This window comes from Rhinoderma darwinii, chromosome 10, assembly GCF_050947455.1.
Source record: "Rhinoderma darwinii isolate aRhiDar2 chromosome 10, aRhiDar2.hap1, whole genome shotgun sequence".
Lineage (NCBI taxonomy): Eukaryota > Metazoa > Chordata > Amphibia > Anura > Rhinodermatidae > Rhinoderma > Rhinoderma darwinii.
The window spans coordinates 86,485,227-86,773,584 of record NC_134696.1 but is presented as its reverse complement, the minus strand read 5'-3'; the positions used below and the strand labels follow the sequence as shown (position 1 = coordinate 86,773,584).

The 288,358-nt window shown below is 44.5% G+C and overlaps 4 protein-coding genes across 15 annotated transcripts; 3 read left to right on the top strand and 1 right to left on the bottom strand.

The window, feature by feature from the left end:
* Positions 1–76,837: 76,837 nt before the first annotated feature.
* Positions 76,838–83,613, top strand: LOC142661535 (pro-adrenomedullin-like). Its single transcript, XM_075838947.1, has 4 exons — positions 76,838–76,951; positions 78,999–79,086; positions 80,382–80,531; positions 81,792–83,613. The coding sequence occupies exons 2-4, from the start codon at positions 79,001–79,003 to the stop codon at positions 82,027–82,029; spliced, it is 474 nt and encodes a 157-aa protein (XP_075695062.1). The 5' UTR covers positions 76,838–76,951; positions 78,999–79,000; the 3' UTR covers positions 82,030–83,613.
* A 72,000-nt stretch (positions 83,614–155,613) lies between these two features.
* LOC142662164 (carnitine O-palmitoyltransferase 1, liver isoform-like) lies at positions 155,614–202,463 on the top strand. 4 transcript variants are annotated; one of them, XM_075840182.1, is made up of 19 exons: positions 155,614–155,698; positions 165,387–165,550; positions 166,384–166,523; positions 171,090–171,261; positions 174,041–174,142; positions 175,406–175,543; positions 175,713–175,790; positions 178,857–178,964; positions 181,785–181,869; positions 183,832–184,027; positions 185,257–185,445; positions 185,797–185,902; positions 186,961–187,077; positions 187,758–187,922; positions 189,794–189,928; positions 192,083–192,235; positions 192,591–192,704; positions 195,099–195,191; positions 196,800–202,463. In XM_075840182.1, the coding sequence occupies exons 2-19, from the start codon at positions 165,410–165,412 to the stop codon at positions 196,875–196,877; spliced, it is 2,310 nt and encodes a 769-aa protein (XP_075696297.1). In that variant the 5' UTR covers positions 155,614–155,698; positions 165,387–165,409; the 3' UTR covers positions 196,878–202,463. The 4 variants fall into 4 exon arrangements, with proteins under 4 accessions (XP_075696297.1, XP_075696294.1, XP_075696296.1 ...); XM_075840179.1 differs by lacking the exon at positions 181,785–181,869 and adding an exon at positions 180,961–181,048; XM_075840181.1 differs by lacking the exons at positions 155,614–155,698; positions 181,785–181,869 and adding exons at positions 155,728–155,748; positions 180,961–181,048.
* Positions 202,464–215,630: 13,167 nt separating this feature from the next.
* TSKS (testis specific serine kinase substrate) lies at positions 215,631–241,978 on the bottom strand. Of its 7 annotated transcripts, none has more exons than XM_075840176.1 (7): positions 241,890–241,970; positions 235,352–235,489; positions 234,605–234,788; positions 232,377–232,475; positions 217,991–218,074; positions 217,333–217,631; positions 215,631–215,861 (listed from the first exon to the last, which is right to left on the bottom strand). In XM_075840176.1, the coding sequence occupies exons 2-7, from the start codon at positions 235,480–235,482 to the stop codon at positions 215,702–215,704; spliced, it is 957 nt and encodes a 318-aa protein (XP_075696291.1). In that variant the 5' UTR covers positions 235,483–235,489; positions 241,890–241,970; the 3' UTR covers positions 215,631–215,701. The 7 variants fall into 7 exon arrangements, with proteins under 7 accessions (XP_075696291.1, XP_075696286.1, XP_075696288.1 ...); XM_075840171.1 differs by having other exon boundaries at positions 241,894–241,968; XM_075840173.1 differs by lacking the exon at positions 241,890–241,970 and adding an exon at positions 241,694–241,797.
* Positions 241,932–284,047, top strand: LOC142662162 (AP-2 complex subunit alpha-1). 3 transcript variants are annotated; one of them, XM_075840168.1, is made up of 24 exons: positions 241,932–242,288; positions 250,821–250,889; positions 255,807–255,949; positions 258,585–258,778; positions 258,914–259,043; positions 260,819–260,920; positions 263,440–263,548; positions 265,714–265,864; positions 268,154–268,322; positions 270,352–270,489; positions 271,156–271,338; positions 271,443–271,540; positions 272,085–272,316; positions 272,606–272,770; positions 273,288–273,445; positions 273,867–273,929; positions 275,320–275,385; positions 276,969–277,051; positions 277,174–277,264; positions 278,233–278,355; positions 278,443–278,559; positions 279,422–279,491; positions 279,944–280,078; positions 281,111–284,047. In XM_075840168.1, the coding sequence occupies exons 1-24, from the start codon at positions 242,222–242,224 to the stop codon at positions 281,186–281,188; spliced, it is 2,934 nt and encodes a 977-aa protein (XP_075696283.1). In that variant the 5' UTR covers positions 241,932–242,221; the 3' UTR covers positions 281,189–284,047. The 3 variants fall into 3 exon arrangements, with proteins under 3 accessions (XP_075696283.1, XP_075696285.1, XP_075696284.1); XM_075840169.1 differs by lacking the exon at positions 273,867–273,929 and having other exon boundaries at positions 241,935–242,288; XM_075840170.1 differs by lacking the exons at positions 273,867–273,929; positions 275,320–275,385 and having other exon boundaries at positions 241,934–242,288.
* The last annotated feature ends 4,311 nt before the right edge of the window (positions 284,048–288,358 follow it).

Here is a 288,358-nt window from a genome sequence, read left to right as displayed (position 1 = left end):
AACCATAAGTCACGAGAAACATGACATTGTGTTTATTGTATCTAAAAATGGACTCATAGCGGCTTTCTTCTGGCAACCGAACAGTTAAAGGGACATATATTTGGAGATGGACCCAAGAGGACAGACCCATTGTATGGTGTTTTATATAGAAACCCATTAAAATATGGGCAAAAAATTTAATATTATTTTTCACCTCTTAGAGCCCATTTTCCCCATTAGTTACCTTTCAAATATAAGGATAAATGAGACTAAAGTGGGCTAAAAGCTATTTTCCTTGATGCCCATTGGCTAGCTTACTTATTTGTCATGTTATATATGAGGACAAGTGGCTGCCTTACACATAGTACACCGCTTATCTCAGGTGAAGCAAACCTGTCCACTCCCTGTTGCCAATAGTTGGGCTGTTCCCAGGAATTAGCGACTGCCAGACACTTAGGGTATGTTCACACGAGGTCATTACGTCCATAATTGACGGACGTATTTCGGCCGCAAGTACCGGACCGAACACAGTGCAGGGAGCCGGGCTCCTAGCATCATATTTATGTTCGACGCTAGGAGTCCCTGCCTCGCTGCAGGACAACTGTCCCGTACTGAAAACATGATTACAGTACGGGACAGTTGTCCGGCAGCGAGTCAGGGACTCCTAGCATCGTACATAACTATGATGCTAGGAGCCCGGCTCCCTGCACTGTGTTCGGTCCGGTACTTGCGGCCGAAATACGTCCGTCAATTACGGACGTAATGACCTCGTGTGAACATACCCTCAATGTGCCACTTATCTCTGGGGAAGCCAAGGATCAGACAGGTTAAAATTCATCCTGCCCGATTCCTGTTTCCAATAGTCAGTCCTATTTAGATTGGTAGCAGATTCCATCAAAATAATTTTAAACTAAAAAAAAATCTTATGTCTATGGCCAACTTAAAGGGTTTTTCCTACCAAAGTAAGTTATGACACATTGCTAGAATATTTCATAACTAACTGATTGTGTGGGGTTTGCATTATGGGACCCCCCCCCCCCACCCTACTAGTTAATGGGGCTACGATACAGTTCCTGCACAGTGCTGGGTCGAGGGTGGAACTGTGAATTTATTTATTTATTTTTTAAATGGCTTTGGGTCCTTTGTCTTATGGATTGGTGGGAATCTCAGAGGTTAGACCCCCATATTATAGAAAGTTATGGAATATTTATATGTCATAACCTAGTATTGTGGGAACATTAGTGGTCAGAGAAAAGAATTCTGGGAAATGATCATAATACTTTCACTAACCCTACTTTAAACCTGAGGCTTCTGCAAATCTTTGAATTAAGGGCTTTGGAATAAAAAAAGGAAGATGATTTTTAAAATACCAGCCAGAGAGATCCCATTTGGCAGCCGCAAAGAATTTAGTCTCCCCGTATGCCAATATAAAAGGATTCACCCACTCACGTGCTGATTCGAAGCTCGGATAGTCTTCAGCATCCTTGCCTGGGGACTAAGAGTGAAGAATTCAGTCTGGAATGTAAATGACAACATACTATATGTGTACGATGTCTGGGTCTAGGATTCCCCTTACAATGTAATTTGGGCGAATAACATGTTTTCGTTTTTCCCAGAATTCAATGCCCCCTGTCTGGTACCCCTACCAACATAAACAATTTTATCACTCGCACAAATAGTCCTCATAGTGTCTGTCTTAGCCATAAACAGCATCACAGGATATTATGAAACGCGGGATATTTTGTCACCTGCATCCAGCCCCCCCCCTCCCGCTTCGCCAAACCCCCCACATATCTACAACTGTTCAGCTTTCGTCTCAGTTATTTCCTTTGGTTCCTTTCTAACGGTATTGTTACGCTGTATACATATATGGAGAAAAGTGTTTTTTCCTGTTAAGTCATGTGCAGCTGCTGGAAGGGGGAAGATCCAAGGACTTCCAGAAATGTCATGACTTGAGTATACAGTCGTATTTCCCTTCTCTCCTATTCCCCAGGGTCAGATAAAGGAGGTGTGCCTGGTCTATAATGGGTTACAGGGCCTTGCGTTATCTGCATTGTAGAGATTCCACAGAATACAGGATGACTGGTTATCATGTATGGAATATAATATTATTAATCCTCTTTATGAGAAATGATGCTTAATCCGTGACCGGTCTTTGTCATCTGAAGGATATTGATGACCAAACTACAGCAGCGGCGTACATAGAAGAGAGGGGACAAAACAGATAAAAACAAGGACATTTATGCAAAAACACCGAAAAAGGCCATACTTACAAATGGACACAGCCAGGTCAGAAACGCTGATGAAGGCGAGTGAGCAGGTGCTTTAAATAATAATAGCCACTCCCACTAGTCTTGAGGGGAGTGGTATGTGGTGCATGGGATGTGTAGTAAGAAATAATAAATGAATAGTGTATGTGCAAGTGTAATAATGTAAGTGAAATATAGGGGGCAGTAATGAGTAAAGTGCCTAAAAAATAAATGAATAATGGGATGCAAGTGTGTGAAACATGGAGGGATAGTGTGTAAGTCATGAGGCGCAACGTGACTAGCCAGGTAGAAGCCTATTTGTGACGCCTTGATAATTCATAGAGCGGGCTACCCTGCTTGCTAGGCCAAACAACAACACACCATGCTCTCCCAGCATCAAAGACCTGGCTGTGTCCAAAAGAAGCGAATATAAGTAATAATGAAAATACCTGGGGTATTAGTGATCATTTTGGCCAAAAGGACGCAAGCTCGCAATCCACGACAAGGATCCCCAGACTTGCGAGTCCCTAACTGGAGCGAAAAGCTCCTGATGTACAGACAAAACAGATAAAAACAAGGACATTTATGCAAAAACACCGAAAAAGGCCATACTTACAAATGGACACAGCCAGGTCAGAAACGATGTTCGGTGTTTTTGCATAAATGTCCTTGTTTTTATCTGTTTTGTCTGTACATCAGGAGCTTTTCGCTCCATAGAAGAGAGGGGGTCCATAGAAAATATTAAAATTGACCCCCCCAATAAAGTGCCAGTTTTGCCACTCAGGACAGAAGGGTCTGGTGTTTTTTCCCCATCCACTCTCATGGGCCTATTGCCCATTCCCTTTTTGTAGCTAACAATATAGAGGGGAGTCTTGTACGGTTCTCCCAACTTAGTAGCAAAGAGAATGGAACCAACAGGACTGGACCCCAAGGAAATCTACAGGGTGGTGTGCTTAAAGAGGTCCTCCAGATTAAAAAATTTTTACATTGTTGCGCTGCACCTAGGGCCCACACAATGCCTTAAACAAAACGGTTCTAGACATCCAGAAATGGCTTCACTCCTTTTCTCTGATCAACTTTTGGCTCTGTCACTGACGCAAACCCACTGATTTTAAATGGACCAGATACCATTCATTGGTGGGACTTCCAACTTTCACCTCACTCAAATGTTTTTTTCTGTCATATCTATATGCCCCGTCAGTCAACATAAAAACTGGACAAACCCAGGGCCGCCATCAGGGCAGTACAGCTGATACTGCAGTCAGGGGCCCGGCCACAATGCAGAAGGAAAGGGGCCCGCCCACTTCTTATTAAACTTTAAACATTTCAGGGCCCCAGCGTTAGTCACTTGGAGATAGAAACGGACCCTTCAGCTAAAGTCTGTTTCTTCCTCCAAAGTAACTAACGCTGAGACTCTGACAGGACTTACAGGAGCGGAAGATGTTACATGAGCAGCAAGAAAGCAGAAGCCCCGTGTGGAGAGAGCCCGTCCACCAGACAGGTCCTTCTCTACCCAGCCGACTGGACTCTGCAGGACTGGTGAGTGCCCCATACTCCTTCACATGTCCCCTGACCCCACTTTCCATTTACCTTGCGATTTTCGTAATAGCAGCAAAAATGGCGCAGTTTTGCCTCGATTACAAAAATTGCATTAAAATAATGGTACAAAATGTGAAAAGACAGTGTCTTTAGGCTATATTCCCACAGTGCAGTCAAATCACATTTTTGCAGCAATTTTGCAAAAATCGTAGCAAAAAATGGGATTTGACTGCACTGTGTGAATAAGACCCTAAGGCCACATCAGACGTTGTGGATTTGTCTCCTATTTTCGGTGCGGATTTCACACTGAAAATACACTACAAATTATAGTACAACTGTAAAGGATTTGCCAGACACAGCTTCTGTGTCGACGCCCGTGGGCAATCAGTCTGCACCTGCTCCTATGTCTGTGAGACTGACTATCTTCCACCACTCAGGATGGCAGGCTTAGGAGTGGGAGAGCCTATCACAGCCTGGCCAGACGGAGCCAGCTCCCGCCCACTGTCTATTTATACCTGCCTTTCCTGTTCCTCCTTTGCCTGTGATTCTTCTCTGCTTGTTTCCTGGCCTTGCTGCTGCTGCTTGTACTGCTCATCCTCTGCTCGTTATTGACCTTGGCTTTCTGACCACTCTCCTGCTCAGCGTTTTGTACCTCGTTCACTCCTGGTTTGACTCGTTCACTACTCTTGTTGCTCACGGTGTCTCCGTGGGCAGCTGCCCCGTTTCCCTAGCTTCTGTGTACCCTTTGTCTGTCTTGCACTTACTGAGCGTAGGGACCGTCGCCCAGTTGTACCCCGTCGCTTAGGATGGGTCATTGCAAGTAGGCAGGGACTGAGTGGCGGGTAGATTAGGGCTCACCTGTCTGTCTCCCTACCCTGTCATTACATAATCACAGGCCCATATACCTAGTCTACCCTCGTCCCTGACACATCTATGGACCCCCTAGAGACCCTGGCTCAGCAGATGCAGGGCCTCTCCCTACAGGTCCAGGCCCTGGCTCAGAGGGACAACCTGCGTGATGCTTCCCTGGTAGTGACCCCACCTCACCTCTCGAACCCCATCTCAAGTTGCCTGACCGGTTCTCAGGGGACCGGAAGACTTTATTCTCCTTTCGGGAGAGTTGTAGGCTCTATTTTCACTTAAAGCCCCACTCCTCAGGTTCTGAGAGCCAGCGGGTGGGTATAATTATGTCCCGGCTCCAGGACGGGCCCCAAGAATGGGCCTTCTCCTTGGCTCCTGACGCCCCTGAACTTTCCTCCGTTGATCTTTTCTTTTCTGCTCTCGGGCTCATTTATGACGAGACTGACAAGACTGCCTTTGCCGAGAGTTAGCTGATGACCTTACGTCAGGGTAAGAGACCTGTAGAGGAGTATTGTTCTGACTTTAGGAAGTGGTGTGTAGCTTCTCGGTGGAATGACCCTGCCTTGAGGTGCCAGTTTAGATTGGGTCTGTCGAACGCCCTGAAAGACCTGCTAGTTAGCTATCCCTCTGCTGACTCCCTAGATCAGGTTATGGCTTTAGCGGTATGACTTGACCGACGTCTCAGGGAACAACAACTTGAACGTTTTTGTGCCTTCTCCTCTGACTCCCCCATAATGCCTCCCGAGGTTCCGTTGCTTCGTTCATCCACGGAAGACTCGGATGTACCTATGCAACTCGGGGCCTCCGTGTCCCCCCAACAGCGTAGTGAGTTCCGCAGGAAGAATGGTCTCTGCTTCTACTGTGGGGATGACAAGCATCAAGTGAACAACTGTCCTAGGCGTAAGAATAAGCAGCCGGAGGAACTTCCGCGCCTAAGTGATCATCGGGGAGGTCACTTGGGCGCACAGGTATTTCCCGTAAAGATGAAACCTAATAAAATCTTGCTTCCCTTTCAGGTCTCTTTTGGTGGTAGGTCTGCTACCGGCAGTGCCTTCGTGGATTCAGGGTCTTCTGCTAATATTATGTCTGTGGAATTTGCTATGTCTCTAGCTATGCCATTGATTGATTTGCCTAAACCTGTCCCGGTAGTGGGTATCGACTCCACTCCTCTTGCTAATGGTTATTTTACACAGCATACCCCTGTTTTTGAACTCCTTGTTGGCTCCATGCATTTGGAGCAGTGCTCTGTACTGGTGATGCAGGGATTATCGTCCGATTTGGTTTTAGGCCTTCCCTGGTTGCAGATGCGTAATCCCATGTTTAACTGGAATACTGGGGATCTTACCAAATGGGGTAATGAATGCATGACGTCATGTTTTTCTGTTAATTCTATTTCTCTCCCTGAGGAGGTGAACACTCTACCTGAGTTTGTTCAGGACTTCGCTGATGTTTTCTCTAAAGAGGCCTCTGAAGTGTTACCTGCTCATAGAGAATACGATTGCGCAATCGATTTGGTACCAGGAGCTAAGCTCCCTAAGGGTAGGATATTCAATCTCTCTTGTCCCGAATGTGAAGCCATGAGAGAGTATATCCAGGAATGCCTGGCCAAGGGTTACATTCGCCCCTCTACTTCTCCGGTAGGTGCTGGCTTCTTCTTCGTAGGGAAGAAGGATGGTGGTCTTAGGCCGTGCATCTACTACCGGAACTTGAATAAGGTCACTGTAAGGAACCAGTACCACCTTCCTTTGATTCCTGATCTCTTCAATCAGGTTCAGGGGGCCCAATGGTTCTCTAAGTTTGATCTATGGAGGGCTTATAACCTTATCCGCATCAAAGAGGGGGATGAGTGGAAGACTGCGTTTAACACGCCCGAAGGTCATTTCGAATACCTCGTCATGCCCTTTGAGTTGTGTAATGCTCCCGCGGTCTTCCAGAATTTCATAAATGAGATTTTAAGAGACTACCTGGGGGTATTTCTTGTAGTGTACCTTGATGACATACTTGTGTTTTCCAAGGACTGGTCCTCTCACATTGAGCATGTCAGGAAGGTGCTCCGGGAAAACAAACTGTTTGCTAAGACCGAAAAATGTGTGTTTGGGGTACAAGAGATACCATTTTTGGGTCAAATCCTCACTCCTCATGAATTCCGCATGGACCCCGCCAAGGTTCAGGCTGTGGCGGAATGGGTCCAACCTGCCTCCCTGAAGGCGTTACAGTGCTTCCTGGGATTCGCTAATTACTACAGGAGATTTATTGCTAACTTCTCGGTCATCGCTAAGCCTCTTACGGATCTCACTCGCAAAGGTGCTGATCTCCTCCACTGGCCTCCTGAGGCTGTCCAGGCTTTTGAGGTCCTTAAGAAGTGCTTTATCTCGGCCCCAGTGCTGCTTCAGCCCAACCAAATGGAGCCATTCATCGTGGAGGTTGACGCCTCCGAGGTGGGAGTGGGTGCTGTCTTGTCCCAGGGTACCAGGTCCCTCACCCATCTCCGTCCCTGTGCCTACTTCTCCAGGAAGTTTTCACCCACTGAGAGTAACTATGATATTGGCAACCGCGAACTCTTAACCATTAAATGGGCTTTTGAAGAGTGGCGCCACTTCCTGGAGGGGGCTAGGCACCAGATAACGGTCCTTACCGACCACAAGAATCTGGTTTTCTTAGAATCTGCCCGGAGGCTAAACCAGAGACAAGCTCGATGGGCGTTATTTTTTACCAGATTCAACTTTTTGGTCACCTATAGGGCTGGGTCTAAAAATATTAAGGCTGACGCACTGTCGCGTAGCTTCATGGCCAGCCCTCCTTCGGAGGAAGATCCTGCTTGTATTTTGCCTCCAGGTATAATCATTTCCTCTATTGATTCTGATTTAGTCTCCGAAATTGAGGCTGATCAAGGTCCAGCTCCCGGGAACCTTCCTGAGAACAAGCTGTTTGTTCCCCTGCAACTCCGGCTAAGGGTACTTAGGGAAAATCATGACTCTGCACTATCTGGCCATCCAGGCATCCTGGGTACCAAGCACCTCATTGCCAGAAACTACTGGTGGCCTGGGTTGCTTAAAGACGTTAAGGCCTACGTCGCCGCTTGTGAGGTTTGTGCTAGGTCCAAGACTCCCAGGTTCCGACCAGCAGGCTTACTATGTTCTTTGTCCATTCCCCAGAGACCTTGGACCCATATCTCCATGGATTTTATCACCGATTTGCCTCCATCTCAAGGCAAGTCGGTGGTGTGGGTTGTAGTAGACCGCTTCAGTAAGATGTGCCACTTTGTGCCCCTCAAGAAACTACCCAATGCTAAGACGTTAGCTACCTTGTTTGTCAAACACATCCTGCGTCTCCATGGGGTTCCTGTCAATATTGTTTCTGACAGAGGGGTACAATTTGTTTAATTTGTTTCTGTAAAAAGTTGGAGATTGATCTGTCCTTCTCCTCGGCTTTCCATCCTGAAACTAATGGCCAAACGGAGAGGACTAATCAGTCTCTAGAACAATATTTAAGGTGTTTTATCTCTGACTGTCAACATGATTGGGTCTCATTCATTCCCCTCGCCGAATTTTCCCTTAATAACCGGGTCAGTAACTCGTCAGGGGTCTCCCCCTTTTTCTTTAATTTTGGGTTTAATCCACGGTTCTCCTCCATTTCACCTGGTAGTTCCAACAATCCCGAGGTAGATGTCGTTCATCAGGAACTGTGCACAGTCTGGGCCCAGGTTCAGAAGAACCTAGAGGCATCCCAGAGCATACAAAAGACTCAGGCAGATAGAAGACGTTCTGCTAATCCCTTGTTTGTGGTCGGGGATCTGGTGTGGCTATCTTCTGGAAATTTGCGCCTTAAAGTCCCGTCCAAGAAGTTTGCTCCCCGGTTTATAGGGCCGTACAAGGTCATTGAAGTCCTTAACCCTGTCTCCTTCCGACTGGAGTTGCCCCCGTCTTTTAGAGTGCATGACGTCTTTCATTCCTCCCTCCTTAAACGCTGCTCCCCGTCCTTGGCTCCCTCGAGGAAACCTCCGGTCCCTGTTCTCACCCCTGAGGGGGTAGAATTCGAGGTGGCCAAGATTGTGGACAGCAGGATGGTCCAAGGCTCCCTCCAGTACCTGGTCCATTGGAGGGGATACGGGCCTGAGGAGAGGACTTGGGTACCCGCCTGGGATGTTCACGCTGGGGTATTGCTCAGGAGGTTCCACCTTCGTTTCCCCAATAAACCAGGTCCACCTAGAAAGGGTCCGGTGGCCCCTCATAAAAGGGGGGGTAGTGTAAAGGATTTGCCAGACACAGCTTCTGTGTCGACGCCCGTGGGCAATCAGTCTGCACCTGCTCCTATGTCTGTGAGACTGACTCCATCTTCCACCACTCAGGATGGCAGGCTTAGGAGTGGGAGAGCCTATTACAGCCTGGCCAGACGGAGCCAGCTCCCGCCCACTGTCTATTTATACCTGCCTTTCCTGTTCCTCCTTTGCCTGTGATTCTTCTATGCTTGTTTCCTGGCTTGCTGCTGCTGCTTGTACTACTCATCTTCTGCTTGTTATTGACCTTGGCTTTCTGACCACTCTCCGGCTCAGCGTTTGGTACCTCGTTCTCTCCTGGTTTGACTCGGCTCGTTCACTACTCTTGTTGCTCACGGTGTCTCCGTGGGCAGCTGCCCCGTTTCCCTAGCTTCTGTGTACCCTTGTCTGTTCGTCTGTCTTGCACTTACTGAGCGTAGGGACAGTTGTACCCCGTCGCTTAGGACGGGTCGTTGCAAGTAGGCAGGGACTGAGTGGCTGGTAGATTAGGGCTCACCTGTCTGTCTCCCTACCCTGTCATTACAACAACTCATGCGAATTGGGTTTTCAAAACCCCATTCACATGCAGCAGAAATAAATCTGCATGGACTTTAGTGCATTCTGCTGATTGTTAAATCAACAGCATGCCTATTATGTTGCAAAATTGCCACGCATTTCACCCTTTACAATGCAAAGGGTTAATTTGCTTCAAATCCTTAGCAAAATCTGTAAGGTTCAGTTCACACGTAGCAGAAACACTACGGATTTTCTGCAACGGATTTCATTGTGGAAAATCTGCAGCGTAAGTAGCTAAAAACACATTTAAAAATTTACCTGCAGTGCGACTTTTAATCAACAGCATGTCAATTTATGTTGCAGAATCGCTGCTTTCTGTCCAGGGTTTTCTCCATTAAATTCAATGGGAGGTAAAACCTGCAACAAACAACAGATGTTGCTTTTTTGCGGTGGAAAAGCTGCGATTCTGTCCAAAAAAATTGCAACTCAGATAAAAAAAAGCTTATACTTACCCAGAACTCTGTGTTTTTGCGTCCAGCCCGGCCTCCATGAATGACGTTTTATCCCATGTGACCGCTGCAGCCGATATCAGTCACAGTCACATGGGATGAAACGTTATCCCAGGAGGCTGGGCTGCAGGACGTCAGTGAGACGCATGGCATGGTAAGTATAGTAATTTTTTTTTTTAACCTGCCATAGGCTACATTCAGACGAGCGTAGCTAATCTCGGACGGAAAAACTGCAGTTTTTCACGTCCGAGGTACACCCGTGTGGGACGCGTTGTCACGGATCCCCCATAGACTAGAGTCTATGGAGGGACACGTGACACGCAGGAAAATAGGACATGTCCTATTTTTTTCACGGACCCTCCACACACTCCGTTGAAACAACGGTCGTGTGAACGGCCCCATTGAAGTACATGAATCCGTGTGTCACACGGACGAGATACATGCTCGTCTGAATGAGTCCTAAGTGCTCCTTACATCCTCGCAAGTGCTTCACCTTCTCTTAAGACGCGCTCTATATCGTGTTATAGCCCTACGTTTATCTTGTACGTCGGAAAAGCTCCCAACGTAGACGATAAATGTGTTCATAGGGATCCATTATGTCCTTTTGGTCTCCGTCGGGTTGGTATACCTCGGGTATAAATTTTTTTTTATTTTTTGAAGGATGGAAGTAGACTCTGCTATTCCATGAGATCCCGCAAAACAAAACGTATACCGCTCCTGACAACACTATTTGGATAGTAATGTCAGGAGCTTCCCAATGCCGGAGTCCCCAGGCAGAGCATCACAAGCGCCCAGGGAAAGTTCCTGACGTCTCTGTTAAGTTATGGACAGTGACTTCAGAAGTTCCCCCATGGCCATTCCCATGGGCGACGTAACCCATTGTATGCCATACAGTGGGAAAAGTTTTGGCTGAATTCAATAAAATCCATGGTATCAGCCGGTCACTGACTGCTCCATGGTTTCGTTCACTGTAACTCGACGTCAGTAACAAAATCAGTTACTGCGTATAATGTACCAAGGTGAGCGCCACACTTTCCGTTGCCCACCCACGGTAATGGAGGGGGGGCCCAATCTCTTTGGCTGTATGGGACCCAGAAATTCGTGATGGCAGCCCTGGACAAACCCATCTACAAACTGGAGAAGTATCAGAGAAATTGCTTTAGGGTCCTCTTACACGGCATGACATGGGCCGTGTAAACGAACGCCGATCAACGAGACATCTCATTGATCGGCACTCGTTTTTTCCTTTCACAAGAAGCTATGTATGGTGACGAGTACTCGTTACTACGATCGCTCGTGCCCATACATTTCTGTCATTTCGGCAGCATGTCTCCCTGTTTACACAGGGAATGTGCTGCCAACAATAAGATTTTCAGCTGCATAAACGATACAATCAGCCAATGATGGAACGTTTGCTCATTCATCGGCTGATCTTTGCCCTGTTTACACAGGTCAATAATCGGGAACGAGCGTTATGTGAACACTCATTTGACCGATAATTGGCACATGTAAAAGAGCCTTTAGTTGACAAAGTGGTAATATTAAACTATAATATCATTTTCGACCTTTATTAATTGTACGTTTTTGACAATTATTTGTCAATTGGTGAATGGTTCAGACTGTTAGGCTGGGTTCACATGACCTATTTTCAGACGTAAACGAGGCGTATTATGCCTCGATTTACATCTGTAAATAGGGCTACAATACGTCGGCAAACATCTGCCCATTCATTTGAATGGGTTTGCCGTCGTACTGTACTGCCTCGGCAAAGAAGTGCAGGACACTTCGTTGCAACGTAATTTGAGCCGTTCTTCATTGAAGTCAATGAAGAGCAGCTCAAGATTTACGAGCGTCAAAGACGCCTCGCATGATGCGAGGAGGAGCTTTTACGTCTGAAACGAGGCAGCTGTTTTCTCCTGAAAACAGTCTGCCTTTTCAGACGTAAAAGGCACTTCTCGTGTGCACATACCCTTACTCTGTTCATCTCTATCAAAACAGAGGTTCTTCAAAATCCCATATAATTCCATCAAAATAATTAATTGCCATTATCGATCAATGTTGATGGTTTAATCCATATGTCTGAGAATATACTCTATTCATTTACTTCAATGGGCATCATGTAATGCCTCATTTCCCGTGTGGTGGTGCTGCAGGGAAATCGCACACATGCTGCCAGGTTCCCCTGCAGATTACAGTTGATCGCTGGTGGTCTCAGCAGCAGGACACCCAGAGATCAACATATTTTCCAGGGATCTTTTTTACAAAAAAGGATGGTGGTCCAATGTAGATAACCCCTTTTAGTTTTCAATAAAAAAACTGATTAGGTGAAAATTGGCGTCACCCACATGGATGCTTTCATTGTTTATATGGACCTCTAGGGCATTTGTTTTTTTGCCTGCAAAAAGGAGGTTTTCTTTTTGAAGGCTTTCCCTTTTTCCAGGAATTTCTTCGGTAAAAATAACAAAAAATCAGTAACCTTGTAAATTTATGACTGATTTAGCTACATACCAGACATGTCAGGTCACTTGGAAGATAAGAAATTCCTGTAGATATCTCCTCAGATCAGTCTTATCTTTCTCATCTAAGATGTTCTACAATGTTTAAAATTATATACAATTTTGACGAAACAAGAAATGTCAACGGCCCCCAAGGAAGTGTCTACTATGAATAGCGAGCCTGCTACCCTAAACGTTTCCGTCAACATCCTACAGACCTTGAGAGAGGAGAAAAAAGTCACCAGGAATAGAACGATAGAACATTCTGCTGTTCTCTGTTTTTATGCTCGTAGGAGCTATAATAAGCTTCAGAGCATAGAACAATACAGAACAATTAAAGCTTACATAGATATGCGGTCATTTGGGAACAATTCTGGGGGACTGTCATATTTCCACAAAGCCATTGGTAGCAGGAAGAGTCATTTCTGGGATCATTCTTTCAAGCCAAATTGTGAAGGAAGAGTGAAGTCCAATCGACATTTTGGCACAAATCATATTTGTAATGTTATAACTAAAGGAATGCAAATATTGAACCATGACATCTAAGCAAGTCTGCCTGTTACTGCAAAAACAGTGGCTAAATATCATCCCGTAGGCAGCAATGTTTGAAATTAGCAAGTAATTCGGATGATATGCAAACACCTGAACAAATGCCATTATTGTAAAAAGTGTAGACTGAGTAACAAAAAGGTAAGTCCAAGACAATTGGTTATAGTTGTACATACAGAACATGGCTCAGTTACAGTTAGCCATTTAGTAAATCATACCACTATACAAGTAGCAAACATTATCACCATACATATTACCATCATACTGTAAGGCTGGATTCGGACGAACATGTTCCCTCTGTAATGGACGGAACGTAGTTCGGCCGCAAGTCCCGGACCGAACACACTGCAGGGAGCCGGGCTCCTAGCATCATAGTTATGTACGACGCTAGGAGTCCCTGCCTCGCTGCCGGACAACTGTCCCGTACTGTAATCATGTTTTCAGTACGGGACAGTAGTTCCACGGAGAGGCAGGGACTCCTAGCGTCGTACATAACTATGATGCTAGGAGCCCAGCTCCCTGCACTGTGTTCGGTCCGGGACTTGCGGCCGAAATACATTCCGTCCGTTAAGGACGGAACATGCTCGTGTGAATCCAGCCTTTCTGAATAAAACTCAGTATAACAAGACCGATTTCACCAATTCTAAGGGCCAAATAATAAATCCACACCCTGACCACATATTACCTCCACATAGTAACTGAATAATACCCCCATACTGATACTGAATAGTGTCACCACACCATGACAACATATTACCACCACATAGTGACTGAATAATACCGCTATACTGTTACTGAATAATACCTCCACATCATGACCTCATATTACCACTACAAAGTGACTGAATAATACCACCATACTGTTACTGAATAATACCTCCACATCATGACCTCATATTACCTCCACATAGTGAATAAATAATACCAACATACTGATACTGAATAATGTCACCACACCATGACCACATACTACCACCACATAGTGACTGTATAATACCACCATACGCTTACTGAATAATACTGCCACACCATGGCCACATATTACTACTACATAGTGACTGAATAATACCCCCATACTGTTACTGAATAATACCTCCACATCATCACCACATATAACCATAACATAGTGACTGAATAATACCACTATACTGTTACTGAATAATACCGCCACACCATAACCACATATTACCATAACATAGGGACTGAATAATACTACCATACTGTTACTGAATAAAACCTCCACACCCTGACCACATAGTGACTGAATAATACCCCCATACTGTTACTGAATAATACATCCACATCATGACCACATATTACCATCACATAGTAACTGAATAATACCACCATACAGTTACTGAATAATACCTCCACATCAAGACCACATATTACCACTACATAGCGACTGACTGAATAATACTACCATACTGTTACTGAATAATTCCACCACACCATAACCACATATTACCACTACATAGTGACTGAATAATACTACCATACTGTTACTGAATAAAACCTCCACATCATTACCACATATAACCACCACATTGTGACTGAATAATACCACCATACGCTTAATGAATAATACCGCCACACCATGACCACATATTTCCACTACATAGTGACTGAATAATACTATCATACTGTTACTGAATAATACCTCTGTAGCGTCCATGGCCGCGGGCCGTCGGGTTTACTCACCTCCCGACGCCCGCAGCCATGGATCTCCTTAGTGTTTCCCGTTCCAGTTGTTACCCGTGCCTTGTTACCTGTTCCTGTATCCCGTGCTGTCCTTGTTCCTGTACCAACTAGTGTCGGAGTCGTGTCACGACCTGTGTCACCTGCCACGTCCGGAGGAACTCGCCACGTCTGTGTCATCTGCCACGACCGGAGGAATCCGCCACGTCCTGTGTCATCTGCCACGTCCAGAGGATCTCGCCACGTCTGGCACAACCTGCGGCACCTGTGTCATCCGCCACATCTGGCGTTACCTGCTGCGCCCTTCTCCACCTGTGTCAGAGCTGCGGCCACTGTCTGAACTACCCAGGTACCCTTGTGCGGGACATTGTATTGCTGGGGTTTCCTGTTGTTTGGCCAGCTGCCTCCCCCCTAGTGGGTCCACTGACCCGCCCCATGACAACCTCCACATTATGACCACATATAACCACCACATAGTGACTGCATAATACCCCCATAATGTTACTGAATATTACCTCCACACCATGGCCACATATTAACTCCACATAGTGACTGAATAATACCACCATACTGTTACTGAATAATACCTCCACATCATGACTACATATTACCACCACATAGTGACTGGATAATACCGCCATACTATTACTAATTCCCCCTTTTATGCCGCACACAGTAAGAATGCCCCTTTTTATCACCCACTCAGTAATAATGCCCCATTTGATGCCCCTACAGTAACAATGCCTCCTTTAATGCCTCCACACAGTAATAATGCCCACTTTTATGACCCCACTCAGTCCTTTTATGCCCCACTACAGTAGTGTCCCCAATTAATAGTGCCCCCTTTTGCGCCCCTGAAAAGAAAAAAAGTATACTTACCTAACCCTGTTCTTACAACGAGTTAGGTCTTCTTCCTCCCTATACGTTCAGCGGTCCAGCCCTGTGCATACAGGTCTAAACCATTTTGTGGCCCACGAGAGTAAATGATGGGGCAGGGAGCCAATAGCTCTCTGTTTCACTATCTTTTTCAATTCAAAAGGAGATGACCGTGGTCTCACAGCTCCTAAAAAGCGCAAACCCCATCCATATTGGCAAGTAAAAAAGAAAATTTGTAACCTGGAGCAGTGAAGTGCATCGACACCTGTTAACGCTGGCCCTGGTGAGTCCTCTCACCAATATGACCTTTATCGAACTCTTTCCTGTTGAATTAAGTTAATTTGTTTATTTTTCACATAGTCATCATTTATCTAAACCCTGTAATTTAATTATAGGGGTTGGCCGCTTTGGGCAGCCCTGTTCACGTAGCAAGTTCCCTGACTAGCTGATCCCTGTAAGTTCATGTGAGATCGGCTGTTATTTTCTGATAAACTGCTCGGCACAGTCTCACTTTCCCTGCAGTAAACACCAGTAGTTATAATCGGGAGAGGGAGGTGTCACTTTATTATTACCATAGGGTAACCAAGGAAGGCAACCCTTTTAAGAGTTAAGAATAAAGAAAATGAAGAAACTAAAACAATCAAACCTAGATGCCAACTTATAAGTATATCAAATTCTCATGACTCCAGAAGTCCTAGGTGTTTTCCTGTATAGGCTACATCTAATGTGAATTTGCCTTGTGTACCAGTATTTCCTTGCCTTTTTACTTTAATGATTACTTTTTACTGTATATGTAATTTTTACTGTTGCTTGTAAGGTATGTGTGGAATTAAAGGGGTTTTCCAATACTTTTTTTTATTTTTTAAATCAATGCAATGTTCCTCTATTAAGATATTAGTGCACTCTGTCTAGCTTTTTCTTGATAATAAATGGTTTTAGTAACATTACTCCCTATTGTTTACCTGGAGAGGTTTGTTTTGCTCAGTAAGTTCATTCCTCTTCTCTTCCTGTGTTTCTCCTCCCTGCATGCACTGCTCTAGTCCCAGCATGCAATGTGCATGCAGCAGTGCACTTGCTCCGCCTACTACACCCAGCTCTACTAACTTCTGCAATCCCAGTCTTCATTTTGGTGCTCTCATTCTATTACTGCTAGCACAAGCTGAAATCACTTGACCTGCCTAGGTAGAGTCGTGTGTTAACCTTAAACCATACTATCCCCCATCCCCATTTAGTAACGACACATGACACCGAGGTTGGATGTGAAATGGCCACAGCAGCCGTTTATTAATTTCACAGTTTTATAAAAACAATTTAAATCCGAAACATTCGGATAACTAGTTAGGAATCCACCAGAGAATTCCTCCTAATAATTCACATGACCCAACATGGGTCAGAATCATAAATAACAATTAAACGTTAACATTAACCCGAGCAGAGGAAGTCCTTGAAGCCCCTTCAGATGTTCCTTTCAAGAACACACCGAATTAGCCATCTGCAAACCACTAATTACCTCCAGCCGTAAACCAGCTCGGAAGCACCGTTCACCTCTGCAGATGGCTCCAACCACTAGAAGTCCACTTCAAGGGGATAACACCCGATGAAGCCCTCAAGTGATATACCGACCACTAGAAGTCCACTTCAAAGGGATAACACCCGATGAAGCCTTCAAGTGACATACCTTCTACCAGAAGACCACTTCAAAGGGATAACACCCGATGAAGTCTTCAACCATGTACCTTTTTTGGGGGACGCATACCCCCGATGCGACCCCCCCACCATTTTGTACTGACTGGCCTCAAGGACTCCCCCCGCCAGCTGCCATGACAACAGAACCTACTCCGGAAAAAAGAAAAACATGTTAAATAAGCACACAAAATAAAACACAACGCTCATAGCCAGACGTACATAAGACCTAAGGAGTAACAAAACAAGGGTGGGAGGGTGGGAGCTTTGCTTACTGTGTGTTACTCCTCCCGCTGCTTCCGGCTCAATGCCGAGAAACAGCGGGAAGCGCAGTAACGGCCCCCCCGCCCCCCTTAACTCCTCCCCGTCCCTCCTTCAGCTCCTTCAACTTTCCCTGACCTCGTAACATTAACCCTTTCCCTACCAGGACGGTCATGTCGGCTTCCCTTAAGCCTGCAGCTGCGTCCAGCCTCTTCTTGACCTGCCTAGGTAGAGTCGTGTGTTAACCTTAAACCATACTATCCCCCATCCCCATTTAGTAACGACACATGACACCGAGGTTGGATGTGAAATGGCCACAGCAGCCGTTTATTAATTTCACAGTTTTATAAAAACAATTTAAATCCGAAACATTCGGATAACTAGTTAGGAATCCACCAGAGAATTCCTCCTAATAATTCACATGACCCAACATGGGTCAGAATCATAAATAACAATTAAACGTTAACATTAACCCGAGCAGAGGAAGTCCTTGAAGCCCCTTCAGATGTTCCTTTCAAGAACACACCGAATTAGCCATCTGCAAACCACTAATTACCTCCAGCCGTAAACCAGCTCGGAAGCACCGTTCACCTCTGCAGATGGCTCCAACCACTAGAAGTCCACTTCAAGGGGATAACACCCGATGAAGCCCTCAAGTGATATACCGACCACTAGAAGTCCACTTCAAAGGGATAACACCCGATGAAGCCTTCAAGTGACATACCTTCTACCAGAAGACCACTTCAAAGGGATAACACCCGATGAAGTCTTCAACCATGTACCTTTTTTGGGGGACGCATACCCCCGATGCGACCCCCCCACCATTTTGTACTGACTGGCCTCAAGGACTCCCCCCGCCACCGCGAAACAGGCCTTGACCACCTTAAGCCTGTGAGTTCCTCCACACCACCACCGCCCTTTCTATGCCTTCTGCTATAGCCAAGCTCCAAATATCAATGCCAACCTCGGTCAGATGAACCCCGTCACTCCTCCAGAAATTCCCCAATCCTGACTCCAAATCCCTATGCCTCACGCAAATGCCCCCGTTCTTCGCCACAAAACGGGACACCGCCCGGTTAACTTTTATCCGAGCCTTATTGACTCTCTCCACCGATCTAGCTAACCGCCAATGCTTCCTTGGGACTATGTCCGACCACACTACCACCAACTTGGGATAAGATACCCACAAACACAACAAATCATGTTTGATATCCCGCACCAACTCACGAAAAGGGCGGACTCCTAAGTCATTCCCACCCACGTGCAACACTAAAACCTCCGGAACCCTATCGAGCCGCACATATGTCTGGAATTCCGCCAACACCCTGTTCCACGACATACCTCTAAACCCCAGCCAATGCACAACCGCATCCTGTCGCGGAATGCGCAACTGGCGACCATCCGGGCGGACGTCCGCCCTCAAAGCCCCCCAGTGCACGTACGAATGACCCATCAACCACACCAGACAAGGAGGCGAATCTGAAACGGAAAACACAGTTAGGCACCACCATATAACATTTGCAAGCATAACAACAAAATTACAACATATGGGGGCGGACATAAGACTTAAACCTTTTAGACTCCCAACGACCAATACGCCTCACCCCCTCATCATCCAACCCCCAGCGCCCTGCTTCCGTTGCTGCGCCAATCCGGAAGGAATGAGATGAATATGAGCCTGCTGCAACCCCAACCGCCGTCAAACATTTTTTAAAAACAGCTCCAAACTGAAACCTGGACAAGAACGACCCGTCCACATGACGTAACAAAGGCAAATCTGGAGACCCCCTGTTTTTTGTAAAACCCCGCATGCACTCTACTGGGCACATGACCGACCCCGGGAGAGCGAACAAAACTATCAGTTTTCCCTTCCCTAATTGGTCAGTTTTTGATCTACGCAACCATACCTCCAACCGATCTGCAAAAAGGCACACCTCCCCAGATCTCAGCCCCCCTGCCTGTTTAGTACTTGGCGACACCAACTCACCTACTCTAAATGCTCCGAAGAACGCCAACGAGAAAGCCAACCGAAACAAATCCATTTCATCTGAAGAACGACATACCGATGCCAATGAACCGCCCAACAAGCCCAGCAAAGCAAACGACACCGGCCTTCTACTATCCGCCTCCACCCTACCTCTGCGCAACCCCTTCAAAGCCTGCGATACCAGAAATTCCTTCGATACATCCCGCAAGCCCCGCAACTTAAGCCCAAACGCCACCGCGGATATAAACCGGTTCACCTTCGCTACTGAAAACCCCCCCTCCCAGGCATCCCCTAACCAATACAAAAGTGCCACCAACCTGTCTCTATCCGTATTGACATCACCCAACTCTCTTACCCACTCCTCCCACTGCCTCCAACAAGCAGCATAAGCCCTCCACGTCGTGCGCGCCAAAGACCTTTGTAACAGCTGCTCTACGGGACCGATACCAGATCCCATAGATGATCCGGACACGCCAAACCGAGACGTTCCGCTCCCGGGGCCAATTCCCGAAACCGGTCCCACTGCGAGCGAGAAAGAGCATCAGCAACACAATTCCGTACACCCGGGACATGCACCGCCACCACCCACGCGTTCAGCGACAAACACACCAACACTAAATGTCGCAACAATTGAACTACCGGAGGAGAGGACGCCGTGATGTTATTAATGGCAAGCACCACCCCCATGTTGTCGCAGTAAAAACGGACCTTCTTATCCCTGAGCCTATCCCCCCAAATGGTAGCCGCCACCACGATGGGAAACAGCTCGAGCAGGGCCAGATTCCGCGTCAATCCACTGGACACCCAGCTAGCCGGCCATTGACCTGCGCACCACGGACCCCCCCCGTAAGCTCCAAAGCCACCCGCCCCAGCCGCATCCGTGAAAATATTCAGATCACTCGTATCCTGCGCTGGGGCCATCCATAGCGAGCGACCATTGTACTGGCCCAAGAAGTCATCCCAAACCTGAAGATCAGCTCGGTGCTCCTCCTTGAGCCTCACAAAATGATGCGGCGCCCGCACTCCCGCCGTTGCCGCCGCCAACCTTCTACCAAACACCCTCCCCATCGGCATAATCCGGCAGGCGAAATTCAACTTCCCCAGCAGCGACTGAAGCTCCCTCAGCGACATTTTCTTCCTTCTACAAGCCCGTCGCACCTCCAGCCTCAAAGCACCCAACTTATCCGCCGGGAGCCGACACTCCATTGCCACCGAGTCAATTTCGATTCCCAAGAAAGAAATCGTCGCTACCGGGCCCTCCGTTTTTTCCGGCGCCAAAGGGATCCCAAAATCCCTCGCCACCTTCTGCAGGGCATGAAGCAAGTTACCGCAAACCGGCGAACCCCCCGGGCCAACGCACAAAAAATCATCTAAGTAATGGATCAACGAATCGACCCCGGATACTCCCCTCGTTACCCACTCCACGAAGCTACTAAACGCCTCGAAGTATGCACAAGAAAGAGAACACCCCATCGGAAGGCACCGATCCACGTAAAAGGCCCCATTCCAAAAACAACCCAACAGCCGTTGGCTTTCTGGGTGGACCGGCAACAACCTGAACGCCGCCTCGATGTCGGTTTTTGCTAGCAGCGCCCCCGGACCCGCAGCCCGCACTAACCCCACCGCCTTATCGAATGAGGTATAAACTACGGAACACAACTCGTGATCAATCCCGTCATTTACCGACGAACCTTTGGGATACGATAAATGTTGAATCAAACGAAACTTTCCGGGCTCGCGTTTAGGGACAATACCCAAAGGGGACACAACTAAATCTTTTACCGGCGACTCCACAAATGGCCCCGACATGCGCCCCAACGAAACTTCTTTTAACAACTTTTCCGACACGACTTCCGCATGCAAGTAAGCCGATTTTAAATTTCTCCGCGTAACCGGAACCTCATAAGGAGGCGGAGGAATAACAAAACCAACACTAAACCCTTCATAAAGCAACTTAGCTGCCGCCCTATCCGGATACTCATTTAGATAAGGGGCCATCCTTTCCACCCTCACCGGCGACACCCCCTTGACCAGCCCCGTGCTGGTTCCCGGACCTCTTTTTCCGCAGACATTTTTCCGCCCCGTGTGATGCACCATTACACTCGGAGCACACGTGCTTGAACTTGCACGTGGCCCCAAACTTGCACTGGCCTTCATTGAATTGCCAGCAAAACCCCGCCTTTCCCCCGCCGCTTGGTCCACTCTGACTAGTCTGGCCTCCCTGGCCACCGCTCCCGGGAAAGGGCTGCCTAACCGGAGCCGTAACCCGTAACCAGAGAGCAATATCCTTCTGGTCCCACCGAATCGCCGGCCGAACCGCCTTCCGCTGACGGAATTGCTCATCATATCGCAGCCACGCCTGACCCCCATACGCCCTATGAGCCTCCCCAATAGCATCAAAATAACAAAATAACGCCGAACAATTTTCCGGCGCCTTTTCCCCTATCACACTAGCCAATATGGCGAACGCCTGCGACCAATTAACGAACGTCTGCGGGATAAGCCTATACCGCCGCCGTTCCTCCTCGTCCTTTTTACTCTCATCCCGCTTGCTCTTATCCAAATTGAATTTAGCCAGCGGCAAGAGAGAAAAAATTTCAACGTATTCATCTTTCCAGATCCGATCACGCACCTCCTGCTTTAAATGCGCCCCCAACAGACCCTCAAAACAAACATACACCTCCCCCCGAGCACGATCGTCCATGCGCACTCGATCGCCGTCCTTCTGTGCCTCAGTCTGCACCGACACCGCGACCGCCTCTCTAACCGCCACCACAGGACGCGCCTGCAACGATCCCACGTCCCTGGGGCCTTCCCAAACTACCGCAGGGGACACTTCCGTTACAACCGGCGCCGCGGCCCTATCAAGGCGCCCCACCAGCTCCCGTAAGCAACCCACTAAATCTGCCAAACCCGCTCCGTCGCGTCCGCCCGCGCCACTACCGGCCCCCGATGCTATGCTAGCAGCCCCCCCGCCGACACCCGACATAAAAATCGCTGGATAAGACAATAATGGAGTTATACACTCACCGGGCTGCACAGGCGCTGTGTTCCCGTCAGCCGGACCATCCTGACCTCGACGATAGACGTCCAGTTCACCTTCCTCCAGTTCTTCTCTCGCCGACGACTGTCCCTCCCAACGACATCTTCGGAAAGGGGATGAGGACGCGCTGACCGATGGGCCGGCAACCTGCCGCCCGACCGCCGGGACCCAGACTTCCGACCGGACCTGTTGCCTCGACGTCGCTGCAGATCTAGTCGTCCGTCTAGACGATCCTGACGAAGCCTGCCCCCTGGCCGGAACATCACCATGCGGGGCGGCCGTACCTTGCTCTCGACATCTTCCATCTGATGGGGGAGGGGTGACAGGGAGCCCGGCCTGCGACTCCCTGCTTACCGCCGGACCCCGTCGCGGCCTGGGATTCCTGCCAGGACGCAGGGCCTGGGAAGGGGCGGTCCTCCCAACTGCCTGGCCTGCAGCGTCCGGGATCGGGCTCCCTCTGCGACGCCGTGTCCGCGGGACTACCTCCGGACTAAGGCGCTCTGGAGGTCGGGACCGCCGAGAGGGACGGGTCGACACAGCCTGCATCGCCGTCACCCCTGCCACCGCTCTCTGCCTGCCCAGCGCAGGAGCGGTTGTTGCCGACTCCCCCCCCGCCGCCATAGCCATGCTCGTAGGGGGGCCGGGGGAGGGGAGCCTGTCCCTTACAACAGACCCCGAACGCCGTGCCCGACGTGGCGAAACGGCGTCCGGGATCCGCGTTAATGCAGCCACGGTCTCCTCCAGCCATCCGGGACCGTGGTGCACAGCAGCGGCGCGCAGCCGCTCTAAAATCAAGGCCTCTGCCATTACTAAAAAACCGGGCAACGGGGAGCTTTGCTTACTGTGTGTTACTCCTCCCGCTGCTTCCGGCTCAATGCCGAGAAACAGCGGGAAGCGCAGTAACGGCCCCCCCGCCCCCCTTAACTCCTCCCCGTCCCTCCTTCAGCTCCTTCAACTTTCCCTGACCTCGTAACATTAACCCTTTCCCTACCAGGACGGTCATGTCGGCTTCCCTTAAGCCTGCAGCTGCGTCCAGCCTCTTCTGGATATCTGCGTTTTTAAACAACACTGACCCTATATGATGATACGTAAAGTTTGGTCTTTATAATTATAAGTTTTCTAAATGTATATTAACTGTTTATACAGTCTTAGTTTTAAATACTGTATTTTATATATATATATATATATATATATATATATATATATATATATATATATATATATATATATATATATATAAAATAAAAAAAATTGAATTCTAACATGTGAATTGGGATAAAAGGAGCAATACCTGTGGATCGCCGCTGCATCCTGTGTCGGAGATTCACAGTGAGCAAGAAAAAACTAAAGGGAAGCAGCGCTCCTAACTAGCCATCGATGAAAAATAATTCCCCTTCATGTAACTCTGCTACCTGTCAACTGAAAAGTCATCCACCACAGGGAAAAATGTTAGTCCATCATGTCTGATTCCCAGGTGTTTCTTTGCGGTACTCCTCTGTGTGGAAACATTTTTCACTCTGGCAGCTGATTTTTCCATTGACAGGTAGCAGAGTTACACAACAGGAAAACAAATTCCCCATCATGTAACTCTGCTACCTGTGAACTGAAAAGTCATCGGCTGTTTGAAGGGGGTGCACCGCTCGTATAAGCGCTGCTTCCCCTTACTTCATCACACTGTGAATCGCTAACTAGTTCGTATAGAAGCGAAGTATTGCCTAATTATTTTTTTTGGGCTTCCAGTTCAGTTCTGAAGTGGCTTTGAGGGGCCTATATATTAGACACCCCTATGAAACACGACATTTTAGAAACTAGACCCCTCAAAGTATTCACAACAGCATTTAGAAAGTTTATGCACAAAATGTTTTACCAGAGAAACGCAACTCAATACTTATTGTCCAGATTCTGCAGTAGAAATATCCCACATGTGGCCCTCGGGCGGTAATGGACTGAAGCACCGGCCTCCGAAGCAAAGGCGCACCTAGTGGATTTTGAGGCCGCCTTTTTATTAGGCACCATGTCCGGTTTGAATAGGTCTTGTGGTACCAAAATAGTGGAAACCCCCAAAAGGTGATCCCATTTTGGAAACTAGACCACTTGAGGAATACATTGTAGTTTTCTTGGGGTGCATGCAGCTTTTTGATCAGTTTTTATTCTATTTTTAAGTGGCGCGGTGACTAAAAAACAGCAATTCTATTGTTTTTTAATTCTATTTTTGTTACAGCGTTCACCGTGCGCTATAAATGACATATTCACTTTATTCTGCGGGGCGATACGATTAGGGCTCATTTACACGAGCGTATTATACGTTTTTGCAACGCGCGTCGCAGGGACCTATGTTACTCTATGGGGCCGTGCAGACAGGTACGTGATTTTCACGCAGCGTATGTCCGCTGCGTGAAACGCACGACGTCCTATATTTGTGCGCTGTTCGCGCATCACGCACCCATTGAAGTCAATGGGTGTGTGAAAACCACGCATGTCGCACGGAAGCAATTCCGTGGGACGCGCGTGATTCACGCAACAGCACTGTAAAGGATGAATGAAAACAGAAAAGCACCACGTTCTTTTCTGTTTACAAACATCCAAACGGAGTGTCATAATGATGGCGGCTGCGCGAAAAGCACGCAGCCGCGCATCATAAAGGGCTGACACACGGAGCTGTTAAGTGCTTTTTGCGCACGCAAAACGCCGCGCTTTTTGCTTGCACAAAACGCACACGCTCGTGTAAACTCGGCCTTACGGTGACACCAGATGTTTATAGTTTTTTTATGTCTTATGGCGTTTGCACAATAAAATACGTTTTGTAAAAAATCATTCACTTTTTGTTACCTTATTCTAAGAGCCAGAACTTTATAATTTTTCCATCAATAAAGCCGTGCGAGGACTTATTTTTTGCGTAACGAACTGTAGTTTCGATCAGGACCATTTTTCGGTAAATGCAACTTTTTGATCTATTTTTAATACATTTTTTGGGAGGTGAAGTGACCAAACAATTGTGATTTTGGTACGGTATATTATTATTTTCTTTTACGGCGTTCACCGCGCGGGATAAATAACGAAATAATTTTGTAGTTCAGGCCGTTACGGACGCGGCGATACCAATTATGTATCGTTTATTTATATATTTTTATTAATAAAAAAGGACTGATAAGGGAAAAAAAGGGGGATTTTTTTAACTTTTAATTTCTTATTTTTACACATCTTTTTTAACTTTTTTTTTTACTTTATTACTTTGTCCCACTAGGGGACTTGAGGGCAGGAGGCCCTGATCGCTATTCTAATACACTGCACTACATCCGTAGTGCAGTGTATTAGAACTGTCAGCTATTCACTGACAGCAAGCATAGTGGGTCCTGACTTTGTCAGGACCCACTAGGCTTCCGTCTATGGCATAGCCGGACGCCTTTGTTTGGTGTCCGGTTGCCATAGTAACCATCGCCGGCCGCTATCGTGTAGCAGGCCGGCGATGGTAACTTAACCCCTAAAAACCCGCGATCTCTATAGAACGCGGCTTTTAAGGGGTTAGACAGCGGGGACACAGCGATCGGTCCCCGCTGTAGGAGCTGCGGCAGCTGCTGTACGAGACAGCAGCTGTCACAGCTCCTGCACCTGTCGGGAAGACGGCCGAAACGGCCGTTATTCCTGCAACTTCGTATACACACCGCTACACACCTTCAACCTTGCGCATGCGCAGTGTAATATACACGGCCGCTGAAGACGCAGCCACATAATTTCACAGAGCATGCGCGGTGGAGTGTGTTCACCACGCATGCTCTAATTCAATAAAGAAGCACGTGGTACGGTTACGTCATTTTTGACGTAACCGTACAGTGTGAAAGCCGGAAACCGGAAGCAAGGCAGAAGACCAAATGGACGGGTCTGCACAGGAAGTGCAGATTTTGCATTGCTAAGGGGACGGCGACGGAGGAGGATATACGACGCTACAGCCATCTGATGAAACGTAAGTACATTGGAAAGTTATATCTTTTTCATTGTTTTATTTAAATAAATGTAATTTATTAGTTCCGGAATACCCCTTTAATGGACACATTGTTGTTAAATATGTTGCTGTGCCTTTAACATGCTTTTCATTGCAGGGGTGTTGAAGTTACTAAGGGCTCTGTGGAAGGTATTTAGAAGAGCCAATATTAACACTTTTTTTGGGACAACATTTTGCTAGGGCTAGTGGACCACATTATGTTCTTGCAATACCTTCTTTAACCAGTTCAGGACCGGGCTATTTTGAGCCTTCAGGGCCAGACACCGTTTAGCCATTTTTAGCATGCGTTAGTTAAAGAGGCTCTGTCACCAGATTTTCAAACCCCTATCTCGTATTGCAGCAGATCGGCGCTGCAATGTAGATTACAGTAACGTTTTGTTTTTTTCAAAAACGAGCATTTTTGGCCAAGTTATGACCATTTTTATATTTATGCAAATGAGCCTTTCTTAAGTACAACTGGGCGTGTTTAAAGTTAAGTACAAGTGGGCGTGTATTGTGTGTGTACATCTGGGCGTTTTTACTTGTTTTACTAGCTGGGCGTTGTGAATAGAAGTGTATGATGATGACGAATCAGCATAATCCACTTCTCTTCGTTACCACCCACCTTCTGGCAGTGCACAGACACACAGCGTGTTCTCGAGAGATCACGCTGTGACGTCACTTCCTGCCCCAGGTCCTGCATCGTGTTGGACGAGCGAGGACACATCGGCACCAGGCGACAGAGGCTACAGTTGATTCTGCAGCAGCATCAGCGTTTGCAGGTAAGTCGATGTAGCCTCTGTCGCCTGGTGCCGATAGGTCCTCGCTCGTCCGACACGATGCAGGACCTGGGGCAGGAAGTGAGTGACGTCACAGCGTGATATCTCGAGGACACGCTGTGTGTCTGTGCACTGCCAGAAGCTGGGCGTTGTGAAGAGAAGTGGATGATGCTGATTCGTCAGCATCATACACTTCTATTCACAACGCCCAGCTAGTAAAACAAGTAAAAACGCCCAGATGTACATACACAATACACGCCCACTTGGACTTAACCCCTTAGTGACCAGCCCATTTTAGGCCTTAATGACCAAGCTATTTTATTCGTTTTTCTATAGTCGCATTCAAAGAGCTATAACGTTTTTATTTTTTCGTCTACATAGCTGTATGAGGACTTGTTTTTTGCAAGATTAGTTGTGCTTTTTAATAGCACCATTTTTGGGTACATATAATTTTTATATTAACTTTTATTAACCTTTTTGGGGGGGATTATAACAAAAACCTGAAATTCCGCCATTGTTCTATGCGTTTTTAAATTGACGCCGTTCACTATGCGACGTAAATAACATGTTACCTGTATTCTATGGGTTGGTACGATTACGGCGATACCACATATGTAGAGGTTTTTTTATGTTTTACGACTTTTGCACAATATAAACACTTTTGAACTAAAATTATTTGTTTTGCATCATCGCTTTGCAAGAGCCGTAATTTTTTTATTTTTCCATCAATGTAGTGATTTTTTGGGCTTGTTTTCTGCGGGACAAGATGTAGTTTTGAATGGTACTGTTTTGGGGTGCATGGGACTTATTGATTCATTTTTATTATGACTTTTTTAGGGGGCAATGGAAAAAAATTGCAATTTCGCCATGGTTTTTTGCGTTTTTTTTTTACGATGTTCACCTTGCGGTTTAAATGACATATTAACTTTATTAATGGAGTCATTACGGTCGCGGCGATACCACATATGTGTACTTTTTTTTTTTTTTTTTTTTTTTACACTTTTACTAAATAAAACCACTTTTTATGGAAAAAAATGATTTTATTTATTTTTTTACTGTACTTTTTATTAATAATCTTTATTTCACTTTGATTACTTATTTTATTAGTCCCACTAGGGGACTTTACTGTGCGATGTTCCGATCGCTGCTATAATGCTTTGGTATACTTCGTATACCAGAGCATTATTGCCTGTCAGTGTAAATCTGACAGGCAATCTGTTAGGACGTGCCTCCGGCGCGTCCTAACAGGCATATGTCCAGGGCAGACCTGGGGGCTTTTATCAAGCCCCCGGCTGCCATGACACCCCATCAAAGACCCGCGATTGCATTCGCGGGCCGCCGATGGGTGACAGAGGGAGCGCACTCCCTCTGTAAACAAAGTTAAATGCCACGGTCGCTATTGACGGCGGCATTTAACGGGTTAAACGGCCGCGATCGAAGTAAACTTCGATCGCGGGCGTTGGAGCTGGAGCTCAGCTGTCATCAGACAGCAGAGCCCCGGCTCCTGCCTGCACGGGGGACCCGTGCAGGACTTAGACTAGGCTGACGTGAAAAGGCGTCAGCCTAGCCTAAAGCCCATTAGTGACTCACGTGAAAAGGCGTATTGGTGGTCACTAAGGGGTTAACTTTAAACACGCCCAGTTGTACTTAAGAAAGGCTCATTTGCATAAATATAAAAATGGTCATAACTTGGCCAAAAATGCTCGTTTTTGAACACATCCTTTTTGGTATTTCAGAATTTTTATGCTTAAAGTTTGAAAATAATAGTAAAAAAATAAGCTTTTTTACATTTTAGCTATTTTTTTCTGGTAATAATATAGTTTTACCCTAAAATAGACCTTTTATTTGTGATAGTCATTGTCTACCGTAAAAAAAATTTTTAACATTCTTTTCTTTATATTTTCATCAGAAAGTTTATACATCAAAACAGAAAATATACGCAACCATCATACATGTATAGCAGGAAAAAACAAAAAAGAAGATAAAGATAAAATAAAAGTATTATGCATCTAACACTGCCGAACACAATGCACCACATTCTTCTCTTCCAGCAGAAGAGAAGACAATATTATAAACAAAATACATGGATATCAGGACACAGATCAATACAAAATTAGCAATACTGACAATGCATTCAGGACAGTGGGCACCACGACACTCGGCATCCGAACCACCATACATCAGAGCGAACTGGTATCCACACTCCGCATCAGAGAGAGGATAAAATATGTAACATAGCGAGAGACCCCACAGACTATCTGACAGATCAGACCAAGCAGACCCCCCCTTCCAGTCCAGCTACCCCCCCCCCCCCCCCCGCAAAACAGCAAAACAGGGCATGCCCCCTCCTATACACCCCGTATATAAAGCAAATAATCCTCTGACTCACAGAACTCCCTCCATCCCTGCCAGACCAAGCCCGCCGATCTTGAGATCGTATGATGGGCCTGTGTTACTTCCTCCATTCTCTGCAGATGCAGTGTCTCCTGAAACCATTCAGTAATGGTTGGCACGCTACTGGTCTTCCATAAACATGGACTAACAGTGCGTGCTGCGATCAACAGGAAACTAATCAGGGTTGTCGTGTATCTTTTTACCGCTCCGGGGAGCATGGAGTGTAGCAACACCTCCGGGGTATTGGGGAGCACCTGACCTGTGATTTTATGTATCAGGTCCACTACGGTAGACCAGAATGTGTTGATTAACGGGCATCCCCACCAGATGTGTAACATCTTACCCCCCACACCACTACACCGCCAACATTCATCAGGTACCCCCGGATAGAAGGAGTGAAGCAATGCTGGAACCCTATACCACCTAGACAAGATCTTGTAGTTAGTTTCCTGGGCCTTACAAGCGATAGAGAATCTATGGCACAGGGCAAATGCTTTTGACCAGTCAACCGGCGACGGGGGCGAAGTAAGCTCCCTCTCCCACCCCTTCACAAAGGATGGAGGAACATGATTACTTAAGTCCTGTAAAAAATTATAAATGAGGGAGATAGTTCTAACTGGGGGAGATGAAGCAACACATAACTGCTCCAGCAGTGTCAGGTCCCTATGCAAAGACAGCCTCGTCTTATTGGCAGCGTAGGAATGTTGCATCTTCAAAAAATCCCACCGAACAACCAGTGATCTCTACAGTTCCGGGACAAGCGCCTCAAAAGACTTCAGGCCACCACTCGTCAGTAAATGGTGAAAAGTCAAAGGCGAAGGTCTGGATGTATAAGCCAAGAAGTTGGGATTTATCCCAGGGGGAAAATCCACATTATGTGAAATCGCCACCGACGGACCATCAGCAGGTATCACTATCGCCAAAGCTCGGAAACGTTTATATGTAAGTACCACTTGTCCCGCAACCAAAGGGAGCAAAGCGTTGCCCCGCCCCCTAAAGTACCGCAACAAAAGCCACAGAAGTACAGTAAGAGGAACCGGCGCCAAAAAGTCCTCCAATCTCACCCACAGCTTAGAATCCGCAAGGTGGAACCAGTCCAGTACTCGAGCGCTCGCCGCCGCAAAGTAATAGGCCAGACAGTCAGGCAATCCCAATCCCCCACTACTCTTTCTCTTGAAATGAGTAGCTTTCGCAATCCTAGGTGGTCTACCTCGCCAAACAAATCTGGTCAGTGCTGTATTTAACTGAAGAAAAAAAAAACCCTGGGCAGTACACACAGAACCGTCTGAAAGAGATACATCAAACGAGGCAGGACATTCATCTTTACCGCACTTATTCTTCACAGCCAAGAGAAATCCTTGGCTTCCCACTTGGCCAAGTCAGCTCTAAGAGTCTGGAGAATAGGCAGGAAATTAAGAGAGTAGGAATCCGCAAGAGCAACAGGTATCCTCACCCCTAAATATTTCAGCGAGCCCGTCTTCCATGAGAAAGAATAATTACTACGCACCTGATGAGCTTCAGACGCCGGCAATGAAATGTTCATGGCCTCGCTCTTAGAAATGTTCATCTTATAATTACTAAAATAGCTATACGTCCGAATAGATTTAATCAGAGGCGGTAATGTGAGGTGTGGTTGTGTAATATAGAATAATAAGTCATCGGCAAACAAAGATACCTTAAAATGCATCTCACCAACCTGAACACCCCTTATGTCATTATTGTTCCTCACCGCTGACAAAAGGTGTTCCATCACCACCACGAATAACAGGGGTGAAAGTGGACAACCCTGTCTATTACCATTCCCAATCCTAAATGGTGCAGAAAGAGATCTATTAACTCTACTTCTCGCCTGTGGATTATTATAAAGGGACAATATACGCGTCAACATTAACTGACCCACTTCCATCTGACGTAAAGCCGCTTTCAGAAACCCCCAATCCACCCGGTCAAAGGCCTTCTCCGCATCCAGTGACAAAAGCATACATGGAATGCTACTCTTCATCACGTGATGAATCAGGGAGAAGGTCTTAAGAGTATTATCTCGGGCTTCGCGCCTTGGGACAAACCCCACTTGATCCGGATGAATCAGCGACCCCAGGAACACGGCCAGTCTATTCACTATCAGCTTCGCAAACATCTTAGCGTCCGTGTTGATGAGAGAGATTGGCCTATAGCTCGCACAATATTGCAGATCCCTACCATCCTTTGGGATGACCGTGATATCTGCCTGCAAAAATGAATCAGGAAACCTCGCCTGGTCCGATATGGAATTGAACGACTCCTGCAACGACAGAACCAAATCTTCTGCCAATGTCTTATAAAAGCCTGCCGTATACCCATCTGGCCTGTTCCCGACTGGTAAAGCTTTAATAACCTGCATTAACTTCTCTCTAGTAAAAGGCAAATCCAGACCCAGAGCCTCATCTTGAGACAACCGAGGCAACGCTGTGTCCCTAAGATACTCCGATAGAGAGGGCAGCAGCTCGAGAGGAGCATTACCCAAAGTAGGAGAAGGCAGGTTATATAGCGATGAATAGTACGCATAAAAGGACGATGCTATATCCTCCATCTTGAACAGCAACTCCCCCGCCTCAGTTCGTATAGAGGGTATAAAGGAAGTCGCCCCCCCCGCTCACGCAGAGCTCTCGCCAACGCCCTCCCCGCCTTGTTACCCCACTCATAATAATAGCGGGAGCAAACCTGACGGAGCCGAGGACTATTCCTGTAGAAACAGAAGTTTAATATCATGGCGTGTCTTAGTCAGTTCCCGAAGTGTACGTTCTTGCAAAGTCTGCTTATATTGGGATTCTAGAGACTGCAACTGGATTAGAAGTGCCTCCAGCTGCGCCCCCCTCTCCTTCTTAAGGCGAGAACCATGTTTGATGAGGACCACCCTAAGCACCCATTTGAGGGCCTCCAACTTCACCACCGGAGCAGTTGCATCCCGAGCATGATCCTCACGAAAATTCTCCACTGTTTATTTCAGCTCTATCAAACACAAAGAATCCTTCAGTAAAGACTCATTTAGGTGCCAAGTAAATTCTCTGCGACGCTGCGGTGAAAAGCGCAGTGCACAAGACACCGGAGCGTGGTCAGAGAGAAGCACACTGCCTATAGAAGTATCCACCACAAAGGATAATAGACTATGGTGAACCATAATATAATCTATCCTGCTATAAGAGTTATGGGCAAAGGAATAGAAGGTGAAATCTCTATCATCCGGATGAGTCAAACGCCACGCGTCACAAAGTCTCATATCTCTGAGCCTTTTCCTCAATTTATTCAGCTTGTTATACGCCAGGGAAGTCCGCCCAGAGGACGTATCAATCAAAGAAGGACGTATCAATCAAAGGGTTAATGGCCAAATTAAAATCCCCACATAGGATAGGCGCACCCGACGAAAAAGAGCACAACTCATCTAACATCTTCAGGAAAAAAGGGACTTGGTTAGTGTTAGGGGCATAAATATTGGCTACCGTGACTGTGTGATCTCCTACCTCACATTTCTGAAAAATAAACCGTGCCTCAGAGTCCAGATATGTATCCACCACCCTACCCTGAAAGGATTTATGCAGAAATATAGACACCCCTCTAATCTTACCATTCGGGTTACTGCAATGATAACCTACAGGATAATATTTGTTTTTAATTATCGGAACATGATCCTTCTGAAAATGGGTTTCTTGTACACAAGTACCTGGGTCCTCCGCTTGTGTGGAGCATACAAGATCTGAGACCTCTTCTCCGGAACATTAAATCCCTTCACGTTCAGGGATGAGATGGTAAAATCAGCCATTACCCATGAACACAAGGAGATCCACGATTCCACCCATCACCAGATACATTAGATTCACAGCTAACGCCGCCGTGCCAACCATCCTTACAATGACATAGATTATATCCCAAACACTCCATGCGTACATTGTATTTCTAGAAACCAGCATACATAGCATAAAAGGAAAAAAGAAAATACAGAAAAAGCAAACAAATGCCAAGTAAAACATCCTGACAATATAAACCTACTATATCGTGCTACTAAGCACCTGTATCACTGGATAATACCGATCTAATCTCAGCGATAGTCCTATGTGGGGGACACGGAAGACTGCCTTCAAACAAAACTCTACCTAAAACAGGAAGTACTTACGGGATTGGGATTGCCTGACTGTCTGGCCTACACTCCTCAGCCTATATTATCACCTTCTTCTGAATAAGTAATATACAAATTACATTTAGGGACAGACCTACAGTATGCTGACTCCAAAATTATGGGGTACACAAGTGCCTATCAAAAGCCCATCCTCACTGTCCACCCTAGAACCCCCCCCCCCCCAACATTGCACATAACAGTATCCATACACAATCCCCATGTGTAACGACAAAGTATTATAGTACAAACTCACGGGACTGAAAACCTAGAGGAGCCCCGTCCAGACGAGTACCTGCAACATAACGGGGTTAAAAGGAAAGCAAACAACTTCAACGCTCCCGATACCCTGACGGGGAGGCTCTCTGTCTCCACCGCGGTCTCTGCGGCAACGGCGATCCGGATCTCTCCCTCCTTCCATCTCTGGGCCTCCCAAGGTGTGTAGCACTCGGCCCCGGCAAACTGTCAACCTGGAAAGTCTCCCAGTCCGGCAAAGAAATGGCAGGCAAATCCAGAGCCCTCAAGAATCCTGGGAGGTCAGCATGTGTAGACAGTGAGACAGTATTGTCCTCCGCTCGCACATGTAGGGCGAATGGAAATCCCCATCTGTACGGTATCCCCCGTTGTTGTAAAACGGATAGCAGAGGGCGCATCAACGCACGCTGCCGCAGTGTACGTCTCGCTAAATCTGGAAACAAAAGTAGTTTGGCACCATCAAAGTCTCGCCTTCTGCATAATCTTCTCCTTTAAGCCATAATAATTAATACGACAGATGACATTGCGTGGTCTATCAGAATCAGCGCTCTTCGGCCGTAAAGCCCTGTGTGCTCTATCGATCTCAATATACGTTTCCACTGGGCGATTAAGCAAGGTGTTAAAGATACCTGTAAACGTCGGAATTAAATCAGCCGTTCTCGTCGCTTCCGGCAAATCTCTCAGGCATATGTTGTTCCGTCTGTTCCTGTTTTCCAGGTCATCCAGCTGCCCTTGCAGTTGGCGCTGCTGTAAGGCAGACACACTCTGTGCATCTTTAAGCTGTTGGATAGATGCAGACACAGAGTCCTTCCATGATTCCAGGTCTCCCGCCTTGGCCCTCAGGGCAGATACTTCCGTTTGCACCACGTGGAGATCGCGACGCCAAGCTACTTTCAAATCAGCCGCCAATACCTCCATATCCCTTTTGGAAGGGAGAAGCGCCAGCAATGCCTGTAGCTCGGGATGACCACGGAGCGTCTGAACCGCTCGTTCCGGCGGCGGCAAGTCTCCCATCAGGCTCCCTCTGCCCGGAGATAATGGGGAGGGCATTCCACCCATAGCCCCTCTACATCTCTGCGGACGACACGTCTCTGGAGGCATCCCCCCATCTTCTGATGAGGACTCTTCTCCCTCCACCTCACCTGACTCTCCATAAATCTGATCAGGCATCTGCCTAAATAGCATCCCCGGCACTGTGACCGGATCGACTGCTCCCAGGCACACATCAGGCTCTGTTCCAGGGGTATGGGGGGATGGAGCTGGGACCTTCTTATAGCCCAGGGTGCTCAGAAGCAATCAGCTCAACTACAAACATGCGTGCGCTCTGGCTTCTCAAGTCTGGACTGAGCTTGTGAGCGCACTCTCGTGGTCACTGTGGAGCAGGACGGCCGTATGTGAGAGAAGGGCGTCGACTGGATGGAAGGAGTTCGTGGTCAGTGACCACGGACGTTACACCTATTTATGCCCTTCGGCCTGTGTAACACCCCCGCGGTGTTTCAAGAATTTGTCAATGACATTTTTCGTGATCTCCTTTATTTTTGTGTTGTGGTGAATCTCGATGACATTTTGATTTTTTTCCACAGATCTAGTAACTCATCAGAGTCATGTCCGCCAGGTTTTGCTTAGTTTAAGGGTATGTGCACACACACTAATTACGTCCGTAATTGACGGACGTATTTTGGCCGCAAGTAGTGGACCGAGCACAGTGCAGGGAGCCGGGCTCCTAGCATCATACTTATGTACGACGCTAGGAGTCCCTGCCTCTCCGTGGAACTACTGTCCCGTACTGAAAACATGATTACAGTACGGGACAGTTGTCCTGCAGCGAGGCAGGGACTCCTAGCATCGTACATAAGTATGATGGTAGGAGCCCGGCTCCCTGCACTGTGTTCGGTCCGGTACTTGCGGCCGAAATACGTCCGTCAATTACGGACGTAAATAGTGTGTGTGCACATACCCTAAGAGAGAATCATCTTTATGCCAAGCTGGAGAAGTGTGTGTTTGAGAAAAAGTCTCTTCCCTTCCTGGGCTACATCATCTCCTTTCAGGGCCTCAAGATGGTTCCTGAGAAGGTAAAGGCTGTCCTGGAGTGGCCACGCCCCCAAGGCTTAAGGGCCCTACAACGCTTCCTAGGATTCGCCAACTTCTACCGGCTGTTCATTCCTAACTTCTCATCTTTGACAGCTCCCATTTCCACCCTCACTAAAAAGGGTATGAATGCCAAAGTATGGACTCCGGAGGCAGAAGCCGCATCTGAATCCTTAAAAAAAGCCTTTACTTCAGCCTCTATGCTTCACCACCGTGATGTATCCCTACAGTTTTCGTTAGAGGTGGACGCCTCCTCTGTTGGTGCTGGTGCACTGTTGTACCAGAAAGGTTCGAAGGGCAAGACTGTAGTATGTGCCTACTATTCCAAGCTGCTTTCCTCCGCAGAGCGCAACTACTCGATTGGGGATCGGGACTTACTGGCCATCAAGCTGGCTTTGCAGGAGTGGAGACACCTACTGGAGGGAAAGTCCATCCTATCCTGGTCTTCACGGATCACAAGAACTTGACCTACGGCCCAGCGGTTGAATCCTCGTCAAGCCAGGTGGTCATTGTTCTTTGCTCAGTTCCGGTTCGAACTCCACTACCGACCTGCCGACAAGAATGTGAGGGCCGATACCTTGTCTAGGTCATTGGAGACAGAGGACACTGTGGAGTCCCCACAGAATATTATTGACCCTTCCTGCATCTTCTCTGTGAACCCCCTGCAAGCTAGAGACATTCCTCCGGGAAAGACTTTTGTGCGTCTGGCTGACAGAGGAAGAATCCTTCGCTGGGGTCACAGTTCCAACCTGGCAGGTCACACGGGCGCTCGTAAGACCCAAAATCTAATCGCCCGCCAGTTCAGGTGGCCCACGCTGCCCAGAGATGTCATGGACTTTGTCTCCTCATGTACGGTATGCGCAGCAAATAAAGTTGCTCACTCCAGACCTGCTGGCTTGCTCCAACCACTGCCTGTGCCTGTTGCTCCCTGGGATCATGTCGCAATGGACTTTGTCACGGATCTCCCTCCTTCTGCGGGTTGCATTGTGATCTGGAAGGTGGTGGATCGATTTTCTAAGATGGCTCCGGTCTGCCTTCTGCTGCATGATTGGCCGACCTCTTCATTCAACACATCTTCCGTCTGAACGGCTTGCCCCTGCATATGGTCTCGGACAGAGAGGTCTAGTTCACCTCAAAGTTTTGGAGAGCACTCTGCTGTCTCCTCAGTGTAAAGTTGGACTTCTCTTCGGCCTATCATCCCCAATACAATGGGCAAGTCGAGAGGGCTAACCAGATCATGGAGAACTATCTGCATCACTTTGTTCCCAGGTGGCATGATGTCTGGATTCAGCTGCTCCCGTGGGCAGAGTTCTCCTATAATAACCACACTAGTGAGTCCACCACTTCCAGTCCGTTCTTCATCGTCTACGGCCAACATCCTCGTCTACCTCTTCCTTTTTCTACTATGCCCCTGGTGCCTGCAGCTGACGCTACCTTCAGGGACTTTCTGCAAATATGGCAACAGACCCGATCTTCTATCCTGCTGGCGGTGGACCGCATGAAGAGAAAGGCAGATACAAGAAGACGGGCTCCTCCTCAGTTTCTTCCAGGTACAAAGGTCTGGTTGTCTTCAAGGAATATGCGGCTGAGGGTGCCGTCCTGCAAATTTGCCCCTAACTGCCTCGGACCCTTCGAAATCCTGCTACAGATCAACCCGGTGTCTTACACGCTACGGCTGCTTCCTACCCTCAAGATCCCTAACTCCTTCCATGTCTCCTTGCTGAAACCTGTGGTCCTGAACCGCTACTCCAGGACTCCTAGTTCCGCAGTGGTCCCTGGCGGCTCATCCAAGACTTTCGAAGTAAGGGAGATTCTGGCCACCAAGAAGGTGGGAGGAAGGACGTTTTATTTAGTGGATTGAAGGGGGTTCGGTCCAGAAGAGAGGTCTTGGGAGCCAGAGGAGAACATCGATGCCACTGTCCTCATGAGGAAGTGTCTCTCCTGCTCTGGTCCCAAGAAGAGGGGGCGTAAGAGGGGGGATACTGTAACGTCTATGGCCACGGCACGTCGTTCTGACTTACCCCTCGACGGCCGTGGCCATGTACATCTGAGTTCCTTGCAGCATCGTCCTCCTGTGAGGCGCCGGCACTCACTTCCAGGTTTTGAGATCGTCTCCCGGAGGGCGCACGCGCCCGCACGTGCACGGACTTAAAGGGCCAGTGCGCGCATATTGCAGGAAATCTGCAATCTAGCCCAGAAGGCTACTGGGCTATAAAAATGGCCCTGCCCTCTTGTTCTTTTCCTGAGCGTTGTTCGTTTCCCAAAGTTTGTCTTGCTAATGGTCCCCTAGTGTCTTCCAGTTTTCAAGTGTTCCCTGTTCTTGTATCCTGTTTCCTGTGCTGTCCAGATCCAGCACCTTGCTGAGCTGTTGTCGTGTTGTGCTGCATACCATGCCTGTTCTGCTACACCACGCCTGACGTCTACCTGCCGCCTGGTCCCAGCCGAGCCTACCTTCCTGCTGTCCAAGTTGCCACAGGTACCCTCTCTGGACTATAGACTCTGTACTTACCTGTTTGGTCAGCTGCCGTTCCGCTACGTGGTGTGGTCCAGTGGGTCCACACCCTACATCGTGACAATACATAGTGTAAAGCAGAGGCGTAGCTAGGTTCTCCTGCACCCGGGGCAAAAGATTCAGATTGGAAGCCCCCCTACAACTTCTTTCCCGACATCTCCTTCCCCCTTGCCATGTTTTTTTCTCTACCAATCAATGAGATGTAATTTTTTTTTCACCATTTTTTTCATATAACTCAAGCATAAAACCATTTGTACCATTTGTACATTTTACAAGAAATATAGTTCTATAAGGTTGTTTAACATAACCATAAATAAAAATAAACTAAAGAGGCCACAAACGGCCGCCTTGTAGATAGCGCCACACACAGCCCCCTTGTAGATAGCACCACACACAGCCCCCCTGTAGATAGCGCCACACAGCCCCCCTTGTATATAACGCCACACACAGCCCCCTGTAGATAGCGCCACACACAGCCCCCTGTAGATAGCGCCACACACAGCCCCCTGTAGATAGCGCCACACACAGCCCCCTGTAGATAGCATCACACACAGCCCCTGTAGATAGCGCCACACACAGCCCCCCTCTGTAGATAGCTACACACACAGCCCCCTTGTAGATGGCTCCACACACAGCCCCCCTGGTAGATAGCTCCACACAAAGCCCCACCTTGTACTTAGTGCCACCCCCCCTTGTAGTTAGTGCCACACACATCCCTTGTATTTAGTGCCACCCCCTTTGTACTTAGTGCCACACCACCCCCTTGTACTTAGTGTTGTCAAACACACCCGTAGCTTAGCTAATTTCCTACAATACAACGAAACGATTAGTTTTTCCTACATCAGATTACTGTACAGTGCCTGGTATAATGACTAGACTTCCAGAATGTAAATTATCATATAAACCTCTGAGCAGACATTGTGTCAGCAAGGGAGATGTCATCTCAAGAGCCTGCAGAATTGTGAATTCAGCTCTGGACCATAATACAGGATCAGTACAAGATATATGCGAGCACCGCACCGCATCTGAGTGGTTTTGGAGAGAGGGAGGGAGCTCCCTCTCTCTCCCACCGACACCCGGCGATAAGATCGCCGAGTGTCAGTGTCTTCCATGGCAGCCGGGGGTCTAATAAAGGCCTGTAAACTGTAAGCTGTAACATGTTGTCTGTGGGTGGACATACACTTTAAAGGGGTACTTCAGCAAAAAGCATCTCTCACCTTTCCACTAGGACCCCCACTAATCGCTAGAACTCTGCTCCCCCGTTCCCCCCAGCCGAATTTAGATGAATAATGATCACTCTTGTAATGCATGGATACACCAGGTCCGCCAGAGTAAGTTCTGCCCTTACAGAGTGGCTCTCTATTCTGGCACATACAGGGGGGTCTTGAGTGTAGACCCCCATTTTGACATATATATAACCTAACAGAACTTATGCAGAGGGGTCATTGTCTTGTGACAACCCCCTTTAAAGTATTGGAAAAAAAAAATGTAACAAGTGAACTAGTGCAGCTTACCCCCTTTGAAGTGAATGTGGCTGAACTGCAATACCAAATACATCCCATGGACATGAGTGGCGCTATTTCTGGACAAAAATCGGTTCGATTTTTCTAATCCTGGACATTGACTTTGAGGATTACATAGGTCACTACGGGTGTCTGTAAAAAATATCTCAAAAATGAAACATATACTTGTGTCTCATTAAAGAAAATTAACATTTTGCAGTTATTGGGAATTTACTGGAGACAACTGGATTTTCAAAAGGAAGTATTTTTCCATCAGCATGGTGCAAATCAACTGCACTGTGTTTTTTTTCAGGATTTGATAATGAGAGTTAAAATCAGACATTATATTTGTGCCGTGGATAATACCAGCCATAAAAACTCATTTCCTCGTTTTTCCCATTAATAGGCTTTTCTGTTCAGAGAGCGCATGGTAATTACATGATAAAAAGGCTGTAAAGTCCAATTTCCTAATCTTGTATCACAAACATTTTCCTGATGGGATTGTGTCTTTCCTTCCGCTCTCTCTTACCAGGTTGCCTCTCAGAACAAAGGTCTTCCCTATTTTCAGCCCATGCACTCAATAACGTTTGCTTGTTCAGAATGTCTTTGCCGGAGGATTTTTTTCTTCTCTTTTCATTAGCAAAGGTCTTGGTTTGAAGAATGTAATTGTTTGCTGCTGCCTCTGGAATATTATGATTTTTAGAGTAAAATTAGCAGATTAGTGTCAAGGCCATTGAAAAGTTCACATCAGCTATCGCAAATCCATATGACAGTGGAACAAGAAACAAAAAAGGTTAAGAGATTAGACAGAAACGTGAAACATGCCTGAAATTAACCAGAATACACATCTTTTCTTAGATGGATCGACAACTATATTTTCTTTGGCCTACCACCTTTCCTAGAGAATATACCTTAGTGAAACGCCAATTAATGACATTTCTTAAAGGGGTTGTCCACTTTGGGCAATCTCTTTTTGTTTAAAGAGGCTCTGTCACCAGATTTTGCAACCCCTATCTGCTATTGCAGCAGATAGGCGCTGCAATGTAGATTACAGTAACGTTTTTGTTTTTAAAAAACGAGCATTTTTGGCCAAGTTATGACCATTTTTGTAGTTATGCAAATGAGGCTTGCAAAAGTCCAAGTGGGTGTGTTTAAAAGTAAAAGTCCAAGTGGGCGTGTATTATGTGCGTACATCGGGGCGTTTTTAATACTTTCACTAGCTGGGCGCTCTGAAGAGAAGTAACATCCTCTTCTCTTCAGAACGCCCAACTTCTGACAGTGCAGATCTGTGACGTCACTCACAGGCCCTGCATCGTGACGGCCACATCGGCACCAGAGGCTACAGTTAATTCTGCAGCAGCATCAGCATTTGCAGAATGCTCGTTTTTTAAAAATAAAAACGTTACTGTAATCTACATTGCAGCGCCTATCTGCTGCAATAGCAGATAGGGGTTGCAAAATCTGGTGACAGAGCCTCTTTAATGGGTACTCTAAATACTGATTACAGGGATCCCCTTTGATGTTATCAGTGAAGGCACCCAGCAGTGAGTGTTCAGTTAACATTGCAGAGCCACCGCAGGGGACATTAAGCATTACAGAGTCTCTGTTGAAATCTATGGGCTGTATGTATAAACAACCAAGCCCAGTGGCGTAGCTATAGGGGTCGCAGCGGTCGCAGTTGCGACCGGGCTCCTAAGCCTGTGGGGCCCACTGGCCCCCATTGCCATACAGCATGTTTTCTAACTAAATCTTCTGTGCCGTGAAGCCGGCACTTCCTGGTTACGGTCACATGGTACACGTGTTGTCATGTGACACGGCTTCCAGACAGAGCAGAAGAGTCGGTGCGGAGGACTCCAGGTAAGCTGCAGTTTAATGTAATGTATTGTGTTGTAACGTTATGTATTGCAATGTAATGTATGTGATGCCTTGTAATGTATTGTGTTGTATGCGGTGGAGAGGGGGCGTTAAATCACAGCCCCCCCCTCCTCCACCGCAAACTGCACAATACAGTATAGTAAACATGAGTGTATGAGAGCGGGGCTGCGGCTGTGTAATACAGTCACTGCCCTGCTCCTGAGTCCTGACATGTGCGCGCCGTCAGGATGATGTGATGCGGCCGGCGCTGCACTAATGAGCGTCGGCACTGAAGGCAGAACATGGTGGGCGCGCTACAAAACACCCCCATGTTCTGTCCTCAATGCCTGAACCGCCGCTCATTAGTGCAGCGCCGGCCGCATCTCCTCATGCTGAACGCGCGCGCACTTACTGTCAGGAGCGGGGCAATGGCTGTATTACACAGCTGCAGCCCCGCTCTATAACGGCGGAGATCAGAGAAACCGCTCATCTCCGCTGCTATTCTCCTGAATGCTGGGATCAAAGCTGACTGCAGCATTCAGGGGAAAATGAGAAGGGGGGATGCCCCTGGATCGCGTCACAGGGAATTCCTGTGACGCGATTAAGGGACATACCATATATGGGCAGACAGCCCAGGGTCTATTGAAGGACCCCAGGGCTGTCCTACCATATTTCCTGTTGTTAGGGCATACTGAGGTATGTCCTAACAATTGCCTGTGTACTATCAGCACACAGGCTAATGTACTGGCATATAGATATAGGCCAGTACATTGAAGTTTAAAAATAAAGTAAAAACAAAGTAATGTTCAATAAAAAAAATACACATACACCTTTTTTATAATAAACATTAAAATAAGTCTCAATACATAAAACATACACATAATCGGTATTGGCGCGCCAGTAATAACCTGCAAAACTATTTTTTTGCATCATTTATGATGTGTACTCTGTAAAAAAATAAAATAAAAATTGCTTTCTATCACTTAGGCCCCATTCACACGACCGTGCCCGCAATCACGGCCCGCTTGCGGGCACGGCCGGCCGCCGACTGCCACCCGCATTTTCGGGCCGTGCTCCCATACAAAGTATGGGAGAACGGCCCGCAAAATGCAAAAGGACGGACATGTTCCATAATTTTCGGAACATTTCTATGGCACGGACACCCATCCGTAGCGCTACGGAAATGTGTCCGCGCTCAATGAAAGTGAATGGAGGTTATTTACGGTCGTGTGCATGGGGCCTAATTGTGAGGCACAAGGTGCGATGATGAATTTAACCTCAATGTGCCTCACATTAATAGTAATTAACCCCATCATGTACCTTACACATTAACCCATTATGACTGAGAAACATGATGAGGTTAATTACTATTAATGTGAGGCACATTCAAAATTCATCATCACACCTCGTGCCTCACATCAGAAAATGGAAGAACTTTTTTTTATTTTTATTACTGTTGGCAAAGTAAACGAAGTATCGGTTTTGAAGTCCAAATTTTGGTATCGTGACATCCCTACACTGTGGGTCGTGTCCCCCTGGGGGTTCGTGAGTCTCTCACCGAGGTCCCGGTTCCAATCAATGCTGGATCAAGGCGCTGACATCTCCTTGATCCAGCATTCCCTGTTCCGTGAGCGGCTCGACGCAGGCAGGCGGGATGTAGCGACATCATCGCGCCTGCCTGCGCTGAGTCACTCATAGTACACACCGGAGGAGGCGAAGGATCCTCCACTCGACGTGGGAACGGGGATAGGTAAGTAATTATGCACATATGGGGGCATTATACTGTATGGGTGGGCTGATATTGCGGGGGGGTGGCATTATACTGTATGGGGGGCTGATATGGGGAGTATTATACGGTATGGGGCTATTATGGGGGGGCAGTAAACGTTATGGGGCATTATACTGTGTGGGGGCAGCTATGGGAGCATTAACTGTGTGGGGGCATTATACTATGGGGGCTGTTGGGCAAGGTGTCTGGGCATAGGAGCGCGCAGGGGTCTGATGATGATGGTGGTGCTGGGGAGAGGTAGGGGGGCCCAAGCTGAATTCTTGCACCCGGGCCCATGAGCCTTTAGCTACGCCCCTGACCAAGCCACTCTCCTCTTCGACCAATACATGAGGCTCTTGAACGTGGGACCCTTTTCTATTACCTCAGGATTCACTAATAGTGTTTTTCTCAATAGTCTGTTCACATATTGAAGCGGGGGACCAACATTGATTAATTGGCAGTTTTTAAGTTATATGCAACCATTGGACTGGTCACCAGAGTAACAGAGGATCCCCCAGTGGGCCCATGCTCTGGCACAGTAATGGACCCCTAATACAATAGGGCCCTAATGGCCCATCAGAAGACAACCCCAGTTGGAGCAGACCTTGGAGCCAATCCCTTTCCACTGGGATCTATTTCTTATGGGATGGTTCACAAATAACCTATTAGTCTTATTAGTTGATGATATGTCCTGTGTGTACAATGATATCAACAAAGATTACAATGCAATTAAAAGTCGAGGTGCACATGTTCTGTATAGATGGAGGGTGGACCCTCAAAATAATGTTCTCTGGTGGGCCCAAGGAACCCAAGTCCCACACAGCTTATATCACTATTTTATTTATTATGGATTCATCATAGTCTCTTTTTACGGCCTTTCTTAAACATGATGGAGTCTGCAGACATGGACAAGTGTTTTTTTAGCGATTGTTGTCAAACTATGGACATCCAAATAAATGAGAGGAAAGTTCAAGAAGATGTTCAAGATGTTTGCCATAATTACACCATAGCCCGGGTTATAGCTACAGGAGGGAGAGAATAGTGTGGCATGTGCCACAGATGACATGGGGCGCCAACAAGCCACTCTGCCTTAGTTAGGATATTTGGATACAGGGCAAGGGCATAAATCTTACCCCAGATGAAGGAAATCCTAGCTACTGCTCTGCCTTAGCAGATGTCTACGGCCATGTTGGATTGTCGTACTGAGTATAACCACCTGCTATATTAACTCTGACCTATTATAACCATAATTATATCTGCTGTAGGCCATGTCTGAAGGACCTGGGCATCCTCTGTTCATTTATAGGATTCTTATGATGTGTTATAATGTTAGATAGGTACCCCTGAGGTTAGATTGGCAGTAGATCATAAAATAGGCCAAAAATTGCAACCCTCCTAATGGCCAAATCCAGTCAAGATCCTGTTCTTATTCCAAATTGGGAAAGTGAATTTTTATTGTGAAGGTAGAAATATCCCATTACGGTCACTAAAAACAAAAATTTAAATTGTCAAGTTTCCCAGTCAAAATATTCAGAGATGTTTGGACTTATTTCTAAGTAAAGCTTTGAAAAGATGGTAAATACTTTTCACCAAGCGCATCTGTACTGTCACAGGGATCCCGCAGCGAGCCATCGTGCCACCTGTACAGCTCAATTCTGGTCTCAAGCTGTGAGGGCTGCAATTTGCATCTATTTTCATGACTTGGAAGCCATATTACCGGTTATTTAAGAGGATATTTAACTTTAGGATGTAAGAAGGCAATAGTTACAGTAACAGAAAAATAATACAAATATATATATGTAGGTCACACGCTCTGTATATGTAATACACATAACCTGATTTATTATTGTCTGGACGCGGTGCTGATATTTCCATTGCTTGTTAATGCATATCCTAGAAATGCAAACATAGGATCTTGTCACCTCTAGGCTGGAGCAGACACTGGGGCTTTTTTTTAATAGCTCTGGGAGCGTCGGGGTTAAGTAAAAGTGCCATGCCATTTTTTACAAGATTAGTCTGATTTACATTACAGCTAGATGATGAATTCTGCAGCATGTTGGTCTATGGCAGGAGCCAAAAACTTTATAATAATTGTGTAGATAAATATGCCCCAGCGTGTATGACTCCACCAAAAGTTAAAGTATATACTGTACAGTATACACCATAAACACCATATTAAAGAGTAACTAAACTTTTTAAAAACTTCTGACATGTCATAGTGACATGTCAGAAGTTTTGATCGGTGGGGGTCCGAGCATTGAGACCCCCACCGATTTCTAAAATGAAGCAGCAGAAGAGATCGGGCAAGTGCTGAGCCGCTTGGTTCCTGATCGGCTTTTCTCTGAAAGTTTAGTTACCCGTTAAAATTTAGATATAAAATTAATCTACATAAAAAGTTGAGTAGGGCGTCATTCACGCAGCAAAGCCATGTGCCCCAAACCTATATGGTGGCACATGGAATCCTTATGGTTCAATATTGCGGAGATGAAGGAACTCCATGTGGACCTCCTCCTCTACCTATGATGTCACCTTTGATTTATCCTTTTACCAAAACTTTATTGATTTTTGGCTTGTACTAAATCCAGAAGTAGAAAACAAGATCCCAAAAATTGTCTGTGTTCTGTTCTTTGCAATTTTTTCAAGGTAGTGTATAAGGCTAGGATCACACACAAAGGTCTGATGCAGTTTTTGGATCAGTTTTTTGAGCCAAAGGCAGAAGTGGATCCAAAAGGAAAGAAAGGTATAAAGAAATGTCTGATGCATCTCCTTTCTTTTGTGTCTACGCCTGTGTTTGTCGGAAACAGATACAAAAACTGCATCAAAACTGTGTGTGTGATTCTGGCCTAAAGTTTTTTGTTTTTTTGTTTTGTGTTATGTGAAAAAAAGCATAACCTATGTATCATTCAAATCTCTGCAATTTTTTAACATGCTTTGTGTGTCAATTTATCACCATTTTCAAGAAATTTGCTTGCTGTCAGTGAAATGGAACATTCTTGTTTACATCTAAAGGCTAAAAATAAATACAGATCTAATACTTCTCACAGCTGAGAGTTTGCTACCATTGTATCCAGTCTAGACAATGCCTTGTCAGCTAAATAAATTTAGCAACACATTTCTCTGTCCTGTCCCGATAGTTACGTTTATAGAGGATTGCCTAAATTGGATGCAACCGTAGCAATTTCTCAGCTGTGAGAAATATTACGTCTGTATGCATACCTCCCGACTTTCAAGTAACGCAAAGAGGGACAAGAGGGCACGTTTTTTTCCTTTTTGGCCACGCCTTTAATCCCACTCAATCCCCGACCATACACACGCGGTTCAGCCCACACAGTATCATGCCCCCATAGTGCCTCCCACACAGTATAATGCCCTCTAGCTGCCTCATACAGTATAATGCCTTCTAGCTGCCTCATACAGTGAAATTCCCCATAGCTGCCCCATACAGTATAATGCCCTTTCAGCTGCCCCATACAGTATAATGCCCTTTAGCTGCCCCATACAGTATAATGCCCTCTAGCTGCCCCATACAGTATAATGCCTTCTAGCTTCCCCATACAGTATAATGCCCTTTAGCTGCCCCATACAGTATAATGTTCTCTAGCTGCCTCATACAGTAAAATGCCCCCATAGCTGCCCCATACAGTATAATGCACCATAGCTGACCCCATACAGTATAATGCCACCCCAGAGCTGCACCATAAAGTATAAAGCTCACAAAGATGCCCCCATGCAGTATATTGCCCATACAGATGCCCCCCATACAATATAATGCCCACACAGCTGCCCATACAGTATAATGTCCCTAAAGATTCCCCCATACTGTATAATGCCCCCATAGCTGACCCATACCGTATAATGCCCCTTTAGTTGCCATCATACAGAATAATTCTCCCTTAGCTGCCTCCATATAGTATAATGCCCCCTCAGCTGCCACCATACACAATAATAGCCACCCAGCTGCCCATACAGTATAATGCCCCTATAGCTTTCCCCTTACAGTTTAATGCCCCATAGCTGCCCCATAGAGTATAACGACCCTTTAGCTGCCACTATACAGTATAATGCCCCCTTAGCTACCCCCATACGCTATAATGCACCATAGCTGCCCCCATAAGGTATAAACCCACCTTAGCTGCTCCATACAGTATAATGCCCCCTTAGCTGCCCCCAGTCTCAGTGCCCACATATAAAGTGCCAGTGCACACGTAGAGTACGACAGTGCCCATGTAGATAGTGCCACACCCATTAAAGATAGTGTTACCCCCCTTGTAGATAGCACTACCCCCGTGTAGCCATTGGGACTCCCTCTAGGGGCAGAATTCCCAGCCAGAGCATCGGCTGCGCTGTGGCCGGAGATTCCGCTCCAGGGGGAAGCCCTGACATCACTGTCCATATGACTTTACATTACTTTAGAATAGTTCTGACCTTTTCAGATGCAGCGATGCCAATTATGTTTTTGTTTTTTACATTACCTTAGGCAAAAAGGGAGATTTTTGAAAAAAAATTATCAATTTTTTTTTTGTATTTTACCAAATACTTTGTTTAACTTATTTATGCATTTATTTTTAGTAGTCCGCCTCTCCCCTGGGCACCGAACTCAGACTCATCTGATTGCTGGTATAACACACTGCAATACCTATGTATTGCAATGTATTATAATTATTACCGGCTCCTATTAAGCCGTACCTCTGGCAGCCCATGAGCCACTTCATGCTCCCCTTCCTAGTCATGACGTATAGTTACGTGTAATGTCCGCAAGAGTTAATAAGCACAAAATTGTGGACCTAAAAACGACATAATAATAGAAGGTAGACATTCACTGTACCCATAGTCTGTCATATCTCCATTAGTGTGCAGTTGAATGCAGTCTTTTGTCCCATGTTTTCAACAATTTCAGGAAGAATAGCGTGTTTCTCCATGGGAAAGCCAGAAAATCAAGACATTTTGTAAGAAAAAAAAAAGCATAAAGTCATCAACCTTTGTACATAGCGTGACAAAAAAACCTAGAGAAATCTTGTTTGGGCTGCACTTAACAGATGAATTCACTTGCAGACAATTTTAATGATCACTTCCTTTCATTTTTCCCATGCAATAAATCTTTAGAGTTTATTTTACTTTATATAATGAAATTGGTTTTTGCATCTCTGTATTAGTCTTTTTAATGTTCTTCTTTCTCCCAAGAGATGTTAAATTATGAGGTCCATGGGAATAGGATTTCCAAGTGGGAAAAGGCTTTCTTTTTCAGACTGGCACAGTAAAAGCAATAGAAAAATAATACTGACAACCCATCATACGTCCATGTGTCATTTTGGTTCTTTTTATTTTATTGTTTTTTTTTGCGGGGGGGGGGGTTGTGTCAAGACTCCAATTGGTTTTTCATACCTTGCCAAAGCAAAATAAGGTCATGTTATTCAATACCTGGTTTTGTACTCTGACCTGGTTAATTTGTTGCAACTAGTACACAGAAATATGAATCCATCGTAACCCCTCCCCTCCACTGGGTGCCACACATACCACCCCCTTGTAGATTGTGCCCCCTGTAGATTGTGCGATACAGCTCCCCTGTAGATTCTGCCATACAGCCACCCACCTCCCCATTGTAGACAGTGCCCCCACTTACCCCTTGTAGATACTGCCTCCACCTTCCTCTTGTAGATAGTGCCATACAGCCCCCACCTCCTCCTTGTATACAGTGCCCACCACCCCCCTTGTAGATAGTGCCATACAGCCCCCACCTCCTCCTTGTAGACAGTGGCATACAGCCCCCCACCTACCCCTTGTACACAGTGCCCCCACCTCCCCCTTGTAGATAGTGCCATACAGCCAGCCACTTTCCCATGTAGACAGTGCCCCCCACCACCCCCTTGTAGACAGTGCCATACAGTCCCCACCTCCCCCTTGTAGACAGTGCCCCAGAAACAAACAAAACTAAAAAATTGTAGTCACCTAGGCCCCATTACCGTGGCGAACAGAGCTGCTCCACAATGCCGACGGGATCCTTGCGTAGGCCGGCGTGATCCAGTGACGTCTTCTGTAGCCTAGTAAATGGCAGAGCAGGGAGATACCTCCCTGCTTTGCAATAGTGTTTAACAGTATCTGCGTCCTAAGGATGCAGATACTATTGAATGTGGCATAGCTAACACTGTAGAAGTCATAGCGGCTGCTAGTGGTGCCACTGGGCATGGGAGGCCGTGCAGGCAGGTGGCACAGGCCCTCTAATATCAGGGGCCCAATAGCAGCCGCTATGGCTGCTACAGCAGTAGTTACGCCACTGGAAACGCTCATCTCCCCTGATATGTCTGCCTTAGTAAATTTTAGTATTTCCAAAGAAAATATTTGGGAGAATGTTTTCTTAGAACTCTGCATTGCGCTGCTCCTCTGTTATTCCTCTTGGAAATGTTTAAATAAATTGACAACTGGGTGTTACCATCCCCCTTGTAAATAGGGTGTGAGTGTCAGCAGGGCTGACTTTAAAGGTGTGTGACCTGTGCGGTCGCACAGGGTGCATCAGTCACTCCTGCTGAAGGAGTTATTGCACTGAATAACTTTGTAATTTGAGCCACTGTATGGAAGTGTAATTTGGCCAATGTATGGCACTAGTTTTTAGGCAACAGGCTGTATGGTGCTTAGAGTTAGGAACCGTATGGTATGGTTATATATATATATATATATATATATATATATATATATATATACTGTATGATAGTACACCATATGGGGGGGCCAACAACAGAAAGTATCTCACGGGGCATCATCCAACATATGACCAAGCCCAGAGAGTGGCAGTGTGTGTAGGGTGTGTGTAGGGACATGTCCCACTGCCAAGGGAGGAGGTAAAACCCAGCTGTTAAATTATTAAAACATTTCCAGGAGGAATAACAGAGGAACGACACAATGCAAAGTTCTAAGAAAAGATGCTCCAGAATTGTTCTCCCATAAGAAATATTAACTAAAAGAGACATGTCAGGAAAGCTGTGGTCCTCTTTAAATGTAGACACATTTCAATGTAATTTTATCGTTTAAAGGCTATGTAAACCATTGAACCCTTTTTTTTTTTTTTTTTTTTAAACAATGTCCCTGACACGCAGGATCCACCTGTTATCGTTCAAGTTCATCACCGAAGCCGTCAGTGCAGCTGACCTGACGGATTAGGGTTTGAGCACAAGACAGCTATACATAGAAGCTCTATCTGAAAAAGTAAAAAAAAAATAAAAATAATAAATACCAATTACAAAGTTGCTTCAAACATCGTAATACAGTGTAAAAAAAAAAAAAAAGGTTCATAGGTTTACATAGCCATTAAGTATATAATATTTATGTAATGTTGAGAAGCTTTACAAGTGTAATTGAGAAACTTACAGTGTCTGGTATAGATTCAAATCAAGAGTAAGCAATGTAAAGACACTGAGCCAGTAGGGGCTTCAGTGAAATAAGAGATCAGTGGTAGGAAGAATCACGTAGAATTACAAATGCAGCTCTTGATGAGAATATACTAGAATATATGCTATAAATCAGGACAAAGTAAAGCAAAGTGTTTGCTAAATTATTGACGTAATAATAGAATGTCTAGACCAATACCTAGAAGAATATTACTCCATCCCATAGGAACAGTTTCTAGCTAGAGAAAAAAGGAAGGTGTATAAGAATCCCTATGTTCCCATACTTAGGAGACCAGAGACATCCGAAAAAGCCCATGGCAAATACCAAAACACTCCTTTGATGGTACAAAGGAGCTTGGCACTTGTTTGGCCTTTTTTTCCCATCTCTCATGGTAAAGAAGGGGACCATGAAAATCAGACCAGATCTTCTCTCCCTTGTTTGTTAATGTTGCCGTGCATCTGACAGTAATTCCCGACTATGGAGAAACCCAAAAAAACTTCTCTTCCGACGACCCACTACAGTTTCCACATCCCTGTTGTAATAGTGTAAGCTCTTGCTTTCTTCTGGAGAACTCACAAGAGGTACCAAGGGACACGAGCAAGGTCCCACACAACCCTGTTTGAAAATCGGAACCATGAAAAGTTCATACAGCCCTTAGGAAAGGAGAACGGGGCCAACTTTAGTTAGGGTCCCCCACCCTGGGCTTCACAGCAACCATGGGAGCTACAAGCAACAAAACATATGTAACAATTGACTTTTTTTTTTGACAATTTTTTTGCAGTCTTCAACGGTTTCCCACCGCCGACCCAAATGTTAGCACTATATTTTACAGCCAAAAAAGAAGACGTAAATGTCTAAAACCAGTATATAAAACTTGACGTGTGTTATTGCATGATTTTGACTTGATTGGCCAAATCTTTTTCAGCAACATATAGGGGGTGCAGAGGTAGCAGTCAAACTCAAAGACCCCTCCACCAGCTCAATATTATAAATGGCACATGGTAGGTGGGGACTCTCCTACCAATTTTGCATTAGGGACCTGAAACTTCAAGCTACACCACTGGTATAACAAGTTCATAGGCTGGGGGCAGTGGGGTCCTAAATTCGACAAAATCTGTCATTATTTTTTTTTACTTGTGTGACGGGAAAACTGTTTGCCCTTTTTCTAGATTACTGTATTATCAGTAAAATGCAGATCAAAAGTAGATAAAACGGAGATTAAATAAAAACGGAGCTGCCTTATGCGACAAGGAATGTCGGTAAATGACAGGAATGTTGGAATATGACTGGAATTTCTCCAAATGCCATAAATCATGTAATATGCCATAGATATATCCTATTACATATAGAGAGAAATGTAGAGCGTAGTAACGGCACCAGGACTTCAAGATGGATGAAAGCAAAAGTGGATTTATTTCACCTCAACACAGCAACGTTTCGGTTCAACAGGAACCTTTCTCAATCTTGAAGTCCTGGTGCCGTTACTACGCTCTACATTTCTCTCTATCTGGATATTGGGGAATTGATTCACCCCCAGGTAACGAGCACATGGCCTGATTTGTTGCATTTGGAGTGCTGTGTTCATCCACCCTGGACTGTGTCCTATTACATATAGATATGTTTTTGTAACTGGAAAGTGGGGACATTGTCCCTGGCAAGAAGTTTGAGTGATGTTTTCCTTTTCCTTTAAAAGTGTCACATAGAGTACGTCTAGTCTGCTACTCAGAATGAGTTCCTTCTTCTATGGGGGTTGTGTAAAGCTCCGATCTTAGTTTATATTATTCTACAAGATCCCGTAATATTACATATGCAAGAATATGTCAAGGTTTTAATGACCTCTGATTCTCGTTCTAGAACAAACAAATCCGCCCAAATACTTATATTACAGCATATTTCCAGTTATTTGCTTATTTGTCCTTATAGAGAGGTGCACAATTACAATACTATGTTTTATTTTTCTTCCTAAGGGGTTTTCCAGGAAAAAACATTGATGGCCTATCCAGGGGCATAGCTGGGGGGACGGGACAGGCAGGGCATGTGCCCTGGGCGCAACTAGGAGAGAAGGTACGGGGGTCGCCAGGCCGGGCATAGATACAATTGAATACTCCTCCTGGAGTGGAATCCCTGGTCAGAGCGTTGCCGATACTCTGGCTCCGGAATCCACTCCTAGAGGGAGCCCCTGACGTCACTATTTACTAGGTGGGAGTGTGGCAATATCTACAAGGGGAGGAGTGTGGCACTATCTACACGGGGGAGTGTGTGGCAATATTTACCATGGGTGCTGTGTGGCAATATCTACAGGGGGGCTGTGTGGCACTACCTACAGTGGATGGGTTTGGCACTATCTACAAGGGGGTGTGTGTGCACTATTACTTAGGGGGAGTGTGGCAGTATCTACAAGGGGGGTGTGGCACTATCTACAAGGGGGTGTGGCAGTATCTACAAGGGTGGCTGTGTGGCACTATCTACAAGGGGGGTGTGGCACTATCTATAGGGGGCTGTGTGGCACTATTTACAGGGGACTGTGTGGCGCTATCTACGGAGGAGGTTGTGTGGCACTATGTTTTCTGCTGGACCCTTAGGGGCCCATTACTGTGTTAGACCCTGGGTCCATCGGAGGATCCTCTAGTATTCTCTACCACTCCTGTTTTTGGGAAAAAAAACATCAAAAATCAAAAACTTCCCCAAAAATGCATTTTGTGAACCTTGCCTTACACAACCAGTAATTCTTTGTATTGAGCTTTGAGTACATTGGAAAGCTTCCAAAAGCTTTTACATATCCAAGGACTGGCTTAAGCTGGCCATTCACAAAAAATGAAAGTTGGCTGGAAAGGCCAGCTGAAACCATCTTGTCTTACCATCGTTTTAAAATTATACGCTAAAAAAGTGATCTGTGATTTTGGATTTTATGGCAGTTGTCGGTTGAAACTAGGCGTGTATGGCATGATTGGCCGTTCACTCGCCACTTTGTGCAAGCGGATTCTGTTGAATTACACCTTTTTTTTTTAACTATGTCCCCTATCTGTCAGTTTAGTCTGGCACTTAATGGTCAGATCGTTTGCATGAATTTGACGTTCTACTGATCGGCTACGTACATTATAGCAGAATCTCAAGTGTATGGCCAGCTGGAGAACATACTCTAAGCCCCATCCCATGTGAATAAATGACAAAAGTATTTCTTCATCTCTTGATTCTCCTCCAGACTAAATACTAACTCCTTGGTCATGTTTCCCACGTCTTCATTTGTTGTGTATCTTGCTGAATAAAGAATTACTGACAATGTCTGGATGAATCAGAGGCTGGAGGTGATCTCTACATGTGCAGCTGTCACGTTCCTCACTCGCCACACGTTGAGATGCAGGATGTCCATTATTCAGTCTCACCTTTGTTCTACATCAGTTTTGTATTTTTTCGTTTCTCATATTGGTTAATTTTGTAATTGACCAAAATCTATTTCCTTTTTTCTTATAACAATGAGAAAAAACATTTATCGAGTGCCCTCAGATTACCCCTAGGAAATATATGTGTTGTTTTTTTTTTGCCATAAATAATGTACATAGTAAAAGACAATTGAAACTATTTAGGGTATGTTCACACGGCGGGGGTCCGTAACGGCTGAAATTACGGGGATGTTTCAGCCTGAAAACATCCCCGTAATTTCAGCCGTACCGGCATGTGCAGGCGCTTGAACGCCGCGTCAATTACGGCCGTAATTAGCGCTGCTATTCATTGGAGTCAATGAATAGCGGCTCCAATTACGGCCAAAGAAGTGACAGGTCACTTCTTCTACGCGGGCGTCTATTTACGTGCCGTCATTTGACAGCGGCGCGTAAATATACGCCTCGTGTGAACAGACAAACGTCTGCCCATTGCTTTCAATGGGCAGATGTTTGTCAGCGCTATTAAGGCGCTATTTTCGGGCGTAATTCGGGGCAAAAACGCCCGATTTACGTCCGTAAATAGGCCGTGTGAACATACCCTTATAATCAAGGGTTATTTTTGATAGGAAAGAGAGGAGTATATATATATATATATATATACACCGTATTTTTCGGACTATAACATGCAGTTTTTAGCAAGAATAAATCTTGCTAAAAAGTCCCTGCGTCTTATAGTCGGCAGTCAAGGGCTGCGCCGGGCCCCCTGACCGCTTCTTACTTAACCTCTTCCCGACCCATGACGTGCTGGCACATCATGGAGCAGGGGGGATGATGTTTCGAGCGGGCTCACGCACTGAGCCAGCTCCATACACTGCAGGTGTCAGTTGTGTTTTACAGCTGACACGCTGCTCTAACGGCCAGAAAAGTGATCACGCTTTTCCTGGCCGTTTAACTAGTTAAATGCCGCGGTCAATAGCATTTATAGGGATTTTTCCATGAAGATCATTTATCTGTCATAAATGTCAGATAGATGCAGGTCCCACCTCTGGGACCCGTACCTATCTTTAGAACGGGGCCCCCTAAGCCCCGTTCTAGCTTTGTGTGCTCTAGCGGCCACTTAATCATTACATGTCGAGTTACAGAAACAGCGTAACTCGCTGAGCTATGCTGTTTCGGTAACTCCCATAGAACTAAATAGTAGTTACGGAAGCAGCGTAGCTCAGCGAGTTACGCTATTTCCGTAACTCGACATGTATTGATTACGTGGCCGTCTCTCGCATGCTATACTGCTTCTGTAACTGCCATTCACTACTATAGGCTTTTTCACACTGGCGTTACTATCAGTTAGGGCCTGTTCACATCAGCGTTCGCTTTCCGTTCCGGGGTTCCGTCAGAGGTTTCCGTCGGGTGAACCCCACAACGGAAAGTCAAACTGAAACCACAGCTTCCGTTTCCGTCACCATTGATATCAATGGTGATGGAAACATTGCTAATGGTTTCAGTTCGTCACCATTCCGGCAGGTTTCTGTTGTTCTGATGGAATCAATAGCGCAGTCGACTCCGCTATTGATTCCGTCGTTAAAACGGAAACCTGCCGGAATGGTGACAAACGGAAACCATTAGCAATGTTTCCGTCACCATTGATATCAATGGTGACGGAAACGAAAACTGTGGTTTCAGTTTGACTTTCCGTTGCGGGGTTCACCCGACGGAAACCTCTGACGGAACCCCGGAACGGAAAGCGAACGGTGATGTGAACAGGCCCTTACCCCTCTTCCATCAGAGGAAGAGAGGATCGATATATTAAACGGAAAGCAACGGTTCCGTTAGAATTACCATTGATTTCAATGGTAATTCTTTTGTATCAGTTGCTTTCCGTTTGTCTCCGTTTGCTAGGTAATTTTTTTTAAACAGAAACAAAAGTTCTGCAGACCTCACTTTTGCTTCTTTCAAAAAAACGGAATCCTAGCGAACTCAGACAAATGGAAAGCACCTGATACAAAAGAATTACCATTGAAATCAATGGTAATTCTAACGGAACCGTTGCTTTCCATTTAATGTACCAATGCTCTCTTCCTCTGACGGAAGAGAGGTAAACTGATAGTAACGGTAGTATAATCTTAGCCTCACGGAAACAGCGTAGCTCAGCAAGTTACGCTGTTTCCGTAACTCATCCATGTATTGCAGTGTATTGTACCATTAATCTAATGATCGCTGGTTCAAGTCCCCTAGGGGAACTAATAAAATGTGTAAAAAAAAAGTTAGATACGTTTTCATGAGTGTAAAAAAAAAAAGTAAAGTTCAAAAAAAAAAACTTTTCCAAATGTTTCCCCAAACACAATGTAAAAAATAAAAAAAATTGGTATCGCTGCCTCTATAAAAGTCCGAATTATTAAAATATAGCATTATTTAACTCGCACGGTGAACGGCGTAAAATAATAAAATTGAGAACCCTAGAATCGTTGTTTTTTGGTCACCTTAGTTCTAACAAAAATTAAATAAAAAGTGATCAAAAAATCATATGTACCAAAAAATGGTGCCAATAAAAACTACAGCACGTCCTGCAAAAAGAAGTCCTCATACCGCTCAATTGATGAAAAAATATAAAAGTTATGGCTCTCAGAATGTGGTGAAACTGAACAATTTTTTTTTTTAACAAATAGTTTTTTCTTTGTAAAATATTAATTAATTTTTTCCTATTTTCTGTTATCTAAAACCTGGGTGCATCTTATAGTCCGAAAAATACGGTGTGTTTATATCTAAACTCTAGAATTGCATAATACAGTATTTGAGAATAGATTTTCTGGTGAAACAGGAATGCTCCCTTCATGGACAGCAAGCAAATATCCTAAAATTGGCAAGCATTGAAACACAAAGTATATTAGAAATTTTAAAACCTTTTATTTATACAATGAATAAGCTTAATTTGCATAAAATTAGAAATACCCTAGAATTTACCATTAGTATTAAACAGATATTTATAAGAGCTCTGCACCAATAATACTGATATAAGATATACCTATTTATGTCAACCACTCTCTGTTAATAAAAATGACTTAGAGGTTATAAAACCATTTCCTACTCTGATTTCATGGAGAGCTGCATCAAGGCTGAAGTGGCCACAGCTGTCTAGATGGGAACAAAGCAAGAGGGCAGGATGTATTGTCTCCAAGCTCGAACTTGCATGCGGGGGACCAAGAGGGGAATCATGCTAGGGACAAGATTTTGAAGGGAGCCATGCTGAGGGACAAGGAATGAGAGTGGAGACATGCTGGGGACTAGGAATGAGAAGGGAGCCATGCTGGGGTTCTAGAAATGAGAGGAGAGCCATGCTGGAGACTAGGAATTAGAGGGCTGTTTATATGTGTGCTGTACATATTTGCTGACTACATTACACACTTTAACCTGCATTCTGTTGTCCATTTTCTTTGAGAGGACCACCCTTATAATTTTTTCAGTTACATTTTGGGTCGTCAGCTCAAAGGGGTTTCACTGTAATTGGCATCCTGGAACATTCCTGCATTAGAAGTAGTTTGACATGAGCACTCTTCTTTCGCTAGGAGTTAGCTCTCTCTGATCTTGAAGGACCTAGAAGAGTCAGATATTTCATTGGATTCATGATTATTTTTAACAATTAACAATATCTTTTATGGATTTTTCCTACATGCAGAGAGTGACAATATCAAATGATATGGTTATAGAGGTGTTTTCTAAGTTAGAAGGCCTGTCTGAGACCTTTTATTGTGTGGTCTTGACTGATGGATAATCATACAATGACTTATGTCCTGGAATTGAATTATAGGGCAACCAGGCAATTCAATGGGCATCCATCTTTCAGGGCAAGTGGACCCGGCTCTATCAGTTATGAACAGTGTTGGATTGGAGCTCATTGGGCCCACTAAATGGGTGAGGGCCCATTCCATCTATACAGAACATGTGTAAGCCAATTTTGAATTGCATCATAAAATTTGTCGTTACTGTACACACAGGACATATCATCAATGAGGTCTAATAGGTTATTTGTGAATCGACTCATAAGAAATATACCCTGGTGGCAAGTAATACACCCAAAAGTCAAAACCAAATTGGGCTGTCTTCTGCTGGAACTTTGGGGTCATTATTGTGGGAGAGCCTGGGCCGATCGTAGGACCCTCAGGTACTTTAATGGGCCAGTCCGACCCTGGTTACACATGCTTTTACATGTTGTATGAATTTTACTACATATAACAATACCATTTGGGTATTCAAGCCAATAGTGTCACTATTTGTAATCAAAAATGAATTATTATCCTGAGTGAGACCCATGGCTTGAGAATTGCCCATGACCCGGTAATATTATTTTACCCTTGTGTATAATTGAGCTTTAGGCTACTTGGCTTCAGGTATTCTGAGAATAGACGGCACAGGAGACAATTAACTATTAATCTGCATGGTCAATAATAGAGCAATGGAAATGTCCTCCCTTCCCTTCTCCCTGGAGGCCAAATGCGGATACAGCTCCCAGACCTAGCTTCCAGGTTTTATTGTCTGTTTTGGCTTTGAATAGCTGTTTATTCTGGAATGTACCCATCATGTTAATCCTCAATCATACATTTAATTGTAACCTGAATGAATGTTTTACTGGTAGAAGAACAAACTGAAACTTTCACAATTTCACAATTCTGTGAAAAGTCCCAAGTACTTTACAAAATAACAAAAACGAAAGCATTACATTATGGCTTTGATCAATTGGATTTCAATTTAATTGGGGTTTTACCATTTGCCCTCCTTATGATTTCATAATTTTTTTGTTTCCCTTTACATCTCAGGACATACATGATATCAGCGTAACTAAATCATCACATTCTAAATTCAGAGTAAAACCTGGAGGAGCCACAGAGGAGAAAAGAAGAGGAGAACTACACACAGCTGAGTGACTCTGTGACAAAACGACTGCCCCATAACTGCTAAAAATGTTTGCTGTTAGCTACTTTGTGGACTACAAGAGTTAGGGTATGTGCACACACACTAATTACGTCCGTAATTTACGGACGTATTTCGGCCGCAAGTAGTGGACCGAGCACAGTGCAGGGAGCCGGGCTCCTAGCATCATACTTATGTACGATGCTAGGAGTCCCTGCCTCTCCGTGGAACTACTGTCCTGTACTGAAAACATGATTACAGTACGTGACAGTTGTCCTGCAGAGAGGCAGGGACTCCTAGCGTCGTACATAACTATGATGCTAGGAGCCCGGCTCCCTGCACTGAGTTCGGTCCGGAACTTGCGGCCGAAATACGTCCGTAAATTACGGACGTAATTAGTGTGTGTGCACATACCCTTAGAAAAAAATCAGAAGCATAACTGACTGATAGAGGAAGAAAACCCAGATACACAGGGTCAGAAAGTAAGGAGGCAGAAGAAAACAGAGAAGTGTATGTGTGGACTAGAAGGGAGGTGGGTGACCGGGTGACCAAGAACCTGTCTTCTAGCATCCAAAATGGCGGACCAGGTTACCACTTCCTGCCCCAGCATACTAACTACCATACCATGTAACTAAAGCAGTCCTGGAGCACATACTGCTGGTCTTATGAGTGAAATGTACATTTGAGGAGACAGTTTTTTCTAACATAACTTTCCACATCATATTTGTGGAGCCTGAATTCTTGTTATGTGCTTACAGGCTACTTCTGGCCATGTGTGCAATGAATTTATTCAGACACATTAATCAGTATTATGTTTAGTGGTAAAAAAACATTTCTATGTGAACGGTTTCCCCGCTGCTCCATCTTGAAGTATTTATATAGACTCTGAATAGATTTTATTTTCCGTCTTTTTTTTATGTGGTGGGGATGAGTGAATGAAATAGCATTCTCACAATCACTTGGTATGATAAAGACTCCAATTTAAATACCCTGCGAGAAATATGCAGACAGCAGACCCGTCTGGCTCTCATTTAAACCCTTTCACTGCCGGAGGCTTGGAATGAGAACGACTGCAAAGCATTCCAAGATCTTATAGAAGCCATTTAATTAATGAGTGGGGTTTCTGAATCTTCAAGTAAATAGTTAAAATCAATGATACATAAAATGATGTAGACAAGCCAGGAGCAATGATTCGAAATGTCCAATATTGAGTAAAATGCTGATTTGTGGAGTTCTAGCTGCTAAAAATGATGCATTAGGAAAGTTGTCTGACAGCGGTATAGAGGGGATTACTGAGACACATGATTACAGATCTTCATATCGCTACAGTCCAGACAGAAGAGAAGAATTTGTAAGGGTATGTTCACACGACCTATTTACGGACGTAATTCGGGCGTAATTCAGCCTCAATAGCGCTGACAAACATCTGCCCATTGAAAGCAATGGGCAGACGTTTGTCTGTTCACACAAGGCGTAATTTACGCGCCGCTGTCAAATGACGGCGCGTAAATAGACTGTTTTCATTCATTTATTTTACTACTGTAGAGCGCATCACGCGCGGCACCCGGAAGTGCTTCCATGTGCCGTGTGCGATTTGCACGCACCCATTGACTTCAATGGGTGCGTGCTGCGCGAAACACGGCCAAATATAGGACATGTCGTGAGTTTTACGCAGCGGACATACGGTGCGTGAAATTCACTGATGGTCTGAACAGCCCCATTCATTAACATAGGTCCGTGCGACGCGCGTAGCACGGATGTATAACACGTTCATGTGAATAAGGCCTAAGGCGCCTAGTCTCAGTAAAATTGCACCATTGTCCTGACTCACGTGGGGGGAGATTGTTGCGCAACATCAAAAACTACATGTTTTTAATCCAGCCTAAAACAGATTTTATGGTATTTTTGAGTTTAAAATTATATTCCAGATTCAAGTATTAAAGGTCATTCATTGTATATTGAAAAGCTATTACATTTTCCAATGTACTTTCTGTATTAATCCCTTACTGTTTTCAAGATCTCTGCTTGCTGTCATTCAATAGGAACCTTCATTGTTTATTTTTAGTTGATAAAAATCGGTCTTGTCATGTGATGGACACACAGGTGCTGGAATCGTTACAGAAACAGTTCTGATAACTGCACTGTAACGAGCCATGCATCTGTGCGTCCGTCACATGATCAGACTGATTTTTATCCACTGGAAGTAAACAAAGAACTGGATGACAGCAAGCAGAGCTTTTGAAAACTGCAAGGAATCGCTACAGAAAGTATATTGGAAAATTGTATAACTTTTAATTATACAAAGAATAAGCTTTATTTGCTAAAACCAGAATACCCCTTTAATATAAATAAATTACTAATATATTAATTGTAAAAAAACTATTGCTACTTTTAAGACATATGAGGTAATTAAATGTTGTTAGAATTTATCTAAATACACATATTTTAATTTCTTTTTTTTACTTGGGGTAGCTAATTGTTAATATAAAATAATAATACTTAGGCCTGATACGAGTAAATATTTTATTACACATATTGAACAAAGATTCATGAAGTGTGTTAAGGTACCTAGCTTAAAGGGGTTCTCTGCTTTGGACAATCCCTACTTTTTAGAATGGTCCCCTGACAATAAGCAGATCACAAGTGTCCCCCTGCTGGAAGCCCCAGTGATCAGCTGTCATCTATAGGAAAACCTAGCAATAAGAGTTCAATTTCCCTGCAGCGCCACCACAGGAGAAATTAAGCATTACAGGGTGCTCTTTCAAATCAGTGGGATGATTGTGTAATGCAGGACAGTACAGGTCCTCCAGAGCAAGAGACGCTTGTTATAACCGCTCTCCACTCTGGCCAAGAGATAAGGATCCTGAACAGGGGACCTTCTCTATTGACTCATATTTCCCTAATAGGTCATATGAAAATGGGTTTTCTGAACTGGACAATCCCTTTAGGAACCCCTACTGAGTAATGCTAGAACCTGCATGGATTTCCACCACCAACAAACAAATAGGAAAATGGGGAGTCTGTTGAAAGATATCACAAAAATGGTGTCTCTTATGGTCGTCCTACACGGCCCGTCCTGGTTCGTGATCGGCGCTTGTTTGCTCCTTTTGACACTGAGCTATGGATGGGGATGAGCGCTCATTACTCTGATCGCTAGTCCCCATACATTATTATCAGGTCGGCAGCACATCTCCCTGTTTACACATGGAGATATGCTGCCGACAACGATAATATTTAACTTTTTTAAAACTATACGACCAGCAGATGAATGAGCACATATCTATGAATGACTTAGAAAAACATCTCAAAATCCTGTGGATCTAGATCTTTGTAAGAAGGATCCCCACACCCACCCCACCCTCAAAAGTTTGTTTATGTCAACTTTTTGGATTTCCACTTTAAGCCATAGAAACCATCCCAAGGGAGGTAACACGTCATTATAGGTGGGAAACCGAGCCATGCCTGACAGACCACATTGTTTTATTAGCATAAGTCATTACTTCTTTCAATCAGGAATTGTAAGTTGATACATCAATGGTGAGTGATTCTACATGGGAGAATATTGTACGTGACTATCTGCACCTAAACTTGTTCTTCAATGTAAGAGTGGTAATAATAGTGAGAGCATAATGTGCGCAGTCCTGAAAAACACCAAATTGCAGTTTGGGACGTACAGATGAATAAGTGATAAATGTTAATTATGTAAAGAAAACCCTTTAATAGAAATGGGGTCTCACATTCAGGGAACTCATCTATTAAACAGAGATATGAGTGACTACAGAGAGCCTCTCTCACTGTGAAGGACCATGTATTACATATAAAGCCTATTGATTTCAATGGAAACTGTGTAATGCTCCATTTCTCCTGAGGTGGCACTGCAGGGGAACTGAACACTTCCCAGATATTACAGCTGATCGCTAGGGATCCAACAGCGAGACAACCTGAGATTATGGGACGTTTCTAAAAAAAAAGTGATGGTCCAAATGCAAGTATTGGTTAGAGTAACGTTGCCAAACTAACTTGTAGGATGTCAATCTTCAAAAATGCAATCTGAACTCGAATTGTCAAATTTTAACTAGCTTCAATGATGTGTACATTATCTAGCATGATTGACTTATTAATGACACAAATAACACAATAAAACCAATGTACTGATAAGCTGATATCTTCTGCTGCATATATAACGCGAATGTTTTTACTAGTGTTTCCATAACGGGTGACCTGAGCTAAATCTATTCACTACAATGGTAGGTCTGTAACCTTTCCTTCACTGTCTGTTTTGGATTAATGTGATATCCTCCTGTCTGTGCCTTAAGGAGATTCCCAATTTATTTCATTCAGAGGCTAAGAATTACTGGCATTGTGACCTGTCTTATGCCCTGGCATTCAGTACATTGCAAGCATTGGCTCTGAGTTCGGATGCTGTGCAATCATGATTAGGGACTACCCCGCTTGCCGACTGGCGTCCTACATGCCCCAGGTAGTTTAGACTGTCCCAGGTCAATGTGGACCCTGGCATGAAGATTAAATTTTTAATGTAAGAGATGGATTTACTGTAACTATATAAGATTCCAGGTCAAAATGCATTCAGTTCATAGATAGTTGTATAGAACCTTTGAAAAACACAAACTCTATAGACGTCCTACGATTATACTTTTGGCCACTGACGTAACAATTTTTGATAAAAATGCTGCAGATTATTTTGTACATACTTAAGCAATTATTGAAAATCCACAACCGGCATCTTTAAAATAGCGAAGGTCGAGATCTCCCAATTCTGTATAATCAATATTAAGTTGGGGAAAACAAAAATGATGTGGATCATTAATGATGATGATGATGATCAATCATTTACCACGTTCCATAGTCCACAGACTCAATTAAGTTACCAAGGTCAGCATGGTTGGGATAATTTCAGATCATTAAAGGGGTTTTCCCATCTTGGATTATTGTGACATATCAACAGGACAATTTATCGGGAGTCGCTAGTGGGGGCCACGTTGAGGCAGAAAATGAATGGATTAGTGGCCGTGTATGTGAGCAGCTCTCTCCACTCAAGGGCTTGTCCACACATAAAGGAATTGCTGCAGAAAATTTCTGCTGCATTTCCGTAAAACTAGCAGCGGAAAATGACACCATTTCCTGCGTTTTTTACTGCAGAAAATGGTGCATATTTTGCTGCGTTTTTCTCAACGCTGGGAGTTGGTGACATCTATGAAAAACGCCGCAATTCAGTCCACTTTTCGCAGCAGGAATTGATATGCTGCAGTACGAAAAATATGCACCACAGGTCAATTTATGCTCGGAAGTTTTACGCAGCGTGTGGATGGGATTTGTTAAATCTCACCCACTTTGCTGCTACTGTATTCTGCTGCGTACTTTCCGACCGCAATTCCGGACGGAAAATACACAGCAATTCTGTTAGATGTGGACAAGCCCCAAGTCTATAGGAGTTGTGGAAACAGCAGAGCAAACGCTAGGACCCCCACTTAAATGTATTTTTATATTTATTTATCTATCTATCTAAATCATATATATCTTTATATTTATCGCATATCTACTTTTTTATCTATCTCATATCTGTCTATCTATCGATCTATCTATGAGAATGGGGGTACGAGCAGCGTAGGATCCCACCTTATAGAGGTCGCCTTGTCGTGGCAGGTGGGCTCACACAATTTGATCAAAATAAGAACCTCACTATTGTAGGTAGATTCAGCAGCAATGCATATTTATTTATTAATTTATAGTGTTTAGGTAGCATTAGGGTTAGCAGACTGCTGTCTCCATTTTTGGATATTTAATCTATCTATCTTATATCTAACTATCTAACTCATATAGATTTACCTATCTATCTATCTATCTATCTATCTATCTATCTATCTATCTATCTATCTATCTATCTATCTATCTATCTATCTATCTATCTATCTATCTATCTATCATCTATCTATCTATCATATATCTAACTATCTAACTCATATAGATTTACCTATCTATCTATCTATCTATCTATCTATCTATCTATCTATCTATCTATCTATCTATCTATCTATCTATCTATCTATCTATCTATCTATCTATCTATCTATCTATCTATCTATCTGTCTGTCTATCTCATATAGATTTATCTATCTCTCTATATATCTATCTGTCTATCTATCTACCTATCAATACGCTGGTGAGGAACTTTGGCCCACAATTTTTAGAGCTGCTTTCTTTAGAGGGGTCCCTGATAGCTCAGTAAATATTCTTGTTGCCCAATTCCACCATACATAATGGGATCTTGGTTGTTCCAAGAGTTCAACTTTTAACTCATCTGTCCATAAACATTATTCTAAATAGCATAGGGATCAACCAAAGGGCAGACACAGACAGCAGAGAGCCCCCTGTGCAAGAACGGTATTTGGGCCCCTTGCTCTCCAGTAGATCATCATAGAGCAAACCTCTTATGACTCTATTGCAATCCACCAGTAATTGTGAGCTATGAAATTCATTAGATCAGTCCTTTACATACAATCTAATAGACTGTAGGAAGGTAACAGAGGCCCCCCACTACCTACCCGTCCCCGTAACAGCTGCACAGGTTGCCTATATGGGATGTCTGGATCACCCATAGTGAATGTTAAGTACTTTTTTTGCATTATATTGGCAAGGGCCGAATAACGTGCCAAGAAAAAATTCCACGCACCACACCAGCCGCCAGCTGTGAAGGCATGGTGGGGTTTGTAGTCTTGCAACATCTGGAGAGCCACAAGTTGGAGACCACTGCACTGCCGCCATATGTGTACAGTATCCACTTTATTGGGCACATTAATACAGATATCCAACCAAAGCCATGGCAGATAAGAAAGAGAGAGAGAAGGAGAGAATTAATGCTGAGAAGTGTTGATCGGTGATTTGGATGAATAATGAAGACACTACACTTGGAGAGACATATGGTCCCATACACCAAAATGTGGAGGGACTGCGTCCTTTATATGGAGATCTCAAGTTATTTCACTCTAATGCTAGATTCACACGAGTGTAGCAAACCTCGGACGTAAAAACCTGCAGTTTTTCACGTCCGAGGTGCATCCGTGCTGCATTATCACGCGTTATCACGCATCCCCCATAAATAGAGTCTGTGGAGGGATGCGTGAAGAGCAAAAAAATAGGACATGTCCTATTTTTTCACAGACCCTTCACACGCTCCTCTTAAACAACGGCCATGTGAACGGCCCCATTAAATTACATAGGTCCGTGTGACGGCCGTTCTTTCAACGACCGTCACACGGACGTATTCAGCGCTCGTGTGAATAAGGCCTTAGAAATGATTCACTCAGCAATTATGACTTATATCTTATGAAGCCTAAAAAGTTAAACAAAATGGGAAATGGAGATCATTAAAGACCATAAAACGTCTAAACATCAAACGCCTACACAAAACACTCTAGACAATGGTATAATGATATAACATGCTCCTCGTGTATAGCTTATCTACATTTTCATCCTCATATACTGTGTCTTCTTTGTGTGAGCACCGGGCAATTCATTTTCATAATATGTTCTTTATTTCGCTGGGTAATCATACTCCATTATATAATATTATGTTCTATATTACTTTTTTCCAATTAAAGGCAGTTTTATAGATTTATCATTTCGTTTTAATTGTACTGAGCATTAGAGGCGTTGTCTCCAGAAGATAGCCCCTGCCCATATGTCCTATTAGTGCACATGAACGTCATGGAAGAGGGTCCCCTGCTTAGCTATGAGTCATAGTAGAGACCTCTGAGAAAGACTTGCCCCCGCTCTGTCAGACTTGGCCGGCCATATATTACATGACTGCGCATTCATATGCATGGGACCATGTAATGCTACATTTGCCCTGTAGTGGTCGCTGCAGTGAAAATATGTGGTCGACCACAACACATCTGTGATATCAGTTGATCACCGGGGTGGCTTCATTTAAAAAATGGGGTGTCTTGTACAGACAAATCCTTTAAAACTTTGCAGTTTGCCTTTTTCAACAATTTTGCACCTGACAAGACCCCCACGCACTCTCCCACACAGTTCGGTCTGTGGATGAGTAGCATGCATTAATGTCTATCCTGGAGGAGCTGCCCACAAGCATTGTATAAAGAGATCAATATACACTGCACTGTATTTATCAATAAGAGTAAGTTAAACGCACACTGCCCATATAGCCAGTAATGGATCAAGGTTGGTGGAGGCCCCATGGCAAATATTTAGTGGGGGTCCCTCCCCAGTAACCATATCATATAATTTGTGGCTAGCTTGAGCTGGCTATACACAAGCAAGTGTTTGAGAGAAGGGAGAGGTGGTGGCCCCTACATGGTGGAGGCCACGAAAAAAATTAACATTTTGCTCTCCCTTTTATCGAGCCCTACATACAGCACTAGTCTAAACAAAAATCTCTGTTCATCTACAGATTGTATTTTATAGATTGCAATGTCACTTAACATAAAATTCTTATGGGAAATGCACCAAAATTAGAGCGCACGGCATACGTCAAATTTATTATGTGTTTTAGACACCATGTTAAATTCATTGGGGTCCCCTTATTCATTTTTCTGCAGCCCCCACTAAGCTGTATTGGTCATACAATTTGCTTAAAAAATGAGGAGCAGCCATAGAGGTAAAGCTCCATTTAGTAATGGTTCGCAAGCTCCTGCTTCCACTGTGGATGTTCTAGAGACTTGGACCTTCGAACCTTCCCATGACTCTATGTAAATTACATCAATCTTGTGCGTTTTTCAATCCTGTGCATTACCATTTTACAAGACTGATGCATTATGGTCTGCCTGTTCAGAAGAGATTTTTTTTTCCACTTTTGGTTGATCTTGAACTGGCAGCTAGATGAATCGAACCTCTTATGTTTCCACATACATATCCTAAATGGGCTCAGGTAGAGATGGAAAATTGCCCTAAAAATGAGGCGGCCACCTGCTTTATAATGACTACACAAATATTGTCTTTCTGGTGTGAAGAGGCAGGTGCTTCCATCTACAGAATATTTTCAGCTGTAGCACATTATGGTTGTATCTAATAACTAATGACTTATTTGTAGCCGTACATCAAGTACATAGTTTGTTAGTACATTCTGAAGTAGCAACCATATTAATGAAGATCACCAGCAAGTATAAATGATTTCTAGCAGTTCAGGGGCTCTCCAAAATTTTTCCTGGTGGCCATAAATGTTGAGTTATATCCCTGCATGCACCAGTAAAACAGCCCTTTATTAACTGTAGAGTACATAAAAGAGAGAGGGGCTCCTAGAGCAGATCAAAATGGGCCCCTGTTATGGCGCTGGGTTTCGCCACTTAGGACAGAAGGGCCTGGTGTTTTTCCCTTCACACCCTTTCCATGACCCTTGCGCCAATTCACTAACCCTTTGTTTGCTAATAAAGTAGTTCCTCTGGAGAGGAAAGTTGTGCACAGGTTCTTATCACCCAACAGCAAGTGGGATGGGACCAAGCAGGGCTGGACCCCATTTCCGAGAGCCCATATCAATCACATGGACTGCCTCTTTGGTACGTTGCCCTTGTGTGAATTAGCCTTAACAAGACATGCCACCCTGCTACACAGGTCAGTATCGATATTTACATACCACCCCCAATTACCTTGGCCATACCCCCAAAACGTCCCCTGATCATACACCCCCTAATTCTCTCCACATGCTCAGTTCTAGTGACACTGAATTTTGCTAGATTGTGGTACTCCCAGAAAGCAGACCCCCACGCTGGCCCTCAGGAGATGCCAGCGCTCACTTCTGCTTCACTCTGCTGTGTGCCTGAATTAGATACCCAAATTGGCCCATGATCACTCTGGACTATAAGAAGGGCCCTGCCCCTACCTGCATTGCCTGAGCGTTGTTGTCGTTTACCTATGTTCATCTCTGCAAATGGTCCCTTTGGTGTTTTCCAGTACCCAGTGTTCCCGTTCCTGCTACCTGTATCCTGTATCCCGTGATATCTTGGTTCAAGTGCCATTTCGAGTTGGAGTCGTGTTGTGCTGTGTACTACGCCTTCCTGGTTACACCACGCCTGGTGCCTGCGTGCTGCCAAGGTCCCATCCGAGTCTGTCTTCGCGACTGTCAGAAGTTATCACAGGTACACCTATCCGAACTATTGGCTTTGACTTGTACCCTGTTGGCCAGCTGCTATACCGTCAAGGTGGTATGGCCCAGTGGGTCCACGTACCCAACGTGACAGTACGCTCAGGCCATGGACCCTGCCTGTCAATCCAAGACCATGACGACGTCATGTTCACACCTAGTTTTTGATCAAATATTTTCTCCGAAACTCTAGCCCCGTTTGTCAATATATTTCTAAACTAAGCGTATTGTCTATACATCTATAACTTAGCTATTTTAATTAAGATTGTTTATAAGCTTCCACTAAGATTTTTATGTAGTGTTACATCACTGCTCGTGATATCGGCAAAACGGTTTATTTTTTAACTGGGAAGGAAGAAAGGATGGGAAACGTTTACTGGTCTCCATAACATCATAACCAATAATTATGGTGCCAGCTGCTCAGAGTTAAGTATTAAAATTGTAGGTCAATCCTGATAAAACAAGACATCAAGGTTCATCATCGAGTCTTATCTTGTAAAATAACTTTTCTTGTCCTAATATACAAAGATGGACCGTTCTCCTATCTATCTATCTATCTATCTATCTATTTATCTATCTATCTATCTCTCTATCTATCTATCTCTCTATCTATCTGTTATATATCTGTCACATTATATATCAATCACGTATCTGTCTATCTATCTCATATCTATCTAAAGGGCCTTTTACACCTGCCGATATTCGGCCGGTGCGGCGAGCACCGATAAACGAGAGATCATTGATCGGCGCTCCTTTGCTCCTGTCACACAGAGCTATGGATGGTGACGAGCGTCCAACAAGAATATAAAACCTATAAAATCCAAATTGCCAGTTAAACGACCATGATCGGACTATGATCTGCTACACCTTTACATTATATCTACTCCAATGAATACATACGTGTGTGCATTCATGTTTGCATAGATACACATTAGAGGCCACATGGTTTTTATACATTTTCCTATCGCTTATGGTGTTATGACGATCACTATTTGTAGAAGAGCTAATTATCCTAAAGCAAACAGATAAAAAGATCCCTCAACGATCTTACAGTTCACTGGTTTAATGACTTGGGTTTGCAATTTACTTTATGTAACGCTGCATCTGTCACTGTTGTGGTTGTTCTGTATCAGTCTTGTATTGGTTAAGGCTTCGTTCACATCTGCGTCGGGACTCCGTTCATGGGTTCCGTCTGAGCTTTCCGTCAGGGGAACCCACGAACGGAAACCAAACTGAAAGAAACGGAAACCATAGGTTTCCAATTGCATCACCATTGATTTCAATGGTGACGGATCCGGTGCAAATGGTTTCCGTTTCTCATCGTTGTGTAAGGGTTCCGTCGCTGTGACGGAATCAGTACCATAGTCGACTGCACGATTCATTCCGTCAAAACGACGGAAGCCTTACACAACAGTGACAAATGGAAACCATTTGCACCAGAAAGCAATAGTGATGCAAATGGAAACTTATGGATTCCTTTTTTATCCGTTTGGATTCCGTTTCCGTTCACGGGTTCCGCTGACGGAAATCTGTGACGGAACCCATGAACGAGTCCCGAAGCAGATGTGAACGAGCCTTACTATGTCCAGAACCTTTATATAGGCATAAATGGATTCATTAAATTCATATTCAACTGAGACTTTAAAAGTCTATCTCCACTTATACAGAATTGTTCCCTATCAATACCCAGGTAGCACATAACTTAGAATATTTCACAAAAAGCGCAAAGTTTGTAGAAAATGTGCGAAATCTGCATTTTCGGCTATCTAAAGTGAATCTTTTACCTTTATCATCATGTTATTTTAGGTCCCAAATTCCATGCTGATAAATTTCTTAATGTATCTTTACAGTGGTCAGAACTTTGTTTTCCTTATACAGAGCTCCAAATCTCCTGCAAATATAAAAATGTAAAATATATCATGCTGACTACCTGCAATCACCACTAATCACATACTATACTTGCGTTCAATGTATGCAGAAGGCTCCTATGCTCCCTCTAGTGGTGGCAGCATGCAGCCAACAGTTTATCATTTAAATTTAGGGGCTTTGGAGATCTGTATCAGAAAGAAATAAGAAATTAATCAGCAAATAATTCTGGACTTTTTTAAATAAAAAGCAAAAATAAAAATAAAATGGTATCCCAGGGCGGAAATTCACTTTAATGATGAGATAGAGAAAGTGTAATAAAATAAATGAACATCGATTCTTCACAAATATGGACTGATTAGAATATCTCTATTGATACAGTACAACTACAGTTGCTACAGTAGCATTCTTACATAAAAATATTTATGGAAATTTCCAGCAATTTACATTGCTCTATCCTCGGGATCATCAGTGTATGATAGAATTCCAATCCCCAGGACCCCCTCCGATCAATAGAATGAAGGGAACGCAGCGCTTATCTGGAATCTCTGTTGCACTAGATAAAGTGTTGCTTAGAAGGCACAGAAAATTATTGGTGGGCTCCTAAATGCACTGGATTTTTTAACGAATCTCACAGTGACAAAACTCCAAATAATTTGAAGTGTATTTAAGAGGTTGGGAATGGAGGCGCTGTTACACATGAGTCTATGGGGAAAAAAGATTCCATTAGCAGTGGTGAAAAGTGGTACTGCAAGTTAAAAAAAATCTAAATTCTTGCAAAATCTGAAGGGGCACCACATAGTAATGAAAATTTTTGTATTATATTACAATTTTATATTTTATTAGTTGATAAAACAAATGTGTTACCTATATTGGAAACTATCAATACAAGATAAGTAATGATAAATCTGTCTATTGCATAACATGAAACAATGACAAGAATCTGATCATAAACTGTGAGCGATGACATCATCACTTTCCATGTTCTGTATAAGATGACATACCATAACCCCTGCTGTAGATTATAGCGGTATAATAAGTTCCACTTCTGTTTTATGAATATCCTTGCGGACTAATAGTCAGAATCAAAAATTAACCCATTATTTTGGGGCAGCACTATACAAGAATAGGTGTTTATTTATTCTAAGTGATATAAAGTGTTAAGTGGAAAAAAATTGCTATTAATACTGCATAATCCACTAAGCAAATGGATTTTGGTGCATTTAATACATATTTATTGCCGAGATAACAGTGGCAGCCGCTAAGCTCAACATAATTGAGAATGTGAATGGCATACTGTATATAATCTGTGTTTCCATTATGATGAGAGTCTTTTTTGATGAAAGAACTAGACTGTACATGAAAGTCTCCTGTGATGCTGAGCATTAGCTTACACTGACGCCATCAGCTTGAAGCCACATATGCATGAGATACTGTTCCCATTCTCATTTGTTTGTGTGAAGCTCCAGATTTCCGCTTTGGGTCCCCCAATGATAAACTGATCACAGCTTAGATCCCCTGTGATCAGCTGCAATCTGTAGTAGAACCCAGCAGCAAGTGTTCAATTCTCCAGCAGCGCCACCGCAGGAGAAATGGGGCATTACACAGACAGAATATGCTCTATGTAGTTTATAGATTAGGCGAGAATGCACGAATAGGGTGTAATAGGGCATATCAATCCACTATAGAGGCAATCAAATGATCGCTTTTAGAAGTCCCCAAGTGGCATAAAAAAGAATCAAATAAAATGTAATAGTTTATTAGAAGAAAAAGGAGCACATTAAAAGAAATTACAACCATTTACCCATAAAAATTGGTTTTATTTTGTAAAAGTTTAATAATAAAAAAAAAGGAAATAACGTTATTTTTGTATAAGATTTTAAAAGTATTTTAGTAAAATGCTAAATTTGTTTTTAATGGTGTTTTTTGTTGTGTTGTGTTTTGTTTTTTTGCAAATAGTGTGTTTTACTACCTGTGTTCTTCCTGTTGCACTTTCCACATTGCAGATTCCTCTTTGCAACACTTGATTTATTCTGAAATATTGCCACAAAAAAAGACATAAAAAACAAAAACAAAACAATGAAGATCTATGGGAAAAGAACGACATTAAGATGCTGGAAAAAAAACACCAAAGCCAGCCTTGCTGAATTTTAAAAAGGCACCACTGACCAAAAGCCACCATGTTTGTAGTGTGTTTTAGCTTTTCCCATTGACTTACAGTAAACATCAGGCTGCAGTGCTTTTATGAACAACCTGCAGTGTTTTTATGCTGCAAAAATTGCAGTAAAATATGCGAGGAAAAAAAAAACGTTTTTATTTTTCTAAAAAAGCTGCGTGTAAAGCCACCCTAGTTCACACTGAGTTTTTTGCAGGCAGAAAAATCTGCAGATTTTGACCTGCCTGCACTTTCTTTGCCGCGTTTTTTTCCCTTGGACATTGAGTGCCGCGGGCAAAAAACGCAGCGAAGAACGCTATCTCTGCTTCCCATTGATTTCAATGGGAGGTCAGAGACGTAACCGCGGGAAGAAAGAGCATGTCGACTTTATTTACCGCAAGCGTTTTTCCTGCTCGCGGGAAAAAAAATACTTCTGCCTCCCATTGAAATCAATGGGAGGACATTTCGGCCATTTTTTGGCGCGGTTTCCGACACGGTTTCCACAAATAGCAGTTGTTGCGTTTCTTTGCGGTGGGTTCGCAGCGATTCCACCGTAAAAAACGCAACTCAGGAAAAATAAAAATATCATACTTACCCAGAAGTCTGTGTTCCTCCCTCCAGCACGGCCTCCTGGGACGTTTCATCCCAATCACAGGCTGTAGCGGCAGTCACATAGAATGTCATCCCAGGAGGCCGGCCTGGGTGTCATCAGAGGGCCGGCCTCCTGGGATGACGCTTCATCCCATGTGGCCGCCGCTGCAGCCAATTACAGGCTGCAGCAGTCTCCTGGGATGAAACGTCATCCCAGGAGGCTGTCTAAATGCTGCCTTTTTCCGCAGCGAACATTCCGGGCGAAAAACTGCACCACAGTTTGGTGAAGTTTTTCACCCAGAATTCCCTGCGGGGCACAGGGCAAATACGCTGTATGCTATTACGCAGCGTATCACCCCAGTGTGAACACAGCCTTAGGGCTTATTTAGACGAACGGACCTATGTTAGTCTATGGGGCCGTGCAGACTGTCCGTGATTTTTGCGCAGCGTGTGTCCGCTGCGTAAAACTCACGACATGTCCTATATTTGTGCGTTGTTCGCGCATCACGCACCCATTGAAGTCAATGGGTGCGTGAAAATCACGTGCACCACACGGAAGCACTTCCGTGGGACGCACGTGATTCGTGCAACAGCAGTAAGAAGTATGATTGAAAACAGAAAAGCACCACGTGCTTTTCTGTTTACAAACATACAAACAGAGTGCCATAATGATGGCGGCTGCGCGAAAATCACGCAGCCGCGCATCATATGGTGATGCCACACGGAGCTGTTAAGTGCCTTTTGCGCGCGCAACACACCGTGGTTTTTGTGCGCGCGAAACGCACACGCTCGTGTAAATCCGGCCTTAGAGTGTACCTATACTTTCAAAAAACTTTTGCAATGTCATAGTGACATGTCAGAATTTTGACTGGTGGGGGTCCGAGCATGGAGACCGCCACGGATGCAGATGTACTCAGGTGAGTGCTGTGCCACTTCGTTTCTGCTCGGCTCTGCTTGGTTCTCCTCGGAAAAGTCGAGTGATCAGTGTTCGGACTCATAGACTTTTTATTGAGCCCGTACACTGCTCCGAGGAAAGCAGAGCAGAAACAAAGCGGCACAGCGCTCACCCGAGTACTTCTGCCACTACATTTTAGCGATTGGTGGGTGGCTTGGACCCCCACCGATCACAACTTCTGACATGTCACTATGTCCGAACACTAAGATTCCCATAGATTGATTTAACATACTGTTGTTTTAAGGACTGCTCCAAAATCAAATAACACAGTAAAATATTCTTGAACAGAACTTGTGAATAATACATGATCAGGCGTTGAACTCTGCAGAAATTTACAATTTTACTCTCAGAATGAGGAGTTTCTTAGAACGCTGTGTTGTGCCGTTACTCTGTTATTCCTCCTAGAAATTCATGAATAAATTGACAACTAGGTGTAAACAGTTTAGAGAGTGTCGTTGCATAGTCTGATACTGTCTGATCAGTGCTGAATAGTGAGACTGTAAGGACACACCCTATTCACAAGGGGAATGGTAACACCCAGTTATATATTTATTTATGCATTTCTAGGAGGAATAACAGAGGAACGGCACGTCACAGAGTACTAAGAAAAGATGTTCCTGAATTGTTATGTTATGGGGAATACAAGTGTTTACTAGAATAGACAGTTAATATTTTTAAAAGTAGATAAGTTCTTTTAGAGATGTGAAGTATATCAGCCTTAAATAAATGGCTGTTTTTATATTTGGCTCGGCTCTTGGTACTACGTGCCCCCTATATCTCCATGGGATGCTTTAATCCAATTACTCAACAGTTCCTTTCTATATTGTTTCCATGATTTGTACACTGCTCTCTATGTGGAATATACAACCCCTAACTCTATGCAGTAAATATAGCTCTGTCAATATGGTAGCCAACTCAATTGTCTGCCCCATTAAGATATATTATATAAAAGAGCCTTAAATTGAATTTCTGAGAATTAAAAAAAGCGTCTGATTTTTCTTTTTTCTTTTGCAAAAACAGCGCCACTCTTGTTTATGGATTGAGTCTGGTATTGCAGCTAAGCCTAATTTATTTAACTAGTGCTCAGCTGCAATACCAGACACAGACAAGGGTGGTGCTGTTTCTGGGAGAGAGAAAAAAAACCCCACACCCTTTAATTTAGATTGTTAGCTTTACTTACTGGACAGAGTTAATTTTCCTTCAAATATCGTAGAACAAAAAACATGTTAAAAAAAAAAGGAACACAAAAAAAACTACAGACAATGGGATTCTGAATTAATGATTTTATTTTCTTTAACTGATATTTTTGAATACCTGTGTATTACATTCTTGTCATTTTAGATTTTTTCTACCTTCCCTGATTATTAAAGAAATGAAAAATAAATCATTATTAATTTTTTTTATTATTATTATTATTATTATTATTATTATTATTATTATTAGATGTTTCATAGAACTTTTTTGTGTTCAAATATAAAGATTAAGATATCATTTTGTATAATTTGTCAGAAATTTTAAAACAAATGCCCGGTCTGAGACGACTATAGACGGATTTGCCAGGAATTCTGTACATTTAATTGAGACTTACTCAACAGTGTTGTTTTTTGCCTCCCTGAGTGACGTCATCATCATCATCATCATCATCATCCTCCTGCACATGACCTCCCCTGCTCACCAGGTCAGACAGCATATAAAGGAGTCACAGGCACAGCTGCAGTCAGGGGACCAAAGCCTTATTGAACAGCACTTATTTCTTGGACTGAACACTCTGCCAGGGAAGAAGCCACAGGGAACTCCTGAGGACAGACACACCGCTTCTAAATAAAGGTGAGAGGCGCTCATCCAAAATCCACTGAACGCTTTATTTAAATTTATTTCTGAATTCTACATTTTGACATAGTCCTAATAGTGCATTAAATTATCCTATAAAATATTTAATGTCTTTGAAATTGTAAATTCTTTTTTCTTAAGTTACCTTTTTTTTTTTATTGTATCTTTTTACATATACCTTATATATTTTCCTGGCAATACGGATGTAGCAGTGCTGAATTTGTTATTTAACTTTTTGAAGATACTTCATTTGCTCATCGACATTGCAGAAAGTTTCAATGCAGTCCCATGTAAAAACACAAATGATAGTGATATAAATATGAGGTTTGTCAAATACCAACACAACTCTTCTACATCCGTACTTCATGATTGAAGTCAAGATTTTTTTTTACCCGATACTAAACCACGGGTTATTGGTAAAACTTTGCACACAGATTCATATTGTCCATTCACATTATTAAGTTACACACGTGTCCATGCAATAAAACAGTGAGCAAGTCAGCGCTAATCTCCCTATGGCGGGCAGAGACTTGCAAATTCTGCTGGTATGACATGGGCTTTCTGATGCAATATAATATACGGATTGCAGTGTGCCTGCTCTTGTCCCTAGGCAATATAATCCTTACAGCACAGTGGGGTTCTTTACTGCTCTTTTAAAATCCTAGGCTTAAAATGTAGCAGAGCTAATCTAGACGTAGCAATAACCATTGACGATCCAGATGCCAACGACAATTTTTAACAATAAGTCATTTGTCGCAACTTATAGTAATATTACAATATCTAACTGTGTAATGTAACTCATTGATTCGTAAACTATGCAACCCAAGATATTCAGCTCTGCTACATCTGTACCTGTCCATTTAATTGTATTTATGCTAATGTAATATTATTTAGATGTATCTTTATTGAGCATCCCATGTTGTATAGTAAAATGCCTCTCAAAAGTAAAGCATGGGTTCAAGCCTGGCACGCAGCAAGCCAAATCTAGCGATGTACTATCCTTTAGTACAAGGCTTATGTGGCAGATTTTTATTTTAGGCTTGCTGTGCTTATAAATAGCCTTGGTATATGTATATTAACTCTATTAAGTACTAGGCGAGTGGTTATGCTCCCTATTGGTTATACTCAGTAACAGATACATGGGTAGTAAATATACGCTGCCAGGATATTATCAATGAATCGCTATTCAATATTGGGGTTGACTATTGTCAAACTCCGCCCTTAAAGGCGCAATCCACCCAAAAGTCATCTGACGTACTATGAAATCTGTAAGTGGTACCAAAGGGAACCAGGTGCCCTATAGAAGACTGAAGACCCTTTGTTATGAAGGTCATTGGTTGTCCACGCTCAGGGGTACCTACCATGAAATCTTCTGACATGTATCCATGACATAGCAGGAGAAAATCAGACTTCTTCATTTCATTCATCATCAGTTATTAATACAGCGCCATACATAGAATACTGTCACATACGTCTTTCCAAGGAAATCACAGTCTAATTCTCCCATACAAACACCCTAGGGCCTATTGAACAGGAAAATTATTCAATTAAAGGGGTTTTCCGGGATTAGAGAAAGGGATCTGCTTATTTTTTTTTTTTCAAAAACAGTGCCCCTCTTGTCCGTAGGTTGTGTCTGGTATTGCAGCGATACCAAATAGGAGACACTTGTTCTTGTTGGATACTGGGATCGTGGCTTTCTCTTTTCAGTGAAGTATGTAGGGGTATGGTTGCCGTTAGGCAGGGAGGGGTTTTATTACATTAGTCACTACATTTGGCTGCGTTCTCCAGTCTTGTCACTACCTGATGCTTCAATTAAGGAGTAGATTGAAGCTGAACTCTTCGGTATGACCCAGTTCATTGTGTTACTGGCTGTACAATGGTTCACGGCCACGGCTGCTTCCTCTATTGGATTATGTCCCATAGATTTACTATTTTTGTTCTACTTTGCCCAGGAGCCAAAATGTTACAAAAACAATGACTTCTTGTTTAAGAATTGTGAGTCCAAAAATATTGTACTGATATGGTGTTGTTCTCTTTCCCACAGTCATGGCTCTCCGTGGATGTCTTATTTTGTTGTTCCTTGGGATGACCATTAATGTCTGCGGCGCTCACTGGATGGGAAACCGGGACAGGTGGGTTTATTGCATTCTTACTGAACCATGATGTGGGCTTTCTATAATCCTTCTTCATTTACAGTGAATGTCTATAGATTTGGGACAAGAGATCATCAAATGGTGGCCAGGCTCTTACGGGGACAAGTCTAAAAGTGGTCATAAGACCATTGTCAAATTATTTCCCATGATGGCAGTCTTTAGCTGAGGGTCTGCCCGGCTCCAAAGACATTAGAGCGTTAATGATTCCTGTTGAAAGTTTTAGGATCCACCAACAAAAATCTTTAATGGCTATTTTTGTAAATTTAGTTTTTGTCCAATTTCCCACCTCCCTAAGGCCGGATTCACACGAGTATATCACGGACCGTATGCCGGCAGTATTTCCCGGACCAAACACACTGCAGGGAGCCGGGCTCCTAGCATCCTTGTTATCTATGACCCTAGGTGTTACTGCCTCGCTGCGGAAAACTGTCCCGTACTATAATCATGTTTTCAGTACGGGACAGTAGTTCCGCGGGGAGGCAGGGACTCCTAGTATCATAGATAACAAGGATGCTAGGAGCCCGGCTCCCTGCACTGTGTTCGGTCCGGGAAATGCGACCAACATGCGGACCATATATCACGTACCGAACACGCTCATGTGTGGGAGGCCTAAGGTCCTTCATGTGTGGGAGGCCTAAGGTCCTTCAATGCAGGGATTTTGGGGTTTTTCTTGCCTTCTTTGTCTCCTCAATGGACCAGTGTCATTGACCCCCCCCCCCCCCATAAACTCATATATGGTTCAGAACTCTGTGCTGGTCCTGAGAGTGTCATGAACAGTAGGGAGCAAGTAGGAATTTTTAGGGTTGAGAGATTGACCACATCAAGGGGAAACACTGAATTATACAGACCATGCTCTATGAGACCCCATGCACATGACCGTAGAATTCATCTGTAATTACATTACGGTCCGCAATTACGGACCCATTCACTTCTATTGACCACGGACACCTTCCCGTATATTTACGGGAAGGTGTCTGGGCCGTAGAAAGCCTTTGCAAAAGATAGGACATGTCCTATATTTTGCTTTTTACGGACCATACTCCCATACTTTGTATGGGAGCATGGGCCAAAAATGCGGGTGGCTGTCAGCGGCCGGCCATGCCCGTAATCACGGATCGTGATTACTGGCATGGCCGTGTGCATGGGCCTATGATATTCTCAACACCCTAGATGCCAAGTGGGCACTTAATGATGTTGTTACATGACTAAATAAGAATAGAAGAACGTGTGACTGTGGGTATTATCGTGACTGATAAAGTTTCGTTTCCTTGCAGACGTATGCCACCACCTGTGGAATCATTCCTGGAGAAGCTAAAAGATCTTTCAAACCAAAGACTAAACCGAGATGTAAGAGACAGTGACAATCATATAACTAATGGGGAGGTCACAAAAGAAGATACACAAACTGGTCAGAACGCCTTAAGGTAAAAGAATCATCTTAATGTTGATCTATGTAGAATACACATTTCTTGTCGGGAAATAGATTAGTCCTTAGAGCTACGGAGTGGTAGGAAGAGGTTCTTAAGATATAGTTACTAATAATTCAAATTGTTTTATAAAATGGCACTTACTACATTTACTATCCACTTCTAAGGTACATTTTGGGAGAATGGAAAAAAAAAATTGCCATTTGAGGGTCACATTTTTAGGTATATAAAGTCCTTAAACCTCTTTTCTATCGTGTCCTTCCCAGTATGGGTGGAGTGCGGAGTGCGGGGGTGGAACCTTTGGATAGGTCATCAATATCAGATCGGTAGGGGTCCGACTCCCAGCATCCCATCCGATCTGCTGATTGAAGGGGCCGTACTGCAGCATCAATATCAAAGTCCCAAAAAAAAACTTTAAACTGGTCATACACATGGATGCTCAACATTTTTCTTCCGATTCCACAATAAACATGCTCATTCAGCTCCGTCCAATGGTCCTGTTATTTCTATAGGAGCACCCCTGTCGGCACGTCTCCAGGAGAAAAAGGGATCAAATCCATCTACTAAACGATTTACGCGTGGCATAAAAAATTTACACATTTGCTCACAAATTTGCAACTTTTCCCCCCTCTCGCTACTTTTAAAAAGTGGTGAAAAAAGAGAGAGAAGTTAGGTGGGAGGTGCTGGGCCACAGTCGGCCCAACACATTTACTTTATTTTATGCCAGAAATTGCCGTAATTATGGCACAAATCTGTGTGGCATAGATTATAATTTCTGGCACACGGACAGCCGAAGATGGGCCAAACTAATTAAGAGGCACGCCGACGTAGTTTAGTTCAAGCATATGAAACGTAAGTCTTAATAAATCCCCCCCATTGAGTTAAAAAATATCTAAATATTAGCCGTTTCTCCTACGTGGGTAGCAAAAAATGAATTGCAACCACTAATGGCAGACATTACAGTACCCATATGAAGAAATGTGTTATAGAGGTTGTATGAGATTGGAAAAAAGGCGCTGTTGGTTTTCCCCCCAGAAACAGCACCCCTTTTCTCTGTGGTTGTGTCTGGTATTGCAGCTCAGTCCTATTCAAGTGAATGGGGCTGAGCTGCAATACCAAACATAGCCTATGGACAAGAGTTGCGCTGTTTCTGGTAAAAAACAAAACAGACCATTTTTCATACCAACCTTTTACTATTGCTCTGTATACCTTGTACGCTCACAATAAAGTCCATAAACCTACATTTGTCTTCTCCAGTTCCTTATTGCACCTGAGAGAGAAACGTTATGCCGCTTCCACCAGTTCTCGCGGCTGCCATTTGGGGACCTGCCAGATTCAGAATTTAGCCAGCCTACTTTACCGACTTGGGAACAACAGCTCCAAAGATGGGTCAAACAGAGACACTAAAGACCCATTAGGATATGGCAGAAGACGTCGATCCTTGCTCCGGGAGAAGGAACGGACTGGCTTATCTGAAACGTTACTTGCTACATAGATAATTCTGCACCTTTAACGCTCACTCCACAAGTCTAAGAAGAATCTATACTGGTAATTTACATCACATAGAGCTGAATTTGTGGTCTTTAGGTTGTCCTGTGGAGTAAATCCAAAAAGCCGAGCTCGGAGACGTATGCTCCTGGGTGGTCAGGCTGCAGGCGATCAGTCACAGATCATGAAGATTACACAAGCGTGTAGTGATACACTTGTTTTTTTAATTGAAGGAACCAAGATTTGTGCACTGATCCAAGTGTTAGTAAATTTTCCCTCCTCCTTCCTATAAGGAAAAATGAAACGACTATACCGGGAGTATGATTTCCAACAATAATAATGTAATGTGCTTTACTGCTACTGTGTAACTCCGTGTGCCAAGAATAATATTATAAAGTTGTATTTAGAGTGACGTCCATGTCATGCTTTGCGATTCTTGTGGATGACACACTGACGGAGCGCTCTCGGCGTGCCTACAGGATGCAGGTGGGGAATTGTTTTGCACTTGTGTACTTCTTAGGTTTGCTATGGGGGTGGGGGGAGATGTTTACGCAGAGGCCAGTTCCAAACATAAGATTTCCTCTTTTTCTACCTCTCCGAAGAAGGTCACACGTGACGACTATTTTTTCCTTTGCACTGGATATTAGAAGAAAAACGGGTATTGGCACGAACCATAACCGGGCCTTGCAGACATTAGATGTTTATAGTCCCAGCTGAACATAACAAACATGTTCCTCCGTACAGTTACAGTAAATGTGCACGCAATTTCGCCATAATAGTAAATTTTTAGGAAGTCACATTGACCTTTAAAGGGTCTTTTTTTTTTTTTTTTCTCAGCAGCACTGGTATTGCAGTTCAGCCACATTCACTTGAGCAGAGAAGGGCTGCAATACCATACACAACCTATGAGTGGAGCTTTTTCTTGAAAAATAAAATACAAAAATAAACAATTTTTTTTCTAATATTGTATTATACCTTTTAGGGGCAATGTCATCTCTAAATTTATTGTGCCCTGTTGGCACAGTAAAAAGGGGTTCACTTCTCTACTACGTAGCAATATCAAGTGATCGTAAAACCAAACAGGGGGTCCCACAGTGTAAGAATGGTTTGACCAAACTACATAACCCCCTTCAACACGTTGCAAAAAAATCTGTGCCCCACTGGACCTCACCCTGTGGCTCTCCAGCTGTTGCATAACTACAACTCCCAGCATGGCTGTCAGGGCATGGAGAAACTTGTCGTTTTGCAACAGCTGGAAAGCCACAGGTTGAAGACTACGGCTGTACCCCAAAGAAACCAAAGACCCCATAAACGCCCAGATCTGAATCCAGAGACAGTTCCTTCATCTTACGTATACACGAGGATAGAGTGATGTAGTCAGCAGAGCAATGTGTCGTAGATTTCACTGTATTTTATGACATTGTCTGATCAGGAATATATACTGTAAACATATCGGAGATGTAAATATATCTATACACACTCTACAGATATTTATAGTTTTTACGTTTTATTTGTAAGTATTTTAAGTTAATATTTCTAAGTTATAAATGGTTGGGAATTGATAATTTTATATACCTTATTTTATTATGTGTTGACACTTTGCTCAAATGGAATAACGTATGTCTGATGTTCACCGATTAAAAGGACATTTATCCAATCCAAAGAGTCCTGTGATGTATACACATATGATATATGGAACGTGTAATATATGGATCTTTGGTGTGAACCCATTGTATATACAGTGGTGGTAGCCATTTCCGGGAGTATTATACCTCACCTTACACCTTCCGTGGTTCAGCCGAGCAGTCCAGTGTCCAAGATTGAGAAGAAACATGGACCAGACCTTCAATACTGGGAGATGTCAATTGTAGACACGCAGCCTCTGCCTGGGGTTACTTGGCCCCACCAGAGGAGTTGATTCTGAGGGCCCACCCTCTATCTATATAGAACATGTACACGGACCCTTTTTATTTCATCATAGTCCTAGTTGTCGTCATTGTACACATAGGAAGTATCATCAATAAGGTCTATTAGGTAATTTGTGAATCATCCCTTATGAAATAGACCCTAGTGGCAAGTGATTGGCTCCAAAGAACTCCAAATTAGGTTTTCTGATGGAATTTTAAGGCCCATTATAGTGTTAGAGCCCGGGCCACCGGAGGATCCTCATGTTCTCTGGTGGGCCAGTCTTACCCTTTAGGCACGTATGGGGCAGAGACTAGTGCTACAAGGCGGCTCAGCGTCGCCCACGATTTAAGCTGCCACTTCAATGTTCTGAAACGTGCTAGCGACCATCATAAAAACTTTGACCGATTGCGGTTTTACAGTGATTTTACTACTACACAGTACCATGTAGTCCTGGCCTAAAGGAGGACATCTATTAAAGGTATGCTTCTTAGAGGAAATGCTTAAATGAGGAAGAGAATGTAGAAAACGTATTTCCTTATATTTACTTGCCCTTTTACTACCCTTCTTCGTTGGCTCTAATGCTTGCCTGGGCATTCCTGGTACATGCCAGTACTAATAGAGGTTTTATTAAAAACTACCAATTTTTAGCTCTTAACTTCCTGAGAGGCCAGGTAAATGGTCAATTCCCCCAAGTCCTGGCAGCTGAGATGGCCCAACTTACATCAATGCAGATTTCTGTGCCAGGGGGTAAACCCCTATATTAAACTGGTTATATACTTGTCCAATGCCCCTTGGTCCACCCAGTGTTCTGATATTTTTTTACCACTGGGATCCTGGTCTTTAAAGAGCTACTCCGACTTGAAACATTTATTGCATACCCACAGTACAAGGTCTAAATGTCCGATTGGTGGGTGGGGGTCCCCTGACCCTCATTTGCAAGTAAGGACAACGACAGCCGCATCAAGCAATGGACTAGATGGAGAGCTGGTCATGGATGTATGAAACAGCCAAACATGTCTTGTGGATATCCCATAATAGGAAATAGGTGGGACAACCCCTTTAATGGAGTATTCAGTGCAAGACACTCAGTTGGTCAATAAGCGTCTACCATTAAAGAGGCTCTGTCACCAGATTTTGCAACCCCTATCTGCTATTGCAGCAGATCGGCGCTGCAATGTAGATTACAGAACGTTTTTATTTTTAAAAAACGAGCATTTTTGGCCAAGTTATGACCATTTTTGTAATTATGCAAATGAGGCTTGCAAAAGTCCAAGTGGGTGTGTTTAAAAGTAAAAGTCCAAGTGGGCGTGTATTAGGTGCGTACATCGGGGCGTTTTTAATACTTTTACTAGCTGGGCGCTGTGAAGAGAAGTAACATCCTCTTCTCTTCAGAACGCCCAGCTTGTGACAGTGCAGATCTGTGACGTCACTCACAGGTCCTGCATCGTGACGGCCACATCGGCAGCAGAGGCTACAGTTGATTCTGCAGCAGCATCAGCGTTTGCAGGTAAGATCGACTTACCTGCAAACGCTGATGCTGCTGCAGAATCAACTGTAGCCTCTGGTGCCGATGTGGCCGTCACGATGCAGGACCTGTGAGTGACGTCACAGATCTGCACTGTCACAAGCTGGGCGTTCTGAAGAGAAGAGGATGTTACTTCTCATCAGAGCGCCCAGCTAGTGAAAGTATTAAAAACGCCCCGATGTACGCACATAATACACACCCACTTGGACTTTTACTTTTAAACACACCCACTTGGACTTTTGCAAGCCTCATTTGCATAATTACAAAAATGGTCATAACTTGGCCAAAAATGCTCGTTTTTTAAAAATAAAAACGTTACTGTTATCTACATTGCAGCGCCTATCTGCTGCAATAGCAGATAGGGGTTGCAAAATCTGGTGACAGAGCCTCTTTTTAAGTAACCTAACTGTGCGGTAATGTCATTAACTCTCACAGACCCATGAGTCTGCGTTGCCCTAAAACCCCCTCCTCCTGCTGCTATCTCATGAATATTAATTTGGAAGAAAAGATAAATATAACCGGGGAAAATTAAAGGGATTGTCCAGTGAGAACAATTTTCATTCCAAATGCAGCTCCCACTCATGGCTAATTGATGGGGGTGGGGGGTCCTGAGCTATCAAACCATATAAACAGGTAAAATACAGAAAAAATCTAGATTATTTTAATATTTCACAAAATCTGTACATGGTCAAAAGAGTTTAAATTTATCGGATCAACCTATTACATTGAAAGTCAGTCTATTATTATGGCGTAAACTATTTAAAATCTAGAAAGACCCGGATTGTCCATGGGGGCAAGATGCAGAAGATAAGACCACAGAGTAATGGATCAGCTATTCTACACACAGACTGCAGCACTTCATATTCAGGACTCCTTGAAGGGACACGGACTCTTTTAGTCCTCAGAAATAATTTGAAAGAAAAAAAGGGCGAATCAAGTACTGACTAACGGCTTAAAATACAGGTTTATACGTTTCAAGCCTCAAGGGCTCTTAGTCATAGCATAGTTTATCATTAAAACCAGCTTTATATATACACACACGTGATAAGCACACCAATTATATTCCCATTTATCCTCAAATAATCATGGGACCCAAGACTCAGTGTTTTCACTTGTTTTTCTGCAACCCCGCCCCCTTCATACACAAGTATAAGATCCCCAATCAACATGGGGCTCTGTTGTATCTAATACCCTGTGGCTTTAAGGACCACTGAACAGTGGCGGGATGAGGGATTGGCATATTAGATGGACCGCCTTCAGAGGGAAGTGGCTGATTGAAGAGAACGAGAGGGGGCAAAATCATTGATGGTACATTTGACAGCTATCATGTTAAACTTCATAGGCTAGGGGTGGTAGGCCGCACTCTGAAACCCCTGCTTTGGGCACCAAGAGCGTTTGTATCGCCCCTGTCACTAATATATACAATTTAGTAGACATCATGGTTGCAACTGGTGTCTGATATGGCCTGTTCACCTCTGCGTTCAGTGTTTCCATTGCTCTGCTCCATCAGTGTAGCGGGAACCCACAAAAATAAGGCAGCGCCGGCTCCATTGCATAACAGACACCTGTTTCCCCCACGGAACCCATTGACTTTAATGGATTCTGTCGGGTTTCCGTCTTGGTGTCCATTGTTTTTGGCATTTTAGACCGCATCTGGGACAAAGGCCCCTAACGGAGCTTCCAACGCAGATATGAACAGGCTCTAATATATGTTGGCAGGGACTTCTATATTCTACTGCCAGATGGCACTAACACATATTAACGCAGTCCCAACTGTTGGAACATGAAATGCAACATGTGTAGAGAAACACATTGAAGGGCATGTTTACATTTGCAACTAAAAAAAATTAGGCAGCTATGCTTAAATAAATAAAAATCTCCGGTTTTACGTACACAGCTCCTGTGCAGCTCTATGTGTCTCCATGGTTACAGACTACAAACAAACCCAGTGTGTATCATCTCAAGCAGAACAATTTCCCAAAATCTACCAATCATTATTGACCAAAATATAATATTTCTACTGGAAACTCAGTTTAACATTAAATGTAGACTCAAATATAATTAGAGGCAATTTCAAATGTTTATTAATCAAAAATAGGCCGGCCATCAAGACCAAAAATCACATAAAATATAATTAAAACAGAGGTTGGTACTAGTCAGTCGTGGAATTAGCATATAGACGATAATTAAACTTTTCACCCGTTTGTTGTGTGATATCACGCTGCAGAAATTGAAACGTGGCTACATCAGTATAACGCATTGGGAAACTGCAAAACATTTCTTTGTAGGGTGGAATTGAAAAAAAAAATGGTGATTCCTCCAGTGTTTTGTTGTTACACCATTTACTGTGTGGTAAGAACAGCATGTTAACTTTGTTCTGTGGGTCCAGAACGGAATTGCTGCAGAAAATTTCTGCAGCAATTCTGTTGAAAGTAGCAGACTTTCAGCTGCGGCAAAAAATACCACAGCGTGTACATGAGATTTCCTGGAATCTCATTAACTATGCTGGTACTGAATTACACTGCGGGTTTGCGGCAAGAAAATCCGCACGGCAAAACCGCACGCAATACGCATCGTGTGCATTGACCCTTAGGGCTTATTCAGACGAACGTATAATACGTCCGTGCAATGCGCGTGATTTTCACACGCCTCGCACGGACCTATGTTAGTCTATGGGGCCGTGCAGACAGTCAGTGATTTTTGCGCAGCGTGTGTCCGCTGCGTAAAACTCACGACATGTCCTATATTTGTGCGTTTTTCGCACATCACGCACACATTGAAGTCAATGGGTGCGTGAAAATCACGCGCACCCCATGGAAGCACTTCCGTGGGACGCGCGTGATTCGCGCAACAGCAGTGAAAAGGATGAATGAAAACAGAAAAGCACCACGTGCTTTTCTGTTTACAAACATAGTGTCATAATGATGGCGGCTGCGCGAAAAGCACGCAGCCGCGCACCATATGATCATGACACACGGAGCTGTTAAGTGCCTTTTGCGCACGCAAAACGCAGCGTTTTTTGCGTGCGCAAAACGCACGCGCTCGTGTGAATCTGGCCTTAGGGTAAGTTCAGACATATGAATGTTGCAGATTTTCCACACCAGATTTCGTTGTGGAAAATCTGCAGCATAATACAGTAGCAGCAGAGTGGATAAGATTTGAACAAATCTCATCCACGCGCTGCGTAAATGATAAGAGGAAAAAACGCTCAGAAATTGACTTAGGCCCCATGCACACGAACGTATTTTTTCCCTCCCGTAAATACTGGCGTAAATACGGGTCCTTGGTCACACGTATTCGACCCGTATTGAACCAGTATTTACAGACCCGTGCCCGTAAATACGGGTCCGGTGTCACCCGTATTCCACCCGTATTTACAGGCACATTTTCGCTGCAAGATTGCACTGCACTAATCGGCAGCCCCTTCTCTCTATCAGTGCAGGATAGAGAGAAGGGACAGCCCTTTCCGCGGAAAAAGTAAAAGAAATTCATACTTACCCGGCCGTTCTCTTGGTGACGCGTCCCTCTCTTGACATCCAGTCCGACCTCCCTGGATGACGCGGCAGTCCATGTGACCGCTGCAGCCAGTGATTGGCCTGTGATTGGCTGCAGCGGTCACATGGGCTGTAACGTCATCCCAACAGCCTGGACTGGAGGAAGAAGCAGGGAGTTCTGGGTAAGTATGAACGTCTTTTTTTTTTACAGTTTTATCTAGATTGTGATCGGTAGCCACTGTCCAGGGTGCTGAAAGAGTTACTGCCGATCGTTTAACTCTTTCAGCACCCTGGACAGTGACTATACACTGACGTCGCCTAGCAACGCTCCCGTAATTACGGGTGCACACACGTAGTCACCCGTAATTACGGGAGCCATATAGACTTCTATGGGCCTGCCCGTAATTATGGCCCGTGATTACGGGCGTTTTTACATTCAATACTGATGAGCGAACCAGGACAACCGAACCCGGTTTCGGTCCGAACATCGGGAAAAGTTCGGTTCGCAGCGAATTCGAACTTCACCGGGTTCGGCCGAACACGTTTTGACCGAACCCGGTCAAAAATATTATACAAATCGGCAGCCACTTGTCTCTATCAATCACTGATAGAGAAAAGAGGCTGCTGATTAAAAATAAAATAAAGCAAGAGCCCGGGGCCCGATGGGTTTAATAACAAATTTTATAAGGCATTTAAAGAACAATTGGCTCCTTTTCTGACGAAAGTTTTTAATTCGGTGTCCTCCTCGTGTCCCTTTGCGCCTCAATCCCTCGAGGCTCATATAAATCTCCTACCAAAACCAGGCAAGGATCCAACGGTGTGCGCAAACTTCAGGCCCATATCGCTAATCAATGTAGATGTGAAGCTTTTCGCAAAGTTGCTTGCCTCTCGTTTATCGCCGTTACTGCCTGGCTTGATCGTGGATGGTCAGGTGGGGTTTGTATGTGGTCGGGAAGCGCGGGATTAACACTAACAAAACCCTCCTTTTGACGTCATACTGCCAAACCCGTCAGATACCGATGTGCTTACTCTCGATAGATGCCGAAAAGGCTTTTGATAGAGTGCACTGGGTGTCCTGACGGAGGTTGGCCTTGGCACCACCACGGTGGATAGGATAATGGCCTTGTACCACAGGCCTACTGCTCGAGTTCATGTCAACGGACTATTATCTGATCCTCTGTCTATTGCTAATGGCACGAGACAGGGATGCCCACTTTCGCCTCTTCTGTATGTTCTGGTCATGGAACACCTGGCCGTGGCACTGCGGAACAACCCTAATATTAATGGTATACACGTTGGCTCACAGCATCATAAATTGGCGTTATACGCAGATGACCTCCTGGTATACATCACAACTCCCATGATTTCTTTGCCATCTTTGACGGAGGAGTTTGAATGCTTTGGTCATTTAAGTAACTTTAAAGTCAATTACTCTAAATCGGAGGCCTTGAATATCTCTTTGGATCACCCTCTAGCTGCCCATCTCGCTCAGGTTTTTCCGTTCAAGTGGCAACCTACATCTTTAATATACCTAGGGGTACATGTCCCCACGCAACAGTCAGATTTGTATGCTCTGAATTATACGCCCATTCTACAGCGTACCATGAAGGACCTGGCGGAATACGGCGGGAACCGCATGTCGTGGTTTGGGCGTATCAATGCGGTTAAAATGGATATCTTGCCCAAATTTCTATATATCTTCCAAACCGTCCCTATTGCCGTACCATCCAGTTTTTTCCAGGTTTTACATAGGGCCATAACCAAGTTTGTGTGGGGCTCCTCTAAGCCTCGTATCCGGTTTGCTGTCCTTAGCCGGCCAAAAGTAGACGGGGGCGCCGGTCTCCCAGACTTTAAACGATACCATCAAGCTGCGATAATTATGAGAGTAGTGGATTGGTTCCGTTCGGAAACAGGTAAGCAATGGGTGCGCATTGAAAAGGCTATGTCTCCTCTTGCATTGTCCTCTCTGCCGTGGCTGTCAGTCCTTCAGAGACAAACTCTCCCTCTACCTTTCCTCACACATCAGTTTCTCATGGTATGGGAATGGATACTGGGTACTACGGGCCTTGTTCATCGCCCGGGTCCCTTGACTCCTCTATTTGATAATCCTTCTTTCCCTCCAGCGGAGGGTGTTGATACATTCCTCTGTTGGGAGAGAGGAAATGGTGGATGTTTGTCCGAGACCCTTACTCCAGACGGTGCCATGTGGCCAATGACTGATGTATCTGCTGCCTGCCCGGGGAGGCGGTCAACCTGGTGGTCCTATTTGCAGTTGCGGTCCTATCTCTCTTCCATGGGGGACTGTCTGGTATTACTACAGGATAAGACTCCTCTGGAACTCTACTTGTCCTTGCCCACAGCCCCTTCTCATGTGTTGTCCCACCTACATGGGATCCTTCTGCCAAAATTTTCTTTTTCTCAATTATCCTTCACTGCCGCATGGGACGAGGAAATGGGGGTTAGACACTCTGAAGAGGAGTGGGGCACCGCTTTCTTTTTAGCCCATAAGTTACCGATGTCTTGTTTTGCCCAGGAAAAGAATTACAAAATACTTACCAGGTGGTACCGTTGGCCGACCTTGTTACATAGGCTATACCCTGATGTGTCTGCTGATTGTTGGAGGTGTGGGGGGGGGCTCCTGGAACTATGTTGCATATTTGGTGGGACTGTCCCATGCTACGACCCTTTTGGGGAAAGATTTTTGATCTAGGCAACAAGCTTTTCCATACTGAGGTTCCGACCTCGGCTTCCATAGGCTTGCTTTCTATGGTTCCTGGATCACTCCCACACCTCAAAAAGGGGATCTTTCGACATTTCTTGACCGCAGCGAGAACGGTGATACCTCGTCACTGGAAGTCGCATACTGTACCGTCCCTGGCGGAATGGGTAACGGAGGTGAACGGGATTATGAGGATGGAGGAGTTGCTGTCCGCTGATAGGGACAAATCAGGGCTCTTCGTCCAAACTTGGATGGTGTGGTCTGGATTCCGGGATGGTGCTGATCTGCCTCTCTGGCTGGATGGAATGTTCTGAACGAATCATATTACCTACCGGAGGCGCTTTGTCTGTATGTGTTTTCCCTTTGTTGTCTGGTGTTATGTGTTGTGTGTCCATATATTCAAAAGTGCTCTTATATGTGTCACTTCTCACTTTACTGGGGGGGCGGTCTCCCTGACTATTGCACTGATTTGATGCGAACATGGTACAGTTATTGCCGTTATATCTCTCTTATCACTCAATTCTGATAGGTGGGAGGCTACCTCCTACTGTTGTTCTTATACATGTATATATATATATGCATACTGTTGTTATACTATGATACTTCACTTAAATGTATTGCACTGCGTGCAAATTGCTATTTTTTTTTGCACAAACCGTGAAATGTTTATGTATTGTTATATTTTCAAAATAAAAATCTTTGATAAAGAAAAAAATAAATAAAATAAAAAGCATTTCATACGTATCCGGTCGTTGTCTTGGTGACGAGTCCCTCTTCTTCCTCCGGTCCGACCTTCTTTCCTGACGCGGCAGCCTGTGATTGGCTGCAGCCTGTGATTGGCTGCAGCGGTCACAAGGGCTGTAACGTCATCCAGGAATGTCGGGCCGGATGTCGAGAGGGACGCGTCACCAAGGCAACGGCCGGGAGACCGGACTGGAGGAAGCAGAAAGTTCTCGGAAAGTATGAACGTCTTTTTTTTTTACAGGTTACTCTATATTCTGATCGGAATTCACTGTCCAGGGTGCTGAAACAGTTACTGCCGATCAGTTAACTCTTTCAGCACCCTGGACAGAGACTATTTACTGACGTCGCCTAGCAACGCTCCCGTAATGACGGGTGCACACATGTAGCCACCCGCCATTACGGGGCCTCATGCACATGAACGTAAAAACACCCGTTATTAAATAGCAGGCCCATAGACTTCTGTTAGCCACGGGTACCTTTCCGTTTTCTCATGGGAAGGTGCCCGTGCCGTTAAAAAGATAGAACATGTTCTATTTTTTTTATTTTACGGGCCGTGCTCCTATACTTTATAATGGGAGCACGGCTCGGAAAAACGACCGGCTGCCCGTGGCCGGCTGTGCTCATCTCCTGAAATACTCTGTGCTGCCTTAAACTCTGTGGACAGGTCAGGATCCTGTTTCTTTTAAATGCTGCTGGGGAACCCGCTCGATCCACTATATAAGGCTGCGCTACAGTGCTTGGGAATAAGTGACTGGGGCAGAAGAGGATGGAGGCGCAGCCTTATATAGTGGATCGAGCGGGTTCCCCAGCAGCATTTAAAAGAAACAGGATCCTGACCTGTCCACAGAGTTTAAGGCAGCACAGAGTATTTCAGGAGATGAGTGTGCGGATCTTGTGCGGGGTGGTGACTTGCTGCTGTGAACTCTACTCTTACCACTACGTAGCTCTCAGTCTGTTACCTCTCCTCCACTCCTGTCCTCAATAATACCTTCACATGATTGGCAAGTCACCACCCCGCACAAGATCCGCACGCTCATCTCCTGAAATACTCTGTGCTGCTGTGAACGCTGCTCTTACCATTACGTGGTGACTTGCCAATCATGTGAAGGTGTTATTGAGGACAGGAGTGGAGGAGAGGTAACAGACTGAGAGCTACGTAATGGTAAGAGCAGAGTTCACAGCAGCACAGAATATTTCAGGAGAGGAGCGTGCAGATGTTGAGGAGTGTATGACGCTGAAAGGCCGCGGCAGCCTGTGATTGGCTGCAGAGGCCGCGGCTGCCTGTGATTGGCTGCAGAGGCGGTCACGTGACGTGTGTGACCGCCACTACAGCCTGTGATTGGCTGCAGCGGCGACATGGATGAAACGTCATCGCTGGAGGCCGGACAGTAGGAATGTAAGTATGAACGTATATTTTTTTTATTACATTAAAATTGTAATTTCCGTGCGCCGAGCATGGTACTGTCAAGGTTGCTGAAAGAGTTAGTGCAGCCCATTAACTCTTTCAGCACCCTGGACAGTACGATGCTTGGCGCACGGAAATTACAGGTTCGGTCAGAAAACTAGTTCGGTCCGAATCAAACTTTTTCGTGAAATTCGACAAACTAGCCGAACCGAACTTTTCATAAGTTCGCTCATCTCTATTCAATACCATAGTTATATAGATTTTTTCATGTTTTACTACAGGAGAGGCAGTAATACATTGCAATACAAAAGTATTGCAGTGTATTATAATAGCGATTGGATGATCGCATAGTAAAGTCCCCTAGTGGGACTAGTAAAAAAGTTCAAAAAAAGTTTAATAAAGTTAATAAAAAAAATGAAAAACCCAATTTTTCCCCTTACAAAATGCTTTACTATTAAAAAAAAAACACAATAAAGTAAAAAAGTTACACATATTTGGTATCGCCGCGTCCGTAACGACCCTGACTATAAAGCTGTTACATTATTTAACCCGCACGCTGTATGACGTAAAAAATGAAATAAAAAAACAATGGAAAAATTGCTGTTTTCTGTGAATCCTGACTTTAAAAAAATGGGATAAAAAGTGATCAAAAACTCGCATCTACTCCAAAATGGTGCCAATAAAAACTACAAGTCGTCCCGCAAAAAAAGCCCTCATACAACTGCATCGACGGAACATTAAAAAAGTTATGGCTCTTCAAATATGGAGACACAAAAACAAATAATTTTGAAAAAAAGTGTTTTTACTGTGTAAGTAGTAAAACATACAAAATCGACACAAGTTTCGTATCTTTGCAATCGTAACAACCCGCTGAATAAAGTTATTGTGTTATTTATACCACACGGTAAACGGCGTAAATTTAGAACGCAAAAAAGAGTGGCAAAATTTCAGGTTTTCTTCTACCCCCCCCCAAAAAGTTCATAAAAGTTCATCAATAAATCACATGTACCTCAAAATGGGGCTATTAAAAAATACAACTTGTCCCGCAAAAAACAAGACCTTACACAGCTATGTCGACGCAAAGATAAAAAAGTTAAAGCTCTTCGAACGTGACGATGGAAAAACTTAAAAAATGGCTTGGTCATTAAGGCCCAGAATGCAAGCAGGGGGAAGGGGTTAAACAAGTCGAAAACAAAATACAGACGTGAAAAAGTCAGACATACAATAATAAGAAACACAGAATACAGGCAGGGCTCCATGGGAATTCTAGTATAGAGACAGTCCGACATATCAATCAAGAGTAGTGGGAGTCCACAGAGTAGAAAGTAGATATAGGAACCTTCCAATGATACCAATGCAGAACAAATGCTGAGCATACAAGGAAATGCTGGTGCAGGGAGCCGCTGGTGGAGGGAACGAACCTCACCTGTTTTGCGGGAGAAAAAGACAATACAAGAGACAGTGGGGTAGGAGAAGGAAGGGCATGGCGAACCTGGACTCTGATTTGCAATGACAATACAGAGAAAATGCAGACGGTCATCTGGTAGCTGCCGATCTAAGGCCCTGCCGGAATTTTGAGGCAGATTTTGACCTGCCTGCACGCCGTTTGCGGCGTTTTTCACTGTGTTTATCGCAGTGTTTATCACAGCGTTTTTTGCCCACGTCCATTGAGCGCCCCGGTTAAAAAACGCAGCGAAAAACGCTTTTTCTGCCTCCCATCGATGACAATGGGATGTCAGAGACGTAAACGCTTCTTTTTAAAGGAAAAAAACACTCGCGGGGAAAAAAATGGGATGCGTTTTTGGACTTTTTTGGCGTGTTTTCTGATGAAGTTTCCGCACCAAAAAACTCTGTCTGTGAACTCCCCCTAACAGAAGAGAAGAATACAATTGTCAGGGGTCGAGTACATCAAGGGAGAACGGGTCTGGGGGAAAATCACTCCCCACAAAAATGTTTCGGTCGGTATGTACAACATCAGCTTACCAAGGTGTGATATGTGGAAGACGAAAGGAAAGTGTTCCACTGGAGCCAATAATTTTGTAGCGGGTGGTTGCCTCTGGGGTTTGGGCAATAGGATCCTCCATCCTCTGCACCATCGCAACATCCTGGAACCATTCATCCAGGGTGGGAGACTCCGTTGACTTCCACTTGCGTGGTATAATTGATTTCACTGCTTGTAACATGGGGAACGTAAACAACAATATTGCCTCAGGAGAGTCAGGGACTAAGATTCCAGTGGTTTCATGGATGACTTTGATCCCTGCCTTCCAAAAAGACCTCAGTAAGGGGCAACCCCACCAAATATGTGACATAGAGCTGCCAGGTGCGCCACACCGCCAGCAACAATCAGGAACCGAAGGGTACCATTTATGGAATACGGTTGGGATACGGTACCATCTAGATACAATCTTAAAGCCAGTTTCTTGAGCTCGAGTGGCTATAGAAGCCTTATGGGTAAAATAGAAGCATTTATTCCACTGTGCGTCAGTGAATTTAAACAATTAATTCACATTCCCTGGCTTTGGGGGAAGCTGTTATGACCGTTGGGCAGGAAGCAGATTGGAGAGTGTGGAGATAGAATGCGCGGGGGATGTGGGGGAGATGCAGTCGCTCAAAGTCAGTCAATAAGCGTTGCAGGTTTCTTCGTAGTAGTGTAAATTATGTTTACTTTTTTAATTTGTTTACATAACTTTAGGGGGAAAAAATTTTGTACATTATTATAAAAAAAAAAAATTTAAGTTTTTTATTTTTTTAGTCTCTTGAACAAGCGATCATTCGATACCTATGTATTGCAGTGTATTCTGCTATGACACCTGTTGTTTGTAATTTTAATTTGAAAAGTGGAGTGAAAAATGGGGGTGGTATACAGCTTGGCTAGAATTAAGACACATTTGTGAAATGCAACTTTTTTGGATAAGTTGCAAAAAATAGTCGGAAATGAGAATAAAAGTTGCATCTTTACTCCAGACCCGGACATAAAAAAAAGTGACGTTATTTTTGTCAGCATGAAAGTTAGAATAAGTTCATACGCAGAGTTTTCAGGCGTATTTCTCGGGGTAAACGCCTCGAAATGCGCCTGAAAAAATGGTAGCTGAAAGCCTACAAACATCTGCCCATTGAAATCAATGGGAAAAACGGCGTTATGTTCAGACGTTTTAAAAACCGGCGCGTAAAAAAAACGCTGTGTAAAAAGAAAGAGCATGTGACTTCTTGAGCCGTTTTTCATAGTGTCAATAGAAAAACCGCTCCAAAAACGTCTAGAAAAAATGGCTAAAAAAAAAGATTTCAGCTTAATAAACGGCGGAAAATAAGAGGCTGTTTTCTCTGGAAACAGCTCGGTAATTTTCAGACGTTTTTACTTGTGCGTGTGAACATACCCTTAATGGCAGTGATGTATGTTGTGGCAGATTTATTCAAGGAGACACAGGTAGTCATAAATTTGTTGCAATTTTTTTTTAAAAACCCTAAAACTAGTTTTACCATGGATAATGGCTACAAATCCTCCACTTTTTATAAATCTGGGCCATTCTGTGCTGGGCTTTCCAAATTACTGAGCAATAAACAAGGTCGGCAATATCAACAGGGGACATAGACACGACTATTTATATATGTGAAGAAATGGGCCTGAATTTGCAAGTGCCATTAAAAATACAGGGCTCACATATTTTAGTTTCCTGCGTCAAGTATTAGTTTGTTACCTGCAATTGTCTGAACCTTTCTCGTGGCATTACATGAACTGCGATCTAAAATTTAGAGGGTCCAGAATCTCCAATTCTTAATAGCAGAAATCTGGAGAGCAATATCGTGACTAATGAATTCTTATGTATTTTGAATCTGCTGCTGATTTATTACTTGATTTAGTTTATTACATGTTTGTGTAGTTTCACAAAATTGTCTGCGACTTATGAGCGCCATCTAGTGGTAAAACATGACAATCTTAGTCTCCGGTTTGAAACACAAACATTTTGATGCCACCTCCTGGACAGAATTATAATGGCTGGCATGTGTTTTTTGTTTTTTTGTTTTCTTGCTTTCTGGGGTTTCAGTTTATTGTTTGATATGCCTAAAATATAAAAAATAATACATTTGTAAAATACATAACAAGTTCAATTTTTTTCCATAATATGGTACTCTGCTTATCCCCTCTCATGCAGAATTGTGAATGCAGCTCTGGAGTATAGTGCAGGCTGTTAATTTTGATATACAAAATATATCATTGTCTCATTCCAGGAGCCATAACTTTTTTTTTTTTTTATCTACGTGGCTCTATGAGGGTTGTATTTTCCAATGGTGCCATTTTAGGGTACATATAATTTATTTATAAATTTTTTTGAGAAGTGAAGAAAAGAGCGACAATTCCACCGTCGCTTTTTGCATTTTTTTTGTTTACGCCATGTGTTAACTTACTCTACAGGTCATTACAACTGCGATGTAATATAATTTTTTTTTATAGTTTACTATTTTTACTGGATAAAATCATGTTTAATGTAACAAATGGGTTATTTTATTTCTACATTCAGACGAATTTTTTTTTTATTACACTTTATTTTACTTTTTTTCATTAGTTCCACTAGGTGACTTAAAGGGGTTTTCCAAAACTTCTCAATTTATCTATTAATGCCCCCTGAATATCGTTATCTACATTTTTTTTTTATTTACCATTATTCTCTTTTGTTTACATTGAGAGGTTTGTTTACCTTTGTGTGTTCGTTGTCTTGCTCTTCCGGTCATACGGTTCCCGGCATGCACCGCTTGTGTCCCAGCATGCAATGCAGCAGGGACTCATCATGCCTACTACACCCAACTATACACAATCTCCGTAACGAAAAACCTGCAACATATCCAGGGGCGTAACTAGGAAAGACTGGGCCCCATAGCAAACTTTTGACTGGGGCCCCCCCTCCGCTGGGTATCACACAACCCCCCCCCCCCCCCCTTGTAGATAGTGCCTCCCTATAGATTCCACCACACAGCACCCCCTATAGATAGCACCATATACAGCCCCCTGTAGATAACGCCGTACAGCCCCCCTGTAGATAACGTCTTACAGCCCCAAATCCTCCCTGTATATAACGCCATACAGCCCCCCTGTAGATAACGCCATACAGCCCCCCCTGTAGATAACACCATACAGCCCCCCTGTAGATAACGCCATACAGCGTCTGCGCAGTTCAATAAAAATGAAAGGAGCGCTGGTCACGCATGCGCACAAGCGCGACCGGTGCACAATTCCTTTGTATGGAGCTGCAGATAGCCCCCAGAAATCCGAGGTTTGTCATGGAGAACTTCGGGGGACTTCCGGTCCCCCGTTCTCCTTATCGCTGGGCGTCCCAGCGATCACACATGTATCCCCTATCCTGTGGATAGGGGATGCATGTCTTTTGTAGGAACCACAACTTCAGAGGCGTCGCGCTGTAGCAGCCATTGCAGCTGCTAGCAGAGCCTCCGGCCATGGGGGGGGCCGTGCCGGCGGGTGGCACGAGCCCCCTCATGCTGCAGGCCCGTAGCAGCCGCTACAGCTGCTATAGCGGTAGTTACGCCACTGAACATATCAGTGCTGTACCAAACAACACTCTCTTACCTAATGGTAAAAAAAACAACATAATTTGACCCCAGAGCTGGAGTCCCGGGCAGAGCGTTAGTATAGGCTCTGCTCCAGGACTCTGTGGAATCCCCTGACATCACTGTCCATATATGGAAAGTGTTGTCAGGGTCTTCCCCAGAGCCGGAGTCCCGGGCAGAGCGCTCGTATAGGGTCTGCTCCAGGACTCTGCTAAGGGGGAGAAAATGACGCGCAGGCGCCGTGATAGCGTAGGAGTGGGCATGCGCGGTACACACTGCTAGTGTAGAAACCACGCATGCTCAGAGACTAGCAGTGTTTACCACGCATGCTCAGAAACTAGCAGTGTTTCTCTCCCCTAGCAGCAGACCGGAAACTATCAGAAGAAAGGGAGTATCCGGACCACCACTTCCCTCAGTGTACCGTCACGGCAGAAATGACGTACCCGTACTTTGAGCCAGCCGGAAAACAGAACTCAGATCATGGACGGCCTAGCGCCAGAAGTAAAGATTTTGCTACTGGAGACGCATCACGTGACCAGCGCTGGAATCGGGTGTTAGAAGATCAAATCAAAACGTAAGTATATTACAAATTACATTATTTTTATATGTGCAGTGAAATAGAAATTAGTTAATGGGTTCTGGAAAACCCCTTTAAAGCTGTGATCACTTGATCGCTCATATAATGCTTTGGCATACTTAGTATTCCAAAGCATTATTGCCTGTTAGTTCTACTCTGACAGGCCACCTATTATGTCATGCCTCTGGCCTAATAGGTGTTTAGCTATGGCAGAAATGGGGGCCTTTGCTAGACCCTGGGCTTGTAACCAATTGGCTGACAGAGGGCACCCCCTCCCTCTGTCAAACAGGTGCTGCAGTATATATGGGGTTAAACGTCCAGGATTGGAATTATCTCCGATCTCGGATGTTAGAACGAGATGTCTTTGTAGTACAGCCGACACCCGCAAGTAATGACGCAGGCACCCCTCCTGTGCCGCTCCATCACTGCGCTGTTATAGTATGGTGGTTCATGGGAACGACCCTCAATCTGCAACTATTATGTCGCATGGCGGGAAGGCGTTAAGATACTACTGTCACAGGGCGGGTGCGGACCCACCGGGCCGTACCGTGTAGCGGGATGGCAGCTGGCCAAATATAGGCAATATAGACAGTAGCAAGGCAGGCTTGGCTGGGACGAGGCAGCAGATAGACGTCAGGCGTGGAGTAGTAGAACAGGCGTGGAGATGAAGCAAAACACAACAACAGCTCAGCACGGCAGTAGACCAGGATGGTACTGGATAGCACGGGAAACAGGATACAGGTACGGGGAACACTGGGAAGCTGGAAGACACTTAGGAGACCATTTGCAAGACAGACTTTGGGAAACAACAACAACGCTCAGGCAAGGATAAGAGAGGCGGTGACCTTCTTATAGTCCAGGAATTCGTGAGTTGATGATGGTGATTTTCATGTGCGCACGCTGGCCCTTTAAGAGCGGGCACGAGCGTGCACGCGCACCCTCTTGGAGACAGGCTCGATACCTGGAAGTGAGTGCCGGTGCCTCACAGGGGGACGTCACAGCAGAGCAGCAGGACGTCCATGGAGGCGGTCGTCGAGAGGTAAGTTAGAACGACAGACCGCGGCCATGGACGTTACAGTATCCCCCCTCTTACGCCCCCTCTTCTTGGGGCCAGAACGGGAGAGAAACTTCCTTATGAGTACAGGAGCATTGATGTTCTCCTCTGGCTCCCAAGACCTCTCTTCTGGACCGAATCCCCTCCAATCCACCAAATAAAATGTCCTTTCTCCCACCTTCTTGGTGGCTAGAATCACCCTAACCTCAAAAGTCCCTGATGAACCGCCAGGAGCCACTGTGGAACTAGGAGTCCTAGAGTAGCGGTTCAGGACCATGGGCTTCAGCAAGGAGACATTGAAGGAGTTAGGGATCTTGAGGGTAGGAAGCAGCCGCAGTTTGTAAGACACCGGGTTAATTTGTAGCAGGATCTCGAAGGGTCCGAGGAACCTGGGAGCAAATTTGCAAGGCGGCACCCTCAGCCGGATATTCCTTGAGGACAACCAGACCCTCGTACCTGGAAGAAACTGAGGAGGATCCCGTATTCTAGTATCTGCTTTTTTCTTCATGCGATCCACCGCCAGCAGAATAGAAAATTGGGTCTGTTGCCATATTTGCAGAAAGTCCCTGAAGGTCGAGTCAGCTGCAGGCACCTGGGACATAGTAGAGACAGGAAGAGGTATTCGAGGATGTTGGCCATAGACTTTGAAGAACGGGCTGGAGGTGGTGGACTCACTAGTATGGTTATTATAGGAGAATTCTGCCCACGGGAGCAGCTGCACCCAGTCATCATGTCGTCTGGAAACAAAGTCCCTCAGATAGTTCTCCATAATTTGGTTAATCCTCTCGACTTGCCCATTGGACTGGGGATGATAGGCCGAAGAGAAGTCCAACTTTACACCGAGGAGACCGCAGAGTGCTCTCCAAAACCTCGAAGTGAACTGGACCCCTCGATCCGAAACAATATGCATAGGCAAGCCGTGCAGACGGAAGATGTGTTGCACGAAGAAGTCAGCCAGTCGAGCAGAAGAAGGCAGGCCAGTCAAGGGAACAAAATGAGCCATTTTAGAAAATCGATCCACCGCCACCCAGATCACACTGCAACTCGCAGAGAGAGGGAGATCCGTGACAAAGTCCATTGCAACATGCTGCCAGGGGGCATTGGGCACAGGCAGTGGTTGGAGCAGACCAGCTGGTCTGGAGTGGGCAACTTTATTTGCTGCGCATACCGTACATGAGGAGACGAAGTCCATGACGTTTTTGGGCAGCGTGGGCCACCAGAACTGATGGGCGATTAGGTCTTGGGTCTTAGGTATACCCGCGTGACCTGCCAGCTTGGAACTGTGACCCCAGCGAAGGATTCTTCCTCTGTCTGCCAGACGTACAAAAGTTCTTCCTGGAAGAATGTCTCTAACCTGCAGAGGGTTCACAGAGAAGATGCAGGAAGGATCAATAATATTCTGTGGGGACTCCACAGTGTCCTCTGTTTCGAATGACCTAGACAAGGCATCGGCCCTCACATTCTTGTCGGCAGATCAGTAGTGGAACCGGAACTGAGCAAAGAACAGTGACCATCTGGCTTAACGAGGATTCAACCGTAGAGCCGTCTGTAAATAGGTCCGATTCTTGTGATCCGTGAAGACCAGGATAGGGTGGACTGCGCCTTCCAGTAGGTGTCTCCACTCCTCCAGGGCCAGCTTGATGGGCAGTAACTCCTGATCCCCAATCGAGTAGTTGCGCTCTGCGGAAGAAAACAGTTTGGAATAGTAGCCATATACCACAGTCTTGCCTTTAGAACCTCTCTGGAACAAAAGTGCGCCAGCACCAACAGAGGAAGTGTCCACCTCTAAAGAAAACTGTAGGGACACATCAGGGTGGTGAAGAATAGAGGCTGATGTGAAGGCTTTTTTCAAGGTCTCAAATGCGGTCTCTGCCTCCGGAGTCCACACTTTGGCATTCATACCCTTTCTTGTGAGGGAAGAGATGGGGGCTGTCAATGACGAGAAGTTGGGGATGAACAGCTGGTAGAAGTTGGCGAATCCCAGGAAGCGTTGTATGGCCCTTAAGGCTTGGGGGAGTGGCCACTCCAGGACAGCCTTTACCTTCTCAGGGTCCATCTTGAGGCCCTGATCGGAGATGATGTAGCCCAGGAAGGGAAGAGATCTTTTTTTCAAACATGCACTTCTCCAGCTTGGCATAAAGATGATTCTCCCTTAGACGAAGCAACACCTGGCGGACATGACTCTGATGAGTTACCGGATCTGGGGAAAAAAATCAAAATGTCATCGAGATATACCACAACACAGATATAGAGGAGATCACGAAAAATGTAATTGACAAATTCTTGAAAGACCGCGGGGGAGTTACACAGGCCGAAGGCCATCACTAGGTATTCATAGTGCCCATCATGAGTATTAAATGCGGTCTTCCACTCGTCACCCTGACGAATCCGAATCAGGTTGTAGGCCCCCCGCAAGTCTAGTTTAGAAAAAAAAATTGCCCCCCGTATTACATAGTTAGTACGGCTGAAAAAAGACACATGTCCATCAAGTTCAACCAAGGGACGGGAAAAGGGAAGGAAAAATTTCTATACATAGGAGCTAATACTTTTTTGTTCTAGGAAATGATCTAACCCTTTTTTAAAGCTCCTGTGGTGACTATTCCATAGATTCACAGTTCTCACGGTAAAGAAGGCTTGACGCCTCTGCAGGTTGAACCTTTTTTTCTCCAGACGGAGGGAGTGCCCCCTTGTTTTTTGAGGGGGTTTTACAAGGAACAGGATTTCACCATATTTTTTGTATGTGCCATTTATATATTTATATAAGTTAATCATATCCCCCCTTAGTCGTCTTTTTTCAAGGCTAAATAGGTTTAATTCTTTTAATCTTTCCTCATAACTTAAATTCTCCATGCCCCTAATTAGCTTCGTTGCTCTTCTTTGTATTTTTTTCTAACTCCAGGGCATCCTTTCTATGAACTGGAGCCCAGAACTGAACTGCATATTCTAGATGAGGCCTCACTAATGCTTTGTAAAGTGGCAATATTACATCCCTGTCCCGTGAGTCCATGCCTCTTTTAATACACGACAATATCCTGCTGGCCTTTGAAGCAGCTGATTGACATTGTATGCTGTTATTTAGTAGTATAATATAGATAAAATAAATGAAAATGCGGCACTCACCCGTTTGCAAATCTTTTTAACTTTATTGTGTCACCTTGGCGAGGGTAAAAGCATTACAGGGAGGACAGCTAGTTGTAGGTTACAGCCTGTTTCGCGCTGGAGATTGCGCTTCTTCTGACTGCATGCTGTTATTTAGTTTATGATTTACAAGTACACCCATATCCTTCTCAACAAGTGAATCCGCCAGTGTAGCTCCCCCTAGGACATATGATGCATGCAGGTTGTTGGTACCCAGATGCATAACTTTACATTTATCTACATTAAACTTCATCTGCCAAGTGGACGCCCAAATACTTAGTTTGTTTTAATCTGCCTGCAATTCATGAACATCTTCCATAGACTGAACTATATTAAATAGCTTGGTGTCATCTGCAAAAATAGAAATAGTGCTATTAATCCCATCCTCTATATCATTAATAAATAAGTTTAATAATAGTGGTCCCAGCACTGAACCCTGGGGTACACCACTTATTACCGGGGACCATTCAGAGTAGGAATCATTGACCACAACTCTCTGGATACGGTCCTTGAGCCAATTCTCAATCCAATTACAAACTATATTTTCTAAACCTATAGTCCTTAATTTACCCATTAGGCGTCTATAGGGGACAGTGTCAAATGCCTTTGCAAAGTCCAAAAACACTATATCCACAGCGGCCCCTCTGTCTAGGCTTCTGCTTACCTCTTCATAAAAACAGATTAGGTTAGTTTGATAACTTCTGTCCTTAGTAAAACCGTGCTGGCTGTCACTTATAATACTATTTTTTGTCACATAATCCTGTATATAGTCCCTCAATAGCCCCTCAAACATTTTCCCCACGATGGATGCTAAGCTTACTGGTCTATAATTACCCGGCGAAGACCTAGAGCCCTTTTTGAAAATAGGCACCACATTTGCACTGCGCCAGTCCCTTGGCACTATACCAGTCACTAGAGATTCTCTGAATATTATGAAAAGGGGGACAGAAATAACTGAACTAAGCTCCTTAAGAACTCTAGGGTGTAACCCATCTGGTCCCGGGGCCTTGTGCACGTTTATTTTATTTAATTTAGCTTGGACCATATCTACATTCATCCAATTCAGTATATCAACTGATATATTAACAGCACTTGCACCGGCTACATCAGCTGCTCTTTCTTCTTTTGTATATACAGAGCTGAAGAACCCATTTAGTAACTTTGCCTTCTCTTGATCCCCTGTGACCAACTCCCCATTACCATTATCTAGGGGTCCTACATGTTCAGACCTTGGCTTTTTAGCATTTATATACTTGAAGAATTTTTTGGGGTTTGTTTTACTATCCTTGGCCACCTGCCTTTACTTTTGTATTTTTGCTAATTTTATTACCTTTTTACAGATTTTATTAAGCTCTTTATATTTTACAAAGGCTGCAGATGTACCCTCAGATTTGTATTTTTAAATGCCCTTTTTTTGTCATGTATTGCCCCTTTCACAGAAGGTGTAAGCTATGTGGGGTTTAATTTGAGTAGTTTATACTTGTTACCTATAGGAATAAATTTTGCTCTATAATAACTCAAAGTAGATTTGAAAATCTCCCATTTATCATTTGTCCCATTATATGACATTAGATCTTCCCAGTCTATATCCTGAATTGCAGCCCTCATCCTGGGGAATTTGGCTTTCTTAAAATTAAATGTTTTTGCCCTCCCAGCCTGCGTTTGTTTTTTACAGTATAGGTAAAATGTAACTATATTATGATCACTGTTACCGAGGTTTTCACGAACATTGACATTCCCAACAAGATCTGCATTATTAGAAATGACCAGATCCAACAGAGCTTCACCTCTAGTGGGGTCTTCCACAAACTGGACCATAAAATTTTCCTGCAACAGGTTGAGGAAATGTCTCCCCTTTGCAGTTGAAGCTGAACCATGACACCAATTAATATCCCGGAAATTAAAATCTCCCATTATCACTTCAGTACCCGCCTGTGCAGCCCGCTCCATCTGTTTATATAGCTGACCTTCCATCTCCTCAGTTATATTGGGGGGTCTATAGATTACACCAAAAGTAATTTTTTCAGTGTTTACCTCCCTTTCTAGTTCCACCCACAAGGTTTCAACCTCCTCACAGTATTCACCCACTATTGTCTCTTTCACACTCGCCTTCATATCATTTCTCACATACAGACATACACCACCGCCTTCATATCACTTCTCACATACAGACATACACCACCGCCTTTCCTATTTGTCCTGTCTTTCCGAAACAGTGTAAAACCCTGTAGATTTACAGCCCAGTCATGTGAAGAGTCCAGCCATGTTTCAGCAACACCAACTATATCTATATTTTCTTCCAGTATCAAGGCCTCCAGCTCCCCCATTTTGCTTGCTAGACTTCTGGGATTTGTGAACATACACTTTAACTTGCCTGTCAGTTTTTTTTTTTTTTTTTTGTTTTTTTTTATGCGATTGAACAGTTCCGAAATCAAAGGCAAAGGGTACCTGTTCTTCACCGTGATCCGATTGAGACCTCGGTAGTCAATGCAGGGGCGGAGGGATCCATCCTTCTTCTTGACAAAGAAAAATCCGGCTCCGGCCGGGGATGAGGATTTATGAATGAAGCCCCTCTCCAGATTCTCCTTAATGTAGGTCGACATAGACTGAGTCTCTGGCAGGGAGAGAGGGTATACTCTACCGCGAGGAGGAAATTAATCAGGAACCAAGTAGATCGGTCAATCATATGCTGGATGAGGCGGCAAGGTCTCTGCTTCCTTCTTGTCGAAGACATCAGTGAGCTGGGAGTAACAAGGAGGCAACCCTGCCAATGACTGATGCGGAGAAAGCTGCGGTGGATGGACTTGACCCAGACAGCGGTTGAGACACTTGGGATGCCATTGGAGAACCTCTCCAGAGTTCTAATCCAGGACTGGGGCATGCAAACGGAGCCAAGGGAAACCCAGCAGCACGGGGTTGACAGCCTTGGGCAGAACAAACAGGGAGATGAGCTCAGTGTGAAGAGCTCCCACTTGAAGTCTCAATGGCTTGGTCACGGACAAAACTGGGTCAGGCAAAGGCAGTCCATCTACCGAGGCAACAATCAACGGCCTTTCCAGACGGACAGTGGGCAACTGGAGAAGATCCACAAGGTCTTGACAGATGAAATTAGCTGCAGAGCCCGAGTCCAGGTAGGCAGAAACCGGGGCTTCTCGCCAGCGACGATGGTTACGGCAATAACCAGTTTGGAAGAGAGTTCACGATTAAATGCAGTAGTGCCCAGGGTTGTCTCTCCAACCAAACCTAGGCGTTGGGGTTTTATGGCTTTTGTGGACACAGACGCACGAAATGGCCAGTGAGGCCGCAATATAGACTGAGTCCAGAGGTGCGCCTGTGTTGTTTCTCTTGTACAGACAATTTTAGGCGATCCACCTGCATCGGAACCTCGGGTGTAGCAGTAGATGAAGGCAAGAGGGGTTGCTGGAAGTTGGGCGCCAATCTAGGAAGCCGTGTCTCCTGTTGCACCTCATGAGATCTCTCCCTAAGCCTTATATCTACACGAGTAGCCAGCAGAATCAGGTCATCCAAGGCAGGTGGTATGTCTCGGGCAGCAAATTCGTCCTTGATCTTGGGCGATAGGCCATGCCAGAAGGATGCTACCAAGGCCTCATTGTTCCAGGACAGCTCTCCTGCCAGGGTCCAGAACTGTATGGGGTACTCACCCACGGAGGTGTCCTGTTGCGAAGGTTGAAGATAGCAGTCGCTTCCGACGAGACTCGTCCTGGCTCCTCAAAAACAGTATGGAACAACCGCATGAACCCCTGGAAGTCTTGAGTCTCGGGTCCCTGATGTTCCCAGATTGGGTTCGCCCATGCCAAGGCCTTGCCAGCAAGTAGAGACATGATGAAGGCGATCTTGGTTCCGTCCGACAGAAATGCTCGGGCGTGCAGGGTAAAATGGATATAGCATTGGTTCAGAAATCCCCTGCACATACTTGCGTCTCCATGGAACCGAGAAGGTAATGGCAGTCGGTCGGAGGAGCTTGTATAGAGGCAGGAAAGGAAGCAGCCACAAGAAGTTGATCCTGTCTTGCTCGAAGATCCTGCAGGTCCGCCTGCATGGCTTGGGAGGGTGACATGCCCTTGAATTGACCAGCGGAGTCCATGGCCTGAGTGTACCGTCACGAGGCAGGTGCGGACCCACCGGGCCGTACCGCGTAGCGGGATGGCAGCTGGCCAAACAGGTATGGTAAAGAGTCTATAGTCCAGAAAGGGTACCTGAGGCAATGTAGGCAGTAGCAAGGCAGGCTCGGCTGGGACCAGGCAGCAATTAGACGTCAGGCATGGAGTAGTAGAACAGGCGTGGAGATGCAGCAAAACACGACAACAGCTCAGCACGGCAGTAGACCAGGATGGTACTGGATAGCACGGGAAACAGGATACAGGTACGGGGAACACTGGGAAGCTGGAAGACACTTAGGAGACCATTTGCAAGACAGACTTTGGGAAACAACAACAATGCTCAGGCGAGGATAAGAAGGGCGGTGACCTTCTTATAGTCCAGGAATTCATGAGTTGATGATGATGATTTTCATGTGCACGCGCTGGCCCTTTAAGAGCGGGCACGAGCGCGTGCGCGCACCCTCCGGGAGACAGGCTTGGTACCCGGAAGTGAGTGCCGGCGCCTCACAGGGGGACGACGCAGCAGGGCAGCAGGACGTCCATGGCCGCGGTCGTTGAGGTTGTAAGTTAGAACGACAGACCGCAGCCATAGACATTACAACTACATTTCTTTACTTTTGTTTCCCAAAAATTACATCAGGAATAGGTTGGCACTGCAGCAAATACTGCATATGGGTTGTCTCCCAGCTTTCCCTGTATTCAGAATAGTAACACTTTGTAGTCATCTAATTTAATCCCTTAAAGGGGTTGTCCAGGTTGGGGGCTGTTTTTTATACTATCTACAGGACAGGTATCAGTATATGATCGGTGTGGGTCCGACACCCGAACCCCGCACTGATCAGCTGTTCCGGTAGGCTCCAGGCGCCGAAAGCTAGAAAGCTATGCAAGGTCGGTGCCTTAAGGAGAAGGCTCCAGTCACTGTACAGTATATCATCCGTGCTGGATTCATTCAGCTCTGCTAATATTCACTTGAATAGGAGCAGGGCTGCAGTACTGCAGCCAGAACAGCTGATCGGTGCGAGGTCCTGGTGTCGAACCCCGACCTATCATATACTGATGACACATCCTGTGGATAGGTTATCAGTATAAAAAACAGCCTCTAACCTGGTACATGATGGGGGTTATATACGGGGATGATGGCTGGTATAAACAGGGATGATGGGGGTTATACACCGTGATTATGTCTGGACCAGCCACCATCAATGTATATAACTCCCATCTTCCCTGTATACAACCCCATCATCTCTATACATACCAGCCATCATCTCTGTATATAACCCCCATCATCCCTGTTTATACCAGCCATCATCACCATATATAACCACCATCATCCCTGTATGTACCAGCCATCAGCCCTGTTTATAACCCCCATCATCCCTGTAAATACCAGCCTGGCTGGTATATACAGGGATGATGGGGTTTATATACAGGAATGATGGTGGTTATATATGGGGATGATGGGGGTTATATGCAGGGATGATGGGTAGTCCAGCCATCATCCCTGCATTAACCCCTATCATCCCTGTATATATCAGTCATTATCCCTGTATACAAACCCCATCATTCCTGTATCCATCCATTATTGGGGAGGGGTACTTTCTTACCCTTCTACTCACATGCAGGCTTCTTCTTCTCCTCTCTGGTGGGCAGCGTCAAAGGCATTCTCTAGCAGACGTGCCTAGCGTGCGGCACGTTTGCTAGATTATTGTGGCGTCGGAGCGGGGGTCATGGCGTGGGCAGCAGGAGCGACGGTCATGGTGGGAGCGGCAGCGGTAGCGGTGGGCCCCACCATTTCAGTGGGGCCGGGGCAACCACCACCCACCCCTGCTAGCTACGCCACTAGGCAGCAGTCATCCAGTAATAATCTTGTAGGGCAGCAGGGAAATTCAGATTCCTGCTATTATCCTGCTAATCAGTAGAACCAAGGTCAAATTATAGGGAGAACAAATGGGGTGACGGAGCTGGGGTCTCTACCACCTGGGAGACTATAACCCTGTTTAAAAATCATTCAAACAACAGAACGTTATCAATAAAAATAGTCTATTACCTTACAATATAAGAGTATGTTCACACAGAATTTTTTGCAGGCAGAAAAATGTGCCTCAAAATTCCTTCTTTGCCGCGTTTTTTGTGGCGTTTTTCACCGCGTTTTTCGGGCGCGGCCACTGAGCGCCACAGGCAAAAAGCGCTGTGAAAATAAATCCCATAAATCAATGGGTATGTCAAAGACGAAACCATGGGAAGGAAGAACATGTTGTTTTTTCTTCCCGCGAGCCTTTTTTTTTTTAACCAATGGGATGCAATTTCGTCCGGTTTTTTTTCCGCAGTTTCGGCGTCAAAAACAGCGCCAAAAAATTCCTTGCGAACTAGCCCTAATTTTGCTGAAATATAAAGCCTTGAGTTTTTTAGAGTGGTTTCACACACAGCGTTTTTCGAGGCATTTTCTCCTGCATTTTTTTTGGTCTGCCTAAGTCATGGCAGGCTAAAGCCTTGTGCTCTCAAGAGCTGTACTACAGAGCTATAGGCATTCTGTGTGCCCTATGGCGCTATATTTTAGCATTGCTTCTAGGGGAGAATAATATGGCATCCGATGGGTTATGACACGTTCCATGTATTCCATGTATAAAATCAAATGCATACAGAAATCAGAGGCATACAACTTAACAGTGGTGCCTGCTAGAGTTCAACAGGAGCAGTAATATGGCTCGGAGGTAATAAAGAGCCATAATACTCACACGAGCCCTTATACAAAGGTGATAAATGATGTATAAAAATGTAACTCTACGGTGAATCTCTACAAGGATGAGAGTTGCCATTCTGTTTTTAAAAGTAAGTCACGGTGGCATGGCCTGACTATGTTGCTGAACTTGACTACGATGACTACGATCTCAGATAACCGCAGATAACAGCAAGAACTACTTTGGGCCGAAACAGGAGCGAAATACAACAGTTCGTCATGGAGTCTGCTTCCACTAATCCCCAGACCCTGCTGACAAAGATGGTGGATCAAAACAGAGCAGCGGCTACAAGTGAACAAACGAGGAAGGATTTTCCTGAGTTTTCTCCTTTCGTTCTCTGCGTTGAGACCCAGCCAAGATCCTCACAAGCAAAGCCCGGAGATTATATCTCTTAAATCCCAAATGGCAGCCATGTCGACCAAAATAGACATGGAAGGTTACATCTCCCACCTTGAGGCGATATGCAAGTCTGAGATCAGATTATTGAAAGACATCCTCTCTCACTTTACTCCACAGTCCAAACATTAGGACTCAAAATATACAGCCGCAATAGGATTCTCATCAGTAATTACATGATTGGCGCACACAGCAACTCTGCATGCTCTTTGACATAGATGACAAATTGGAGAACCAATATCCAAGTCAGGGGGATTTGAGAGACTTCTGGTAAGCAAGACCTTCTTCCGACTCTGCAGGGTATCTTAATTTTTTTGCTCGACATGCCGGCCGATGCCCCTCTGCAAATTGATAGGGCACATCACACCGTGGGCCACCAAAGCACAGATCCCGCCAGGCCATGCAATGTTGTGCGCCGAGTGTACTTTCTCAAGTTAAGAAAGAAGAGCCCGCAACAAGGACATAGTGGAATTTGATGGAGCCTCGGTTCAATTATTGGCATACATGTCACAAACCACGATAGCTCAAAGAAGAGCTCTGCGGACCCTGCTTACTATGCTGAGAGAAGGAACTGCCTTATTCTTGAATGTACCCCTTATTGCAGGTTTGCCGTGATTCAGCTATCTATTATGTGCGATCCCCACAGTGGAGGAAGGAAGGCTCTGCTGCTACGCTTTCCAGACATCAGCGATCAAAACATGCTCCCCATGTTTTGGACATGGACACCAGCCAACTACAGCCCTGAGAAAAAAAATTTCTTCAGTCCCACTTCATGGCTGATGACAAAGAGGCCAAGTCTACTTTGTCCAGTTTGCTAGGAATAATCTTCACAGACCTGACAACCTCCGATTTCTGTTTCGCTGAGACGAGACTCGTACGAGGACTCCTATGGTCTTTACGCAGACCCTACACATAGGTTTGATCATGCTCTTCTACTGACTCATACATAGACCTGGTAGTTTTTATATGTTTCTTTTCGCCTACCTGGTTCTTTAGACTGCATAAGTGATCTCCACAAGATCAAAATCTTTACCTCGGTCTCGAGAGGACAGATAGGGATACCACTAGCCCCCCTGGAGTCCTCCCTAAAGATTAAAATTTTAACTTACAGTTATCACGACCGTCACACAGAGATGGACAGATGGCCGCTAATGGACAATACTTATTTCAATGTTCTTTTCTGACTTTCTATATATTTAGTTCAACCTGGGTTCTATTTGCTTCCCCCTTAAGAAGTGACTCTGTTGACTACTCTTGGGTTGCAAAATCTTTATAACTGCCCAATATTTCCTTCATGATAGGCTCCCTATGGCCATGTGTCACTCTGTAGATCCTATCAATTTCAACGGTGAACTCTAAGGTCTGCCTTACACCTTTCTTATGGGACCTCAACTTGACTTTAAGTTGTGATCCTAGACAAGATCTGGTCACCACTCTATAAAGAATAATTTATTATGGGATACCCATGGTTCTCTACTCCTCACTTTATCAATACTTTGTGGTAAAAACCCTCCTTTGAGACCATTAGCATCGCTTGATACATATGAGCTCTATCCTAATATACCATAGCCTTCACAGCTGAGACTCCCCGATGGGAAGAATCAGGAGCCACCTTAAGCTGGCTCTTTACCTTTCCTTATCTCAATACAGAACTCAGCCGGATTTCATAATAACTTTATGACCTATTTAGAAAGAAATTAGTCTTCCTCTTACGTAGCCTCGAAAGTCAAACCCGTCAACCCTTGGCACTCATGATTTATGATAGTCACACTGGGGCAAAAAACAACAACATCTATTTCCCTGAATTATTCCTGTTATAAAGGTTACTTATTCTTCGTCTCGTACTATCTCTTGGTACACACTACACTTGGCGGTCCCAGTCTTATTGTACAACTCCATTCGATTTCCGTTCATGTCCTAAGTTATCCTTTGCTTACCCTTCAATACGAGCTCAAGGTTGTCCTCCCTGTTATTTTGTATTTTTCCTCTCTTCCTACTCACTAATTTCTTTCCCTTACATGTTCCCTACATTTGAGGAGGGAATTCAGACCGTAAGCTAGGGATGCTCAAACCCAATATTCCAGTCGACCCTGACAATAGAGCGTTTTCATATGAACACAATCTTTCCTGTTCTCTTTTCCCCTGTACTTGGTAGTCGGAGGTGGGAGCACTAGTTTTGGTGACTCCTCTCTAGTTTTCTCATACCTTTCTTGACTTTGATTCTTCCCTCACTTTCTTGACTTCTCTGCTTCCCTTTTTTTCCCTCTTTCTTTTTTCTCACACGCCCTTCCTACCCTTTTATGCATATTGTTTTCTTCCCACATATTTCTTTCCCTATCCCACATAATGGCGTACTTGCAATTCTACTCTCTTAATGTCCAGAGCTTTAATACACCATAGAAGAGGTCCCAGGTGCCACAAACAGTGCTGATCATGCGGTTACTCACAACTCTGTACTCCAGCACCCTTCTCTTGCATCTGCTTAGCGGTCGCACTATGTCACTAGGCGAGTAGTGCGCACCGCTGGTGTCACTGATAGGTTTCCATTTGACCCTGCAGGCATCACACAGTATTGTGAAGGCAGAAAAAATCTGCCTCAAAATTCCTTCAGGACTTGCCTGCACTTTTTTGCCATGTTTTTTTTACCCACAACCATTGAACAAAAAACCCTGCAAAAAAACGCTTTTTCTGCCTGCCATTAATTTCAATAGGAGGTCAGAGGCGGAACCGCGGCAAAAAGTAAAAGCAATCGGCTCGAAATCAATGGGAGGCAGTTTCGGACATTTTCTGGCGCAGATTCCGACATGGTTTCCACTTAAAAAAAACTCAGTGTGAACTGGGCCTTAGTGAGTGTTTTGCTTCTTTAACTTCCCTGGGCATGTCACAACACTGCTGCTAGGACTTGTACTTATTAAGTCCTTCTGTGATGAATGGATCAGGTGTCTTGCATCAGTATCTTCCATTAGCTGCGTCTATTATGAGGTCATCAAGGGTTGCTATATCTATCTATCTCACATCCATCCGTTCATCCATCTATCATCTATCCAGCCATGTAGTGCCGGAGTGTCAAGTCTGTTCAGTCTCGGCCTCTACCTTTATTTACACTCCTATATTGATTGCCTGTGTATGACCTAGCTCAGTTCTGGCCTCTGCCTATTGCCTAGCCCCTTCGATTTAAAACCCACACTTAAAACCATCCCCAAACACTTTAAACTCTGTCAAGGGGGAGACCCCAAGAGTTTCAAGGTTAGGGGGATTGACCGGGTACACTGTGGTGTCAGAGGTGGAGATGCGAAGACTTTGTTGGCCCAAAAAGAATGCAGATGGATCGCAGTTCTGGGTACCATAACTACTTTAGGTTTAAATGAAAACTTGAGTTTTGCAGCTTTTCTGTGATATCTCTACCGATTTTTATTCTTTTAACGTTTTAATATGATAATAATGTGCTTTTTGTTGTTTTTTTGATAGTGCCCAGATTTGAACATCTATTAAAGCCTGATACCTCTGTCCAACGTATATGCCACCAATATGGATTCCGGGACTAGTCGCGGATAAACAACGCGAACGCCCTACCAACACCCTTCCTTTTACCCCAATACTCTATCTATATCCCCCTCCCTTTCTTTTGGATGTATGTATATTATATTATTGGGTGCATTTTATTATTTTGGGTCATTTGATGTCTTAACATTTTTTATTTTTGTTTTGTTTTTTATGTGCTTTAATACGCACTCTAACACGTGTTTTGTCTCCTGCGTACTTCGTATTGCCTTAATCACTTTGTTTTTATATAAATGTCATCTGATTTTTTAAGTCACATTGCCTTATTTATTAATCTGACGATTATATTCTTGTTGTAAAATTTATTTTTCACCTTTTTACACATTTAATGTATATGTATATTTATTTTATATTATGATCTATTTATTTACACCGTACACAATTTATAATATTTTTAACCTTTTTACATTTTATTCACATTAACACCCTGTTCACAATGTGCAATATATACATATATATTTTTTTGTGAGTATTTTTTCATTCCCAAATATAACCACTAGATGGCACCAGACAATGATACATATAGTAAGCAATTTTTAACTTTACATAGGTATATAACAATTAAATATGGAGAGTTGGGGTTGGGTTCTTTTAATGATAAAAATGTTTAAATATATACTTATATTTTTGGATCAGCATGTGGGATACACATGAATAGTTAGGTGGGGAGCGGATTCCCGCCGCCAGTCGTCTTTTGTGGCTATCTGCGCCTGCGCTGTTTCCCTAGTGACGCGTCCCGGGATTCGCGCATGTGCGGTGGGTCATTGACGTTGGGCGGCGGTATTTTCGTGTCATCGCGCTTGTCATAGTCAGGCGCCGCTTAGATCGGCGCCTGATTGGCATAAGACAGATCAGATGACTCCATGGATTCTTATTTAAAACTGGGCACTGACATAACACCGGCACCCCTTGAGAAAGCTACAGGCGAAACGCGCGTCGGGGTGCTCTTCTACATCTTGGGTCACATTAAATCTCCCATACATGGGTAAGTGCATCTGTTAGACCTATTTTGGCTCTATGCCGTTTTTTTTAAGGCACTAGTCACTTTAATTAATCACAGGTTTTGACTCTTGAGTTTTGTACACTCTGTTTTCTGTACCACTTGTACTTTAAAGAGGCTCTGTCACCAGATTTTGCAACCCCTATCTCCTATTGCAGCAGATCGGCGCTGCAATGTAGATTACAGTAACGTTTTTTATTTTAAAAAACGAGCATTTTTGGCCAAGTTATGACCATTTTTTATGTTTATGTAAATGAGGCTTTCTAAAGTCCAACTGGGCGTGTTTAAAGTAAAAGTACAACTGGGCGTGTATTATGTGCGTACATCGGGGCGTGTTTACTACTTTTACTAGCTGGGCGTTCTGATGAGAAGTATCATCCACTTCTCTTCAGAACGCCCAGCTGCTGGCAGTGCAGACACAGAGCGTGTTCTCGAGAGATCACGCTGTGACGTCACTCACTTCCTGCCCCAGGTCCTGCATCGTGTCGGACGAGCGAGGACACATCGGCACCAGAGGCTACAGTTGATTCTGCAGCAGCATCGGCGTTTGCAGGTAACTCGATGTAGCTACTTACCTGCAAACAGAGTCTTTATCTCTAATTCTTTATATGGGTGGTTGAGATTTGTCTTCCACCTTAATACGTATATGTCCTGTGAGACTTCTCGTCTAATCACTTTATTTACACTCCTATATTGATTGCCTGTGTATGACCTAGCTCAGTTCTGGCCTCTGCCTATTGCCTAGCCCCTTCGATTGTCTGCCTGGTACCAATGCTCTACACCCTGATCCTGACTTCAACCGACTCCTAAAGTCAATGCCTGGTACTCCTGATCCTGATGTCTGGCTTTGACATCTTTCTCCTTCTGTCCACGTTCCAATCCGGAGTCTACATTTCACTCTTGTCTTTCACGCCTGTGTTCTGTCGTTCAGTAGGGTAGCTATAGGGGTTGCAGCAGTCACAATCACAGCCGTGGGGGCCCGCAGCCGCTCGCACTAAATCTATCCACAGTTACTATAGTAACTGAATTGCAGATAAAAAACAAGGATCTATACGGCGCTGCTGGTTGTTGTGGACAGATAAGATTCCTGAGATCGGGTATATAGTTTTGTAAAAAACTGTTTAATTGCAACGCGTTTCAGCACCGAACCGGCGCTTTCATCAGGCATAGGTTTACAGAAGAAAAGAGACAAGTTTATATAGCGCCAGTTCAGACTGGAAAATTGCACAAAAAACCGCGAAAACACAGCAGCAGGTCAAAGTTCAAAAATGTACAATCTAATAAAACATATCATAATATAAATACATGGGGGACAGGTAAAAGGTATAGATAATAAAAGGCTGTGTGCTCTATAAAAGAATGTTTTTGGAGCGAAGCAAGTTAAAACGTAAAATGTGTAAACTATTATCATCGTTTTATTAATTTTATTGACAGGAAAAATGTGAGGGTGACATCGGGAAAATGGGGTGGGTAAACGTTGTTTAACTAAGGGTTTGTGTGTGTTGTTTTCAAGAAGTAATACTGTATGTTATGTTTTGTTTACATGTCGCCACGGGAACCAGAAGGGTAACGGAAGCCGAAGCGCTCCAAAAAGAAGTGGAACGCAAGCTGGAACGCAATACGCGAGAGAAGGATGAGATGCTCAGACAGGACCGGCGGAGGCTGCCGGGCCGAGACGGAATATGAGCATCGGACGATGGGTGAGTGAAAGATTCCGATGCTCATATTCCTTTCACTCACCCATCGTCCGATGCTCATATTCCGTCTCGGCCCGGCAGCCTCCGCCGGTCCTGTCTGAGCATCTCATCCTTCTCTCGCGTATTGCGTTCCAGCTTGCGTTCCACTTCTTTTTGGAGCGCTTCGGCTTCCGTTACCCTTCTGGTTCCCGTGGCGACATGTAAACAAAACATAACATACAGTATTACTTCTTGAAAACAACACACACAAACCCTTAGTTAAACAACGTTTACCCACCCCATTTTCCCGATGTCACCCTCACATTTTTCCTGTCAATAAAATTAATAAAACGATGATAATAGTTTACACATTTTACGTTTTAACTTGCTTCGCTCCAAAAACATTCTTTTATAGAGCACACAGCCTTTTATTATCTATACCTTTTACCTGTCCCCCATGTATTTATATTATGATATGTTTTATTAGATTGTACATTTTTGAACTTTGACCTGCTGCTGTGTTTTCGCGGTTTTTTGTGCAATTTTCCAGTCTGAACTGGCGCTATATAAACTTGTCTCTTTTCTTCTGTAAACCTATGCCTGATGAAAGCGCCGGTTCGGTGCTGAAACGCGTTGCAATTAAACAGTTTTTTACAAAACTATATACCCGATCTCAGGAATCTTATCTGTCCACAACAACCAGCAGCGCCGTATAGATCCTTGTTTTTTATCTGCAATTCTCTTACCCAAGCGGTCTCCTCTGGCGACCGGCCCGGATCTGGCAGCAGCTACCCCGTGGACCCCAGTGCTCAACTCTTCTAACCCACACGGTGAGCATTATATTTCTTCACCTTCTTCCATCATCTTCTTTGATCCATACCAAGTGGCGCCGTGGCTTTTTTTCTCTCCTCGTTCTACTATAGTAACTGGGGACGATGTAATAAACTACACGGGCCCCTGTTACTATAGTGACAGTATACTTACGCTCCTCAGCGCAGTGCTGATCCAGTCGTCTTTCAGCATCATGACGTCTCAACGTTATGTGCGCCGTGAAAATGTTGTGACGCTGAGTGGTGTCAGGACCTGCGTTGCGCCTGGAGCTGAAGAGGAGGGTAAGTATAACATTACAGTTTGCTGGGGCCCTGTATCCAAGCCTACCATGTGGTGGGCTTGGATACAGGGCGCAGCAGACAGTATCACACATGGGCCCTATATCTAAGCCTACCATGCGGTAGGCTTAGAAACAGGGCCCAGCAGACAGTATCACACATGGACCACGTATATAAGTCTACCATGTGGTAAGCTTAGATACAGGGACCAGCAGACAGGATCACAGACGGGCCATGTATCTAAGCCTACCATGTGGATGTCTTAGATACAGGGCCCAGTAGACGGTATCACAGACAGTGTTTTGTTTTTTTATATGTTACTAATGGTGTTTTTTTGTGTTTGTGTTTTTTTTACAGGTTCGGTTGTAGGACTATGTCGTATTCGAGGGCTACTTCGATGATTGCGTGTTTTTTTTAGTTATCAATAAAATGGTTAACGAGGATTGCGTTTTTTTTATTTCAATAAAATATTATTTCTATATGTCTGTTTTTTAACTTTATTTCTACTGCTTTAGTAATGGCCGCTGGCTGATTGACAGCCTCCATTACTAAGGAGGGGCTTAGTGTTAGTCGGTGCAGAGGCTAACACTAACCCCCATTATTACCCCAGATCCCACATCATTTTTTAAAAAATAAATAATTGGAGAAAACGATGTTGGGTCCCCCCTATTTTTCATAACCAGCCAGATTCAACATAGCAGCAGCAGGCTAACATTACCAGGGTGGGAAGGGTCACGATTTCTGGCCTTTAATACCAGCCTGAGGCAGCCTCAGTACCCGACCATCACTACATATGGTCAGGTCCTGGATCGTATCCAGCTCTTCCCGGTACTCCTGGGGGCGTTGGGTTCCAGGGTAATAATGGGGGTTAGTGTTAGCCTCTTCACCTGCTAACACTAAGCCCCACCTTAGTAATGGACGCTGTCAATCAGCCAGCGGCCCTTACTAAGGCGGTAGTAATAAAGTTTAAAAAAAATACAGAGACAGAAAAAATATTTTATTTTATAGAAAGGCTCCAGTGTTCGAGTCGAAACGTCGCACCAGAGCGAATAAAGAAACCCACTTTTTTCACCATTACTTGGAGTGCTGCCTTCTTTTGTATATTTTTAGATATTGAATAGGGAACTTTGGTCAGACACCTGAGGCGTGCACCCTCCCATCTTTTAAAACACTGGTGCTGCTGGACGGTGGACTTGTATATATATACACACGTACGTATATACGCACACATATATAGTTTTAGGGGAGGCATATTTATTGGGGCTATTGCCCCTAACGTTTTAAGACCTTAGCAATGAGTTTGGCTGCTAGTGCTGCATCGTTGGGTCACTTAGGAGACCCATGGATGCAGCTGAAAGCTGCGGGCCGTCGGCCATGAAGAGAAGCCGGGGCCCATGAGCCTTTAGTTGCGCCCCTGCTGTCGGTGCTGCAGTGTCCGACTACCAAATAGTGAATCTTTTGGGGACTGCGACCTGGGGATTACCTTGCAGCAAAGACCATAGCTCCTTGCGGGGGTTAAGTTTTATTCCAGCGATCCCTTACACTCCGCACCCCAGTTTAGCCAGCGCCAAACCGGCAGCAGCCACAAGGATTCACACCTCAAGCCTCATGATTCATGACACCGGGTTTTATACCATATGCATAAACAACGTGTTCACATCCTTCTGTTACAGGAGACTAATTTCAGATCCAACAACAATCCTGTCATGAGGCATGGATACTACACACAGTGGTTTCACAATACTAATGCATACTCGAAATCTACAGGGGTTTGTGTTGCTATATACAAATCACTCCTGGCTTCTGTTGTTGCAACCGGGCGTGATCCCGATGGTCGTTTTATATTTTTTAAACTCTGCAGACTGACTTTTCCCTAATGCAAATTTTTATCTCCCAGTCAGCAACAAACAGGTGTTTTTAAAAGGTACTTACATGCTTTATGTGACATTGCAGAGGGCTTGATAGTTGCAACAGGTGAGTAATGGCGGGGCAGGGAGACAAACAGGTGAGACCTAATCTACCCGCCACTCAGTCCCTGCCTACTTGCAACGACCCGTCCTAAGCGACGGGGTACAACTGGGCGACGGTCCCTACGCTCAGTAAGTGCAAGACAGACAAACAGACAAGGGTACACAGAAGCTAGGGAAACGGGGCAGCTGCCCATGGAGACACCGTGAGCAACAAGAGTAGTGAACGAGCCGAGTCAAACCAGGAGAGAACGAGGTACAAAACGCTGAGCAGGAGAGTGGTCAGAAAGCCAAGGTCAATAACAAGCAGAGGATGAGTAGTACAAGCAGCAGCAGCAAGGCCAGGAAACAAGCAGAGAAGAATCACAGGCAAAGGAGGAACAGGAAAGGCAGGTATAAATAGACAGTGGGCGGGAGCTAGCTCCATCTGGCTAGGCTGTGATAGGCTCTCCCACTCCTAAGCCTGCCATCCTGAGTGGTGGAAGATGGAGTCAGTCTCACAGACATAGGAGCAGGTGCAGAATGATTGCCCATGGGCGTCGACACAGAAGCTGTGTCTGGCAAATCCTTTACAGTACCCCCCCTTTTATAAGGGGCCACCGGACCCTTTCTAGGTGGACCTGGTTTATTGGGGAAACGAAGATTTAACCTCCTGAGCAATACCCCAGCGTGAACATCCTGGGCGGGTACCCAAGTCCTCTCCTCAGGCCCGTATCCTCTCCAATGGACCAGGTACTGGAGGGAGCCTTGGACCATCCTGCTGTCCACAATCTTGGCCACCTTGAATTCTACCCCCTCAGGGGTGAGAACAGGGACCGGAGGTTTCCTCGAGGGAGCCAAGGACGGGGAGCAGCGTTTGAGGAGAGAGGCATGAAAGACGTGGTGCACTCGAAAAGACGGGGGCAACTCCAGTCGGAAGGACTTCAATGACCTTGTACGGCCGCTAAACCGGGGAGCAAACTTCTTGGACGGGACTTTAAGGCGCAAATTTTTAGCAGATAGCCACACCAGATACCCGACCACAAACAAGGGGTTAGCAGAACGTCTTCTATCTGCCTGAGTCTTTTGTATGCTCTGGGACGCCTCTAGGTTCTTCTGAACCTGGGCCCAGACTGTTCACAGTTCCTGAAGAACGACATCTACCTCGGGATTGTTGGAACTACCAGGTGAAACGGAGGAGAACCGTGGATTAAACCCAAAATTACAGAAAAAGGGGCAGACCCCTGACGAGTTACTGACCCGGTTATTAAGGGCAAATTCGGCGAGGGGAATGAATGAGACCCAATCATGTTGACAGTCAGAGATAAAACACCTTAAATATTGTTCTAGAGACTGATTAGTCCTCTCCGTTTGGCCATTAGTTTCAGGATGGAAAGCCGAGGAGAAGGACAGATCAATCTCCAACTTTTTATAGAAGGCTCTCCAAAACAATAAAAAAAATTGTACCCCTCTGTCAGAAACAATATTGACAGGAACCCCATGGAGACGCAGGATGTGTTTGACAAACAAGGTAGCTAACGTCTTAGCATTGGGTAGTTTTTTGAGGGGCACAAAGTGGCACATCTTACTGAAGCGGTCTACTACAACCCACACCACCGACTTGCCTTGAGATGGAGGCAAATCGGTGATAAAATCCATGGAGATATGGGTCCAAGGTCTCTGGGGAATGGGCAAAGAACATAGTAAGCCCGCTGGTCAGGACCTGGGAGTCTTGGACCTAGCACAAACCTCACAAGCAGCGACGTAGGCCTTAACGTCTTTAAGCAACCCAGGCCACCAGTAGTTTCTGGCAATGAGGTGCTCGGTACCCAGGATGCCTGGATGGCCAGATAGTGCAGAGTCATGATTTTCCCTAAGTACCCTTAGCCGGAGTTGCAGGGGAACAAACAGCTTGTTCTCAGGAAGGTTCCCGGGAGCTGGACCTTGATCAGCCTCAATTTCGGAGACTAAATGAGAACCAATAGAGGAAATGATTATACCTGGAGGCAAAATACAAGCAGGATCTTCCTCCGAAGGGGGGCTGGCCATGAAGCTACGTGACAGTGCATCAGCCTTAATATTTTTAGACCCAGCCCTATAGGTGACCAAAAAGTTGAATCTGGTAAAAAATAATGCCCATCGAGCTTGTCTCGGGTTTAGCCTCTGGGCAGATTCTAGGAAAACAGGATTCTTGTGGTCGGTAAGGACCGTTACCTGGTGCCTAGCCCCCTCCAGGAAGTGGCGCCACTCTTCAAATGCCCATTTAATGGCTAAGAGTTCGCGGTTGCCAATATCATAGTTACTCTCAGTGGGCGAAAACTTCCTGGAGAAGTAGGCACAGGGACGGAGATGGGTGAGGGACCTGGTACCCTGGGACAAGACAGCACACACTCCCACCTCGGAGGCGTCAACCTCCACGATGAATGGCTCCATTTGGTTGGGCTGAACCAGCACTGGGGCCGAGATAAAGCACTTCTTAAGGACCTCAAAAGCCTGGACAGCCTCAGGAGGCAAGAGGAGGAGATCAGCACCTTTGCGAGTGAGATCCGTAAGAGGCTTAGCGATAACCGAGAAGTTAGCAATAAATCTCCTGTAATAATTAGCGAATCCCAGGAAGCACTGTAACGATCGGGGAGGCAGGTTGGACCCATTCCGCCACAGCCTGGACCTTGGCGGGATCCATGCGGAATTCATGAGGAGTGAGGATTCGACCCAAAAATTGTATCTCTTGCACCACAAACACACATTTTTCGGTCTTAGCAAACAGTTTGTTTTCCCGAAGGGCCTGGAGCACCTTCCTGACATGCTCAATGTGGGAGGACCAGTCCTTGGAAAACACAAGTATGTCATCTCAAGGTACACTACAAGAAATCCCCCCAGGTAGTCTCTTAAAATCTCATTTATGAAATTCTGGAGGACCGCAGGAGCATTACACAACCCAAAGGGCATGACGAGGTATTCGAAATGACCTTCGGGCATGTTAAACGCAGTCTTCCACTCATCCCCCTCTTTGATGCGGATAAGGTTATAAGCCCCCCGTAGATCAAACTTAGAGAACCATTGGGCCCCCTGAACCTGATTGAAGAGATCAGGAATCAAAGGAAGGGGGTACTGGTTCCTTACAGTGACCTTATTCAAGTTCCGGTAGTCGATGCACGGCCTAAGACCACCATCCTTCTTCCCTACGAAGAAGAAGCCAGCACCTACCGGAGAAGTAGAGGGGCGAATGTAACCCTTGGCCAGGCATTCCTGGATATAATCTCTCATGGCTTCACGTTTGGGACAAGAGAGATTAAATATCCTACCCTTAGGGAGCTTAGCTCCTGGTACCAAGTCGATTGCGCAATAGTATTCTCTATGAGGAGGTAACACTTCGGAGGCCTCTTTAGAGAAAACATCAGCGAAGTCCTGAACAAACTCAGGTAGAGTGTTCACCTCCTCAGGGAGAGAAATAGAATTAACAGAAAAACATGACGTCATGCATTCATTACCCCATTTGGTAAGATCCCCAGTATTCCAGTTAAACGTGGGATTATGCAACTGCAACCAAGGAAGGCCTAAAACCAAATCGGACGATAATCCCTGCATCACCAGTACAGAGCACTGCTCCAAATGCATGGTGCCAACAAGGAGTTCAAAAACAGGGGTATGCTGTGTAAAATAACCATTAGCAAGAGGAGTGGAGTCGATACCCACTACCGGGACAGGTTTAGGCAAATCAATCAGTGGCATAGCTAGAGACATAGCAAATTCCACAGACATAATATTAGCAGAAGACCCTGAATCCACGTAGGCACTACCGGTAGCAGACCTACCACCAAAAGAGACCTGAAAGGGAAGCAAGATTTTATTAGGTTTCATCTTTATACCTGTGCGCCCAAGTGGCCTCCCCAATGATCACTTAGGCACGGAAGTTTTCCGGCTGCTTATTCTTACGCCTAGGACAGTTGTTCACTTGATGCTTGTCATCCCCACAGTAGAAGCAGAGACCATTCTTCCTGCGGAACTCTCTACGTTGTTGGGGGGACATGGAGGCCCCGAGTTGCATAGGTACATCCGAGTCTTCCGTGGAAGAACGAAGCAACGGAACCTCGGGAGGCATCATGGGGGAGTCAGAGGAGAAGGCACAAAAACATTCAAGTCGTCGTTCCCTGAGACGTCGGTCAAGTCGTACCACTAAAGCCATAACCTGATCTAGGGAGTCAGCAGAGGGATAGCTAACTAGCAGGTCTTTCAGGGCATTCGACAGACCCAATCTAAACTGGCACCTCAAGGCAGGATCATTCCACCGAGAAGCTACACACCACTTCCTAAAGTCAGAACAATACTCCTCTATAGGTCTCTTACCCTGACGTAAGGTCACCAGCTGACTCTCGGCAAAGGCAGTCTTGTCAGTCTCGTAATAAATGAGCCCGAGAGCAGAAAAGAAAAGATCAACGGAGGAAAGTTCAGGGGCGTCAGGAGCCAAGGAGAAGGTCCATTCTTGGGGCCCGTCCTGGAGCCAGGACATAATTATACCCACCCGCTGGCTCTCAGAACCTGAGGAGTGGGGTTTTAAGTGAAAATAGAGCCTACAACTCTCCCGAAGGGAGAAAAAAGTCTTCCGGTCCCCTGAGAACCGGTCAGGCAACTTGAGGTGGGGTTCAAGAGGTGAGGTGGGGGGCACTACCACGGTAGCATCATGCAGGTTGTCCCTCTGAGCCAGGGCCTGGACCTGTAGGGAGAGGCCCTGCATCTGCTGAGCCAGGGTCTCAAGGGGGTCCATAGATGTGTCAGGGACCAGGGTAGACTAGGTATATGGGCCTGTGATTAAGTAATGACGGGATAGGGAGACAGACAGGTGAGCCCTAATCTACCCGCCACTCAGTCCCTGCCTACTTGCAACGACCCGTCCTAAGCGACGGGGTACAACTGGGCGACGGTCCCTACGCTCAGTAAGTGCAAGACAGACAAACAGACAAGGGTACACAGAAGCTAGGGAAACGGGGCAGCTGTCCACGGAGACACCGTGAGCAACAAGAGTAGTGAACGAGACGAGTTAAACCAGGAGTGAACGAGGTACAAAACGCTGAGCAGGAGAGTGGTCAGAAAGCCAAGGTCAATAACAAGCAGAGGATGAGTAGTACAAGCAGCAGCAGCAAGGCCAGGAAACAAGCAGAGAAGAATCACAGGCAAAGGAGGAACAGGAAAGGCAGGTATAAATAGACAGTGGGCGGGACCTAGGTCCGTCTGGCCAGGCTGTGATAGGCTCTCCCACTCCTAAGCCTGCCATCCTGAGTGATGGAAGATGGAGTCAGTCTCGCAGACATAGGAGCAGGTGCAGACTGATTGCCCACGGGCGTCGACACAGAAGCTGTGTCTGGCAAATCCTTTACAAGGTGACTTCAACTTAACTCTTGAGCAGACTGGTGCCTAAGGCTGGGTTCACACGACCATGTTACGTCCGTAATGGGCGGAACGTATTTCGGCCGGAAGTCCCGGACCGAACACAGTGCAGGGAGCCGGGCTCCTAGTATCATAGTTTTTTTTTTTTATTCTTTTATTTTCGTTTTCAAAAGAGCAGTACAGCATAGCGCAGCACAAGGCTGCACCAACATCGGCTCGCAGGCCAACAAGTAACAATATAAAGGCACCCTATTCATAGAAAAGTATAGCTCCAACTGATAACAACGTGAAGACTAGAGGAGCTCTGGTATGCATCCTGGACCCGCAGCCATGCATATATACCCATAAGACGGAGCAGAAAAGCGTTGCAGAGCAACAAAAGAGAAAAGAGGGCAGAAAAAGAGAAAAAGGGGAAGGAACCGACCTGGCCACTAGGACCCACTGAGTTGACTCAAGACGCCATGACGTTCTTGTATTCCTCTGAGGATTGAAAGCGAATCCATTCACGCCACGTTTTGAGGAAGGAGGCATGGGATCCTCTCATTGATGCCGTGAGATCCTCCATTCTCATAATCTCCTGAATTTTACCAAACCACATGCCCACCGTCGGGGGGCAGGATTGTCTCCACAACGCAGGGACACACGCTCTGGCCGCATTCACCAGATGGCGCACCACTGACCGTCGATAGACCGATAGTGGCATCTCACACAGGTGGAGCAGGAAGAGACCCGGCGTTCTTGGTAGGAGGAAATCCGTGAATTTCGAGGAAATGCGCCACACCTCAGACCAAAATTCTGTCAGCTTGGGGCAATCCCAAAAAATACATCACATGCAATCTGGAAGGCACCCTATACCATCGAGACAAAATCTTATACCCTGCTTCTTGAAATCTGCTAGCCAAAGATGATTTGCGTGTCATGTGGAACAGGTACTCCTTATGCTCAGGAGTAAATGTGAGGCCTCAGTCCCGCTCCCAACTAAGCAAGTATGGAGGCGTGGGCAGGGTGGAGTGAGAGATCAGGAGAGCATAAAGTCTAGACAATGCGTGTCGGAGTGTGCCCGTGCCCGCACATAATAACTCAAAAGGGGAGTGATCTCGCGAGTACGCCGCTGACTCAGCTAGAGATACGAGGAAGTGTCTCAATTGGGTGACCTGCCATACAGAAAAAGGGAGCGGATCCGACAAGGACAACAGCTGAGTACCACTCATCCACACCTCATCCTGTAAAAAATGGGCCGCACGTCCTTTACCTGCCTTCAACCAACGCTGAAAGGGGCCTCCCTCCTGCCCCGGTGGAAAAGCCGGATTACCTAAAATCGGAAACATCGGAGATGGAGAGGGGGAGAACTCCTTACGAATGAAAATCTGCGCCGCTACCGCCAGAGTGGGTCCTATCGTCGGATGCGTCCGTGCTGTCAGAGGGACATGAGTGCCTAACCACGGCAAGGCCTGTAGAGGAACTTCCATAAAGACCTGTTCCATGGACACCCATTCTTTAATCTCCGCATGTCTGAACCAGTCCAAAATTCGTACCAAGTGGGAGGCCTGATGATAGGACACAAAATCCGGAAGGCCAACACCGCCCTCACACTTCGCTTGAAAAAGCATGGATCTGGGAATACGTGCAGGTTTCCCCGCCCAAATGAACTTATGAAGCATAGACAGCAGATACTGAAAGAAGGGGCGTGGGATGTGTATCGGCAAAGCCTGTAAGACGTACAGGATCCGCGGTAAAATGTTCATTTTAAATATAGCACATCTACCAAACCATGTAAAGGTACCCGACGTCCACGAATCCAAATCACTCTTTACCCTTTGAAGGAGAGGTGGGAAGTTCACCTCATAGAGGCGAGACAGCACACTCGGGAGCCTGACCCCCAGATACTTGAGCGAATCCCTAGCCCATTTGAAGGAGAACGACTCCGACGACACATTTGTGGGCTTCCCAGATACAGAAAGGGTCTACTCCCGGCGCAACGTTCGCAACGTTCGTTTCAAAATACTCCCCTAGGTCCCGGCGGATGTCCGAAACCACTGCCGAATGCTGTAAGAGTGATTCATTCAATCGCCATTGCCATGGACGTGGGTGGGCCGTTTGACGCGCGAGACTAAGTGTAATAAGGGCATGGTCCAAGAAAGTGATGTCGTCTATAGAGGCGGACGTGAGGGTGGAGAGGTGAGGATGGCATAGAAAGAAGTAATCCAATCTAGAGTATGAGTTATGAGGGGCCGAGAAATACGTGTAGTCTTTGGTCGAGGGATGCATAAGCCTCCACGTATCAAACAGTTGATGCTCATGGAGTAGCCAATGTATGCGACGGTGTGCCGACCGAGGCAGAGAGGAGTGCCCACGGGAGGAATCTAAAGTGGGGTCTAAAGTGACGTTCAAATCTCCCCCCAGTATAAGAGTGCCTTCCAGAAAGTCATCTAGATCTACAAGGACCTTCTCCAAGAAGGCTACCTGACCTACGTTGGGGAGTTAGTATGAGGCCAGTGTGTACAAATTGTTATCCAGCTTACCCTTCACAAAGAGGTATCGTCCCGCCCCATCCATGCGTGTCTCCACATGTTCCCAGGGAGGAGATCGAGAGATCAAGATGGAGACCCCCTTAGTCTTGGAGTCAGGGGACGCACTATGGAACCCTTCCGGGAAGTGAGAATCCGTAAGTTTTGGTATTCAGTTGGCCCGAAAGTGAGTCTCCTGCAGGAATGCCACGTGCGCCCTCTTTGTCCACAGGAGACGGAGAATGGAGGACCTCTTTTCCGGGATGTTCAGACCCTGTGCATTTAAGGAGACAACGGTAAGGTCAGTCATAGTGGACAGGCGGACGGACAAATGAGGAGAAGGACAAAAAAAAACCAGGAAAGAAAACGATAGAGGAAGAAAACAGCGCCTGAGCAAAAGACCAGAGTGCAGGAGCAAAAGTGCAACACTAGCCGTCTAAAATCGGAGTATAATTTCCTACCACTACTCAACGTGGGCTATGTCGTTCTCAGAGGAAATCACTCCGACCACGACACAGCCACACGGAACCCTAATGGGGAACGAAGAAAGACAGCAATGTGAGAGACAGCGTCAGTGCAATAAACAGCTAAAAGGTACAATTCGAAAATGGCACAACCCCGGACCCACCGGATTAACTAGCATGAAACCCTACCCTCCCCCCGTGAAGCTAAGCAGTTAAGCCTGACCATACTAGAGAATACTCCCCAGACCATAATGTGTGTCAAATGACCCCCGAGGCCACATCAGCAACGACTGCAGTCAAGAATGATGGAGAGCACTGTGGAGAAAAGAGGGGTTAAATGCAAGTAACGTCCCACACAGAAACGTAGAAAATCAATCTCTCCGCGGGGATCGTCTCCTCTGAGGCCGTGGTTCGATCAATCCTGCCCCGCCATCTGTACGTGGTGATCGCCGCCCCGGAAGCCGTGAATCAGACCGCTCATCTCCAGGTCGAGGTGTTCGATGGGGCACAAAATCAGGATAGGGGCCACTTCTAGTCGAAAACGGTGCCGGGGGTTCAGTCCAGTCCGGTAACCTCACCGGTGAGATATCCAGAAAACGGAAGGCCTCCTCCAAGTCTGGGGACCTGACCGCAAACGATTGCCCCTGTCGGTGAAGGATAATGTGGAAGGGGTGGCCAGCAGGACAGTGATCTCAGAGCCCTGAAAGGTAACGGCTCCCTTCTCCCACGCTCTCCGAGCAATCTCCTCCTTCTGCTTATAAAAGTGTACCCGATAAATGACGTCTCTGGGACGATTACCATCTCTGACCCGGGGACCTGCCAGCCTATGTACTCTGTCTATCTCAATGGCCATGTCACGTGGGCGATCCAGGAGGTTATTCAAAATGTGTGATACAGCGTCATAGAGGCCATCAGGGGGTACCGATTCCGGTAAACCTCTCAACTTCAGATTATTACGTCGCCCCCTATTTTCGACATCATCCAGATGGAGCGAGAAGTCCCGTAATTGTGACGCTTGGGTGGCCAGGGACTGAGAGAGAACCGAGATGTCCACCGTAGATATGGAGTTCTGGTGCTCCAAGGTTTCAACCCTCGCGGTCAGGGCCCACACCTCCTGTGTAACCGTGCTAATGGCCCTGTCATGTTTCTCCTCCAACCGGGAGAGGTGTTGATCTAAATCTGATTTGGTGGGCAACACCTTCACCATTTCCCACAGTTCCGCCAGGGTCCGCTCCATGGATAGCAGGGGGCCCACCGACACACTGGGCAATGGGTCCCCAGGACTCCCTGAGGGGGCAAGTGATCCCCGGAAAATGGCCGGCGTGGTCTGGCTCAGCAGGCCGTCGTGTAGGGAAATCTGCTGTGAAGTGGCAGGGAAAAATGGCGTCTCTGCCACAAGGATCGCCCCCTGTCCTGCCTCTGGCTGTGTCTGTAGCGGGGGAAAATCCTCATTTCTGGCCGGCCTGACCGACCCTCGGCCTTCTGCAACCCACTGACCTTCCTCTGGTGACGACGCCATGTCCACCCCTGGAGCCCGGGAACTGCCGCTGGCAGGAGAAGTCTGACCAGGTGAGGAGGGCGGCGGCAAGCAGTCACGCTGCAGCAGGGTCTGAGTGCGGCCTGTAGGAGGAGTGGAGGAGGAACGCGGTGGGATCCCGTCCTTCGTGGAGCGAAGATATCTGCCGATATCAGAGGAGCCAGCTGTGACCGGGAGGGTTTTGCGGTGTCTCCCCCTTGTCATCCTGCGGTGGGGACTGGTATGTATGCCCTGTCGGGCGGTTTTCTGTTCGGCTGGTCCGGAGCTGCAGCAGAACACGTCCTTACTCCGCCATGTCTAAGCCACGCCCCCTCCTAGCATCATAGTTATGTACGACGCTAGGAGTCCCTGCCTCTCCATGGAACTACTGTCCCGTACTGAAAACATGATTACAGTACGGGACAGTTGTCCTGCAGCGAGGCAGGGACTTCTAGCATCGCACATAACTATGATGCTAGGAGCCCGGCTCCCTGCACTGTGTTCGGTCCGGGACTTGCGGCCGAAATACGTTCCGTCCATTACGGACGTAACATGGTCGTGTGAACCCAGCCTAATAGATAGGGACTCTCACCTATCGCGAGGGAATATACTCACACCTCGTGATGTTTTCCTGCTTTTTTATTTAGTGTTGGCTGCTTGGCTCCATTAGTGACTGCAGTGTACCTGCAAGGTAGTGTGAACTGCAAAAGAAGTCTATGGCTATGTTCACACAAGTACACAGCATATTTGCCCTGTGCGTCACAGGGAATTCCGTCCGAGAAACCGCACCAAATTGTGGTGCGGTTTTGCGACCAGAATGACCGCTGCGGAGAACTACACCTAAAAAAAAAAAAAAAGATTCATACTTACGTAGCCATGGCGACGTGTCCCTCCGCCGTCCTGCAGGCCGGCCTCTTGGGATGACGTTTCATCCCATCCTAAATTTATGGGGGTACAAACTGGTGGCCTAACTTCTTTATGGGGCATAAACAGGGCCTAACTTCTATATGGGGGCACAAAGTGATGTTTTCTGCCACTGTGACTTCCCCCGCAAAGGGGCCTACTAAGTCTGTGTCGCAGAAGGGCCCACATAAACCAAGAGCCGGTCCAGACGCTAAACATAGGAAAAAAGCGTAATGTTAATGGGGCCTAAGCAGCCTATTCCCGGCTGCTGCATTAAGATTGATGCACCAATGTCGGGTAAAAGAAATGAATGCAGGAGTTGCACACAACGGCAATTATCTGACAGTCACTATGTCCTCTCTAAGGGCCAGTAGGAGCGGTCTATGATCACCTCTGCTGTCAGGAAGCTTCTAGCTATCAGCCTATTCCTGGCTGTTAGCGCTGTTATTACATAGTGATGTTATGCTGGCCAGCAGGAGCGGTCTGTGGGCCACTCATAGGTACATGCCTACTATAAGCACAGCTTGCTTAACGCTGATGTAAAACTTCATTTATTGTTCATTTTTACTGTGCTAATTCATTTCTTAGCCTTCCAACTAGTGCCTATTTGTAAAATAAATCTTTTTATCCTAGACGTTTATCTGCTTTGTTTACACATTTAGGAAAATGTCTTTCCCTAAGGCCCTGTTCACACAGCGTTTTAATTTTGAGACAGATTTTGTCCTGCCTGCACTCTCTTTGACGCCTTTTTTGCAGCGTTTTTTGGCAATTGAGCGCTGTGGGCAAAAAACACTACAAAACCGCTTTCTCTGCCTCCCTTTGATGTCAATGGAAACGCGTGAAGAAAGGGCATGACGCTCCTTTTTCCCGCGAGCCTTTTTTTCCGCTCGAAGGAAATAACTCCTCTGCCACCCGGAGGCGTTTTCAGACGTTTTTTAGCGCGGTTTTCAACACGGTTTTCGCGTCAAAAACAGCACCAAAAAACTGCGTGAACTAGCCCTTAAAAATGCAGAAAATCCTATTCATAAATATTTGTAGAGACAAGAACTTCTCTCCTCTAAAAAAGATCTAACAACGTCCTTACCTCATGCGACCTTGTCATGGAGCCAGGGTGTGCAGCCTAATCCCTCCTTATAAAAGAACATGCAAAACAAAGCTTGAAGCCAAGATATTGCATAAAAACTGACTAATAAAAAGAAGAACTAGTTAAGTAAAAAAAAAGTCACATAAAATGCTGTCATAACTAAGACAGGACATAAAGTTAAAAAAACAACAGACAACTAAATCTGCATTGCCTTTGAGCAGCACTCCCGACTGCACTATTACGTATATTTAGTAAGGCTTCATTCACATCTGCGTCGGGACTCAGTTCATGGGCTCCATCTGAGCTTTCCGTCAGGGGAACCCAAGAACGGAATCCAAACCTATAGGCTTCCGTTTGCTTCACCATTGATTTCAATGGTGATGAATCCGGTGCAAATGGTTTCCATTTGTCACCGTTGTGCAAGAGTTCAGTTGTTTTGTCGGAATCAATACCGTAGTTGACTGCGCTATTCATTTCGTCAAAACGATGGAACCCTTAAACAACGGTGACAAACGGAAACAATTTGCACCGGATCCGTCACCAGTGAAATCAATGGTGATGCAAACCTATGGTTTCCGTTTGTTTCCGTTTGGATTCCGTTCATGGGTTCACCTGACGGAAAGGTCTGACGGAACCCATGAATGTAGTCCCGACGCAGATGGGAACAAAGCCTTGTATGTATATTTTTCAGATTTTCTTCTTGAACTTAGGATGTTATTATATATTCATTTTTGTTTTCATATAAATATTATTCCTTATGCACTAGACACTTCATATTTACAGCCCTGTAGGGCAAGCTCACTTATATATGGATATATATATATATGTATATATATATATATATATATATATATATATATATATATATATATATACATACATATACATGTTAGTGGTTTATCAGGCTAAATTGTGTGAATATTTATATATTTGTATAGGGATGTCATATTTTTACTATTAATCTTTTATATATTATATGGATATTACTAATCAGGGCCGGCTCCAGGTTTATGTTGGCCCTTGGGCGACACAGACTTAAAGAGGCTCTGTCACCACATTATAAGTGCCCTATCTCCTACATAAGGAGATCTGCGCTATAATGTAGGTGACAGCAGTGCTTTTTATTTAGAAAAATGATCTATTTTCACCACATTAGGAGCGATTTTAGCTTTATGCTAATTAGTTTCTTAATGCCCAAGTGGGCGTGTTTTTACTTTAGACCAAGTGGGCGTTGTACAGAGGAGTGTATGACGCTGACCAATCAGTGACCAATCAGCGTCATGCACTTCTCTCCATTAATTTAGTCAGCGCATAGTGACACTGCCACATTATTATTAGAATGGAGGAGTTGATGTCTGCCAATCGGGGTAAGATTGAAAGCTTTGTTCGAAATTGGACAGTGTGGTCATTGTTTCGGGATGGCGCTCACTTGTCTCTCTGGTTGGATGGCCTTTTTTGAATTTTGAATACTCAGACCGCATAATTTCTGCTATTTTCTGCCGTTTCTTCTGCTTGTGTTTCCCTTTTGTTGTCTCGTCTTTATGTCTTCTGTTTTGTTTTTTTATGTACCTTTGTTTGTTGTACTTTAACAATTTAATATACCCATGTGGGGACTGGCTCCCTACATGTTACACTACTTTTGTATGGTTATACACCGTGTTCCAAATTATTATGCACATTGGATTTAAGTGTCATAAACATTTAATTATTAGTTTTTCAATTAAACTCATGGATGGTATTGTGTCTTAGGGCTCTTTGGATCATTGTAATCAATCTCAGACACCTGTGATAATTAGTTTGCCACGTGTGCCCAATCAAAGGAAAACTACTTAAGAAGGACGTTCCACATTATTAAGCAGGCCACGGGTTTCAAGCAATATGGGAAAGAAAAAGGATCTCTCTGCTGCCGAAAAGCGTGAAATAGTGCAATACCTTGGACAAAGTATGAAAACATTGGATATTTCAAGAAAACTTAAGCGTGATCATCGTACTGTGAAAAGATTTGTGGCTGATTCAGAGCACAGACAGGTTCGTTCAGATAAAGGCATAATGAGGAAGGTTTCTGCCAGACAAATTAATAGGATTAGGAGAGCAGCTGCTAAAATGCCATTGCAAAGCAGCAAACAGGTATTTAAAGCCGCTGGTGCCTCTGGAGTCCCGCGAACCTCAAGGTGTAGGATCCTCCAGAGGTTTGCAAGTGTGCATAAAGCTATTATTCGGCCACCCCTAAACAATGCTCACAAGCAGAAACGGTTGCAGTGGGTTCAGAAATACATGAAGACTAATTTTCAAACCGTATTGTTTACTGATGAGTGTCGTGCAATCCTGGATGGTCCAGATGGATGGAGTAGTGGATGGTTGGTGAATGGCCACCATGTCCCAACAAGGCTGTGACGTCAGCAAGGAGGTGGCGGAGTCATGTTTTGGGCTGGAATCATGGGGAGAGAGCTGGTAGGCCCCTTTAGGGTCCCTGACGGTGTGAAAATGGCCTCTGCAAAGTACATAGAGTTTATGACTAACCACTTTCTTCCGTGGTACAAAAATAAGAACCGTGCCTTCCGTAGCAAAATTATCTTCATGCATGACAATGCACCATCTCATGCTGCAAAGAATACCTCTGTGTCATTGGCTGCTATGGGCATAAAAGGAGAGAAACTCATGGTGTGGCCCCCATGTTCCCCTGACCTCAACCCTATTGAGAACCTTTGGAGCATCCTCAAGCAGAATATCTATGAGGGTGGGAGGCAGTTCACATCAAAACAGAAGCTCTGGGAGGCTATTCTGACATCCTGCAAAGATATTCAAGCAGAAACTGCCCAAATACTCACATTCTCTTCCTTTTTCCCAAATAATTTAATAAGCAATTATTGGTGGTATACACCTTTGTGGTTCCCTCCAACTCACTTTGTATATAATAAATAAGTGAGGGTATCAGCAAAATCCCTGTTTTTGACTATTCTGACATCCTGCAAAGATATTCAAGCAGAAACTGTCCAAATACTCACAAATTCAATGGATGCAAGAATTGTGAAAGTGATATCAGAGAAGGGGTCCTATGTTAACATGTAACTTGGCCTGTTAAGTTTTTTTTGATTGAAAGAGCTTTTGATTTCTGTAAATATGACCTCCTGATGCTGCAAATTCAACAAATGACCATTTTAGTTCTCTTTACAACCTTTAAAATGTTTTGATCTCTGTTGTGCATAATAATGTGAAACAGCGCATTTTGAGTTTTTTTACTTCTAAAAAAAAATCTGTTATCATTAGGAGATTTGTAAAATAAAATTCACATTATACTCCAACGGTTGATGGCTGGAAGATTATACTGACTGTCATTTGCATCGACTATTTAGGAAAATCAGCGAAAAATCAAATTTGCATATTAATTTGGAATGCGGTGTAGTGCTGATCTCTACCATTGGCTATTCCTTTTTTATTTCTATTTGTTTGTCTTTGCTGGTTTCCATGATGTATGGGAGGATACCTCCGAAATTATTTCTTTATGTCCTTACAAGAACGTATTGAAAAATTATTATTTTTTATTTTTTATTTCATTACGTTGAATGTAATATTTTGACTTATTCTGAGATGTTTGTATGCTCTATTTTTATTTACTAATAAAATTGTTGATAAAGAAAAGAAAAAAAAGACTTAGATGGTACATTGGGTGCTAGTTGTCCCTGCCTCCACGCGGGTATACGGTCCCGTACTGTAATCATGTTTTCAATACAGGACGGTTTTCAATAAGGGACGGGATGTAGTGAGTCACAGCGTCATGGATGACTATGATGCTTGGAATATGGCTCCCTGAACTGTGTTCAGTCCAGGAAATGCGGCTGACATACGGTCCGTATCTCATGGGCCGATCATGGCCGTGTGAAGAAGGCCTCAGAGTGTTATCCTCATTTTTGGCAGATAGCACGCTGACCAATTAATTTCTATGGGGTCATGCACACATCAGTGTTTCTTGCAGATCCGTTCTGCAAATTATAGAACATATTCTGTCCCTGACCGTTTTTTTGGAGACCTGTGCTGCCATTCAAGTTTATAGTGGTGCAAAAATAACGTCTTCATTTTGCATATACGTTGCTAGGGAACACCTGGAAAATCAGATCAACTGACCTTTCTATGGGTGTGGACCATGAAATACGTCTGATCCACGGATACAACATAGCCGTAATATACATCATGGTTGCGGAAGCAACTCGGAGGCATTACGAACCCTAAAAACTGACACTATGATCCGTAGTTTGCAGCCAATCACTGGCAATGGTTTTGTGCATGAGGCCTAATTATGGGTTTATACTGCAGTTGATCCATCTTGGATCTGGACTCTATTACACCTACCCATTTTGGCCGATGCAACGAGTACCGATTAACGAGACAGCTTGTTGATCGATCAGCAATAAAGTTTCCGTTGAGGCAGGCCTGGTCTTTTCTGATCATGCCTGCTGGATCGGAATGACGGCAGGCGGTGCATTGAGGTCATCACGCTGCTTGCGCCACAGGAAAGTGCCGAATAATGAGGAAGGGAACTAATAGTTGAAGACAGTACATTGAATTAGGGTCGTCACGATACCAGAATTTGGACTTTGATACAGATACCTTGTGTAGTATTGCGATTCTCAATACCAAAACAATGCTTGCCAACAAGAATAATTAAAAAAAAAAGTTCTTCCATTTTCTGATGTGCCACACATTAATAGGAATTAACCCCATAGTGTTTCTCACAGTCATAATGGACAACACGTGCCTCACATTAATAAGTGAAAGAAAGCTTGTGCAGGTTATTATGGTCACGACTATACCGAATGAGTGTATTTTTTATGTATTGAGACTTATTTTAATGTTTATTGTAAAAAATTTGTGTTGTTTTTTTTTACATTTTTTATTTAACATTAATTTATTTTTACTTTTTTATTTTTAAACTTTTATGTACTGGCATATACATATTTGCCAGTACATTAGCCTGTGTACTGATAGTACACAGGCAGTTGTAAAGACATACCTCAGTATGCCCTAACAACAGGAAATATGGTCAGGCAGCCCTGGGGTCCTTCAATGGACCCTGGATTGTCTGCCCATATATGGTATGTCCCTCAATCGCATCACAGGGAGCACTTGTGATGCGATCCAAGGGGCATCTCCCTTTGCATTTTCCCCTTGAATGCTGCGGTCAGCTTTGATCGTAGCATTCAGGGGAATAACAGCAGAGATCAGAGGATTTTCTGATATCCGCCATTAGAGCGGGGCTGTGTAATACAGCCATTGCCCCGCTCCTGACCAACAAGTGTGTGTACGCGCGGTCAGCATAAAATGATGTGGCTGGCGCTGCACTATTGAGCGGCGGCGCCGGCACTGAAGACAGAACATGGGGGTGTTTTGCAGTGCGCCCGCCATGTTCTGTCTTCAGTGCAACGCCGCAGCATCATCTCATGCTGACCGCGCGTGAACTTGTCAGGACTTAGGAGTGGGGTAATGACTGTATTACACAGCCGCAGCCCCGCTCACTACATTCACGTATTTTGATACTAAGCTGTGAAAAACTAATAGGTGCAAGGTTAAAAAAAAATAATGATAGGTATCGGAACACCCCTTTAAGCGTGATGGGCGATTCATTTGATCATTATACAGTGAATAAGCTTTATTTTAAATAAATAGTTGAATCGTCCTCGTCAACTTCTTAAAAATTCTCTTCAGCTACTTTGCAATTATATCTGTTTCTTCGGAAAGCTGAGATGACAACCAATATGGCGGCCATCACCGGGTTATTGCACGTTAGCTTTCCTAGCAGCAAAAATGGCAAATAAGTTATACTGTGATAGATTTCCAGTTCCAATATCTCTACATTAATGGACAGGTCTATGGTTGATGTAATGGTGATCATACAAGTTAAAAAACAAACTTTCCAGAAATGGGGATATCTAAGCAATGGGTGAAAAAAATATTTTACAAAGTTAAAACGTGGGACTCAATAGTAACAAATTATATATAGTGTATATATTACTGATAATAAGTTTATAGTAGAGGGAAATTACTTCTTGAAGCAGATATTAGAGTTGAAGAACAACAACAATATATAAAGTAAATCTCCGTTTAAGTGGACACAACCTTTAAGTGGTTCACACAGGCATTTTGAACAGCTCCAATCCAATTATGCTGGAGAGCTGAGCATTTTACTTCTGGTAAGTTCTAGAGAATGTCCACATACAACTGTTCAAGCCCCCCCCCCCTCCAACATCCCCCTTCCCCCGCCTTGAAAGGTATATAAATGTTAGCCGTGTGCTTAACAGTTTTCTGTCTGACCTGCTAAATGCCAGTGGGGGAGGTAGCTGGAAATAAACCTGAACAGATTTGACCTGTAGGTTTTCCTGGCTTGGTGTAATTGACATTAGGAACAACAAATTCTTCAAGTAAAATCCCAAATTTTATATTAAAAGAAAAAGTTGGTATAGAATAGATATGGAGAGGTTGGGGTTAGGCATCATGCACACGACCGTAGCCATGTGCACATGGCTGCGGCCATTATTTGCTATGAGCCTGGACCGCACTCCTGGGCCATGAACGGACTGTGGAAACCATGGTCGTGTGCATGACCACATAGGAATGAATGGGTCCGCAATTCTCCCGTGGATTTTCGGGGGAATTGCAGCCGCAAAATCACGTTCGTGTGCATGGGGCCTAAGGGTTGGAAACAATAAAAGATAAGGATTTAGAAAGGTAAAAAGAAAGAAAAATAAATGTTAAGAATTACGATGTGGTCTTTACTATTTTTGGACATATTACGAGAAGAATTCATTCTCTGTAAAAGACAATTTTGACTTGGAAAAGTTGAATGGAGAAACGAATGAGGACGACCAGGTTACCAGCAAAGACATGGGCTGAGACAGTCACTTTCAACAACAACAAAAAAAACATAAACTATTCATATGGTCACCAAAAAAATCTGTAACAGGGTACCCGTTTATAATACTGGTGTTTCTCATGTGGTTGAGGTGCCTTTAGGCACAAGTGCTACCTCTGCACTCCCTTTAACTATGCCCCTTTCTGCACCCCATATAGCTATGCCCCTGTCTACAACCATAACTATGCCCCTGAGTTCATGAACATAGAAACAGGCTGCAAAATAAATGTGGAATCAGACCCAGTGCATAACCGTTGGCCAAACTGGCCAGAGCCTGGCACATAATCCATCTTAAATAAAATGGAAGGCAGAAGAAGAGTGATAGCGGTAATGTCTCCAAATCTGGACCACTTTATTGTCCCAGAACCAATCTTTCTTCATTAATGTGGACACAAGAAATGCACCTACTCCATTTCTGTACTGTGATGAATTGAGATATACTCTACCTCAGAGGTTCGCAACCTTCGGCACTCCAGCTGTTGTAAAACTACAATTCCAAGCATGCCCTGACTGCATTTGGCTTGAATAATAAAGATTTTGGCTCTCTGTGCACGCTGGGAGTTGTAGGTTCACAACAACTGGAGTGCTGAAGGTTGCTGACCCCTGGGCCTGCTCTACGTCCTAGCTAAGCAACCTGTAGATCGAGATCTACTGGTAGATCTCTGACAGGTTCTGAGTAGATCACTGATGTCTTAGTTCAAAAATACGGACGCTTCATATACCAAATGAAGAAAAGGAGCACTGAACTACCAGAATATAAAAAGTTTATTGTAATGACATAAAGATTAAAATAAATTAACAAACAAAGAGGCAAATAAAGCAAAATTTCAAAAAAAGACAGCGGTTCTATGTGGAAGGACCGTTGCTAGAGTTGGCGCATGTGTAGGATCACAAATGCAGCGAATCCTGCCCCCTAACGGCGCTCATGCGCCTATGCAACGACATCAGATGGACGTCACAGACATGCGCAGAAACACATAAAGAGGCCGCAGTGGGGAAAGGCACCACAGGTGATCACATGCGCATGCGCACTAAAACAACTAATGCCATAGCTCAAAGAGGGGACCGCTTTCATATAATCACTATTAAAGCCCTCAATTATAACAATAATGCCTTTCCCCACTCCGGCCTCTTTATATGTTTCTGTGCATGTCTGTGACGTCAATCTGACGTCTGTGCACAGGCGCATGAGCGCCGTTAGTGGGCGGGATTTGCCACATCTGTGATCCTGCGCATGCGGCAAACTCTAACAACTGTTGGCCAAAGTGAAGTCACATGGGACAGAGGTTTGCACATAAAAACACGGGTCTCTGAGTTAGAACAGCACCCCCTGAGGAAGCGATACGTGAAACACGGGTTGGGGCACGGCGTGGTGCTAAGAGCTTGGATTATGGGTAATGTACCTTCTGAAGTTCATATGCCATTACCATTGTTTGTATTTACGGCATTATGCCACATTTTAGTGGGCGATAAATAGATTGACCTTTTGAGTGAGGGATCTTTACCTTCTATATTACAGTGCACTACGCAAATTAGGTAATGATGTTCATGATTCCCACTCATATCCTTCCACATACACCTGCTGTCTTTTTTGAAATTGCGCTTTATTTGCCTCTTTATGTTTGTTCATTTATTTTAATCTTTATGTCATTACAATAAACTTTTTATATTTTATGTATATTTTTGTAGTTCAGTGCTCATTTTCTTCGTTTGGTATAGATTATTTTGGACTTTCTGCCATCATTGGACAAAAAAAGGGGGGGGGCATCATGATATTGGCGTCCATTGTGCCAAGCCCTACTACTCATGTCATGTTAGCTAAATTTTGTTGATAATAAGGTCGCTTCAGTCCATAGCCCACAAGTGTTAGACTAAAGCAGTGCTAATTGTTATTACCATAGCCTAAAGGGGTGCCTCTGTTTTTGTTTTCGTTGCCATACTGAATGACACCTCTCTGAATAATGGTCCCTTTACAATGGACAAATTTTCAAACCATTGACAAACGATCGGTGGTTTGATGCAGCAAGGATCTGAAGACAAGATTTTATATGATCCTCGCTTCTGGCCGGGAGGAGTCTTCCAGAGCTATTCGGCACTTTATACTTTTATCGTCTGAAGTTCTTTTTTTTTTTAAATATCCTTTTTATTATCAGTTTTCACATTTTCTTACAAACATTTCACGTAAAAGTTACATCATGAGTGCGCAGCACTCTACTGTCATGGAATTAACTTTGAATTAAATTCAACATAACACATAAACATATAAACATATGAACATGGCATAATTGTCTATCTTCAGCTGGACCGAAAGCATGACTTCCCCCAACCCCGACACGACCTAGGTCATCAATACATTTCTACTCATCCTTTTTCCCCCAGCTGATTCAGAGTTGCAACCCCCCTAAAGTGCCTGCCAAGAGCTGTGTACAATACCACTTTGTGTACTGGAAAGGCCTAACAATTTCCGCTATTTCGGCTGCTGTACATTGCGATTCTATGAATGTTTGCCACTTATCAAATAGCTTCTTGGTTCCTGTTTCCTTCCGCCTTTCCACCTCCACCCTCTCAAGAACCAATAACTGTTTCAGCCGTGACACAATCATTTCTAATCCCGGCATGTCTGCCTCTAGCCATTTACTCATGAGGCATCTCAAGGCTACCAGTAGAATCGTGTGCACCAGCGCTGGAGGTGATCTCACTCCTCGAGCACCCTCTTCCTCCGGCGGCCGCGCCTGATGGAATAGTAGCGCTTGAGGCGTTATTGGGAGATTCGTTTTCCAATGGTCCTCAATATATTTCTGTACCATCCCCCAAAATCGTTTCGTATGTACACACCCCCACACTCCATGCCACAAATTCGTCAGTGGTGTATTGCACTTGGGACAACTTGTAATGCGGTCAGGGAAAGATTGTGAAGGCAGAATATTAAAGCCATATATAGCTGAATGCATCAACTTAAAATAGGTTTCCCTCCAGCTCTCATTTATCACACTCTTCCGTACCGTCTCCCAACCCCCCAGTATGATCTCTCCTATACCTGGATCCTGAGTCCACCGTTCCCAGCTTTTAAAACTAATCCTTGATTGTGGCCGAACAAAACCATCTCTCAATGCTCTATACAGCCCTGAAATGGTCGCCCGCCCAGTTGTTGGACCTATGACCTCATCCAGAGTGTGTGAGGTAGCTTCCTTACTCAAATCCCTAAGCCTGGAGGTGCAAAATGCTCGTACCTGAAGTACTTGCAAAAAAATTGACCCTACCTGCTATGGGTCTGAGTTTAGTGGTGATTTCCTCCCCAGTTAACCACCTCCTTTCCTCTGTGTGCATAAGATCCCCTGCGTTGCCAATGCCTACCCTCCCCCATGAGGCAATTCCGTCCCCCTTGTCTATTCCCGGTAAAAACTCTGGATGTCCGCTTAACGGCATATATTTCGAGACCAGGTGAGGTAGCCCAAACTGTTTACGTACCACTTTCCAAGCTAGAACTGTATCTCTCAGTACAATGGAGGTTTTGAGACGGCACGGAAGAGAAGCAACTCTACAATGTAACAAAGCTTTTAGGTTCCAGGGTGAGGCATACTCCCCTTCCAGGTCTAAGTTGGAATAATTGCTTGTCTCATGAAGCCAATCCACCACATGACGAAAAAGACAGACCACGTTATAACCCCTGACATTCGGAAAGTTCACACCCCCTTCTTGTTTACCCATCATGAGCTTGGTAAGTGCTATGCGCGTCCTTTTTCCTGCCCATATGAATTTAGTGAATGAAGCCGTCAGTTTCGAGACATCCACATGCTTCAATAATAGAGGAAGTGTTTGAAAGGGGTATAGCAATCTGGGGAAACTAACCATCTTAATCAGATGGCATCTTCCCAGGAGGGACAACGGCAATTGGCCCCATCTAGTGAGTTCCGCTTGTATTTTTTTAATTAACGGGGGATAATTTAGGCCATACAGAGTGTCTGGTACCCTCCCTATTTTGATACCCAGATAAGTAATGCAGTGCTCAACCGGTGATATCCCGCAGCCCAAGGATTGCCAAAAGGTCTTAGGCAATGGCCTGCCCAACTCCAGCAGTTCGCTCTTAGCTATGTTGACTTTATATCCCGAGCATTGCCCAAATTCCTGTAAAAATTGAAAAACCTTCCCTAAATGCTCTTGAGGATTTGACATAAAAAGTATGACATCATCAGCGAACAGGGCTAATTTCACTGCACAAGACCCTACTTGAATGCCTCTGAACATATCCGATTCCTCCAGGTATCTAGCCATAGGTTCCAATGCCAGGTTGAATAACAGGGGTGATAGGGGGCAACCCTGTCGTGTTCCTTTATGTAATTGGAAGGGATCTGATAGGAACCCTGAGGAGTGAACACGTGCTTGCGGGCTATTGTAGACTCCCTTCAGGAAGACCCGGAAGTCTCCCCGAATGTTCATTTTGTCTAGCACCATCCCCAGCCATTCCCATTGTATGTTATCAAAGGCTTTCTCTGCGTCTAGCGCTAAAAGTGCCGGCCTGGTACCTGGCTGGGGATCATGCCTGACTGTTTCTAGCACCGTCAACACCTTGCGTAGATTTGTCACTGCTGCCCTGCCCTTTACAAAGCCTACTTGGGATTTTCCCACCAGTATGGGTAGATACATAGCCAGCCGATTGGCCAAATTTTTTGTGAGCAATTTCTGATCTTGGTCTATCAGCGAAATGGGACGGTACGCCCCCGGGTAAAGAGGATTCTTCCCCTTCTTGGGTAGCACCTTTATATGCGCTACTTCGGCCTCTGCTGGTAAGGCCCCCGTGCCTAGTAAAATATTATAGTATGCCACCAAGGTAGGGCTGATTTCCTCTCTCAGAGATTTAAAAAACTCCCCTGTGAATCCATCCGGACCCGGGGCCTTTCCGTTAGATAAGGTCTTAATGGCGCTCCAGACTTCCTCTAATGTAATCTCTGCGCTCAAGTGACCATTTTGCTCCTGGGTGAGCCCTGGCAGCTTCACCTTCTCCAAAAATTCCCTCCCTTTTTGGAGATCTATGGGTGTTTCTGAGTAAAGGGCTTGGTAGTACTTACTTAATATGGTGTTGATTTTTTTTGGGTCTGAGGTAGGAGTTCCATTTGATTCGTTAAGTGTTGATATGTGCGACGGTGCATACCTCCCTTTTGCTAATCACGCTAATAATTTGCCCGCTTTATTGCCGAAACGCATTAAACCGGCATCAAATTGGGACCGGTAAATACTCTCTCTTTTGTCTAACCATTGATCAAACTGTCGCTTGGCTTCCCTCCATTCCTCCCCCAATGGCAGTGATGGAGAGTGTAAAAATGCTGTGTATGCACACCGTAATCTGTCGCTCGCTGCCTTGTATCCTTCAATCGTCTTACGTTTAAGATTAGACATATACTGCATGATTTTCCCTCGTATTACCGCTTTGGCTGTACGCCAATACAATGACGGTTCCGAGCGATGCGATACATTATCCCCATCAAATTCCATCCACCACCCCTTAAGCTTCTGTATAAAGCCCTCTTCCTTTGCCAGAAAGGCGGGAAACCTCCAGATAAAATCCGTTCCCCTAGCTACTGTGTCGGCCAAAGTAATGGTAACCGGAGCATGGTCCGAAATGACTAGATCTTCAATTGTCGCTTCACGTAAATACCGTGATAATGCGTCACTAACTAGCAAGTAATCAATACGCGACCATGACTGATGAACATGGGAGAAATGTGTATATTCCCGCGCATCTGGGTGTAGACTCCTCCACGCATCTATTAGGGCCGTGTGTCTTAAAAAGTCGGGCAAGATCCTATCTCTATTTCTCTGCGAACTAGTCCCTGCGCTCCTATCCTCCTTTGAAGATCTTACAGTGTTAAGGTCTCCCCCTAGAATCAAAAACCTAGTGCGATCCTGCTGGAGTTGGGTTTCCAAATGACCAAAAAAACCAGTGTTAACCGTATTTGGGCCATACACATTATGAATACTGACGGTTTCCCCTGCATGCTCCATCACTAGATGGATCCAACGGCCCTCGTCATACCGCTCCTGGGACACCAGTGTAAACGCAAAATTTTTATGTACCAAAATTATGACTCCCGCCTTACCCTCCCTTGCCGACGAGCCAAAAACCTGACCCACCCAAAATTTTTGCAAATACTTAAACTCCGGCTCGGTAAGGTGAGTTTCCTGCAATAGGGCCACATCTGGGTGCAATCTTTTCATGTGTCGTAAAAGTTTGGTCCGTTTCTGTGGGGATCTCAGCCCTTTAACGTTCCAAGAGACTATTTTCATGTTATTGGGCCATGTATAAGATGAGCTAAAGTGCCTAAAAGTCGTGTTAAGTTCGGGGAGTCAGATCCGTCTTTTTCCAAGAGCCATGTATAAACATTAACAACATAACCAAAACCCGGCTTATAAGCCAGAACCAACAAGGCCAACCGGCCCTTATCTAACGAAACCCTCAAATCACCTGCGGCAAGGGTTAGCAGCCCCTTCATACCCACTGCTGTATGTGACTTCACTTTTTTCTGTTATGTCAGAACACGCCCCTCCCTCCCCCTCCCCCCCAGCCTGCACATATGACTCCTTCCCTGAGGAAGTAACACCTGCTCTTGCCCCCTCAATACCTCTTTGTCGCCTGTGCACACTCTTATACATTCCCATATCATCAATTTTAACAGCCTAGCGTCCGTTTGGATTATATCTTCATGACTTTTATGCAAACAGACTTAAAATCACATATCCACATGAATCTTGCTTCGCCTCAAGGTTTCCCTACCTCCTTTTCCCATATCTTCTATCACAATTTCCCCCAGTCTGCCATCTGTGACTGATACAACTAATCCCTTGCGTGGGGGAGGCATTGTATCATTCCCGGTCAATCCCACCCACAAGGAAAAATCTCAGACCCTGATCTAACTCCCTCACTGATCTCCTGTAGTGAAAATGCAGGTAAATACCAGAGTGTATACATTTCAACCTTATAACATTGTAACATTATAACAATAGGTCAGCTGTGGACCGGTACCGAGTGCCGTATACTACCGCCAAATATCTCCCTCAAAACTTTCAAATTATCTGTAAACTTATCTGTATCTGTATCTGGTCGGAATCTGCAATTGGTCTACAGCGTCCACAAAATCATCATCACATCAGCTTAAATAAAATGTGTTGAAAAGATCTTCGTCCGTCAATCAGGAGACGTGGATCGGGTGCGGTCCCGCGTACGCCTCTGCGGTTTCGGAGAGTCCCCTCCATTTCCGGCTCGACCCCCCCGGGATCTTCCAGGTGTGGGCATTAAAGCTTCTGCCCAGGTTCGCTCCATATTTAGTCGGTTCCGTTTGGCTTCTCTCGACTTGCGATTCGGACTATGTACTGGACTGTGACGCTCCTCTTGCTGTGGTCTGCGCCTACAAAGCTCCGTAAGTGCGTCCTCCGCTTCCTGTGGCGTGGTGAAAACCTTGTTCCGCCCGTTCTCTTGAAACACCCGCAGGATGGCTGGGTACTGCAGGTTAAAACGTATTTTCGCTTGGAACAGCGTGGTGCAGATCTTGCTGAAAGCCCGCCTTCGTTTTGCAACCTCCGCCGAGAAATCCTCAAAAAGTAGCACTTTCATGCCCAGTATTTCCAAGGGACGCGATCTGCTGCGGAATGCTTTCATAAGTGCCACCTTATCATTGTAATCCAACAGCTTAAAGATTACTTGTCTGGGACGAAGCGAACTGCGGTCGTCTGTTGCCGGGAGGTTTCTGGGGTCCGGCCCCACTCTGTGTGCCCTCTCCACCCGGCAGGGACGGGGAAGACCTAAAGCTTCCGGCAATGTCCTCTCACACACTCGTTGCAAATCAGAAGATATCACCGCTTCTTTCAGCCCCACCAGTCGCAGGTTGCTCCTCCTGGAGCGGTTTTCCAGATCCTCCACCTTGTCCCCCAACTGCGTAGTAACAGACAGCACCCCTCTGAGTTTGGACTGCAGACGCTCATTTTCATCCTCCAGCAATGTCATACGCTGCTCTAACTCATCAGCTCTGATAGTGACTTGTGCCAGCTCCGCTTGCACGCGGTTTAGGGAATCTTGCACCGTTTTTTCCAGCGCTTTTTGCAGGTCTGGCGCTATCTGTTTGGCTACTTCACGGGCCAGGGCTACATAATCAATGGCTGCAGGAAGAGCGGACATTATGTGCTCTGTCGGGCTTGAAAGCTGGGACTGATGGTGCTGCAGCTCATCTTCCTGTGTGTATAGCAGGGTCGCAGTGGCGGGAAGCGCCGCCATCTTACCTCCCTTTGCCACGGCCGCGGCTGAGTCTTCCATGGCTGGCTTCTGCGCGCTTCTGAGGAGGTACCTGTCCATACAGGCACCACCTGTGATGATTCCGTGTGCAGGGCTGGTGGCTTCACCGCTGATTGTCGCCGCCGAAGCGACTATTGCAGGCAAATAGGCTGGACGGGAGCGGGAGCTCAGTCACTCGCGTCCTGCATCCTCAGCGCCGGAACCGGAAGTCGTCTGAAGTTCTTACTGCGCTATTTCCTCTGTGAGGCGATTATAATCCTTAACCCCCTCCCGCCTACAGTAGATATTTCCCTTTCCAAGGTTGCCTGCCCCTGCTCTACCTGCATACCTATTAACATCTATAGTAATATCTAAGAATAGCTGCATGGTAGCATTATAAAGTATTATTTTAAACAAATGACCTGGAGAAATGGTAAAACTTTTAGGCCGGGTTCCCACATAGCGTAAAAGCTGCAGATTGTCCACAACGAAATTCTGTGCGGAAATTACATTAGTAGCAAAGTGAATGAGATTTTGAAAATCTCATACCCACGCTGCAGAAAAAAACCTGCAGCAAAAACGTTCATAAATTGACCTGCGGTGCAAAATTTAAATCCTCAGCATGTCAATTTATGCTGCGTTTTCGTTGCTTTTCTTGAATTCAAAGGGGATGCAAAACTCGCAATAGAAAGCCAAGTGTTGCGATTCCGCTGCAAAAATCGCAACTCAGAAAAAATAATAATTCATACTTACCCAGGACTCCCTGCTTCTTCCTCCAGTCCGGCCTCCTGGGATGATGTTCCATCCCATTTGACTGCCGCAGCCAATCACAGGCTGCAGCGGTCACCTGGGCTGTAGCGTCATCCAGGGAGGCCGGACTGGACGGCAAAGTAGGGACGCACCACCATGACAACAACCTAGGTATGTATGGGCGTTTTTTTTAAAATTGTATTTCTATGCTGCTTACCGCAGCGACAAGTCAGACCGAAATATGCTGCGTGTTCCAGGTCGGATACGCTGCGTAGTTTTTACGCAGCGTATCCGACCCGTGGGAACCCGGCCTTAGGGTTGTAGAAGTTACGTATCCCTGCTGCCTGAAGATACCCAAATATCCCTTTGAAATATAAGAGGGCAGAAGTATTATAGCATGCAATGGCTAGTGCGGACAGATTTTTCCTTAAAACCCAGAAGCTTTATGATCAGAAGAGTCAATGTCTTCTCAAACATATATTTCACATTAAACTGGATTTCCCATTTAAGGAACTTTCTTACTATAATAAGATAAGACTCATAAAAGTCACAAGGCCAAAGGTTATACTGTCCCCGTGACTGTATGTGACGAATTTCCAGTTACACATTATAGAAGAGTAACCAAACACCAAGTTTCCATCAGCTGCTTGTACTGGGACATACATCTAAAGGCTCCGGGCCACTCCTTCCTTACATACCCTCCGTCGCTGCTCCAAGCATGTCTGCTTTCCCCTTGTCACACTTGTAGGGTTAAGATCTGAGGCGTTGACTTGATAAATGCAAACACGTCAAACCTGTTTGGTGGAGCTTACATAGACCTATCAGAGAGTCAACGAGTTAAGCTGTGGATCTCCTATCTACTCTCTTCACTTTCTTTCATTACCTTGGAAGAACTGTCAAAGTACTAAGGTAAGAAGGGAAAGGGTGAAAAGACCGAAATAAAAAAAGGTCCTGGATATAGGTGCTGAATTATGAGATAAGCGTCATAGATAGTAGGTAATAGTGAAAGGCTTTCGAAGCTTCTTATTATCTATAGACAACGTGCTACTGTTTGCGATATCTTGTCTAAGACTTTTGCAAATAATCTTTATGTCGGGTATATTAGCAGTTATCGTAGGACCTTTAGGAAATGCAACACGGAAGTATCTGGTTCTATTGTGCTTGCCTGTAAGATGAGCAACTTGTAAGAACTGATGGTTTCCATAGCTATAGAAGAGTCCATGTGCTCAGTGACTGAATTGTAAAGCCAAAGGATGATCCGTCACATAGACAAAAACTCTGCTATGCCATGCCTACCATCCTGCTGCCTTACAGGGGTGTCCCCATTTTCCACAGGATATGCCATAAATGTCTGATAGATGTGAATCCCAGCTCTGGGACCTGCACCTATATTAAGAACGAGGGTCATCTGGTGCGGCTGCAAGCCGAAGTCAAGAGGGGGCCGCACATGTAGAGAGGCCGCAGACTTTCTCTATTCTGTCCAGTGGGAGTTATGGAAACAACTTGCTCGGCTGTTTCCATAACTCCCATACAACAGAGATGACAGAGACACGTGCACGGCCCCCTCTCCACCAAGTCCCTGTCTGGAAACGGCCGCACCAAGAGATACAAGGATCGGGTGACCACCGTTGTTAATATAGGTGTGGGTCCCAGAGCTGGAACCCGCATCTATCAGACATTTATGACATATCCTGTGGATATGCCATAACTGGTTAAGATAGGAATACCCCTTTAAGGTAGGGGCATAACTAGTGGGGCATACGGAGCACGTCCCCTGCGCGCTCAGTTCCAGGGGTGGCACCAACAAGCAACTGTGCCCTGGTTAGGGGAGTTACACACAGGGCTAGGGGCAGGAAGTTAACTGAATCTTTGCCCCACGGCAAGGAAAGGACAGCTAAGTATCTGCTTGAGCTCCACTATCTGTAAAAAAAAAATATATATATATATATACTATTCACACTTATGTATGTAAATGTTTCTGGAGGTTCTCAGAACTGGAGATATGTGAGATAGAGGTCATGGGGCAAGGCTGAGCATATAATCGAATATTAAAGTAGGTGGGAGCCTTTACATGATATCTCAGTCTGTGAAGGCAGTGTACTTTCCGTAGTCACAGGTCAAGACGCCTTTATTGCTGTTATTACATCCAGGTGTAGGTGCCACCAGGTACTAGGTGTGTATAGTGCATATAGGTGATACTCGTCACCTGACAAGCCAATCGTAAATAACAATCATAGCCAATATGTCAAGAATATGGAGGTTATTATATATGTTGCTAAGCAACAAGACCATGTACTGACACAGCGTGTGGGAAAGCAGTGATCAGTATTCATGTGCCTTTTTTATTTTTAGGAAAATAGCATGCGAAATCCTGAGCCTTGAGTTGATGATTTTTGTCTTTTTATACTGGTATGCACCCAGTGTCATAAAAAAGAGAGATATTTAATTGCCACCTTGCAAATGTATACATGATGCCATATCACACCCTGCAGCTAAACTGATTCCAGGTTTCACAGTCGTAGATAAGGGAAACCATAAATAAGCTGTAGAGAAAAGCAGCACAATGTATTACAACCATTGCTCGAATGCATCTAAAACAGAAAATGAAGGAACATTGCAAATAGATTTGATAAAAATGTTCCTATAGTTTTGTGACGACAGCTCCTATGCAGAGCTGTGTGTCCGTATCATGGTTACAGACTACAAACAAATCTGTGTGTAGTCAGATCCTGCAGTCATGTGTTACTCCCTGCCATGTGAATGCTGCATAGTAGAAGAGGGGTAGATGGTAAGGGGTAACACACGACTGCAGGATCAGACTACACGCAGGGTTTGTTAGTAGTGTAACCATTAGGGCCGGCCTTAGGGGTGTGCGACCTGTGGGAGTGCACAGGGCCCCCTGCAGTCTCCCCGCATGTAGGGGGGCACCACTGGGAAGGTCGCTTGAGATCTATGCTCCTCATTACACACACTGAGGAAACAAGAGCACCAAGAGCAGAGAATTAAGCTCCACCCACAGTGCGTCCTGCAAGAAGCCTGTGAAACTGTCAGCAAGGACAAGTGCCTATGTATGCGCCTATGTATGCAGGGGTGTAGCTAAAGGCTCATGGGCCGGGGTGCAAGAATTCAGCTTGGGCCCCCTAACCCTCCCCAATACCACCACCACCAGACCCCCTGCGCGCGCCTATGCCCAGCCGCCTTGCCCAACAGCCCCCATAGTATAATGCTCCGATAGCTGCCCCCACACAGTATAATGCCCCCATAACTGCCCCATACAGTATAATGCCCCATATCAGCTCCCCATACAGTATAATGTCCCCCCATATCAGCCACCCATACAGTATAATTCCCCCATATAAGTCCCCATACAGGATAATACCCCAGCCATATCAGCCCCCCATACAGTGTAATACCCCCTGCCATATCAGCTCCCATACAGTATAATACCCCTGCCATATTAGCCCCCCATACAGTATAATACCCCCGCCATATCAGCCCCCCATACAGTATAATACCCCCCACCATATCAGCCCTTCATACAGTATAATTCCCCCATATATGGATAGAAAAATAGCATAATTACTTACCTATCCTTGTTCCCACGCCGGGTGGAGGATCCTTCTCCTCCTCCAGTCTGTGCTATGAGTGACTCTGCGCAGACAGGAGTGATGACGTCACTACATCGCGCCTTCCTGTGTTGAGCCACTCAGGGCGTAGTGAATACTGGAGCAAGAAGCCGTGAGCTCCTTGCTCCAGCATTGAATGGAACCGGGACTGGTGAGTAACTTGCGACCCCCGGAGGTCATCACACGACTTCCCAGGGGGACGCGAGCCACAGATTGTAAAGTATTGTGCAGTTTGCGGTGGTTAGAGGAGGGGGGGCTGTAATTTAACGACCCCCCTCTCCTCTCTCCACCGCAAACACAGACAGCACAATACAACACAATACATTACATTACAATACAGACTCTGCAGCTCACCTGGAGTCCTCCGCATCAGCTCTTCCACGCTGGGTGGAACGCCCCTCATGTGACGTCACGGTCACATGGTACACTAAGTGTACCATGTGACCGTAACCAGGAAGTGCCGGCTTCACGGCACAGAAAATGTATTTAATCAGCACGCTGTATGGCAATGGGGGCCCCATGGGCCCCCCAGGCTTAGGGGCCTGGTCATAACTGCGACCCCTATAGCTATGTCACTGTATGTGTGTATATGTCTCTGTACATATGTCTCTGTGTGTGTATATGTTCCAGTATGTGTGCCTATGTGTCTGTATATTTTTGTGTGTGTGCCTGTGTGGGTATAGTTAACAGAGTGTGATATCTGTGGTGTTACATAGGACTGCAGGTAACATCTACTACATTATCTGTACTTAGAGGGTTATCACTGTGTGTTATCTGTGGTGTTACATAGGACTGCAGGTAACATCTACTACATTATCTTTACTGTGTATATGTGTGCCTGTGTGGGTATATATGGGTTGGTGTGTGTGTATATATGTGCCTGTGTGCGTGCCTATGTATGGACCTTTATGTATTTGTATATGTTCCAGTATGTGTGTATATATGTGCCTGTGTGTCTATATATTTAGGGGTGTGTGTGTGTGTGTGTGTGTGTGTGTGTGTGTCTTTATGTATGTATAGTATATATGTACCAGTATGCCCGTGTCTATATATGTGGTTCCTTTTTGGTGGGCAGCAAGACAGTCCCGCACAGGGCGCCATTCAACCTAAGGCCGGCCCTGGTAACCATGGAGACATAGGTCTGCATAGAAGCTATATACACCAATTGATAGCATATTTTTAATCAATAGTATTTGCAAGGCTGTTTATTGTTTTTACATTCACAATGCACTGAGGCAATTAAACAAAAATGTCAGCTTATATGGAGATGCAACTAAATGCACCCAATAGAAATATTGCAGCATGCCTTTAAAAGGACCATCCAGCCCCAAAAAAAAATGGGTCTATACATTACAAATGTATAGTCAACATATCTGTAGTCACATTTTTACTTTTGACTGGAGGGTCGCTTTAAACCAGTGGTCTCCAACCTGCGGCTTCACAGCTCTTGCAAAATTCAAATCCCTGCATGCTGGGCTGTCAGGGCATGCTGGGCGGTCAGGGCATGCCGGGCTGTCAGGGCATGCTGGACTGTCAGGGCATGCTGGGCTGTCAGGGCATGCTGGGCGGTCAGGGCATGCTGGGCGGTCAGGGCATGCTGGGCTGTCAGGGCATGCTGTGAGTGGTAGCTTTGCAACAGTTAGGGTATGTGCACACGTAGTGACCAAAAACGTCTGAAAATACAGAGCTGTTTTCAAGGGAAAACAGCCCCTGATTTTCAGAAGTTTTTTGAGCAACTCGCTTTTTTCGCGGCGTTTTTCGCGGCGTTTTCGCTGCGTTTTTTACGTCCGTTTTTGGAGCTGTTTTCATTGGAGTCTATGAGAAAACAGCTCCAAAAACGTCCAAAGAAGTGTCCTGCATATAATGTATATAAGTGTCCTGCACTTCTTTTGACGAGGCTGTATTTTTACGCGTCGTCGTTTGACAGCTGTCAAACGACGACACGTAAATGACAGGTCGTCTGCACAGTACGTCGGCAAACCCATTCAAATGAATGGGCAGATGTTTGCCGACGTATTGTAGCCCTATTTTCAGACGTAAAACGAGGCATAATACACCTCGTTTACGTCTGAAAATAGGTCGTGTGAACCCAGCCTTAGAAAGCCACACGGGCTCGGCTGTTTTTGTGACTCCCGGCTGGCTGGTGGCCGGGAGGCGGCGGGGGCCGGGCGACGTGGAGCTGGGTCTGGAGATGGGTGCAGGTCCTAGCGGTGGGGCTCGCATCTGTCTGACATATGTGGCGTGTCCTGTGGATGTGCCATGGATGTCAATTTAAAAAAAAAAAAAAGGAGCCACAAGTTGGGAACTACCACCTTTAACCCCTTCCCAACATCTGCCATATATTTAAAGCGGAGAGCGGGAGAGAAAGTATGGAGAAGTCTCACGGCTTGACTCCGCTCCATAAGTTTACATATACAAAAAATATAAAATATACAAAAAAGAAAGCTATGTCCATTTTTTTTTTTTAAATCATAACTGGTATCGCCGCATCTGTAAAAGTCTGAACTATTACAAAAATAACATTATTTAACCCGCATGGTAAACGCAGTAAAAAAAACATTTTTTTGCTCAGTTCATCTCCCACAAAAAAATGGAATAAAAAGTGATCAAAAAGTTGCATGTGCCCCAAAATGTTTTTCCTATTCTACCCCAGTTTCCGAGTAAGGCCAGATTCACACGAAGGAGTGCAAACTCGGACGAGAAAAAGCCCTTGTGCAGGTCCTGTTCTCTGCTGCATAATTATCACAACGTGTGAATAGTTTTTCGTATATTTGAGGTAAAAAACCTTTAGGGTATGTTCACACGTCTTAACAAATTACGTCTGAAATTACGGAGCTGTTTTCAGGCGAAAACAGCTCCTGAATTTCAGATGTTTTTGCAAGTACTCGCGGTGTCCATTACGGACGTAATTGGAGCTGTTTTTCAATGGAGTCTATGAAAAACGGCTCCAAAAACGTCCAATGAAGTGTCCTGCACTTCTTTGACGCGGGCGTCTTTTTACGCGCCGTCTTTTGACAGCGACGCGTAAAATTACACTTCGTCTGAACAGAACATCGTAAGACCCATTGCAAGCAATGGGCAGATGTTTGTAGGCGTATTAGGGGTGTTTTTTCAGGCATAATTCGAGGCGTAAAATGTCCGAATTACGTCTGAAAATAGGCCGTGTGAACGTACCCTTAGTTTTCGCTTTCAGACGAAAAGAACATAATATTTATATGATCAATTCACCTTCCACAAATTCCCATCCCCCTAATTATCATCAGCCACTGGGCAAACTCTTGGCATTTCAACTAATTGTAACCTAAATATAGGTAAAGCAGCTACCCCTCAACCCCACTGCCTGTATTACCATTAGCTCTCTTCAGACTACCCCTCCCCCCATCTTCTTGATAGTTTTTGCCGCCATTACTATATTTGTATTGTTACTACTCTGCTTTTAGTGCTATAATTTAGAACAGCAGACAGCGGTGACGTCACTCTCAGCAGGCCGCATGCGCACTACCTCCCTCTCCCTGTGCTCGTCGCTTCCTTCCCGCTTGGACTGCGCATGCGCTCTCGCGTCAGTAGTAATCAAGACCTCCCGGCTCATGCGCTGTCCCGTATGGTGAGTTCTGTGATGCACGGTACCGTTTATTCCCGGCGTCGGAAAGCAAAGTAACTGTAGCGTTTATGACTGTAGCCCCTGCCCGGCAGGAAGTAGAGCGGACGGGGGAGCTTGTGACATATTGCTTTTAATGAATGACATGCTGATGTGACGTCATAGCCTTATAACTGAGACCTCATAGACGAGGGTGACCAGTAACACCCCCAAACGGTCATGGTTTTGCATCAGATGTATCGTTCGCCAATAATTTAGCCTATAATTGCCGCTTGGTTGGAAAACCAATGAGGGCGTGTGTATCGAAAGCGTCACCTGCCCGGATTGCAGCAATTTTTTTTATAACTGTCACTTTCGTGGCCGTATCCTTTGAATTGTCACATGATGCAAAATATGGCGCCAGATAATGAATAGGGATACGTGGCGACAGGTCGCAGGTAATGAAAGTCAATGTCGTCGCTTTTTGACCCGCACGTGGCCCCGACACCACAGTCACAAGACGTCCAGCGGGTTCGGATTTCTTGCAACTGGAGTTGCGGTCACAGAAACTTGCGGGCAGAGTCGCCTTGTAGACCTCGCCTGACACGTTGGTAAATATGGGAATGCGTTGACGTTTTCCGAGGTACCCCATTCTATGGAGTGCGACACATTGATACCTAGGCCCTTGTATGTCTGCGGCAGCAAAACAATAATTTCCCTCCATGGGATGTAAATGTCTTTGGACACCCCTTCCGCCAATGTCGCACCGTTTTACGCCCCCCCCCCCCCCACATCGGCCGATGTAGAGATTCAGTTTACTGAGACGTTTCCCGGAAAATAGTTGGGATTATTTAGCAAAATATCTGTCCGTATTTGTGTCATTTCCTACCAAAAACATCACTGATGACAGAAATATTGAGACGCAAAATGGACCCGCATATGCTAATAATGCCCCCCGTCCTCACTGCTATGTGGGTGGGCATAAGACCCCTCTACTGCTGAGGGACCACATTTCAACATCTCGTATAGTATCAAATTAAAGGGTTTGTCCAATTTGGACAGGACGCCTAGCAATTAGCTGATATCGCTGCGCGCGCTCTCACATTTGTCTTGATGCAGGTTGTTGTTTTGTTTTTTTATTTCTTAAATATATTTTTATTTTTCAATTCTATGACCATCCAATCAACAAATCATATAGCTACGCAAAATCACAAAAAGAAGATAGAGCAAAAAAATCGGAAAAAAAAAAATACACATCCCTACCCTCCTCCCAACCCACCCACTTCAGCAGCCAGGGAAGAAAAAAAGAACTACTACATCAAAAACTGGTTAGACTCGATTTTTCACCTTTTCTCAAAAAGGACCGGGTCCCGAAGCTTATCAATCCCTGCAATCATACTCTTAAAAAAACACCCGACAAGAGACCCCAGGGGGTTTGTGACCCCTCCATTTTTAATATATAATTTATTTTCTAAACGAATACCCAATATTCTTTCCCTCAGCCTGGCCAGCCGAACCCAGATCCGACCTTAGGATGCATAGCACAGGCTCTGAACGGACGAATGATCGACCATGTAATGCATGGTCACGCCGAGTCCTCCAAAGCCGTTAAGCCTCCCTCTATGGGGGTCTATAACATTTGTCTTGTTCTGATAGGACAAATCCTTTGAGTAAGATTCGGCCCATAAGGGATCTACTCTGAGATTAATTTAAAAAATTGTTTAACTTAAAAATACTGGCATTTTTTTCCAGCATTTAACTGGTATGATCATTATTGTTGCGCTGGCTAAGCAGTGCCTAAATGTGACTAGGCTGTTGCTTAGCAACGGTCATTGCATCCAGTTGGCAACTATGTTGCCTCTCCATCTATTTGTAGAGTTCAGAGTAGTCACCCGCTCACAGAAATTAATTTTTCATAGAAATTCAGTTTGAAACCTTCTCTCTGTACCAGAGTCCCTCTTTAATGTGTATTCCAGGCACTTTGTTGAAGTTGCACTTACAAGAAAACAGTCCTGAGATTTTTCTCTGAAATGTAGTCACTTGGTGTCTCCTCTCTGGAGGAATGTGGTTTATGGGTGTGTATAGAGGGATGAGCGTGACCTCTGCTCTATATACATGCACCATCACGTGGCGGAGTTTACATACTGGAGCTACACGCTGAAAGATGGAGTCATCACTTCTGCTTTCCAAAGTGTCTGATCTTCCGTCACGTCAGACTCTCTGCCATCCAGTGCCAGCTTTCTTGTGGTGTCCGTAATCAGATTAGTTGTCTTTCTGTGGAACCAGTTTTTCTCCTCTGCTGGATTATTTGTTGAGTTCTAGCTTATTTTTCATAGTTTACCTTTAGTGTCAGTGTCAACGTTATAACGTTCCGCTCTTTCCTGAGCGCAGACAACCTGGCGACTGCAGTTGTTTTGACGTGCCGTTGACAAATGTCCTAGTTTTAAAATTTTCGGACCGTGCTACTATACTTTATAATGGGAGCACGGCCTGCAAATACGGGTGACAGTCTGCGGCCGGCCGTGCCTGTCATCACGTACCGTGTACATGGCTACGACCGTGTGCAGGGGGCCTTACTTTGTGACAAACAGGATTTTTTTTAATTTTTTTTTAAATGCATTTTAACATACATTTGTGCCTAAAACTTACATACAGGCTGAGGTTTACACACAAACAATGTGGTTCATATATACTACATACGTCTACATCAATCTCGCAAAAACGCTAAAACACAACCCATGCAATTTTTTTTGGCCATCATCCACTCCACAAATGTGTTAAAAATATATACTGCACGTGGCAGACTGCTACTATTCTACCAAAGTCTAAATTGTTTGAGAGCACACAGTATTCCGTGTATAAAATTTCAAATACGGGGCCCGTAGAAGTTGCTACTGTCACCGGGCCTACACAGGATGTCGTGAACCCACTGGATTTGGCCTAGGTCTAAACTGGGGTGCGGGGTCTGAGGGATAACTAGGTTTTCACCCTATATTATTCTTACTGAGATGCGGACTTGGCTGCTAGAATCCCCACGTGGCTACCCCGGAGTAGTCTCTGTTGGCAATGCAAGGTCAGAAGTGTAGCTTAGGGCAGGTGGCAGACATTCACTCACGATTATCAGAGGAGGTGGCAGACGATCGTTACGGGAAACCGGCACCCATTCATGCACCCATTGACTTTAATAGGCGCGTAGGTACGTGAAAACGCACCAATATAGGACATGCAGTGAGTTTCACGCAGAGGACTCTCGCTGTGTGAAAACGCGTGTGTGAACGGCCCCATTGAAATCAATGGGTCCGTGTGCTATGCGTGATTTCAATGCGCAGCACACGGATGTTATTTGCGCTCGTATGAATGGGCCCTAGGATGTGAGAAGTTGATAGATACCACACATATGTTCACAGCTACAAGTGTTAAAGAAACGCCCAAACCACAGATATACACCAACCAATGTTTGCATGGAAATTACATTTTGATTATGTAGGTATAGAATTTTCTATCCCCCTATACAAACTAATCACCCTTGCACACAACTGAGTTCGGGCTGTGAAAAACGGTCCGAGTGTTGGCCGGCCCGATCGCGGTACCGGTGAACGGGACTCCTGGCATCATAGACATTTTATAATGCTTGGAGTCTCTGCTTCCCCATGGAACTGGCAGGGCGGCAGAGACTCCTAGCACCATAAAATGTCTATGATACCAGGAGTCCCGTTCACCTGTACCGTGGTCGGGCCTTTTTCACGGCCCGAACTCGGTCGTGTGCAAGGCTGTGTCGACACGTCGCAGTCAAAGCATGTTTTTTTGCTGTGATTTTCCAATTTTTTTTATTAAGACTTCAAAAACACAAATTGACAGCGACATGTTAAAACAGCCTAATCAAGAATCACAATGCCCTACACTTAATATAACACACATTTTTTTTAGTGGAATTAGCTAGAAACTATCGCTTATGGCGACCGTAATTGGATGAAAATGTATTTTCTGACTGAAGGAGATGTTTTCCATCCTTCAGATGTGTATTGGATGTTCCTCTTTAGTGATAATCATTATCGCTATGACCGTAACGTGTAGCAGGTGTTCTAGAGAAGCGGATTTTACGCTAAAGAACAGGTACAGACCGGATAGGGACAGTGAAAAATGTACAAATTGTATTGACGTTTGTGTGTGGTGCACATGCTTGGTGTGACTTATTTAATGCAGTGATCGGGACGATGATAAACATCCAGGTCGTGGAGTTAATAAACGGCCTAATTAGGCACAGAGGGGTGATTAGATAAGCTACCGCTCATCATACCTCTTCTGAAATAAAATCAGAGAGCAAAAAAGTTCATGTTACCCCTCCACCTGGAGTCATCTACAGCCATACAGGGACAGGAGGAGGATATCCGCTTCACCTTCTCTGCCTGCTCACCCCCCCGCTTTAGAATTTGACAGCTTTACTTACCTTTGAATCCCAAATTGTGGGAGTATTTAAGCCCCAGGCCGTTCCACACATGATCGCACCTGAACGCACCTTTTTTCACTGAAGCTTCTTTTCTGTCCCTTGCATATACGAAGTGCAGTCTATTCTTTTAAGTGATCATGTAGGATTTTGGGCAGCTCATTTTAAGTGCTATGTTTCTTCAGAAACCAGAAGCTGCATCCAGACACAACTCTAAGGGCCAGTTCACACGTTCAGGATTTGATGTGGATTTGCGTTGAGAAATACGCAGTACGCAGAGCAAATCCGCATCATTTTAACTGTACAATGCAAGTAGATACGTTTTTACAATCGCAAACCACATGCGGCGTATTTTTGCATTGCGGATTTATAGATGCGGCTAGAAATTTTAAATCTGCCGCATGTCCGTTCCCCGAAGGATTCAATTAGTATAAATTGAGAATTTTCATCATAGAAATCAATTAGATGTTAAAATCTGCAAGGAAATCCGCACCATAAGAAATCCGTACTTGCGAGTTTCTACATGCGGATTAATATGCAGATTTTATCTGCATGACATCCTGAACGTGTGAACTGAGCCTAAGGTCACGTTCAGGATTTGATGCGAATTAAATCCACATATCAATCCGCATTTAGAAAACCGCAAGTGCAGATTTCTTATGGTGTGGATTTCCTTGCGGATTTTAACATCTAATTGATTTCTATGATGAAAATCCACAACTGGTACACATTGAATCGGACTTAAAATTTCTATCCGCATCTACAAATCCGCAATGTAAAAAAACGCTGCATGTGGTTTGGGATTGTAAGAACCTTCTACTTGCGTTGTACAGTGTGGAAGTCAGTTATGGGGCATTATACTCTACAGAGGCAGGTATGGGGGCATTATACTGTGGGAAGGGCAGTAATGGGGGCATTATACTGTGGGGGGGCTATGGGGTCATTAAACTGGAAAGCAGTATACAGCAGGCTCGGGGGATAAATATTCATTCAATGGCGTAGCATGCAAATAGGGGGCGTGGTATGCAAAGGGGGTGTACCTAAATAATCGTTCACTAATCGTAATCGAGGTTACATGTTTAATTAATCGTGATTTTGATTTAGGTCCTAATCGCCCAGCCCTAGCGAGTACCAACATTTGCAAGAGCCAACTACTGGTTTGTCATGTTGGATTTTCTTGGCGGTGGTTGGCCTTATACAAGTGCAAAAATAACTTCAAGAAATGTATTGGCCACATTATGGTTGGGTGCCCATATACATTAGATGAACATCACCATTTAATGTGTATGGAGGAAAGAAGGATTTTGGCAGGTTGGAGTTTAACAAGCCTGATCTTTTGTTCTCACAGGAGACAAGTCGCTGCCGGAGGAGTCTGGCAGGAGTCTGATCCCCTCTCCCTATAGAGAAAACACGAACGCTCAGCCGAACCAAGCGTGCATGTGTATGGGGGTTGGGAGGAATAGCTGTCGCCCAAACGAGCATTCAGCCGACAGCTATCTCTGGTGTTTGGCAATCTTAATATGTATGGTCAGCTTAGGCTATGTTCACACGGGGTCTTTTGCCGAGTTTTTTGACGCGGAAACCGCGTCGCAAAACTCGGCAGAAACGGCCCGAGAACGCCTCCCATTGATTTCAATGGGAGGCGTCGGCGTCTTTTTCCCGCGAGCAGTAAAACTGCCTCGCGGGACAAAGAAGCGACATGCCCTATCTTCGGGCGCTTCCGCGTCCGACCTCCCATTGACTTCAATGGGAGGCAGGAGAAAGCGTGTTTTATGCCCGCGGCGCTCAATGGCCGCAGGCGAAAAACGGCGCGATGATTGCTATTCACACGGAGTATTTTGGGGGAGGAATATCTGCCTCAAAATTCCGTTTGGAGCTTTGAGGCAGATATTCCTCCCCCAAAATACTCCGTGTGAACATAGCCTTAAAGGAGTTGTCCAGTTTTTAAAACTGTTTTTGATATACCCTGTTATGAAATTGTGAGTTAAAAGGGGGGGGGTCTTCTGTTCAGGATCCTCATGTCTTGGCCATAATGGAGAGCATTTAAAAAGGCCGTCTCTCGCTTTGGATGACCTGTCCTGCACTACACAGACATCCCATTGATTTAAATAGGCACTGTGTAATGTTTAATTTTTCCTGTGGTGGCGCTGCAGGGAAATTGAACGCTTACTGCCAGGTTACCCCACAAATGACAGCTGATCGCTGTGGGACCCATCAGGTGATCAGCTTATTGTCAAGGGACCCCTCGAATATGTAGGGAATGGCCAAAGCGAAGAACCCCATTAAAGCCAGCCGTGGACATATAGATTATTGATGATGATGATGAACAATTTGATGGTCGTTTACAATAATCAGAGACTACGGCATAGAGTTGTATCCAGTCTAGACAATCATCTATGACCTATATCAGCAGCACAAATTTTTGTTCTGTACGGGTATCAATGTAGGTTACTGAGAATGTGCCATGTATTTCATTTTAGTTTAAATAATTAGATTAAGTATATAGATCAGGGGTCAGCAACCTGTGGGAAGGTGCCACAGCCGGAACGTGGGGCATGGCTTGCTGGCAAATTTCCCTCTTCCTGGGTATCTCGCTATTGTGTGCTTGGTGGCGCTGAACACATGGAGAGAGAGAGCAGTGCTTCATTGTGCTTGTGGCGGCGCTGGTCTCCAGGTGAGAGAGCAGTGCTTCATTGTGTTTGTCGCTGCTAAACCCTTGACAAGCACACAATGCAGCACTGCTTTCTCCTGGTGATCAGCGCCGCAAGGACGGACTTCAGTAACTGCTCTGTAAAAGGAAAAAGTTAGCAAAAGTTGGCAGCTCTCTTTCCTATGTGTCCCGACCCCCCTCCCCGAGCTGGTATTCATTAGCCGTAATCTTTCCTATGTGCACCCCCGCAAGTTGTTGTTCAGTAGCCATGGTTTCTTCTATGTGCACCCCCTAAATCTGGTGTTTAGTGGTTGCTCTCTCTCATGTGTGTAGCGTCCCAAAGCTGGTGTTCAGTAGCCGCGGGCTATTCTATGTGCACCCCCAAATCTGGTGTTCAGTAGCCGTGGTCCTTCCTATATGCCCCCCAAGCTGATATTCAGTAGCCGCTCTCAACTCCTGTTTGCAGTGCCTCAAAGCCGGTGTTCAGTAGCTGCGGTCTCCCCTGTGTGCTATTCCCCTCCAAGCTGGTTTTCAATAGCCGCGGTCTCTCCTATGTTCGGACCCCCCCCCCCCCCCATCCTCTCCCCCTGTGTTCAATATCCTTGTATGCACTACAGATGGATCATTCTTTGCAAAGAAAGTCAGGAACAAGGGTCGGACTGAAATGTTAAATAATTAACTGTTTGTCTTACATGGTAACACTTTGTTTTATATGGCTTTCATGTTTGCATGGCACACTGAGTACTTCATCGTTGATTTTTTTTTATTTTTTATTATTATTGGCACGCTGCACAAAATAGGTTGCCTGCTCCAGATAAAGATGATTAATATATAAAGTTCTTTTCTTTTTATGTTGTAGCTATTAATTTTTTATTTGTAAAACCGTAGGCCATATTGAACATATCCACTTCCTTCCTGTGTAGTCAGTGCAGCAGCGTGGGGGCGATTTATGGCAGCTGAAATGAATGGGAGGGAATTGACAGGAATGTCATTGATTTATAGAGTACAGCCCCTCCCCCAGGGGCGCTGCATACAGTCTTATCCATGTATATAGTATATTGTGTTGCTATTCTACCTTTTCTAGTCCTCCAGTAATACAATAGAGCAGCTGTCATTAACTCCCCCACCCTCTAATGATAATGATGATTCTCCTCATCCTGCACCTGTATATACAGCAAAGCTGACAAGTGAGCTGCAGAGAACAGGAAATATCAGCTCATTGTGACTGCTCTAGTGGCCAGTGTGAAAACTGGAATATTTCAAGATTTTTTTGTGTTCACATATAAAATAAAAATCCCATTAGCATTTTTTTACTGTTAGGTTGTAATATGGTAGTTAGTGTACATTAGCCCTAAAAGTATGAATCTGGAGTCCGGGTTGTCTAGCCTGGATACATTGCAACAAACTGTCAGCTGTGAGAAATATAAGGTCTGTATGGGTTTTTAGCATCTGAATTTCAACAAGAATATTCTCATCCACTGAAAGCAAACAGAGAACTTAAACATGGTGAGAAAGTGAAACAAAAAGTATAGTAGAAAGTTGCCAAACTTGTCATTGTACAGTGACTAAAGAGGTTTTCCAGTGAGCGCTGCGGCCTCTTCATTGCTTATCAGGCACAGATTCATACATCTGGTAGTGGCTGTGCTCGGTTTTGCAGCTCAGTCCCATTAACTTGAATGGGACTGAGCTGCAAATAGCTGCAGTACCAGGCACAGCCACTACCGGATGTACGGCGCTGTGCCTGGTAAGCAGTGAAGAGGCCGCAGCGCTCACCGGTGCAACAAAGCCCCTTCAATCAGCGGATCGTTGGGGTGCCAGGAGACGGGTCCCCACTGATCTGATAATGATGAAATATCCTTAGGATAGGTAATCAATGTCAAAGTCGCCGAAAACCCCCTATAAACTTTCTTTACATAAAACAAAAAAGAACTGGGTCCGATACAGGATCTTGGGATACAACACAGCTAACTTTAATCCATTTTGAACGTATTTTACTCTTTATGGTATACTATGGTGGACAGTTATAATCGGCTAGTAAGGTTAAAGGGGTTATAAAGGGACTGAAAAGTATTAGTGTACTGAGCAGTATGTGATTACACTCTAATATACATTACGGTCCCCCGTCGTGCTGATTATGAGATTTTATTCGATTTTTATAGCGCTGGCGGGGGACCGGATGTCTAGTTGCACAGTCTTCCTTGATGACGACACGACTCTTCGTCATGTGACCGGCCACGCTGTACTTCATGTACTCGCTGTACTACGGCTACTGGCTGGTCACCTGACGAAGAATTGTGTCGTCATCCAGGAAGACTAACTAAACTTCCGGCTCCCCGCCAACGCTATAAAAATCTATTTTAAATTTCATAACCAGTGGGACAGGGGACCGGAATGTATATTAGCGAGTGTAATCACATACTGCTGTCAGTACACTGCTAATATTTTTCGGTCTCCTTTAACCCCTTCCATCATTAGAAAGGACTTTCTGCCACTTTATAAAGGGAATCTGTCAGCAGTATTGAGGCCTCGGAACTGCTGACAGATTCCCTTTAACTTCTTCACCGAGAATGAAAACTGTTTTAACCTTGTTTAAATTGTAATGTTTTCTATTCTCTTTGTAGTTTGGAACTGAAGTGTCACCAAAATGGCTGAAGCCCACCAGGCTGTGGCATTCCAGTTTACAGTTACTCCAGAAGGTATTGACCTTCGCCTAAGCCATGAGGCACTTAAACAGGTCTACCTCTCAGGACTGCGGTCATGGAAGAAGAAACTAGCGCGACTCAGGGTAAGTAATGCACCGCAGTTCCTCTCCGTAAGTGGCGTGTTCAAAGCTAGGACTCCCAATGTCATCAGTGCAGGGAATGTGCGTCACAGCATCGGCAGAAGTGTACATGGGGCTCAGTCACGTCATTCATGCATTATTTTGACCACGAATACATGGCTGTAGTCAATTTTTTGAGAAATTTACCAACTCTGATTTGTTGATGCAGAAGTGTACATGGAAAAAAGTACAGAAAAGTTTTTCCCTCTGCTATTCCTCCTGTCCCTTTTTCATATCACGACATTTCCCTATCTCGGAGACACACACACATTAGGGCCAATTTTAGAGGAAGGGAATTATGTTTTTGCAGTGAGGAAACTGGAAAAGATGAGTACAACACAGGAAGAACATACAAACTCCATGCAGAAGTTTTCCATGGTCGGATTTGAGCCCAGTATATAAAATACAAAGTATCACAGCACTGGATATATACCATATGGGTGCTGGCCTCAATAGGACTCGATCCAGGGTCCCCTTAGATAGACAAGAAGACCGCAAGGTCGCTCACCCAGTGCGACGTTTCAGTCCAGCAGGACCTTTCTCAAGCATGGATTTGAACCCAGGACCCCAGTGTTCAAGGTGACAGTGAGACTCATTGAGCCCCAATAAGTGTACAAATATATTCTCAAGTAAGGCTCTAGAACAGGGGTCAGCAATCTTTTGCACACCAGCTGTTGTGATACTACAACTCCCAGCATGCCTTTGCAGCCTGCGCCTGGTTGCGAACCCTTGCTCTGGAAGATAGAGAGATACTATTGAAATGGTTTGCTCTTAATTCTTCTACATTCTCTCTATAGAATAGTTTCATCACTGGTGTTTATCCTGCCAGTCCTTCCAGTTGGCTCTTTGTGGTAATTGCGATCATGGGGACCATGTATGCCCGTGTGGACCCATCCATGGGCATGATTGGCAAAATCAAAGAACATCTGCCTGTAAGGTATGTATTCATTGCTGAGTTGGTCCACAAGAGCATGAACATTGCTTAGGGAAGAGGAGGAGGGGGGCATATCATTATAAATTTAGGAACCCATAATAAAACCGTATATTGTGAAACTTCAGTTTTTGCTAGAGTTTGGCTTTAAAGTCTATGAAAACCTTTGAAGCAGTTTTTTTTTAAATGTATATTTGTGTTTTGTCATCCTAAATATTTTTCTAATATACATTTATTAAAAATGAACGCCGCTGTAAGCCGAATCCGTCAGTGAGCTGGACTGACAGCTCGGCTGACAGTGGCTCCTGCGTGCCACTGAAACACAATATAACCCTAATACCGATCAAACCTGATTTGATCAACTTATTAAATCCGTATTAGGGTATGTTCACACGCTTAACCAAAAATGGCTGAAAATATGGAGCTGTTTTCAAGGGAAAACAGACCCTGATTTTCAGATGTTTTTTTAAGCCACTCGCGTTTTTCGCTGCGTTTTTTACGGCTGTTTTTGGAGCTGTCTATGAAAAACTGCTCCAAAAACGTTCCAAGAAGTGACCTGCAGTTCTTTTTCGTGGCCATTTTTCTACGCGCCCATTTTTCAAAACGGCCACGTAAAAAAATGGCCCGTCTTCTTCCGATTTTCGGGCGTTTACAGCCCGAAAAACGGCCAAAAATAGGTCGTGTGAACATACCCTTAGGCTGGGTTCACACGACCTATTTTCAGGCGTAATGGAGGCGTTTTACGCCTCGAATTACGCCTGAAAAGACGGCTCCAATACGTCGGCAAACATCTGCCCATTGCTTTCAATGGGTTTGCCGATGTACTGTGCCGACGAGCAGTCATTTTACGCGTCGCTGTCAAAAGACGATGCGTAAAATTACAGCCTCGTCAAAAGAAGTGCAGGACACTTCTTGGGACGTTTTTGGAGCCGTTTTCTTATAGACTCTATTGAAAACAGCTCCAAAAACGGCCAAAAAAACGCAGCGAAAAACGCGAGTTGCTCAAAAAACGTCTGAAAATCAGGTGCTGTTTTCCCTTGAAAACAGCTCCGTATTTTCAGACGTTTTTGGCTCAGCGTGTGAACATACCCTTAGGGTTATATTGTCTTTCAGAGGCATACAGGAGCCGCTGTCAACAGAGCTGGACTGATGGATTTGACTTACAGAGGCATTATGCAGCTTCTATGTATAATGGATACATAGAAGCTGCAGCACTAAAACGAAATAAAACTTGTAATAAATGTATATTAGAAAAATGTTTTGGGTGACAAAACTCAGACATTATATAAAAAAGAAATTACTAAAACAACTTTAAAACTTGACATTACGTGTGGTTATTACTTCAAATGTGTAGACACCTCCACACACTTTTCTCATTTAGGGTGTCAATAAAGCAATGTGCCGTACATACAGTATATTCATTGCCTCCATCTTCTGGTGAGTCAGGGCAAAGCAAAAAATAAGACTGAACTCATAATGTTACTTTGAAGAGTCTGTTAACCAATTTCACTTTGAATGGCTAATTCACTGATGATCCGTATAATTGTTGGTGTATTGTGATAATCTATAAATAGTTTTTGACAGTTTAGTGTTTTTTCTGTTAGCACTTTTTGTGATACATTGTAACACAGTACTATATTTTTCTGGGTCTACCCATAGCAATTTTCACCACAAACTAAACAAGATTGTAGATTGGTTGGTTGTATTTGACTATCATCTGACCTACAATGAACAAATCATTATCCGGCTATGAACTAGGAGACAAAAATACAATAAAGTCCCAGAGGGTGCAAACTGCAGAAGACCAGACTGTTCTTCATCTAAGCAGACTTTAGCAGGTCCCTTGTTACATTGGGTTTACGTGGGACTGGCAGAGTAGGGGAAGTAGAGAAAGTCTGTTTGAAGAGTATCTTGGTTGACCATTTGGGTGTCGATATTAGAGGGAGATGCAGATCCTGCATGAAACCATATAATTCTAAGGAATATATCAGGGCGACCTCCATGTTTTTGAGATTTACAAGGAGGCACATATAAGAAACACTGCGCTCCCTGAGGACATCTGAGAGTGGGTTTAGCCTGGCCCGCATCTGCTATAAATCTCTGGTAAAAGAGAAAGGCATCAGGTGAATTTTATCCAGAGTGCCATGTGTACTGATCCAGTGCTTACTTGGATATACCTGCTCATTGCAAGCGATTTAAAGGGGTTGTAACAAGATTTAGGCCTCATGCACACGACCGTAGTGTTTTTCTGGTCCGCAAATTCCAGGACCGTGTTCCGTGAAATGTCATCCGCAGTTCATCCGTATGTAATCCGCAGTTCATCCGTATGTAATCCGCAAAATGCGGATGAAAAAAAAAAAGCCTAGGTAAAACAGGATGACGACAGAACTCATTCCCGGTCGTCGCCTAGCAACACTTCCGCAAATCCGCAAAACTGCGGATGACACACGGAGGTGTATCCGCAATTTCCACGGGCCCATTGACTTCTATGGGCATGTCCGCATCGAATTTGCGGCCCGTAATAAGACATGTCCTGAGTTTCTGCGGCACGGATTTGCGGACATGCGGAGACCCGTGAAAACACGGATAGTGTGTATGGGCCCATAGAAATGAATGGGTCCGCAATTCTCCCGTGGATTTGCGGGGGAATTGCGGACGCAAAAACACGGTCGTGTGCATGAGGCCTAAATGTTATCCCCCTAACCACAGGAAAGGTGATAACATGCTGATCGGTGGAGGTCTGACCGCTGGGACCCCCACCGATCACAAGCACGGGGGTCCCATTCCTCAGAATGAGTCTATCAGACTATCGGAGGTAGCGGAGTGCAGAGATCGGCTATCTCCGGCAGTGCCATAGACAGTGAATGGAGCGGCGGTGCGCCTGCTCGACCTGCCGTTCCATTCATTCGGAGGAATTGGACCCCGTTCTCGTGATGGGTGGGGGTCCCAGCAGTCGGACCCCCACCGATTAGCATGTTATAACATATCCTGTGGTAAGGGGATAACAGTTAATCTTGGGACAACCCCTTTAAACAAAAAAATCCGTATTAGAACAGATACAAGAACATTGCATGTAGATTTTTTGGAGTGCATCTGCTTTGACATCACAGGTATAATGACTGGGGATCATGGATGATGAACACCTAGTTTCTTAGTGCCAGCAGTCAGGGGCAGCTTTGCTTATTCTATTAGAGCGTTCCTAGTAACTGTATTCTACTTGATGTTGTTTATAAACAAGAGAACAAAAAGAGTCCAAAGTATCCAAGTATTTAGAAAAGTACAAAAATCTTTATTAACCCCTTCCCCCTGCTGGCATTCTGGGCCCTAATGTCCAAGCCATTTTTTACATTTTTCCATTGTCACATTTGAAGAGCTGTAACTTTTTTATTTTTGCGTCGGCATTGCTGTATAAGGTCTTGTTTTTTGCGGGACGACTTGCAGTTTTTATTGGAACCATTTGAGAGTAGATGCGACTTTTTGATCACTTTTTATCAAATTTTTTTAAAGTCCGGATTAACAGAAAACAGCAATTTTTCCATTGTTTTTTATTTTTTACGGCGTTCACAGTGCGGGTTAAATAATGTAACAGCTTTATAGTCGGGGTCGTTACGGACGCGGCGATACCAAATATGTGTAACTTTTTTGCTTTATTGTATTTTTTTTTAATAGTAAAGCATTTTGTAAGGGGAAAAGCTGGGTTTTTCATTTTCATTTTAATTTTCACTTTTTTTTAAAATTAACTTTATTAAACTTTTTTTACTTTTTTACTAGTCCCACTAGGGGACTTCACTATCCTCCGATCGCTATTTTAATACACTGCAATACTTTTGTATTGCAGTGTATTACTGCCTGTCCGTTTAAAACGGACAGGCATCTGCTAGGTCATGCCTGCGGCATGAACTAGCAGGCATTCGGTCCAGGCAGACCTGGGGGCCTTTATTAGACCCCCGGCTGCCATAGAAGACACAGACACTCGGCGATTTTATCGCCGGGTGTCGGTGGGAGAGAGAGGGAGCTCCCTCCCTCTCTCCAAAACCACTCAGATGCGGTGCACGCTATTGCGCACCGCATCTGAAGGGTTAAACGGGTGAGATCGATACTAATATCGATCTCACCCGGCAGAGCAGGGACGCCCCCAGCCCTCAGCTGCCTCTGGCAGCTGAGAGCAGGGAGATTTGACGGCTCCCTGCTCTGTTTACTTTATTCTACAGCAGCGCCGTAGAATGGTGGCGCTGTAGAATAAAGCCCATTAATGACCGCCGTGAAAAGGCTTATCGGCGGTCATTAAGGGGTTAAACAACACATGAGAATCTAAAATACAATGTTTTTACTGGATCATAAATGAATGTACATTTAGATAAAAATTGGATACAGGTAATGCATGAAAAATAAAAGTTCAAATACAAGTAATATATGATATAGTGAAATCACTTTTTAGGAACAAACTCATGTAAGTAAACATAAGTAGAAGAAAACAGCAGAAGGAAAGTGAAAGTAAGATGTAGGTAATCACACTTGATGTTGTTTGTGCATTTCTCCTATATGTTTACCTGTCCTTTCTTATCTCTGCAGTAGCTACCTATCTCACCAGGGACAGAGTATTATCAGCGCCTTGCTCTTCTCTACAGCCCTGTGGTTTGCACTCATCATGACCATGCGGTATATACTAAAACAACTCCTATCGTACCACGGCTGGATGTACGAGCAGCATGGCAAGATGTCCGCCACCACCAAGTTGTGGCTGGTAAGTAGCATTGCTTTTAATAAAGAGATGTATTCTGTTGGAAACTACTGTTACGGTGTAAACTATGACTGCACTTAAAGGGAATGTGTCGCTAGAATTTTTTTTTATTTTTTTTTAGTTAAACAGTTATTATATACATGATTAGACATTGTTCTAATTTTTTTAATTTTTTCACAAGTCGGGAAATATTCTAAATTAGATTCTAATTTATAACATTTCCCTGTGCTGGTCACTAGAGGGAGCAATTCCCAAAATTGCAGCATTGGCATGTGGTAAAGCAAACTCATTGCTTTATGCTGCAAATTTGGTGTAAACACACACACTCTAGTGAGCTCACAGAATCCACCCCTCCCTTATCCTGGCTAGTGCCAGGAGAAAGGAAGGGGTTGAATGTTCAAACCTCCTACACTGTGTGCCGCCATTTTTTGAGCGAATGCACAGTGTAGTAGGCTTACATACAGTGGTAATCACACAGTAAAACACAAACATAACTTACCTGCTCCTGCCGCCTCTGGTCCGTCCGCTCCCTCCGCTCCTAGTGCTTGCTTCAGAACACATGTCCGGAAGCCGCGACCGGAAGTAGTCATCTTACTGTCTGGCCGCGGCTTCAGGTCCACAAGAAAATGGCGCCGGATGTCACTCGGCCGAAGACCTTCCATTTGGACTGTGTGAGAGCGGCGCATGCGCCGTTCCCACACAGACGGCGTGCACCATAGTGAATGCGAACGGCTCCCATTTTCATTCTCTATGGGGATGTGTGTGCCGTATTCCATGTCTGTATGTGTCGTTAATCGACGCATACAGAGATGAAAAAAAAATTGCCAGCCCCCATAGACAAAAAAAAGTTTGAAAAAAAAAAGTAAAACACAAACAAATAAAATTTATTTTAATAAAGCACTAAAAGCAAATTAATATAAAAAAAATATTTTCTGCGACACCCTCTCTTTAACCACCGTGTAATGCTGACACACTATGTAAACTTGATCTTTGAACTCTTGAATGAATGACACTGGGTGTGGTGTGTGAAGAATTGTTGCTTAAATCATAATAAATCAACTGCTTAATGTCAGTGAATGGAGAGGTCTGTCAGAAAGAACAAAAGGAGGGGGTTGTAAAAAAAAAACTAGTTCTGTTAGCACCAATCAAATAGGGGTAAATTTAATTTCGATAAACATGAATCTGTCAAAAAAGTTACCTATACGTGATCCTTCCAGAGCTGGAGAGCATTAGTGGACCCTTACGGCAGTGGGACCGTGTTCATACTTGTTGCTGAAACTGGCAGTGCGATTCCTCCTCCCTTTATTATCATCCATGCCCAACCTCCTTCATGTTCCCCTGCATGTGACAAGGGTGGGAAGACCCCCTCGGGTACATTACTTATCAGATTATGTAGCTTGCGTTAAATGGACACTAACTTTTCAAACAACTGAGGCTCATCTTATAGTATGCCTGATATAGATCAACTTTCTAATTTACTTACTGTTAAAATGTAGTTGTTTTATCCATGCAAATTCTGTGTGAAGTTACTGTCACTAGATGTCTCCCTTCCTGTAATTTGCTGTCCACCCCTTGTTTTTAAGAAAAATGTGTCCATAGTTACAGATGTTAGGAGTCAACCTGCAGGAAGAGAGGGTGTGTCTCTTCACTGCCTGCCTATAAGAGTCTATGGAGAGGAGAGGGGCAGCTGGAGGAGGGAGCAGAAAGAGTGAGTCAGACACACAAACGTAGCCCATACAAGTCTATGGAGAGGGTAGAAGGAAGCAGAGAGAGAGAGATTCAGACATGCTGCCCATAGAAGTTTATGGAGGGTGGGTGAGGAGCAGATGGAGGGAGCAGAGAGAAAGGAGACACCGACACGCTGCCAATATAAGTCTATGGAGAGTAAAGGGGAGCAGAGTGAGAAAGACACACACAGATCTGCTGTAGCTCCTAGTAAGTGTTTTATCTCACCCCAGTGCTAGATTCTTAGCTACACTGCTCATTACTGCTGTATAATCTCCTCCATGCTCATGCAGCATATATATATATATATATATATATATATATGTGTGTGTGTGTGATAGATGCTGTCCTTAGATAACCTGCTTGGTGATGGTTTACTTATAGCAACAGTTTTTTTTTTTTACTATGTTGCGCAGATTAGAAACAACCTTAAAATAAAAAATGAAACCAGCAACAAACAAGATAATGAATCTATGTCAAACTTTTAATTTGCTGACTATATAGGCAATGTTAATAAAAGATGGAGTGTCACTGTAAACATATCGATGCAGCAAATGGATTGACATTTTAGTATTTAAAGTGCAGAGGTCCCTAAACCTTTTGTACCTTGTGAGCCACATTCTTCTTTGAGTGGTGGTTGGGACTCAAATTCAATAAAAAAAATGGAGGAGAGACATATTAAGCATGGAAAAATAAGAAATTATGAGATTTCAAACATAATTATATTTTAGTGTGAAAATTTAACACACTAATATTATACAATCCGAATTGGCAATGTTCAAGGATTAGGCTATATCTGCAATATTGTCCGTGTGGATGCCGTATTGTGACCAGTGGCCATTACTGAGGGCTCCTATATCATGCCATAAAGCTGGGGGTTGTGAGCCACTGTTTGGGGACCAACGATCCATAGCTTCTCTGTGGCAATCAATCCAGTAGTGCCCGTATCTGCTTCTATATCAGAATGGTAGCATGAGTCTGCATTACAATGTCAGTACCCCATTATACTACTTATACTCTTCTTTTTTTTTTTTTTTTTTTTTTCTTTTATTGTTAGACTTTAGTGAAAATTTTCTCTGGCCGTAAACCCATGTTGTACAGTTACCAGGCGTCACTTCCTCGCCTTCCTGTTCCAAAAATTAAAGACACAATGCTAAAGGTAAGTGTAGACTGACTAGATCTGTATGTTCTGACTCGCAACTGACATTTTAGGTTTATCAAACGTGAACTGTTTGGGCATCATTTATGTGAGTAGGTAAAGGATTTCTTTTTTCATGCATACACATCATGGCTCAAAGTATGTGGACACACATTGCTAAAGAAAAGCATAAAGCCATGCACTCATTATAGACGAACGTAAACAATAGAGTTGGGACTGAAGAGATCAATGACGCCATTAATCATTTCTGCACTTCTAGAGCTGTTCCAGGTCAGCTGTAAGTTGAAAAGCTTAGACCTGAAGCTGTAGGCCACACATGACTAATGGTATTGAAAGAATGATGTTCAAGTGATCCAGAAAAAATATCCGACTGCTGTGGGGATCAGGAAGGAATCCGTTCCCCCACCCCGTAAGGCAAAATTGGCTACAGTTGACCTCTGGATCAAACAAATTTGTCTGAGAAAAGTGAAACTTGATGGAATTGATGTCTATTTTTTATGTAACGGGGATGTGTCATCAGTAAATGACCTATTGTTTAAATAAAGTTTTTATGTTTAAATATATTTTTCAGTGATTTATTTTTTTTTAGTTAATTTATTTTATTTTTTTTTAAATTGTCTATGTCGTCATCTATATTTAAAAATAATCCTAAAATCTTGCAGTTTTTACTCTGGCCACTGAGCCTCATAATAGACTAATCCTTCCTGTTCTGTAGAGATCACTTCTCTGCAGTCATCTCATTATCAACACAGGCAGGATTACACTGATGGGTAACACCGATATATTGATAACACAGGATCCACCATTCATAATAGACTGACACTTCCTGTTCTGTAGAGATCACTTCTTAGCAGTCATCTCATTATCATCACAGGCAGGAGTACAGGTAACTCCTCTATATAGATAACACAGGATCCAGCATTGACAATAGCTGATGGACACAGCTCCCCTCTTCCTACTCCCTGCACAATGACCTCTGCACGGGTAACAGAGCATGCCTACAAAACTCTCCCATAGAAGTCAATAGGTCCCCTCCTGTTCACAGGTTTCTATGGTCCATGTGACTGCTGTAAAGCATATCTCTAAATGCTATTCGCAGCAGATCAGGTAAGATCGCTGCCCCCTAAACATGTACAGAACATAGAATAAAATCTACAATCAAAAAATAAAAACAGATTTGAAAAATAGATCAGTTTCACTGTCTGGTTTTAATTCGGAAAAACAAATATAGGTTATACATTTCCTTTAACTCCCTCTCCGTAGTATTTGGATTCTGTGAGGCCTCTGATGAACGATGAGGAGTTCAAACGCATGACCGGACTCGCCAAAGACTTTGAAGTTAAACTCGCACCCAAACTGCAGTGGTACCTGAAGCTGAAATCCTGGTGGGCTTCTAACTATGTAAGAACTGGAAATTGTTTTCTTCAAGTTGATTGGGACGTGTTCTAAAATATGTTCCGGATGAATCCCTATAATGAATTGTAGGACTTTCATGTTGAATTGCTTTCTAGATTGATTCCTTAAAATTATTTCAAATATATTCATTATTACTGTTTTTCCTCTTTTGTAGGTGAGTGATTGGTGGGAAGAATACATCTACCTGCGTGGACGGGGCCCCATTATGGTAAACAGCAACTATTACGCAATGGTAAGAAACAACACACATTGTCTAACACATACAGTATTTAGTAGGTTGAAATACACCCAATAAACAGTTTTTTTTTCGTTATTCACAAAACACAGTGAACATCTTAAAGGAACAGTGTCATCACAAATTATTTTTTTATATGTTAAAGATGTTAGTGCTTTATTAAAAACGTTTATATTTATTTGTGTGTTTGTGTTTTACTTTTTCTTATTTTTACACTTTTTCTTCCCTATGGGGGCTGCCATTTTTTGTTCCATTTCTGTATGTGTCGATTAACGACACATACAGACATGGAATACGGCAGCCACAGTCCCATAGAGACTGCGAACGGGTCCCGTCCCATTGACTTCAGTGTACGGCGTCTGTGTGGGAACTGCGCATGCGCCGCTCCCACACAGTCCAATTCGAAATTGGCGCCGTCCGGCGCCATTTTCCTGTGGACCGGAAGTCGCGGCCGGACAGTAATATTACTACTTCCGGTCGCGGCTTCCGGATTTGTGCACTTGGACCAGCGGCAGCAGACGGAGCGGACGGGCCGGAGGGAGCCGCGGCGGCAGGAGCAGGTAAGAGATTTCAATGTATGTTCGTGTTTGTGTGTGTTTACTACTGTATGTAAACCTACTACACTGTGTGTTAGCTCAAAAAATGGCGACACACAGTGTAGGAGGTTACACCGTTCAAACCCCTCGTTTATCCCGGCACTAGCCAGGATAAAGGAGGGGGGGGGATGCTGAGAGCTCACTAGAGCGAGGGCTTTTTACCCAATTTTGCAATGCTGCAATTTTGGGAATAGCTCCATCTAGTGACCAGAAATGGGAAATATTATAAATTAGAATTAATTTATAATATTTCCTGACTCGTGAAAAAAATAAAAAAAATTTGAACAATGTTTAATCACCTACACACTAAATGTTTAATTTAAAAAAAACAAACATGTTTTTCTGGCAACACATTACCTTTAAGAATCCCAGACGTTCAAGACATAGTCATCTTTAAAGGTGTTGTCTCATCAAGACAACCCATTTTTCAATTAAAGTTAACCCGGCGATCATGTTATCGCTGCCCATCTGGCATCCGAAACCCCTAGCGGCCTGATCTCGCCAGAGGTAGCTGCTTCTGGCCATACATTTCACCCGCAGGGGCGACTCCAGGTAATATGCAGCATTACATGCCGTCCTTTAAAATTGTGGACAGGCTGGGTCTGCAAATGTTGCTCTTTATTTGCAGCTCTCTGCACTGGCCCCCCAAATTGGGGACCCCCTCTATGATGTCCATACCCCCTAATAGGGCATCTGGAAATGAATTAATTAAACCAAGTTAATTTTTTTGGGGAGGGGGAGGTGCCGATCTATAATGTCTAGAAATTTGAAGACTCATCCCTTGCTGCGCTATCCGAGCAGATCTCTATTAACTGGGTAAACTGGCAGAGACCCATGTGTGTGAGGTTTATTTGTTTACAGCACTTTTCAGCAAATAATCGATAGGGCCGATCTAAAGTGCATGCACGGGTTAATGAGTATATGAATTAGTAACATAATGCACCTGTTCAGGGCATGAGTGCACAATGAAGACCGCAAAAACCCTGCCTTTTAAGGTTTCCCTGCCATGCCCGGCCTGAGCTGTGGGCATTTATTGCAGGCTGATTGGTTTTAACTGTCCTCCATCCGAGGCGTGGCACAGGAATGTAAACTGTTATGGCACGTGGCTAAGGGCTGGAGGTTTAGATAAAACCAAATCTGGCACAATGAGCTGTTGTACCTTTTATAAGGAATTCTGAATTATTTTTCTCTTCTATTGTTCCATTGGGATTTGGGTACTATTAATGTTTTACATAGTGCAGGGTTCTTTTTAAAACAGGGGGGGACGTCCGGTCCGTGGGCTGTATAAGGCCCGCAAGATCATTTTGTCTGGCCCGACCTCACTTAGACCGCACTGCCGCCGCGTCATTTGCTATTTGGCTCTGCCCGCACTACTCACTCGCGTTTAGGAGCAGGACAGGTGACTGGACTGGTCCACTCTCGGGCTGTGAGGTCAGATGACTGGACTGTTCCACTTCAGTCACAGCACGCCCCGACATCGCTCTAACTGTCGCCGTGTGATTCCCTCCTTGGTTCCGTCAGCCCGCCCTGCTCACTCGAAGTGAGGTCAGGTAACTTAAAGGTGTTTTTTTTCATCAAGGGCATTTATGACATATCCACAGGATATATCATAAATGTCAGATAGGTGAGGATCCCACCTCTGGGTCCCAGATGTATCTCTAGAGCAGGGCCCCCTAAACGCTGTTCTACATCTCTGTGTTGTGCTGAAGCGTGTGATTTCCGACAATGAAGAAGAATCGCTGAGCTACACTGTTTCCGTAAGTCCCATAGAACTGAATAGTAGTTACGGAAACTGCATAGCTCGCGTGCTACGCTGCTTCCGTACCTGCCATTCACTACTATGGGAATTACGGAAACTGCGCAGATCAGCGAGCTTTGCTGTTTTCTTCATGGTCGGAAATCGGCTGGAACACAGAGAGGTAGAACGGGGTTTAGGGCACCCTGTTCTAGAGATAGATGCGGGTCCCAGAGATGGGACCCGCATCTATCTGACATTTATGACATCCTGTGGATATGTCATAAATGTCCCTGATGGGAAAACCCCCTTAAGTAAGTAAGTCGGAACAACTTACTGCTGCGAGCAGTTCTTTGCAAAACTTACCGTAGAGTCGACCTTTCCGCTCCATACCGGCTAACGTCACACGCCTCACCAAAGAGAAGCAGTTCCAGCCATCACATTAGGGGTGAGTTAATTAAATGTTTGACCAAATATAGCAGGCACATTTTTAAGTTGATAATTTTGGATGGCGAGCGAATGATGTTATAAATATCCAAATGGCCCTTGGCAGAAAAAAGGTTCCCCACCCCTGCTTTAAATCTTCTTCTTCTCCAATTACTCCAAGATGTTGAACGCCACTGATGCGTCAGGGCTATGCAGCCCATGTTAAAAGTAGATTCCAGTGCGCCTTGCCAACCATACGTGAAAAAAATACAAATAAATGCAATGGTTCTCATGTTTTTGTTTTAGGACTTTCTATATGTTATACCAACACCAATTCAGGCCGCACGTGCAGGTAACACAGTCCACGCCTTGCTTCTGTACCGACGCAAGCTCAGTCGCGAGGAATTGAAACCGGTAAGAAACGAAGATTTTGTTATGTGTTACTACTATATATGTATACTTGCCCTAGAGTGAACAAGAATGTTTTATAGTATGGTTACTATACTTTCTTTTCCTATGGTTACTATTATATGAAATTGTCTTGATATTTTGCCAATGCAACCTCTTGGATTAAATTAATACCGTACATTCATGGTATAGACTTTATATACTTATCCAGATTGTGGTATTCTGAACTAGTGGTTCCCTGAATTCATTAAGAGTTCAGCTCTGGGAGGCTGGATTCACACACAGCACGCGTTTTTCGCTGCGGTTTTTATGGCTATTTTTCTGTAGAATCCATGAAAAACGGCTCGGTCGTGTAAAAAAATGCCCCGTCGGAACAGAACGCCTTTTTTCCCATTGAAATCAATGGGCAGATGTTTGGAGGTGTTCTGCCTCCGATTTTCGGCCGTTTACGGCCTGGAAAACGCCCGAAATTAAGCTGTGTGAACAGACCCTAATACTTAATGAAATAGGGAGAATGCTATAATATAGAGATAGTGGCTAGAAGACCTGGTAATGATAGTGCCTGCCAGGGTGGGCAAACAGGCTACATGCACAGGTTGAGTACTTTGATGTGGAAAATCCACATCGAAACCGCAGGTTAATAAAAGTAATTATGCAGGTAAAATTTGCAGTGTACTTTTAAGCAGGGTATCTGCATGGCCTAGAAAGCCTGGTAGATGTCCCGGGCTAGATCTCCATCCACCTTCACTGCTGTAAGGAGGCAGTGGAGTGACAATGGCTGCAAAATGATGCTCAGGATGGTTGTCATCTTCTAGGATACTTGTACCGTTACTAAGAATGTGTAGAGGTTAAACTGTATTTCTTCTCATCCACGCCACAGAATCTGAACCAACTCTTAGTACAAATCTTATAATGTGAATTTTACCGTTGAATGAAATATGCCTGATACATCTCCTGTGACAGATTCTCCTTAAAGTGTACCTATTGTTAAAAAGAAATAATAATTATAAATTATAATCGCTCGTTAAGCAACTGCAGTGCAGACAGAAATGTTGTGTGTCTTATCTGCGTATTATGGGTCATTTTTACATGTCTTATGTAACTTTTCCTGCCATTCTTTCGAAGTCAGCAGACTTGTCCTGGTGTGATAGTTGCCCTTATTTTGGTGTTATTCCCAGCCCACACATCCTATAGTGCCGTGATCATCTCTCTCTGAGACAATCTCCCTACCTCTGCTCGCCCTCCCCTCATACAGCAGTGTAAAGCTGCAGCTGCATCCCCTCCTACCCCCTTTTCCTAGTTTACTATTTAGGCCTAATTCACACGAGCGTGTTCGGTCCATGATATACAGTCCGCATGTCGGCAGAACACACTGCAGGGAGCCGGGCTCCTAGCATCATAGTTATGTACGATTCTAGGAGTCCCTACCTCGCTGCGGGTAAACTGTCCCGTACTGTAACCATGTTTTCAGCACGGGACAATAGTTCCACGGGGAGGCAGGGACACCTAGCGTCATACCTATGATACTAGGAGCCCGGCTCCCTGCAGTGTGTTCGGTCTGGGAAATGTGGACCGTATATCACGGACCGAACACGGTGGTGTGAATTAGGCCTTACTGTGTGACCGCAAACAGATTTTTGGGGACTGAGGAGGTTTCTGAATATTTCAGAGAACCTGCAGGCAGAGAAAAGGGAAGCTACAGGATGCTGGAAGGTGAGGAAGATGTTTCCTAATAACATGCATTGTATAGTTTCATATATTCACATCCCCCTAATCATTTCTGCAAAGCTAATTATAACAATCGGTACACTTTAAAGAAAAGTGCATTTTTTTTGAACATCTCCTTTATGAATTCAGAAAGGTTTTCGAGCATGTTGCATGTTATGCGTTCATTGGGCTAGGATCTCAGATAGACATTCATATCAACTCTTTTGCATTGTGTTATCTCCCCCTCACGGTATCTCTGCGATGCTCCTGTACCCACTGTAATAACTGGGTATAGAGCAGGGTCCCAGGATCCATTATCCCGCTGTGCTCATCCCAGTGGGAGCGCACCTTTAACACCACCCGCATCCCTGGAGAGGAGACAGGTAAGCGAGCGGGTGAACCAAAATCAACATCATTATTGTCCCTTATGGTGAATGGGACCTAACAAAGACCAGAGTTTTTCTCTTCTTTTCTTCTAATGAGATTTGTGTGTGAAACTGCTGCACATAGGTTTTGGGTTCCACATTTGGAGTTTAGACCGTGGCGATTTAATTTGCTAACTTTTGTACCAAAAAAAAATAAAAAATCGAAACGCGTTCCTCTTCCGATTTTTATATAAAGGCTTAAAAAAAAATAACACAGGCTCCAAATGTGTCCTGCAAAACCTAATGACCATTAAACTATCAACCTGAGCTCCTGGCCAGGTGAACGTTCACTTACTTTATCTTTGCATGTGTGAGCTAGTGCTGGGATTAACATGGACAGGTTATGTTTCAGTTAATAATACTCTTCCTATGGTAGTGGAATATCTATTGATTATCGTCTTCTCTTTGCCTTCTTCTCCCCTTGCCTCTCTCTTACTTTCCACTTTTTATGTTGTTTTGTTGTGTTCTGTTCCCCTTCCGCAACGTCTATTAACCATTCACCTCCCCTTCACACACAATATGATTTTATCTATACTCCAAACAATCTTTTTTTTTTTTTTTTTTCTCATCTTGGCCATTTTCCACCTTTCTTGTAATTTGCGCACCCCACCCTTCCACCGTCCTCCACTATGTTGTCCTTCTTCTCTCTTTTCCTGCACTTGGTGTGTGGCTCCTGTTTTCCCTCTTTATACAGCTGATGATCCAAGATTGTTTGCCCATGTGCTCTGCTCAGTACGAGCGCATGTTTAACACCGCACGTATCCCTGGAATAGAAACAGGTAGGAACAATCTTGCGCGTTTCGCACATTTTGGATTAATCGTTCAAAAAGAAAAAGGCTGAGGGCGGCTTCCATAATCCTTTTCAGTATGCTTCATTCCTTTGATATCCGGAAGAAAGAGAACAAATATGAGTGGTGGTGAATGATTATAGGCTTGTCCCAATAGGGCACATTGACATTATAGAGGAGCGTATGCCACTTGAGGAACCCACCTCCATTAAATAGTGGAGAGCTGCTGCAAAGAGCGGCCCTCACTCCAGCAGTCATGGTAACCCATTGATTTGCACCGCTGGAGAAATACGCAGCCGTCTGCAGCTTCCCATGGCGATAACAGCGGATTGCAGAAGGCTTTAATCTAGGGATCCACAATGTTACCCGCGATTCGCTGTAAAATTGCAGCATTAGCGCAACTCCCAGGAGATGTCAAGTCTTTCCGGTGAGAGAGAAAAAATTGCGACCTTTGCAGGTCACTTGTAACTTTTCTCTATAGGAAAACATTGAAGTTCTAATTTATAGTAATACAGCAATTCTACCACGAACCATGTGCGACTCCGTGGAACCCTAGTCTTATTAGTTGGACCCATTGCAATTACTTTAGAGAAGGTGTTGTCTGTTTGGGACAGCTCCTTTAAGTGCCCATACTAAGGGCTCCTCATCTGAATTAAATTTTAATTTTTTTATACTCTTCCCTGTACAAGGAATGACTTTCAGCATGGAAAGAGGCAAACTAATTTTGTGTTTAAACAAAGTAACATCATTGTGGAATTGTTTATAGCTGAATTTTACAGAACTGTACCTAGTGTATGGGAATCTCAATGCTGATTGGTGATTCTTTTTCCTTGTCATGATGTCATATGATGTCATACCACATGTTCACTCCTGGCGCTCGATCATATTGCTCTAAAAGATTTGATCACACCCTGAGGGATCTGAACCAAGAGAACTGATCAAAAACTAAAATAGAATAGTATGACGTGCAATTCAAAGCTTGCCACCAAACGGAGACCATAAAGTAGTTTCATGCATTGCCCATAAATTTTTCAAAATTGCATAGGATGTTAAATTGAACATGGTAGCCCCAACAGAGTTATAAAATGCTTGGCTCCAAAACTTTGCCCTCTGCAATAATAATTAGGTGTAGATTCCCTTTCAATGTTGACAATTATTTATGACAGATGAGTATTAGGAGAACCGGCTTTGTTGTCTATAGCAACCAATCAAAGTTCAGCTTTCATTTGCCCAGAGTAGTTTTAAGAAATTAAAGCTAAGCTCTGATTGGTTGCTGTGGGCAACAAGGCCTGTTTTTTTATTAGACCGTTTTGATAAATGAGGCCCTATGTGCCTTTCATCTGTCCCCATTTTCCCTAATGATGAAATACTCTAAAAGGGAATGGCTGTTATCAAGGGGTTGCATTAGATTCCTTCCAGAAACCTCAGTCCCATTCACATTTAAATCTTTGCATGTCATCAAAACACAACGCAAATATTTTAGAAAATACTCCAAAGATATGAAGTCAGAAGTTTTGATTAGCGGGGGTCCGAGCATTGAGAACCCCACCAATCGCTGAGACGAAGCAGCAGACGCGCTCGGGTGAGCGCTGTGCCGCTTTGTTTATGATTTGGATTTCCTCGGAAAGCCGAGTAAGCAGTGTACGGACTCGTAGACTTTCTACTGAGCCCCCACTCCGCTCCAAGGAAAGCCGATCAGAAACAATGCAGCACAGTGCCCACCCGAGCGCTTTTGGCGCTAGATCGGTGGGGGTCTCACTATGACGTGTCAAAAGTTTTTAGAGGTTTAATTGCCCTTTTAGGGTTCTCTTCGTACAATGCTAAAGTGAAAGTGACGCCCTACTTGCCAAGATTGTATAGAAGAACTACTGTTAAGAGAATTCAAGTAGATTTTGTATGTTAAGATGGAGTTTGTCCAATGAGGTTTTCACTATATCTATCCTCTTTGGCCAGATACAATCCAGCACTTTTCGGATAGTAAGCACATTGTGGTGTACCACAAAGGGCGCTTCTTCAAAGTCTGGGTATACCATAGTGGACGACTGCTGAACCCCAAGGAACTGGAGATCCAATTCCAGCATATTCTGGATGACACGAGCCCTCCACTGGCTGGAGAAGAAAAACTGGCTGCTTTAACGGCTGGAGATAGGTGAGAGGTTTTTACTTTAGAAGACGCCTATGACTGTGGAAAAGAATGACCGTGCCAATCCTATACAATTCTTTTTCTGATATAATGAAAATAAATTGTACCCACTAAAAATCCCCCTATGTACTGTATAGGGGGACAAAAGTGAGCCACATCCCTAGGACTCCTCAAAGTTTCATCAGACAGGCCCTATGGTTCATGGTTAAAAAAAAAAGGTAATTTTAGGCTGCCTGTATAGGAATTACGTGCCTCCCGTTGTCAGACATTAAAGGAATTGTTCACATCCTGTTGAAAAATAGCTGATTGTACTCAATCGATGCACATAATTGTACTTAATCGATATAATAATGGAATTTCCAGAACCGTAACCTATAAACCCAGCCTTAGAAAGAAGATTTCTCCATTTCTTACAGGATTGCAGTAAGGTTTGTCATGTGACACCTTTCAATTGTGCTTAAAGTGATATTACAATTTTTTATTTATTTATAGAGTAGGGAACTAGACAGTTTTTTTAGTATACATGTATTCAAAATGTAGCTTACATACCTTCCTTATACCAGTGCAGAAGACCTTTGTCTTTGTATAGTCGACTCCAGTGTAGTTCATGGATGTGCCCCTTGTAGTGCAACTATAGACTAACTGAAAAGGACTAAACATGGCATCAGTTATGTGACCTCCTCAGAATTAGGTTAGCAACAGGGTAATGGGACATGTGCTGGGTCAGTACAGAGGGCGCATCTGTGGGATAACTGAATAGGACTAATGTCTCAACGATGAGAATGAGGGGACTCCAGTCCTGTTCTCGGCTGAGAGGTGGCCTGGCATGTGTACACTCTCCATTTAAATGATTTTGGGCTCCCTCTGCCTCTTGGAGCTTGGGCTGCTTCTGTCCTCCCCTGACCCCCACCGAGCTCTAAAACTAAGCGGCAGAAACACTCGGGTGAGTGTTGTGCTGCTTTGTTTTTGATCGGCTCACCCGAGTGCTTCTGCCGCTTCATTTTAGCGATCAGTTGGGATCTCAGTGCTCAGACCCCCACCGATCACTATGACATGTCAAACGTTTTTTAAAAGTTTGGTTACACTTTAAAAACCTATTTCATATTGATTTAGTCTAAACATTGTGTGTGTGCGTGTGTGTTTTATATACAAAGTTAGTCTTATTTGTATTACTACTTTTATTGTTTTTTATTGTTCTGTCCTGATTTCTTTTATCTTGGTTCTCTTTCTTCAAGGGCTACCTGGGCCAAAACTCGCAAGTCCTATTTCCGCAGCGGGAAGAACTTGCAGGCTCTGGATCTTGTGGAGAGAGCAGCTTTCTTTGTCACTTTAGATGACAGCGAGCAGGGACTACGTGCCGAAGACCCAGTTAACTCTTTGGATGCCTATGCCAAGTCTTTACTACATGGGAAATGCTATGACAGGTCAGAAATGAATATATCACATCTGTCTTCTGGGATAAATCCCTCACCAGTCCTCTACTCTAGGGCTCTGGATTTAGGTTTCTTAAAGGAACACTGAGCGGAAATTTTTTATGTGGTTTCACTAGCAAATAGACTTCTATGTGGATTTACTTCAGCCATCTATACAATTCCAGAGCTAATAGAAAAGCCGGCTATAGTTAACAAAACAACGGCCATTAACATTTTTTACAATGTTATATATAAATCTGCATTATTGGGGTAATGTGTTCCCTGTAAGTGACTGACACGCGATCTGTTCTTCTTTTTTTTTTTTTTTTTTTTTTTTTTTTTTTTTTTTTTTGTACCCGTTAGATGGTTTGATAAGTCATTTTCCTTTGTGATATTCCAAAATGGAAAAGTGGGATTGAACGCCGAGCATTCATGGGCAGATGCACCCATCATTGGACATATGTTTGAGGTAAGAGCAAAGGAAGGTTTTAACACCACTATAAGCCCTTGTTGGTACCCGTGTTACCCGGTCCTCCAGGTAGTGAGGTTACGTGCACTGAGACGTCACATGACTGTAGAACGGAAAAAAAAACACGCGGGATACACTTTTAAATTATTTCAATCCTTTTATATATGAATATTTAGATGCAAAGTACATACCTTTGCATATCAAAGTGCATATCTTTCAGTACATCCGCACCATAAGCATATTGTAGTGACTTACACATACATCATTGATGCACCAAACAGAAGTCCATTAAAAACGCACATGGAGGTATTATTGGAGTGGTAGGTGCACAAGTACACACAAATGTTATATTTAGGGGGGACAATCCCTATCTATGACAATAGCAGCCAATCATGGCACAGCCCTGTGATGTTGCCTCCCTGTGGAGGCATGATTGGCTGACAGGGTTATGTGATGTGACGTCACTACCTGGAGGACCAGCGACGAGTGAAGCAGCGGCCGCAGCACCGCAAGTAGTCATTTTTTCAAGACTAAGTAAATGAAAATGTTTTATTGAAATATCTATATGATACCCATTAAGGGTAAACCATCGTGACCACAGAGTACTGCACACCAAACGCTCCTTCCGAATCGGAGGAGCAGACGGTGCATCCTTAGAAAAGCCTCGTAGTCAGCGACTCTTCTCTAATTTGATACAGTGATTGGAAGAGTTCCATGTGGCTGTCCAGTTCTGGAGGATAGTGGAAGTTGTGTACAGTGCCCCCAAACTCCAGTTCAGGGGGCTGCACAGCGGACATTTTATGGGCATCCTATAGATTGCCTCGTGCTTTCTTGCAGTTTTTACAATTCGTGTAGCTCTTATGGTACATGTATGAATTTACACTTACTGGGGAAAAAACGTATTTTGTTCATGTTCTTCTTAAGAAGAGCGCCTCATGGAGGTCAGATCAGGAAACAGCGATCCATTCCCAAGTGGAATAACTTGCAAAATGAATGATCTACAGTGTCTAGAATAATATCTAATTTTATCACTTTATTTCTCTTTCTTTTCCCCCAAGGCAATGTTGGCCACAGATTGCTTCCAGCTCGGGTACAACGATGAAGGTCACTGCAAGGGGCAATCGGACGGCACGTTACCATTACCACAGAGAATACAGTGGGAAATTACAGAAGAGGTGAGTGAGCCTCCTAAACTCTGGTTTCCGTGATTAATGGGGTTATCCGGGATGTGATTTAAAAAAAAATTTTTTTTAATAGGGGCTGGAAATTAAATAAACCAAAAAAAGCAATTCTTACCTATCCTTGCCCCCGGTGACGTTTTGTCACCACTGAGCCCAGCTAAACACTCTAATTATCCCCGGGGGTGCCGCTGGATCGCCGGGGGCAAGAATAGGTAAGTATTGCTTTTTTGGTTTATTTCATTTCTTACCCTGACTAAAAAAAAATCACTTCCTGGATAACCCCTTTAAAATTAGAGTGACAATTTATACGATGAATATTCTGCATACGTATTTATCAAAGGCAAAAAAACAATTGGGACAGATTTATCAAAACTGGTGCAATGGAAAACTGGAATATTTGCCCATAGCAACCAATCAAGTTGCTTTCATTTTCGAAAAAAGGCCTCTGAAAAATAAAACATTATTCAACTTTTCCTTTGCACCAGTTTTGATAAATCTGCGCCATTGCCTTTGCTATGTATGCAGAAAAATAATCATATGAATTCACATCATGGAAACCAGATTTTAGGAGGCTTTTATATCGTTTACATGTGACCTGCTTCTCTGGTCCGTTTTTTTTAGTTTTGATGCTATTTGATAATTCGATGCTTAGACTTTTGTTGTTTCTTTTACAGTGCCAAGAGGTCATTCACAGCTCACTGAAAGTCGCCCAAGATTTAGCAGATGATGTCGATTTCCACACATTTCCCTTCAAAGACTTTGGGAAAGGTTTAATAAAGAAGTGCAAGACCAGTCCTGATGCTTTCATCCAGATCGCTCTGCAGCTTGCACACTATAGGGTGGGGCTCTACGGCTTTTCATCAGGATAACGTATTGCTTATTCTTTATATTCCTGGCATTTAAACTGTTCAGATCACCCGTGCTTATATATATATATATATATATATATATATATATATATATATATATATATATATATATATATATATATATATATTACACAACCTAGTGATCGCTTGGACAATCACCTGCGGGAGGAGGCTGTGATCTACAGCTGGCATCACGGTCAGATCCCATCCTGGCCGTCTAATCCTTTAGATTCCGTGCTTAATAATGATGGTTGCCTTTAAGTAGTGTAAACAAAGGAACGGTGGTCTTCCTTTGTTACCCCACTGTTTACCCCTTTATACAGGTAGCACATCTAAATGGAGGCTTTTTTTTTTACAGATGCCTTCATATTTGATGGATAAAAAAAACCACCATTTTTACCATCCAAATTACGGACACCATGACAGAACCCAACAGAGCGATTTATAAGTCACTGGGGTCTGGCAAGTTTAAAAAGTTAGGGTTCTTGGATAGCAGGAAAGCAAAGATCAGATAATTCTCCTATTCCTTAGACCGAGCTGGGCTGGATCTAATGGGTTAAAGAATTATTTCTAGGAAATGGAAAAGTGCAGTGTTGTGCCGCATATGAAAACTATATTTTTTTACATCTGGCACTTCCATCTGCATTTTTCACCTCAATAAAGTAAATGGAGAATTAAAAAATTCCACAAGGATAAGACTAATATGGAATTCTGCAGGTTCAGTAACCACATATTCTGAGAGGGGAGATTCGTGATGGATAATCTTTGACCATGAAAGTGTTAACTATAGCAGTGGCCTGCAACCTGTGGCTCCCTAGATGTTTTGAAACCAACAACTCAAGGCTGTCAGGACATACTAGGAGTTGTAGTATCACAACAACTGAGGAGCTTCAGGTGGGAGACCACTGGTCTTGAGGTGCTACTAAGGTTGTAAATTCACGACTGCTTATGGCAGCTTTATACTATACATTTTGTAAGGATTTCATAGCTTGGATTCTGTCATGTCTTTTAAACCACTCATCCGAGCCCTTACCACCACTTTACCCCCTCAAAAACATTGATTGAATCCACTCGTTCCTCAACCTCGAGTGAACAAAAATGCTGCTACATGCCCTCATCATCTCCCGCCTAGACTACTGCAACATCCTTCTCTGTGGCCTACCATCTAACACACTTGTACCCCTCCAATACACGCTAAACTTTGCTGCCAGGTTAATCTACCTCTCCCCTTGTTTCACCTCTGCCTCTCCTCTCTGCCAATCCCTTCACTGACTACCCATTGCACAGCGAATCCGGTTAAATATATTAACAATCCCATACAAGGCTGTCCCCACCATACATCTCTGACCTAATCTCCCGATACCCCCCCCCCCCCCCCGTAATATCCGGTACGCACAAGAAATTCTGCTTTGCTCTCCTATTATCTGCTTCTCACATCATCGTCTCCAAGATTTCTCCCGTGCTTCCCCCATACCCTGGAACTCACTACCCCCACACGTTGGACTTTCTCCCACCATCCAAACCTTCAATAGTAAACTGAAAACCCACCTCTTCAGAAAAGTTTACAACCTCTGTAAAACCGCTTGTACTGTACCCTACTGTCTGCTTCCCTTGTAGATTGTAAGCCCTCGTGGGGGCAGTACCAGTTTGTCATTCATTAAGATTGTACTTCTGTTTCCCTTTGTTTCATGTCATTTTCCTAAACCCTCTTTTTCGATATGTACGGTGCCCTGGAATTATGGCGCTTTAGCACTATAAAATAATAATTTGAGGCAGGTTTTGTAATTATGTTGTAAATAACTTATACAACATCCTCTTCTTTCTTTCTTTCTTTTTTTAAGGATAAAGGAAAATTCTGTTTAACATATGAAGCTTCCATGACAAGACTTTTCCGAGAAGGAAGAACAGAAACCGTGCGTTCATGTACCGTGGAGTCCTCAAACTTTGCCAAGGCCATGATGGATCCTTCAAAAACAGTGAATATACAAATAATAACACTTTCTTATAACAGCATTCCCTTTGCCTTAAGAACAGTTTGTTGCGGTGTGGATTCATCAAAGTGCTGGAAACATTCCTTAAAGGAAGGGTGTCGCGAAAAAAAATTTTTTTAGAGCAATTTGCTTTTAGTGTTTTATTAAATGTTTTATTTGTGTGTTTGTGTTTTACTTTTTTTTTATTTTTGCACTTTTTCTTCTCTATGGGGGCTGCCATTTTTTTTTTCATCTCTGTATGTGTCGATTAACGACACATACAGACATGGAATACGGCACATACATCCCCATAGAGAATGCGAACGGGACCCGTTCCATTCACTATGCTGTAGGCCGTCTGTGTGGGAACAGCGCATGCTCCACTCCCACACAATCCAAATGGAAGGTCTTCGGCTGAGCGACATCCGGCGCCATTTTCTTGTGGACCGGAAGCCGTGGCCGGACAGTAAGATGACTACTTCCGGTCGTGGCTTCCGGACTTGTGTTCTAATGCAAGCGCTTGGAGCGGACGGACCAGAGGGAGCGGCGACGGCAGGAGCAGGTAAGTTATTTCTGTGTATGTACGTGTTTTAGTGTGTGATTACTACTGTATGTAAACCAACTACACTGTGTATTCACTCCAAAAATGGCGACACAAAGTGTAGGAGGTTTGACTGTTCAATCCCCTCCTTTCTCCTGGCACTAGCCAGGATAAACGAGGGAGGATTCTGTGAGCTCACTAGAGCGAGTGAGTCTTCTCAAATTTTGCAGCATAAAGCAATGTGGTTGCTTTACCACATGCCAATGCTGCAATTTTGGGAATTGCTCCATCTAGTGACCAGCACTGGGAAATGTTATAAATTAGAATCTAATTTATAATATTTCCTGACTCGTGAAAAATATGTAAAAAATTAGAACAATGTTTAATCATTTATACACTAACTGTTAAACTAAAAAAAAAAAAAAATTTTTTCTAGCGACACATTCCCTTTAAAGAGGCTCTGTCACCACATAAGTGCCCTATCTCCTACATAAGGAGATGGGCGCTATAATGTAGGTGACCGTAATGCTTTTTATTTAGAAAAACGATCTATTATTACCACGTTATTAGCGATTTTAGCTTTATCCTAATTACTTTCTTAATACCCAAGTGGGCGTGTTTTTACTATTGACCAAGTGGGCGTTGTACAGAGGAGTGTATGACGCTGACCAATCAGTGACCAATCAGCGTCATGCACTTCTCTCTATTCATTTACTCAGCGCATAGGGATCCTGCTAGATCAGTATATGCTGTCTTATACTGACACATTAACGTTACTGAAGTGTCTTGACAGTGAATAGACATTCCTTCCAGCCAGGACGGGATGTCTATTCACAATCCCGACACTGCGGTAACCTTTCTGTGGGATTTACAGCAGAGCAAGCGTAATCTCGCTGTAACCTGTCATTTACAGCGTGATCTCGCGAGATTATGCCTGCTCTGCTGTAAATCCCACAGAAATGTTACCGCAGTGTCGGGATTGTGAATAGACATCCCGTCCTGAACGGAAGGAATGTCTATTCACTGTCAAGACACTTCAGTAACGTTAATGTGTCAATATAAGACAGAACATAGTGATCTAGCAGGAACCCTATGCGCTGAGTAAATGGAGAGGAGTGCATGACGCTGATTGGTCACTGATTGGTCAGCGTCATACACTCCTCTGTACAATGTCCACTTGGTCTAAAGTAAAAACACGCCCACTTGGGCATTAAGAAAGTAATTAGGATAAAGCTAAAATCGCTAATAACGTGGTAATAATAGATCGTTTTTCTAAATAAAAAACACTGCTGTCACCTACATTATAGCGCCCATCTCCTTATGTTCAACCCCTTGAATTAAACCTGAAAGTCTAGACTTCAATTGCATCTCAGTTGTTTCATTTCAAATCCAATGTGGTGGCAACAGAACCCAAATCATGAAGATCGTGTCACTGCCCAAATAATTCTGGACCCAACTGTATTTCTTTTTTGGCATCAGTGGGTGCATTGCTTTACCTCCTATGATGTCAATATAAAGAATTACCACAATAAATTTCTGTGCTGCTGTTGATCCTGTAGCCGTTGTTTGCTATTCGCTTACTTCATGATCGGTAACTTTTACTTCTCTCCCACGTACAGAATGAAGAGAGACTGAAACTTTTTAGAGCAGCTGCGGAGAAGCACCAATTGCTCTACAGAAATGCAATGACCGGATTTGGGATTGATCGACATCTCTTCTGTCTTTATGTAGTTTCTAAATATCTTGGAGTGGACTCACCTTTCCTGAAAGAGGTAAATAGTACTGGAGTGTGAAAATTGACCTCTCACTTAAGGCCTTTTATACAAATGATTGGGCAAAGAAGCGTTCACAGAACGCTCGTTCCTGATAATTGCCCTGATTGTATTTTTTTAACAGGTCAAAATATTATCGTTGTGAGCAGCACATCTCCCTGTATAAACGACGAGTGATCGTAGTAACGAGCGCTCGTCCACATACATAGCTTCTTGTGAAAGGAGCAAACGAGCGACGATCAACGAGCTGTCTCATTGATCGGCGATCATTCACGCGTCCCATGTCGGGCCATACCAACTACTGTTCTTATATACACCTCTGTAAGTGTACTGTAATGTCAATGCCTTTTCCTAGGTTCTCTCTGAGCCTTGGCGCCTCTCCACCAGTCAGACCCCTGTTCAGCAAGTGGAGCTATTTGATCTAGTCAATCACCCGGAATATGTCTCATGCGGAGGTGGCTTTGGACCTGTAAGTAATTTTATATATAATAATATAAGTTACCCTTTGGATTAATAAAATGCATATATGCATGATCATGCAGCTCTAGGCTTTAGATAATAAGGGATATACAGGGGATTTCCCCCCATTATATCAAAATACACTGAAAAAAGTTTACCTGGAGACGTCAAGTAAGTAGTAACGAGTAACATATAGGTCATATAATGCATCTAGAGGTATCCCAGAGAAAAAGAGGTCTTGCTTCCCATAGCCATCAGAGTCATGCACAAGTGCAGGGGGAGGGCAGTAAACAAGAAAAAAAGGGTATTACAATATAGTTGTGTGTGTAAATATATATATATATATATATATATATATATATGTGTGTGTGTGTATATATATATATATATATATATATATATATATATATAAAACCTATAGTAGGCACCTTGTTGGTACACAGGACAAGGTTTAAAGGGAGTGTGTCGCTAGAAATTATAATTATTTTTTTTAGTTAAACTGTTAGTCAATAAATGATTACACATTGTTCTAATTTTTTTAATTTTTTCACAAGTCAGGAAATATAAATTAGATTCTAATTTATAACATTTCCATGTTCTGGTCACTAGAGGGAGCAATTCCCAAAATTGCAGCATTGGCATGCGGTAAAGCAGCCTCATTGCTTTATGCTGCAAAATTGGAGAAGACACACTCGCTCTAGTGTCCTCAATCAATCCCCCCTCCTTTATCCTGGCTAGTTTGAATGTTCAAACCTCCTACACTGTGTGTTGCCATTTTTTGAGCGAATGCACAGTGTAGGAGGATTAGATACAGTGGTAATCACAGAGTATAACATGAACATACACAAACATAACTTACCTGCTCCTGCCGCTGCCTCCGCTCCTAGTCCTTGCTTCTGAACATATGGACGGAAGCTGCGACCGGAAGTAGTCATCTTACCGTCCGGCCGCGGCTTCCGGTCCACATGAAAATGCCGCTGGATGTCGCTCAGCCGAAGACCTTCCTTTTGGACTGTGTGGGAGCGGCGCATGCCCCGTTCCCACACGGACGTCGTACACTGCAGTGGATGGAACGGCTCGCGTTCGCATTCACTATGGGGATGTATGAGCCGTATTCCATCTCTGTATGTGTCGTTAATCGACACATACAGAGATGGAAAAAAAATATGGCAGCCCCAAAGTAAAAGTTAGAAAAAAGTACAACACAAAAACACAAATAAATAAAAATTAATTTTAATAACATACTAAAAGCAAAAATATGAAGGTGTTACGAAAAATTTTCGTGACACCTTCCCTTTGATAAGAGGAGCTCCGACCAGCCCTGGAGGACGTAGTCAGAGGTGAAATCCAGGCAATGGAATTACATACTCCAGCTCCCCCTGCTGTCAGTCTTCCTACGTCTCACAATATATGGAAAGCGACTGATTAGCATGAATACACATAAGATAGTACAGGGTAGGGGTGCAGTACACTTTCTCATTGTCACTTTGTCAACTGCAGCTAATGGGTGCCACAAAAAGTGTATAGGTGCACCAGACCAAACCTGCTGGCAAACAAAGGGTCTTTAGTGCACTTTCACACATGTGACACTTGTAGCTGCAGGTGACAATGGAAAGGTGACAGCTTCTCCACCCTCTACTTTCTTATGTGTATTCAAACTGATCAGCTGCGACCTTTAGCTTCACGTCTACATGCTATTTAGATGAAAAGACTGGCCATATATTTTAAATAGCTGTCGGCCGAATGCTTGTTTGGCTGACAGCTATTCCTTCCGACTCCCCCATAGACAAGCCCGTGCATGCGTTCTCAGGAAGAAAGCCACCATTTAATAACGAACAAAATGACTTGGAATGTTGAAATTCAACATGCCAGACCCTGTTCTCCCCCAACATTTTCTGTTGGTGGGCGGGTCGGGAAGCCGCCATACTCATTAGATGGTCGCCCGCACCTGACGAAACTCCGGTTCGGCCGACATGCATCTAATATATATGGCAAGCTTGAGATACACAACTTTCTAGTGTCTATTAACCTGTTCATAAAAGCATCTTATAGTCTGAAAAATGTATATTTTCTGAACTGCTTTGGGTAAAAAGTCTACCGTTTTGATGCGAGCCGCATAGTGTTTTTGAGTTTTCCTTGAAATTGTTGGAATCTATATCTGTGAAGGAGCGATTAACCCTTGTGCAGATTGGGACTTTCTCTGCTTATTTCTTCTAGAACTACGGTAGTCCTCTCCGTATTAATAGCAATGATTTTATGGAGGGAAATCCACTTCATTATGTCTCATGTCGATGTTGTGCAGGATCTTGTGTCCCCTTCTTTGTGCAGCCCTATTACACGGTTAGCAGCAGGAAACAATGTTTTTAGTTTTCAGTGTCTCTAAGTCTGTTTCCTGTTTTTACAGGTGGCCGATGATGGATATGGGGTCTCCTACTTTATTGTTGGTGAATTTCTCATCAACTTCCATGTGTCCTGCAAATTCTCCAGCCACGAGACAGTGAGTAGCTTGATTTCTCCTCCCGAATCATACCACATAATCAATTTGTGAAGCCTACGTTAACGGCATCCGGTTCTCTTAGAAGCTTCTGAGATTTCATTCTTCAATTTTAGTAACGAACAGTTCCACCCTTTTTATTTGTATTCACACCGCAGAGTCTGCAAAATCAGTAGATGATTGTGAAAAAAAAAAAATACTTACCCAATGAACAGGCCTAGACAAATCTTCGTCATGTCTAGGAGCCAGCTAATATATGCCATAAGGCTTCTTTCACACATACTTTGTGTGGATTTTTTTTCCGCATAAAAATGCATCGAAAAAACTTTTTTTTTCAAAATGGTACATGCGTCTTTTGTTGTGTTTTTGGTGGCTTTTTTACTAATCGTGTGTTACTATTTTTTAGGTAGTGTGGTTCATATTGCAAACATTCTTCTTTGCAACACATGATATATTCTGGAAAAAACCCAACTAAAAACCATTAAAAAACGGCACACACATTGACACATGCGTTCTTTTGATCAGGCAAAAAAAGCCTGGAGGTCTACAGGAGAAAAACGCCACTAAATGCTGGAAAAAACGTCACAGCCAGGCTTGCTGTGATTTTGAAAAATGCCACTCAGCCCCAAAAAAAACATACTGTTTTGTAATGCATTTAATAATTCCCTATTCTCTTCATGCTACCATCTGGCCGCAGTCTATTTTGCCGCAAAATACGTTGCAAAAAATGTTGTGCTTTTTCTAAAAACGCGGTGTATGAAGCCATCCTAAGGCTGGGTCCACACAACCTGGTTGAGGAACGATAGGTGCAAATAAGAAAAATAATTTGTCCAGGAAACATGCTGCAACTGGGTATGTGTGAACCTGGCCTTACACGTCCACTTGAGGTTTTGCCACCCGCAACACCAGTAGTCAAGATAGAGCTCCCTGGCAGCCGCGTTATCTCTAAACCCTCAAGTAATAAAATATTTTGTCTCCCACTCTCCTTCCCTAGTAGTCACAGCGGGGCCCCCATCTCCCCTAGTAGTCACATCAGGTCCTCTTACAACCCCTTGTCTTTGTAGTCAGCAGTACAGCAGTGCCGCCTTTTCTCTCTAGTAGTAAAAATTGTATCTCCAGCTTCTCTTATAATCACAGTAGCCCCTACCCCTCCTCAGTAGCCACAGCAGCCCTCCCCCTCTCATAGTGAGCCAGTAAGGCTCACAAGACGAGAAAGAGACTGAGCAAAGAGAACCTGTTATTGGACTTTTTAATAGTGACAGTTGTATGGCTTGTGCTAGCAGTTAATCTTGGGTTGTTTTTAGGAAATGTTTCCACCCTTACAAGTAGGATATTCATTCTTTTCTCGGACAGTCCGATAATCCAGAACAAAATTCCCAAAATCCGAGTCCTATTAAAGCCGGTTTAAAGGAATTTCATTGTATTTCATCAGATGATTCCTTCATTTATTTTCTTCTGCATGGAGTGATGTTCTGGTGTTCAGCTTGGTTGCCAGGTCCCTCTTGAGTACAGTCCACAGATTTGCATTATAACCTGGCTACCAGCCCTTCAGCCCTGTACTTGGTGTGAAATTTGCCTTCACATTAACCAGTCCATTTTTCCTCTCCGCAGGATTCCCACCGCTTTGGCGGAAACATTCGACACGCTCTGCTGGATATTCTGAGCCTGTTCAAGCTGGATAAGATATAGAGCGTTTCCTCTCATGTCAGTCTTTCATACATCTTTCAAGTTACCTTCAAGGAGCAAGAAAAAAAAAATGCAACAATAAATTGCTGCCAAATACAGGGACCATTGCGTTATTTCACAGCCACCAAGACGTACAATAACTCAGCAGACTGTATGAACTGCCTTACATGCAGAACAATCATGGCCGCAGCAAACGGCCTGTCAGGTGCAGCGACGTCTCAGGTCAGTTTTCCTGCGGACAAGGAATGCGTTCCTGATTCAGTCCTATGGCTGACGACTTATTGTATGACGTGAAATGTGACTAAGCATCTTGTGTGTGGGGTGCTAGAAATTGGACAAGTCCCATGTGTGAGCTGGTGCCTTATATGTTCCGTCTAAGTTCTTGTTGCTTATAGTGAAGCGCGTCGCAATGCAATTGTTTTATACGTTCAACATTAGGACCATTCCTCATCAGGCTACATCCATTCTGTTTACTGGGTTTCATCATACCTCTTGTTTTTGTTTTTTTAATATGCTATATTTTTGGCTTGCTTTATTGTATAGTAACTTTGCAGCAGTGTTCGTTTTCATACCATTATTCCATTAACATGACCAAACTTTGTTTTCTGATCTACTGAGGCTTTACTTAAAGGGGAACTCCATCTCCCAAAGGTTTGGTTTGTGAGGTAGGAGCTACACCATATATCCGGATGTAGGGGCTGCAGTGCTCAGCAAAAAAACAATAACCGCACTCCTGATGCGATTTGTCCATTTCCATAATCCCAGCACTGGATTAGACGCACCATTCGTTTCAATGGCTCCTGAACGCACATACACAATACAGGACCATTAAATGAATGGGGTTTCTGAAGGAGCGCTGTATCATAGATTATGAGGTAGGCCGTAATATGGACGCGTTTTGGGTTCTGTATTCCGTCAATACCCAGACCTCCGTAGCTCTACTGACCCGGACTTAGATCACCATAGGATCCTAAATAGTAGAACCGCAAATGGTCTGGGTATTGTGGCCGAAGCACGAATACTAAAATGCGCTATTTGAAAGCGGACGTATGCACATTTTCAACCAATGCCCAATTGGATATGAAAGCTTTACTAAGCACCAGTGAGGATCCCAGCTCATGTCAACCAGTCGTGTGTAAAGGTTTAAGGGTTATTCCCATCTAAGACATTTATCGCATATCCCGCACCTCTGTCGAGAACAGGGTACCCCTGACCTGCCTGGAGAGGCATCTGTAGCCGAGGATGCCCTGTTATCGAAAAAGCTCGGGTCCCAGAGGTGGGACATTTATGGGATATCAGGTGGATATAACATAAATGTCTTAGATGGGAAAAATCCTGTAAGATGGAATTCCCCTTTCATACTTTGAGTCACAAATCATTATTGTTATTTACTACACCTATATATATTTTGCTGTTTAAGGGCCACTGACTCCATTGCTGTTTGCCTTATTTAAATGGAAGATAGAAAGATTTACAACTCTGAAGCTTCGTTCACATCTGCGTTGGGTCTCAGTTCATGGGTTCCGTCTGAGCTTTCCGTCAGGGGAACCCATGAACGGAATCCAAACGGAAACCATAGGTTTCCGTTTGCATCAATATTGATTTCAATGGTGACGGATCCGGATCAAACGGTTTCCGTTTGTAACTGTAACTGATGTGTAAGGGTTCTGTTGTTTTAGATGGAATGAATAGCGCAGTCGACTGCGGTATTGATTCAGTCAAAACGACGTTTGCACCGGATCCGTCGTCATTGAAATCAATGGTGATGCAAACGGAAACCTGTGGTTTCCGCTTGTTTCAGTTTGGATTGCGTTCATGGGTTCCCCTGACGGAAAGCTCTGACGGAAACCATGAACGGAGTCCTGACGTAGATGTGAACGAAGGCTAAGTACAACTGTTTTAGAACTTTACAAGTACTGGATATATTGGATAAAACTGTGATTTATATAACTACACCAAATCTTCTTATAATGTTATGTTAGGACACTGTGGGTGATTTTCATTAAAAAAAAAAAGTGATTTTGTGTTTTATACAAATTTTCTTGTTTCACTAAAGGCACTTTTACACGGGCCAATTATCCGGCAAACGAGTGTTCAGAGAACGATCTTTCCCGATCATTGCTGTGTGTAAACAGGACCGCGATCAGCCGATGAATGGGAAAACGCTCGTTCGTCGGCTGATTGCATCGTTTTAAATGCCGAAACTATTATCATTGTCGACCGCACATCTCCCTGTGTAAACATGGAGACGAGCTGCCGACATGACAGAAATGTACGGGGACGAGCGAGTGATTGTAGTAATGATCGCTTGCTCGAGCTTTCTCGTTGATCAGCGCCGGTTTACACGGCCCACGTCGGAGGTTTTAGTAACCTGATGGTATAGTTTGCAAAATGAATCTGTATGCATTATTTGTAATTTGAGGGACTCTACAGGCAAAACCAAAAATTTAATTTTTTAACAGAAATGGCCCAATAGACCCTACCCCCACTCCTCCAAGAGGACGATACTTACCTTTGGTAAGGCCCAAGAATCTGGTCATTTGCAAATTTGTCACCTGATTTTTCTTCATAAAGCTATACATAGGTTAATTATCTTTTCTCAACAGAAAATCTATCTTTGTCTTCTGTTGGAACAATTGCTTTCCTGGTGTGTAATAGCCAATCGCACAATTAGTTGGTTTCTTGACTCTCTCATATGCCATATATGATGAGCAGGACTTGTGTACATGACTCCAGAAGCTGTCTTTTTTTCATGTGCGGTAGGTAAAGCTGGCCATGGGGCCAATGGGTTCTACCTACTGTCTAATATCTATGGGAATGGCCCCATGGTCTAATATTTTTTTTAAAGGCAGACCCCCTAAAAATTTAGGCCAACTTCCCACAAGGCCACAATTGAACTGGATCGCCAACAGGATGTATGGCCAGTATGTCTACAGGATAAGCCTGTGCATAATTCTTCCATAACTTCATGTGCTGGAGACATCTTACGGCTAATGCAGTAGTAGTTGTATTAGTTGAGGATTTCATGAAAAGCATAGGGTAGATCTGTGTTGTGTTTCCCTTCATTGACTAGTATTGAGAGAAATTCTTTATACTTGATACAGAGCCAAAGCGGGTAAGAAAGAAAAAGAAAAAAAAGTGTAGACCTGTTTTTTGCTATGTTATAGGAATGTGGGGGTATACACATAAAGCCTGTCCGTTTCCTATACAGTATATGATTTCCACTTCTCATGTTTACTGATGTCTTGGGTTCCTCTTTATTTTTACCTCATTTTTATTGTTTATCAAGTTACTTGAGCTTTGGACTTTTGTTTCTTTTTTACCTGAAATACAGGTTTTATTGTACATTAATTTCTGATTTCTTCACCTGTACACTGTATATACATATATTCTATGGCCTGAGCCCGTACAATGACCACGGTGACGATGCAAACAGTGATTTCATTAGTGATACCAGTGATGTGGGCGCTGCCATTTTACTAGTGATACCTGTGAGGGGGCAACTATCATTTTACTAGTGATACCAGTGATGGGGGGGCAGCTGCCATTTCACCATTGACATCTATGAGGGGCAGCTATTATTTCAACAGTAATTTTAGTGAGGGGGTAGCTGCTATTTCACTAGTCTAGGGAGAGGGTAGCTATCATTCCACTAGTGACATCAGTGAGGGGGCAGCTATCATTCCACTAGTGACATCAGTGAGGGGGCAGCTATCATTCCACTAGTGACATCAGTGAGGGGGCAGCTATCATTCCACTAGTGACATCAGTGAGGGGGCAGCTATTATTCCACTAGTGACATCAGTGAGAGGGTAGCTATCATTCCACGAGTGACATCAGTGAGGGGGCAGCTATCATTCCACTAGTGACATCAGTGAGGGGGCAGCTATTATTCCACTAGTGACATCAGTGAGAGGGTAGCTATCATTCCATTAGTGACATCAGTGAGAGGGTATCTATCATTCCATTAGTGACATCAGTGAGAGGGTAGCTATCATTCCATTAGTGACATCAGTGAGAGGGTAGCTATTATTCCATTAGTGACATCAGTGAGAGGGTAGCTATCATTCCACTAGTGACATCAGTGAGAGGGTAGCTATCATTCCATTAGTGACATCAGTTAGGGGACAGCCATCATTTCACCACTGATTTTAGTGAGTGGGCAGCTATTATTCCACTAGTGACATCAGTGAGGGGGCAGCTATTCCACTAGTGACATCAGTGAGAGGGTAGCTATCATTCCACTAGTGACATCAGTGAGGAGGCAGCTATTATTCCACTAGTGACATCAGTGAGAGGGTAGCTATCATTCCATTAGTGGCATCAGTGAGGGGGCAGCTATCATTCCACTAGTGACATCAGTGAGAGGGTAGCTATCATTCCATTAGTGGCATCAGTGAGGAGGCAGCTATCATTCCACTAGTGACATCAGTGAGAGGGTAGCTATCATTCCATTAGTGACATCAGTGAGAGGGTAGCTATTATTCCATTAGTGACATCAGTGAGAGGGTAGCTATTATTCCATTAGTGACATCAGTGAGAGGGTAGCTATCATTCCATTAGTGACATCAGTTAGGGGACAGCCATCATTTCACCACTGATTTTAGTGAGTGGGCAGCTATCATTCCACTAGTGACATCCGTGAGGGGGCAGCTATTATTCCACTAGTGACATCAGTGAGGGGGTAGCTATCATTTCACCAGTGAGGTGGCAGTCATAATTTCATTAGTGACACTGGCAATGGGCAGCCTATAATTTCACTAGTGAGAATTGAATGTCATGAAAGTTTGATCGAGGTTCGTCCCAGCAAACCCAAGAAGATGGCTGCCCAGTCCCCATTCCCAGCGGAGACGTTTCCGTATGTGTGTGATCTCTATCCATTCTAGTTTATCAGAGAAGAAATAGCTGAGTGAGCACGCTTTGCTGTTATTGTATCTCCCATAGACTTTAATGGAGAGTGAACGGCCACTTCTTTGCTGGAATTGGCATTGCGCACCTTCACTCTTGGTAGGATTTCCCACTTTTAAGACAGTAAAGACATATCCAGTTTTTTTGTAGCTTCGTGACAATCCCAAAAATGTCATTGTGTTGTACTGTGCAGGTCTGGAAGTGTTACAACATGAGAGGTCAGAGGATTTACTATACTGCATATTTGTGAGTTCAGCTCTTGGAGAATACAATGAGGGCTAGACAATGCGGGACTTGGCAATGAGCAAAAGTGATAACCCCTATTATCTCCAGTTCTTTAGTACCGCCATTTGCAATGTGTGGCATTACTAACTCGTCCTGTGACTCTGCTGATCCACTTTTCATTTGCTGTCATTTTATATAGGACTATTTTTGCAGTAAAGATCCTAGTTCTATATATGATTGCACTCCGGAGCAACCTCTAGAAAGTCAAACATTCTTCCTTTATATGTATTATTCACTTTTTTTGTTTTTTACATACAATTTGCTTTTGTGTTATTTGCATTTATTGTTCTTGTTGAAAAAAAAAATAATTGTGTATTTTTTGTTTTTGCCATGATCAATGCAATTTCAATTTGGGAAGGACTTGAGGGCAATAAAAAGCCTATGTTTAAAATGTAACGTATTTGTCTATTTTTGATGTTCTATAAGTATATTTTGGATAATGCCCCCTCTACTATAAATTATAAGAATATCACCAAAGAGTTCTGTGAGCATAAAAAGTCTCTATGTTTTATAGTAGAGGGTACATTGTTACCTATAAACACACCTATGCTGCTGCAGAACCTCTTTTTGAAGAGTAAAAGGGAGATTCCCGCCCATTGTTAATTGATATGACACTCCCTCATCCATTTGATGTGTATTGTGATGTTTTGCAGTAGGTGGGCACAGGACTGTATAATACACATTGCAGCTGCTGAAGAAACTCTTAAAAAAGAGAAGAGCACTATATGTTAGGCCTCATGCACACGACCGTAGCCGCGTGCACAGCCTGTGATTGCGGCACGGACGGCCGCGGTGTGTTATTCGCGGGCTGTCCGCAAATCGGGGACCGTGCACACATTCATTTCAATCAGCCCGGACCGCAAATGCGGCCCATAATATGACATGTTCTATCGTTTTGCGGTCCGGGCTCCTGGTCAATGCATGGGCCCATAGCAATGAATAGGTCCGCAATTTACCCGCAGATTTTCAGGTGAATTGCTGACGCAAAAACACGTTCGTGTGCATGAGGCCTTAGTCAGTACAAACGTGTCAATGGAAAATTATTATGCATTTACTAAAGGGGGTTACTATTACACTCCATATTACAGGCCTCACGCACACGACATTAATTTTGTGGATAACACTCAGACCCATTCTTTTCTGTGGCTTCATGTACACGATCGTAATCTACACGGATCCATGTGGGGGCAGCGATTCTGGGCCGCAAAAACTCATGGCAAGTCATTTTATGGTCCAGATTTGCGGCATCACAAACTGGTGATATCATTTATTTTTTTTGTTGCAGATCCGTGATTCCTGATGACACACGGATACACAATAGAAGGTTTTTAACGGGCAAATGAACCGCAATACACTACAGTCGTGTGCATTAGGCCTTAGTCCTTGGAATACACCTTTAACCAGTTATTTCCATTACATCACTGGGAAATAATCTGCTTCACGCTTGACTGATATCAACTTCTCTCACCCCTATTGAAACTTTGGTTGCCAGTGCTGATGTTTAGGGTGAATTCACATGAGTCTTTTAGTTAAAGAGGCTCTGTCACCAGATTTTGCAACCCCTATCTGCTATTGCAGCAGATAGGCGCTGCAATGTAGATTACAGTAACGTTTTTATTTTTTAAAAACGAGCATTTTTGGCCAAGTTATGACCATTTTTGTATTTATGCAAATGAGGCTTGCAAAAGTCCAAGTGGGTGTGTTTAAAAGTAAAAGTCCAACTGGGCGTGTATTATGTGCGTACATCGGGGCGTTTTTAATACTTTTACTAGCTGGGCGTTCTGATGAGAAGTATCATCCACTTCTCTTCAGAACGCCCAGCTTCTGGCAGTGCAGATCTGTGACGTCACTCACAGGTCCTGCATCGTGTCAGACGAGCGAGGACACACCGGCACCAGAGGCTACAGATGATTCTGCAGCAGCATCGGCGTTTGCAGGTAAGTAGCTACATCGACTTACCTGCTAACGCCGATGCTGCTGCAGAATCAACTGTAGCCTCTGGTGCCGATGTGTCCGACACGATGCAGGACCTGTGAGTGACGTCACAGATCTGCACTGCCAGAAGCTGGGCGTTCTGAAGAGAAGTGGATGATACTTCTCGTCAGAACGCCCAGCTAGTAAAAGTATTAAAAATGACCCGATGTACGCACATAATACACGCCCACTTGGACTTTTACTTTTAAACACGCCCACTTGGACTTTTGTAAGCCTCATTTGCATAACTACAAAAATGGTCATAACTTGGCCAAAAATGCTCGTTTTTTAAAAATAAAAACGTTACTGTAATCTACATTGCAGCGCCGATCTGCTGCAATAGGAGATAGGGGTTGCAAAATCTGGTGACAGAGCCTCTTTAACCCCTTCCCGACATTTGCCGTACATGTACGTCATGGAAAGCATTGACTTCCCGCATCTTGCCGTACATGTACGCCGAATGTTTGGGACCGGCTCAGAAGCTGAGCCGGTGCCATCATCACCGGATCTCAGCTGTATCTTACAGCTGACATCCGGCTGTAACGGCGGGGACCGAAATTAGCTTCGATCCCCGCCATTAACCCCTTAAGTGCAGCGCTCAAACGCGATCGCTGCACTTAAGGTGTTTGCAGCTCATCGGAACCCCAGTAATGAAATTGCCGGGGTTCCGGTGGCTGCAATGGCAACCGGAGGCCTAATACTGGCCTCCCGGTCTGCCTAGCACCGAAGCCGGTCAAGATCCGCCCGGCGGCGGAGCCTGATCGGCTTCCGTAGCTGCCGGCAAGATGGCGCCGGGTCAGGAGCTGATCCGGCGTCATCAGCGGTGGAAGTCAGCTGTACTGTACAGCTGACATCCACCTGTAACGGCAGGAACCGGAGCTAGCTCCGATCCCTGCCATTAACCCCTTCGATGCAGCAATCGAAAGCGATTGCTGCATCGTAGCGGTTACTAGCAGATCGCCAGCCCTGACAGGCAATCCGGACTGGCGACTGCTGTTATGGCAACAGGAGACACAATGGTCTCCTGCTCTGCCATTACGGAAGCCGATTTAGGCCCCGCCGGGAGGCGAAGCCTAATCGGCTTGCTGTCAGTGAATGACTGACAGATCTAATACATTGCACTACATATGTAGTGCAATGTATTAGAAAAAAAAAAATCTGACCGTTGGACCTTCAAGTCCCCTAGTGGGACTTGAGAAAAAGTGTAAAAAAAGTGTCAAAAAAAGTGCAAAAAATAAAAGTTTGAAAACAATAAAAGTTTCAAGTAATCAAATAAAACACATTCCCCCTTTTACTCTTATCAAGTCCTTTATTATTGAAAAATAATAATAAACCATATGTATTTGGTATCCCCGCGACCGTAACGACCTGAGGTATCAAAATATTGTATTATTTATTGCACGCGGTGAACAGCGTAAAAAAAAACGTAAAAAACGTTACCAGAGTTTCTGTTTTTTAGTCACTTTGCCCTACAAATGTTAGAATAAAAAGTGATCAAAAAGTCGCACGTATCCAAAAATGGTACCTATAAAAACTATAGCTCGTCCCGCAAAAAACAAGCCCTCATACACCTCCGTCGACAAAAAAATTAAAAAGTTATGGTTCTCACAACTTGGCAACAGAAAAAATACATTCTTTTTACAAAAGTAATTTTATTGTGCAAAAAGTTGTAAAACATAAAGTGCTATAAATTAGGTATCGCCGGAATTGTACTGACCCACAGAATAAAGTTAACATGTAGTTTATAATGCGTGGTGAACGCTGTATAAAAAAAAAACAAAAAAAGCTGTGCCAGAATTGCGTTTTTTTGTTTACCTGGCATCCCAAAAAATAGGATAAAAGGTGATCAAAAAGTTGCATGTACCCCAAAATGGTACCAATAATAACTACAGCTCGTCCCGCAACAAACCAGCCCTCATACCGCTACGTCTATGAAAAATAAAATTAGTTATGGCTCCAATAAGTCAGGAAATAAAAAAATATGCAGTTGTGCCCGAGGGGAACATTTCTTCTGTTTGAAGAGGCGATTTATCAAGGACCTAAAATTAGGGAACCAGGAAAGGGAGGGCCCAAACATATCCGCTGGAAGCGACGGTGCCCGTATTATACCAGGACAACACTTCCTAGCAAAATTCCCCAAACTACAAAGGCGCGGAGTGTGGATCAAAAGGGGGATAATAAAGGATGCCATATATCAGTGCGACACCGGCCTGTGCAGAAAGGATTGCTTCACCGCGTAACACACATCTATGGATTATTTTATTGTTTTTTTTTACCCCATTATTATACCACCTGACTATGCCCCTTATATACTCCGCCCGGCTTACATGTAACCCTACATTATAAACGGAAACACCAGTAAGACTCCAAACAAAACTACTACCAAGCAAAATCCACGCTCCAAAAGCCAAATGGCATTTCCTCCCATCTGAACCCTACAGCGTGCCCAAACAGCAGTTTCCTTCCACATATATGGCATCGTCATACCCGGGAGAACCCTTTTAGCAATTTTTGGGGTGTGTGTCTCCAGTGGCACAAGCTGGGCACGACATATTTGCCCCTGAATGGCATATCTAGGGAAAAATATAAATTTTTAATTTGCACCCTCCACAGCGCATTCATTTATGGAAAAGACCTGTGGGGTGAAAATGCTCACTACACACCTTAATAAATGCCTTGAGGGGTGCAGTTTCCATAATGGGGTCACTTCCCAGGGGTTTATTTTTATTATTTCACATCTGAGCCTCTGCAGTTGTGAACCAATACTTTGTAAATCGCCAAATTAGGCCTCAATTTTACATGGTACGCTTTCACTCCTGAGCCTGGTCGACTGTCCAGGCAAGAGATTAGGGCCACATGAAGGGTGTTTCTAAAACCAGGAAATCCAGCATAATAATTAGAGAGCTGTCTTGTTATGGTGGCACAAGCCGGGCACCACATATTGTCCACATATCTGTGGAAAAAATCCCATTTTCACTCTGCAACATCGAGTTCACACTAATTTCTACAAAACACCTGCAGGGTTAACATGCTCACTACACCCCTAGGTAAATGCATTGAGGGGTGTAGTTTCCAAAATTGGGTCACTTCTGGGGGGTTTCCACTGTTTTGGGCCCACAGGCGCCCAGAAACCAATCCAGCAACATCTGCACTCCAAATGGCGGTCCTTCCCTTCTGAGCCCTGCCGTGTGCCCAAACAGCAGTTTATGACCACATATGGGGTATTGCCGTACACGGTAGAAATTGCTTTACAAATGTTGGGTTCTTTTTTTTCCTTTATTTGTTGCGAAAATGAAAAAATTTGCGCTAAAGCTACGTCTTATTGAAGAAAAAGGATTGTTTTTATTTTCACTGCCCAATTCTAATAAATTCTATGAAACATCTGTGGGGTCAAAATGCTCACTACGCCCCTAGATGCATTCCTCAAGAGGTGTCGTTTCCTAAATGGTGTCACTTTTTGGGCGTTTTCATTGTTTTTTCCCCTCAGGGGCTTTGCAAATGTGACATGGCCTCCGCAAACCATTCCTGCTCAATCTGATCTCCAAAAGCCAAATAGCGCTCTTTCCCTTCTAAGCCAAGCCGTGTCTCCAAACAGCCGTTTATTACCACATGTGGGGCATTGTTTTACTCGGGAGAAATTGCTTTACAAATTTTGTGGTGCTTTTTCTCCTTCAGTCCTTGTGGAAATGAGTAAAAATAAGCTAAACCTACATTTTCTTTGAAAAAATGTTGATTTTTATTTTCAGGGCCTACTTCCAATAATTTCTGCAAAAAACCTGTGGGGTCAAATCGCTCACTATACCCCTAGATAATTTCCTCAATGGGTGTAGTTTCCAAAATGGGGTCACTTGTGGGGGGTTTCCACTGTTTTGTCCCCTCAGGGGCTTTGTAAATGTGACATGGCCTCCGCAAACCATTCCTGCTAAACTTGAGCTCCAAAACCAAATAGCGCTCTTTCCCTTCTCAGCCCTGCCGTGTCTCCAAACAACCGTTTATTACCACATGTGGGGTATTGTTTTACTCGGGAGAAATTGCTTTACAAATTTTATGGTGCTTTTTCTCCTTTAGTCCTTGTGGAAATGAGAAAAAAAATCGCTAAACCTACATTTTCTTTGAAGAAATGTTGATTTTAATTTTCACGGCCTACTTCCAATAATTTCTGTAAAAAAACTGTGCGGTCAAAATGCTCACTACACCCCTAGATAATTTCCTTGAGGTGTGTAGTTTCCCAGATGGGGTCACTTTTGGGGGATTTTGACTGTTTTGGCACTGCAAGAGCCCTTCAAACCTGACATGGTGGCTAAAATTTATTCTAACAAAAATAAGGCCCCAAAATCCACTAGGTGTTCCTTTGCTTCTGAGGCCGGTGCTTCAGTCCATTAGGACACTAGGGCCACATGTTGGATATTTCCTAAAACTGCAGAAACTGGGCAACAAATATTGAGTTGCATTTCTCTGGTAAAACCTTCTGTGTTATAAAAAAAATTGTACTAAAAATTTATTTCTGCAAAAAAATATGAAATTTGTAAATTTCACCTCTACTTTGCTTTAATTCCTGTGACATGTGTAAAGGGTTAAGACATTTTCTAAATGCTGTTTTGAATACTTTGAGGGGTGAAGTTTTTAAAATGGGGTGACTTTTTGGGGGTTTCTAATATATAAGGCCCTCAAAGCCACTTCACAACTGAACTGGCCCCTGTAAAAATGGCCTTTTGAAATTTTCTTGAAAATGTGAGAAATTGCTGCTAAAGTTCTAAGCCTTGTAACGTCATAGAAAAATAAAAGGATGTTCAAAAAATGATGCCAATCTAAAGTAGACATATGGGGGATGTTAATTAGCAACAATTTTGGTTTCAACTGTGTTTTTATTGAACATTTTTCAAAAATATACATATAACTTAGAGCAGCATGAAGGGCCATGCAATTCACATAGTAAGACAGTAACTTTCAATAGACAGACAAAACATCTGGGAAAAAACACAGGGGTTTAAGGGGGTGAGGGGGGGGGGATAGTCGGAGCTCCACCTACCACCTAATCTTGAGTTCCCTGTATCCAATACTTGTCCCACGGGTCCCACACCACTTTGAACCTGTCCAGTTCATTGTCAATAGAGGCCGTCATATGCTCCATTGTACGTATTTCCCTAATTCTAGTTACTAAGTCGATGTGGGAGGGAGGGGTTGTCTGTCTCCATTTCCACGCTATCAACGTCTTAGCGGCTGTGAGAAAGTGTCGAAAGAGTCGAGCTGGTGATTTCCCCAAAGACCTAGGGGGAACATTTAGGAGGTAATGAAGAGGGTCTAAGGGAATATCCTGCTGCAACACCGCCAATGCCAAGTTCTTAACTTCCAACCAATACTGTTGTACCAGTGAACAGCTCCAGAAAATATGGAACAGATCACCTCTCTGACCTCTACATCGCCAGCAATCCGACGGAATACCCGGATTGAAACTATGCAAAAAGGCAGGGGTATGGTACCAAAACATAAGGATTTTATATTGGTTTTCCTTATATGCAGTGCAGATGGAGGTTTTAGCTGCTTGCGACCAAATAATCTGCCACAATGAGAGCGGGATGGATTTATTCAGTAAGGCCTCCCACTTCAACATGTATCTATGCCCAGGCGGAGGGGAACCCTCCGGGGATAGCAATAATGCATAAATGGCTGAGATAAGCCCCCTAGTGGTGGTAGCATACCGACATAACCTTTCGAAGCTTGTAGGTGCAGTAACCCGCGTGGATCTAAAAGTTTGCTGCATGTAATGTCTAACCTGAAGATAGTGAAAGAACGCAGCGGAGGGAATATTATGATGTTTTTGAAAGTATGAAAACGGGTGAAGCTCTTGCGTGTGGGGATCAACCATATCAGCCAGGTGAAATACCTCAATTCCCGTCCACAATCGGACTATTCGGGAGGTAGTGCCCCCCGGAATAGTGGGAGTGTAGAGTACCGAAGTCAAGGGCGGGCAACCCGATGCCAAATGGAAGCGGTTTTTACAGGTTTCCCACACCTCCCTTTGAAATCTCATGGGACCCAATAAAGATGCAGTCGGCATTACCAGTGGGTCACCCCATAACAGGGAGTTTGGGTGGACCGGGGCCATCCATAGCTTCTCTATTTCGGTCCATTTATTGTACGCCCTTAAAGACACCCAGCTGGGTATGCGACGGAGGTGTGCCGCCCAGTAGTACTTCACCACATCAGGGACCGATAGCCCACCCGCAGATCGACCCGATAATAAAACTGATTTCGGAATTCGATGTCTGCCGGAATGCCATATGAACCTGAGGATAGAAGACTGCATGGCCCGCAATTCCTTCATAGGTACTGCTACCGGCAAAGTCTCAAAGTAGTACAGTAATTTAGGGAGCAAGGTCATTTTGACCGCTGCTATGCGCCCAAAAAATGACATGGGAAGAGGATCCCACCTGGCCATTAGCTGACGTAGCTCTACAAACAGAGAGGGGAAATTAGCCTTGTAAACCGACGTATAGGAGGGAGTGAGTTGAACTCTTAAATAAGTCAGGGAGGTTTCCTTCCAGTTGTAGGTGTAGTTGTGTTTGAGTAGCTGGAGCTCCTGGTGTGGGACATTAAGAGGGAGCGCTTCCGTTTTAGATGTATTAGTTTTATATCCTGACAGCCTCCCATACCTACGGAGAACTGTAGTAAGGTTAGGGAGGGAGGTATGAGGTTTAGTGATAGTCAAGAGGACGTCATCTGCAAACAGGGAAACCTTAAACTCTTTATCTTGTATCTGGACCCCCGCTATATCCCTGGATTTCCGTATTTGAGCTGCTAAAGGTTCTATGCATAGCACAAATAAAAGTGGGGATAGGGGACACCCCTGACGTGTACCATTCCAGATTTGAAACGGAGGGGAGGTGGAGTGTGGGAGTTTAATTGCCGCTGTCGGTTTGGAGTAGAGACCACGCAGTGCTGTCAAATAAGGGCCCGAAATCCCAAATGAATTTAGAGTTTCGAACATAAATGGCCATCCCAAGCGGTCAAACGCCTTCTCTGCATCTAGACTAAGAAGGATCGCCGATTCCTTTTGCTTTTGGAGGGCATCAATGAGGTCAAGGGCCCTTCGTGTGTTGTCTCCTCCTTGCCTAAGAGGCACAAAGCCCACTTGGTCTTTATGAATCAAAGAAGGGAGCCAAACATTGAGTCTATTAGCTAGAAGACGGGTGAAAATTTTTAGATCCGAATTCAGAAGGGCTATGGGTCTGTAATTGGAGCACTCTGCGTGGTCTTTACCCGGTTTAGGGATCAGCGTGATATGAGAATGCAGGAATGTTTGAGGGATGGGAGAACCCTGTAGGAATTCATTAAATAACGAAGCCATCCGTGGAACCAAGATCTCTGCAAAGGTCTTATAATACCCATATGTAAAGCCATCTGGTCCAGGGGCCTTACCACTAGGGAGGTCCTTCAATATATCAAACAATTCCTCCGCAGAGATCGGGGCATTCAGGGATGAAAGCTCCTCATCTTTCAGTTTAGGGAGAGCACAGGAAGAGAGATATGCTTGCAGCGTTTCCCTCCGACGAGCCGGATCAGGTGGTAAGGTATTTGGCAGGTGGTATAAGGATTTATAATAGTCATGAAAAAGTGTGGCTATCGTGTCTGGGTGATGCTGGAGTATGCCCGCCTTATCCCGAACCGCCTGTGGAGTACGAACAGTCGCCTGATCCCGCAATAGTCTGGCCAGAAGCGAGTGCGCCTTATTACCTTTGTCGTAATATTTCCTTTTTGTGTATAGTAATGACTTTTCTACCCCCTTCATAGCTAAGTCCTTGAGTTGTGCTCTAGCCTCTATCAATTTCCGTAGTGTCGGGACCGCCGGTTTAATCCCCATTTCTCTCTCCAACTTAGTAATTGTCCGATGGAGAGCCACCCGCTTGGCCCGAGAGTCTCTTTTCAATCTAGATCCCATTACTATGCATTGCCCTCTCATCACCGCCTTATGCGCCTCCCAAAGAGTGGATACTGAAGGAACCGATCCCTCATTAAGTGCATAAAATTCCCGCATATGTCCGGCCAGGCTGTCCCTAAGAGAAGGGGACTTAATCAAAGTTTCGTTTAAGCGCCAATGACATACTCTCGTATTTGGTTTCCCTATCTGTAGGGACACAGAAACTGGTGCGTGATCTGACCAAGAGATGGGGTCTATATTCGCCCCCTGGAGCGCACGGAGGGCAGGGACATTACCAAAAAAGTAATCTAAGCGTGTATGAGTGCTGTGCGTATGGGAGAAGAAGGTATAGGACCTATCACCTGGGTGATCCACTCGCCACAAATCATAGAGCTGGTGCTCTCTAATTAGTTGCCTAAAACGTGTAGAAAGTCCTGTAAGGGTGGGCGTCGGAGTAGCGTGTGTAAGAGAGACCCTATCCATGGACGTGGAGAACGGGACATTAAAATCTCCTCCCACCAGCCATGCCCCCCTAGGAAGCTTCTGGAGTTTAGAAAGGAGTCTACGTAGGAATGGAATCTGTGCGGTATTAGGAGAGTAAACGTTACATAAAACAATGGGCTGTCCAAGCAAAGTCCCCTCTATTATAACATATCTGCCTTTCGGATCTAGATGTGAGGTGTGAACTTGTATGGGGCAGGAAGCTGCTATCAAAATGGCCACCCCCTCCCTTTTGCGACCTGACGAGGCAGAGTACACAGCAGGATACGCCCCTCGGGCAAATTGGAAAGTTCCGGATGAATCTAAGTGTGTTTCCTGCAGAAAAGCAACTTCCGCTCCAAGCGATTTCAACTCCCTGAGAAGCAAGCGTCTCTTCACATTGGAGTTGAGACCCTTGACATTAAGTGTGACAAATTTAACCATGGTCAAAGATGTATGAAAGAGCAAAGAATGATGTGGAAAGTGCGGATGTATACAGCTCACAGTTATGTCGGGGCCAGTCCCATGTCGGTTTCAAAGCAAGCAGCGTTCTACGGCGTCCTTCTACCTTGGAGGTTCTTGGAGGATTCACTGTCGTCTCAAGTGTTATTTCGGATGAAAGTAGGAGGGGAGGGAAAGACACTGGGGTAAAGACGTACCAGGGAGACAATACACATATCTGCAGTGAGAACAAAGAGAAATGCATGAGATCAATGAATTTCAAACACACTCAGAAAATACTACCAGGGAGAATACTATACCCTGGGGCGGGTGATATTAAAGCAAAAGAAAACTGGTAATACAATATTACCCTTTGCAACTCTCTCTAAAAACAGAGGGAGAACTGCAAAACAAATTACCCCTATCAAAAAAGGAGGTCGGGTCTCAACAGTCGAGGAACCTAGTACAAAAGTACGTATAAATACGTACAGGCCGAGAAAAAACAAAAAGGGGGTGAAAGAGCCAAGTGTATCCCGGGCAATCGCGCCCTGCCACAATTTACGTTAACGAATTAAAGAGAAGCAACATAAAATCAGAAATATAATCCTAAATGCATTTTTAGCCTAGGATAGTGCAACTGGCGAAGGGAGCAGCTGGTATGGGTGACCAGGCTCCTTCACATATATTACGGAGGTGCCGTGTATCTGCGCAGCGTCCATCAATTCAAATCAGGTCTTGGTGAACTTCGGTTAGACTGTCGTCTTGGAGAGGTCCTCCGCTTATTTCGGACCGACTGCCAGACTGGAGGTGGAGACGAAGGCGGCAAAGGAGTCTCCCAATTCTGCATCTTGGGCGTTGGTATACCAAGGGAGTCACAGAAATGAGGCAAATCCCCTGGGTACCTCAGGGTTGCAGAAACACCATCTCTTCGGGCTGTAAGGGAGAACGGAAACCCCCATCGATAAATAATATTGTGGTCCCGTAGGGCTGCGAGAAGCGGACGAAGCAGACGTCTTTTCTGTAACGTAATCCAGGAGAGATCCGGGAATAACTGAATCGGCACACCGGCATACTCCAGGTCTTTACGCTGACGGGCTTTAAGCATAATGTCCTCCTTAGTGCGGAAATCCTGGACACAGCAGATGATATCTCTGGGCTGAGATGTAATGGATTTTGGTTTCAGTGCTCTATGCGCTCTGTCAAGCGGTATCCGATTAGACGGGGGTGCACCCAAAAGGTCGTTAAAGATAGTCTCTAACACGATGGGAAGATCTTCAGACCCCGAGGGCTCCGGTATGCCCCTTATCCTTATATTATGACGGCGACCTCTGTTATCCAAATCCTCTAGATGCAGTTGCATATCTCTAATGGACGCCAGCTGGGAGGACACTGAAGACTGTATCACAGAGACATGGCGCCTAGTGGCATCGTGGTCATCTTCTAGAGCCTCCACCCTCGTAGCAATCTGCTGTATATGCTGCGACACCCCCGCCAATTCTGAACGAAAAGCTGCCTTCACTTCTTGTATCATACTCTTAAAGTCCTCTTTAGTGGGCAACTGTGAGAAACATTCCCTCCACATAGGGGGCACATCTGAAGGAAGTGAGGCTGAATCCTCCAGGTCAGAATCTGAGGCATATACAGGTGCCTGGGCATAGGGGGTCAAAGATGGTGTATCCCCCAGATCGTCTCTCCTCCCCGGCTGCTGGATCGTGGGCCGTTGAGGTTTAGGTGCAGGCCAAATCTGTAGGGCCATTTGTGCTGAGGGCTGTGACATTGGTGGTTCAAGCAGGTGTACTGGGGCCTCTAACTGAGCTGATGCTCCTCGTGGCCTGGCCTCCATTGCTCCTGGGATAGGGGACCCCCTTCCCTGCTGTTCACAGGACGAGGTGGAGGACAGCTTAGGGGAGCTGGGAGGGTGAACTTTAGCCATCCGGCTATTCAGCTTACCCTGTACGTGGGGCACTGTCTCCTCTCCCTGCTCGGACATCTCCCCTTCCTTCTGACACGAGGCTGTCCAAGATGGCTGCGGCTGAGGGAGCGGCGTGGCTTGCCGCTGAAGAAAGTAGCCGTCGATCGTTGGTGGAGCGGCGGCGACCTGGTGCTGTGCTGCAGGGGTGAGTCTAGACCCTTGGGGTCTTTTTTTCCCCATATGAGGCACCTTTCCCCGCTGTAGGCTGCTGGATCTGCGTGGCAGGGCGCGGAGCTCTCAGTTTATGCGACCGGCGCCATCGACTGCTGGCCACGCCCCCTAGCAACAATTTTGTGTGGTATAACTGCCTGTCTTACAAGCAGATACATTTAAATTGGGAAAAATGCTAATTTTTGCAATTTTTCGCTAAATTTTGGTGTTTTTCACAATTAAATACTGAACATATCGAGCAAATTTTGCCAGTAACATAAAGTCCAATGTGTCACGAGAAAACAATCTCAGAATCGCTTGGATAGGTGAAAGCATTCCGGAGTTATTACCACATAACGTGACACATGTCAGATTTGAAAAATGAGGCCCGGTCAGGAAGGTCAAAAGTGGCTAAAGAGGGAAGGGGTTAAAATAGAGAAATCTTGCTACAAAAAGTCTCTATGGGGGGGGGGGGGTAAACAATCATCAGAACTTGTGTATTGGCATTAGGTTTCAGTCCCTTTAGACCATGCCCCACCCTGTGTCTTTGTTTCTGTATTTTAACATATGACTTGGCAGGGTGTGGGGGTAGATTAATTCCTCACGCCGACAATATGCAATAAGACTGTTTCTGAGTGAAAGTTTATTGGATGTAAAACTGGGATGAGTAGGAAAGGATTGCACGCTGGCCCCCAACTCCTAGATGTTGTCAATTACAAGTTCTTGTTGCTCCTGAGCACATCTCCCCTGAGAGATGAATGATTCAATCCGCGTGTTCATGTGGAAGACGCCTCTCTGCACGTTCTTCAGTAAAACGCTCGCGGTCTCAAAGTTCACACTAATTTTTGCCACACTTGTTCTGTAAAAGTTTATAAGATGGAAGTAAAATACAAAATTCAAGAAAATGTTACTTAATGCCTTACTTCTTACTGGCTAAGGCCCCATGCACACGACCGTCATTTTTATCCGCAATTACGGATCCGCAATTGCGGATAAAAACACTGATCAATTTGTTTCTTTGGGACACTGACAAATCTATTCTTTGCATTTACGGACTGTGCTCCTATACTTTATAATGGGAGCACGGCCGGCAGGTAGCAGTCCGCGGCCCATCAGCGTATTATTTACTGACCGTAAATACTTCACGGACATGTGCCTTAAACTCAAATTTCATCCACATGCGGATTAACCTTTTATAGTCATTGAATGGAGCTAATCCGCAGCTTTTGCGTATAAAATCTGCGGCATTATTGAACATGCTGTGGGTTTTATAATCTGCATGTCTATTATTTAGTGCGGATTTTTCCGGAGAATGGGATTACAAAAACCCCATTCGCTTGCATGGAATACGGAATGTCAGCGGATTGAAGCGCACAATCCAGCACCTAAATCCTCAACCTGTGAATATGGTCTTATAGACCCAAAACCTCTATCCTCACTTCTGGTTTGAGCTTTGGTCAGTTTTATCATAGGGACATTGTGTGAATCCACATCACCATCCAAACAAATGTCTACCAGGAAGTGTTGTCTTGGGGACATAGGAGCAGAGGCTTTAGGTCTGTAACTTTGCACACTGGTAACATAGCAAAGAACGGATATTATTACTGAAATATTTTTTGGAAGCCTCTTAGCCAAACTCAGCCGGCCAGGAACGGAAGAGATCAGACGGAAATTATTCCTTGTTTTCTCAGCAAATTTTCTGCAATACCAGACCCAGCCCATGTACAGAAAGGAGCGCTGTTTCTAGAAAAATGAAGACCCATCTTTCTAATACGCAGACAACCCCTTTAAGTCTAGTGTGAAGCCACAATCCGTGTGTTGGCACACAGCACCATATGAAGCATTGCTTCAAGGTGAGAATATCGCCATACTATGACCTCCCATGGAGCATGGCACTATTTTTTCTCAAATCGAAGGCATATGTAGGTTTAGTATGACCCCGAAAGAAGCCAATGGGCACCATATTACGGCTTACAAATCTAGAAAACCACAATACGGTTGTGTGCATGAGGCCTGAGTCCAGTTAAGGGGGTACTCCGGGACTTTAACATTGATAACGTATTTCTTAGGGTAGGCCATTAATTTTTTAGATGTGGGGATTCAACCACAGGGAGCCCCGCCATTCAGCACAATGAATGTGCAGCAGCACCCTGTCATTGTTTACACCGGCTCGGCGGTTTTTCCGCGCCTGGTACTACAGCTATTCAGTCCCATTCTAAGGACAGGTCATTGGAGAACTAGAGGAACACAAAACTGACCTTTTAGATAGTCCCAGATGTGTTGCCTTATGGGACCATTCCATTATTCGTGGCCATACACTGGTGACATACCTTATTTCCTCAATCGCAGTCATAAGTATCGTCATCTCCTGCTTCTCCTCTGCTTGGCCAGGCTCGGTCCTATGCCCTGTGGTTTCCAGGCTATGCTGCAGTTCTTTTATGCCCTGGCACAGGGAGACTATATTCTGGTTCAGATCTCTCAGCAGAGCGGTCTCGCTCCTGGATTCTACAGCGTGCAGCAAGCCTTGGAGGGAAAACATGTCCTTCAAGATTTCATATTTCAGATTGTTCAGGCTTTCTCTTTTTTCACTAATGTCTCCGAACTTCTCACTGATACAACTTAGTTTTTCCTATTAAAAAAAAATAATAATATATCGAAGTAAGTGGCTCGTGAACTTCGCTACATTTCCTGAATCCCCCCTTAAATTAGGATAACAGAAAATAGACCCTTTAATTGACCTCTCCTGTAATATCTTCCATCTGTTTCTCTCAAAGCTGGGTGATATAATTTGGCCGTCATAATAGGTGATGCCACCCAGCTTTCCTATACTCCTGAAAGGCACGTTTAGGGGGGGGGGGGGGCAATTGCAAAATTCAAAGACACAGGTTCCTCTATGCGTTTGATCAGACTGGACCTACAGGATTTTGTGAGTAGATTTTTTTTTTTGTAAAACTTTCTCCAAAACTGGACAACCCCCTCCCCCATTACCTCCAACTGTTTGCAGATCTTATCCACCTCCTCCACCTCCTGTTGTCGCTGCTCCAGGTTCTCGCAGAGTGCTGTACTATCAGTCTAAAACCACAAAGCAAGAAATTGAGGGCTATAAACCAGTGTCTGACAGAATAGGTGAGGAGTTTGGGGCTCCATATAAGCAAGGGGTGTTTGGGCCAAAGAAGGACTGTAGTCGGGAATGTAAAGATGAGCTGACATATGGCAGCCGGCTCCAGGGTGTCTGGGGGCTTTTGTTCTTAGGACAATAGTAGGGGAGGTGTGAAAATCTGCAGGTTGTGATTGGTTCGGGGGTGGGGTTTAGTGGCTCTTTTAAGACGCAGGTGAAGCCATGTGAGCCACTTCACCTGTGAAGAGCAACAGGATTACCTGGACATTATGGAGCACCCAGCTGCTGTGCACATGGCTTTTGAAGATGCAACTCAAAGCAAGATGGCCAAGAGAAAGATGGATGTTCGCTGGTATAAGAAAGCTGTGAAAAAGGCAAGACGAATGGCTGGCCCCGGTAAGTTGCTGGCTTCCATCCAACCTGATCCCCCTGCTCCTGCGTTTTTATCCCCTTCAGTCCCTTCCTTGGTGTATGGTGAGCCTGAGCTTCTAGATTTGACCCAGCAGTCTTTGTTTGACTCCGGCTGTGGCCATATAGGTTCCTCGGCGACGAGCACACTGCATGGCCATTACATATTGCCGCCGGCACCGACCCGTAGTTTGTCACTTGGTGGGCCAAGCGCTGCTCTGCACAGTCCGGTGCACTTCTCCCAGGTAGCATCCGATAACTGCAGCCTGCTCCCAATACACGGACAAGCAGTTTTGAGCAATTTGAAGATTCAGTCGGGCATGGGACTTCCTCAATATCTCTGCACAGTGCCCCTCAGCAGCGCCTGCTACTCCCCTAATATACCCCCAAATTCCGTGGGCAGCGTGTATCACCCAGTGGTGGCTCAGCCCAGTATTGGCTATGATATATATAAGAGACCAGAGCATAGTGGCCCCAGCAACATAGAAGGGGATCTGCATTATAGTGGGGGCTGTGATATGTATAGGGAACCCCAGCAAAGTGGCTCTAACAGTCAAAGTGCTCCGGGGTGCATTGCTACAGGGCAGGGACATTTTAATGGGAGTGTGTGCAATGACCAGCAAGTTGGGATAAGCGGCATGTACTACCATGCCTATGGGAGTAGAGGGTACAACCCCATGCCTCAGGGTAATACCCCTTCGATAGAATTGTATCACGGATATGGGGTGCCGCAGAATATGGCAGCAGGTCAGCAAGAAAACAAATATACGGGATACTGGCACTCTGTTTGTTCCTGCAGAAACCCGGGTTGCGGCAGCATGGCGGCTACAGGGCAAAATGTCGCGGATAGTCCATACCCAGCTCTGCAGGATCGAGCGATGGTAGACCAACTGGAGAGAGGCGGACTTCAGGACCCGGGTGAGTCGTTCACTGATTCATCTGTTGATGATTGTTCAGACTTAGATGAGGATGTGGATGATCATAAGATGATGAGGACATTAAAAAAATGTATAAAGCTGTTAAAAGAAAAGAAGAGTAGGACAAGAAGGCGGACGAGGGTGCAGGAAACCGCCTACGTGTGCGCTCTGTCACCGACTTACTCTCACTTGTCGCAGAAGATAGTGTGTAAAATAAGGGAAGGGACGTTTGTGGATGTTTTTGAGCTTTCTAGGGAAGCGGTTGCAGCTAAGAAGGAGGGCAGGAAGAGCGATAAGAAAGGTAGAACGATCGTGGATTGGGTAAAAGGGTTCTTGGTCTTTGTAAATGTTGTGATGGAAGAAAAGCCGGAGCAGGGTGTTAATCTTTTTAGATATATGGACCTTATTGTAAATGCGGAGTCTTCCTATGGGGGGTCAGGTTGGAGTGAGTATGATAGAGCCTTTAGAAAGAAAATTGTGTGTAAAAAGGACCTAAATTTTGGCCAGAAAGATTTGGATTTGTGGTCGAGGATGATCAGCAAAAAGAAAGGAGGGGCTGGTGGACAGATGGGTAAGATAATGCCAAGCGGTAAGGGGAAGTTAGTCTGTTGGAGTTATAACAAGAGAGATTGCAACAGAGGTTTCGCATGCAAGTTCCATCATGTGTGCAGTAAGTGTTGTGGGGGGCATCCGCAAATTGACTGTGGGGTCAATAATGGTGATGGTCAGCAGGTTGAGGATGATTCGGAGATGTGTAGGCTGCCGGAAGACAAGGTGGAAGCCCTTAAGCGGAAGATTGAGGGGGTAAAAGTCCTAAGTAAGGTGTCCCTGAAGAAGATGCAAGCTTTGCTGGAGTCCCTCAACTCTGTGTGTAGAATTTTTCCGTTGGGTGAGTTTTTTTGCAGGCAATTACAACAAAGTACCATTGGCGTCAACAAAGCGTATTTTAAGATCCGGGTTACTAGCCAGATTAAGGAGGACCTTGCTATATGGGCACAGTTTTTGAGTGAATTTAACCAGTTGGCTTTCACGCCTGGTGAGCAAGAGTCAGATCAGAAGCTCCGGCTGTTTACTGATGCCTCGGGGTCTGTGGGTTTTGGAGCGTATTTGGATGGGCGTTGGTTTGCCGGGGGATGGCATTCTGAGTGGGACAATGCAGGTTTGTTGAGTAACACGACATTGCTTGAGATGTTTCCCATTGTAGCAGCTGTGGAGCTTTGGGCTAAGGACCTTCGCAATAAATGTGTAGTGTTTTGGTCGGATAATACCAGTGTGGTGGAGGCGGTCAATAATCTGTCAAGTAAGTCCCTGCCGGTTATGAAGTTGTTGAGGCATCTGGTGCTGAGGTGTATGCAGAACAACATCAAATTCAGAGCTAAACATGTGCCGAGGGTTGATAATTCAATAGCAGACGCATTGTCCAAGGGCAAGTGGAACACATTCTTTAAATTGGCACCGCTGGCCAAAAAGGAAGGGGAACAGTGTCCTAATAACATATGGCAGATTGTGACCTAATTCTAGAACAACTTGAGATCACTGACGACATCCACTTGGAGGGTGATTTATTAAAGGGGTATTCCTATCTTATAAAGTGATGGCAAATGCTAGGAAATCACTTTATGATTAGTGGGGTCCGACCTCTGGGACCCCCACTGATCCTGAGAACAAAGCATTGACTTAGCACTGCATCCCATTCTATATTTTCCCTGCACATCAGCGCTCCCAGCCACCTGGTTGTTTAGGGAACTGCAGCCTACCTCTTCATTAGAATGGGGCTAAGCTGAAGTTCCTGCACAGTGGGTGGCCAGGGTGCTGCTGTGCAGGGAAAAACCGTGATGGGGTTGCAGCACTAAATCAGCCCTGTGACCCCTTCATTCTCAGGATCAGTGGGGGGGGGGGTCCCTGAGGTCGGACCTACACCAATAATAAAGAGATGACAGATCCTAGCGATATGTCATCACTGTATAAGATGGGAATACCGCTTTAAGGGTGTTTGTTATCAGAAAGGTGCTGAAGGGTTGGGCTAGAAACCAAAGGAAGGTGACCAGAGAGAAGTGAGTCTATAGGATCTTAATGTTTAATAGTGATGGTTGCCATCTTAGGAGAATCTGTAGGAATGGTTATAAAATTTAGCTTTTGATGGTGGCATTCATAATGGCGTTTGCGTGGGTGTTTAGGGTGAGTGAACTGGTGACAGAATCCAAATGTAATGAATCTGGGTTGCATCTTAGGGTATGTTCATACGGAGTATTTTTGGCGCTGTTCTTGACACAAGAACCGTATCGGAAACAGCACCAAAAAAATCACCCGAAATTGTCTCCCATTGATTTAAATTTTTTCCCCGCAAGTGGTAAAAAACGCTCGTGGGACAAAAGTGGCGTGCCCTATCTTTGTGCGTTCCCGTTCTCTCACCTCCCATTGACATCAATGGGAGGCAGCGAAAGTGGTTTTTGTAGCGTTTTTTGACCGGTGCTCAATGGCCACGGCCGAAAAACGCGGCAAGCAGGTCAAAATCTGCTTCAAAGTTCCTTCAGGAATTTTGAGGCAGATTTTTCCGCCTGCAAAAAAACTCTGTGTGAACAGGGCCTTAAAGTGTTTTTTACGGGACTAAAATATTTATGGCCTAGCCTTTGTCCGGGGCATTGGGTCACTAGGTGTAAGCTGATGTTTGATATTTCTTCTTATGTCTTGCAGTAATAAAAGACATCCGGATTGTAAGCACGCCATTATCCGTTGGGCTGAGTCTAGGTCTTACAAACACAACTAGGAGTGCCGTGGTGCAAGATCAGCTAGTTCACTCTACATGGTCTAAAGTGGTGTCCTCTGCAGCGGCTGGTCGACGGGATAGCAAAGACAAGGGAAGCATCGGATGCCATATTCTTGTATGCCAGAGGAAGTCTCTGTAGGTGGCTAGTGTTCAAAATCCTATGGTCGGAGATGGAATATAGAAAGACATGGAGATTTGCAACATTCGCTACAGTAGATGAGGAGGACAAGTTCTGAGAACATCGATTTTCGCTGTGACAGGGTTTACTTATCGGACATTGGCTGGCTTAGATATTTTCGATAATCTACAGGCTACTAAGTAGGCCAGGGCAGCCAGCCCTACTTTGATGATGCATCGCAACGTTTCGCCCATGGTTTGACCTTGGAAGGGCTACGGAGGGTAGATCACGAGCTGTCACCCGTTCGTGGGGGAACATGAGTTTGTACGGCAGGTTCCAATAGGTGGCCTGGGATAGTCATGTTTGGAGGACCCGTGACTGTCTCGGGGGTCAGGTGCGGTCTAGCTAACTATGCAGGTATCGTGGGGGCTGGGAGGCAGATGTGCTTCTAGCAAGCTGGTATGGTGTCGTGATTGGCCAGGCTCGCTGTTCATGTAGATTGGTTGCTGAAGGGCACCGCCTTTGAAGACCTTGTAACTGGGTCCGGCACTGGTGAGATGACAACCAGCTCAGGGGTCACAGGAAACCAGGCAGCATATCCAAAAATAATAAGGAACTTTAATCACCCTTGAAACGTTTCAGCTCCCCTGTGCCAGAGTAAGGCTCAGTGGAGCTGAAATATTGCATGGGTGACAATTTTTTTTGGGATGTGCTGACTTGTTTCCTGTGACGTAAGGGACTGTTGGACCGAGTCCTGTAAGGCTTGCACCCTTTTAATCTTCATGTTTAAGTCCGGTGCTGTTGACCCTTTTTTTTTTTTTTTGTAACCATCTCAGGGGTGTCTGGAGGGCTACAATTACATTTCATTTTAGATAATGTAAAACATAAAAATGTTTCAATTGGAATAATTTTTAATATTCCTGTATCTAAATATTGTGGTTACATTCTTGTTATGGCGCCCCCTTTGGTTCTTTTGATTCCCTTTTCAAAACATCCACTTAATGCGTTTAGTGCTGGTGATAAGAAGCTGAATCTTATCGGCTGGCTTGTATAATAGCAGGAATCACTCTGCTGCCTGTGTAGAAGAGGATCCGGGCAGTGGCACTGGGGTAGTGGGCATGTGTGACCAACAGCACAGGAAATATGGGTGCCATGTAACAGCAATATCTAGACACAGGAGCATTTTATTATTTTTTTAATTCTATCTACAAAAAAAATGTCTAACAAATATAATTTATTGTCTTTCAACCACTTTAAAGACATTAGTGGGCAGAACGGCAGGAAAACCTTCAAGTTGTAATTGGGCAATTGGGGGGGGGGCAGAGTTTGCAGGTTATTTAAAGAGGCTCTGTCACCAGATTCTGAAATCCCTATCTCCTATTGCATGTGATCGGCGCTGCAATGTAGATAACCGTAACGTGTTTTTTTTTTTAAAAAACGTTCATTTTTGGCCAAGTTATGAGCAATTTTATATATATGCAAATGAGCTTTGAAATTGACAACTGGGCGTGTTTTTTTCGTTATATCCAACTGGGCGTGTATTGTGTTTTTAACTGGGCGTGTTTACATGTATGACGCTGACCAATCAGTGACCAGTCAGCGTCATACACTCGTCTCCATTCATTTACACAGCAGCGATGTGCAGCCGCATACACAGAGATTAAAGAGGCTCTGTCACCAGATTTTGCAACCCCTATCTGCTATTGCAGCAGATCGGCGCTGCAATGTAGATTACAGTAACGTTTTTATTTTAAAAAAACGAGCATTTTTGGCCAAGTTATGACCATTTTCGTATTTATGCAAATGAGGCTTGCAAAAGTACAAGTGGGTGTGTTTAAAAGTAAAAGTCCAAGTGGGCGTGTATTATGTGCGTACATCGGGGCGTTTTTACTACTTTTACTAGCTGGGCGCTCTGAAGAGAAGTAACATCCTCTTCTCTTCAGAACGCCCAGCTTCTGACAGTGCAGATCTGTGACGTCACTTACAGGTCCTGCATCGTGTCGGCACCAGAGGCTACAGTTGATTCTGCAGCAGCATCAGCGTTTGCAGGTAAGTAGCTACATCGACTTACCTGCAAACGCCGATGCTGCTGCAGAATCAACTGTAGCCTCTGGTGCTGATGTGTCCTAGCTCGTCTGACACGATGCAGGACCTGTCAGTGACGACACAGCGTGATCTCTCGAGAACACGGCTGTGTCTGCACTGCCAGAAGCTGGGCGTTGTGAAGAGAAGTGGATGATACTTCTCATCAGAACGCCCAGCTAGTAAAAGTAGTAAACACGCCCCGATGTACGCACATAATACACGCCCAGTTGTACTTTTACTTTTAAACACGCCCAGTTGTACTTTTGCAAGCCTCATTTGCATAAATACGAAAATGGCCATAACTTGGCCAAAAATGCTCGTTTTTTAAAAATAAAAACGTTACTGTAATCTACATTGCAGCGCCGATCTGCTGCAATAGCAGATAGGGGCTGCAAAATCTGGTGACAGAGCCTCTTTAACATTAATCAAGTGTCCTGATAATGAAAACACATGAAATCCAGCCTGGACGTCATGTGTACTCAGAATCCTGACACTTCTGAATCTTTTCTGTGAGATTTACAGCAAGGGAAACGAAATCTCGCGAGATTACGGAGGTAAACGAGATTTTGTTTCCCTTGCTGCAAATACAAGTAAACACGCCCAGTTGGACATAACGATAAAAAAACGCCCAATCGTCCATTTCAAAGCTCATTTGCATAAATATAAAATAGCTCATAACTTGGCCAAAAATGAACGTTTTTTTTTAAAAAAAAAACGTTACTGTTCTCTACATTGCAGCGCCGATCACATGCAATAGGAGATAGGGGTTTCAGAATCTGGTGACAGAGCCTCTTTAACACAAAACGCCTGAAAATGCAGAACTTTTTTTTTTTTTTAGAGAACAGCCTCTGATTTTCAGGCGTTTTTGAAGCTGGAAATGAAGCTTCTGTTAAGGCCTTATTCACACGAACGTGTGCGTTTTGCGCGCCCAAAAAAACGCTGCGTTCTTTGCGCATTGCAGTTCTGTGTGTCAGAAGTGTTTGCTGTGTGATTTTCACGCATATGCCATCCTTATGACACGCGGTTTTGATGTTTAGAAAAATAAATGAAGGAGGTGGTTTTATTTTTTCCTTAATTTCTTGATCTACTGTTGTGCGAATCACGCGCGACACACGGAAGTGCTTCCGTGTGCTGCGCGTGATTTTAACGCACCCATTGACTTCAATGGGTGCGTGCTGCGCGAAAAACGGCCAAGTATAGGACATGTTGTGAGTTTTACGCAGCGGACATACGCTGCGTGAAAATCACGGACTGTCTGAACGGCCCCATTGACTAACATAGGTCCACGAGGTATCACGGACATTAAACATGTTTGTGTGGATAAGGCCTAATTTGGAGCGTTTTTTGAGGCATTTTTCATAGTATTCAATGGAAAATCAGCTCCAAAAAAACGCCTCGGAGTGACATGCACTTCTTTTAACAATCCGTTTTTTAAAGCAGCGGCGTAAAAAGACGCCCCGTATTAACTAAATGCTGTTTTTCCCATTGATTTTAATGGCCAGATGTTTGTAGGCGTTCAGCTTCCGTTTTTTTCAGGTGTTTTTCGAGGCATAAATGCCCCGAAATATGCTTGAAAACAATGCGTGTGAACATACCCTAAAAGCTAAGTTTTATAATTACTCCTTCCTTACTGAAACATCATTTAAATTGGGAAGAATAACGGGAACCAGCCCATTGTTTTGAATCTGGGAATTTCAAGAATAGTGCTGCAGCGCCGGGGTGTCTGGTGGGATATTGGTGGAAAACCTGCAAGATGTGTTTGTCTGGGTGGAGGGTTTTGGGGGTTATTTAAGGGGCAGGGGAGCCAGTTCACCTGTGAATATTAAAATTGATCCCAAATGTAATTGTAAGGCTTTGTAAATTGCGACGCTTCATCTGCAATTTAATCTCAGAAGGGCCATGATATGGGGACCATAGACTGGTAGTGGCACCCTTTCATGGGGGGTTATAGGCTTGTACATCGAGTCCCTATTGGTGGTCTGGGATAGTCATGGAGGTCGGTCTGAAGGACTGGCGACTGTCCAAGATGCCGGCCAGGTGCAGACGGGGCCCGGCTGGCTGCAGTGGTGGACGGGTGGTCCCAACTGCAAGTAAAGTGAGGGCTTGGAGGCAGGCGTGCTCCCAGCCAGGAAGCAGATGTGATGTCACAATTGGCCAGGCTCGCTGTTCATGTAGTTGCTGTTACAAATAAAATTGTCCTTTTACTACATAACTTTTCCATAACCTGATATCACGTGTTGTTTGTTCAGAGATGCATATGGGTAAGGGTATGTTCACATGGCCTATTTTCATCCGCTTTTCGGGCAGTAAACTCCCCGAAAAATGGCTAAAAATACGGGGGCTGAACGCCTCGAAACATCCGCCCATTGGTTTTAATGGGAAAAACTGAGTTCCGTTCCCACGGGGCGTTTTCTACGCGGCCGTTTTTAGAAACGGACACCTAAAAAAAAACGCATCGTAAAAAGAAGTGCATGTCACTTCTTGAGCCGTTTTTCATTGACACAATAGAAAAACCGCTCCAAAAACGGCCGTAAAAAAACGCTAGTTGCTTAAAAAAACGGCTGAAAATCTTTACAGCCGTTTTTAGTTTGTCGTGTGAACATAGCCTAATACTTCAACACTGATTGTTTCTGTTAATGTTCCCTTCTATAGGGAGTAAGGACTGTGGAGGAACAGGGGAAAAACATTGGATGGGAGGATTTCTCTCCTATTTTCCTGGTGCCTGTTTGCCAGGGCCGGCCCTAAGATAGATGGCGCCCTGTGCGAAATGATCTTTCGGCGCCCCACCCCATCATAAAAAAAAAATGCCCCATGAAAATATTATAATGCCCCTTTAGTGCCCCCATACAGTATAATAATATTTAATAATATATTACAACCCCTTCAAGGACACAGTATTTTGTCCTCTAATTGTGCCCACAGTATTATGCCACCCGTAGTGCCCCTACACAGTATAATGTCCGCTTAATGGCCCCACACAGTATAGTGCCCCCCTGTAGATTTTGCCATATAGCCTCCCTGTAGACCGTGCCATAGTCCCCCACCTCCTTTTTGTAGATCGTGCCATACAGTCTCCTACCTCCCCTTGTAGACAGTGCCATACAGTCTCCCACCTCCCCCTTGTAGACAGTGCCATACAGTCTCCCACCTCCCCCTTGTAGACAGTGCCATACAGTCCCCGCACCTCCCCCTTGTAGACAGTGCGCCCAAACAAAAACAAAAATTGTACTCACCTAGGCCCCGTTCCCATGACGAACTGAGCTGCTCCATGACTGGATCCTGTAGCCTAGTACAGAGTTTCCCAACCTTTTCAGACTCGAGGCAGCACTGGAAGAATAAAATTTCCTCAGGGCACCCCTACCAAAAATTGTTTCGAGAAAGACAGAAAACGGCTAAGAACAAGCACTCCACTCATAGGGTCTGTTCACACACGTTTTTTGTAAGGCAAAAAAAATCTGCCTCAATATTCCTTGAGGAACTGACAGCGTTGTGTGACCTTTTTTTTTGTGTTTTTTCTTAAAGGAAGAGTGTCACGAAATAATTTTTTTTAACATCAGTTTGATTTTAGTCTTTTATTAAAAACTTTTATATTTATTTGTGTGTTTGTGTTTTACTTTTTTTTCTTTTTACACTTTTTCTTCCCTATGGGGGCTGCCATTTTTTACTCCATTTCTGTATGTGTCGATTAACGACACATACAGACATGGAGTACGGCAGCCCCAGTCCCATAGTGAATGCGAACGGGGCCCGTTCCATCCACTATGGTGTACGCCGTCTGTGTGGGAACGGCGCATGCGCCGCTCCCACACAGACCAAGTTGAACTGCGCGCCGTCCGGCGCCATTTTCCTGTAGACCGGAAGTCGCGGCCGGACAGTAAGATTACTACTTCCGGTCGCGGCTTCCGGACTTGTGCACATGGAGCAGCGGCAGCAGACGGAGCGGACGGACCGGAGGGAGCGGCGGCGACTGGAGCAGGTAAGTGATTTCTATGTATGTAAGTGTTTTACTGTGTGTTTACTAGTGTATGTTAAAGAGGCTCTGTCACCAGATTTTGCAGCCCCTATCTGCTATTGCAGCAGATCGGCGCTGCAATGTAGATTACAGTAACGTTTTTATTTTTAAAAAACGAGCATTTTTGGCCAAGTTATAACCATTTTCGTATTTATGCAAATGAGGCTTGCAAAAGTACAACTGGGCGTGTTGAAAAGTAAAAGTACAACTGGGCGTGTATTATGTGCGTACATCGGGGCGTGTTTACTACTTTTACTAGCTGGGCGTTGTAGAAGTATCATCCACTTCTCTTCACAACGCCCAGCTTCTGGCAGTGCAGACACAGCCGTGTTCTCCAGAAATCACGCTGTGTCGTCACTCACAGGTCCTGCATCGTGTCAGACGAGCGAGGACACATCGGCACCAGAGGCTACAGATGATTCTGCAGCAGCATCGGCGTTTGCAGGTAAGTCGATGTAGCTACTTACCTGCAAATGCTGATGCAGAATCAACTGTAGCCTCTGGTGCCGACACGATGCAGGACCTGTGAGTGACGTCACAGATCTGCACTGCCAGAAGCTGGGCGTTCTGAAGAGAAGTGGATGATACTTCTCATCAGAACGCCCAGCTAGTAAAAGTAGTAAACACGCCCCGATGTACGCACATAATACACGCCCAGTTGGACTTCTACTTTAAACACGCCCAGTTGTACTTTTGCAAGCCTCATTTGCATAAATACGAAAATGGTCATAACTTGGCCAAAAATGCTCGTTTTTTAAAAATAAAAACGTTACTGTAATCTACATTGCAGCGCCTATCTGCTGCAATAGCAGATAGGGGTTGCAAAATCTGGTGACAGAGCCTCTTTAACCTACTACACTGTGTGTTAGCTCAAAAAATGGCGACACAGTGTAGGAGGTTAGACCGTTCAATCCCCTTGTTTCTCCCGGCACTAGCCAGGATAAAGGAGGGGGGGATTCTGAGAGCTCACTAGAGCGAGTGAGTTTTTCCCAATTTTGCAGCAAAAAGCAATGTGGTTGCTTTACCACATGCAATGCTGCAATTTTGGGAATTGCTCCATCTAGTGACCAGCACTGGGAAATATTATAAATTAGAATCTAATTTATAATATTTCCTGACTCGTGAAAAAAATAAAAAAAATTAGAACAATGTTTAATCACCTACACACTAAATGTTTAACTAAAAAAAACGAAACATTTTTTGCTAACAACACATTCCCTTTAAGCTGTTGAAGCGAATGCAAAAGATGCAGGAAAAAAAGCTCCAAACGGGTGCCGCAGGTATTTTCTGCCTCTTATTAATTTAAATTGAAGGTCAGAGGCTGAAACCACTTGAAGACCATCAGCCCCCCACTCACAGTAAAATGACTATCAGCCCACCACTCACAGATTCCCCCTGTAGGCAGCGCCATACAGCCCCTTGTAGGTAGCGCCACACAGCCCCCTTGTAGGTAGCGCCAGACAGCCCCCTTGTAGGTAGCGCCAGACAGCCCCCTTGTAGGTAGCGCCAGACAGCCCCCTTGTAGGTAGCGCCAGACAGCCCCCTTGTAGGTAGCGCCGCACAGCCCCCTTGTAGGTAGCGCCGCACAGCCCCCTTGTAGGTAGCGCCGCACAGCCCCCTGGTAGGTAGCGCCGCACAGCCCCCTGGTAGGTAGCGCCGCACAGCCCCCTGGTAGGTAGCGCCGCACAGCCCCCTGGTAGGTAGCGCCGCACAGCCCCCTGGTAGGTAGCGCCGCACAGCCCCCTGGTAGGTAGCGCCGCACAGCCCCCTGGTAGGTAGCGCCGCACAGCCCCCTGGTAGGGAGCGCCGCACAGCCCCCTGGTAGGGAGCGCCGCACAGCCCCCTGGTAGGGAGCGCCGCACAGCCCCCTGGTAGGGAGCGCCGCACAGCCCCCTGGTAGGGAGCGCCGCACAGCCCCCTGGTAGGGTGCGCCCCACAGCCCCCTGGTTGGTAGTGCCACACTGCCCACAGCCCCCTTGTAGTGCAAGGACTACGAAATGACCCTTGCCGACGCTGTGACCGTCGATTCCACTCCAGGAGAAGCTCCTGTCGTCTGTGTCCATGACGTCATTGGCTTCTCCTGGAGTGGAATCCCCGGTCATAGCGTCTGCAACGCTGTTGACCGGGGATTCCGCTTCAGGAGTTTCCCCTGATGTCACTGTCCATATATGGACAGAGACATCAAGCAGCGCTCCAGGAGTGGAATCCCCGGCCACATGGGGATTCTACTCCTTCAGGGAGCGACAGTGGCGCTAGTAGATAGCAGAGCAGAGAGATACCTATAGTGCCGTCGCTACCGCTATAGCAGCAGCTGCTAGCGGCGCCACCGCCCTCATGCCCTGTGGCACCGCTAGCAGCCGCTATGGCTTTTACAGCGGTAGCGACGGCCACTAAGTTAAGAAGCGCCCGGGTGGAAAGGCGACTGCAGTTAGCGTGTGTATCCCCGCTGGTAATTTTAATGGCGCGGGGATACACACACCCGCTGGCGCCCCTCTTGCAGTGTGGCGGCGGGCGCCCTGTGCGACTGCACTGGTCTAACGTATCCAAGGCCGGCCATGCTGTTTGCCATACCGTTTCCACCATGTGTAATCTAGACTACCCTAAATATAAGAGGCCCTGAGGCAATTACCCTTTCTACCCCTCCTATAATCTGTCCCCAGCCAAAATTATGCAGTCAGAAGGTAGGAGCTTAAATGGTCAATCTGGATGTTGCTCAGCTCTCTAGACACAGAATTGTAAGGCCATGTGCAAGAGTCCTATAAGAAACCGCTGAATAGATTATAACACCCGTACAGAGATATTAGATCTTTGTCACATGCATAACACCGATTTTTAACAGAATCACCGACATTTTAATGTCTATAGGGCCTGGAAGACATTTGGACCAGGGCTATCCTCGAGACAAACAATGATCCAGCTGCATCGATTTTTCTTGCCGCTTATATCCCAGAGATAAGTGGTGCCAAGGATGCTAATCAAGAAGAATCACGACCAATAACCGTTACCCTGTTTATAGGATTGTGGCCTCCATGTAGCCCACTATCTGCAGCTGCCTTCCCCCAAATTATTGATCAGGTGGATGCACTTCTGTATGCTATAGGCCCTTTTACACTGAGCAATTATCGAGCAAACGAGCATTTATAGCTCTTACCTGATGACTGCGTAAACATCGCAACGATCAGCCAAGGCATGAGAAAATGCTCGTTCATCGACTGATCGTATAGTTTATGCAGCACAAAATATTATCGTTGTCGGCAGCACATCTCCCTGTGTAATCAGGGAGATGCGCTGCCGACATGATAGAAATGTATGGGGACGAGTAATCGTAGTAACGAGCGCTCGTCCCCATAGATGGCTTTTTCTGAAAGGAGCAAACGAGCGCTGATCAACAAGTGTCTCGTTGACCGGCGCTCGCTGTTATAGCCAAAATGGGCTGGTGTAAAAGGGCCCTAAGTTTTCTGCTCAAACATAAAGAAGTTGTCGACTGATGGGACACTGTGGATGTCATTAGGGGCACTCTGCCTCTAATGGGGGCACTGTATGTGGTACTTCTGGGAGTACTGTTTTAGTAGGGACATGAACTGTCAATTCTGGGGGCACTATGGTTGATACCTGTAGGGACACTGACTTTCACTTCTGGGGGCACTAGGGTTGTCACTATTTGGCCAGGACAAGGGGTACATGTAGACACTGCTATATTGTGTGGTTAGGTTATATTGTGTATATGCCTACCCCTTGTTCTGACCCCGGCTGACGGTGGCGTGCTGCAATTGGAGCCTGGAGCTTTATTTTAGAGCTACATAATATGGCTATCCTTATATGTATTGGTATCTAAAGTATGGTGCAGAAAAAACAAATGTATATAATATTAATGTATATGCAATAATAGAAGGGAGCAGTGTAAGACGGAGAGCATTATGTATGTGAACACTACGAATAAACTACAGACCTTTAAGCTGTACACATGATGATTGAGTTTAGAACTTTTCTCCTTCAGGTCGATAACAGAGTCTTTAACATAGATCAGGCCAGAGTTCTTCATCTTATTCTGAGAGAGAAACAACAAATACATATGGTATCGTCCCTGTATTTAATCTACTGAAGTATGTGGGGGGGGGGGGGGGGGTGATGTTCCATCCAGAATACAAACTATACAAGTACAATAAACCATTCTGAATGGGACCATATGGAAAGAAACCAAAGGTCTATTGGTGGACCAACTTGGCAAGAGGAGGGGAAAGCTAAAGAGTTTTTTTTCTGCCTTAGTAAGAAAACCCGCCGAGCCCCACCCTAGAGGAGTTGTCCGCTTTGGATAATCCTTTTTTTTTATTTTTTTTTACAAGAATCCTCAGACAAAAAAAGTGATCACTTCTGGGTTTTCTGTTGCTGGAACCCCCTGCGATCAGGTGTAGTTTGTGGAGGGAACCTGGTGGCAAGTGATGAATTTCCCTGCAGTGCCACCACAGGAGAAATTAAGCATTACAAAGTTTCAATTGACATCCATGGGCTGTCCCTATAACGTACAGACGTGCTGGGTCATCCAGATTAAGAGATGCTCTTTGTAGTAGTTTTATGCCCTGACTAATAGAAGGCTCTCAAATCTGGAGGACCAAATCCATAGAAATAAAAACAAGAAGTAGGGAAAAAACAAGCATTGAGGCCCCATGCACACGACTAAAAATAGTCCTTAATTACGGTCCGCAATTATGGACCCATTAAGTTTATTTACGGGAAGGTTTCCGGGCCGTGTAAAGCCGCCGCACAAGATAGGACATGTCGGAACGGAGCCCTGACGGACACAAATGGGAACCATAGGTTTAGGTTTCCATCACCATTGATTTCAATGGTGACAGATCCGGTGCCAATGGTTTCCGTTTGTCACAGTTGTGCAAGGGTTTTGACGGAATCAATACCGTAGACGACTACGCACAACCGAGACAAACGGAAACCATTGGCGCCGGATCTGTCACCATTGAAATCAATGGTGATGGAGACGGAAACCTATGGTTCCCGTTTGTGTCTGTCGGAATGGAGCCCTAGCGCAGATGTGAATGAAGCCTTAGAAGGGTTCTTTGACAATAAACTAATCAGTGTCCCTCTGCTGGAATCCCAGTGATGAACTGTAATCTGTGGCTAAACCTGGAAGTAACGCCTCATGCACACGTTGCGTAATCTGATGCGGAAAATCCACACCAAAACCGCAGATATACGCAAGTAATTCTGCAGCTATAACCGCACATAATGGAGCTTTTTTTATGCGTGTTTAGGTGCAATATTTACATTTTGATGTGGAAATAGGTGCGGTCTAATGCTGCGTATTTTGGTGCGTTTTTCTTTAAAACTAGTCAGACACAATTCGCAAGTGGAAACGCAGGATAAATTGACATGCTGTGGATTTTAAAATACGCACTGCCGGTCAATTTACATGCAGAAAAAATCTACACCGTGTAGCTGAGATTTCTTGAAATCTCATTCACTTTGCTGCTACTGTATTACGCTGCAGATTTGGCGCATGAAAATCCGCACGTAATACGCAACGTGTGCATTCAGTCTAAATTCGGCTGTAATTACGGCCCCGTTCAGTTCTATTGACTACAGATGCCTATCCGTATCGCTACGGATGGGTGTCCGTGCTGTAGAACTGTGCAGGGAATTATGGAGCATGTCACTTTGTATGGGAGCATGGCCCGAAAATGCGGGCAGCCGTCATTACGGGCACAGCTGTGTGCATGGGGCCTAAGTGTAGAATTTCCATGCTGCGCCACCACAGGAGAAACTAAGCATTACACAGTGCCCATTCAAATGTATGGGTTGTCTGTGTAATGCAGGACAGTACAGGTCCTCCAAGTATTTATAACCAGTTTCCACTCCGGCCAAGAGATGAGGATCCTGAACATGGAACCCTCCCTCTATATACTCAGAATTGCCTAATTGTGACAAGCTGATCGACGACCACGTTGGGAGCTGTAATAGTGTGGATATTGGTTGTCATCCAGATTTCGCAGGAACCGATATAACCAAAAAATAACAACTGAATAGAATTTGTAACAACTTGACAGAAGATGACGACTTAAGGAATTCTATTCATTTGAGGCCAATTTCTTAATTTTAGATGGAAATACCCTTCAAGTTAAATAAATAAATAAAGCAAGTGATGTGGACCGAGGTATCTGATACCTGAGATTCTGCAGACGCTTCCCCGTCTTCTGATTCTGAGGAGGATGATGAATTAGTTTCTGATGTTTTAAACTCAAAGCTGTCAGATTCGGTTAAGTTCAAGACGGACACGTTGGTGGAGGCAGAGGATCTTTTTAGCTGAAGACTCCAGGACAGACTGTCTTCGGCTTTAGGAGCTTCCACTCTGAAGCAAGAAAAGAAGAACCTTTCATATAAGAGGAAGGTTTAACACAGAGCGCCGCTCCCCCTTTGGTCTAAGCATTGGTGTCCTAAACGTTGCACCCCCATCGATCAGCAAGTGATGTCATGTCCTAGAGGTATGACATCATTTGTTGAAGTGGGAAATCCCCTTTACGGACAATAATCGTGGCACAAAGCTCCAATATGGAGGTACAACACCAGTAATAAACACTTTCTCATTTCAAATAGGGGCAAAAAGGGGATTTTTTGGAGAACATACCATAAAATCCCTTTCTCGTTGAGTTCTCACACCCCCTACGGCTACTCCCGTTTCTCCGACATCTTCAATATGGATGTACCAAAGGACACGTCATATTATCGTACGAGTGCCGCGGCCCCTTCACAACAGCTGATCGGCGGGGGGTGTCGGGAGTTGGACACAGAGCTATCAGATAGTGATGGCCTATACTGAGGATAGGCCATAAATTTTTTGGTACTGGACAACCCCTTTAACATGTTTTTACCGCAGATAGATGCCCACATCAGAACTGTGCATTATACGTTTACCCATGAAACGAGACGGCTTTCGGTCTTCTGGGCCTCTTGGGGAACTTGAAAGGTGTTTTCACTTCAATGGTCTCCTTTTCCCCCACTATCATTTCCTGGGACTGAAAGATGGTCTTTAGCATTATTTCCATGAAGGTCCTGATGGGTGAAATGAACTGTCAGGTCTCTCATACCTAGCAATGTACATGTAAGGTATATAAAATATAGATATATGAGGTCAGAGGAGGAGCTCGTGTGACTACCTTCATGTACCGAGTTGTTGCCCACCGCAACCGCTTAGAGTTCATGTTCCATTTTCTAAACTGCACCCGAGAAATGAAACACGGACTCTGATTGGTTCCTCCTTTTTCTTTTAGACATACATAAAATTCTGCAGGCCAGTCATTTATCTCTCACCAACACATATGAAATAAATAAATAAATGCTTCTTATAAAATCTTAAAGCGTACCAAACTTTTCAGGAGACTTTTTGGAATAAGCGGTCATATGTGTGTACATAAGGAATAACACTATTGCTGGTGATTATATGACATTGCATTATTTAGCAGTTTTCCCCTCTGCAGGCTCTAACTCTAAGGCTATATTCACACCTAAACTAAAAACGGCTGTAAAATACAGAGGAAAATAGCCTCTGATTTTCAGCCGTTTTTGGAGCTGTTTTTCTATTGACCCAATGAAAAACGGTTCCAAAAACGGCTGAAGAAGTGACATGCACTTCTATTTACGGGGTGTTTTTTATGCGCCGTTTTTTTTCACTCGGCCACATAAAAAAAACCTCGGAACGAAACGCCGTTTTTCCCATTGAAATCAATGGCCAGATGTTTGTTGGCGTTCAGCTTCCGTATTTTTAGCCGTTTTTCAGGGTGTTTACGGCCCGAAAAGCGGCTGAAAATAAGCCGTGTGAACATACCCTCATTCTCAGTTGTATCTGAGCTAGTTGGTGGAGCCTAACTGCTATCATGTCTTATATACACCGCACACATAGAAGAGGAGAATCCTGCTCCCCTATCTCTATCTAACATGTATATATATATATATATATATATATATATATATATATTCATTCATTCATTCATACATACATACATACATACATACATACATACATACATGCAGCAGTAATGGGCAGTGTAGCTGAGAATCCAGCACAGGGGTGAGATAAAACACTTGCCAGAAGCTGCTGGATGTCTGTGACTTTTTTTTACTCTGCTCCCGCTCCCCTCTCTATAGAGGGAGACACACAGCTTGGTGTCTCAGTGGTTAGCACTATTGCCTTACAGTGCCGGGGTACTCTGGTTTCCTCCCACATCCATTTTTCAATGGGGAAAGGGAAATAAGTTGCTCCTAGATTCCTCTTATCTTACGCAGGAACAAGGGAACGGGTACATTGAAATCCAACATGCCCAATCCTTCTTTCCCCCAACATCTGCTTTTGGGGGAGAGTTGCGTGACCCCCAATACACATGACATGGTTGTCCAATACCATAGAAAGCGGTGAGTTTAGACAACTTTTATCTAACGTGTATGGCCAGGTTTAGGGTTTTCCCACACTATAACTTTAATGACATGACAATCGATTCCTATATAAGATTCGATAATACAACCCCCCAACTCTCTGGAGATTTTTCAAGATGCCTTGTTTATATGCCAAATTAGAGTGAGCTACTGAAGTCATCTTGTGACTACAACAGATGCCCCCTCCCAGTCCTTACCATAGGTGCCTCTATACTGCACCAGCCTTAGATTCTCCTAGAGTACCTGTCACTCCATCATGCCCCTTAAAGTGCCATTTACAGATACCCCAAATCTCCATTCAGAACCCAGTCCACACTTACCTCCTCCAGCACGGGGCTTATCCTCTCTGTAGCTGACGTACGGCGCTCACGTCCGCACCTCATGCACAATAACTGACAGCTCTGATGTCGGTTACATTAAAGGGACAGGCAAGCAGTCATGGCTTAACAGTTGTAAAAAGACAACATTAAAAGCAGTATTATGGTTTTTTTGGCGGTATAGACTGGCAAAATGCAATGCTATACTACCAAAATCGGTACATTTGGAGGGTATATTATAACATGTCTGGTTGTGGGGACCTCCTTTAATACATGCCACACAGTAACATTACAGGCATAGCAGTAATCAAAATGGCCCCAGTCTTACTGACGGCTACAAAGTATGCGCTCATTCACACTACCGTACTTTTGATCCATATTCCTTTTTTTTGCATTGAAAAAATACTGCCAATACAATTAAATGTTTTTTGTTTTTTTTTTATGCACATGGTATAATTGTATGCCGTTTTCCCCATTGCAATCAATGGGCAGATGTTTGGAGGCGTTCTGCTTCCGATTTTTCGGCCGTTTACGGCCCGAAAATAAGCCATGTGAACATACCTTTATTCTTCTCCCCCTAGTCCCTCAGAGAACATGCCTTCTGATCAAGTTGATGCCAAAGCAGGAGTCCAAGAGTCCATTTCCTTATTCCACTTTTTGATAAACCCCTGGGGGCTCTACATACCCCCACAAAAAATGCTCTCTCCCAGATTACCTCGGACATTCAACATATTGGAGAGGCAGAGCACAGAATCAATACTTGTGAAGATAGCCTTATATCCCTGCAGAACACGGCTGCTCAACGGGACTTACAGGTACATCTTCTCCTCAACCGTTTGGAGGACCTTGAAAATCGAAATAGTAGGTGCAACCTTCGCTTTATTGGGATCCCTGTGTCCATTAAGGACCAAGATCTCAAGCAAGCCCTTGATCTCCCCACTGACCTTCCACTGCCTCCAATCGAGAGAACCAACCGCTTCGGCAAGGAACCGGCAAACTAACGTAATAGTGCTTGTCCTACAATAACTAAACTCTTTCACTTCCTGACTAAAGAACATATTCTTCAAAACTACTGAAAGAAGAGGAATCTGGACCCACAAAACATCCCACTACACAGACCCTTCTAGTATAATTTCCTAAGGTCGCCTAGTGACTACACTTGCCCATCGACTGGTGTCCTCACTTGGCTACAACAGTTCCCAAATCTGTCGATAAAAGATATCATGGATAGTCTATATAAAGTATTGCGGCTCTTCCCATCAGCATCCTACTGGGACATAGCACTTAAAATCAGTCATACGGCATACATCTCACCAATGAGGAACTACCTTATGGATAGATTCCCTAACTCTGCTTGCCCTAATTGTGTGGAACTATAGGAAGATCTTTACCACTGTTTTAGGGTTGTTCCCACATACAGCAATTTTGGAAACGAATCGGAGCTCTCGACACAACACCCATCCTGAAAATTATTTTTGCAAAAACTTTCCCATGTATTCAAGATGGACAGGGTAGAGGCTACCCTACATAAAGAAATCATAGTCAAAAAAAAGTTTCTCATTATGGGACTCTTTTTTAGTGACACATTACCACCAAGAATTATACAAAAATTCTGCACGTGTTTCCAGTATACCACCTGATATCTTTAAAAAATGATAGAGGGAGACCCTCCTATTGCCTAGGTAGATTTTGGTTGCGGTGAAAACTCACACACCCCATTTCTGAGCTTTTTGGATTGCCAAATTGTGAGTCCTGCATCCTCCTACTTAAAGGGGTTTTCCCATAAGGGACATTTATGGCATATTCACAGGCTATGTCATAAATATCAGATAGATGCGGGTCCCACCTCTGGAACCCGCACCTATCTCTAGAACGGGGCTCCCTAAATCCCATTCTACTGCCCTGTGTTTTGGCTGAAACGTGTGATTCACGACCATGAATTACGGAAACAGCGTAGCTCGATAGTAGTGAACGGCAGTTACGGAAGCAACGTAGCATACGAGCTGCGCTGTTTCCGTAACTGCCATTCACTACTATGAAGCTGTTTCTGTAATTCATGGTCGTGAATCACACGTTTAGGGTTTAGGGGACCCCGTTCTAGAGATAGGGGCAGGTCCCATCTGTCTGACATTTATAACATATCCTGTGGATGTCTCTGATGGGAAAAAGGCTTTAATTCCATTCTACTGTCCGTACACTGTCTGAAATTGTCACAGCTGATTGGACAGTGTCAGTGTGTGTATTTCCAGGAGGAATAATAGAGGAATGGCACAGTGCAGAATTCTAAGAAAAGATTCTCCAGAATTGTTATTTTACAGGGAAGACAAGTACTTACTAAAACAGACGTGTCAGGAGATCTGACGGGTCCTCTTAACTACAGTATTCGGCTACATCCTGAATAAAATGTCCGCACTGACTGTTTTCATACGGTAAAATCTTGCTGACTCACAGGAAAACATTTCTCCTAAATGTTTCTTAGGAACTCATAAATTTCCACAGAGTCGGCAAGATTCCTGAACACACAAGAGGACAGCTGTTAGGATCCACTGAGTAACATTCAGCCTGGTGATTGTCTACGTTACATCACAGGATTGTAGAATAATAAAAATCCCGGCCGCGTCCTTCACCAGCGGACCACCAGCAGCCTGGCATCACCGACAGACACCACGACGAAGTAAAGTTATTATAGAAGAGCTAGAACTTGTACAGAAAATAGGGTCCAATACTAACATTATGATGGACAGTGGTATCTAACTGGTGTCTCTTCAGCTGTTGCAAAACTACAACTCTCATCATCTTCTGACTGCAAAACTCATCAAAAACCAGCCGAAAATGCCTCCCATTGATTTCCATGGTAGGCGGGGGCGGTTTTCTCCTGCGAGCGGTAAAACCGCCTCGCGGGAGAAAGAAGCGTCATGCCCTATCTTCGCGCGTTTACACCTCTGACCTCCCATTGACATCAATGGGAGGCAGAGAAAGCGTATTTCGCAGAGTTTTTTTCCCTGTAGCACTCAATGGGCGCGAGCGAAAAACGCAGCGAAAAACACGGCAAACGACATGCAGGAAGGACAAAATCTGCCTCAAAATCCCAAACTGAATTTTGAGGCAGAATTTTACTCCTGCAAAAAGCTCAGTGTGAACGAGACCTAACTAGGACTTCTATGGCAGGCACAAACATTTATGGAGGCATCTGTGACAGGCATACACTTATGGGGCATTTTTGGCAGGCATACACTATTATGGGGGCATTTGTGACAGGCATACATTATTATGGGGGTGTTTGTGACAGGCATACACTATTACGGGGGCGTCTGTGACAGGCCTTCATTATGGGGGCATTTGTGACAGGCATACACTATTATGGGGGCGTCTGTGACAGGCATACACTATTATGGGGGCATCTGTGACAGGCATACACTATTATGGGGGCAATTGTGACAGGCATACATTATTAAGGGGGCATTTGTGACAGGCATACACTATTATGGGGCTGTCTGTTGCAGATTCATATTGTTATGGGAGCACCTGTGGCAGGCAACTTATTGGGGCATCTATTCCAGGCACAAACTATAAAGGGGGCATGTATATGGAAGGACACGCTGGTATTGGGGCATGTATTGCAGGCACATAGTGTTATGGGGCATGTATTGCAAGCTCCTTCTGTAATGGGGGTATTGATGTCAGGCACACACGCGGTTATCGGGGCATCTATGGCACACACGCGGTTATCGGGGCATCTATGGCACACACTCTTATGGAGGCATGTATGTTATGGGGGCATCTGTGGCAGGTTCACGTTGGTATGGGGGCATCTATGCCAGATATACACTTATTGGGGCATCTGTTACAGGCACACGTGCTGTTATTGGGGCATCTATAAAAGGGATAGCACTGATGCCATAGGGAGAAGGGTCCTATATGCTGTAAGATGTGGAGGACATCTGTATAAAAACTAGCAGAACGGAAAACGGGCAGTTTTCATGAATCTCCCCCACTGTGTCATACCTAGTGTAAAGTCTGAGGGGACGGTGGTGAATCAGGGGTTAAAAAAAGGCCAAAGAAAGAATCCCTGTGTCATGCTCCGCCCCCTCGGGCCCTGCACTAGGCATGACACAGTGTACCAGTTTTGCATGGAGTGTTCTTTTAATAACAATATGATACTGTAACGCTACCATAATAAATTCTGACTATGGTCCCAACTTTCCCAGACTCCTGAATGGCAAATCTGAATACATGTGCAGCATTGGAACTGGGGTGAGGCAAGTCAGATTAGCTGTTTAGGAGTCAGGGAAAGCTGGGCAACAACCCCTGTAAGAGTTATAATGGTGACCATCAGGGTTGTCACCCAACGTTTCAAGGACCAGATGCAACGAAGAGCCTTTACATTATTTTAAGAACTTGACATAGGAGGACACCCCAAGCACTAAAATGTAGTCGGGTTTCTTAAAAAAAAAATACGTAATTAAAAAATTAAATAGAAACGCCCTTTAATTAAACCCTGAGCACCTACAGGTCACCGGCAGCGGGAACCGTTAGTTCCAAAGGTACATCAGCTCTAGGGCGTGCCCGCTAAGAAGCCCCGCCCTTCAGGTGACGTATTTTCCTATGAGAGTCGACCAGTCAGGTTTATTCGGCCAATAGGAAGCGATCTTGAAGCGCGTACGCTAATGATCTAAGTTAGAAAAGCGACGTCATTTCCCACTTACACACCCTTCTTCTCCTCCCTCTGCTGCCCCGTTGATGGGCATGAATGTCATCCAATCAGCGGAATTCTACTGCCGTCACCATCCAATGGGAGATTGGGAAGGGCGGGAGAAGTCCCTGCGGCGGATTTCCTGCTGTTCCCCTGCTTTTCCCCTCAGCTTGTAGCTCTCACATTCCGTCGCTGTATTATATCGTCAATAATAAGACGGGGGCCGTGTCCCGGAGAGAAGCGCCCGGTGTCATACACTGAACAGCCGCTGTCACAGCTGTCGCCTTCCTCCTCCTCAGTTCAGTAGCCCCCGCCCAGGTCTGGTCAGCTCGGCTACTAGGAAAGATGCCGGCCGTGTCAAAAGGGGATGGGATGCGGGGACTGGCCGTGTTTATCTCGGACATTAGGAACTGTAAGTGGGGTCGGGTGTGGACGGGGTGTGGGGCCCGGTAGATGCTGGGGCCCGGGCTGCGGCCTGTATTTGTCAGGTCCTGTCACTGGTGAGGAAGTTTGAATGAGGCGTGAGGAGATCTTGTCACTGGACGGTGCGGGGGATGTAGTGACTGTGACCTCGTCCTGGGTGACACTATAAATACCCGGGGGGTTACACTGATCGGAGTGGTAGTGAAGCAGGTGGATGGTGAGGGCAGCCTGGCACACTAATGGTGGGTGAGGGCAAAGAATAACAGAATGGTTGTGTGAGCTGGCACTGGGCATGCAACAGGATGAATGAACTGGCACTGGGCATGCTGCGGGCACTCTGGTAGGTGAGCAGGTGCTGGACGAGTATTGGGCACTAAATAAAGCGTGTACTGAAGGGAGAGCTGGCACTGGGCAAGCTTTGGGTGAACTTGTGCTGGACATGCTTTGTGGGCATTTATGGGGGAGCTGGTGCCAGACAAGTATTGGGTGCACTGATGGGTGAGCTGGCGCTGGACAAGCATTGGTTGGGTTGTTGGGTGGATGAGCTGGCGCTGGACAAGCATTGGTTGGGTTGTTGGGTGGGTGAGCTGGCGCTGGACAAGCATTGGTTGGGTGGGTGAGCTGGCGCTGGACAAGCATTGGTTGGGTTGTTGGGTGGGTGAGCTGGCGCTGGACAAGCATTGGTTGGGTTGTTGGGTGGGTGAGCTGGCGCTGGACAAGCATTGGTTGGGTTGTTGGGTGGGTGAGCTGGCGCTGGACAAGCATTGGTTGGGTTGTTGGGTGGGTGCACTGATGGGTGGGCTGGCGCTGGACAAGCATTGGTTGGGTGGGTGCACTGATAGGTGAGCTGGCGCTGGACAAGCATTTGTTGGGTTGTTGGGTGGGTGCATTGATGGCTGAGCTGGCACTGGTCATGCATTGGGTGCACGGATGGGTAAATTGGTGCTGGATAAGCATCGGTTGTGTTGATGGGTGGGCTGGCACTGGGCAAGCATTAGGTGCATTGATGGGTGAGCTGGTGCTTGAATAAACATTGGTCATGTTGACGTGTGAGCTTGTGATAGACAAGCATTAGACACAGGTGGGTGAGCTGGCGCTGTACAAGCATTGGGTGCATTGATGGGTGAGCTGGTGCTGGTTAATAGAGCGCTTGAATGTACTGGTGCTGGGCATTTAATGGACATAATGTTAGGGTATGTGCACACACACTAATTACGTCCGTAATTGACGGACGTATTTCGGCAGCAAGTTCCGGACCGAACTCAGTGCAGGGAGCCGGGCTCCAAGCATCATAGTTATGTACGATGCTAGGAGTCCCTGCCTCGCTGCAGGACAACTGTCCCGTACTGAAAACATGATTACAGAACTGGACAGTTGTCCTGCAGAGAGGCAGGGACTCCTAGCATCGTACATAACTATGATGCTAGGAGCCCGGCTCCCTGCACTGAGTTCGGTCCGGGACTTGGGGCCGAAATACGTCCGTATATTACGGACGTAATTAGTGTGTGTGCACATACCCTAAGGGAACTGGCGCGGGGCGTGCAATGATTGTTATCTCAGCCAGTGCAGTGATTGCAAAGGACTGAATGACCATTGAGCTGGCACTGGGCATGCAACCTGTTGTGAAAATACTCCCAGCATGCTCTGACAGCTGGAGGCTGGGACTTGTAGTTTCGCAACATTTGGAGCGTTGCTTGTTGCAGATTACTGATGGAGAGCTGGGCGAGCAGCGGATGATGAAGCAACGGGTGAGCCTGTGCTGGGCAGACAACGCGGGCGGATAGATGAGCAGGCTGGTCAGTGACTCTGCCTCTGATTTTACTGTAGATATAACAATATACTAGCAGTGTCACTTGTTTCTTCCCAGCTCAGTTGCTTTTATATATTTTGAACCCTTTCATTTATGGGCAGCTGTGTCATGTGATCTCAATGTGATCACCAGAATAGACCATGCCCTCGTGTGGAGGTCCGTCTCCGCGGTGTAGGTGACTTCCTGTTAACTCCTTTCCACACTCCGCTCCCCCTTCCTTGTTCCTCTGTGTGTCCCCCGTGTATATAGTGCTGTTGAAGAGATCATTTCTTCCATCTAAGGGGCCAGGAGTTCAGTGATATATCATGTGAGTCCATTCAACGATTAGCTGCAGAGTTATAAAACTCCCCTGACTCGCACTAACTGTCTATGCTATCTGTGTGCAGAGTCCAGTGTCATCCTATGAGATGCTGCTCTCCCCTGCCGCCTGTGTAAAAACTGACATGGAGAAATCTATCACTAGCAGGAAGCAGAGGAGATGCACTGAAGCTGCATTACATGCAGTGTGATGAGACTCCGCCCCCTCTGCCTCTAAAAAGCCAGAAGCATCATGGGAAATGTAGGCTGCATTAGGTGAACCATATCAGACGGAAAGAAGGTACCAAATGGCAGACAATGCATAAATTGCACATGAACTTAAAACAGGTCTTCACGAGATCCTCTACATTATTCTTTAATAATAACCTATGCTGCACTATATAAGCAGAACAAGAAATAAATGCTGGAGTGCTTCTTTAAGATGGCTATGGATCGTTTATTAGCGGTTATCTAGCACATAGATGGTATGAACCCTTTTCCATATCTCCTATTAGGGCATATGTACGTCATAGAAGAGGAACCCCCGCTCTGGAGCCGCTAACAAAGAGCGACTATGGTTTTTGGCCTGTCCACGTATTATACGGTTGGTCATTTATTTGAATTGTCGGCATGTAATGCTACATATGTGCTGCAGAGGGAGCTATGGTCATTCGTATATTTCTCTGGAGATGATCGCTGATCGGCTGCGTCCATCACCGCTCCAGCTTCTATGAGACTACTGCTATATGGCCTCATTCACACAACTACCGATAATTATGCTACTATCACACCATTATTAAGACGGGACAAATGCCTCCCATTGTTTTCAATGAGGCAAAAACCGCATCGGGCAGCCGCATACCGAATGGCCCTATGGAATGATGCTAATCTGCGTGCGTAAATGCGGCAGTTCTTCTGTTCAGAACCGCAGCGGAAATCCGAGGGTCTGTTTCGTATTTCTAGCACAGAATCTCAGCCACATCCATGTTGGATTTTACCTTAAGAAAATGTCTGTGTGTGAACATGGCTTTATGGTGCATTTACATGAGACTTTGTATTTGAGTGCACACTTAAAACCGCGATCTGTCAGTGTGGTTTCCTGCCGAAAACTGCATGACAAAACTGGTGATTCGCGGGATAACCCGGCTGCGGTTGTACACGCAGTTGATGCAGTTTTGATCACACTGTCACAAACGTCCCGTGTAAATACGCCCTTAGGCCCCATACACACGACCGTATTTTTTCCCTCCCGTAAATACTGGCCGTAAATAAGTGTCCGTTGTCACGCGTTTTTAACCCGTATTTACGGACCCGTAAAAAAAGGGGCTGGAAATGTCACCTGATCGCTTAGACGCCATTTTCTCTGCTCCTTTTTATTCAAAAATGTAAATCCCCTGAGGTCGCCTTGTAATACTCCTGTAATTACGGGAGCCCCATAGACTTCTATGGGCTGCCCGTGCCGTAATTACGACCTGAAATAGGACATGTTCTATATTTTTCAACGGCCCGGGCACCTTCCTGTACGCATACGGGGAGGTACCCGTGGCCAATAGAAGTCTATGGGCCCGTAATTACGGACGTTTTTACGATCGTGTGCATGGGGCCTTACCTGGACACATGGTTATCACACTTCATTATGACGCTCGTGTTTGGGGTGGGGTGAGTTCTTCTTCTTTTTTTTTTTTTTTTTTTTGTATTTCCTGCCATTGTGTTTCTCTCCCTTTTTTTATTATCGCTGCACATGTCAAAGTTGCAGAATTGAATGTTAAGGCCCAGTTCACTTAGTTTTTTTTGGTGTTGATTTGACGCAAAAAAAACGCATCTAAATCTTTGCCAAAAAACGCCTTGAATCACCCTCCATTTATATCAATGGAAGGTAGAGGCGTTTTTCTTACCAGGGGGTTTTTGACTGCTCGTAGAAAAAAAATAAGCGTCTTGCCCTTTTAGTGCGGTTTTTGCCTCTGAACCTCCATTGATATCAACGGGAGGCAGGAAAAAGACGTGCTGCTTGTTTGAAGCGTTTTTTTTGGACGCGTTTTTGACTAATAACCACCCGTTTGCTCCATTAAAAAAAACATAAAGTGTCAAAAAAAATGCTGGCATTTTCAAATCTGCATCAAATAACCTGAAGGAATTTTGAGTCAGATTTTTATTGAATTTTTTTTTTTTCCTGCCTGACAAACTGTGTGAACTAGGCCTTGGGCTAAGGCCCCATCCACACAGCCGTAGTTTTTTATCCGTAATTGCGGATAAAATACGGACACATTCATTTCTATCGGCCACAGACCCCTGCCTGTATATTTACGGGAGTGTGTCTGGGCCGTAGAAATGAGCTGCAAAAAATAGGACGTCCTATTTTTGGCACTTACGGACCGTGCTCCTATACTTATTGCTCTTTACACCCAAATACTGACTGTAGATGCTGCACGGACGTGTGCAGAGGGTCTTCGGGGTCCCGTTGCACGCTCCGACCTGGGCTCAGCGCTCGTTTGCTCCTTTCACAAGAAGCTTTACATGGTTGTGTATGGGGAGGAGCAATTGTTACTCGTCCCCATACATTTCCAGCATGTTGGCCGCACGACTCCTAGTTTACACAGGGAGATGCGCTGCCGGTAATGATAAGATTTCATGTTTCATAAATTATACGATCAATCGATGAACCAGCGTGTGCAAAAAATCTGTATCAGAATCTCAGAAAATAGTGCGTTTTTTTTTCTGCGCATATTGCCATGGAAATCATTACAAGTTCTCTGCATGTGTTTTACCTGCGGAGTTTGTGTGAATCATTGATTGTAGGAAACGAATGCATAGGTGCAGGTTTATTGTGGTTTTAACTGCGGAATTACAGCAAATCTTAATTCAGTGCAGAATTGGCGCTCCCCGCACGACTTTTCCGTGGTTTTTGTTCTGCAGTGTGTGGCTGAGATCTGCAGAAGTCTCATTCACTATGCTGCAAAATTACCGCGCAGAATTCCGTTCAGCACGTATCCTGCCTGTGAGGACATACCCAAGTCCTCACGAGTCGAATTTGCTTATGATTATTTCCGCACTGAATCCTGTGGACTTCCTAAGAAGCAAAACATTTTGTTTAAAATCTGCACTTGCGGATTTTGTTGCGGTTCCACTGGTGGCTGCATTACCTGCCGTTTTCTTTTCTCACATTAAAAACAACAAATCCGTGCTCGTTCCGCAACAGAGGTTGACTATTTTTTTGTTAGTTAAGAGCATAAAATAGCAGCTAATAGAAATATATATATAATAGCGACCTGTTTTCCATCTCCTTTGACATGTCAAGTTTGTTCATCCTCAGGCCATCAGTTTCAGGAAGGTGCGCGCTATAAAGTTCCCAATGCCTGGCACGCACATTATATTTTACAAGTATCGGACATCTGGCACTGCCCACGTCTCCCACTCTCTGCACGTCTCAGATTCCTAGAGTTAGTGAGAAAACGTGATTTTCCATTCACACAGCTCTTTCAATTTTTTATTTTTAGATCACAACGTGCTCTAGATATGACAAAAATATAACACAAAAAACTTGTGCGCTTATCTGTGTTACATAGGTTGAAAAAAAAGACACAGGTCGATCAAGCTCCACTTGTAAATCAATTCAATACTGACATATTATCTGCCATCACTACCTCCCGGGGTCGGGCATTCCATAGTTTGACTACTCTAACTGTAAAGAACCCTTTCCTATATTGATGTCTGAAACGTCTTTCTTCCACACTCAATGGGTGTCCCCTGGGCCTTTGTAGAGTCCTTGGAAGGAACAGATTATGTGCTGATTCTCTGTATTGACCACACATATCCTTATACATGTTAATAACATCACCTCTAAGACGTCTTTTTTCCAAGCTGAACAAGCCCAATTTCTCTAGCCTTTCATTGTAAGCGACACCTCCCATCGCATTTAATAATCTAGTTGCCCGCCTTTTGTACCTTCCTATGTCCTTTTTACAATGAGGAGCCTAAAACTGAATTCCATATTCAAGATGGGGGTAATATTACATTTGAATCACAGGTCTCTATTGTTACACCTTAAAATGTGAATTGCTTTTAACGCATGTCTTGTTTTATAGGAACATTTCCGTTAGCTGTTTCTTTTAAAGGCTATGTCTACTTTTTCATATACCTCTCCTGTGCACATCTATGTGTCTCCATGGTTACAGACTGCAAAACTCGGTGTAGTCTGAATGTGATTTGCCCTTGTGGCTAAACTACCGAATGTAGATGGAAGTGGAATAACACATGACTAAAGGCTGTTTCCGTCTGTCCCATAGACATTGAATAGAGCGGTGGTCACGTGCTCGACCGCTGCTCCGTTCAAGCACCTCTTCGCTCTAAAGGGTGCATTGAGGAGGACCTGGGGGTTCAGGGTCCCTGTTCTTGCTATCGGTGGGGGTCCCAGCGATCGGACAATTATTACCTATACTGCAGATAATTATTGATTCTGGGACAACCCCTTCAATCCAGCAGGGATCAGCACACTGGTCGGAAAGGGGTAGCAAGGTCGCGTTCATAAAGTTTGCTGAAGTTCCCAAAGAGCGGATAAATCTAGAAGGTATAAAACAAAAAGAATAAAATAATGACACTTTCGTGAATTGCTGCACATTCCAAAGCTCGAAGATGACCGGTCATACACCTGAACAGACCCTGTACACTGGCGCGCAGACTCATGACTATTGTATCGAGGTGCAATGTTCTAGGGGACAATACTCTACATAATACACCATGTGATGGATGCGCACCATGTATAAAATTGTAGGTACGGTATGGCGCCATATAATTCTGTAGGTGCCATATTACGAGTCTGCACCACATGGAGACTTGATACGGTCATGTTTATAAGGCCTTAAACTGATCTCCATTTGCATGCTGAGCGTTGACAACCCCCCCCCCCCCCTCGTCCTTTGTGTTTCTGTATCTGAAATTGTGATGGGTATATTAAAGGGGTTTTATGAGTTGATTGTAAAAGGAGCCAAGGTAGGGGGGAAATGCAGTAAAATAAGGAATGTCACCAGATCTCCCAACCCCCCCGGCGTTCCAGCGTAGCTGCTCCGGTCCGCCCCGCGGCTGTTTGTTTGATATAGCTGCAGTGATGTGCCCATATATCCATGTGATCGCTGCAGCCACTTACTGACCTCTGGGTATACGGCACAGGATCGCTCAGGAAGTAACTGGGAAGCGGGCATGCGCGGCCACCGCTATAAAAAGATGCCCAACAAACAAAGTCACAAGTGTTGTCCTATACTGGGTTAGGACTATGTGATTGGTATACGGCACGTCACTGAGGGATGCAGAAAAGTCGGGTGACGAGCAGGCCTAGCCGAGAACGAATACCCTTTTGAAAATTTGAGTGAATTAGACGTTTGTTCAGGGGGTGACAAATCGGACAACCCCTTTTTAAAGGGTAACTAAACTTTCAAATAACTTCTGACATAACTTTTGACATGTCACTATGACTTGATCAGTGGGTGTCCGAGCACCAAGTCCCCCACCGATCTCTAAAACGAATAAGCAGAAGCGCTCGGTTGAGCGCTGTGTCGCTAAGTTTCTGATCGGCTTTTCTGGGAAAGAATAGCAGTTGGTGTACGGGCTCATAGACTTTCTATTGAGCCCGTACGTCTTAATTACTTTTCCAGTTTGATTTCCATTCTGCTTAATAAAATCTAATTTGGATCCTGCAATATAATCCTGTGCGGCCTCACCTCTACCCCTGCTGCACATGACTCATATTTGCATCACCCAACAATGCATGCTCTCTCGTGCTGCCCGTTCACTGTGGGTACCTGCATTTTTAGCTGACTGTACATCCAATATAGTAAAGTCGATTTACAAACTTGAATGGGCACCATGTAATACTACATTTGCCCTGTAGCAGCCAGATGAAACTGCCCCATGGGGGTCCCAGTGCAAGAAGGTGCTACAGAGAGCAATGTGGCTGCCCAGGATCACCCCTACATGTATTGTAAGCGTAACCAGAGACCAGTCACGCCTTGGGCGGACGTGCCAACTCTAGGGTGGCAAAAAGCCGTACCACTATTGCGTTAGAAAACCACGGCATAAAATTGTTAGATATGTTGGTTTTTGTTAAGTTGTTCTAGGGCAATTGAGCTGCGTCAATGGAAAACTGTAGTATTTGCTATTTTGCATGTCAGTATTTCAATAGTGGAGTCCGTAAATTGAAAATCTTGAGGGCGCGGCGCAGGGTTTGGCTACTTTTGTAGGCGTTTTTTTTGTATTCGGGAACTTGCAGCAACTGAAAAAATGATTGGTGGTTACGGACAGCGTCTCCAGTATTTCAGTATTCGCATGAAATTACATGCTTTATGCAGGATGGGGGCTGGTGCTGAGCGCCAGGTTTTCTGAATATTATATATTCAGTAACTACCTTGTTTTTTTGTTTTCCAGGTAAAAGCAAAGAAGCAGAAATTAAAAGAATAAATAAGGAGCTGGCTAATATCCGGTCAAAATTTAAGGGTAAGTAACCAACCTTACAGGGTACCCGTGCCTTGGAAATTTGAGTTCTTAGGCCGTAGTCCGTGCATAGTCCATACAGACTGGTGCCAGGTACTTGTGCTACTCTAGTGCTATAGACTGTATTGTGGCTGCAGTCTGTATATAGTAGCTACAGATGGATTCTCTGATGCTATGCAGTACATATTATGCATACTATACACTTTAGGATGTGAGGAGTGGGAGCGGCTGCTGGTCTTCTGATCAGTAGGGGGGGGGGTGTGCAGTTACAGTTGTGAGGACATTGAGCTCTATATTGGAAATTCCTCATTGCTCTTGTACGTAACCGTTTCCAAGGTGGAGTATGGAGCAGGCTCGGACATCTAACTATTTAAAAGAGGGGGGGTTGCCCCTATGGCCGGCTTTGGATACGTTCGACCAGTGCGGTCGCACAGGGCGCCAGCCGCCACACTACAAGAGGGGCGCCAGCGGTTGTGTGTATCCCCGCGCCGTTGCAACTACCAGCAGGGATACACACACACTAACTGCAGTCGACTTTCCACCCGGGCGCTTCTTAACTTAGAGGCTGTAGCAGCCGTAGCGGCTGCTAGCGGTGACACCGGGCATGAGGGCGGTGGCGCCGCTAGCAGCCGCTGCGGCTGCTATAGCGGCAGCGACGGCACTATAGCAGAGAAAGGAGGTATCTCCCTGCTCTGCTGTCTACTGGCGCCATTTTAGCTCCCTGAAGGAGCGGAATCACCATGTGGCCGGGGATTCCGCTCCTGGAGCGCTGCTTGATGTCTCTGTCCATGTATGGACAGTGACATCAGGAGAAACTCCTGAAGCGGAATTCCCAGTCACAGCAATGCAGACGCTATGACCGGGGATTCCACTCCAGGAGAAGCCAATGACGTCATGGACACAGACGACAGGAGCTTCACCTGGAGTGGAAGCGACGGTCACAGCATCTGCAACGCTGTGGATGGGGATTCCGCTTCAGGAGTCTCCCCTGATGTGACTGTCCAAATATGGACAGAGACATCAAGCAGCGCTCCAGGAGCGGAATCCCCGGCCACATGGTGATTCTGCTCCTTCAGGGAGCCCCTCACAACAGTTTCATCCCTTAACCCCCCCCCCCCCCCCCACCTGCGACGTGTTTGCAGGTTGCTGATAATTGTCAAGGCGGCATGATGATCTAATAAGGACCCCCGGAGACTGCCATCTCTGTTCTCCTATTAAGTAGAGGGCTTAATAGTAGAGCGGTGAAAGTACAATATAGTGCCACATGTAAGCATTGCAGTATATTGTGAAAGTTATCCAATGATTGCTAGACAAAGTTCCAACGGGGAACTACTAAAAAAAAAAAAAAAATCACATATATGTTTTTTTTTTTTTATATACGAAAATATATTGAAAGTTAAAAAAATACTTTTCTCATTTTTCCCCTGAATTAATGTAAATTTTTTTTTTATATAATATGTAACTTAATAGGTATTGCCACATCCATAAAAGTCCTAACTATTCTGATATAACGTTATTTAACCCGCTCGGTGACATCTGTAAAAAAATAACCTCTAGAACTACTGTTTTTTTTTTGTTCAACTTGTCTGCCCCAAAAAATGGAATAAAAAGTGATCAAAAAGTTGCATATACCCCAAAATGGTATCAAGAAAAACTACAGGTCGCCCTGCAAAAAACAAACCCCCCTTGCCGCATGGAAAGATAAAAAAAGATATTGTTTTCCGACGAAAGTGGACAGAGGGTGATGTCAAGAATCGTTCTGATGAACAGGAGGTGCGCGGTCAAGCAAACTGCAGCCGAATACAACGCTGGTGCTCCAACTAACATGTCCGAACACACAACTCGTCGCTGCTGAGCACGGATGGGCTATAATAGCAGAGGATCAGTCCAGTGCCATTGCTTTCTAAGGGAAATCAACCCCAGATTCCAGTGGGCAAAAGAGCTAAAAATGAGATCACAGCGGGAAAAACCACCTTGTCGGATAAATCCCTACTGATGGGAGAGTCCGAATTTAACGCAAGTCGCATGAACGGTTCAGGCTGGTGGAGGTGGATAATGGTGGGATTATTTCTCGGCACACCCTGGGTCCTCGGATACCTGTGGATGGCTTACCTAAGCATAGTGGCCGACCAAGTTCATCCCTTCATTGCATCTGTGTACTCTATGGCAGAGGGACCTATTCGAGGCAACTGCGAGAAGCTATCCTGGCTGCATGAGACCATATTCCAACACCTAGAGGAATCTGTGCCACAACCAACTACTGCAGTTCTCCAGGACAGAGGAGGTCCAGCGTGCTGCTAGATGGGTGAAATAAAATGGCCATTCAGTGTATATTACATTTAATATACCATCCACCGAGTATAATTTGCAATGTGAACTCTCGTATTGTCCGCGTAGCTGAGTACTCCCACCCAGTCCATTTTTTAAATATATTTTTTTTAAGTCTCGGCCGTCATAAGGCTGGGTTCACACAACCTATTTTCAGACGTAAACGAGGCGTATTATGCCTCGTTTTACGTCTGAAAATAGGGCTCCAATACGTCGGCAAACATCTGCCCATTCACTTGAATGGGTTTGCCGACGTACTGTGCAGACGACCTGTCATTTACGTGTCGTCGTTTGACAGCTGTCAAACGACGACGCGTAAAAATACATCCTCGTCAAAAGAAGTGCAGGACACTTCCATACATTATATGCAGGACACTTATTTGGACGCTTTTGGAGCTGTTTTCTCATAGACTCCAATGAAACAGCTCCAAAAACGGCGCGAAAAACGCGAGTTGCTCAAAAAACGTCTGAAAATCAGGGTCTGTTTTCCCTTGAAAACAGCTCTGTATTTTCAGACGTTTTTGGTCACTACGTGTGCACATACCTTAAGGGTATGTGCACACACACTAATTACGTCCGTAATTGACGGACGTATTTCGGCCGCAAGTACCGGACCGAACACACTGCAGGGAGCCGGGCTCCTAGCATCATACTTATGTACGATGCTAGGAGTCCCTGCCTCGCTGCAGGACAACTGTCCCGTACTGAAAACATGATTACAGTACAGGACAGTTGTCCTGCAACGAGGCAGGGACTCCTAGCATCGTACATAACTATGATGCTAGGAGCCCGGCTCCCTGCACTGTGTTCGGTCCGGTACTTGCGGCCGAAATACGTCCGTCAATTACGGACGTAATTAGTGTGTGTGCACATACCCTAAGTGTTTCCTGCAATCCAATTACGGAGGGCATTACCTTTTGTATAGATGGGATGGTATCCTTCCTTCATGGCACTGGTTTGCTGCAGTCTTCACGCACAGGAGACTCGGCGCCATCTTCGGCCTCTATCACGCCGCTCCCTTTTTGTTTTACCATGATTGCGTCCCTTTGCCGTAGAATGCGGTTCTTCCGGCCACAAGAACTGATCAGTAAGTAAATACATTCCCTATCAGGGTTAGTGAAGTGACTTTTCCCCACTAACTCGGGGTGTAGTCTTGGAGCAGCGGAGCTCCTGGCCGTGCGTCCGCTCACCTCTCCGCTAGGCCATGCCCCCCCACAACGCTCTGCAGTCTTAAAGGAACAGTGTCATCACAAATTATTTTTTTATATGTTAAAGATGTTAGTGCTTTATTAAAAACGTTTATATTCATTTGTGTGTTTGTGTTTTACTTTTTCTTATTTTTACACTTTTTCTTCCCTATGGGGGCTGCCATTTTTTGTTCCATTTCTGTGTGTGTCGATTAACGACACATACAGACATGGAATACGGCAGCCACAGTCCCATAGGGACTGCGAACGGCTCCCGTCCCATTGACTTCAGTGTACGGCGTCTGTGTGGGAACTGCGCATGCGCCGCTCCCTCACAGTCCAATTTGAAATTGGCGCCGTCCGGCGCCATTTTCCTGTGGACCGGAAGTCGCGGCCGGACAGTAATATTACTACTTCCGGTCGCGGCTTCCGGACTTGTGCACTTGCACCAGCGGCAGCAGACGGAGCGGACGGGCCGGAGGGAGCCGCGGCGGCAGGAGCAGGTAAGAGATTTAAATGTATGTTCGTGTTTGTGTGTGTTTACTACTGTATGTAAACCTACTACACTGTGTGTTAGCTCAAAAAATGGCGACACACAGTGTAGGAGGTTACACCGTTCAAACCCCTCGTTTATCCCGGCACTAGCCAGGATAAAGGAGGGGGGGATGCTGAGAGCTCACTAGAGCGAGGGCTTTTAACCCAATGTTGCAATGCTGCAATTTTGGGAATAGCTCCATCTAGTGACCAGAAATGGGTAATATTATAAATTAGAATTAATTTATAATATTTCCTGACTAGTGAAAAAAATAAAAAAAATTTGAACAATGTTTAATCACCCACACACTACATGTTTAATTTTTTTTAAAAAAACATGTTTTTCTGGCAACACATTCCCTTTAATCATGCGACTGTACATCGCCTCTGTAGCTTAGACCATAGATCACAACAATAATGGATGTAATGTATTCATGATTGCAAAAAATCCAACCATGTTGGATTTTTTTTTTTTTTTTTTAGGTTGTTGCAAATCCCACCCAATTATTTTTTCCTTCTTGTCCCCGTGGAGTTCTATTAAACTCCTATGTGATCTGACAATGTGGTTTTAATATTTTCACCTTGAAAAAGAAGGCTTCTCTGCTAAATTTCAGAATATTGCACGCAAAGTTGCCTTGTATGCAATAAATCCACAAAATGTTCCAATCTGGAGGGATGATGACCCTACAGGACTGTCCGTAGGAATTGATAAAGAAATCCATCTGAAGGTCATTTTACAAGTCTGTCGTTCTGCGCTTTATTACATCGGATATTAGAAGTCGTCTGAGCATTTGTGTATTTATGTCATCACTCAAGGAAAGATGCATTCGGCTTTTTATCACTGTTTTTTTGTTTTTTTTCTCTTTACTAGGAGACAAGGCCCTCGATGGCTACAGTAAGAAGAAATACGTGTGTAAGCTCCTCTTCATCTTCCTGCTCGGCCATGACATTGATTTTGGGCACATGGAAGCTGTCAACTTGCTGAGCTCGAATAAGTACACAGAGAAGCAGATAGTAAGTAACCAGACACGTTCTCCGAGACGTCATATATGTCATCAGCTTTTACCTAGAGGTGTCTACGGTTAGTATTTGTATGTTAGGGTATGTGCATGCTGTGTCTTCAGGCCTATTTCGGGGCGTAAACGCCCAAAAATACGCCTGAAAAAACGGAAGCTAAATGCCTATAAACGGTGCGCAAAAAAACGCCCTGTAAAAAGGTGTCACTTCTTGAGCCGTTTTTGGAGCTGTTTTTCATATTGTCAATGAAAAAAACAGCTCGAACGCCTCAAAAAAAAGTTTTCAGCTTCAAAAATGGCTAAAAATCAGACGCTTATTTGTAACTGTTCCTAGTTAACCCCTTGCAACGACAAGTCCTTAATGACCGCTACGTTTTTTTGCCGCTCTGCCTTTTTAGCAGCTATAACTTACATTTTTTTCATTGATGTGGCTCTATGAGGCCCTGTTTTATGCAGGAGAAAGTGTGTTTTCTTTTTTTTTTTTTTTTTCTTGTGCAGTTTGTGGGTGCAAGTAAAGACCTGTGTGAAATTTCTGCAACTATTTTAGCCGTTTGATTCTAGCCAAAAGTAATTTTTCCAGGTGTTTTTTTTTTTTTTTTATCCCATTCACGTTTCACGCTAAATAACCTGTGGTTATTACGGTCGTGTAGATGCCTAATATGTGTAGGTTTTGTTTTTATGTAGTGTATGGGCAAAAAATATATATTTTATACTAAATAATTACCGTATTTTTTGGACTCTAAGACAGACCCAGGAAAAAAGTCATATTTTACAAAGAAAAAATAATTTGTTCAGTTTCACCACATTCTGAGAGCCATCACATATTTTTTCATTGTTTGACCGGTGAGAGGGCTTATTTTTTGGGGAAAAAATGGGAAATGTTTGTTTATTTGTATTTTTTTTTTAACTTAAATTGTAACAAACAGATCTAACTATTTTTTTTTGCACTTTTTTTTAGTTCCCCCTAGGGGACTTGAACCAGCGATCATTAGATTGTTGGTACAATACACTGCAATACATGGATGAGTTACGGAAGCCACGTAACTCGCTGAGCTACACTATTTCTGTAATTCCTATAGTAGTGAATGGCAGCTACAGAAGCAGCGTAGCTCAGCGAGCACTTGGCTGTTTCCGTAACTTGACCATGTAACCAGGAAGTGGCCAGGAGACAGCGGAGCCGGGTAAGATAGAGATAGGTGTGGGCCCCAGAGGTGGGACCTGCATCTATCTGACATGTATGACCTATCCTGTGCATATGTCATTAATGTCCTTCATGGGAAGACCCCTATAAATGCCGTGGTCGCTATTGACCTTGGCATTTAACTAAACGGCCAGGAACAGCGCCATCGCTGTTCCTGGCCATTAGAGCAGCGTGTCAGCTGTAAAACACAGCTGACATCTGGAGTGTATTGAGCGGTCTCAGCGTGTGAGCCCGCCCCGCTACAAACATCCCCTCCCCGCTCCATGATGTGCCAGCACATCACTGGTTGGGAAGGGGTTAAGTAAGAAGCTGTCAAGATTTATTCTTGCTGAAAACTTTGTCTCATAGTCTGAAAAATACAGTACCTTTTTTTTGTGGACATTTTATTAAATTATTTTTTTCTTAAACGTATGTATTTTTAACAACCTTTTATTTTTTTACATACTTCTGTATACTAATACATTACACTGTCACTATGACAACACTGTGCCCAAACAGCAGGTATACTGAACATACAGCCCTGAGGTCCCTTCTAGGTCCCCAGGGCTGACTGCAGAGTGTTCCCCAGTCGCCGATCTCATCACTGGGTTTCCGGTGACGCGATCGAATAGGGGAGTCCCTTTTGATCATGCCATGGTCAGACCGCTGGCGATTTATAAAGGGTTAAACAACTTGGATCAGAGTTCTTTTCCGATCCCAGCTGTATTCAGGGGTCTTCTCTAATTACAGGATCTGTAGTCAGTGGGAATGGTCAGAAAGGGGTTAAACCAACAATCCACAAGCCTCAAAAAGACGTTGAGTCCTTGTCCTGAGGGCATCCTCCTAATCATGGTGCATTCAATACAAATAATTAACAAAAATAAACCTGCTCAAAGATATTACCCCTCCACTTTAGTTTATTGCCTCCTGGCGTGCGTCTGGGAAATGTAGTTCCCCACAGCAGAGATGGGGTCCGCGGTTCTTGACCAGCCATTTTGCCTGTGACCGAGCTGCGGGGGTCCTGAGTACAGCAGGGAAGGCTTCGGCTGGTGAATACACAGCTGGCAGGCATTTTCAATATCTAAATGTTTATGGGAATTTCATTTTTTTTATTGAATGTTGAACAACCCCGTTTAGTTGCTCTGTGCTCCTTCGGCTTTTGTAAGGCCTGCTTGACTTTACCCTGGAGTTACCAGCTCGGCTTATTATAGTCCATGGCCCGACCCTGGTGTGTATTTGATCCTTTTTTGTAGCTATTGGTGGAGGTCCCAGTGGTTTCTACTGCCCCATGTAACATTTATGGTATATCCTGTCAACACCTCTATGCGATATCATTGTTGTGGATGAAAGACGTGTTCGTTGTCTCTGCATGATTTCTGTGGATTTATGCCAACCGTTTGTTGCCCTGGTCTAGTTGAGTTGTCTTTGATGGATCTCGTGTCTCTTGTTTTAGGGTTATCTTTTTATCTCCGTTCTGGTGAATTCCAACAGTGAGCTTATTCGTCTTATCAACAATGCCATCAAGAATGACCTGGCCAGCCGTAACCCCACCTTCATGTGCCTGGCCCTGCATTGCATCGCGAACGTTGGCAGCCGGGAAATGGCAGAAGCTTTTGCCTCCGAGATTCCCAGAATTCTCGTTGCAGGGTAAGACTATGTTCTGTGTTAAATGTTTCCCATGAAAGCAGCAGGACTCTCTTGCTGTTTTCTGCTTTTCATGAATTCCTTCAATGTATCCAGAGGCCTCGTGTCTTACAGAAGATGATGTGTTGTCTTTAACAGAGACACAATGGATAGCGTGAAGCAGAGTGCTGCCCTGTGCCTGCTAAGACTACACAAGACCTCGCCTGACCTCGTGCCAATGGGTGAATGGACGTCACGGGTGGTTCATCTCCTCAATGATCAGCACATGGTACGTGTTTACGAAAACGAGATTGAGCCTCTTTACCTTTAGGATGTATTCACACATGCCAGTTCTGTTGTGGGTCTTGTGTGAATACGCTATTGTGGTAATAGGGAAATCCTTGTTTTGGGTACGTCTGAGGGTATAAAACAGGGGTCCGCAACCTTCGGCACTCCTGCTGTTGCGAAACTACAAATCCCAGCATGCCCTGTCAGCCAAAGACTTTGATTCCAGCCAAAGGCTGTCTGGGCATGCTGGCAATTGTAGATTCACAACAGCAGACATGCCGTAGGTTGCTGACCTCCGCTTTAGAAGACTTCATTGTATGCGGTTCCTCACTAGCAATTATATATTCTTGCAGCAGTGAGTCACTGCTGGCATTAATGGTTAATTTGGTTGGCGCAATGATTTCTGTGCCGCTGCTGCCGTCCACCGCACAGAACTACAGCACAGCAAGTAAATGTTACTCTGCCGTCCATTTCTGCGCTACACTGTTTGGCTTGTAGTGTACTGATGGTTTTTATGATGAGGTCTAGGGTGTGGAGTAGGATTAACTGAACTTTTTAAAGGGGTTTTACAGGTTCAGAATAACATGGCTGCTTATTTGCAGAAACAATGTCATACTTGTCCATGGGTTGTATCTGGTATTGCAGCTTAGCGCTATTTAAAGAGGCTCTGTCACCAGATTCTCCAATCCCTATCTCCTATTGCATGTTATCGGCGCTGCAATGTAGAGAACAGTAAAGTTTTTTTTGTTTTTTTTGTTTGTTTTTTAAACGTTCATTTTTGGCCAAGTTATGAGCTATTTTATATATATATGCAAATTAAGTTTGAAATGGACAACTGGGCGTTTTTTTTTCGTTATGTCCAACTGGGCGTGTATTGTGTTTGTTTACGTGTATGACGCTGACCAATCCATGACCAGTCAGCGTCATACACTCATCTCCATTCATTTACACAGCAGCGATGTGCAGCCACATACACAGAGATTAATGTTACTACAGTGTCCTGATAATAAATACACATGAAATCCAGCCTGGACGTCATGTGTATTCAGAATCCTGACACTTCTGACTCTTTTCTTTGAGATTTCCAGCAAGGGAAACAAAATCTCGTGAGATTACGAGTGGCTTGCTGGAATCTCACAGAAAAGATTCAGAAGTGTCAGGATTCTGAGTATACATGACGTCCAGGCTGGATTTCATGTGTTTTCATTATCAGGACACTTGATTAACGTTAATCTCTGTGTATGTGGCTTCACATCGCTGCTGTGTAAATCAATGGAGATGAGTGTATGACGCTGACTGGTCACTGATTGGTCAGCGTCATACACGTAAACACGCCCAGTTAAAAACACAATACACGCCCAGTTGGACATAACGAAAAAAACACGCCCAGTTGTCAATTTCAAAGCTCATTTGTATATATATAAAATAGCTCATAACTTGGCCAAAAATGAACGTTTAAAAAAAACAAAAAAAAAAAACGTTACTGTTCTCTACATTGCAGCGCTGATCACATGCAATAGGAGATAGGGGTTTGAGAATCTGGTGACAGAGCCTCTTTAAATCACTGGAACAGAGCTGCTATACCAGACTCAACCCATAGACTGGTGTGGTGCAGTTTCTGGAAGAAAAGAGCCATGTTTTTTTGAACCTCTACAACCTCTTATAAACCTGCTTGAAAAATTGTGGGTGATTTTGTATTTCCTATAATGGTGAGGAGAATATTTAACGCTACACAATGTTTTTCCTCCATTTGACATGTTCTCTTTATTGTGCCAGGGAGTGGTGACCGCGGCTGTGAGCCTCATCACCTGCCTCTGCAGGAAGAATCCCGATGACTTCAAGACATGCGTCTCCTTGGCGGTCTCTAGACTTAGTAGGGTATGTATCATTTATGTTCAGGCTGTTACCACAGGTCAGTGCTGCCCCATCCTGATTGTTGTATATGAAACGGGTAGAGAAAGTTGCAGTTGCAGACTCCCTCCTCCCCCAGCCCAAAAGCATAATGCTGCCTCCACCATACTCCATAATGCTGCCTCCCCCATGCTCCATAATTCTGCCTCCCCCCCCATGCTCTATAATTCTGCCTCCCCCCCCCATGCTCCATAATTCTGCCTCCACCATTCTCCATAATGCCGCCTCCCCCGTGCTCCATAATGCCGCCTCCCCCGTGCTCCATAATGCCGCCTCCGCCATGCTTCACTGGGGGTATGGTGTTCTTTTGGTGATGTGCAGTGTTGGCTTTAGGCCAAACACCTTTTGGCATTATGGTCAAAAAGTTCAACCTTGGTCTCATCAGACCAGAACACATTTTCCCACATGCTTTTGGTAGACTTTTTTTTTTTTTTGTAGGTCTTTGCAAAACATAGCCGAGCGTGGAGGTTTTTTTTCTGTTAGAAAATAAAAACTCGTCTCCATCGAGTTTTGAGGGACGTCCAGTTCTTGGTAATGTCGCTGTTGTGCCAAATGTAATCCACTTCTTGATGACGGTATTCAGTGTTCCGTGGTATATCTACTGCCTTGGAAATTCTTTGGTACCCTTCTCCTTACTGATGCCTTTCAACAATCAGATCCCTTTGATGTGTTGTAAGCTCTTTATGGACAATGGCTTTTCTGTCACACGCAACAAAGAAAATGTCAGGAAAATCCTAATAGAACAGCTGAACTTTATATGGGGTTACTCAGAATCACTATAAATAACGGCAGCTGTGTACTGACTACTATTTAACATGAGTTTGAATGTGATTGGCTAATTCTGAACACAACCACATCCCCAATTATAAGAATGCGTTCACACTTATGCAACCCCATTATTGTAGTTTTGTTGTTTTTATTTTTCCCCTAATAATTTAGTTTGTTTTTCAATGGAATTTTACAGATTATGGGTCACTTTAAAGAGGCTCTGTCACCAGATTATAAGTGCCCTGTCTCCTACATAATCTGATCGGCGCTGTAATGTAGATAACGGCAGTGGTTTTTATTTTGAAAAACGATCATTTTTGAGCAAGTTCTGAGCTAGTTTAGATTTATGCTAATGAGTTTCTCAATGGACAACTGGGCGTGTTTTTACTTTTTACCAACTGGGTGTTGTGCAGAGGAGTGTATGAGGCTGACCAATCAGTGACCAATCAGCCACATACACTTCTCACTGTTCCAGCCCAGCATGGTCCACAGCACAGTGTGATTGTGCAGTGAAAGAAGTAAACACGCCCAGTTGCTAAAAACACAATACATGCCCAGTTGGAAATAAGAGAAAACACGCCCAGTTGTCCATTAGAAAGGCTCATTTGCATAAATATAAAATTGCTCATAACTTGGCCAAAAATGATCGTTTTTCAAAAAAACCAAAACGTTACTGTTCTCTACATTGCAGCGCCGATCACATGCAATAGGAGATAGGGGTTTGATGATCTGGTGACAGAACCTCTTTAAGGCCGGATTTACACGAGCGTGTGCGTTTTGCACGCGCAAAAGGCACTTATCAGCTCCGTGTGTCAGCCCTGTATGATGCGCGGCTGCGTGATTTTCGCGCAGCCGGCATCATTATGACACTGTATGTTTGTAAACAGAAAAGCACGTGGTGCTTTTCGGTTTTCAATCATAGTTTTTACTGCTGTTGCGCTAATCACGCGCGTCACACGAAAGTGCTTCTGTGTGCTGCGTGGGATTTTCACGCACCCATTGACTTCAATGGGTGCGTGATGCGCGAACAACGCACAAATATAGGACATGTCGTGAGTTTTACGCAGCGGATACACGCTGCGTGAAACTCACTGACAGTCTGCGCGGCCCCATAGACTAACATAGGTCCGTGCGAGGCGCGTGAAAATCACGCGCATTGCACGGACGTATATCACGTTTGTCTAAATAAGCCCTAAGTGTGGAAGAAGTTCTGAAATGATTCATCTTGTACTCTTGTGAGTTGTTTTTTGACATGACGAAAACCTGTGCAGACTTTTTATACCCACTGTAGTTCATCCATATAATATCAGTGGGGTCCAACTTCCGGCACCCCCACTGATCAGCTGACTGAAAGACCACGGTGACTAACGCAACGGCCTCTTCAGAGTTTCTCAGACACAGCGCCGGGGACTTCCGTAGTGGCTGTGCCTGTGATTGCAATTCTTTGCAGCCGAAACTGCTATCCCAGACACAGCCGCTATGGAAGTATACTGCGCTGTACGGTAAATTATGAAGAGGCCACGGCGTTTGACACTGCAGTCCCTTCAGTCAGCTGATTGACTCCCGGCATACCCACCGATCTGATATTCGTGACCTTTCCTAAGGATACGGCCATCAATCTAAAAGTCTGAGATCCTCTTTTAAATAGAACATGGGTTTTATGAAAAATAATGAATGTTTTATAACCAGCTGTGAATTCTTGTCACTCCTCTACACAGATTGTGTCTTCGGCCTCCACCGACCTGCAGGATTACACATATTACTTTGTCCCAGCTCCATGGCTTTCTGTAAAGTTGCTGCGTCTTCTTCAGTGTTACCCTCCACCTGGTAATAAAGAGCTCTTTGCCCAGTATTGAATATTTCTTTGTATAGTCTGACAAGTTATCTGTGGGGGGTGCAAAAAATTAAGATAGTACCTCCTAATAAAGACAAATACAGTGCACATCTACTGTGACTGCAAAACCAACCCAAAGATGCAGCAGCAACGTGCGGGCGCTAAGATAAATGCAAACATTGAATCATTTAATTATTTGAAATTGCATTATTACTGCTATAAATATATTGTGTGTTCAGACAGAATACTGTGTACCGTTCAGGCTCTGTTCACATTAGTGTAATTGACTCTGTTCACAATGACAGCCATGACTTATTTGTTTTCAAATTGATCGTAGGCAATACAGACAGATCCCATTGACCTATAATTGGGTGTTTCAGGGTCTTCGTATTTTTGAGGGCAAGAATAGTGCGGACGAGTGATGTTCTTGCTGCCAAAAATTACTGGAGCCCCTGACTGAACAACCAGAGCCTTCGCTGGAGAGGTAACCATAGACCTTTAGAGAATCTGTGGCTTGTATAATTTTAAAACATGGAATTATTTATATACAGTATGTAGACAAAAGTTTTTGAACACCTACAGGATCTTTTGACATCCCATTCTAACTTCATAGGCGTTATTATGGAGTTGCCCCCCCCCCCCCCTTTTGACGCTAAAACATCTTTCAATCTTCTGTTCAAGACTATCAACAAGATTTTGGAGTGTCTGTGGGAGTCTTTGCCCAATCATCCAGAAGTGCATTTGTGAGGTCAGACACTGATGTTGGAGGAGACGTTCTGGCTCGTAATCTCCGTTCTCGTTCATCTCAAAGGTGTTGGTTGGGGTCAGGACTCTGTGCGGCCAGTCAAGTTCTTCCATGCCAAACTCCCCCAAACATGAAAAACATCCCCATAGCATTATCCCTCCTCCACCAAACGTTACAGTTGGCACAATACAGTCAGGCAGGTAACGTTCTCCTGGCATTCACCAAACCCCGACCCATCCATCAGACTGCCAGATAGAGAAGCGTGATTCATCGCTCCACAGAACGTTTCCACTGCTCCAGAGTCCAGCGGCTGTACACCACTCCATGCGTCCCTTGGCATTGTGCTCGGTGATGTAAGGCTGGCATGCAGCTGCTCGGCCCTGGAAACCCATGTGAAGCTCCCGGCGGACCGTTCTTGTGCAGATGTTAATACCAGAGGAGGTTTGGACTCTGCCGTTATCGTCAGCAGAGCGTTGGCGACTTTTATGCGCTTTGCGCCTAAGCAATCGTGACCCCGATCTGTAACTTTACGTGGGGTCTCCAATTCGTGGCTGAGTTGCTGCGGTTCCTTCCACTTTCCAATAATATCACTCACAGTTGATCATGGAATATCTAGGAGGAAAGAAATTTCCGCAATGACTTATTACAACGATGACGTCCTATTACAGGAACACGCTGGAATTCAGTGATCTCTTTACAAATGTTTGTTAGGCCGGATTCAAACGAGCGTGTTCAGTCCGTGATGTACGGTCCGCAGGTCGGCCTCATTTCCCAGACTGAGCACACTGCAGGGAGCTGGGTTCTTATTGTCATAGTTCTCTATGACGCTAGGAGTCGCTGCCTTGCTGCGGGAAAACTGTCACGTACTGAAAATATGTTTTCAGTATGGGACAGTAGTTCCGCGGAGAGACAGGGACTCCTAGCGTCATAGAGAACTATGACAATAAGAACCCAGCTCCCTGCAGTGTGCTCAGTCTGGGAAATGAGGCCGACCTGCGGACCGTACATCACGGACTGAACACGTTCGTGTGAATCCAGCCTAAAGGAGACTGCATGGCAAGTGCTGGATTTTGTACACATGTGGCAATGGACTGAATGAAAAACTTGAATACAATCATTAAGAGGTGTGTCCCAATACTTTTGTCCATATAGTGTATATTTGACCTATTTTGAGTCAGATGTATAAGTGTGTGTGTATATGTGTGTGTGTGTGTGTGTGTGTGTATATATATATATATATATATATATATATATATATATATATATATATATATATATATATATCTCACACACAGCCAGCCAGCAGGGTTTTATTTTTAGCTTCCTATGGAAAACACTGCATGATAATAGGTTGTCCCAAATGGACCTGTGTCTTTACTTTCATCCTTGCTAACGATGTAACTGTGTTTTTAGAGGATGCAGCGGTAAAAGGACGACTTGTTGAATGCCTGGAGACCATCTTGAACAAAGCCCAGGAACCCCCAAAGTCAAAGAAAGTGCAGCACTCCAACGCAAAGAATGCCATCCTTTTTGAGGCTATTAGCCTTATTATACACTATGACAGGTAGGATATATGGAGTAACATTGCTTCTTAACTGTCACAGCACTGACCATTCACTTCCTAATAGACGGTGTCACTACCACAAGGACTTGAATAATCGGTTTCCCGTTCCTCCTCTCGCAGCGCCCCAGCGTTCCCCCTTTTCCCTGTTTTTTTCCTGCCGATATCCGCCATGGCACTTGCCCAGTAATAACCAAGCCAATAGACTTGGTTACCGGCATGTGATCACCATGATTAACCCCTTCAATGATGATCATGGTTTCGGCAAAGGGGGCTACCTCTTTGTCACTTTCCAGCCCCAGCATTGGACTGGCCAAGTCTTGATTGTTTTTATGGACAGCCTGGGGCCCAATAAATGCCTCCAGAACTTACCTGAAATAAAGCAGGTTACCTTGGGTATGCCCCGACACACACCTGCGCATTTTATATGCACAGGCAGAATTATTACATTGCATTATAGTTTTTAAAGATTTTTAAAAAGTCTGGTAATGGGATTAAATGGTTTTTTTTAAAAACAATTCGAGATTACGTTAATAAAAAAACAAATGACTCAAAAGAAAACTAACTTTTTTTTAAATAATTTGGTTGAATAAAAGTTAATGAATTTTATATTCTCCGATTTTCTTACAGTCCCTTCAATGAATGTATCAGTTGTGATGATCTGCAAAAAAAATAAATAAAAAAACAATGGCAGAAATGCATTTTTTTTTTTACATTTTGCCATTAAAAATAAGAAATATTTAACTCTTGTGAGACTCAAAACAATAAAAACCTACAAAATCTCCAACTCGTCGTGGAAAAGAAAACTCAAAGTAAAATGAAATATAGAAAAGTTATAGCTGAGAGAATACAGGTAGGAAAAAAATCCGGTGGTCAAACAGGCTTTGTCCTTAAGGGGTTAATATACTTAAAGTAGCCAAGACACATTTTTTTCCGTTTTAGATATTATAAGACAGATGGTTGTTCTACAGCAGTTTCTCACCCCTAGACAATCCTCCAGTCATAAAATAGATTTTTGTTCCTTATTGATGCAAATTTTATGCATCATATCCGGTTACAGCAAACCTAAAGCAAAATAAATACATTCAGAACTACGGTTTGTATAGATATGAAATGTATTCATGAACTTTAAAGCTGACCAGTCACCGCTCCTGACGTGTGCGTTAATGAGTACCGCATGAAATAACCATTGTGCAGCTTTTTTTCTTTGCAGTGTGCTGTACCTCTGTTATTCTTCCTGGAAATGTATGAATGAATTGAGAACTGGGTGACACTTTCTGCACTTATAGCACCTTCCCTTTGTAGCATTCCACATAACGGCTGGTTTATCGAATTAAATGACTTCAGACTCCATCGCTAGGGGCTTAAAACACGCTGTTCCTTTTTGGATATTACATTTTAAATGAAATTCAGCGCTAGAGAACATACAAGAGAATACAGCACTGATCAGATGCGACAATGAAACTCTGTGACTCACAGATGACGTCTTCTCTGATTGTAGACGTGTCTTTGCCTTTTCTCCATCCGGTGCCTTAATAGTAATAGTGACAGTACCCCCAAAAATAATTATGCCAAGCAGAGTACTCCCCAACAGTCATATTGCTCCCCCATAGTGCCCCAATATTAACTGTGACTGGGTGCCCTACCATATTAATAGTGCCCTCAAAAGTAATTTGCCAGGGATTTGCTATAGTAATAGTGCTTCCCCAATAAAATCTGGCCCAAAGTGCTCCCAATGGCAAAACTTCTCCCCTTCGTTTCCCCCTAATAGTAATAATGCTACCCAGAGTGCCCCCATTTGTGTACCACCGAGGGGGGCAAAACAGAAATCCAAGACTTCCATTTCAGGTCACCTTCAGCGGTGCAGGCCCCTACTGGCCTGAGCTGCCTGCAGCACCGTGTTGGCGGGCGCAAGGACGTCATCTCGCTACCTGCACTGAAGAACCGCCCTTTCATAGGCTACAGACTCAGATACAGTTTATTGTGGCGCTTTCCCGTGAATCCAGGGCATGAGGCATAAAATCCAGGGAATACCCCCTAGATGCCCGGTGCTAGAGATGACACGGACCCAATCTACTTGGGATACATTGGAATTCGACTTGTTGATCGAGATCAACGGGTTGCCAACCCGGTGCCTCCATCCTCATGTCGCCTTTTATTTGGGGTGCCTGTACACCGTTGCAATCCCCCCCACCCCCCAATTTTGCAAAAATTGTGGCAGAACAATGCTAGACGTTCATGCACCAAAATGGTGTTTTCACATTAAACCTAATCTGTTTTGTTTCCTTGCAGTGAACCCAACCTTTTGGTCAGAGCCTGCAACCAGCTAGGTCAGTTTCTACAACACCGAGAGACCAACCTGCGTTATTTAGCTTTAGAAAGCATGTGTACACTGGCCAGCTCTGAATTCTCACATGAAGCTGTGAAAACCCATATAGAAACCGTCATTAATGCCCTGAAGGTGAGTGAACAGTTATTATGTACTTGTCAGGACTCCGGAGCGGGGCAATGACTGTATCACACGGCCGCAGCCCCGCTCTCATACATGCGTGTGTTATTATACTAAGCTGTGCGGCCGCACAGCTAAGTATCCAAATACATGAAATAACGGCATCGAAACCGTATCGAAGTTTTGATGCATCGTGCATCCCTAATGGTGACGCAAAAATAATAAAAAAAAAAAACAAAACTTTTTACTGTGTAAAAACAGTAAAACATTAGAAAACGATATAAATTTCGTATCGTGGAATCGTAACGACCCGATGAATAAAGTTATTATGTTTATACCACACGGTAAACGGCGTAAATTTAGGACTCAAAAAAGAGTGGCAAAATTGCTGGGTCTTTTTCTATCCCCCCCCTCCCCCCCCCCTCCCAAAAGTTAATAAAAGTTAATCAATAAATTATATGTACCCCAAAATAGTGGTATTAAAAAATACAACTTGTCCCTCAAAAAACAAGTCCTTTTATACAGCTATGTCGACGTAAAAATAAAGTTCTAGCTCTTTGAACGCGTCTATGGAATACTTAAAAAATAGCTTGGTCATTAAGGCCTAAAATAGGCTGGTCACTAAGGGGTTAAAGGGGTTTTTATCACCGTAGACGGTTATGGCATATTGCCTGATTGTGCCATCATTTGTCTAATCAGTGAAGGGTCTGAACTCCGGTGCCCAACAGTCCAGAGAGGAGCCTTTGAGGTGCTGTGATCGTGGGACTCCCGAGACAGAACTCCTACTGATCAGATGATGTGGGGAATTTATTAAAACTCGCATCTTATGCGCCAGTCTCCATAGGAAACCAGCTAGTGTAAGAGGCTACTGATTAAGGGGCACACGCCTCTTAATTAATTTGTCGCATCTTCTGCTGTCCGTGTGCCACTGAGTGTAATCTATGCCAGCTGGGAGCTCGTTTCTGGCGTATTTATTGTAAATGCGTCGGCCCACGGATGGCTCTACCCCTTTCGTAAAGCTTTGGCTGCTTTGTAGTGTCTACAGATGGCGTGTGCATAAAACAGACTTAGGCCTCATGCACACGACCGTAAAAACTCCCGTTATTACGGGTCGTAATTACGACCCCTAATAACGGGCTCATAGACTTCTATTGGCGACGGGTGCCTTCCCGTTTTCTCACGGGAAGGTGCCCGTGCCGTTGAAAAAGATAGAACATGTCCTATTTCAGGCCGTAATAACGGCACGGACAGTCCATAGAAGTCTATGGAGCTCCCGTAATGACGGGTGGCTACATGTGTGCACCCGTCATTACGGCAGCGTTGCTAAGCGACGTCAGTAAATAGTCACTGTCCAGGGAGCTGAAAGAGTTAACTGATCGGCAGTAACTCTTTCAGCACCCTGGACAGTGACTACCGATCAGTATAAACCTGTAAAAAATAAAAATAAAAGACGTTCATACTTACCGACAACTTCCTGCTTCCTCCAGTCCGGTCTCCCGCCCGTTGCCTTGGTGACGCGTCCCTCTCGACATCCGGCCCGACGTCCTGGATGACGTTTCAGGCCATGTGACCGCTGCAGCCAATCACAGGTCAATCACAGGCTGCAGCGGTCACATGGACTGCCGCGTCATCCAGGGATGTCGGGCTGGATGTGAAGAGAGGGACGCGTCACCAAGACAACGGCCGGGTAAGTATGAATTTCTTTAACTTTTATTACAGAAAAGGCTGTCCCTTCTCTCTATCCTGCACTGATAGAGAGAAGGGGCTGCCGATTAGTGCAGCGCTATTTTGCCGCCAAAAACGTGCTCGTAAATACGGGTGAAATACGGGTGACACCGGACCCATATTTACGAGCACGGGTTCGTAAATACTGGTGCAAAACGGGTGGAATACGTGTGACACCGGACCCGTATCTACGCCAGTATTTACGGGTGGGAAAAAATACGGTCGTGTGCATGAGGCCTAAATGTAGCTTTTTTTTTTTTTTTTTTTTAAATGTTTTGCTCTTCTTTATTCATTTTTCCATCATATTTTACTACAGACTGAGCGAGATGTCAGCGTCCGGCAGCGAGCTGCGGACTTACTGTATGCAATGTGCGACCGAACAAACGCTAAACAGATTGTGTCAGAAATGCTGAGCTATCTGGAAACAGCAGATTATTCAATCCGGGAAGAAATTGTGAGTGGTTATTGAATAAACTGTGTTTAGCTTATTAGTAGCTTGTAACTACTGGTACTGGCCGTCGTGGTTTGTCACTTAAATAGTTATCAAACTTTTGATATGTCATAGATACATATCAAAAGTTTGGTTTGGTGGGGTTCCGCTGCGGAGACCCCCCACTGTTGCTGAAATGAAGGTGCATTTGCACTCTGAGCGCTTTGCTTCTTCGGCTGTGATCAGCGCTAATCGGCGGGCTGAATATTTACATACAATGTCTATGTAAGCCGTCTTCAGCTTGACAGAGAGCGCCGATCACAGCCGAAGGTCAACGGTGCTCAGCTGAGCGCTTCTGCACCTTCATTTCAGCAATGCTGGGGGTCTCCGCAGCGGAACCCCCACCGATCCAAACTATTAATATGTCTCTGACATATGAAAAGTTTTGAACGTGTAGTTACTCTTTAAAGTGTTTTTTCTGTTGCTTTTTATGTCGATGTTTTTAACCCTGAAAATTCTAAATCGTTGGTTACAAATGGATTCCATTTTCTTGCTAGTTAACATGGACTGCACTGATAGGGGATGGGTGGTATAGACACTGGGACTATACAAGTTCTGTATCAGCTGTTCCTGAGTAGAAGGAACTTCACATATAAAGACAAACGTTCTTTACATTTATTTGTTCCGTAGGTGTTGAAAGTCGCCATCCTAGCTGAGAAATATGCCGTGGATTACAGCTGGTATGTGGACACTATATTAAACCTGATTCGTATCGCTGGTGATTATGTCAGTGAAGAGGTTTGGTACCGCGTCATCCAGATTGTCATAAACCGGGATGATGTCCAAGGCTATGCTGCCAAAACTGTATTCGAGGTAAGACTTGTTGAGAGAGACTTTTTTTTTGCGGGCAGCAGAATCCGGGTGAATTTCTTCCATTGCAAAGATTAAGACGTTTAATATAACTTCTATATTTACAGGCTCTACAGGCTCCTGCGTGTCACGAGAACATGGTTAAAGTTGGGGGTTACATCCTGGGAGAATTTGGTAACCTTATTGCTGGAGACCCTAGGTCAAGGTATAGTGACTCAAAATAAGTAAACCCCATCAAATAACGTGTACCTCATTTTTTTCTTAAATAATAAAGTCAAATCGAGCTGGTCTCTCTGTAGTCAGTAGAAAGCTTGTTGTGAAACCTCTAACCAGTAGCTGTAAAGTCCTGAGCATTTCTCCTTGGTATAGAGGAGCAGTGCGGGAGGTTTGTATAATTCAGCTGGACAGGAAGACTGGCGTTTGCTATGCAAATATATGTAACTGATCTCAATGAGTAGATATGGTGCCCCCTACGAGCCCTGGTATGTCAATGAACATATGTGGTTTGATCAGCACTCGGCTGCCCGCCAGCTATTTCCATCAACACCGCGCATGCCAGGCCTCCGATCAATTTAAACCATGTGGCGATGGGTGGGGCTCTGATCGCTAGGACCCCCATTGATCTAGCATTTTTCATCTATTCAGTGGGTAGGTGAAAAATGCTAAAGGCTGGAATGCCCCTTTAACTCTTCTCTTTGTATTTTAACATTTGTTTTATTTTAGGTCATTTGTTTGTTTTCTTCTTTCAGCCCCTTAGTGCAGTTCAACCTCTTGCACTCCAAATTCCATTTGTGCAGTGTATCAACTCGAGCCCTTCTACTCTCCACCTACATTAAGTTCATCAACCTCTTCCCTGAAACCAAACCTACCATCCAAGATGTGCTGCGCTCCGATAGCCAAATCAGAAATGCAGATGTGGAGCTCCAGCAGAGGGCAGTAGAGTACCTGAAGCTCAGCTCCATTGCAAGCACGGATGTCCTGGTAAGAGTTTTTTATTTTACGAGTTTCCCATTTAAATGTAGGGAGAAGGTGTGAACCCCTGTGATCTGCCTCATAGATGCAGTGTTTAAGATGTGTTTATATGTGGTACACAGTGAATAAGAATGCAGGCAGCTTACCTAATGATGAATTTGACTGTTTACAGGCAATTCCTGCTGGGCAGTGCAAGGGTTAATAGACCAGTTACATGTCCTGTATGTTGTGTGCTTAGATGAGTGTATTTATTAAGCGCGGCATATTCCAATTTGTTTTGGGTTTTTTTCTTTTGTAGGCTACGGTCTTGGAAGAGATGCCCCCTTTCCCTGAAAGGGAGTCGTCTATCCTGGCCAAACTTAAGAAGAAGAAGGGACCTGGTGCGGTCAGCGATTTAGAAGAAGGGAAGAAGGAACAGAATTCTGAAATTAATGGCGGAGTGGAAGCAACACCAAGCACTGCAGTAAGATTGGGTTTCCATTCAGAGACATGCAGCATTGTGGTTCTGGTTACAGATTCGGCAAAGAATCTCTCTATTTTGCACGAGGTGTTCGCGGTAGAATTTTTTTTCTTAAAATATTTTAAAAAAAAATATACCATACTGTTTGGTTTTTATAGCCTAAAATTTATCTAAGGGCCTGTTCACATCTGCATTGGACGGTCCGTTAGGGACCTCCGTCACCGTTCTGGCCGAAAATACCGTAAGCAATAGCGCAGTTTGCTGCGCCATTGTTTCCGGTACCACCACGGAAACCCAACGGAACCTATTAAAGTTACTAGGTGCTGATGGCGTCCGTCGTACAACGGAACCTACGCTTCCGGTATTTTCGTTCTGCTCTGGCTAAGCAGAACAACGGAAACACTGAGGCAGGTGTGAACAGACCCCAAGCTGACATCAGTTTTGTTAACTTTAGGGCCGTATTTCTAGTACTGTGTTCTGGTCAAATCTCCTATAGTTCGTGTCCTCTCTGTCTCTACAGTCTACCCCTTCCCCATCTGCTGATCTCCTTGGCTTGAGGGGTGCCCCCATCACAGGATCAGCAGCACCAGGTGCTGGCAACCTCCTGGTGGATGTGTTTTCAGACACACCGTCTGCCTCTGCCTCACTAGCTCCTGGTACTGAAGAGAACTTTCTTAGGTATGGATCTTTCTTAGTAGCCTTCTAAAATAAATATTTTATTGTGCCTTTTTGCCTTTTTTTATTTTTAAGCGATTTAAAAATAACTAGAAAAAAAACCATATCTCTGCCTTTATAAATCATCGAAATGCAAAATGAGACACTTCTGTATATTTGACGTTGCTGTATAGAAATGCATCCTGGTGTTCACACGAGGCCGGTCCTATTATCTGCCCATGATCATGGCCTCCTGATGGACACATCAGGTCCAGTCCAGTCTCCAGTTTGCAATGCCGAGTGTATGCTGCTGTTCTGTCCGTCGACTGTCTAATTGCATGTCCGTTTCCTGTCCTTTTTTTTTTTTTTTGCTGTCTTGCTGCTGGTGGGATTCTTTCTTGTCTGTCTGTCTTTCTGTGCCTGCCTGTGATTGGATGGTGTACAGTGACTTGGACCCGCCCTCTGAGAGTCCCTCGTCCTTGTTGGTCGATGCAGCCCAGCCTTCAGAGTAAGGGCCCATTACTTATGAGCCATAAATATATCAGCAGCTATTCTATTTCCATATATGCTAAATAATTAAAGTGCACTACTACATGGATGGTCAGTTTAGTCAGAATTATGAGAATGGCACATTCTTTCTTCTAGCTAAGGCTATGTTCACACAGGGCGGAAACGCTGCATGAAAGAACTCCGCCTATCCGTCCTGCAACCCGCAGGAAATTCCACCTGAAAAACCGCAACAAATTGTGGTGCAATATTGGGGTGGAATCTCCACTGCAATAAGCAGCGGTTAAAAAAAAAAAGCGAATACTTACCCCTGGGCGTTGCCATAGCGACTTTTCTCTCCGCCCATCCCGGCCTCCTGGGATGATGCTGCAGCAGTCACATGGAATGAAACATCATCCCAGGAGGCCAGCCCGGACGGAGAACAGAAGAAAGTCGCTATGACAACGCCCAGGGGTAAGCATTAACCTTTTAATTAATTTCAAACAAGAAAATATTTATTTTTTTTAATTTTATTTTTTATGGCGGAATCGCAGCTTTTCTGACGCAAAAACTGCAACACCTGCTATTTACATTCCCATTGGATTCAATGGGGAAAATCCGCAACAGTAGAGCAGCGGATTAAGAAACCACACCGCAGGTCAATTTTATTAAAAAATTTTCGGCTGATTTTTTCCGCAGCGTGTGGATGTGATTTGTTCAAATTTCAATATACTGTGGATAATGAGCAGTGTTTACGCACCCTTAAAGTTACCCTATAATTGGGGTCTCCTGCCCGACCTTATATAGTAAGTACGCCGCCGGGCAGTATAGTGCACAGGTCCCATTCTAATGGCTTAGTAATACATAGTATAAACCAAATACAAAAATTACAAAGCTACCTTTATTGAGACATGACATACATGAAATACTTTTTTACCAAACCAGAATATGGATAAAGGCCAAACCCAAACTCTTGAAGTGAACAGCGTAGCTGCCCCATACTTGTTACACCCCATCTATTGTCCCAATAAACCTAGAATACCAATTGCATCTATAAACCATTAAATATCAGGGTTAGGACTAATGAATCTTTCCATGGGGTAATGGAGGGTACAGCTTGTTTTGAGTCCTGTTGATTCCATTTTTATAGTTGTTTTATTATAATATATGAATGTGTTTTACTAGCATTTTACGTGCTGAGTTCAGTGGTATAGCCCAATTTAAAGCTCTCTTCCTACTTCAGTTGCCCTTTTCTGGTAGCGCTTTTTTTCCCCTTTTAATTCTTGTGATCTATTAATGTTGGGGCTAACTCTTTTTGTGTCTCTAACAAATGCATTAAATATTTATTTTTTTCCTTTTTTTGGTTGCATCCTCTCCTTTTTCCATTCTTTCCTCTTCCTCCTCACTTTCAGCTCTGGCTCTGCTGTTTCCGAGGATCCTGCTTTACCTATCGCTGAGGCTGATGAGCTCCTAAACAAGTAAGACAGGCATGTGTATTCCTGCGTGTGTCATCTCCTGTAGATGCCCCTGTCCTACATCCTTCTCAACATAGACCAGTCCTGCCGACTGTCCTGCACATCCGCTGTGTCCATACACAAGTATTTTATAGGAAAAAATGTAAAGGGGTTTTCCCAGAATTTACAATTATCACCTATCCGCAGAATAGGTGATGATTGTCTAACTGCTGGAGGCCTCACCACTGAGACCCCCTCTCTAGCAAAAACAGGGGTCCTGAACCCCATTCCTCCTCTTTGCACCCCCCACAGCGAGAAGAACATTCACTGGAGCAGTGGCTAAGCGTGCACCTGCCGCTCCATTCAATGGTAACGAGAATGACGAAAACAGCTGAGCGCTTCACTCTGCCGTTTCAGTCATTCCCATAGACTTTTAATAAAGTGGCGGCGCGCATGATCGACCGCTGCTCCATTCAATGTCCTCCTTCCTCTGGTCGAGCAGTGAGGAGGAACAGAGTGTTCGGGACCCCCGTTCTCCCGATCAATGGGCTCCCACCGGTGGATAGGTGATCATTTTTGATTCTGATACAACCTCTTCAACCTCTCCAACCTCTTCATCTTGGAGCCACTTTAAATATTGTGTTAGGAAGTTAATCCGCCAATCTCATGTATGATGATATAACAGGGGTTCACAAACTTTCCTGGTCTAAGGGACACGTTTTCAGATTGTACAGCTTAGATGGCTGCAACAAAAACTCAAATTCACCTTTTATTATTTGACATCTCAGAAGATAGAGGTCTGTGGGCCAGAACCTGACAGTGACATCATGCAGTCCTCTTCACTCTAGTGACTATCTGATGAATGTCCGTTATACTTCAGGCGGGCAGCGTGTCCTATTTTAATGTGTAGGTAGGGCGCAATGACCTTTAGTGTGGCCTGCAGCCTATAGAGAATTAGGCTGGCCCGACACACATGTATATCGGTCAAACCTGTCAATTTTGGCAGTGCCAGCTGACCATCTAATGTATATGGAGGTGTCCCAACTCCCTTCCGATGGCAGATGTCGCAGAGAGATTAGGGTCGGGCATGTTGAATTTCAACATGCCCCAATCCTTTTGTTTGCAAATAGAAAGGCCGCTTCTAGAGGAGGTTGGCAGCAGCTTTCTCACTTCTCCATGTTGAAAGAAGGTGCGTGCTCAGTCTGTAGAGCGGGCATGTGTGTTTGGCGGAGTTGGGACGGATGGGCTGCATCTCTCCACTTGCACATAACCGTATCATGGGCCTCATGGCCAGTATTATATTAGAAACCACCGGTAATGAAGATCTCCGAGCAGCGCTAGGGTTTGTGATAGTGTTTCACACCTTTGTTTTGGGAGTAGTTACATCCCAGATCTGAGATTCATGACTTTAGCTGGAGGACCTCCATAAAATGTGGTCGAATCTTTAGGTTCGTTCATCGTGTGGCCCCTAGATGGCAGCGTATTTCTTTGCATGTATTTATTTCAGACGTAAATCCAGCCTGACCCCTTTTCCTGAAGATGTCTTATTGTAAAACAGATAATGGAATAATTTTTTTATTTTTTTATTTTTTTTTTTGCGGCTTTAGATTTGTGTGCAAGAATAATGGCGTCCTGTTTGAGAACCAGCTTTTGCAGATTGGAGTGAAGTCTGAATTCCGCCAGAACCTGGGTAAGCAACAATAATAGAATCTGTGGAGCTACCATTGGCTTTACTATTAATGTAAAAGTCCTACTTCTACTTTTTGTATATCCGTAGACTGAAGGTGCTTGTCATTTTTTCTCTTTTTGTAGGTCGTATGTATTTGTTCTATGGCAACAAAACTTCAGTGCAGTTCCAGAGCTTTACTCCCACTGTGTCGTATCCGGATGACCTGCAGAATCATATCTTTTTACAGCACAAATTCCTGATAAAACAGTTCGTCGGTATGCTCGGTTAGGCACGCGATCGCTAATAATGTATAAATCACTACATTTATTTACCTTTTTGGCAGTTTTTGGTGTGTTTTGTTCATGATGGAAGCTGCAGCTGCCTCTCTCTACCTGTAGGAGGGTCAGCTTTGTCCGCAGGTTCTGCAATAGGCACTGCAATTGTGTTGCTTGATTGGTTAATACAAATGGGGGACACGTCGGTAGGGAAGAGTTTGTACAAGGAGGGCGCAAGTAATATTTTTGTACAGTGCTTAGGACACAAGTGGGTGGAGCATGACTAATGCCACGAAAAGAGCTGCAAATAATTGTCATGGACTAAACGCCCAGAGCTCTATACGCCACCGAGAAATTAAAATGGTGAAACTAACATTACTGAGGAGAGGAGGTTAGGTAGGTCTTGTGGGCTCTATTTGAGCTAACCTTTCCTTTAAAGGCATATTCCAGGCAACACAAAGAAATGTCCCAAGATTAAAAGTTATCCCTTAACCACAGGATAGGTGATAACCTACTGATTGGTGGGGGTCCAATCCTGTTACCCCGATTGAATGAAGTGGCAGGACGCGCATGCACCCTGCTACTCATTCACTCTCCATGGCACTGCAGGAGGTAGCCGAGCACTGTACCCGGCTCACTCCGGCAGTCGCATAGACAGTGAATGGAGCAGCAGGACGCATTTGCCCTGCTGCTCAATTCATTTGGAGGCTCTGGACTCCCCGTTCCCGTGATCGATGGGGGTCACCGTGGTCGGACCCCCACCGATCAGCATGTTATCACCTATCCTGTGGTTAGGAGATCACTTTTAATCTTGGGACAACCCCTTTAAGTGTTTTGTTAATATTTATTGTATAATGGTTATTATAGAACAGGACTATATATTTTCCATGTATTATCGAGTCGTCATCCTTAACACGAAGCGTTACAGCTTAATATTCAGACCAAGCCAGTCGACCCCATGGTGGAAGGAGGGGCACAGGTTCAGCAGGTGTTGAACATTGAATGCTTGGCAGACTTTGATGAAGCTCCTCTCATTAATATTAAGTTCAGGTACTCCACACCGATCACATGCTTATTTAACTCTTTGTGTACATTTCTAATGTCCTATACTTTAAAGTTGTCGCCTATCGCTTTTAGGTATGGAGGAACGTTACAAAACATCACATTGAAACTGCCGATTGCCATCAACAAGTTCTTCCAAGCTACCGAGATGCCCTCCCAGGACTTTTTCCAGCGCTGGAAACAGCTTAGCCTGTAATTGATTGTTCATTCATACAGTATTAATAAATATTGGTATAAGAATATCGGTGTCCATAAAGTAAAACCTTAGGGGACCTTTGACTACCCTGCTTATATTTAATTATATCAATAGTTTAGAAATGGGATACAACGTCTGGTCTACTTGTGTAGCGTGATTCCAGTGTAGAAAACGTGGCCTACGCTGTGTCCTGTATATTACGTATTTGGTTTTGAAAAATATGATCAAATCGTATTCACACATTTCATTTATTTGTGCTCTGTATATATGCAGTATGACCACTGGATTGAAGATGGTGCTACAAAATACAATGTTCCAATGTCTTTGCAGATGCAACCTCTAATAGACAGAACCGAGGGGACTGCGTTCAACAAAAGGCTTTTATTACTATATGCATTAACACTCGGGCCTTATTGGGCACATTGGGGTTGCCTTTAGTGCATGCAGGTGCACTAACTAAGTTAAAGTAGGCGTCTCATGTAGCTGATCGCTGCAGGTCCTGCTCTTGGTACCTCCAGCGATCAACTGTGATCACCAGGGAAGCTCCTGCTGGCCATACAGATGGGTTTCTGAACTGGCTGCCCAGACAGCTTCTTGCTCTGGCTCATAGAGGTGGGTCCTGATTGGGAGGCGCTACTCTATAAAGCCTATATGTACAGGCGGCGTCTTTCAAACAAACCATTTTAAAGAGGACTATCCTGGGGACCGCTTTATATTTTGGTGCCAAGCTCTGGAGCTGTAAATATGATCTTCTCGCTGATGAACCAGACAGTTATCACTTTATAATTCTCTCGTGAAGTCGCGAACCAGCTCTTTCCCTCGTCTACTCCAATAAAACAATGCTTTACACTTTGACAGGCCACAACAAGAAGCGCAGAAGATTTTTAAAGCCAACCATCCCATGGATTCTGAAGTGACAAAAGCAAAGGTAATTCTGTTATATTTTGACCCCTTCAAATTTTATTGCTTGTTAGACCATTGGTGTAACCGAGGTGTGAAGTGAAATCGGCCGTATCGGATGTTCCCTCCAGCAATGCTGGATTATCGTTTGGGTGATATTTTAGATTTGGCCATACTGTGTATTAATGTTATATCTCCAACTTACATTTCCATTCTGCAGAAAATAATGATGCCTTTTCCACTTTTCTTACTAATTCACCACATTTCTAATAAATGCCTTTGTGGGTAATTGTTACAAAGAGCAGGCCTCGTGGCACTGTGGGATGGACGGCCACCAATCGCGTATTGGATAGGCCATTAATGGTATAACCCATGACACACACACACTTACCAGCTGCCCATATACTAAACATGGTCATGACCACTTTTCGTTTCTTTGTGCAATCCTATCATTTATTTCTTTCTTTTCTTTCCTGGTAGTTATTGGGCTTCGGCAGTGCACTGCTAGAAAACGTGGATCCGAATCCAGATAACTACGTGGGTGCTGGAATCATCCAGACAAAGTCTGTACAGGTTGGATGTTTGCTGCGTTTAGAACCCAATATCCAAGCTCAGGTAAGTTGTGTTATATGCAACCTAGGTCAGGTGTTGTGTTATATTACGTAGCTTCATCTTCGATTATGGGGGTTGCATTCGGATCAAATGCAGTGAAATAGTCGCTTATCCATAACGTTGAAAATCTTGATTTGGCTGTTGCTTTTAAAGGCTCTATAAACCTTTGGTGACTTCACTATATTGTGATTTTAAGCACTTTTGTAGTATACATTTATTAAAGATATTTTTTATCGTTTCAGCGCTGCAGCTTCAAAGTTTCCACTTTACATAGAAGCTGCACAATGCTGTTGTAAGCTGAATCCATCAGTGAGCTGGGCTGACAGCGGCTTCTGTGTGTGACCTCCGACACACATATAACCCTAAAAGGGATCGCATCCAAGTTCATGAATTTAGATTTAATGGGTTTTTAGGGTTATATTGTGCGTCCCAGGTCACACACAGGAGCCGCTGTCAGCCGATCAGTCAGTCCATTTCACTGACTGTTTCGTTCTTGCAGCGGCGTTCTGCAGCTTCTATGTAAAGTGGAGACTAAGCTGCAGCGCTGAAACTGAAAAATCTCAAATGTTTATTACAAAAGGGCCTAAAATCACAATATACATACATTACAAAAGTCACCAAAGGTTTACATAGCCTTTAAATAAGCACTTTGTGTACATAAATTCAATGCGACTCAATGTTTAAATATGGGGTTTGTAAAGTTAAACAGCCCAGTTGACCTTTTAAATATGTTGGCATAGCTGGATTAGTGCATAAGCAATCATTTAGGATCGCCCTTCTGCTAGCTTGCCAAAGAGCGCCGCTAGCAAGTGTGACCATGATCACCTAGTAATTCACATGGGTGCCATGTTCCTCTGCAGCAACATGTATGGATACCTGTATGTTCCCCTGATAGTATTGCCTTATTAATTAGGGTCGTGTAAGCCGTATCCATGGCAACGAACTGATCGGAATTGCACCTTTTAATTAGGAATGTGCTTGCAACAAGAGCTTACAATCTGCCTGATGTAACTGTTTGTATCGTCTCCTTTCCAGATGTACCGACTTACATTGAGAACCAGCAAAGAAAGCGTTTCCAAGCACCTATGTGAGCTCTTATCCAAGCAGTTTTAAGCCAACAAGGATGGCTAAAGACAGTAAAACTGGCAAACACTACAAGGAGGGTGTACCATGCATCAAGCAAACGTGTGTCTGTGTGCATGTGATGGCAGAGGTGGCGCTTCTCTGCCGACTGTCTTTATCTTGTGTGTATGTGTGCGCGCGCGCGGTCTATGTCCAGTAAAGTCCAAGACACTTTAGAACTTGTAAAAGAAAACGAGACAAAGACTAGGCTAACTATTAATAATCTTATTGTCATAAGATGTGTGGTTGTTCTACTAGATTTTGTCATTCTTGTTGTGACTATAAATTTACTAGACTGAAAGGGATGCATGAAGCCGAGGACCCCCCTGAATTGCAGACAAGAGGGTACCTCTCTCCATGCCACCTCTGGCTGTACTGTGGATAAGGGATCAAGCGTCTGCATGCGGACCCACCGGCATATCACTTGCTGAACAGTGGAAATGCTGCTTTTCGGAAGGACACAGACAATTACAATTCTGAAGGTTTTCACACTCAGTTTATGTGTGAAGTGGAGACTAAAACCGTAGTCATTTGTATTCTTACTTTAGTGTTCTCTCCCCGTGTGCTCTCTTTTTTTTTTGTTTTTTTGGTGACCTTCTAAATCCTCTTTTGGAAAAGTCTTTGGGTTCAGTCAATCGTGACATTCATTTCAGCACCATCATTGAGTGACCGGGGTTTCATGTGACGGCCCTCCTTAATATTCACAGCAACCTATCGAGAAAAGTTTCCGAACAACTTTGCCAAATTTAGAGGATACCTCTAGAAGAGAGTCACTGCCACAAATATGCAAGGCTGCTTTTTTTTCTGTCCCTTGGCTCGGTCTGTGCCAGTGAACTAGTGGTTTGGAGCGTTGAATGTGTATAACTTCAATTGGCAAACTTTTTGGGCCTTGCGACTTAGATGAACCCCACTTCTCACTGTGTTCTCGTGTGTCGGTACAGTCGCGTCGGCCTCTGTTTTTGTTGAAGCATTCCATGCCTTTGTATCGTATCTAGTGATGTCTCACTGACCTTATACCTCGTATAGTCATTCCAAGTGTGCACTAGCGGGTGTCTGATCCATCCGCACTGTGCGCCCCCCGGGGTCTCTTTCTTTTGCTCTTCATTTTTCTTCCCAACAGTACTAGCCCAGCACTGGAAAAACAAATGAAGGCTCATTATCCTCTTCTTACATCCGCACAGGATGTCCATCTCATAACGACTTTGTTACTCCGTTGCTGCAGGTTATCTCATTACCTCTCACAAGAAATTTCTTAAACCTGCCTTGCAGTTAATCGTTCTTGTTTTATTCTTCTCTATGGCTTGTAATTGCCACTTTTTTCCTTTTTAAGGCAGATTTTTTTTTTATCTGCCAGTGTATATAAGTATATATAAGATATTATATAAATGTTAATACATAATCAAGAGGTACAACTGTCAAGAATACATCCCCGCACCTCCCAGAATTGGACGTCACACACAAATTGCCCAGTGAAACGGTCACTCGTCCAGCAACCAAACCACCTGCAAGAGGCCAGTCTGATCTTGTAGTCCTGACTTTCATTCAGGAGTCCCCAGATCGGTCGTTCTATCACTTTTAAAGGGCTAGTACACATTTGGTTGCTTCTGCCTTACACATTGTCCTTATATTACCTATGGAGGTGCCGGCCGTTTCTGGGGGAAATCGGCTAAATGTGGAAACCCTTTAAATTGATTGTTTAGCTTGCTTCTGGTTTCTGATGGCCCCATCTATGCTGCCCATTAACCCCATCCGATAGTGTGCATTTTTAGTACCTACCCACACCTCTTAGTTGCAAATCCGCATGGTCTCCATGTGTGAGCTGTAGGTTTTGTGCCAAAAATGTGATTGTATCTTGTCAAGGGAAGGTCCCTGCTCCCTACTGACTGGATCCAAACCCATTTCTAGCACAAAATATACAGCACTGAAATAGACTATGACCACACCTTGGCGTGACTGAAGCTTTAAAACGGTTGAAAAGTGTTTTTTTCCCCCAGAAACTGCGCCACTTTTGTTTATGGACTGCCTGGTATTGCATCTCCACTATTTTCCCTCAAATAAGACTGAGCTTCAATACCAGACAAAGCCCATGGACTACAGTGGCATGTTTTATAATCCTGCACAACCCTTTACTACTTGTACCACGTGACTCGTATGTGGATAAGAAGACAAAACATTCTCGATTGTTAGATAGAGGATCTCATCCCATATCTTGACATGAGAGGACCCTAGGTTTCGCTAAAACAAAATATTAAGTGAAGTGTGATTTGGTCATTGGCCAAGAAACCGCGCCACTCTTATCCACAGGTTTTGTCTGGTATTGCAACTCATCCCCATTTAAGTGAATGGGCAGCTATACCAGACACAGCCTGTAGATAAGAGTGGCGCTGTTTTTGAAAGAAAATCAGACCTGTTTTCTAGTCTCGTACTTTTAAGTATACAAAAAATGTATTCCTCCCTTTTGGCAGTGGTGGCCTTTTAAATGTCGCCAGCTTCTAATGATACCTTGACGTTCCCTCCCATAAGCCGTCCGTGCAATTGGAGGACAGTTGTGTTAATTCAGCAGTTTTTGTTTTTTTTTGTTTTTTTAAGGATATTCTTTCCATTTTCTTTTAGTATGGGTCATTTGTGGTTCTGGAGTGCAGTTCTCGCTGGTGCTGTTTATTATTTGTGTAGTACACTGCTAGTTATAACGGCTCCTGAGAGTGTGTGTGCGCGTGTGTAGCTGCATATGGATGTATTGCTGAAGCTTCGTGCGTTCTGTATCATATTAGACTTACATATTTTCTATCTGTATTTTATAAACTGTATCATTCCCACCCAAAGTCCTGGAATAAAAGGTTGAGCCATGGAGTCATATTTGTTTTTTTGTTCTGAGATTAACAACTTCAATCATTGTATCCTGTTCAGGAGTAGTGCTATTGTATCCTATTCTTGGGTGGGGGTTGTGCTATTGTATCATATTCAGGGGTTGTACTATTGTATCATATTCAGGGGTTGTACTATGGCATATGATTCAGGGGCTGTACTATGGTATCCTATTCAAGGACTGTATTATTCAGGGCCTGTGCTATTGTATCGTATTCAGGGGGTCTATGCTATTGTTTGCTACTCTGAGGGGGGGGGGGGTTGTGCGATTGTATCCTGTTCTTGGAGGGGTTATGCTATTGTGTACTCCTAATCCGGGGTTGTACTATTGTATCCTCCTATGCGGGGGGCTGTGCTATTGTGTACTCCTATGCAGGGGTTGTACTATTGTGTCCTCCTGTGCAGGGGTTGTGCTATTGTATCCTGTTCTTGGAGGGGTTATGCTATTGTTTCCTCCTATTCAGGGGCTGTGCAATTGGTTCCTCCTATTCAGGGGCTGTGCTATTGGTTCCTCCTATTCAGGGGCTGTGCTATTGGTTCCTCCTATTCAGGGGCTGTGCTATTGGTTCCTCCTATTCAGGGGCTGTGCTATGGGTTCCTCCTATTCAGGGGCTGTGCTATGGGTTCCTCCTATTCAGGGGCTGTGCTATGGGTTCCTCCTATTCAGGGGCTGTGCTATTGGTTCCTCCTATTCAGGGGCTGTGCGATGGGTTCCTCCTATTCAGGGGCTGTGCTATGGGTTCCTCCTATTCAGGGGCTGTGCTATGGGTTCCTCCTATTCAGGGGCTGTGCTATTGGTTCCTCCTATTCAGGGGCTGTGCTATTGGTTCCTCCTATTCAGGGGCTGTGCTATTGGTTCCTCCTATTCAGGGGCTGTGCTATTGGTTCCTCCTATTCAGGGGCTGTGCTATTGGTTCCTCCTATTCAGGGGCTGTGCTATTGGTTCCTCATCTATAGAGACCAGTGAGGTTCCGGCTTTCATTGCAGGTTATGGATAGCATGTGAGCAAGCAGGACCACATCAAGGTTGGCTGTGGCTCCTGGACAAAAAAAAATTGGTGGGGTTCCCTTCCCCACTAGCAGTGTTGATGCATACCTTATGCTAGGGCTGGGCATAAACATTAGATATTTGACAACAGATCCTGCTGAGGCCTAAAGGAACGGACTACAGTCTAATTTGCATGAGGGAAGCCCCAATATCTACTGAAGTTGTGGGGAACAAGTTCAGCATATTGAGTTTTCCCATGCCCCATCTTTTTTTTCCCGTCTTCGGATAAGCAGCAACAGAGGTATTTAGCAGCTATTTACCTTATCTACCTATGACGATAGAAATGCTTGCTTTACCATTAGTTAGCAGTTAAGGTAGGAGATTATAAATCTTTTGCTGCTGAGTATCTGGGTGGTCGAGGGACAAGGCAATTGCCCCCTTTTCTCTCCCTATAATCAGGCTCTGTGAGCAATCCTGAAATATCAATGTACTGTGCGCTAGTTTTTACATAAGACCCACAAAATATGGGTAACAAGTTTGTGGTACCAATCCCATGATGCATCAGTCCAGTGGGTGGAGCCTATAGCCCCCTCCCTCATGCTGTTTCTGGCTGGGTAGGACAGTGTTGTTATCCTTTCCTCAATAATACCATTACAGGTTTGGACCCATGGAGAGAAAACAGTGTCACTGAACCTTGAGTATAGATGTTTGCTGAACCAGTCTATTCCGGCGGAACCGGCCGACCATCCAATGTGTATTGCGGTGTCCCGACTCTTCCCCGTCACAAAGGAAAAACAAAGATTATGAGACAGACCTATGGTATTCCTATTGAGAGTAGGCTTAAATATTATTGAATCCAGATGTCCGTATAGGTCCCTAAAAAGTCACGATCCCCTTTTTTATTTTTAATGGAGAGAGGGAATTCCCCCGCTGACAAGTGATCCTGACTGTATAGATTATTTGAAGAAAATGTAGCCTGCTGAGTCAGCAAGTACTTATTGTGGTAGTGACGCCTATGAAGATATACTTGTTGGTTGGACTAGGGCTCATCATCTATGACCATTTTTGTGAGCCTTCTAAAGAAAGCACGGGAATCCTATAAGATGCCTTCTGACGCCTTAGTCTGTTATTGCTGCATGGGTCTGAGGCTGGGCGTATATTAGGAAGTTATGTGACCTGTATATGGATACTCCTGGAGGACCCCTTTAACTCTTCGGCTCTGTTCACACTAGGGTCATGGCTTCCTTTTATAATGGAAGCTGTGAGGGTTCCGTTTTTTTTTTCCCCCATCAGATCCAAAAGGACGCTAACCTTGAGGTTTACTTTTGCAATTACAATGTATGTGTCCCTTTTTTAATATCAAATTGCGCCAGTAGCATTTAGGATAAGGCGTCATGCATTTGCGGCCCTATACTATCTGCAATTGCGGATAGGATAAAACGTATGCTAAACTATGGGCCAATGAGCACGACCGTGGTCTGTGCATTTGCGGTTTGGGCTCATTGAAATCAATGCACATCTTGTGTGTGCACGGGTCTGTGACTGCGGATGACACTGCGGCCTAAGGCTTCACGGTGACATCTGACAATGACATGAGGCATTGACACTTTTATGAAACATCTTGTCCTTAGAAGCCGATGACATCATCCGCCCATATTATATCAGCCGCTGAGAAACTGGTGGTTCCTTTATGATAAACTAGATGTAAAATGGAAAACCCCATCAAATTCTTGTCTAAAATTATTTTTGGTAGCAACCATAAAATATTACCCATAACCCAGTTTAAAATTGAATATACTGTGCCCGCCAAGACCCTTCCCAAATACTCCCTTCCGTCTGTCGAGTCTTCTTGCTCACCTACAGACAGTAGAACAGGTAGCAGAAGAAATGGAGTAGCACTAGAATTATGGAAAGACGTAGGTCTGCATTGGAACTGTATACGCAAAATGGTAGGTGGAAATTTTTTTTTTTTTTACCATAAAAACAATTAAGCAACTTTGCAAATAGTCTGATTTAGGATGAATTGGAATAACGAAATTGATTGCAAAACATGTACTTTCTCTCTAAAGCCTCAAATGCCTCCTTTTTAAAGGGTGTGGATATTTTTGCAAGCAGTTTTATTATTACTCACATTATTATTATTGCTATCCTCTTGTAACCAATATGGCATATGGATATTTTGTATCACATTGTGTTAACCGGTCTCCTAGGTATCGAAGCCAAAACTATTCAACCCTTTTCCAATTTATGAAATGAGCAGAGGTTAGTAAATCCGCCAGTGCCTGTTGAGATGGTATGTAGATGCCGCTGTGAATATTGCATTGTGTATATGTGTACACACACACTGTATATAAAAAAAAAAAAAATTTGTGGTGAGGGAAGCTGGGGGAGATCAAATATTGTATTGCTAAGGGTATGTTTACATGACGTGTGAAGCAGAAAAATACAGGGTTGATTTCTAGTGAATTCGCTCCAAAAATGGCTGGATTAAAGAGACACTCCAGCAAAGTTTTTTATTATTGCCACCATTTGTACAGTACTCCGGGGGAAAAGGTGGGGCAGGTCATCCTCTTACCGGAAGCTTTGTTGCAAAAATATCCCGGCTGCAATTCGGTCACGTGACCGCACTGTGATAGTCCGATTCCTACAGCCTCGGCTATATGGGCCCGAAGTCCCTTTCACTATGCATTCCTATGAGACTCCCATTGAGCGTCCCCTAGGAATAGTGAAAGAGACTTCCAGTCCACACAGCATACACTGTAGAAATTGGGGTCACGACCGAATTGCGGCCGGAATATTTTTGCAACATCGCGCCCGGTAAGATAACCTGCTGTACAAATGGTGGCCCCCCAAAAAAAAATACAATTGCTGGAGTGTCTCTAACATGTATTTGAGTTTTGCAAGCTTTTTTTTTTTTGTTTGTTGTTTTGTTTTTTTAAACTCGTTTTATTGAAGAATTGTAGTTCAAATGCAATCATGACAGGTACATAATACAGAAGATAAAACAGAGATTGCATGAGACATAACATACCAATATTTTAAACAGAAAGAAACCTACATACGTGTATTCAGACATATAGCATAGATGCGGCAGTAACAAATACTAGATTATGAAACAAATAGAACCTCGTCCCATCAGCGTCAATTATGAGTCAATGACCATTATACTGGTGCGGGGTATACTGAGGTACACCATGCATCCCATATCTTATAGAATTTATCAATACACCCTCTCTGTCTATACATTATTCTTTCGTATGGAATAATAGAATTCACTTCGCCGTAGTGTGAGGACGTGGGTCCATCCAA

Bases quoted from the DNA above. Each gene is read 5' to 3' on its own strand.
- LOC142661535 (XM_075838947.1), top strand. From the start codon at position 79,001: ATGGCTCTCCGTGGATGTCTTATTTTGTTGTTCCTTGGGATGACCATT. The intron at 79,087-80,381 runs GTGGGTTTATTG...GTTTCCTTGCAG, and splicing joins TGGATGGGAAACCGGGACAG to ACGTATGCCACCACCTGTGG. The intron at 80,532-81,791 runs GTAAAAGAATCA...TGTCTTCTCCAG, and splicing joins ACTGGTCAGAACGCCTTAAG to TTCCTTATTGCACCTGAGAG.
- LOC142662164 (XM_075840179.1), top strand. From the start codon at position 165,410: ATGGCTGAAGCCCACCAGGCTGTGGCATTCCAGTTTACAGTTACTCCA. The intron at 166,524-171,089 runs GTATGTATTCAT...TTATCTCTGCAG, and splicing joins AAAGAACATCTGCCTGTAAG to TAGCTACCTATCTCACCAGG. The intron at 189,929-192,082 runs GTGAATATACAA...TCCCACGTACAG, and splicing joins TGATGGATCCTTCAAAAACA to AATGAAGAGAGACTGAAACT.
- TSKS (XM_075840171.1), bottom strand. From the start codon at position 241,940: ATGACATTCATGCCCATCAACGGGGCAGCAGAGGGAGGAGAAGAAGG. The intron at 218,075-232,376 runs GTCTGTAGTTTA...TTGTGGTTTTAG, and splicing joins ATCATGTGTACAGCTTAAAG to ACTGATAGTACAGCACTCTG. The intron at 217,632-217,990 runs GTAATGGGGGAG...TTTTTTTAATAG, and splicing joins AGATCTGCAAACAGTTGGAG to GAAAAACTAAGTTGTATCAG.
- LOC142662162 (XM_075840168.1), top strand. From the start codon at position 242,222: ATGCCGGCCGTGTCAAAAGGGGATGGGATGCGGGGACTGGCCGTGTTT. The intron at 242,289-250,820 runs GTAAGTGGGGTC...TTTGTTTTCCAG, and splicing joins TATCTCGGACATTAGGAACT to GTAAAAGCAAAGAAGCAGAA. The intron at 272,771-273,287 runs GTAAGATTGGGT...CTGTCTCTACAG, and splicing joins AAGCAACACCAAGCACTGCA to TCTACCCCTTCCCCATCTGC.